The 258429-nt window shown below is 38.9% G+C and overlaps 6 protein-coding genes across 12 annotated transcripts; 2 read left to right on the plus strand and 4 right to left on the minus strand.

The window, feature by feature from the left end:
- The first annotated feature begins 18880 nt into the window (after positions 1-18880).
- LOC131678454 (protein limb expression 1 homolog) lies at positions 18881-186897 on the plus strand. Of its 7 annotated transcripts, none has more exons than XM_058958620.1 (5): positions 18881-19926; positions 78686-79357; positions 184784-184947; positions 185018-185208; positions 185275-186897. In XM_058958620.1, the coding sequence occupies exons 2-5, from the start codon at positions 78970-78972 to the stop codon at positions 185639-185641; spliced, it is 1110 nt and encodes a 369-aa protein (XP_058814603.1). In that variant the 5' UTR covers positions 18881-19926; positions 78686-78969; the 3' UTR covers positions 185642-186897. The 7 variants fall into 7 exon arrangements, with proteins under 7 accessions (XP_058814603.1, XP_058814609.1, XP_058814605.1 ...); XM_058958626.1 differs by lacking the exons at positions 18881-19926; positions 78686-79357 and adding exons at positions 148846-148869; positions 172804-173645; XM_058958622.1 differs by lacking the exons at positions 18881-19926; positions 78686-79357 and adding exons at positions 148848-148869; positions 172766-173645.
- An 8678-nt stretch (positions 186898-195575) lies between these two features.
- On the minus strand, positions 195576-196585 carry LOC131678457 (uncharacterized). The gene is made up of 4 exons (XM_058958632.1): positions 196374-196585; positions 196106-196310; positions 195897-196037; positions 195576-195832 (listed from the first exon to the last, which is right to left on the minus strand). The coding sequence occupies exons 1-4, from the start codon at positions 196554-196556 to the stop codon at positions 195678-195680; spliced, it is 684 nt and encodes a 227-aa protein (XP_058814615.1). The 5' UTR covers positions 196557-196585; the 3' UTR covers positions 195576-195677.
- Positions 196586-205353: 8768 nt separating this feature from the next.
- On the minus strand, positions 205354-206402 carry LOC131678459 (uncharacterized). The gene is made up of 3 exons (XM_058958634.1): positions 206324-206402; positions 206096-206260; positions 205354-205911 (listed from the first exon to the last, which is right to left on the minus strand). The coding sequence occupies exons 1-3, from the start codon at positions 206399-206401 to the stop codon at positions 205579-205581; spliced, it is 576 nt and encodes a 191-aa protein (XP_058814617.1). The 5' UTR covers position 206402; the 3' UTR covers positions 205354-205578.
- Positions 206403-231722: 25320 nt separating this feature from the next.
- LOC131678453 (protein CNPPD1) lies at positions 231723-234405 on the minus strand. Its single transcript, XM_058958619.1, has 4 exons — positions 234159-234405; positions 233756-234046; positions 232965-233087; positions 231723-232904 (listed from the first exon to the last, which is right to left on the minus strand). The coding sequence occupies exons 1-4, from the start codon at positions 234201-234203 to the stop codon at positions 232059-232061; spliced, it is 1305 nt and encodes a 434-aa protein (XP_058814602.1). The 5' UTR covers positions 234204-234405; the 3' UTR covers positions 231723-232058.
- Positions 234406-238580: 4175 nt separating this feature from the next.
- LOC131678458 (ATP-dependent Clp protease proteolytic subunit, mitochondrial) lies at positions 238581-239551 on the plus strand. The gene is made up of 2 exons (XM_058958633.1): positions 238581-238762; positions 238814-239551. Exons 1-2 carry the CDS (start codon positions 238721-238723, stop codon positions 239447-239449), a joined length of 678 nt encoding a protein of 225 aa, XP_058814616.1. The 5' UTR covers positions 238581-238720; the 3' UTR covers positions 239450-239551.
- An 8400-nt stretch (positions 239552-247951) lies between these two features.
- Positions 247952-248805, minus strand: LOC131679527 (uncharacterized). The gene is made up of 3 exons (XM_058960268.1): positions 248767-248805; positions 248541-248705; positions 247952-248481 (listed from the first exon to the last, which is right to left on the minus strand). The coding sequence occupies exons 1-3, from the start codon at positions 248803-248805 to the stop codon at positions 248149-248151; spliced, it is 537 nt and encodes a 178-aa protein (XP_058816251.1). The 3' UTR covers positions 247952-248148.
- Between the last annotated feature and the right edge of the window lie 9624 nt (positions 248806-258429).

Below are 258429 nucleotides of genomic sequence, written 5' to 3' on the forward strand. Positions count from 1 at the left end.
AAAAAGTTTTGAAATATACATCGGTCAGCTCAAATTTTTGTTCTAGGTGTGAATTTAAGAACTTTCGCCAAAAATGGCTTAATTTGGACATGATTTAGAGGTGTCTCCAATCAAAAATCGTGTTTTTGCTATGTTACCATAGGAAGATCACTTAAACTCTGATTCAATAGGCCCTACATGCCCCCATATCGTCAAAGGTTGTTTCTTAGACATATCTTAACATATTGTAACAGGTGAACATAGCTCTAATCGCAATAGAAAATTTGTTAACTGGATTTTCATATAGAAAAATATATCAAAATCAACGAAAATTAGTAGTATTTTTTCTTGGTTTTGGTATTCTTTTCTAAATAAAAATCCAGTTGACAAATTTTCTATTGCGATTAGAGCTATGTTCACCTTAAAACATGTTAAGATATGTCTAAGAAACAACCTTTGACGATATGTGGGCATGTAGGGCCTATTGAATCAGAATGTAAGTGATCTTCCTATGGTAACATAGCAAAAACACGATTTTTGATTGGAGACACATAAATCATGTCCAAATTAAGCCATTTTTGGCTAAAGTTCTTAAATTCGCACCTAGAACAAAAATTTGAGCTGACCGATGTATATTGCAAAACTTTTTCAAAATGTGGAGAGGTCTATTGTCCACTGTCACACCAGGCCCCTTGGGACTTCCTCGAATCTAGGGTATTCGAAGACTACAAGTTCCGGCGTCTCTTGCACGTTTACATACTCCGGGCAAAGGGGTGACGAAGCGTGTCCAAACCGATGCAGGTTCTTCCGGAAGCATTCGTGCCCTGACAAAAACTGCGTCAAATGGAAGTTCACCTCTCCATGTTTTCTATGTACCCAAGCATACACATTTGGGATAAGTCGATGGGTCCACCTTCCTTTCTCCGCGTTGTCCCACTCTTGCTGCCACTTAGCCAACGAGTCCACTAGGACCAGTCTCCTTGCATTACGTTCATTTCTCCGCTGGTAGCATTCCACGTCCTCAGCCAGTGTGATGCAGATGGAAATCATCCCGGCAATTACACATACCGCCTCGGACGATATCGTTCTATACGCACTCGCGACACGAACAGCCATTAGGTGAAAAGTGCTTGTCAACTTCGTCCGGTTCCGCTTTGAGTTCAGCGCAGCAGCCCAGGCCGGTACTCCATACCTCAGTATTGAGGATGAGACAACCGCCAGGAGATGTCTCGTGCTGCCTCTTGCTCCTCCGTGATTCGGCATGATCCTTGCCAATGCGTTAGTTGTCCTCGCAGCCTTCTCACATACATAGTCGACATGGCTGTTGTAATTTAACCGATCGTCGACTATCACACCCAGGTGCTTCAGCGCCCGCATCAATGGGGTGGACTGTCCCCCGACGTTGATCTCTACGCGCTGGATTTTTTTTACAGTTGCTGACCAGCACTACCTCAGTCTTGTGATGACAACTTGACTTCAGCCATCCAAGTTTCCACGATGTCTATTGTCTCTGCCGTCAACATCTCCACCTTCTCAAGGGTCTCTCTGGTTATCGTCAGGACAACATCATCTGCAAAACCGACGATCTCAACTCCTCTGGGCAGTTCCAGTGTTAACAATCCGTTGTACATTATATTCCAAAGCGTTGGGCCGAGTATGGAGCCCTGAGGTACTCCCGCTGTGACCCTAATCGACCTCTTTCCGATGTTTGTTTCGTAGAGCAGTACTCGGTTCTGGAAGTAACTTTCCATAATCTTGCACAGATAGTCCGGAACCCGTATTCTGTGCAGCGCTGCGGCGATGGCCCCCCAGCTAGCTCTGTTGAACGAGTTTTTCACGTCGATCGTGACCACGGCGCAGTAGCGGTTTCCCCTTCTCTTTTGCTTCGACGCTTTCTCCGCGCTCTCGATGACTGTGCGGATAGCGTCCACCGTCGATATCCCTTTCCGGAACCCGAACTGCCTTTGCGATAGTCCGTTCTCACTTTCAGCGTAGGTCGTCAGCCTGTTGAAGATGACCCTTTCCAGAAGTTTACCAAGAGTATCCAGCAGGCATAGAGGCCGATACGATGCTGGATCTCCTGGTGGTTTCCCTGGTTTTGGCAGCAACATCAGCTTCTGGATCTTCCATCTATCCGAGAAGTAGCCTTCGTCCAGGCATTTCTGTAGGACTATCCTGAACATGTCCGGAAAAGCCAGGATCGCAGTCTTCAGTGCCACGTTGGGGATACCATCCGGTCCGGGAGCTTTCTTCGCTTTGAGCCCTTTGCCGCAATAAGGAGCTCGTCGTTGGAAACTTGATTGTCACCAGCATTTCCACCGTATGCATCAACGTACCGTGTAGGCGGCCATACGGTTGGGTCGTGCTTCGGGAAAAGATCCTCCACGATAATTTTTAGTTTGTCAGCGCACATTTCGGCTGGCGTCATTGGACCCTTGATCCTGGCCATAACGACACGATATGCATTGCCCCAGGGGTTAGCTTGCTTAGCGCTATCTCGCGTTTGAAATTAGCCCTGGCCGCCCGGAATGTTACTTTACACTCTTCTCTGACCGCCTCTGATCTTGATCTTTGAACGCGTCTTCTGGTTTTTAGACAGGCAGCCCGGAGGATACTGAGCCTTTCGTTCCACCCGTACGCTGGACGCCGGTAGTTCCTCGGCTCCATCTTCCTCGGCATTGTTACATCGCATGCCCTCGCTACTGTTTCCGACAGCTCATCGGTGTGGCAGGACTACAATATACCAGTCGCGCACGGAGTGTCGTGGGTCTTACCCTTGCTGTGTTAAGCGAATCTCTGACACAGTGGACGTTTGTTTTTTCGCAAATCGTGAGATTCAAATGATGGTCATGTCCCTAATACTCATTTCGGGGTTCGCTATAGGCGATTATAAGCCAACGTGTTTGGTATCTGCTAGTTGCTGTACAACAAATGCTGATGATTAAATGTATAGTGCTGTAATCGAGTATGGTTAGAGTAGCACAAATTAATCTTCAGTTTAAACGTACAGCAACTATGAATCTATCCCAGCTTGTGCAGGAAGGAAATGCTTCCATAGCTTTGGTTCAAGATCCGTATTTCCATAAAGCAAACTTCTATGTTGGAAAGCTACTTAACACCATCTTCGTAGCTTTCAACAAAAATAGTATGACAAATCCACGTGAAATGCTTCGTGCATGTATACTTGCGAATAGTGCTATTACGCACGTCTTATATCCGACCTCGCAACTCGCGATATTTGTGCTGTCACGGTAAATATGACTGTTGACAACATAAAAAAGAAATACGTCTATTGTTCAGCATATTTGCCGCATAATGAACCACCACCTTCTGATGATTTCAAAAGGGTCGTATCATACTGTGGCGGAAATGAGTTTCCCTTATAATCGGCAGTGATACTGGCTCGTACCAAACGAGCTAGAACCGTCGTTATCTGATCATAAATACATCGTATTTGATCATTTAAACGTCTCGCTAGATATCATCACATATCGTAATCCTAAATCTATGAACTGGGACCTCTACGAAGAGGGCTTGGCGATTAGGTTTCATGGGTATCTTCCAACGATTGAATCTCTAAGTGACTTGGATGAGGTCGTGGATAAAACAAGCTCACTCACAGTAGCAACATACCAAGAGGCTTGTCCGCTTCGAGTTATGCGTGCTTCTAGAGGAACACCTTGGTGGAATACCAAACTTGTTCGACTCAAAAAGTTATGCAGAAGAGCGTGGAATCGCAAGTGCAGGGACGGGTCGGAGGCATTTAAGTTAGCTCGTAAAGCATACGGAAATGCCCTTCGATCCTCTGAGCGAAGTGGTTGGAAAAGCCTCTGCAAAAATGTCTCGTCTCAACGAGACCAGTAGATTAAATAAGTTACTTTCGAAATCGAAAGACTTTGATATCGGTTCAATTAGAACTGCTGATGGTGAATACTCGTCTGACGAAGATGTAGTACTCAACTGTCTTTTTGACACACACTTTCCAGGCTATATGCAGCCATCACTGACGTAGTTCTGATTCTTGGACATTTGCTCGCAGAATCATGACAACCTAATCGATCAAATGGGCGATTGAAAGTTTTGCTCCGTATAAGTCAAGGATGGCAAGGATGGAATCATTCCAGTTCTACTACAAAAAGGATATGAACACTTCAAGCATATTTTGAAAAAGGTTTTTTCTTGTAGTCTTGCAACAGGATACATTCCATTAGCGTGGCGGGAAATAACTTCAAATTCATTCTCAAAGGTTGCCGCATCACTTATGAGGAGGCTAAGAGTTTTATACCGATCAGTCTGACCTCGTTCCTTCTCAAATCAGTGGAACGTTTATTCGACCGCTACATTCGGGATGTAAGCTTGGGCGAGCACCCGCTTCATGCAATGCAACATGCATATCAGCGGGGAACTCTACTATAAAGGAAGTGTCACATCCCAAGTCACATATATTTCAAAACAGTTCGAAACATTGGATGTGGCACCACCACAAACTTCAGTAGGCAATGGCTACCAAATCCACAGCAATGCCCTCCAGCGCAAACTGATGTGTCGTAAAGCCTCTTTGTTCCCCTGCGATCTGTGGCTGAGGACAATTACTGTCTACGACAGTTGCTTGTTGAATGATGGACGAATGAATTATGTTCCAGTGGCCTTTGCAGACACAAAGAGGTGTCATTATAGTACCTGTACTTTCAATAAGATAAGACGAAACTGCGATATTGCGGTGAAAAATACGTGATGTTGAAGCACGGGCAAAAAACGATCAAGCAAAACATCGTTTTGAATGTTGGTTATTCAACTAAACAGCTGCATTTATATGTCAACAGGTGAATGTTAATGGGCAATTTTGAGTGAACCACGCGATACGTCAAATTATGAAAGAAAAATAAATCATTTGTCTCAAACAAAGAATATATATATATATATATATATATATATATATATATATATATATATATATATATATATATATATATATATATATATATATATATATATATATATATATATATATATATATATATATATATATATATATATATATATATATATATATATATATATATATATATATATATATATATATATATATGGCATTTCTATCGTCTTCGGTGTAAAGAATATTTTTGATGGTTTGTAAATGTCCTTTCGCATCGTATGGTAGTTTATTAAAATTAAATCCTTATTCAACACTGTATCTATTCCAGCACGCTTTGTTTCGATTTTATACTTTTCAAACACATTGAACACGCTGGCGAACCTCGATAACAGCATTGCAGAAAAATGAACAAAAAAGACAAAAGTGCCACCAAGTCGCTGCAATAAATACCACCGCCTCCACCACCACCATCAAACCCACCAGCCTCGAGTTGCTCAGTTCCGGTGACAGTGAATGAGGGACATCTTTGATAAATTTATACATTGCAATCAATGATCGTTGTCTGTTGGTCTTTTACACGGCTGCACTTGGCCGTTTTGCGAAGGGACCGAAGCGTTTTTCCAGTTCCCGCGGTGAAGATAAGTAAGTACGGCCGAAGCGGCAGCAACAACATTTAACAGTAGCATCGAACCATCAACAGCTGTCTTACCCGTGGTACTGATATCGTCAATTATCTTGAATTTTAATTTATTCAAATATGCTATCATTATGTGCCTCTGATGTAGAGTGATAAACTTTTTCCCTGCTTTACCGCGCGCCCGGCTCTTCGCGAAGCTTTCCTTTCAGCGCGTCATTTCCTTCATTTTTTTTTCTCTCCACGCACAACAACAGCGTACAAGATGAAACCAGGTTGGACCCCAGTTCGGTGAGGTTTCGGGATCAATGGAAGATGATGCAGTCGACCAGGTCGGGTTCAGTGGCCAGTGTTTTGCTTCATTTAAATATAAATTGATATAAATCGTTCAAACGCTACATTTTCTGAGTGATGCACCAAGAGCTGGTTGCCGTGGTTATTGTTGTTGTTGTTGATGTTGTGTGGATGCTATACATGATGGATTGCAGGCTTAGAGGCGGGCAGCGTCACTGTAACGGAATAGGTGAAACGAGATCAAGTTTGGCAACCTGCTGAATTTGCGCGTGCGATATAATTAGCAGTCGCTTTTTTGAGGTAATTTTGTGGCCTCCTCTTTCGGAGTAAAAGCGACGCGGCCGGGACTAGGCATTGGAAACGGCAAAATTGGGTGCAATTCACTGGTTTTCGAGGTTATTAGAGAAACTTATGATCTCAAGATCACATCATGTTAATATTCAATTGAATGATTAAATCAATTGATGTGGAAAATCGCTTATGGCACATTGTCGCTTTTGTGCTATATTATGACATATTTGGCACCTTTTAAGAAATACGGTTAAGATTGAATATCTTAAAATTTATAAACGAGAGAAGCTTTTTGGAAAAAAGCAATCGATGCTTCTATGTTTTTTGTAGTAAACTCTCTATTTATGCGAAGATCGGTTGACTATGGTAAAAGTTTTGGCTTAAAATGTAAACCAAAGTCGCTCGCATACATGTCATAACTGTGTGTTGATGTTAAAATATGTATGCCAAGTCACAAATGTGCACACAAGATTTTATATAGAAAAGTTATAGATCACTACACCTAATGTAATATTTTTCATGTCATAACTGTGTGTTGATGATAAAATATGTATACCAAGTCACAAATGTGCACAGAAGATTTTATATAGAAAAGAATCATAAACGATTTGTAAAAATGTGTGTTATAATCACTACGCCTAATGTAATATTTTTCAATGCGGTAGTAGCAATATCAGGCTACAAAATGATGGTATTGGAACACAAAGTTTTCACAATTTTTCCCCTTTATTCGGGAAATCCAATGGATAATCTATCATTACATTTCTGCATACGTTCCAAAAATAGTGAAAATCTCAACAGGAAATTAGTTCAATAGTCTTGAGAACCAAGGTCAACCAAGCACAGATAAAACAGTGCACAAAGCTGTATTTAGGAAGACAAAACTGTTTGCGCCCAACCCTTTGGTTTTGGATATATATTATCTTCGGAAAATTTTCTTGGACTTTTTTGCCGATTTTTTTAAATTAGCTGAATTAGGGAGGTCCTGTGGTTAAAGTGTTCAAGTATCAACTTTTAAGATATGTAAAATTCAGCTACATAATGTTCTACAACGTTATAAATAAATCAAATTGAAGCAACTTTCGCGAAGAAACTAACTATATGGCTGTCTCCAATGGTTCATGTGTTATAATTTTTGAAATATTAAAGGTAGGGTGGCTCTTGAAAAATTGGTTTTCTATTAATATCCTTTCATGCGTTAATTTCTCGTAAATATTTTGTTCTGGAGGTTTTAAAAACTTTTGTAAATGCACATTTTTACCGAAGCAATAAAGTTTCTATCTCTTTTGTTTGCATAGTTACAGGCGATTCTCAAAACAAAAATAGTTTTTTCAAAGCTATATATTTTCCAAGATTGTAAATGGATTTTTAATCTGTGAATTTCATTTGAAAGATCGAAACATTTCTAGTTGTTAGTAAAAAAACTGCTGGAGCGTTATTTATAAAAAATAAATAATTTTAAAAAATGGCATATTTTCAACAAAAATCATTCATAACTTTTCAAATAGAAGAGATAATAACTTTGTTACTTCAACAAAAATATGCACCATATAAAGTTCTAAAAGTGCTGCAAACAGTTTTTGCGATAAATCAATGTATGAAATGATAAATGAAAAATAGTGATATTAAGAGGTCACGTGTTCATCGGTCAATATTTTACGGTAAAATCAACTGAGAAATAGTCAATGTGTGTGATAATGCCGAAAGTTACGGCAATTCTATTGGATATGTAAACCTTTTTGAAAGAGCATTTAGTAACATATCTAAAAAGTTGATATTTTGTATACCTTAACCACAAAAAACACCCTAATTCAACTAATATAAAAAATCGGCAAGAAAGTTCTAAGAAAATTTACCGAAGATGGTATATATCCAAAACCAACGATTTGGGCGAAAACAGTTTTTTCTTCCTAAATACAGCTTTGGGACCATAACGCAATGGTAGGAAAACTTTTGCTCCCAAGACCTAGCTAATGATTATTGTAGATCTACATAGGAATTCATCAGAGACATCTGTTGGATTTTTGGCTTCAATGTGCACTTGATGCTAGGATTATTGTCTGGATTTTGTTGTCACAAGATAGCATAACTCCTTCAATCGAGAATTGGCGCTTGTCATTATCGTGTTTCAAAAGAGATTGTATTCTACTAGATGGAGCAAAGCGCTACTGTCTCCATGCATAGTGGTCGGAAACACCAAAAACGTGAACTTAATTCACTAGAGGCCAAACCATCGAATTTATTCACAGGGTGTCTTTGTAGGAATTGTTCGTATGAATATTCCCCACAATCTGATAACAATTGAAATTAGGCATGGCTTACTGTGATCAAACTAAAAAAATAACTTTTTATACTGACGAGGTAGAAAGTTGGTGTCTTCGACAAAGTTTTAGAAATGTTCATAGTGAAGAATTTTGTTGAAGAACGTGAGCTTGTAGAATTAAAGGTTATCGATTTATAAGACGTTTTCTATGGCAACACCCTCAAATCTAGTTTTTTTTAATATTACTTTTTTCATTGCGACTTTTCGTGCAAACTATGTTCAAGACAAATGTGTAGATATCAAAACTACATAATTTTGTCGAAGACTGTGTGTGAAAATACTCATTAGTTTCAAAGCTATTGAGGATCTGGCTGCAGCTTCTTCTGTACAGAAATCCACTTTTCTTCATGTCTTCCTCAGATTTGACCTCCTTGGAATGCTTCTTTAGTGCATGCTTCATAATTGCCCAGTATTTTTCGATGAGCCTTAGTTCCGGTGCGGGCGTCATGTCCTTGGGCACGAAAGTGACTCCGTTGGCTTCGTACCACTTCAGGACAACATTTGAATAGTGGCACGAAGCTGGATCCGGCCAGAGGATCGTAGGGCCTTCGTGTTTCGTCAACAAAGGAAGCAAACGTTCCTGTAAACACTCCTTGAGGTAGATCTCCCATTTAACAGTCCCGGTAATCACGAATGGCGTACTTCATTTGCTACATGAGCAGATCGCTTGCCAAATCATGTATTTACCGGAAAACTTTGCAAGTTTCTGCTTCCTTACTTTCCCCGGAACTAACGCTGGGCGGTGAAGAACAGTAGTTCTGGAATCTGCCGGAAGTCCGCCTTGGCGTAAGTGTTATCATCCATGATGAGACAATGAGACTTCGTCAGCATCTGGGTGTATAGTTTTCAGGCCCGTGGGTTTCCCACCATATTTTGCCGTTCGTCACGATTTGGAGCCTTCAGCGCTTTGTGCGTATGCAGTCCCTCCCGGTCCTTGGCTCTCTGAACGAAAGACTTGGACAGATTTAACTTTTTGGCCACATCCCTGACCGAAGCATTGGGATTTTGATCACTAATAGAACATCCATTCTGACCGCATTTCTCCTTTCGTTCGATGCACAGAGTTTAGTAGCAACGTTTAGTCACACGACTCACCGTTTACTGCATGAATCTGAGTTGTTACGAAAGAATACAGTAATTGGAAATCAACAGTAATTTGAATTCATTTGTATTCATTCACCTTATTGAAATAAACAGTAATAGAAAATATCCTGAAAATTTATCTAATGTTGTGAAACATACAAGACTAGATTTTCCCTTGAAATAAGCCATAAAAAAGGGCCAAAACATCGGTCAATCTACAAATAAATCGTTTGTCTATATTATCTAGACTGGAAGCCGTAAAATACCTCTGTTGTGAATACCTTCAAGTTTAAAGTTCATTGATGAAACTTGGTGTCTTCAAAGTATTTTTCCTGAATAATTTTCTGAATGGCATGCATCATTGCATGAACGTTTAGCTCCATTTTTTTAATTTTTGCCTTGCTATAAAGTTATTCGAATAGTTTCTTTTTTCAGTATTTGCCCACAAATTATCAACGGGACGCACCCGGGAAATCACGAACTCGAAGGACGCTTCATATCATTAAAAAATATTTCGAAGAATTCGGCTATGAATGGTCAAGTTACGTCCCTATATCTTCTTCTAAATAGTACTTCCGAATAAACCGAGATACTTTCGGATTGAGTTCTTGCATTTGTATGACAATGACCCCTTTCTGATCGTTGTGCCTTTCACATGTGTCCCAACTGCGATCCATGGCTGTTCAATACAATGATGGTAATGTATATTACATATTCAGTACAATTTGCAGATACATACAATGGATCGAGAGCCAAGATCTTGAGATATTATGTGTCGACACTGAAACATCGCTTGAAACCAGCGGCGGATCAAGGAGGAAGATCCGGGCGGTCCCGACCCTGCCGAAAATTTTCAACTTGTTAAGAAATTTTAAATTATTTCTAATTTTAAAGTAGCAACCCCTCATTGCATTCTCCTACCCAAGCCTATATAGTCAAAAATGTGCCAAAGTTCAAAAAAGTCAATTTTCGTCAAAAAAATTTTTTGTGCTTTCATCAAATCCCCACCTTTCACGCATTTTAAAGTCATTTGCATCAAAAATGCATATTCGATTTTGAAATTTTCCCTTACTCTCCCCTTTGAGAATATTTCATTCCAGTTTATATGGGAATTTACTGTGTGGTCGCACTCTTCCACCCGTAACTCCGGAACCGGAAGTCCAATCAATAAAAAAAATCAATAGCAGCCGACGGGAAGGTACCTTTCATTTGAGACTAAGTTTGTGCAAATTGGTCCAGCCTTCTCTGAGAAACAGAGGTGACATTTTTTTCCCACATACACACATACATACATACACACACATTTTCCGATCTCGACAAACTGAGTCGAATGGCATATGACACTCGACCCTCCGGGCAGGGATTAAGTTGACAGTTTTTAGAGTGATTGCATAACCTTTCTATATGAGAAAGGCAAAACGAGATGATTTTTAGCCAAATTTTTCGTTTTAGCCTTTGTTCGAATTTTTTAGTTCCTAAAATTTGTGCAGGAACCGGAGTAAGACTTTTTAATCGAATTTGCCTGATCCAGCTAATGAATAATATTTAAAAAAAAGTGTAATCATTTGTAACCTATCGAAGCAAAGTTCTGCTACCACCTATAAAGCTGTTAGAATTTGCGAATTGATTGTAAATACATCTCCTCAAAAGGTAACAGTTAGTCCATAAGGCAGTATCATGGTTTACACGAGGTAAATAGTAAAGCGTTCTTATCTGAATTTTGAAATGTGAAAAAGGTCTGCTTTCAAAGGAAAAACTCAAGATTTTATTTACTACAGAAAGCAATAAATTTAAATAGTCTACTTACTTATGAAATGTCTTACCCTTCTGATCCTTAAAAATCAATTCAATAATTCATATACCTTTTCTATGCCATCTACAAAGCAGTGGCGCTCTGCGGGTTCTCAAACCCTATCGCATGCGAGCCAAGCACTCAGTTGGATCTGACCCAATTAATTACCCATCTCTCTGACCCTACCAGTTCCAGTAACGGAAGTATCAGCAGCATTTCAGCGTCGACTGTCAACGAATGAGCAGCAGCAAAGAAGCCTTCCACTGCCCCACCACTCTCTCATTTATAGATATTCTTGCTTTATCTGTTTCTCCTGTGAGACCCCGTGAGAACGATTTCCTTTGATTTTTCCACTACACGGGAGCTATGGATCGGGTTCACATAAACTTTTCATCTTTCCACTCATCATATCAACGCCCGTAGATCGGCATTGTCTCGGGTTCGGCGGAGCGGTATTCATGTGCTTGTGTTTTGAGATCTTTTATGCTGGTATATAGTGTCGATCATTCGCTTCTCTCATCATCTTACTGTCATCGGGTTCGATGGTCATCGTTCGAACCGGATTCTCTCCGCGTTTTTTATGTGCGCTCTGAATTGATCCTCGTTTTTTTATCCGGCGTTCGCTCTCCGTTATGTTTGCCATAAGCATTGCAAATCATCACACCATACACCAGATCTTTGGTATGGTTTGCTGCGCCATGGGACCGAAGTGGGAAAAAAAACCACCGAAAAGAACGAATTTCCGTACTTTTGCGATGCTATGAACTACATGACGACACCGAGCAACGTATAGGCAGCAGGGTGGTATTCATGTGGCAAGTAACATAAAAATAACAATTATTATTTGTTTTTCAATTTGTTTCTTGTAAAATGGATCCAAATTTAATTGAAAGATTTTTTTAAAGTTTAATAGAAAATTTTTGTTTTCGATAATGAATAAAATTTAATTCTTGAAACATGGAAGAAAGAAAATTATCAACTCATGTATTTACGACCATAGATTTGGGTCAATAGTAAAGTTATTGTAATAGTAGATACCAATTACCATTAGCCGCCGAGTATTGAACGCAGAATTCTTCTCTCAAAAACTTCGATCACTCGATAGTCTGTTCCAAGACACTATATGTATTGCGCAAAATATTTTCAACTGTAATCAAACGTCGTTAAAATGCGTCAGTAAGCTGAATCGGAAAGGAGTGATGTTTAGTTAGACCCGCGTGCATGGTATACCCACTCCTCTCACGAGGTTTTGAATTATTTTCAAAAATTTCTTAACTTCTTGATCAAGGTAAAACATATACTGGTATTGACACATAAAATATCATTTGAATTTAATCACTCTGGAAACAGGTCGGCATTTCCGGATCGGTTAACGTCTTGTCAAATTTCGATATTAGCAACAGTTGTGAGTAAACCAATTCCACAGCAAAGCAGCAACTAAGGAGGAAAATACGAGGTTAGAGAAAATCGGGATATCCTTGTCTGAAGAGTAATTTCGCCGCCGATGATCTCTCTGTCGAAAACGGGCATCGTTTTCGAGAGAAATTCTGCAGCGGTGAACTCTCAGCACCAGCTAGCAGATTAATAAAATTGCCAAGAAGGATAAGAAACCCTGCGAAGGTGATAATTTGTTAATTTGTTGGAAAAATGTAAATACACTCAAGTTTTTTTTTGCGCGGTATTTTTTTACGCGGTTTTTTTTACGCGGATTTTGAAATTTACGCGGTTTTCATTTACGCGGATTTTGAAATTTACGCGGTTTTCATTTACGCGGATTTTGAAATTTACGCGGTTTTCATTTACGCGGTTTTTGAAATTTACGCGGTTTTCATTTACGCGGATTTTGAAATTTACGCGGTATCCATCAATGAGGTTCCCTTTATCGCGGATTCTTAAATTTAAGTGGTCTTCATTTACGCGGATTTTGAAATTTACGCGGTTTTCATTTACGCGGATTTTGAAATGTACGCGGTTTTCATTTACGCGGATTTTGAAATTTACGCGGTTTTCATTTACGCGGATTTTGAAATTTACGCGGTTTTCATTTACGCGGATTTTGAAATTTACGCGGTTTTCATTTACGCGGCTCGTATCCCCCGCGTAAAAAAAACCTGAGTGTAAGTGGTATGTCGTCGCTGTTGTGCTATCTTATGACAAACGCCATTTTGGGGTAAACTGAGTTAGATATGCCACGTTACTTGTCTAAAAAATCTCTACAAAGTGGTGTTTTCAGAATTTTGACATTCTGCTTGGTTACTGAGATATAGCGAGAAACGTGCTAAGAAAATTTTAATTTTTTACTTCAAATGACTGTGTCTAGGGATTGGTGTGTAAAACTTTCTGAGAAACACAATTTCGTTATCATTTTCAAAACAAAAATACACAAACTGTGAGAAAATTGCAGTTTAAGTTTTAAAATGGAAATATCGCATATTTGGCAACACTACAACGAAAAATACCTATTTTTTTCTAGATTCGCTGATTCATTTCCTTCAAAATGCATTACACCGATTGCTGATAGACCAAATGAAACCAAAGATTTAAATAAAAGTTAATAAATGATGACTTTTTTCTATAGAAAATTTACCATGCACGATTATGACACGCCATACAAATGTTGTCATCAATACACACCTGTGACACGTGTTTGTTTACATTTTTACTAAAAACTCAAAACATAGTAAACCGATCTTCCTAATATTTGAGAGATTGATACAGAATAGATAGAAGCATCAATTGTCTTCTTTGAATTGTTTATACAATTTATCACTTTCAAGATATTCAACTTCAAAGAATTTTTAATCGTTTTTCTCGAAATGTGCTAAAAGGCGCTTGTCATAAGATAGCACAACAGCGACGTTGTATGTGATTTCTTTTAAGATGTTTTAAGCTCATTCATAAAGAACGGTTTTTGTTTTGTTACAGTAGAGGAATTCCACGAAGATCCGTCCGAAAATCTTTAAAATCGTGACCGACCATCTTCGATTCCGATGAAACTTTACACGTTTCACCGGCATGGAAGACTAAACATTTTCCACAGGTAATAAGATTTTTTTGCCTCAAGAGCAACTTTTCAAGGTAAGGTAACTTTTTTACCGATAAGTTCTCCATCATGCGATTACATTCAAAATGTTTCTTTTCTCTTTAGGTTTTTGTTGACAAAATATAAAAAATTTAAAAAAATGGGTTTTTTCGCAATTTTAAGTTTTAACATAAATTTTTGTTTTTTTGAAAAATGACAACATTTTTTTCAGTGTATATTTTTTCGGGCAGAAGTATTCATTCCCTGTAACTCGTTCTCCGATAGTTTTGCTGTATAAAATACAGTAATCGAACAACAAAATTTTGAACTTCATGCACGTAGAAACGTTTACGCCCTTTTGAAAAATTGCTATTACAGTCAAAAATAAACACCCTTTTGAAAAATTGCTTGTATCAAAATATTCCAATTGCCAGAGAATATCATGGAGATTCATAAACCGAACACACCTGCAAAGTTTCGTTCGAATCGACGATGGTCATATTTTGCGGTCGGCCGGTTTCTCATGGAATCCCTCAGTACTTTTATTAGTACCAATCATTGCACTAGTTTTTCTTAAGATTTGTTTAAATTAAATAAGTTATTTGACACAATTAGATTATAATTATTAGAATACGAAACAATAGAAGCCGAATTTAGAAAGGCGCCAATATTACTGCTTCACACGTTCCTTTCGTAAATGGTTACAAACACAAAAATAGAATTAGTGTAAATGTTCACGACGACTTTTACACACTTCACTTACAAGATGGAATGCTGTAATGAAACTACAAATCAACTATTTGCGCCGCGCTTAAACTTTTAGTTTACCAGGAACAGAAACGACCACACTGGTTATGGGTTACAATCGCCATATTATTTGACGGTAGGATCTCTTTATCTACAGGGTTACCACAACAATAACTTTTTAATGAATCTCGATCTGCAACAAAACTGTCGAAATAATCATATCAAGAATATTAATGCATTTCAGCTAACTTAGAATAGTTTAGAGTGGTATGCCTTTTTCCGACACAGCACTTTTTATATTTCTTTTTGTGGTCCTAAATGATTGAATATTTTGAGGATAGTTGGTTACTCCTCGAATTTGCACATTGAGGTTTTATTGCTTGTATGGAAATTACAGTCCCTGGCCATATGATTTTATTCCAAAAAATATTTTCCGGATTATTTTCCTTTACTATTCGTTTACTTGACATGAGCCATTACTTCAACTTAACGGAGCCGTGAACCTTTTGTATGTTTATTTATTCCATTTTCTTCCCACGGACCTACAGGGTCTTATTGAAATAATTAAACTATTTGACACAATTTTACTAACAACTATCACAGCATAAACATTACTATTTTCTACAAAATAAAATAATCAAATCTTGCACAAGTAAATAAATAAAAGCGAGATAATACGATTGCGAAAAAATATCAGCATGTTTTATTACTTCAAAATTCAGCGAGGCGAGCGAGCTTATACCAAATCCACAACACATTTTCCTTCTCTACTAACAAACTCTAACAATTCATAGGCAGGCTCGTTCGAATACCGACATGTCTTTTTCTCCCGCCTTTTTTCTCTAAGAGTGTTTACATAAACCGGTGTGACACTGATCGTTTTTCGAAATAATTATTACGTAGACCTCCCTTGATTCTGCACAGTGGTCGGAAGCAACAAAAATGTGAACTTAATTTATAAGAGGCCAAACCATCGAATATATTCACAGGATGTCTTTGGAGGAATTGGTCGTATGAATATTGTCCACAATCTGATAACAATTGAAATTAGGCATGGCTTACTATGATGGAACTAAAAAAACTTTTTATGCTGACGAGGTAGAAAGTTGGTGTCTTCGAAAAAGTTTTAAAAATGCTCGCAGTGAACAATTTTGTTGAAGAACTTGAGCTTGTAGGACTCAAGGTTATCGATTTATAAGGCGTTTTCTATGACAACCCCTTAAATCTAGTTTTTGTAATATAACTTTTTTCATTGTGACTTTTCGTTCAAACTAAGTTCAAGACAAATTTGTAGGTATCAAAATACATAATATTGTCGAAGACTGTATGTAAAAATACTCATTCGTCTCAAAGTTACTGAAGATTTTTACATTTTTTTACACCAACTTCAACTGCGTATAAGAAAGAAAGGTGCAAACCAAAATGCACGAACAGGCACATTTTTCACTGTCTAAACTATGCACAATAAAAGCAAGAAGGTTTGATGCGTGGAACTCTAGAACCCTATGAATAGGGTAATCTTACTTTATTTGGTTTTTTTACCTTTTCCATACAAAAATCAGCTCCTGTCATTTTAACGGTAAGAAAAGTTTTGTGTGCATTTTCTTTATCTTTTATAACTTGTTATAAAAGAAAGTTATCTATACAGGTATGAAAACTGTTCTATATTGTTTGTGGATTCTTTTATCAGAGTTACATAACATTTGGCATTTTCAAAAAATAATCGATTTTCTTCAAAACCCCCACCAAACCGAATTTCTGGCTACGTCACTGTTTCCAAACATGCAATTATTCCAGTTTAAAAGTAAAACTGCATTTTGCTCGCAATACATGTATTTTGCTTTTGAAAATGTTTATGCCAGGGTATTTCTCGGGCTTGTTTACACAAAAAATCATCTGAAATTTCAACATAACCTAAGCCAATCTCAAGATACAGTAATTTGAAGCAAAAAACTCACAATTTCTCATAACGTTGCCCGTAATATCTCAGTAACCAAGCAGAATTTTAAAATTCTGAGAACGCAACTTTTTTCAGGCAAGCAATATGACATAGCTAACACAGTTTATCCCTAAAATAACGTTTGTCATAAGATAACACATCAGCGACGATGAGAGATCTGGTGATCATAGTTCAGTTCCTTGCGATTCCTTTGTATCGCACCTTTTAGCGCTATGTTGAACATTAGATTAAAGAGTGCATCGTCCTGCTTCAATTCATCTGCCACAGTTTTTTTTTGTTTCGCTTTGGAATCTGCAAAACAGAAAGTGACTAATCCGTGTATTTCCGGAATCCGAAATTTAACCAGAAATTATCGCAGGGTAAACATTTGGTCCGTCGTTGATTGTTCTTCTCAAAGCCCGCTTTGGTACTCGCCGACAAAGGAAAAAGCAGCCAACGGGTGTAGTCTGCTAAACAGAAAACGGGAGAGGCGGCTTTGAGGTTCGTAATGCTTCGATAGTTATTGCACTCGAGTTTGTGGTCCTTCTGGAAGATGGGGCATAGGAGGCCATATAACTAATCCGTAGACATTTCACCCTTCTACCCAGATCATCCCTATAATGCAGTGGATTACATACAATCGGTCCCTCTCGATCAGGGGCGGATCCAGAAAAAAAATTCGAGAGGGGTCCGAAATTTTAATTTAAAAAATAGTATTGTACAATTCGTAATACGAAATAATCTTATTTAATAAACATCAACTTTGTTGGTTCACTTTGGTTTGGAATGATTTTGAGTTTGAAACTAATATAAAATTAAAACTAATGTAAAATTTATCAATAAGTAAAAAAAAATGGAGGGGGTCTGAACCCCCTGGATCCGCCACTGCTCTCGACTCTTAAGTCTGACCAGGATTCCGTTCTGCTCTACAGTCAATTCTCGAATATGGGACTTCCTCTAGCATGGGTGGATTCACAACTTGTCCATCATCCTCTATCCTCATTCTGTTTGTGTCACATGGTCACGTCTAGAACCGGTTAGCTAGACAGTTTATTCTTACTTAGTTTGTAACGAGTATTAAGATTTCTGCGCCCTCTTCCTAAGGCTAGCGCCCTTGGCGGGGGTCAACCTAGCCAATCGCACGATACGAGCCTGGTTATATACAATATAGTGAAATCAGGGTGTACTTTTTTGAAATTTAACTACGTTAAATTGAATATTAAAATAACACTTTTTAGAATAAATATGTAATTGTAAAACGGTTTATTTTATAAAGTGGATACCGCCCTGCTTGCAAAAGTTTCTTGCATAAACATGCACCAACAGGGCCAGGCAAAATGGTTCACACGGTGTCAGACGACCCAACTGAGCTGTGCAAAATAGGTTTAGGTAAGCACGGTGTAAAACGAGTCTTCAGAGTAAACATTCCCAAGTAAAAACATTTCTTGCTTTTGTTCCATCGTCTAATTTCACAGTAAAAATTTCCTACTGATAATTATATATTAGGTTTCGATTGAAGAAAAATATCGATCGAAGAAAAATATCAATCATGTCTGCAAACCTCACCCGGAAGGAGCGTGGCATACTGCTTCCCTACGCCGCTAACACGTTCGCAATTGCTGAAGCCAGCTGAGTGACCCAATCCTACACGCTCTGATCGAAACAACGGAAGCTCTCACCACCCAACCAACTGTCGGGTCGGCTGACGGCTACCGCTCAATGGTGTTGGTAAACGATCGTCTGTCAGAGCACTCACTCTCCTGGGGCTGTTGTGGCTCTTGCAGAGACCCCAATCCAGTACGCTTCAGCTGCGAGAGGCATAAAGTATAATTCAACTTTTTCCCTTTTCTTCCTCGTTCCTTCGCTTCAAAGATATTTGTATATAAAATTGCTCCGGTAACTTAAGTTTAAATCAACTACTTAAGTCAGTCGTACTTAATATTCGAACAGATACGGTCGGTTTTAATGAAAACAAAATATAAATTAGCATTACGAGACGTTCGGGACCCGATTCCGCAAAACAGAGTTCTTACCTATGCTACCGGCTGATATTGGCATTTTTGTGGCTTTTTAGTGGGATAGAAATTCAAACTGTTTTGTTGGATGCTTCCGTAGTTATTCTGAAGATCGTTTGGAATAGTGCACATCGCTTTGCCGAATCGCTTGATATTGCGCGCGCAGACCAAAGACCCACCGAGAAGGTCCGAGATTGTCTTGGGACAGTTTTGTCGTCTTGCGCCCCGAGCCGCCTGAGCAGCTTGGTGGGAGCGTCTGCTACTTCTGGCGTTGCCTCCTAGCTATCGCTTATTTTCCCACTCGATGAAAATAAAAAGACGCTTCTGGCCTGCCTGCCTGCTCCACTCAGATCCACGCTCCGAACTGTTTGCTCGCGTTTTATTTCGTTTGCGCGAACGTGAGTAATTGATACTGCCGGAAATGTAGATTTATATGAATAGCAGAATAAAGAAGATAGTTTCTTCTCGTTTTCCTTACACGGACCGCTGCTGCGGCCAATGAGATACTGTGCTGTGGTCTTCGCGAGCGTACGATTTGAAGGTGGTGAATGAAAAATTGGTTTCGTTGCGAACAAAAATTTACTTCCAAGATAGCAGGAATGAAGTAAGAATTTGATGTGATTTTTTACCCGGTGAATTTTAGTGGAATTTTAATGTGATACATTTTACCCGCGAAGGTGTGAAAGTGTGATACACGCGGTAGTGGACAAGCAAACAAAGCTCAGAAATTACTGCGAGCGAGAAAAATATAAACGTTGAAAAAATAAAGTGCAAGCGTGCAGCGACAATTTGCATCCAATCAGTGGGGCAACACATTTTTCACCAAATTTCACTCCGGCGCACAAGGATCATAACTCAGTCAGTGCCCACGGAGGGAAGCTACAACAAAGTTGGCCCCCTTTTTTGGAATCCAGCGCACAGCGGAAAGAAAGTAAGCCAAACAGAGCCGACTGGGAGAGTGACAAATGTATATTTTAAATTTACTGTTACAGTTTGCATTATTAAAAATGATTTTGTACACACTGGGAATCTGGGCAGTGGCCTAGGGGCTCTCGGCAAAAGTGCAGTCTTTCTGCCAGTCCGTTTGCAACTGTGTTTACCGTTTACTTCCTTATTGCAAACGTTGGTACTCTAGGAACGAAGGTGCGTGTGTGGGCTGCGATCGCTGGACAGATGTTTCGCCGATTTGTTTTGTGATGTGAATACTGGCCAGTAAGTTAGTCTGTATACCGGTTTTTGGAGCACACGAACGTAGCTTCAGCTGATCGGCAAGCGAACGCCGGGTTGATATGAAAAGTTTTGGGCGCTACAGTGAATTGTTGAATATTTAAAACGAACGAAAATATTTTTTTCTTGCGGTCTATGACCTCTCGAAAGTTAAATAGTTGCACACCATTCCATGCATAGTTACGGAAGAAATCTCAGTGTTCCAGTTCTATGTATTTGAAAAGCTACACTTTCATTCTAATTTCTTATATTTAATATTAAAATATGACGCATTCTTTAGTGTCGTGACATCGATTTGAAGTGTCTTCTTTGTGTAATTCTATTGTAATATTTTATCAAACACTTTCACTAAGTATTGTTACATATACATAATTTTCAACTAGATTCGATCAACAAAACGATAAACTACTTAAATAAACAGTAATGCATAACAAATCTGTAAATTCAACCCTTTTGAAAGGCAATTAAAACATCCGCTGATTTTGTAATGTGAACCTTTAATTAAAATCGTAACCAAACTCTTGCAACTATGAATAAACCACCTCATATGCATAAAACCATTTGTGTCCCCACAAAACTTGTTCACGCCAAAATTATACCTAGCGTTATGCTTTGTTTGGGATCTTGGCCATCGTCTCTGACGTATTTAAAACTTTATCGAGAAGCGAATTCATAACTCATGTAAGGATTCAACTTTCGTTCAGCTCAGTAATACTTTCCTGAACATGTTTTGTTTGCTTAATGAAGGTAGTTGTTATTTTGGAGATTTATAGTAACTATTTCGACTAAACATTATGTTATTTCAATTATGTTATTATTGAGTTAATTATCGGATTTTTTACACCTGGATTAATGTGGCTCATGGAAATGATTTCAGGAGCTCTGAGACGGTTTTCATAATTTTGATTAGTGTTATCGTGACACTGTATACTTTAGTGAATATTGACGTTTCATACTATGGCAAGATTTTCGTTATTTATTTTTGAATTATCCTTATATTTTATTGTTGAGGTTACTGTTAAATTCTATACGTGTAGTAATGTAACTCATGTTCATGATTTCAAGAGCATTTCTATGTGTTAAGTTTTCACTCATGTTTATGATTTGAGAAGGTTAGTAACGATTTTGTACGTTGGTATCGTTACATTGTACCCTATTAGATTTGCTTACAGAATTACGTTATAATATAAACTGAATCATAAAAGTGTAATCGATAGGCGGTATCTTAGGATTTGGTGAACTATTTCACGAACACATATTGTAGATTCACAAACTTTTTGAGCGACATGTTGGAATGCCATAATAATAAATATTATAGTGGAACTAAACAGAAGGCACCTGTCTTAAGAGGGCTAATTTCACAATGTATTTTAGACACCATAAAATGAATAACGATGTTCGAAGTCCTAAAAATGTCTTATGTCTTCCGCTCGAACCTAAAGCCCTGCCAGCTGCGCAAAATGATATTTTATTGAATGGGCTAGTGCCAAATCTATTGACTTGTTGTTGTATGCGTTGTTTAGAGTGTGAAATAAGATATCAGTTATATTGACCCTTCATGGGAGCACGTAATAAATTATGATCAATATACAATAAAGTATGAACTAGTTCCCGAAACAAAATTGAACAGATGGATAATATTATAAATTATGTGAAATAGTTCAACTAATGATTGCCACATCATGAATAAAGTTGCACGATAGTAATAATATTAAGGCTGTCTTCTGAATTTGTAAACGAGATAAATCGTGAATAATATACTACAAAACTAGAATCGGTGCACGATGTAAAATCAACAATATTCTGGGCTCGATCCGTGAACAATGTTTCTCAATCTGAAAAAAACACAATTCAACATTTGGCTTGTGAAAAATGTGCATAAATATAAAAACTAGTTCACGAACAGAAATGTGAAATTTTAATAACATGGCTAAACCATGACAATAATACGAAAAAAAACTTCACTAGTTAAAGCGTTATGCAGGCGTTACAGAAAAAATGGGCACAATTATAATACATATAATTTTTATGCACGATCTTTTTTCGTATCTAAAAAATTTTTCAAATAATTTTCTCATTGTAACGTCATATCACATAGAGGCTGTTCAAAAAAACAACTTGAGTCAGCTGATACCGCACAATGTTTTTCATAATGTGTAAGGTAAATGTTGATACTGGCATTCGTCAGGATCGGTGTTATGAGCATTTGAAAATATTTTGCATTATGTACAGTAATGACCCGTTTTTATCAACCGACCGAAACATTTTGGTTGATAAAACGGGGAAGTTGATAAAATCGGGATTTTTTTAACTTCCTTTTTCCATCCTACATAATTAGAAGCAACTTGAGAATTGTCTCAAGTTGTTAGTTTGCAGAAAAATCAAACCTAATGCCGTATCAGTGCAAATCGTATTCAACCGAACCGCTCGACAGTTGTCTAATCCAACTTCCAAGCAAAGGATTGATCTGAAATTAGACTCGTTATGAATGACAATGCATTCTGTCAACGAAGTTTAACAGATAATCTCCTTAAAAATGAGATGCAGACATTATTCTTTGATTAATTAGACACAGAGCGTTGGTAGTTTACTGTCATTCTACGCCTACGTTCTAAAAATGATAACTAAGAAAAACGCGATGTCCGATGAAAATTAAATTAGTGATCTGGAGAGAAACGGTGGATCAAATGAAGCTTTACAGTCTAAAATTAGGCTCATAATCAACGTTTCTAGTGTAATTAGTCCAGTTTTTCATTAGAAAAGCTTAATTTACAGAAGATTTTACGAAAAGTGCTGACAGAAATCTGAAAAGTGCTGGGAAAATCTGACAGAAATCCGATAATTCTTGAATATTGCATATTGGTCCATCTACCATCCACACAAATTATGTTTTCTATTCATTTTGTTTACGAAAGTTTGCACTGAGAGCTTTCTTGTTAAGCGATTTCAAGTTTTACTAAAATCGGAAATGGATGAGTTCGCCATGTTTTTAAGTTTTTGGAAGCGACGACAGAGATGAATAGTTGTTCAGGATCGATCTCACTATTGCAGTTTTTAATATCGTACCCATCTCTTAGTTGACACACTTAATATTTACTTTTTTGATTATTTTATTTTTTGGGACGGTTATGCGTAGAATTTCAACAGTGGGAAAAACAGGCTTGTTATGTTTTAAGGGTTTTCATCATCAAACAATATTCCGTAACGGATATCAAAGAATTTGGAACCGGCACGCGTATTTATTATGGAGATGGGCGGTTCGAACCTAGGTCAGTGGCTTTCGACTGGCATGACCCATTCTCGTTGGTTCGGACTGGTTGGTTTGTTCCTACTTACAAGTGAATAGATCAATCCGCTTGGATGACATAGGAGATAACAATAGAAAACAGGAACAAGAATCAGCTATTGATTCAATTCGAAGTTCGTTTAGTGATGACTCAAGTGCGCTGGCAGGAGATCGTTTTATAGGAGTAGATAAATTAGAGAACAGACATCACAGTCTCTGAGACAAATATGCGCTAAATTGTACCCTCGGGACGGGTGTTTACAGATAGTTCGCAAAAAATAGTCTTTGGTTTAAATTTTGTTTGCAGTTTGTCATGAACTACGACATATTTAAGATAAAATAGTGCTAGATATACTATTTTTACTACATACGGTGTCTCTTCCACTTGTTATGTTTTCCACGGAGAATATGTGAAAGTGTGTTATTTTATCATGAAAACACACAGCATTGATTTTTTTTAGAATTCAAGCAAAATGTGATTCTAGTTTTCAATTACCTTAAATAGAACCAAAATTGGGTAGGCTATCTTACATTTTGACTGCTACCTAACAATGCAAGACTCATTACCTTAATTGAATATAATTGTAAGATGGCGCATTTTTAAAATCAAGAACACTGAAAAAATGTTCACAAGCAGTTTTTTGGGTCCACATTGCATCATTTTGAAGCTTTTTTGAAGGAGTTTTAGTATTTTCGAAGAAGTTTTACAACATAAAAATACTCGTTTTGGAAAAATATTTGTGGCGATCAATCCCCCTAAAAGTAATTCTGGCGAATTAGCTTAAAATATTATTTAGAGACTTGGTGTCCTTAGTAAAATTATTGGGAATTATATTAGAATCAACTTTGTTGAAGACATGAAAGCTCTATGTACTCAGGAGATCAAGATTTATTGGGTAATTTGCGAACATTGTAAATCTTAATCTTAAAAACAAGTTACTCTTATATCAATGTTTATGATAACTCTTGCATTTGTTTGACCTTCTACAAAATTGACAAGAACAATGCAATACACCATTTTATCCAAGTTATGTTGAATAAAATTAGCTTTAATAAAATTTCGTAAATATTATTCAATGCCTTTCCCTTGCCTTCAACACAGTTGTTTTAAATATTATCTCAACAATTTTACCGAAGTCACCAGGTCTCTAAATATCTTTTTGAACAGTTAGATCTCCATACTAACTTGTAGGGCGATAATCACCAAAATGATAACTGCTGAAAATTTTTTTTGTTAGGGAAAACTTTGCCACTGCGACCACTATCAGGTTACAAAATGGAGTAATAAAATGTCAGAAAAAGTTCCATAAATTTGATGAAAATGTTTGCTAAATATTTTTTCTTGGTTCATAGAAGATGTAAAAATGAACATTAGAAATGATTCAAATATCGAACGTTAAATTATGGCTCATGGATATTTACAAACGTAGCCACATTAGTCAGTGTTCGTGTATAAAGTGTCCGTTTTCGGTTCAGATAGTATTTGCGACTCATGCCAGCCTGTATCAGTGGTCAAATAACTCTCAGCGCTCTAATATCATAAATACCCTGACGTTTAAAGAGTTGCCATAATGATTTCAGGTTAGCTAAGGTCAGTTAGCTGACTAGTGGGATACGGAAGCTGAAGTTTAACTATAATATATGCATTGTTTGTTATAGTTTGGCATTACAACCAAATGTAATAAACTTTATTATTAGTTCGAATAGCAAGAATTTCGCATGAATTCATTAAATTTAATTTTTTCTGGTGCATAAGCACATATTAATGGATCGTTTTACATTTTCTTTTCCTATGGATCGTTTTGTAAATATCCATGAACCATAATTTAACGTTCGATATATGAATCGTTTCTAATGTTCATTTTTACATCTTCTATGGACCAAGAAAAAATATTTAGCAAACATTTTCATCAAATTCATGGAACTTTTTCTGACATTTTATTGCTCCATTTTGTAATACCGTGGAACATTTTTGTCGATATTATGGAACATATCGACGTGTTTTAATGTACATTGTTAATATTCTATGGATCAATGTCAGTTAATTTATGGCGCAAAATGTATCATTTTATGGAACATTTCTAATATTTTTATGGGTCATTGGTTGATTTTAATTGCTCTTTTATTACTATTTTAGTGCTCTTTTGCGACCATTTTATGGTTCAATTTTACATAATCTATGGATCCAATCACCCTTTTTTATGGATCATTCACACTGTTTTATTGATTTTCAGTTTTGTTTTATGGAACATGGACAACTTTTTTATGGATCGTTTTTCAATTTTTTATGGATCATTTTTGTTGTTTTAGCGGCGCAAACTTAGGGCTGCCAAATCTTTTCGTTTTAGATCCATTAGGTTTTTGGCTCTCAGTGCGTTGATGGTCTAGGTAGATATACCTAGAAATGGTACTGGTCCAACGAACATGTTTGATGAACCACGCCTGGCTAATTCGTCGCCCACTTCGTTACCATCGATTCCTTGGTGGCCAGGTACCCAGACTATCATTACTTTATTCCGAGTTGCCAGTTGTTGTGAAGATGTGATGCACTGCCAAACTAGCTTGGACTCACATTCCGATGACCTTAATGTCATCGAAATGTGAGTCCAAGCTAGTTGCAAGTTGGTTTTGCAATGCCAAATACTACCAAAAAATTGGATCTTCCATTGAAATTGCGATACAGTGAAGACCCGTTTTTATCAGCCCCTTGGCGAATTTTAAGCTGATAAAATAGGGACTTTGATAAAATCGGGACATGTATTTTTCTGTCTTCTTAATAAACCGAAGCTCTTAAAATATTCTTCTTTGTTTCTTAGATATATCCTTGAAACCTTTTCTGATTATTTACTTTTAGTTCCCCTTAAGGGGAACAACGCAAAATTTAAAAAAAATTAATATTTTTTTTGCATTTTTCGGATCTCTAATATAAGGAATATATGTCTAAGAAAGGATTTACTCGAATTCAACTTGGATCGTCTGCTAGAGCCCATCAAACCACCAACTATCAATTTTCATATGAAGCTGATGAAATCGGGTCCAAAAGCTGATAAAAACGGGGGTAGATGAAATCGGGCGCTGATAAAATCGGGTGCTGATAAAATCGGGTCTCAACCTAATTTGGGTGGCCCACTTGAGAAATTTATCCTCGAATACCAAAAGACACACATAGTTCTACTCGCGACCGCACGTGCAAGTGTAACTCAGCCAAATAATATAATCGTCAATGTAAAATTTAGACTCATTTTTGTTGTTGAATGTAAAATTCAAGTTAACTTTGTTACCCGGTTACATTGTTTTGGACTGATACCGGCAAACCATACGGGCTAGTTTCATCAGCTGGGGGTCACGAGAAAATCCTCTCCAAGCCGGCATTGAATTAGGTAGATACGAGTCTATCGCTCCTCCGGTTGCACGTTCCGTGCTCTATTCCGAATGAGAAAAAATGAATAGCTGGAAGAAAAAACGCTGTGAGTTTTATAGGTGCGCCATCTTCAGCGTCTGCCTGCCCAAGGCACGGCACAGCATCATTCCCACCGCGCAACGGTGTGAGGAAATGGGAACAAAACCACCGCAATGTATATGATTACGCTTTACAGCCTGTTGGAGTGGATGACTGCCTTCTGGCAGAACTGTCCCGCGATGCTGCTACCGATGCTGCTGAGATGCAGATATATTGTTTCTGTTATTGTTAATGTTTCTCACAGCACACTCTTTAGTTTGATTTGTACGGGTTTGTTGTTAGTTAGTATCGGTTTGTATATGGCCACGCTTACGAAATACTTGAAATTCAGATAAAGAGCTATCCAAACTGTCGTCAAGAGGTGCGATTGCATGTATGAATTAAACGGTGATTTGTTAAACACTAGTCGAGATATTTCACAGAATTGGTTATTTAAAAATCGCAAAAATAGGCGCACATACTAGAGATATCACAAAGAACAATTAGGCATTTCAATATGTTTTGTTATGGTACTTTTGTTCAAGTTGCATACTGGTAGCTGAATCACTAATTCTAACGCAGAGAGAACTAGGGTTTGGATACCGGCAGTATCGGTACCAAAAATTCCGGGTATACCGCATTATTTTTGTTCCGAAATACCGGTACTGAATAAAAAAAGTACCAATATTTTTGGTATAATGCAAAACTATTGATAAAGAATATATCTAATCTAGAGCCAAAACTTGATGAAAACCAAAATGCCATCGTATCCAATGGATCAGCTGGCACAAATAAAAATTGAATGTTCTTTTAAAGTGGCCTGTTAAAGGTTGTAGATCTCGCCAAATACAACACAAAACCACGTTTGATCAGATTAATATACCCCGAAAATCTTGATTTATGGCAAAAAAAACCATTTTTCATGATTTCCAGCACGAACAAATAAATCGGTCGAAAAATGACCGCGTAGAAATTTAGTTAATGCCGGAAGTCCCGAAAAAAGTTTTTTTTTGACATAAATCAAGATTTTGAGAGTATACAACATTTTCTTAACATTGTCTTGTGTTACAATTGGCGGGATCTACAACCTAACCTATTACTAGGACACTTGAAAAGTACAAAATCACTGTAGCATTGTGGTATTAGAGCTTGATGAACGATAACTAATCCATATCTAGGCGAAGCTAAAAGTCCTTCTAAACAAGGTCCTAGCATGGGATTTCACATGGGAAAAATCGACTTTTTCAAAGTAATTCTTCCAAGAGTTGAAATATGCATCCTAAAAACAAATCGATGTATGATTTTTGTAGGAAAATTTTCAAGGAAATAACGTCTCGAAGATCGCAAGTTAGTAAGCAAAAACTAATTGATGCTCTGAAGGTTGATAAAAATTTCAATTTTCGTAGCATCACTGCTGCTGACGGTCGGATTATATACAAATTTTTTAACTTTCTTGTATTATGTACAAAAGAATCCTCAATTTATCCCTCAAAACTCTTATGAAGTGACCAAACAATTCTGATCATTGATTTAGACACAATATGAGAAGGCCAAAACGAAATTGCATTTAATTGGAAAGCCAATAGAACTGCCGTTCTAAGCTTAATTGTCCCATGTTCTATGGGATTCCCTATACACATGGGACAATTATGCGTAGAACGGCAGAGCAGCGGTGCTAGAAAAAAATAATATTTTATCAATCGTAAAAGCACCAATCGGTTTCTACTAAATAACATTTTCGTAGCTTTCGAAACTTTGTTTCTTTGTTAAATTTCCTTTAAAAAACATATAACGACTTATTTTTAGAAGGTAACGAGCGACTTCTGCAGAAATTATTTTGTGAAAGTCAATTTTCCTATACGAAATCAAACAAAACTTTAAACGGTGGGCACAAAAACATAGTTTCAATTATCGAACTAAGAATTCGCACAGTTGTTCTAGGACCCAAATGGTACCCAAAAAGTTGCTTGGAACAAGAATCTAATTTTTGTTCCACCCTAATGGACACAGCAAAGGGATTCTATGAAAAAGTAACCGACTACAAAATATAGCCATCGCCTATTCGAACGAAACTTTTCAGTTGCGTTCGGTTTATTAATCCCCATGATTTCCTCTAACATTTTGATTCAAGAGCATTTTTTGAAAATGGCACAAAAGTTTTTATATGCAGCATTTTCCAAAAAATATTGTACGGTTACCGTATTTTATACAGCAAATCAATCTGAAACTTAGTAACAGAAAATGAAAGCTTCCACACGAATAAATGTACACTGAAAAAAAGTTGTGACAACTTTCACAAAAGCAAAATTTATATTCAAAAAATTATATTACAAAATAAGCTCATCTCTCTAAAATTTGATCTTTTGTCAACAATAATTCAAAAACAAAGGACATTTTTAAATGTAATTGATTTATGTTCTAGCGATAACTTTAAGTATGTTTTTAAATTTCATACAAATTGATGGACAAAGCTATAATTTTGTTAAACAATATGATTCCATAAGTTATTTCAATACTAAATGCATATAACTATGTGATAGTTTCCGAAATATTTTAAATTTGGCTTCAACAAAAAAAAATTAATTCGTGAAATTATACTACTTTCAGAAGTTGTTCGCTAGGGCATTGCAAAAAAACTTTTTTGTTGAATTCTCAAAGACCCCCCTCTCATATTGTGACAAATGTCAAAGTAAGCTCAGATGCCAAATTTCACATCATTTGGACAATTCTAGACCCCTGCCCACTTCGATTGAAATTTTTGAACTTGGTACTATGGGAAAATATGGAGGGAAAATATATTAAATGCTGTAACTTTTGAAGTAGCACTCAAAAAATTACAATTCATACCTCTTTCTAAAGGAAATAACCTTAGTATTTTAATGGAGTTACTTCTGTTTCTCAAAAAATACGGGAAAGTGGGGTACTGGGTCATTTTGGCCCCAAAATCCCCTGTTTTTACAAAATTTTCTGCTCCGTGATGGATATCATACATATTTTGCGGTTTTTCTAATGTGAAAAAATTTCAGAAATCGAACGGAATCTTTTTGACCTTTGTCCGAATACGAGAAGTTGGGGTCATAGAGCATTTTGTCATTCATATTAAAATGCATCATTTTCTCTAGCATATATCTCTATTATTCTTCAATCAATTTTCATAAAAAGTAACTTGTTGAACGTGGAAAATTCTTAAGAATTACCGGTAAAATTCGTAAACATCAATTTTTTTGGTAATTAACTATACAAATCACATTTCATTCATTAAATGTCCTAATAAATCAACTTCCCCTATTTTTTCAGGAATTAACCTTTTCTCATGTGGCCCCTAAAAGTATTTTACACTAAAAGTAGTAAAATAAATAAGAATTTATTGTTAAATGGAGTTATTATGTGCGATTTAATGATAAAAATAAGAAATCGGGACTAAATGTCAGAAAATTTATTTTTATTGTGTTTCTGAGGATTTTCCACGCTCAACAAGGTACAGTTTATTAAAATTGAGTGAAGAATGATAGAGAAACATTCACGAGAAAATGATACAATTTAATATGAATGGCAAAAAGCCCTATAACCCCAACTTATCGTATTCGGACAAAGGTCAAAAAGATTCCGTTCGATTTCTGAGATTTTTTCACATTAAATAAACGTAAAATATGTATGATTTCCATCATGGAGCAGAAATTTTTTTAAAAATAGGGGATTTCGGGGGCAAAATGACCCAGCACCCCACTTTCGATTATTTTTTTAGGAACGGAAATAGCTCCATTAAAATACTAAGGTTATTTCCTTTAAAAAGGGGTATGAATTGTAATTTTCTGAGTGCTACTTCAAAAGTTATAGCATTTAATATATTTTTCCTCAATATTTTCCCTTAACACAAAGTTCAAAAATTTCAATCGAAGTGGGCGGGGGTCTAGAATTGTCCAAATGATGTGAAATTTGGCATCTGAGCTTAGTTTGACATTTGTCACAATATGAGAGGGGGGCCTATGAAAATTCAACAAAAAAGTTTTTTTGCAATGCCCTATTGTTCGCGTTTATGCATCATGAACAATCAACAATCAAATATTTATCGTTTTAAACTTGAAAGGGAACATTTTTCAGTGTATTTGGATCATGGAGCAGCTATCGTTAAAGTTTTTCTGATTGCAACTTTTAAGATTTATTAATTTCGCATAGTATTTGCAGTCAAAAATACTATTTTATTGAATTCTATTCGAAATGCTATTTTAAATGAAAATGGTCTTTACAAAAAAATTCGAAAAATGTAGTAGCTTTAGAGATCTTTTAAATAAAAATGTGGTAGTTTTCGAGATATTTTAAATTTGGTTCCAACAACTACAATTATTTCGGTTAATTACGACTTTTTCATAAGGTATACGCTTTATTCCATCAAGAAAAACAGATTTTCCGAACTGTTCATAAAATTTCCTGTAGCTTTTCGTTTGTTATTAAGGCGATATTGGAAACCATTTGAAAGCTAGATGAAAACAATAATCATATGATTCAACTATATAGCACAGACAAACAGACGCAACAGCTTGAAGAAAATTCTAAAAAAAATCATTGCCCACGGTATATTAGCGACACCTGTGGAACACATTGCACAAAATGTGATTCTGGCAACAATGGCCACTTTTTTTCGACGTCCTGGAAAAAAATGCCCTAAACGCTTGTCAAATTCAAGATGACAAATGAAAGGTAGGAGCATTGTTGCAGTTGTTAAATTTGCAGAACAAAACCCAAAAATCCCCAATGTCACGTACTTTTATTTTGCCTAGGATAATGATTGCATTTGGCAAATTAAAAGAATGCAGAGCATTTTGGAAACCCAACGCAATCATCTACTATTGCGAGAAATTAAGCAACGCCAAAATTTTTTGCTGCTTCTGTAAAAAAATCAATTCTTGTCGCATTGCATTGATTTTTGTCTCTATTTACTCTCCTTTATAATCGCGAAAGCGAATAACTTGCCAAAAGATCGTGATAAAACAGACTTATTGTTTTTGTTGAAACAAAATGTAAAATATCACGAAAACTAACGCATTTTAGTTATGAACATTTTAATTTGAAATGGCATTTAGCATCATATTCTACAATGAACAAAGAATCAAATTCAGCTTTCAAAATTAATATTTCAGAATAGCGGTTCCACGAATATATACGATAGTCAGAAGGTCTTGCTATTTTTTGAGAAATCGAGGGAGCCCGAATCACCCCCACTGTCTTAATAGCCCCGGGACCCCTATAACTTACAAAATATGTCGAAAGTTGTTGCTAAGAAAACTATGTTGTGAATAGTTTCTTCATGATCCAAATTCGCTAAAAATAATATTTTTCGTGTTAAATACGATAAATATTTTATTGTCAATACATCAGGATAAAGATATGCGAACAAATTACAATTTAATTGGTTTTGTTGAAACAAAACGCCAAATATCTCGAAAATTATCGCATTTTGAGAGATGTCAGATAAATGCATAATTTTAAATAACAATTACAATCATATTATAGCCTGAAATTATAGTTTTGTCTGTCAATTTGTATGAAATTTAAAAACATATTTCAAATTTCCGTTAGAAAAGCTTTTTACTGATAGTTCTCCATTATGCAATTGCATTTGAAATGTTTCCGAAGTGAAAAATTGTTTGAGTTTCGGGCGAGGGCGATATTCTGTCTAAGCAAGCAACAGACGCTAGTGGAAACAAGCCTTGTACGAAGGATTACCGCGTCTATATATCCGCTCACCAAGTTGAGATCGACGGTGAGGTCGCCGATTCGAGTTTGTCATCTGTGAATCTACTGAAACACGGGGTTGGCTGTCTCAAGGACATTTTGCTCAATTTAGCCACGATTTGTTTATGGCCATCGTACTGGATAGGACAAATGTCGCTTAAAAATCGTTTCGAGTGGCCTTTGGTGTTTAATTACGTCTTCTTAGACAAGCATCATCTGCCTTTTCGGGTATTTGTACTGCTCGTCAGATATCGCAAGATTGCACAGTAACACAAGCTAATGAACTATTAGGATGACTCAGACCAGTTTTTTCTGACACTAATTTCGATTCTTCAAACGAAATGTCCTTACAATCATTCAATCACCGACATAATGACAGGAAGCGACGAGAATAAATCACTGTTTGTAAGCAAATTTATTATTCAATTTACAAACTCCCGGCGTCACGGAAAATTTGTTTCCCATCAGCTACGGCGCAGTGAGTGAATAAATTATCGTCAATTTCAGTACTCACCACACAGTAGACAAGTCGTTGCCTCGGTCGAACTCAGTCTAGCCCTTCCCTTATCCGTTTCAATCATCGAATTCGAATTCATACGGCGAACTTGTCCTTGCGGGCAATAATCTATCAATCAAATATCAGCCTTTCTTTCCTTCTCTTCGTCCAGCTCCTGCAGTACCTGCGCTTCGTACCGATATCAAAAGCTTCAATCGTTGGATTAAGAAAAGCGCACACTGCCACTACCCAGTGTCTGGTGTGTTGCACTTCATATAGTCCATCGCTCCATGTACGGAGTGCCGGACCGTCGTCCGGCCAGATAAGGGTTTCTGCATTGCATCGTACGTGTAAAGAAAATATTGTCTTAGGCGCACTCTTCGGTACGAAGATACGTTTTACCGGGATCAAAACCGAGACGAAACCAGTTGCTGAGTGTGGTTATGCTTATTGGAAATTCTCATCATAGTGGAGATATCGTGATGGATGCGGTCGAGCGTGTGACACTACTGGCCATTAGAATTGAATCTTCTTACTAGGAATAGGCTCTGGTAAATTTTGCAAAAAGTGTCATTCCTTGTTAGTGAAACAAAACGTGGTTTAAAAGTGTATCTGTGACAATTTCTAATATTCTAATATTCAGGTGCCTTTGTCAAATTTGGAGGAGAAACATGTTTTAAGTTAAATCAAAATTTATAGAGACATCAACCAAGCTCGTCAATTCTCCTTTGTTGAATTGGCATCTGTCACCATGCCAGCAATTAGAGTTGATTAGAGTCGTTTTTATTTTGGAAAGCCTTTCCAAATTTAATTCATTTTTGTGGGTTTGTGCCAATACCTTATTTATTACTTTTTGGCGGTATACACAACGGGGAAACAGATCAAAATGGTGAGTTAAACGAAAGCAATGATGTCACCCCAGAGGCAGGATTCGAACCTGCAACCCTTGGTGCTCCGGCCCAATGCACGAACCCAGCTTCGGTTGTGTGGGATCTCGCTTTAGAGGCTGTGGTATGATCACTGTCGCCAGGGACAGTCCAGCGACAGCATAATTGCTTTCGTTTAACATACCACTTCGTTATGTTATCCTCGTTGGATACCACCGAAAAAGTTCTTAAAAAGCTATTCCAGTTTAGATTGATTTTTTCTAGTTTAGATTGGTTTAATAAAGCTAAACGGTCAACTAACTACTATGTTTTTATAGTGAAGATCCCCGGAAAATAATCATTGTCTTGGGGTAATTGGAATTGTGGTGTTGGTTACTAGAAAAATCTAACTTAAAATTAACACAACATCACATGATCGTGGCATCGCATGTTTTGACATTATCTTCCAATACGGCGTCTAAAATCTCACTCCAATTGATTACTGTGAAAGATAATGTCTGCAGTCAAACAATGGAAATTGAGTAAGGGATGTAGCATAAAACGATCGATCCTTATTGTTGTGGGTGTTCCGAAACATGGCCGAATGTTTAAGATTGCTTGATCTTACCCCGAACTTGCTGAACCTGTTCGAAGTGCTCTGTAGAATGTCCAACAAATTCTGTAAAAAACAAATCCTATAAATTTCCCAAGTTTTTCAATAGAACAAATTTAAATCGTTTTTGATGTTTTGTATATTGATTGAGTTCATCGCTTTTTTTCTGTTAAATCACGACATCGCTTATATGACACGGCTCAACGTGTTAGCCCAACGAATTCGCTGATCTTTTCTATATTTACGAGATGTAAGGAGACGAATGAATGCTCGGTTTTTTGTAAAAAGACTGGAAATCAATGACCACCGGATTTGACCGAAGCACCACTTTTTGTTGCTCCACTCACTCACCTCGATAGATTAGCAGAGCAAAAAATAAATATAACGGTTGCCTTTGTGCATTAGACAACTCACACAACAAGGTAAAATCGGATCGGGTTCTCAGGGTAAAGAGGGACAATCCTACCGTGAGACATGTTGGTAGACTTGAGCGATTCATAATAATGCTGCCTAAGCCCGACGCCTGCCAGCAGAAGACAAAAGATCAGTCCGTAAGATCTCTCACTTGAGTACTATGACGCTTAATTTTTATAACTTTCCCTACTCAGTAATCTCTAGCTGATTGAATGTCGTTAAAAAATAAAAAAAGGTTAAAATTAATATTTTTGCCGTTTGCTTTGCGCTGGACAGAAACACTCAGTATCATGACCGATGTGTTTGGAGGTTAACAATGGACTGTTGACAACATCTTTTCTTGAAAATACCATGTTCTAATATATTCAGTTCCGTTAAGGGGGATAGGAGTTTTTACTCTGTTTTCTAACACACTTACAAAAATTCTCGTGAACGGGATAGAACAATGCATTCCGGTGTTTTGCATATTGCAAAATACACGTCAGTAATGAATAACAATTTTAGTTACACACGAAAACCACCTGGCTCTTTGATGTTGCCAATGCAAAGAAATAGATGATATGCGATACAATTAACTGGTGGTCGTACGATTATCGGAAGTGAAAAATTCGAAATGGGACCTAAATCATATAAAATTATTTAGTATCTGGCCCATTATTATTCAAAAAAATCTAATTATAATCAAAATATTGTGGGCTCTCTTTTTCCGAAAGTTGTCCTACTGAAGCTGTAGAGCGGGGTTCTCGGAAATGCCCCCCCCCCCCCCCCCCCGTCAGAATCATTTGCTACAAGTGCAGACGAGATGGGAAATGTCACCCAATAAAACACTGCTTAAGACCAATTGCAGCGGACCGTGACTCTGATTGTGATATTGAGTGTACGGTTCAGATGGTGTAGGGACTTAACCATCGCGTTGGAATAAGCACTTGAGATTGCGTTCTTCAAATTATAAGCGCTATAGCGCTAATTAACTCATCGGGGCGATTTTGAATTTACGAAATCTTGAGCGTAGTCGTGTATAAATTATCACTATTGCATGCTCGTCTTTTTGTATCATCGCGAATTGCTCGGGCGTTTGTAAGTTAACGTGTGTGTCGCGTTGACGTTTATGATATACAAACGTGTACTAGCGTGTGCTACCGGGCATGTATCTTCGCGTGTATAAATTCGATTTTATAACCGTGTGTCCATTCGGATATTCTCGTGTGTTCTTGGATGTTCGGGCAGACCGTGAATCTGATAGAGTGATGATCCTATTTTCGCCATGTTTCTATTATTACCCTACCCATTTGAAACCGGTATTTCCATTTTTCTTCAACGTATTGAATCAACAATAGGGGCACTCGATTGGAGTTTTTGTTGCGCTTAAACACGAGAATTTCACTGTTTTTAGCGCCTTTGTGCTTACTATATTGGTTCTTAACAACGAAGCAAATCTTTTGATGACAATTTTTAGGCATTTCAGTGATTGTATGCCGAGAAATTAATGAATTAGTGAGGCACCCTGCTCAGTATGGTAAAAATAGGCACTTTTCACTACTTAATTTCTGAAGTGTACAGATGCTAGAAGAGAGTGAGTTCTCCCATATCACTAGAGTTCCCGGTCATGTAGTGATGTAGTGTTGTCTATTAAATATGAGCGTCATTTTTATTGTTCCAACCTCCATATTACAAAAGTTCCCGATCCTATCGCCATGGAACGCGTTTTCTAGTGGAAATGAGCGTCATTTTTATTGGTCCAACCGAAGGTAGAGATTTCCGGACGTGACCGATGCATTATCACTGCGAACGAAACAATAAATTACTCACTATTCTATCATATAAGCTAGTTCTGATTCCATTCCGTGCCCAAGCTATCACAAATAGACAGACATACGACTAATACATAAGAATTATACACTAGTTCTAAAAACTACAATTAATATTAGTCTAACAATAATTGGTTTCTAGTTTTACCTTTCTTTAATCGTTGATCGTTGGTTTGGGCTGGTGCAAAGTATGAAAAAACACATAACATAAAAGGCCCATACGCCGTCTCGGTCTCTCTGATGCACCACTGTCGAGGCATAATGCAATGACCACCTAAAAGCAATTGTTTGTCAGCGGTTCTTTAAAACTGATTCACGAAATCTTGATGATGTTTGCAATACCGTAAAACTAATGAACCTACCGGAGGGATACACAAAAATCGTCTTTAATTGCATCAAAAATACTTACAATTAAAATTTTCCAAAAATTAAGTGTCAAAGACTAGATAAATTAATAAGCTTTTACACGAAAACAAGTAAGGAGGTTGCTTGAACGGGTCTTGACATATCAATGGTAGCGACTTTGAAGACACGGTCTCAAGAAAGAGTAGCACTATTAAAGTTATTACAATAGTATAAGGCGAAATTTATTTATTTTTCTAACTTCTGGTTGGAGCGGCGTTAAAAAACCTTCTAAAATGTTAATATTTCAATATATGCAAAAAGGAAAAACCGTTTTTATGGGAACAGAAAACTTCTATGCCGCCTTAAGTTCTGCCAACTCCCTTAACTGTTTTGCATTTGAAATGTGCAAAATCTGATCATTCGTTTTTAAAGACTAACTAAACCATTAGATATCAGTTGGCTTTCAATGTCGCATTACACGTTTGTGGCTAATCCTGAATTAATTCCTGTTCAATGATCAGTTGTACTTACTTTGAATCCCAAATATCCAAGAACCCTGCTGCCATCTGCTCTCTGTTAGCGTACGCTACTTGAAATCCGATGAAAGCATCGTTCATCCCTTTGTCGAAAGCTAAACTCTGTATATGATAGAAAGCCACTTGTCGGTCGCCTTGTTGCGATGGAACAGGATCATTTTCTCGAACAACTTCCGAATACAAGACAGTATTGCAATCTTCCGATACGAGATGTAATCGGAGCCTTTTTCAGCTTTTGTAATGGCGATCACTTTCACTTTCTTGCGATATTGAGGGACAATGTTATTCGTAAAGAAGTTGTTGATTTAATTCAACAAACGCTTTTCTTAGAATCAGTCTACACGTTGAAAAAATCCAACCCCGAAGTTTCTTGGTGAACACCATGCTTGATTAGGGGAACACAAATAGTGTCTCCGTTTTAGGAGCTACCCTGAATCCGGACTGGCCTAGTCCTAAAAGTTAGTTTGTGTCGGATTGTGAGACCAAGTCGAAACGAAAATTTTATAACTAATTTAGTTATATGTTTTGTGTACTTCACGCGCAAAAATGATTCCTATTTTCTCCTTAGTATAGAAAATTTGATTTTCATATTTTTTTTCTCTACGGAGAAATATAACAAAATTCCCGGAGTGGTAATGCTGCATGGCAAAGGAGCGGTTAAATTCGATTAAATGCTGAAAACTAAACTCACAGCGCGTTGTGTCAATTTCGGACCTATCACTTGACCCAAGGCTCCAACTAGCGGTTACAAATAGTTAGAGTGATTATTGAAATTTGGTTCAACGACCTATCTTTGAATACCTCAAAATTCATATAGGCCTCACTGATCTGTAACTACTGGTTTATACACTGTACATAAAGCTTAGCGCCACTGTTCGAGTGCATTATATCATCCGAACGTCAACAGAAGTCCAACTGAAACAAAGAAATCAATCTTCTCGTCTTACGTAAGTTTATCATCATCCCGTACCACAGGTATCTCTTCCCCATACAAACCACCTTCTCCGCCAGGAAAATATTATGCTGTTTGTTCCCGTAACCATTTCTTATGATAGATGAGTCTTTCATCTTGTGCACAGCATCAATGCATCTTGCATCTTTTTTTTATTTCGTTTCTTATTTTGCCACTTCACTGCACTAATGGTCGATGGACTGATTGCCGTTCTAGCAAATTGTGAAATAATAAATACCGGTATAGAATTGCACCCCGGGAAAGATGAAGTTTTTCAATAAATCGATATTTATTCTGTTGCCGTGCCGTGATGCTCTGAAGTTCAAAGCCACACCGAGGAATGAGCTGGGGAAGAACGTATTCCGATATTTGCGCAATGTCTCGACTTACGTGAGCTGTGTGCGCCACCACGGCGGCGGGGCCAATCGTCTTGATAGGACGATGTTGCATTCCGTCCTTGATGCCAAATCGACGACATCTTACAATTTCCTTCGCTTTTTTTTGCGCTGCTGTGGAATGTAGCGCTACTTTCCCGTCAGCTGAGCGGAGGCTTCCATCAGGAGAAGTTTTGCACTCGAAGCGCATGGATGTACACTCTTTTCGTCTTTTTTTTTTTTTTACAATGGAGAAGACCTTTATGTCCTAGCCCAGTACACGTGCTAACGGTAGGGTCCAATCTACCACACGGGGTGCACTGGGGGCGTGTCGGACTCAAATGGTGACCAGCCATTAATACCGACTAAACTCCATTGGGCTCCGCCATCGTTCCTCCCAGGAACTACCTCTCGGTATTACTTCTGGGGGGATGGCTGTACTGAATGTACTCATTCACTCTCACTCGCGCGATCATACATCCTGTATGAGGCTTACTTGGGTGCTCTCTCAATCACACTTTGATTCACTCTCAAACACTCCCACATGAGGCTGACTTTTGTGCTCACCTTTTACGTTCCATGCGAGGCTGACTTGTGTGCTCACCTTACTCATTCCTTGCTAGGCTTACTTTTGTGCTCGCCCTACCCATCCATGTGAGGCTGACTTGGGTGCTCACCCTATCACCTGATTCACTCTCAATCGTGCCACTCTATTGTACCTTTGTCACTCCCTCTGGCATCCCATGTGGGACATTTTTCTTAGGCCCCACTTCTGACATACCATGCGAGGCTGACTTTTGTGCTCACCTTTTTCATTCCTTGCTAGGCTGACTTTTGTGCTAGCCTCTACCAACCTGTGAGGCTGACTTTTATGCTCACCCTTAACATGCAGTGTGAGACTGACTTGGATGCTCACCCTTTCACTCCTCTGCCACGCCATGAGGCATCGATAGCTTAGTTCCAACATACTACGCTACGACCCTCCCGTCTTGGCATGAGGCAGTCCACTTATACGCCTATACACTCACTCTTCTGTCTTGCTTCGGGGTGGCTGGGTTTACCCCTTACGCGGTTGCCATTCGCTGCGCCAACCTACCTCGGCATGAACAGACCATTCACTCTCTTATTTTGCGCTTGGCCTTTTTCGCTCCAACTAACCAATCACTAGTTAGCCGTGCCCGCCGTCTGTTGCTCGGTTCGCCAGATTACCTGTAGCCTACTGGCAATCTGGATGGTAGCAGCCGAGACTGCGTTCCACTTCTCCACCGTTTGACACATCCGCTGAATAAGGGTATCCGGGGTTGTGTCCCAGCCACAGACGTCAAGCATTGCTCTTCTTTCGACGTCGAACCGATGACATACGAACAGTATGTGCTCGGCAGTTTCATCTACACCTGGGCAGTCCGGGCAGACTGAGACCTCCGCGTGTCCGAACCTGTGGAGGTACTGACGGAAACAGCCATGGCCTGACAGGAATTGTGTCAGGTGGAAGTGAACTTCCCCATGGGGTCTTCCCACCCAGCTCGATATGCTAGGTATCAGCCGGTGGGTCCACCTACCTTTCGAGGAGTTGTCCCACTCACGCTGCCATCTGGCGACCGAGGTCACCCTGGTGCGCTCGCGGGCTCCCCTATTTCCACGTAGCTCAAAGCACTCCTCATCTTCCCGAATGACCAGCCCGACTGGCATCATGCTCGCTATCACGCAGGATGCATCGTGTGATACCGTGCGGTAGGCAGATATCACTCTGAGGCACATCACGCGGTAGGTGCTCTCCAGTTTCTGTAGGTAACTGGTTACCCTCAGTGCTCTTGACCATGACGGGCCGCCGTGCCTGAGGATAGATACGGCAACGCCTGCCAGTAACCTACGTCTACTGGCGCACACCTTTGAGCTGTTGGACATCATTCTCGATAGTGCCGCAACAGCAGTCGACGCTCTCTTGCACGTATAGTCGACATGGCTGCCGAAGGTCAGCTTGTCGTCTATAATGACTCCGAGAGACTTCAGACTTCGCTGTGAAGTGATCGCGACTTCTCCCACATGGATAACTGCATGTTGTGCCGACTTGCGGTTGTTGACGATAACTACCTCCGTCTTATGATGAGCGAGCTTCAGGCCTCTCGCGCTCATCCATTCCTCCACCGTGCTAATCGCGTGTTCTGCGGTTAGTTCTACCTCAGGAATTGACTCCCCGTAGACCTCCAAGGTTACGTCGTCGGCAAAGCCGACGATCTTGACCCCAGGAGGGAACTTCAGTCTCAGAACCCCGTCATACATGAGGTTCCATAGCACCGGGCCTAGGATCGAGCCCTGCGGGACTCCGGCGGTAATCGGAACCCTTTTCTGACCGGCATCGGTCTCGTATAGCAGTACGCGGTTTTGGAAGTAACTTTCCAGGATCCGGTACAGACCCACCGGTAGGCTAAGCCGGTGTAACGAGAGCGCGATGGCATCCCAGCTTGCGCTGTTGAATGCATTCTTCACGTCAAGTGTCACTAACGCACAGTATCGAATACCTCGCCTTTTTCGTTGGATCGCTATCTCGGCAGTATTTATCACTGAGTTGAGAGCGTCCACTGTGGACTTACCCTTCCGAAAGCCAAACTGGTTGCTTGACAGACCGTCCGTACCTTCCGCGTACGGGGTGAGCCTGTTGAGGATGATCCTCTCAAGCAGTTTGCCAGTCGTGTCTATCAGACAGATTGGTCTGTACGCCGATGGGTCGCCTGGCGGCTTCCCGGGCTTCGGCAACAGCACCAGTTTCTGCCTTTTCCATCTATCGGGGAAACGGCACTCGTCAAGGCATCTCTGCATAGCTAGCCTGAACATGTTCGGGTTCGCTATGATCGCTGCCTTGAGAGCGTTGTTCGGGACTCCATCCGGCCCTGGAGCTTTGTTCATTGCTAGGGATTTAGCCACTGCGAGTAGTTCTTCGTTCGTCACTGGAGCCACCATTTCGACCGTGCCCGCACTGTCTCGTAGTGCAGGTGGCCAGGGGCTTGTGGCTCGAGACGGGAAGAGTACTTCGATAATCGTTGCCAACCGATCCGGAGACCGTTCTGGTGGTGAGGAGCCCCCTTTGGTCTTGGCCATCACAATCCGGTAGGCGTCACCCCACGGATTCGCGTTGGCACTCTCACACAGGTTGTCGAAACACGCTCTCTTGCTGCTTTTAATAGCCTTGTTAAGGGCTAATTTCGCAGCTCGAAACACTTCACGGCGGTTCTCTCTTGCATCCTCGGTGCGAGCTCTTTGCATCCTACGTCTAGCTCTGAGACAGGCTGACCGTAGAGCTGCAATCTCGGCACTCCACCAGTATACCGGGCATCTACCGTTTCTTGGCAGTGTTTTTCTCGGCATAGTGGCGTCGCACTCTTTTCGTCTGATCTGAACTATTTAACGTAGTGTGTACATAGACAGAATTTGCCTCTCAGTTACAATACATACTAAATTTCAAAGCAGAATTTATTGAACTCAATTCCAAAGATCTTAAAAACGTACATATATAACGTCCGTTTTCAATAACGTCGTGTATAATTCTCGAATTTGTATTGGACAATTGGAAATGAAAATGAATTGCTTGATGATAGTCAAAAAACGTGGCTATTGGTGTCGGTTCGTCGGCGGTTTAACGAGAGAAACATCGATGAGCACTCTTTGGGACACTGCCCAATGAATGCGCAACTGATACAATCATTGAAGTCTGTTTATACGATTTTTAAACAGTTTGAATGCAATTTTGTATGCAGATTTCGCAGGTTATGCGGTTTATTTTTTTGCAAATTATCCAATCTATGCGGATTTCATCAGTTAATGCAGTTATATTAATTGAGATTTTTAAAGTTACGCAGCTTTTTTCATGCAGATTTTTACATTTCTTATAAAAGAAATGTATAGTGAAATGTATTCACTTTTCACTCAAATTTTGAAAACTATTCCCAAGTCCTGGAGAACCGAGTTTTATATATCAATCGACACAACCCGACAAATTGGGACAATGTGTGTAAGTGTGTGTGTCCGTATGTATGTATGTATGTAGACAAATGCCATGTAATTATCTCAGCAATAGCTGAACCTGTCTAAACGTACCTCGTTTCAAATGAAAGGCCCAACGTGACCATTAGACGCTATTATTTTTGATTTTGGGTATGTTGTTTACTTTCAGAGATATGGGTGATTTTGTCAAAATACGACACGTTTTAAGCATATATCTTTCTAACAAAGAAAGTACAACACGTTATGTACGTATGTTTAGAAACCTTAAAAATACCTTTCAAACAACCTATAGATTGTCGAAAGCCGTTTACGAACGGCTGAGTTATTAAACAATTCATATTTTTATTTCTCAACTACCAATTTTCGATAGCGAAAAATATTGCATAAACAGCATTACTTCATTGGCGTTTTAGGGGAACTAAACCGATTTTGAATATGAAAACACATCTACGTGATTCAAAAAGTTCAATTCTGGAAATATTTTGTGAATTCACTATTACTCAAAAATTAATATGAAAGTTAACTTCAAAATAAAAGTTTCGGCGTGAAAAAACATTTTTTTTGCGAATTTGTTTTGGAAATTTGGGTCAAGCGAATTGATCAAAACTTTTTTACATTATATTGTATCATTTCAGTAACATTCTGTAATTTTTTCATGCAAAAATTTCGACAAACAACTCGGGGACGAAGCTTTTTGTAGAACGTCTCTGGAAAAACACAATTTGCTTGTAATATCCTATATTGATATTTTCAATTTAAATGATAACATTCGAGACTTTTTTGGCAATAATATCAGACAAGTAAGAACAGCTAATTATTTATCTATTTAATTATTCAATTTTTTTCACTGATCCCATTTTTTAGGAAATCGATACGTTTTCTATCATTAGACAGCCTGATTTTTCTAGGCAATACTTCTACTTCTACTTCCTTGAAACTATGGCAAAAAGCAGACCAGTATTTTTTTCTGTGTGCAAAAAATCTACTGATTTCTCTATAAAGCATAAATAAGAACTTTAGCTCTATTGACTCACAATCAGGTCACAGGTTAAACCAGTAATAAAAAATACAGGTATGTTTTTCAAAAATTTGGGAAACAATTTCAATTAAAGTTGTTGCACCCAGGGATGTAATGCACCTCAGAGCAAATAAAGAGAAGAATTAAAAACGCTCTTTCCACTTTTCATGCGAACCACCGCTCTTCTCTTTCACAATAAAGCTCTTCACTCCGATGTGTGTTACTCCCATACGTGCATTCTACTCCATGGTTGCACGCCTCAAAGAGTAGAAATAAAGAGGCATTTTAGTGTGAATCTTGGTCCCACGCGCACAGAAGCAGAGAAGGCAATCAAAAAACATTTTAAAAACGTTCTTCCGATCAAACTTTATCTGAATTGTAGTTTGATTCGTCTGCCTACCTGCTTGCCAGTGAGGGGAGGCACAAAAAAGTGGCTCTTCAAGGTGACTCTTTGAACGAAATTGTGTAGCTCTTGGTGCACAGATCTTTCTCTTTTTCGTTTTCAAGTTTCTCTTTGTGCGGTCGTTCTGCACATCGCAGTGTTTTTGTGCTGCTCTATTTTTCATCGGTAAATTTCGCTCTTTGTGGCACATTGTGTGAGCAAATAACAAGCCTGGTTGCACCTAACGTTGAACGTCATGCGGGTAACGAAGACGTAAGGTTCTTTCGAAAATGCCGTTTTATTCAAACCGAATTGAGATGATCAGAGCGCAATTCCGAAGGTACTCGTTCTGAGTACACAGAAAAGATAGAAGAGATGCTCTTGAGGCGACTTAGATTATCTATTTGCCTTCTCCGTGATTTCTGATCATTTCTCTCATTTTATTCCAAAACGAACAAAAAACAGACCAAGAGAGTGTCATATACTGAAGACGTGAAATCGAACAATATATACGCGAACGGAGGTCTTAGTGGAATGTACGTAATGTTTCAAAGATTTTCTTCCATTTAATTCCACTATGTTTTGATAGTTAAATGCACTTGCACTTCACTATTTAACAGATACCGGTATTTCGATTACTACTTGTAATCTTCTTCAGTGTTTGTATCAGTCTATAGGAAATTACGGGATTGTAAAGTCGTTTTATCTAGGGAAGCGGGTAGGCTGTGGTCGGTGGGTACCTAGGTGCATGAAGCTGACCGTTTTTTGCATGTAGGTAAAATTTCGAAGAGCCATGAATATCCGTTACCTTGGTCTCGATTTAATAAGAAAGGAGACGAATGTTTGAAAATTTCCAGGCTTTCAGCTACGTCTAATTTCCAAGGATTAGAGACTTGACGCTGAATTTTAATATCTTCTATAGTTAAGTTATGTTTTTCTGAAAAAGCGTGTTCCGCTACCTTGGATTTGAAGTGGAATGGTAAATCTTTAGCAGATTCTCTAGAAGCTTTTGCTATTTCCGCAATATGCTCTTTGAATCGAATTTCTAATGTTCTCCTGGTTTGTCCAATATAAACTTTATCACAATGTGAACATGATATTTTGTATATCCCCGATTTGCTCAGTGTTTCTATCGGATCCTTTGTGGATCCAAGTATTGATTTTAGCTGGTAATTTTTACTACTGAAAACTAGATCTACACCAAACTTTTTTAATTTTTTCCTAAGTGGATAAGCTGTATTCTGATTGAAATCTACTGCTATCCTTTTCAAATTTTCAGTTGTTGGAGTTAAGGTTGTGAGGTTTTGCTTATGAAGTATTCTAGATTTTTTATTAATTATTGATTGGATGGTTTGCTCTGGATACCCGTTGAGCTTACCTGTTTTGAAGATGAATTCAGTTTCTTTAGTTTTTGCTTCTTCCCCTAATGGTAGAGTAAGCATTCTATGGACCATGTGGTGAAAAGCGGCCATTTTATGCTGATGTGAATGGTTTGAAGTATTTGGTATAATTCTCTCAGTATTTGTAGGTTTCCTATATATTTCGAAAGTCAAGGACCCCCCCTCTCTTTTTACAAGCACATCCAAGAAGGGCAAATTGTTATCTTTCTCTTCTTCATGTGTAAAATTGATATTTTTATGGATGTTGTTAATGGTGTTCAACATCCGGGATAAATTTTTACGTTTGATAATACAGAAGATATCGTCAACGTACCGCCACCAGCGTTCTGGTAGCTCACCTTTTTCTTTTAAACATTCTTCTAAGTTTGCCATAAAAAGTTCACAAAGAAATGGAGAGAGTGGGTTACCCATCGGAGCACCCGTGGTTTGTTTATAGAAGACACCCCGGAATGTGAAATAATTTTCTTCCATGCAAAGGCGAGTAAGCTGGATATAAGATCTTACTTTGCTTTTCCACAGACTGTTGTTATTTTGTTGTAATAACCAATCCTCTAGTAGGTTAATTGAATCTTTTACAGGGACACTTGGGAATAGTGCGGTTACGTCAAAGGAGACCATAATCCCATCGTCTTTGATTTTACCTGAGTTTTGAAGTTTGAGAGTGAATTCTTGTGTATTGGAGATGGACCGGCTGGAAAACTTTTTTGGCATATTTTGAAATTCTTGTACTAGCCATTTTGCAATTTTTTGGGTTGGGGCACCTATTGATGAAATAATTTCTCTGATTTCATTTCCGGGTTTGTGAATTTTTGGGAGTCCTTTTATTCTGGGTAAGATGGGATTCGAAGTTTTGAAACGAGTGAGATTCTCACCCAAGAGGGGTTTACAGTCTTTAAGAGTTTTTTCAACACGTTTAATCATGCCCGGGAGGGGGTTCGTTCTCTGTGCCCTGTACGGGCCAGATATAATTTTTTGGGTCATGTCAGCGTCATATTGTTCTTTGTCCATTATTACAACTTTATTTCCCTTGTCAGCCTTTAAATAAAAAACTGGCTTTTCCCTCAATTCTTTTATAATTGTTATTTCTTTAGTTTGACATTTTTGTGGAGTATTTTCTTTAATTATTTCCGCTGTCGTGGATCTAGCGTCATTAATTGTTGAAAAATGAAGGTTGCAATTATTGATACCTGTCTCTAGGTCAATGATTACTTGTTCCAAATTTGGTCTGGATGCTATTGCATAGTTAAGTCCCTGATTTAACAAAGTCGATTGTTCTTCGGTAAAGCTCTGAGATGAACGATTTACCACAAAGTCATTTAAAATGTGTACTGTCGGTTTGGGTCGGTCAATGTAGGATTTTAGTCTTAGATTGTCGAACTTCTTGTCCAAAAGTTTTCTCTTTCTTTCGGATTCACACTTTTCTGCATCTTTCACTTTTGTTAGGAACAAACAAAAACTCATTGGGTGTTCTTTAGCCAATTTCAAATGCAAGCTATAGCACTCCAATGTTGTCACATTTAATACACTATATAAACGTTTTATACTATGATTTAAGAAATCGGCTTCCATCTTTTTCACTACACTTAAAGGTACTGCTCTGGATACCCGTTGAGCTTACCTGTTTTGAAGATGAATTCAGTTTCTTTAGTTTTTGCTTCTTCCCCTAATGGTAGAGTAAGCAGTGTGAATCCGAAAGAAAGAGAAAACTTTTGGACAAGAAGTTCGACAATCTAAGACTAAACTGACAAGGGAAATAAAGTTGTAATAATGGACAAAGAACAATATGACGCTGACATGACCCAAAAAATTATATCTGGCCCGTACAGGGCACAGAGAACGAACCCCCTCCCGGACATGATTAAACGTGTTGAAAAAACTCTTAAAGACTGTAAACCCCTCTTGGGTGAGAATCTCACTCGTTTCAAAACTTCGAATCCCATCTTACCCAGAATAAAAGGACTCCCAAAAATTCACAAACCCGGAAATGAAATCAGAGAAATTATTTCATCAATAGGTGCCCCAACCCAAAAAATTGCAAAATGGCTAGTACAAGAATTTCAAAATATGCCAAAAAAGTTTTCCAGCCGGTCCATCTCCAATACACAAGAATTCACTCTCAAACTTCAAAACTCAGGTAAAATCAAAGACGATGAGATTATGGTCTCCTTTGACGTAACCGCACTATTCCCAAGTGTCCCTGTAAAAGATTCAATTAACCTACTAGAGGATTGGTTATTACAACAAAATAACAACAGTCTGTGGAAAAGCAAAGTAAGATCTTATATCCAGCTTACTCGCCTTTGCATGGAAGAAAATTATTTCACATTCCGGGGTGTCTTCTATAAACAAACCACGGGTGCTCCGATGGGTAACCCACTCTCTCCATTTCTTTGTGAACTTTTTATGGCAAACTTAGAAGAATGTTTAAAAGAAAAAGGTGAGCTACCAGAACGCTGGTGGCGGTACGTTGACGATATCTTCTGTATTATCAAACGTAAAAATTTATCCCGGATGTTGAACACCATTAACAACATCCATAAAAATATCAATTTTACACATGAAGAAGAGAAAGATAACAATTTGCCCTTCTTGGATGTGCTTGTAAAAAGAGAGGGGGGGTCCTTGACTTTCGAAATATATAGGAAACCTACAAATACTGAGAGAATTATACCAAATACTTCAAACCATTCACATCAGCATAAAATGGCCGCTTTTCACCACATGGTCCATAGAATGCTTACTCTACCATTAGGGGAAGAAGCAAAAACTAAAGAAACTGAATTCATCTTCGAAACAGGTAAGCTCAACGGGTATCCAGAGCAAACCATCCAATCAATAATTAATAAAAAATCTAGAATACTTCATAAGCAAAACCTCACAACCTTAACTCCAACAACTGAAAATTTGAAAAGGATGGCAGTAGATTTCAATCAGAATACAGCTTATCCACTTAGGAAAAAATTAAAAAAGTTTGGTGTAGATCTAGTTTTCAGTAGTAAAAATTACCAGCTAAAATCAATACTTGGATCCACAAAGGATCCGATAGAAACACTGAGCAAATCGGGGATATACAAAATATCATGTTCACATTGTGATAAAGTTTATATTGGACAAACCAGGAGAACATTAGAAATTCGATTCAAAGAGCATATTGCGGAAATAGCAAAAGCTTCTAGAGAATCTGCTAAAGATTTACCATTCCACTTCAAATCCAAGGTAGCGGAACACGCTTTTTCAGAAAAACATAACTTAACTATAGAAGATATTAAAATTCAGCGTCAAGTCTCTAATCCTTGGAAATTAGACGTAGCTGAAAGCCTGGAAATTTTCAAACATTCGTCTCCTTTCTTATTAAATCGAGACCAAGGTAACGGATATTCATGGCTCTTCGAAATTTTACCTACATGCAAAAAACGGTCAGCTTCATGCACCTAGGTACCCACCGACCACAGCCTACCCGCTTCCCTAGATAAAACGACTTTACAATCCCGTAATTTCCTATAGACTGATACAAACACTGAAGAATGGATTTATGGATGTTGTTAATGGTGTTCAACATCCGATCCCGGATGTTGAACACCATTAACAACATCCATAAAAATATCAATTTTACACATGAAGAAGAGAAAGATAACAATTTGCCCTTCTTGGATGTGCTTGTAAAAAGAGAGGGGGGTCCTTGACTTTCGAAATATATAGGAAACCTACAAATACTGAGAGAATTATACCAAATACTTCAAACCATTCACATCAGCATAAAATGGCCGCTTTTCACCACATGGTCCATAGAATGCTTACTCTACCATTAGGGGAAGAAGCAAAAACTAAAGAAACTGAATTCATCTTCAAAACAGGTAAGCTCAACGGGTATCCAGAGCAAACCATCCAATCAATAATTAATAAAAAATCTAGAATACTTCATAAGCAAAACCTCACAACCTTAACTCCAACAACTGAAAATTTGAAAAGGATAGCAGTAGATTTCAATCAGAATACAGCTTATCCACTTAGGAAAAAATTAAAAAAGTTTGGTGTAGATCTAGTTTTCAGTAGTAAAAATTACCAGCTAAAATCAATACTTGGATCCACAAAGGATCCGATAGAAACACTGAGCAAATCGGGGATATACAAAATATCATGTTCACATTGTGATAAAGTTTATATTGGACAAACCAGGAGAACATTAGAAATTCGATTCAAAGAGCATATTGCGGAAATAGCAAAAGCTTCTAGAGAATCTGCTAAAGATTTACCATTCCACTTCAAATCCAAGGTAGCGGAACACGCTTTTTCAGAAAAACATAACTTAACTATAGAAGATATTAAAATTCAGCGTCAAGTCTCTAATCCTTGGAAATTAGACGTAGCTGAAAGCCTGGAAATTTTCAAACATTCGTCTCCTTTCTTATTAAATCGAGACCAAGGTAACGGATATTCATGGCTCTTCGAAATTTTACCTACATGAAAAAACGGTCAGCTTCATGCACCTAGGTACCCACCGACCACAGCCTACCCGCTTCCCTAGATAAAACGACTTTACAATCCCGTAATTTCCTATAGACTGATACAAACACTGAAGAAGATTACAAGTAGTAATCGAAATACCGGTATCTGTTAAATAGTGAAGTGCAAGTGCATCTAACTATCAAAACATAGTGGAATTAAATGGAAGAAAATCTTTGAAACATTATTGTGAAATCGAAATTATTGAACTTATAAATTCAACCAGTCACAACATTTTAGTCGCAACAATATTTTAATACGGAATAAATTCCTCGCATGAAAATAAATTAAGCGCCAATTAAAATGATATTGCGTTAAAACGATTCGAAAACAAAAACTGTCGTCTCGGCTTTTCGTTCTCAGTAAATTGAAATATTTTTTGCCTAGAATGTGATGCCAAGTATTTATACTAAGAGTACAGAATGCACAGACCTAATACAGAAATTCAAAAACTTGTCATTTAAATTTAAAATAGTGTTGCCAATATTAAGTATTACATCTGAGTTTTGTTAAACGTGACAGTCACTTGCGATGGAGCGTTCACTTTTGGAGAGTTTTAGGTGTCAGTCTCCTTCTAAAACTTCTACTTTCTTAAATAATTCGATTAGTGGATTCGGTTCAATGCTTCAGCCAATCGGGGCAGGGGTCCTTTTAATCTATTTATATCTATTTCCAACAATAAAAATAATACAACGAGTTTTAATGGTTGTCCAGCTGATCTCACGCAAGCTCTTAGGTATTGCACGTTGATACCTGTTTACGAGGCGGGGAAATATTTTTTCCTCGCCAACTGCGTATACTGGCTAGTTCATATTTATCTCGTTATTGAACTTTTCCGTGCCATCATCGTGTTTGCGGCCTTTATGTTAGCGAACATCTGATTTCTTCCTGGCTTGTTACCTTTAGCGAACATCTGATTTCTTCCTTGCTTGAGTGTGAATTTTCTCAATGATTGTGCGGGTTGTAGATTTTAAGATACTTGACGCAGCTTCTACCGCTGTCAATATTACCTGAACAGGTGTCACAAGTTTGGTAAACCGTATTGTGTCGTTTTTTCACAGAACTGGACTGTCTTTTTATGCAATTGTGATGTCAGCGCCAAAAGAAATATTTGTCAGGAAACCAATTTTAGTGTTTCGTTACGTTAAAGCACGATTAATATTTCAACTATATATTCTGTACAATATGTGTACAATCCAGGGTAGATAATAGTCAATTGCTTTAATTTTCACTTTTTTGCGAAAATTTTGTAAAGCGATTTCATTTCACTGTTTTTATACAATTCTGGCGTACGTATACAAACCAATAGTATCAAGTAAAGTGTGTCAGGTATTTTCCTACCGTTTCAACTGAATTACCTGTAAATGATCAGGAATTCATTCAAGTTTCCTGGGCTTTATGTAATGGTCTGGCCAGATTGTCGGTTTTGGATTTTTAAGGATTTTCCTTGGGTTATGTACGAGGGCCATTTAGTGCATTTTCATAATTTGTCAAAGTTTAGCTGAGAGTCTGGCATTATTATAAAATATATTCAATATATTATCGTTCATTTGAACACTATGAATTCATTTTGGTATCATGTAGTCCTTTTCAGGCAACGCGGAAGCGGTCATATGGACACACGGGGCAACTTTACGACCCAATCTGGAGATTCCGGATTCCTTTTCATCGGACGAAATTTTAAGTGAATATTCCCGTCACGCAGCACATCAAAGTACACTAGCTCGATTTTATATAAACAATACTATAACATGTAAAGTCTTCCGGGAACACAGGAACACTTTATAATCGATTCCGGTTATTTCGAAATTTGGTTTTTCGGATGAAACATTTTTGTTAAACATTTCTGTCATGCGACATATAAAATAACATGAACCCTATAAATTATGGACAATGCAAATTCAAAGTCACTTTATTAAATATTCCGGAATACGGAAGTTCGGACCAAACAATTCCAGTAATTATTCCTGTCATGCGGCACACTGAATTCTGTGATCTGTGAAGAATGCAAGTATATTTGAAGGCATTTGGATACAGTGTCCCACTTAACGACCGGTCCCGATAATTTCGAATTCCCCTTTAGTATTTTTTTTTGTTACACGGCACATCAAAATACATCATGTGGGTTGTATATAAACTATTCAAGCACATTTGAAGTTTTCCGAGCATACGGTAATTCTGGAGTTGGTCGTAATATGTGTGCCACCGTGTGATCTGTTGGTAGATCGCGTGTGTCGAGTGTACATCTGTTGATGGTTTCAGATATCGCAGGTATGGGTTACCCATTATGAATCCACTATGTCCCTCAGACGGTTTCAAATTTAATTTAGAGCATCTACACACAATTTATTAATGTCCATGTTATATTAATACCAGTCTTCAAGCTATACTTTGAAAAATCAATGAACCTGGCTTAAATTTGCCTCGGAAAGACCACATGTATTTTCGTATAAATTCGGAGAATTGAATTCCGAATCATTTATAGGTGGTTTGGTTGGAATAGGTTTAGAAATCTGATAAATGGAACCAATTGAGCACCGAATTGATGAGAAATAGAACAACAGCGGTCAAGGTTTTGGACAAGAGTTTCCACCAAGATTCGTTCGTACATTATTGTGGTATTAAAAATCCAAGCTGAAAAAGGGTAAGCTCGCTACTTTACATTCTAACTTGCAAAGAGGACTTCTTTATAAAACAGAAATGGTTGAAAAATAAGTTTCTATCGACAAATTGCTGGAACTTTATCGTACTAAAAAGCTAATTTGAATACCATCCTAGTCTAATTATAATACCACCCTAGTCATTTACATCACAAAATGGTGCATATCCAGCTCGATAACATTGCTTATGATGCAACTGCTTAAAATACACTGTTTTGCTTTGTTAAAAACGCGTTTCGTACTATATTGCGCCGGTACGTCACTTTGCTAAAAAAATGGCGTACTATCGCATTATGTTTTGTACTGCATTTCTCCCAAATGTGACATGTATCTGCAAGTAAGCGGTATCCGATCTTGTAGCCGTACATTGAATTTCTCACCGTCCATATATAAGAAGCTCTTAATTTTAGCATTGTTACACACACAACCATGTGTTTTAAATTATTCAAAATGAATGGTTTCGCCTGGGCCGATTTGTTGAACGCTATGAGCGCTGAATATCTGACACGATCGAACTCGATAAAGGTGAATATCGTTAGACTTTATTTTCACATTCAGAAAATGTTCCTCATCACGAATAATCGGTCTGATGTGAGTCATCAATAATCACTTTGGCCGGAGCACCACTTCTTGCGTCTGCGACTCACTCATTTCGACAGATTACTAGGACAAGAAATATTACAACAGTTTCCTTCAGATAAGGAACACAAAATAACAGTAACTATATTTATCATTCTCTTCGCACTGGCTTGGACAGAATCATAAATCACACTGAATTTCGTTACCATTGTTTTTGGTTGTTGGAAACAGCAATTTTCTTTAACTTTTTCACAATAATTTGTTCACACCAAACGAGCTACAAAATTTTTAAAAGTCACGGATAATCACGTTCTTTGAATTTATTTTTAAATCATTTCGAGGGGCACTAGCCCCCCCCCCCCCCCCCCGCTCCTATAGCTACGTACCTGATGCTGGAATGGCATGAGGTTATTTCGGTACGTTTTGTTTCTAAGGACATGAATCCAGTGAGTTGCCCTGAACTTCGTCGAAATCTATTGAGCCTAGATGAAGCGAGAACTCAGAAAGACCAAGAATTATGTAAAGAATGCAACTAACATGCTTGTGTTGTGGATAAAATTAAGGAAAAGATACCGAATACAATTCTACTTGAGAATTTTATCAGGCAACGTCCAATTATTGATTGAACTTATTTAAACTGAGGTTGTTACATGCACAAAACTTGCCTACAGATGTGATTTTTTCAGTAATAATCAGAGATATGGTATTTTATAAACCGTTGTACAACAATTTCGTATTCGTATTTACAAAATAACCAAACCATATACACAATAGTGTGGAAAAATCGCCACTTATGGCTGGACTCCCAATAAATTGACTGAAAAATGTAATGTAAATTGAAATCAAATTATTAAAATATATGTATATGAATGTTCCTTCGTTTACATATTTAATATGTAAAAGAGAGAACCTTCAACAACATTATTGGATGTCAAACAGCGGCAAGAAGTAACCAAGTTAGTGACTGTACCACATCCAAAAAGTTCTGCGCTGACGAATGGTGAAACATCGTAAAAGGTTACAAAGGACAAGTTTTCAGTATCAAAGGTCGTCCCAAACTACATGTTCTCTATTATGATCATGTACCAGCTGATCGACCGCGAATATTACGATTACAACAAATCGTCAGTCTGACGATGACGATTCTAACCTAATTGCAAAAATACAAAGTTCCATTCTGTTCCCAGCTAATTCCAGCCATAGAAGTTAATAAGACTAATACGGTTATTGCGGAGCTTCTCGAGTAAGCGATCAACCCATGAAGCCAAGGCAAAGATATTTCGATTGCACAACATTGTTGCTCCGTGACGGTGCAAACCTTTGACTGCATCATCTCGGCATAAGCTGTCTGGCTGTATGTTGCGCCTGTGGCGCATGTCTATAAATAAATCAGCGAGCAGTCGGCTAGGTCTAAATGCACCAAGCAGCTACATTTATGCAGCCCAGCGTCTGTAATGAGCAAAGAAAAATAAACCGAGAAAGATGGACCTTTGTTGGTACATTGCAATACAATGATTTGTTACCTAGGCCGCCGTGAGTTACAAGCGCTACGGATATTGGTTATTACATTTCGGCAATTACTCTTACGGTAAATATCGAAGTAAGCAAGCTAGAAAATGGACTCTTTCCGGTTATGGCACGTTACCACTTTCGTCTACGAAAGAGGTTCAAAATTCTGCCAACGGCGAACCCGAATGCAGCAGCGACCAGCAGGGTTTGCATCCAATATTCAACGAACGAAACAGTTGCCAAAAAAACTGACCTATTTAAGCTGATTTCGTTTTCACCCGAAGCATGAGGCAAACTAAAAGACAAAAGCACAGCATCGCGAAACAGAAAAAAAATCTCATCCTATAGACGTGTGGCACAAGCAACGAGCCAGCATCAACCCAGAGCTACAGAATACCGTAAAGCCGCCTGGTGGAATGAAGCCGCACATAAATATTAATTTATGATCTAACAGCAGTTCTTTTTGATTGTATTGGCGCAATGGATGTCTTCGGACGCTGCTGATGGGATGTGTAGGTTTCGGTATCAGCAGCAGCCAAAATAATGGCATCCCATGGCAGTGCTGTTTTTTCTCGGCGGTTGCTTGTGTTAGATGGCAATACAAACGCCCATCGAGTTCAATGAAATGAGTAGAATAGTGAGGTTAGCAGTTCATTGAAAGATTTTTTCATTGGTTTTTTACAGTAGTTAAACAACGCTAATCTTTTTATATTGTTAGATTAGGCGGTAAAGGTGGTGAACAATGCGTGGATAATGGTTTAATACATAAATGGGTTTTTACATAAACAGGTTTAGTGCTAGGGTAATTTACTGAGCCCCTTGTGCCATTTAGCACCACTTCCTTGCTGAGCTCCCGACTTGAACATGAAGTACTTGGTCTAGTCCCCGACGATGAACCTAGCCTACTCCCCGGTAAGAGAAGTTCTCTCGGAAACGAGCCAACCAACCAGGAGACGATATCAGTTTGGCGATTCAGGTTCGCAGGTGCCCTGATGACCCGCGAGTAGGGGTGTCTCGTCGCGGTCTACTCAGTCTAGTCCCCAGCGGTGAATCTAGCTTGCGCTGATGTAGAGTTCCCAAATGAAAGAGGTTTTCCCGATACCGATTCTTCTCTGGTTTTCGCTTTATTTCTATCGGGCCAACCGGTATGGTGCCGTGTTCGGTCCGGCGATTCCGGATGGAGCGTGGCATCCGGTTCGCTGGCATCCCGAGGACCTATACTTGGTGCTCTGTCGCAGTCTGCTCGACTAGTCCTCGCCGGTGGCTCTAGCCTACTCCTGTGGACAGCTTCCTGGCGGTGATTGCTCTCCTGAAACCGTTGCTCGCTGTTTATTACACCATTTTCGCTGTAAGGCAGTCATGACATGACTCACCACTCTGTTGACCGTGTCGCTTGTCATTCTGTAGGCGACATTATCCGGGTGGATTTTCGGTCCTATCGTGTCAAGTCGCTTCGAACCTAGGACATTCGAAAACCACATACTCCGGAGTCTCCTCGACGTTTTCACACTCCGAGCACAATGGTGACGTTGCGTGCCCGAACCGATAAAGATACCCAGAAGCAGCCGTGGCCCGACAGGAGCGGTGTCAGGTGTAAGTTCACCTATACGTGCGTTGCGTTCGTTGCCTTCACCAGCTTTTCTCAAGCGTAGTTAACGTGGTTGTTGAAGCTAAACCGATCGTTGATTATCACTCCCAATTGCTTCAGTGCACGCTTCAATGTAATCACGTGTCCTCCGACGGTGATTTGCATTCGCTGAACCGCTTTGCAGTTGCTGACCAACAGCACCAGAGTCTTGTGGTGAGCTATCTGCAACTTGAACTCGTTCATCCAGTTCTCGATCGCGACTATTGTCTCTGTCACCGGCACCTTTATTTCATCTAGTGTCTCACTCGTCACCGTTGGTAACACATCTTCCGCGAAATTCACGATTTCCTGGGCAGCCGCAGTGTCAAGACCCCATCGTACATCCCTCTCCAAAGAGTTGGACCGAGAATGGACTCTCATTAACTTCGGCTTTGTTTGTTTGTGTCTTACAACAGCACTCTACTCTGGAAATACTCTTCAGGTCATTCGAAGCAGCGCTACGGCAATGGCTTCCCAGCTGGCGTTCTTGAACGGATTCTTCACATCTATCATAACTACAGCGCAGTATCGATCTCCTCTTCGCTTCTGCTTAGATGCCTTCTCAGCACTCCCGAGCATTGTCCAAATTACCTCCAATGTCGATACTCCTTTGCGGAATTTAAACTGCATTTAGGATAGTCCGCTCACCCTTCGTGCATTTTGTCAAGCTGGTAAGAAAAATTCTTTTCAGTAGTTTTCCGAGCAGACATATACGAGGCTGGATCTCCCGGTGTCTTCCCTGGCTTTGCCAGCAACACCAGCTTCGGTACCTTCCACATCTCGGGGAAATTGCCATCATCTAAACACTTCTGCATCACCATCCTGAACATGCCCGGATATGCCAGGATCGCAGTTTTCAGCGCCACGTTTAGCATTCCATCCGGACGGGGGCTTTCTTTCATTTTAGTCGCATCGACGCTTCTTTGAGCTCGTCGTTAGTCACTTACCACTCGTCTATGTTTGCTCCGTCTTCTTCACATACGGTGTCGGTGACCAGGTAGCTGGAACGTTCTTCGGGAAGTGACCCTCAACGATTATCGAGATGGCACATTTCAAATGGCGTCAACGGGCCCTCATCGTCGCCATTACGATTCGCTATGCGTCTACCAAGGATTAGCATCTACTTCTCAGCACAGCTCCTTATGACAAACTGGCTTGCTAAGCTTGACCTCCCGTTCTAATGCAGCACTAGCTTACCGAAACGCCGCCTTGCGTTCCTCTCTCAATCTTCGATTTTGCTTTCTGAACCTTCTGGCTCTGAGACAAGCAGCGTGGAGCGTACTGAGCGACTTATTTAACCAGCAAGCTGGACGCCACCTACTGCGTGGCTCCAGTTTTCGTGGTATTGTAACGTCACAAGCCGTCACAATTCTTGTTAGATGAGCCGCATCAACGTTCTCGGACCCGCTGCCCGGCCGAAGTGTCTCAACAAAGAGATCTTTGTTGAACGCTGTCGTCTTCCTCTTTAGCTTGCCGGTCGTCCTTCTCCGTGCAGTAGCAGGGCTCTGTTGGTCGATGCGGTAGCGAATCGCATGGTGGTCGCTATGGGAATACTTCTCGCACACTCTTCAGTCCATGTTCGTTGTTAGTGAAGGACTACAAATTGTGGCGGAATTTCTCTCGGTTCCGATATCCGTTTCGTCAACCAATTAGCTCACAAGTTTGTCACGATTCCAGGAACCATTTAGGTCCCTGCTTCGCCGCGATATATTCCATGTAGTCCTCGGCGGTAGACCTAGCTTCCACAACGAGCCGACCGGTAGGTCCCGAGGTCTGTCGTCAATCTTTACTACAAGGAAATATTTTCACAAGATACCTAACTTTTGCACATGAAACCTAGAGAATTCCATTTAAAATATTAGGCACATTTTTGTTGAACATGTTCAATGTTTTCAAATTGCATTAAAATATTTCACTACTACGCCACTGTTGGAAACACAAACTTTTTCAAGTTGCAACAAATAAAAATTGCACTGCAATTTTACTGATCTTCTTCCAACTGTAATTCCAAATGTTTTAGAGCCCTACACTTACTGGCTACTGTCTAGGAAGCAACAGAATAAACCAAAAACTGGAGCAGTTCAGAATAATCCGGAAATCGGTTACACCTGCCGACTGGTTTGATCCTACTTCACATTTCCCTATGTATGTAAATTGTTTTATGTTCGCGCGCACAGCGCACATACGCACACTTATCGAAACAACTTTGCTTTCCAATTCATTCATTCTTTCGCTTCCGGCGCATCTTTAACGGCGGCAGCCACGAGTAGCCAAGCAAGCATAGCTCGGAGTGTCTCTAGCTAAAGAAGAGTCGACCTAGTGTGTCTTTCTTTTCCGCGCCCAACTTAGCAGCGCTTTGAACCTTAAGATACCGTCCATCATCTCTTGATCTCGCCTGGTTCATTTCAGAGGCTGAAGTGCTACGACCACGACGTTTTAGCCTGGCCACCGAGTAGAGCAAAGAGGCGCCTTCTCGTGGGCCGTAAACACAATGTGAGGTTGATCACAAATATATGTATATGATACCTATTTTGAACGATAAACTTCGTTATTTTGGTGAACCCTCCCAGTAGCATATGTGTATACGCTATGCTTTAGACCTACGAACAGCGGCGGCTAACGGGCGGCGGCCTGAGCAAACAAGAAACCTGGCACTAATTTCCAGAAGAGTATTACCATAATGAAGCACTTTTCAGTATTTCGATTTTTCCATTCAAATAGCCGTGATTTATGGGCATGTTCGGGGGCGAGTATCGACAATTCGTAGGAGAGAAACGAAATAATTATGCAACATTTGTCTCTCATGACTTTTACGATTAATTAAGATTAAATGAAGAGATAGGATTAAATATATATTTTTTCGCCTCTTCCTCTGGATGATTTAGTTCTTTTTGGTTGCCTACTCCGCTGGGGGCTCGAGTTGTACTTTTTGTGCAGGTTTTTGTGACTAGAAGCTAGTGCTCAGTTAGTTTGAACTTTGGCGAGCACGCTGGGTGCCTTTTTGTACCTCACATCACACATTAGCATCTTAGCATTGGTGGAACCATCCGTGCAAGTGGTGGCAATTGCCTTCTGCCGCGCAGTGGGAAAATCTGTTGTGAATGTAATTGATTGATCGCTGGCTAGAGAGGATTTGGCTAATTTCCAGGCGTGGAGAGTTTCATAACGAAAATCTACGGTTGAAAGTGGTTTTACCGCACTACACGGGATAGATAGCCCAATGCTTTCCGCTCATCGACCGTTGCAGGCTACGGATGCTTGGCAAGTACGATCAAAAGAGAAGGGGAACGTACCGCCGGAACGCTGGACTGGGAACATCATTTTCACACTCCGGACATACATACACACATAGATATGCGCAGCACATCGGAAGGCGAATCTGTTGATGGAGTTAAAGATACTGATACCGAAACAAAGAAACACCACGTGTGGTTGCGGGAGATCGTTAACCCTTAAGGCACGAAGCGATATTCGAACATTGTTTATTTGTGGGTATCAGCTCGCAAATGTTTAAAGTTTCTAATCTCGATTTCGTAAATTTATCAACCTCACGAATGAAACAGTTAAATTATGTATTTTATTTATAGCACTACTAGTTTACACAGGGTGTGTTTTAAGAGCGTCACGTTTTTTCCGTGTAAACAGGTGTGCGGTATTGTTTTAATTTTTCGGTGTTTTATATGTGTGATTAACTCATCAAATTATCGTTGAAGTCGAAAATGTTTGTTCACTGTGCGAATCACCTGCATAGCTTTGTGTTGATTATCTCGTGATATTGTTTATATCACTATGATGTCACCCACAAAATTTTACACGCAACGCACTCAGGTCGTCATCTGCAGGCGAGTAGCGGAAAGTATTTCCCATACGTCAATAAGGCGGATTGAAAGTAGCAAAAAATTCTGCCAGTAAGACATGTGACCATCCTGCGGATGGGATCGAAAAAATTACATGTGGTGGCAATTGTGGACCGGTTTTGCATTGCATTTGTATTCCTGGTACGCAGCGATCCGCTCTGGACTTGTCTGGCTGTGCGACAATTGTGTTTTCAGTTTCAACAAGTGGGTGGAGCAAACCGATTCCACTGCCTCCATTGTGCACATCAAAAAAATATGCGAGGCTGTAGATAATCGGAACACAGTGTCTAATTTCTCAAACCGTATTGACACACATTTTTCGGTTAATTCTGGTCCTGTTGCTCTAAGGGAACTGTCTGTCAAGCGATTCCCGTGGACTACCCCACTTCAAAAAGGAGTTGCGAGAATTACACTAAAATTCGCGCTACTGCAGCCACTGTCTGTGGTACTCGAGCAATTCAGCGGGAAATCGGAAAGTTGCTAATGAGCGGGGACAGCTTTGGGTCTGAGCCGCCTCGATCCATGCCATACAGTGGAAGGAATCGTCGCTATCACCTAAGAATGACACACCCAAACCAATATTGTTAAACAAGAAAGATGCTGATCTCACGAAATTAAATTTTGTTTCCCCCTAAGTCTAGCTTCCGAGTGAACTGAAGGACAGGGCACTCAGAGCGTGTACATGGTCAACTGGAGTGCTGTACATGGCCAACTGGAGTGCTGGTTTCGCGAATTTAATTTCGATCAACAAAGCTATTGATTTCGTGAATAGGTTACGTCGGACACCGGGATTCACCACCGCATGTTCTATGGAAGTACTTGATTTACCCACCACAGTCTAGCTACTGTAGCCAGCTTTAATCTGTCATCCCGGTCCTCTAAGCGTGGGGTCGTCCAAACTTCTTACTCCAGACGCCGCTTTTCATGCTAGCCATCCGCAGAAACTCACGAGAGGTACCCAACTGCATTAAGTACATCCCTCGGTGTCCCGTGTCCCTGGTCATCGGGACGCACACTTGCCACCAAACGTGAGAAATCCCTTGGTCTTCCTATCACAGATCTTCCAGCTAGCCGTCCTGGTTCTGTGATGCAGTTTGGACGAGGGCAGGCAAATATAAGGCGGCTTAAACTAGTTCTTTACCACACTGGATTAGGAACAATAGCATATCCTTGAGTTTCCGCTCTCTGTACACAGGTTCATCTACGTATGGAGAACCAAAAATCTGGATACGCAATTGTATTACTGTAGAGCATATCAAATTATATGAAATTCCGTAATCTGATTCACAAAGGTCCAACCAATAATACTCAGCACACTGAATAGTGGCAATGTGATAATTGATTTTGCCACGTCCAGTCAGTGTTCTGGACCAACGAAGTTAATCGCAGCCTGACTGTCAGAGCAAAAATAGGTTCTTTTACCGCGAATTCTCTGTTGAAATTCCTATTGTACACCAGACAGAATAGCGAAGATTTCTGTTTGGAAGAAGGTACAGTATCTACCAAGCGAATGAGATTTGTTTAATCTCATTTCACGACAATAGACACCAGCGTCGGCTCGGCCCTCCAACAAAGAACCGTCAGTATAACAAACTACGTATTCTTCAAGTTGTCGCTCCATCCAGCCATACAGCCGTTCCTCGCGAGGAGGAATTCTCACATTGAAAGTTTTAAAAGGAAAACTACATGTTAGTGTAAGATCACCAAGTGCAAGTCTATACTCATCCCAAGTGATCATTTGGGGCCACAGTTTTGTGTGACTAGTTGCACAATCTATTGGGTTACTGTTCCAGAGCCCAGTAACCTTAAGCCCAACGCACAAATTCCACAGCAGAAAGAACGAGAGACAGGCAAAAAACTCGTCATCGATCACCAAATAAAGCTCTCCGTGTAGAGTGCATACGCACTTTTCAGTGGGTTTGTCCGTCTCACTTTCGTAATAGCTTGGTTCTTCTCACACTCTCGTTCGCATAAACAGCGTTCGTACAGCAGTGCTAAGCGGCGGGCGTGGAAGTATATTTGTCCGCCCTACTTGTTTTTGCTCCTGTCGATGCTTCTGCGGGGAAGAATAACTTCCGAGAAGCGCTTTTTCGGGTCGTCACACTCCAGGAATCTATTTCCTCCGGCGTATTCCATAATGTCCGACTATTCGACAATCCTTTGGTACATTTTTCCAGCGAATAAACGCCCAAAACACGACCCGAAATGACAGCAATTTACGGAACAGTTTTTCACTTCACACACGATCAACCAATTCATTTGTTCACCCAGCTTCAACTTCATATTTTATGGTCGGCCACTTTCCGCATAAACTTACCTTACCTTACCGTTCAGGCTAGAGCCTTGTTGTCTCTTGCTGTATGGAGAAGCCGTCTCCACTCCACTCGGTCCATTGCTGCTTGTCGCCAGCCTCGCAGTCTTCGAAGGGTTCGCAGGTCGTCCTCTATCTGGTCCACCGTGCCGGCGGTGCGCTCCGTCTTCTTGTTCCTGTAGGGTCGCTCTCAAGAACCATCTTCACCGGGTCGTCGTCCGACATTCTTACGACGAGTCCAGCCCACCGCAAACGTCCTATTTTTGCGGTATGCGCGATGGATGGTTCTTCCAGCAGCTGATGCAACTCATGGTTCATTCGGCTGCGCCACGTTCCGTCTTCCATCTGCACGCCACCATAGATGGTACGCAACACCTTTCGTTCGAAAACTTCAAGGGCGCGTTGGTCCTCCGCGAGCATAGTCCAAGTCTCGTGGCCATAGAGAACCACCGATCTAATCAGCGTCTTGAAGATAATCAACTTCGTGCGGCGACAAATTTTGTTCGACCGGAGCGTCCTCCGGAGTCCAAAGTCCATAAACATTCATCACAAATAATTCTTCCTCACGCTGTTCATTTCTCAGTCGTTTCAACATTTACTACTCAACTCTTTGCATACTATTTTTGTAAAAACTATCGGCTTTCGATATGTACTCTCAATGTTACTTTCGACCTAATTTAAATTTTCTCTATAATGTATCTGAACATTTTATTTTCAATTTCCTCGTGAATGATGCAAAATTCTAAAATAATCCTACGTAACTCAAATATTTGTGCAACGATTTTTTCCAATCCTCCAAAAAATTCAGAATAGTTGGATGAACCAAATGGTAGGTTTAGGTTAACTGGTACATTTTTTGATATTAACTGAAAATGTAACGCTGTGGAAATAAAACATCCCACAGTCATGATTCTGTTACCCAGATGGGATGTGACAATAAATATCTGCACGGGCGGAAACCTTACTACACCACAAGCAACCAAACCTACCATCAGACATTGAGTAATTTCAATTTGTTCTACCCTTCTCTAGTCAGGCTACACCTAGCCTTTGGTATTGGTACCTATATGCCAGCATGCTTATGATATAATTTTCCATTTAAAATATCATCAAGTTTCCGTGCCTGTCTCCTTTCATCAGCACTAGGAATGTTGAATCACTCAGCGCGTATGCTGGTGTTTTGCTGTCAGGACCAGTTTAACAAAACTGGAGTGAGAAGTGCGTATATCATCTGTCACCGACTCTTCAAGTTTTGCTTCAATGAAATCATGGATAGGAACGCCCAACACGGGTAACTGATTGGCACTGCAGTACTGGAAGGAAAACAGAGCTCACTTAAAAGTGATTTATTATAATCCACATTATTGCCTCAGATCAGATTATCTGTTATAACTTACTATGGCTATGTTGACCATATCTCAACGGTCTAAATATTATTGGGTGATTTTCGAAATAAAAATGTTTGTCCAAAATTTTGAATCTTTTGCCCTCCCCTAGGTTGAGGGGTTTGACGTTATTGCAAACATCATCAAGCATATTGCGTGCATCAGTGCTAAAGAACCTCTGACAGACAATTGCTTTAAGATGGTGATAGATACCGAGACGGCTTATGGACCTTTGTTATGTTTTGTGTTTCTTCATACTCTGCACCTGCCGATACTAACGCTCAACTATTAGCCTGCACGCGCTGGTGTGGCCAAGGATGCAAAATGCCTACCTTTTCTGCGTCTGTAATTTTTCTTCTTACATTCTCATTTCTCTTTCGACGCTGCTGTCGTTCACTAGTGCAGGACGCCCAGCGCTGTACGGCAGTCTGTAAGCAAAGCAGTAACATGACAAAAAATACTGCCCCCAGTACAGCCACCGCGAATGGTACAGTTTCTCTTTCCTTATTTTACACTTCTTAATATTTTTAATCTATTCAATATTTTTAATCACAAACGACGACAATGAATGCGGTTCGTTTACGTCACGACCGACATTAACGCTTTCGTGTGCGGGCCTCTCCCTTTGACTATGCAGAGAAAAGTGTCCAAAGCGAAATAACAAACTTTACTACGCCACACTCTCACCGAACAGTCGGAGTACAGCAGCAAAACAAAAATGTATTCTACTGCTATACGGGAAAATGTATTCGGTTTGGCTGCCGTTCTGGCAAGAACTGTAGTGATGCGTCGCTGTAGCGGGCTGTACGGCTTGTGCAAATGGAAATATACCGAAAAAACGTAGTTTACCGGTACCGTTGGCATCCCTGGTCGTGGCCGACGGACGTGTCGACGTGGATTGACTTTTGCTGTAGGCCGTGTTTTCAGAGATTGTTCCACAGTTTAATAGCAGTGTTGGTGGACGGGGCTCACAGTAGGATTGTCTCCATTTATCCGTCTACATCGTCATCGTGCACAAGCTAATAATAAAAAAAGGAAAACCTATCCCTATTAGTGGTCGTTCTATAATAATTGTACTCTTTAGTACTAGTGTACAATTGTTATGTGCTAGTCGTATTTCTATCTGTGTATCTGTTTGCCTGAGTATTTGTGACAGCTGGGTCAGGGAAAGGGTACAGAACTGACGCATATGATGGAATAGTGACTTTTACTTCCGGTGTTCAATTTCTGTATTCGAGTCGATTCATTCGAGAAGGTAGGATTGGATAAATTAAGGTACATTTAATTTATCGACGCATGTGGATCATTCATTCCCTGTCAACATAGCATGATGACATTCTAACAGAATGCACTTGTCGTTAATAGTAAATAAACATCATGTGCTGCATTTTGATGAGTTAAAGTAGTTTTATTGTATGTTACATGTGTTCTTCTCTTCGACTTCTACTTCTACTTCATTAGTCTGTTTTTGTTGTACTTCTATTAGTTTACTTTTCCACTACTCATGTATACCAAAATAGTATCGGTCAATTTATACACTTCTAATCAATCTCTTTGCATCTTTTTTCTTTATTCAGCATGCTATGATTCATTTTATTACTATATCCTAAATAAGATTCATACTAACACTCATCAACACAATTAATTGCAAACGTACAAACGTTCGTGACCTTCGCGATAACAGCTGAGCACGAACGCGAACATGCAATTGCAATCATCTATACATACTTACGCCCGCGATTTCGGCAACAATAAAACTTTCCGTTAATTTAGTGAACGTTGTAGCACCTACATATAAACATACAAATGCGGTCTCAAGCATTAACCTACCACTGGCGCGAACTACTCTTGGTTCTAGCATCCTAGACTCATGTCTTCTGTTGGACCAATTAAAAAAATGACGCTCATATTCACTAGACAACACGCTCCATCGCGACATGACCCGGAATTCTGGTGATATGAGGAAACTGACTCTCTTCTAGTATATGTACCATACACTAAAAATTAATCATCAGATTCACGGTCTGCTCGCGATCGTTCGAGAATAACGCGAATATACGAAAAGCCACATAATTATAAAATCGAATTTATACACGCGAAGTCACATACACGCGACAAACACGTTAACATACAAATGCTTGAGTCCTTCGTGGCATTTGGAGTTGTCAGTTGGAGCAATAAAAAAAAAATAAAAGCTCATATCCCCTAAACAACACCTTTCATTACGACATGACCGGTAACTCTAATGATATGGAAGATCTCACTTCCTTCTAGCATCTGAACCGTACACCCAAATTTAGGTATTAGATTCATGATCCGCGCGCGATCATCCAAGAACACACGCGAATATGCGAAAGGCATACCGCTATAAAATACAATTTATACACGCGAAGTTGCGTACGCATTAGCACACGCGACATATGAATGCACACGCGATCGAACACGTTAACGTACAAACGCTCGAGCCTTCGCGATGATACACGCGGTCGCAAAATGCCTACGCCCACATATATCTGAACCGTACAATGAATGTGACATTCCAAAACACGGCCCGCTGCAACTGGCCTTAAGCAGTGTTTTAGTGGGTGACATTGCCTGTCGCGTTTGCCAGGAGCGGATCCAGAAAAAATTTTCGGAAGGGGTCTGAAATTTTAATTTAGGAATGAACATTGTACATTACATTACACGTCAAACCCTCATTTAATGAAAATCAGTTTTGATGGTCAAATTTGGTTTGCAATGATTTTAAGTTTGAAACTAATATAAAATTGAAACTGATTTAAAATTTCTCAAGAAGCTAAAAAACTTCGGGGGGGCCCGGACCCCCAGGACCCTCTCCCTGGATCCGCCACTGACGTCTGCAATTGTGGTGATTGATTCTGATGGGAACCCCTTCCATGAATCTAGCTCTGCAGCTCCAGTAGGACGACTCGCAAAAAAAATTTAACGAATAAACAGTATCTAATCTTTTGTTTTGAAAAATTTAGCAATGTTTCGCCAATTTAGCGAAATAAACAATAAACTTTTGCAAAATTTCGGAGAAATTTATGAATTTAAACGAAGTTAAATTATGTACCGTTTTATGTTCAGAAAATTGCGAAAAAAAATCGTTTCGTTCCAATAATTTGCGAAAAAATAAGTTTTCGCCCACCCTTAGTGTGCTACATCAAACGCCTCATTCAAACACTAATAATCATGAGCTACATCTAAATCACTCGATCTAAAGTTGGACCCGAGAACCTCTCTGCTACCTGTGTCAAACTAACTTCACTAAAGAGGCTACTGGAACAAACGAATCCCAGGCGCTTTAATTACTGCAAACCTGGGCTCGAAGACGCACTGAACCATAACAGACAGTGCTGGGGCGTCAAGTGGTATTTAGCTCAGAGTCATGAAAATATCCACGGTTCAACGTTCTCGGTGTGAAAATAAGTCGGCAGTGGCCCCTGAGTTTCGTTGTCCGTTTCATTCGCCGCACACAGTGCAGTGGCATAGTCGCGATATCTACACACATACGTACACCTACTAAGCCGATCCCCCCGAGTCCTCTGGTTTGGGATGAACTGATCACTGATCTTCAGGTGCGGTTTCCCAGTCAAGGTCCAGTCAACAACTCATCGCATTTGCCTACACTCTTGCACTCCTTGTTCATTCCGCCTCCTGTCCGGGGCACTGTATGTCGTGTACAGAGGTATGAATGTTACACTCAGGGGCTTCCTCTGTGGTCTTGTTCCGCAGTTGCTTCTCTTTGCTCAGAAATCGACAGCCCATCAAACTAATGAAGTCTTAATGAGTCAATCCCGATCATATTTTTAATGAGCAAAAAAGGCAATGAGTGTTCGCTGTTCTGAGGTATGCTCGAAAAAAGTGTCGTGGCTACAAGCAGGCACACAGCATTCCAACATTATATGTATTATCCACACGCCTATTCGGAACCGGCTTCTTGTTCTTTCTTCAACGAATCGCGAAGGTAAACAAACTAAACAGAAATTATGTTGCTTGAGGAGTGAGGGTGTCAAATCTTTCAAAAAAAAGTGCATGATGCTGTGACACCTCCGCAATGATGACAATTCTCATTATTAATCCTCCGAACACGTTGACGCTGCGATGATGTTGAATACCGTAGGAAACTTTCGCATTCAGCGATAGGTTTCATTTCACGTCTTTAATACCTGCAAAGTGCTGCTGGTAATCAACATAGCCATGGCAGCTGGCGTAGTGGAGACGAACATTTACATGCAGTGTGTGTTTCAAAACATTTACCTTATTCAGCTATCGAGAAGGAATAAATCTAGATTACCGACAGATCATCACCGACGGCTGACGATTTGAGAAGAAAGTCACGATTTTCGACCAGCGGTCATTCAACTTTAGTTGATGTGAACGGCTTCATTCAGGTTTGAGTTCCAAGAGGATCATCTCTGCGAAGAAGCTCCTTATTGACAGAGTGCTTCGTGAAGAGGAATCGATGCAGGAATGCAGGAAGGATTACCATTCATTTAATCTTTGAACGGCAATTTGCATGCTGCCGTTTGACATCTGTACGACCCGAATTAGGTGTTGAAGAATCCTGATGTCATTTAGAATTATACCCAAAGCAGCTTAAGCGAGAAGAAAGTTTTCCACAGCATCTCGGGAGAAATCCATATCAAAGTATTATAAGAAATAAAAACAGGGTGCCTCCATTTCCGTCTTAATAGCACCTACATTAAGCTAATGTGTTTATAATTCAAAAGTGGTTGAATTGATGGCAATTTCCATTACATTTGCACTATCTCAACTCAATCACGGGTAAAACAAACCTGACGGCACGTCTTATTTTCAATCGGCTTCCGCGCAATTGGATCCCGCAGGGGCCAATGAAACATCGCGATGTCTGAATTTGATGCTGCTGCAATTAGAGTGGGGTGCGTGTGCTCCTTAGTGGATCGTGTGTTCGTACCCACAGCTCATAATGAACGATAATGAGCGCCAAATTTATTTTCGACCAATTTGTCCATTTTCAATGAATTTTTCAAAGCAACTTTTCCTCCATATCGGCTCTTTTGAAACGTTCCAGCGAAAATGCTGAAGATGCGCGAAATTTGAGAACAATTGGGAATTTATTTACCGATGGAAATCGTTTAATTTGACATTTTCCCAATCGGATACCAAAGACATTTCTTGGAAATCGAACACATGTTACACGAGAATTTCAAAGCATTGACTTCTGGTTCATACTTGCTTACATTACCTTGAATTGGACGTTGCTTCGAATTTCGTTTCGCATTTTGAGTGTGGACTAGCACTTGAACACAGATGAGAAAAAAAATCGACATGATTGGATCCGTTGTCACAGGCTGATGTCACATCATCGCCGCTGGCCTGGTGAGCACATTGCCAAATTCGGCAGCGAACAAACAACGTTAACCACGTACACGGCCCACGAAAATACTGTATCGCGACGACTTCATCGGAATTCTTACGCGTATTCAGACACTCGCTCGCCGTGCAAAGATCAACATGTGGGACAGTGGTAGTGGCGTAGCCATGAATTTGGTTTGTGGGGAGGTGGAAAAAGCTTTTGTTAAAAAAACAATCCAAAAGTGTTCCTATGCGAATCTAGAACACCGTGTGGTGTCCGGCGGGCTAAAATTATTTTTGCTCTGTTTTAACCAAGAATAGAACCACTGGGAACCTGCTCCCATATCGTAAGAGGCGTCTAACAACATGCTAGGAGTTCCTAGGTTAAGGTATTGATCCGTACCAAAGACTTAACCTGGAAGGACCTTAAGGTTTTGCAGCATAGCCATTATCGATTATATATTGAGTGGATCACTGACATATAGTCACCTTTTCTGATTCGCTATTCACCATTGTGTACCAACGTTCTAGGTTTCTTTTGGCGGTTGTACAATTGCCGTAGAGGATGCTGTCTAATTCTACACTAAGTAACAGCTTATATTCATATACCGGCTCTTCCACGCTAAGGTATAACTTTTAAAGCTTTGGTTTAAAAACCGTACTTTAAAAAAGCAATCTTTAAGGTAGGATTTTTTTTTTGAATTGGCACAGGATGAAACTGTCGAATTACATAAAAAGTTTTTTGTGTAGATGTGTCAAAATAAACCAGTTTTATTACATCTGAATCCGACTACCGACAAATCTACATTTACGAATACCTCCAAAAGTGACTTCTTGAGGTCTCATAACGGTCTGACACTAGCTTTGTACTAGTAAAGTGGTAAATATTTCAATGCTCCAGAACTTCACTGTCAGAAAATGTAAAGAACTTCGTAAAATCGCACTATTGGTCCTTCCTGCAAAATCATCCAGTGCAGTACTCTGCGTCACTCGTTCGGTCCGCTCATATGGTAGTCGGTCTTTGCCAGTGTTGCTCTTCTCCCATGCACGCTTCTTCTGGGCCGCAGATGGGTCAAAAGCCCTTGTCGTTGTGTTTATTATATTTATTGCGCATAATAAGCATGTCGTTTGCAATTTAGCATTTAACCGAATTATTTATACTGGGTCATATCCTACAGAAACGTGTCTGATAGGGAGAGTGGAGATGTCAACAGTGAATTTCTACACATTCAGTTGGGATATCTTTTTTTTACTTTTTGTACGCTTGCTTTGTACTGCAAACTTTGGAAATGATCATTGAAGTGTTAATAAGAAGCAATACTCCCGAGTATTCGTATCAAAAAGCTGGCCAAAAGCATTAATATAATTTGTTCCATCAAAAAGATCCGGTAATGAATGGAAACCAATGTAATAAGATATGCTAATCAATTTTCATATGGATTATATTGTAGTTATGTTTGTATGTATCTTCAAGTGCGGTTCCAAATTTCTGTAACAGTGCCCGAATTATTCGAAAGCATCGTTCCGAGCAAAGGAGACCGTTTTGCTGCGCGTGATTCGTGTTCCATCTATTCCGTTCAAAACGTTGTATCTTTTACAATGTTTGGAATAAACCGCTGAAATTTTGCACAGATGTTCTCTGAAAGTAGACTAATTATTTTAAAGAAATTACAAGGCGGTCAATTTTAAAATCGCGTAAATAAATTGTATGAAACTGAATAATACAATAATACTCAAGTTCGTACCTATCGATTCATTGTATGTATGTGTAAATCACACTGAATATGTAAGAGACATTTTTACCATTACATTAAACATAACCAGCCATGGACTCGTAGTTTGGATAAATAAGAAAGGCACAAAACGGTGGATTAAAACGGGTTTTTTAATAAGTGTTAATATCAAAACGATTTAGCGCACGAAAATTAATAGGGGAATCAGGGGCTATTCGGACCTACCTAAGCAAATCGGCCTTTTATGTGGATAGATGTATATGAATTTATCGGTCAAAGATCCTAATTGGTAGTTTGAAATCGCAGCTATATTTTGGTGCCATAAAAATTCATTTGCACCACTCCATGGCAGCACTAGGCGACGATTTGCAAAACTACGTTTTCCATCCTTCTACAATGTAGGGGTAATTCGAACCTGTTTACCAATGAAATATTTATTGGAGAAACTCCTTAAGAAGCAATAAAAAAATTGCGTCGCAAAATCTGGTGAGGTCGATTAGCGCATCATATATTTTCTTTGCTGTGGCGTGTGCAATGGTGTGCGCAGTCGCAAGCCGCTGAACGGTGGTTGATGGAATAGGGAGTCCGAATAGCCCCGTATGCTCATTTCGCACAATCGTCTTTTCGTTCAGACAAAAATTATTCCATAAAATAGGAGCCTCAAGCTTTCCAAAACACTTACCTGTTATTTTTTTCACTTTTGTTTGTCTCTTTAATCACGGTTTTACCATTATAATGATTTTGAAGATGACAAAAAAATTAAACACGTTGTATCTCCTTTCTAAAAAAAACGAAAGAATTAGATTCATCTGTCAAAATTAATGTTTTAAAATAGCGGTTCCACGAATATGACACGACATTAAGAAAGTCTTACGATTTTCTGAGAAATCGAGGGGATCCCCTACGGCCTTAATAGTCTTTCTGGCATTGGAAGGCTGATAAAATACGGCATACTATACAGTGGGCTGGACTTGTAGTGTGAATAATGGAAGAGAAACCAGCTAACGTTATGATCATCAGAGAACTTGGAACAGGTCGTCGACTTCGGGGCAAGTCCCGCACTCTCTGGCTGTACACAATTGAGGAAGATGAGCGTGCGATGGGCATTAGGATGGGACAAAAATTAGATTCCAGCTCCGAGCAACTTTTTAGGTACCATTTGGGTCCTAGAACAGCTGTGCAAATTCTTAGCTCGATCGGTGAAACTATATTTTTGCGCCCACTGTTTAAAGTTTACATGGGATTTTGTATGGGAAAATTAACTTTTACAAATTAATTCCTCCAGGAGTCGCCCATTACTTCCTAAAAACAAATCGTTACGTGGCTTTTAAAGGAAATTTAACAAAGAAACAAAGTCTCGAAAACCACGAAACGATCTGACGTTTGAGAAAAAAGTTATTAAGCAGAAACCGAGAGTGCTCTGACGATTGATAAAATATTCGTTTTTTCTAGCACTGCTGTTGGTTGTCCAATTATACGCAATTTTGTTTTAATCCTCTCTTAATGTGTCTAAATCGTTTATCTATACTATTTGGCCACTTCGCAAGTTTTTGAGGGATAAATTGAGGCTTCTTTTGTACATAATAAGAGCACGTGAAAATTTTTGTATATAATTAGACCGTTAAAAGCAGTGATGGTATGAAAAGTTAAATTTTCATCTATCTTGAGGGAACCCATCAGTTTATGCTTAATAACTTTTTCCACAAGTATCATCGTTTTGCAGTCTTCTAGACTTTGTTTCCTTGACAAATTTCCTATAAAAATCAGACATCTATTTATTTTTAGGAGGTAACGGGCGACTCTTGGAAGAATTAATTTGCAAAAGACAATTTCCCCATGCGAAATCCCATGTAAACTTTAAACAGTGGGCGCAACAATATAATTTCGCCGATCGAGCATAATTTGCAGAGTTGTTCTGGGAGCTAAATGGGACCCAAAGGAGCTAAATTTTAGTTTTTTCATATAACCATGTCCCACTCTAATGGGCATCCGTGGGGGTTGGTGACTGGCGGTCCAAAATCGAGTAACCTGGAAATCTAAAACACATTCAATTATGGTTCGGAGTATAAGGATTGCTCGGCCACTAAAATAATGATGACGATTATTAGTTTGTTTACGAAAATCTGAAATTATGTCAGTTACATCTTAGCCATCCTTCCACTTGAAGTCTTTTAGGCGCATATTGAGGACGCAATTTATGGCAAACAACTACTTACAAAGATGAGGCACGAGATAGAAATTGGCGAATACTGGGAAGTACTCACCATTCGACGATCTTGTTATTAGTAAACAACTACTATAAATGCCATATAAAATTATTGACTATTGTACTATAATGAATATTTTTTGTAATACGCCAAAAACATGAAAGAAATGAACGTTGTGATACTTTAGTATGAAAAGTTCATATTTATATAATATACATTAACCTATTCATTCCCGACTTTTTCTCTAGCGCATATAGAGTTCCAAAACTATTTTTTATTAAAACTGTAGGGATCAAGGAGAATGAAAAACGTGTTTTGATTAAGATGGGTTCTTTCTTTGCAGTGCTACAAGTTGCTTAATATTTACCTTCCGATCATCAACACAATTTTCCTAGAATGTTTACAATAGATAAATTGTATAGAAAAGGTAGTCGAAGACAGTCTAAATTGATAGGGTTTATCAGTTTTCAGTAATAGTTCGAGTCATCATAGATATATCAAAAATTTATGTTTTACTCTTAACAGAAACTATCCCTAGCTGCCTTGCTCCAGCAAGATCTAACCAAATTGCAATTACTTCAATTCTCCGAATAATACTTATAAATCCTAGCGCTAAACTGAAATATAATAGTCTTAATATTTAGTTTTATAAGTAAATCATGTCTAAGTCAAAACTTATAGTTGTTGATAAACTTTTTTGTTTATAAACAAAATGGGCATAAAAGGGTTGGTAAATTATGCTTCTCAGAGCTAAAGAATAAAAAAATGGTTGACCGCCACTAATGCACAAGAATCATATTTAAAATTGATTTGTTCAATTATTTGATTAGTTTTTAAAAAATGTAATTTTTGAAAACAAGCTTCATTTTTTTTAATAATCGTGATGTAATTAATTTACATTTTTTTTAGTAATTTTGCTTTACAATTTTAATTTAAATTAATCTTTTATTCATATTTCATAGTTTTATTTTATATTTAGAGTAATTGTAACTAATATATTATATTTTATGGATGGTGCACCAATAGTTGAAAAAAAAAATGAAAAAGAGCCTTTCCTTGTTCGAATAAGAATTTTTTTAGGCAGTAATCATTACCATAGTTAAAGGCCGTAAGGGCTGAGTTGTCAATTTGAAATGCGTTTTACTGGGTTAATTTCAAATTGATAGAAAAGACAAAGAAAATGCAGCCCCTTTAATTTGGTTCGGTTGGTTAATTTTTCCTATATTTTGTTTTCTTCATTCAAATATTCGAACTCAAAACAAATTTTAAGAAATAAATTTTAGACAAGTTTAACAGATTTTCACCATAATTCGTTTGTGAGATAGACTAATTAGTCGAAAATATGTAAACAATTCAAATTCAGTTTTTCAATAATCATGCAGACAAAACGGTAATGCTTTTGCACAAAAGGAAAGCAAGAAAGATGCAATTTTAAAATTTAATGGTATAATAAAGCGTAGGCTCTTTAATGAATAGTAACTTCAAAATAACTTGATAATAATACGTGAAAAAATTAATTCTTATGCAGACATTTTCTAATACTAATATCATATTTCTTTCATATGAGTGGTTGGGAAATAATCGAACTCTTTTAAAAATTCATTGTAAACGGGGCGTTAATTTAAATTTCTGGCCCGAGCGGCAAACTCGCGTCGCCACTGGTGAGCGAATAATACGGTTTTATCGAATGAGCTAAGATTTTATATTGTTCCAAGACCCAAATCATATCCCAAAAGTTTCTTGAAGCTAGTTTAATTTTTTTCAGATAACCGCAGATGGCAGATATTTAGGCTCACATTGCGAAGGTTTGTAGGCAACGACAACCGCCATTTCGATCGATCGATGCTACACACCAAAAATAATCTGATTTCAAAAGCATGTAAATCAATACGAATGTAAACATATAAAGTTTAAATAAAAAATTTGATTAACCCTTGTGAAGGCAAGCTAAAATCCTAACATTAAAGGGCAAGCCGGGCCTCTCAGGCCCGTTAAAATTCAAGCTCCTTTTTGCCGTTCTCATATAGAAAGGTTATGCAATCGGTCGAAATTTCGACTTTTTAACCGAGACCCGCAGGGCCAAATCTCTTATACCATTCGACTCAGTTCGTCGAGATCGTAAAATGTCTGTATGTGTGTGTGTGTGTATGTATGTATATATGGATGTATGTATGTGGCAAACAATCTCACTGATTTTTCTCTGAGGTGGCTGGACCGATTTGTACAAATTTAGTCTCAAATGAAAGGTGCAGCCTTCCCATCGGTCGCTATTGATTTTTTTTTATTGATCCGATTTTCGGTTCTGGAGTTACGTGTTGAAGAGTACAATCACACAGCAAATTTCCATAGAAACTGATACCACCATGATGTCCAAATGATGCAATATATATTAAAATATGTGCAACATTACTTGGCTTTGCATGTCTAGATCATTAATGACCCACCGAAGGCACTTCAACCACATTGGCCAGCTATGGCGGTTCTTGATGCCCCGGGGGAACTTACCAAGTTCCTAAGATAATGTCATACCTATTTCTCAGCGAATTCTTTACCGATTTTTACAAACTTGGTTGCAAATGAAACGTACAGCATTCCCATTGGTTGCTGTTGAATTTCTAATTGATCCGACTTCCGGTTCCGGAATTACAGGATGATGAGTACGAACACGCAGCAAATCCCGATTTCAGCGTATAAGGCGATGGATGTAAAAAGGTCAAATTTTTATCCAAAGGTGAGTACTCGGAAGATCACGTTGACAGTCGATTGGTTCTGAGCTCCATTTCGTTTGAACACGACCAATAAATGTTTCTGGGTTGCTATTAATTTCTTCTGATGCATAACCGGAGTACATATTTAGATTCTTCTTCCCAGTCTGCATCAGATTCATTGTCGGAAGCAATATCATTCGCATCTTCTTACTCGCTTAGCATATCAGCTTCGGCATCGTCTGCTGTTGAATTTGCTCGAATTTCTTCCATTATTAAAGATTCTTTGAGACGATTGAAAACATGGGCATATCGTCTTATAGCCATTTCAATTTTTTGTTGCTTTTAGATCCTACAATTTGAATAATTACGACAAATATAACACAAAGAATAGACAACAAAAATAAACAATAACGACAGAGTTAGGTTATGTTGTATCCAAATAATTGTCAAGTAGACCACAGTGACATAAAAGTATTTACCCAAAAAATATGACACACGTCATTATCGTATGCTATTTTTACATTTCTTATAAAAGAAATGTATAGAATTCGCTCAAACTTTCAAGATTTTTTTCTTATAAGAAAAGGTAAAAAGATAAAATCAATCAAAACGTGAAAAAAAAATCCTGCTAATATAAAGATGAACTCATCAAAATGTTTTTTTCAGATAAATATTAATGTATAAAACCGGTGGTATTCCTAGTAAATGTTGCATGCACACCGGGCCTGCCAGGCCCGGCTTGCCTTTTTGTGCATGTAAAAAATTCAAACATAGCTGCGCATCACTCCATCGATGAAAATTTCACAATTCTTTATTTTTGTTATAGATTTCCAAGCTACTTATCAAAATTTCCATGCCCAAGCTTATACTGTATACACATTTTTTTGTAACGAAAAAATTGTAACGTGCCGGGCCTCTGGGACCCGGTTGCCTTTTTGAGGGTTAAAAATTAAGTTAAAATTAATTCACCCGATTGGAGTATAAAATATCATATGATTTTACACCTTCATTCGAGTGAGTAGCGTAGCAAGCATCTGAGTAGATGGAGTAGTGAGTCACTGATTTCCGACATATATCGGATTGAATGTTATTCCAGGTATTTAAATAAATTTTGTTTCAGCCTCAATGTCTTTAATCTGTAATATAACTGTGTTTCAAGCATATTATAATATCCACATTATCGAAAAAACATGCGTGGCAAATCAAATAAGATTACCAAAAAATCTTCCTGAATCGTCTCTTTTCCTCTATGCATCCTATGCTCAAAATTGGATTTCCCCGTGTTTCACCAGCCCAAAACTTCCAGTCTCCGAAAACCAGTCAAGACATTACATACATCAGGTTCAAGAACCTCCAAAAAGGAAATTTTTGATTTGCGACAAAGTACGTTGTTAAGAAGTGCACATTTTTTGTCATTCCGTTTTTTGTTGCCATACTCACGGTGAGATTGTTTATTCTGCGCTGCACCGTTTCTTCGTATCCGAGTCAGAGGGTACAGAGATGATGTCGCGCAGCGAAGTGATGCGCGAAAGATGATGACCGCGCTAACAATAGGGTAGCTCTACATTCTTTGGTTAGAAAATTTCCAAACGGTTTTTTGTGTGCCGCACAATTCTGTTTCCGTTTTCATATACAACAGTATCAAATGGAGAACCAATTTTTGTAACTTTACACTGAATAGTCTCCGTCGACCCTATTCAGCTGCAGGAATTCGTTACCGAGAAACAATATGCCTGAGTAGAGGCTTTGTTTTGGTCCCCGTTCCGGCCAAAAGAGATTTCCACGTGCCCCTTTTTGAAAGCCGCTACCCCCTGATGGTTCCTTTACCCCTTCCGGTCGTCCGCGCAGTTGGCGTGTGTGCCGAGGGCCGTCACCACATCGTCCCATGCTCCGTTGCTTTATAGCGTGCTGTTGATGTTAAATCAAACTTTTGGCGACACTCTAATCGTTGCATGAAAAATGTGACAAGGGGTAACAGAAAAGCAATCAAATAAATTCTCTCATCCGGCACGTTCGATCCATTTTGCTCCTGCGATGGGCCATTTATATAAATTTGAGGGCTTTTTTTCTTCGACCGGCCGGCAATCCCGGCTTACCTTTGTTGTTGGTTCGCAGCTTCATTCTTCGGAAGCCACCGGTGGATGTGGAGAGCATACCTATGGGAGCTCTGTTTTTTTTATCTTTTATTTTATGCTACAGCAGAAATAGGCTGCCTTAAAGTCGATTTTAAAATTTACGTTTATTTAGATAATTCAATTTTTGTTTACTTTGGCCTCAATATATTGGGGCTGCTGTTGCAATTTTGTCTTGTTGTAGTTAATTTGAGCAGGAGAAACCACTTACATATACTCTAACTCCCAAACTTTCGATTTTTTTTCAGAATGGCTGAACGGAAAAGGCATCGATGAAGCAATAAACCTGTGATAATGTCGCACTTATTACCATATATATTAGAGTTTAGGTGTACCTGAGAAGTGAGTGATACCAGTATGGATAGTTAGTATTCTAGCATAGATTAATATCTAACATGGACATACCGAACAACGAATGGTGGACAGCGACGGATCTCATGCATAATAAAACGCACCAGTTGGTCTCCTCGCCAAACGCAGTGCACCGTGTTATGCAAAAAACGAGCCACCTCGACAGGCCACCGCAACAAGAATGAACCAGGTTCAAAGTGATTTAGTAACATCAGCAGTAACCGCAAAAGCAACACCAGCCATCAAACAGTCGAGTATTCTCAACGGCATCAACGGCAAAACCGCAGCTGTCAACCCCAACAGCACTAGTACATCCGCAGCAACCACGATCAACAACAACTTCAGCAACAAGAACAAGAACCAAAACAATTTGAGTCAGGTGAACAGTGGGAACAGTGTTATTCATATGACAAACGTCAGTGTGCCACAGAAACTTCTGGTCCCAAATGGGAAGTCGCAGGCACCGGCAGTGCCCTCTGCACCGGATGCACGGGCAAAACAGGTTCTAAAGGAGGCAGTGGATGCTGTTGTAAATAGTTTTGCCAAACACACCCAAGGATACGGTAGAGGTAAGTGGCTTACATTGCTGTTGACTTCTGCAAAAAGGACAGGGACCTTTAAGAAATTCATTTTCGCCACTGCGCTTACGATTCGCACAATGATCTTGATTTTTAGGTTAATTACGGTCATCGACCGAAACGAACCCTTTCAAAGCATGAAAAGGATAAAAAAGACCTTCCCATCACTCGTCCCTTTTAAAGGGCCCAGCCCTCCTCTCAAAAGACGAATCATTTCTGTCGATCATCACTCATTTTGACATGGAAATTTGGGGCAGTGCATTTCGGGATTCAATTCCATTTAATTTTCCCCGAAATCCATTATCTTTCAACAAATGTACTGCTCACCTGCTTTCATTCCGTGTGCTGCAGTTTCGGAGAGAAATATGAGCGGTTTTCTGCGACCACTCGTGTACAAGCTCATTTTCGGTAAACCCTACGCGGCTTCCCCATCTCATCAACCGGTTGAAGAAAAAGAAATTACATTGAAAATAAATCTTTTCAAATCACACAATACATCATTTTCAGGCTAAAACCCCTAAAAAATGATTGTAGCTGAATCATCTTACATGACTGCGCCGCCGTTCATTAAGCGCAAAAAAAACAGAAAGCGACTCGTGCAAAGTGCAACAGCATCCTCGAAACTTCGTTGCCAATGTGGGCATTCAGGATTGATGAAATGAAAAAGATGCATTGTAGGTACATGGACAGTTAGCAACTGAAAATAGTTTCTATGCACAAATTACGTAACGCAAAAATTGTCCAACATTGACTCCCCCATGTAACAAATTATCACAAATTGTTCTATCCCCCTCCCCTATACCGTTCTAGCTTACTTCTCCTTCCCCGTATGTCACAATTTGTCGTCAAGCTCTTTAAGGGGGTAAAGGTTTCAGCTAGACTTGCATCTTTTTTTAAAACTTCGGGTTAAGCGAATTGACCAAAAGTTTTGTGTGTTATCATGTATCATTTCAATAACATTCTGTAACTTTTTCATGCAAAAATATCCACAAGTGACTCGGTGATTAAGCTTTTTATAGAACACCTCTGGAAAAAATACGATTCGCGATGTTACCTGCCATTCAAAAACTACTTAACCAATTTATTAGAAATTTTGCATACACATTCTGTGTGAAAAATACCCCTACGTTGAGTTTTTGAGACAATTGTTCAATTAAGGATGCTTTTTACTCATTTGAAAATAAAAATGGCTATCTTTCACGAAAAATTCCGCCATTTTATGAGTAAAAACGTTTTTAATCCACCTAACAGTGTGATGAGACATTTCTTATAACTCTTATCACTCTTTTCAGATATTATATCGATTGAGAATATTTAGAACTTTATGTTTCGCGATGTTTTTGATAACACATGCAGAGAACTAAGAACTGAAATTGCAGCACTTGATATCACACTACCTCTGAAGTGCATGCGTGCGTAGATCAAACTTTACTTCGATATCGACTTTTTCTAAAAGTGACTTCCCAGTAGTATGTTTGATTTGAAGCCCATCAATTAGGATAAAATGCCAAAGAACAAATAAAAAATCTCTCGAAACCCGTTAAAGAAAATCATCATCACTGGAATTTTCGTTTCTACGAAACTTTTCGATAACCTTCCATCCCTTGTGTTAGTGCACTGGGTGCACGCTGCTCTGAAAATCTATCGAAATCGACTTTGGGCACTAGCGGGTCTCATTCCGAGCCATTTGCGCGATTTTCAGTGGTTTAAATCTGTAAAGAATTCTAAAAACTAACTTCTATTCCATAATTTTCAGTTCAGCAATTCGGTAAATCGTGCTCACCGCTAGCCATAAAAAATAAACTGCGTTGTGGGGCGACGGTCACTACTCCGTGTACTAAAGCTGTTAATAATTCTCAAATACTTTTTCACTTTTAAAACCTTATTAGGGAAAGTTTATGCCTTTGTAATGTTGTGTAGGAAATAGGTTGAAAATTTCTGTATTTTCGCAATCCGCAACATATAAGCTTTTAAGTATACCAATTATTTTAGGAAGCCCTTATAACATAAACTATCGTACGAATGAGGTTCACCAAAATTTTGGAAGAAGTCGATAAAATAACCCCTTGAAAACTACCAAAAAACTGGTGTAGTTCGATGTAATTGAAAAAATATCCTCAAAAATGGGATGTACCTATTAATGTGGGACACAGTGAATAATAAATACAGTAAAGCCCCGTTTTTATCAGCCTCATTGTGTTTCAAGCTGACATTGACTAAATCGGGACATATTTATTTCCTGCTTTATAATAAACTGAAGCTGTTAAAATATTTTTCCCTTCCCTTGATCTAGTCTGATAGCTATTTCTGATTATATAATATAAATTTCTTTTAAAGGGGCCTTCAAGCGCAAATTTTTAAAAAAATGAATTTTTTATTTTTGCATATTTGCATCTTTAAAGTAAGAAAAATATGCTCAAGAAAGGATTTACTCTAATTCAGCCTAGTTCGTCTGATAGAGCCCATCAAGCATATTTTCATATGAGACTGACAAAATCGGGAGTAGACTAAATCGGGTGCTAATCAAATGGGGTCTTCACTGTATTATAATAGATAGGTAGTATTAGAAGAAGTTTCTTTTGGACCAGTGTAGAACAACTCTGTTTCTACTTACTTAGGGTCAGCGGTGTAACTATAAATTCGTTTGGTGGGGGTTTGGTGATAATCGAACGTCATATTTGAAGTTTTAAAATTATGGAGAATCATTTTTTCAAAAAATAGTAACAGAGTTCGTTTCTTTAGCGAATTTGTTGAGACTATCAGTTAAAACAACTTTATTGCAGGAATGAATACTACGCGTAGGGAGTATATCGAGTTTCAAAATAATATTTACGAAATGTTCCTTAATCAATTTTACTATCTTTTTGCATGCAAATCATTCAAACGTGTCGTATTTCGGGTGGACAAATCGTTTTGTTAGCACGTTTGTGATACTCATATTTCGATGCTACCTGAGATACTAAAAAAAATATATACGTCTTTTTAGCAACAAATCTCATATGGGACTTACGCGGCAAATTATTTTATCGACATTATTATTTGTCTGTATCATGAATCAAGCTGGGTTGTTAATTGTTATGGGGAAGTCAATTAATTTGATTCATCTTGTACCGATGTTTAGTATGCAATGTTATGAATCACTTTAATACGACTTGTAAGTAGCATGTAAAAAACTGCTTTCGATTAACAATCTAAAGTGTATTATACTTTAATCTAATTGTGTATCTCACATTACCTACAGGGACCATCCATAAATGACGTAACATTTTTGAATGATTTTTAACACGCCCCTCTCGATCATAGTATTTCGTCACAAACCTATAAATACCCCCCCTCCCCCTGGTAATTACGTAGCTTGACGGTAACCCTCCCTACCCTTGTCCCTTGTTAGATGAAACTGGTAAGATTATCGTAACATCATGTCAATCCCTATTCCCCTTTAAAAAGCTACGTAGCATGACATGACCCCCTACCCCCTGTCGTCACACATCATCACAAAAAACAAAACTCCCCCCTCCCCCATATAATGCTACGTCATTTATGGATGGTCCCACATTGCTTTTTCTCGAGATAAAAAGAATAAGAAGGCACCTTTTTTGTAATTTTCTTAGCGCCTTAGTGATGTATACTTCAACATGGAAGATGTTAAACATACATTGATACCTATTTAACCAGTGCGGTGTTCATGCAACTATGTGAACAATGCAAGCAAATACAAAACCTGTAACAGTTTCGATCTGTCCTTCTAATCGGGAAGAGAAGGTATTATCATGTAGCAACTGTTAACATTCGGCAGTTCGTACGTTGCTGCCGATAATCACATCACTATTGTGTGAAAGTGCAAAGATTCGTCAAGTCATTATTTTCAAAAGCTTAGTAATCAATCACTTTTTTTGCCTCTCCAAACTGAATTGACTCGCGCACGTTGTCCTACTCCTTTCGGTGAATTTTTGGCCTTTCGGTTCGGTAGACACAGTGGTAATGACCGGCCCACAAGCAAGCAACGGGAAGCCCAGCACACACAAAAAACATCCCTACCCCCTCTATTTTTGTTCTGTTCCGTGTTGCAGACAGCGCACGCAGGCAGGCACACACGAGTGACAACTCAAGGTGCACTGACACATTTTTGCGGTCCTCATCATCGCTGCGAGTCATCGCGCATTCTGCTGCTGCGTCAGTTTGTCCCACTCGCTTGTTCAATTTTTCTTTCTATGTTTGGCGTACAAAAAATGTACTTAAGGAATGACGAAATACTTTAGGGAGTGGTTACATGTTTGCACAAGCGACTTTTCTTAATTAATTTAGATTGGTTTCTGAGCAGAACTTTTTTACACATTGCATCGTGTCAATGCATCGTCAAATCATTAACATGTATGTCGAGGAAGCGAATAGTCGTATTAATGCACATTCTATACAAGTATTGGAGGTACCGTAAACCGGGGTGACATTGATCATTTTTCGAAGTAATCATTACATATTTTTAGACACAACACATGTTTTTCAAGTTTAATATTTTTAAACCATGTACTGATGTATGGAGAACAAGATTGGATGGTTTTACCTAAAATTGTCCGCTTACAGCTATTTTTCCAATAATTATTTCAAGTTGAAGTCCGTTTTCGTGTTCCGGGGTGTCTTTGATAACCTGCATGTTCACCCACATTAAGTTATTGATGTCAATGTTTTTCATTCAAATGTTTGCTTAAACTAATTCTGGAAAGATACTCATTGTTAAATAGTTGTTAATTGGTATTATACAAAGTATTTCAATGTACTTAAAATTCGACTAACCAAAATTCGTATAATTTGTGTCCAACTAGAATAAAAGATTCTGAAAACCTTTAAAGCTGCTAAAATTATTTTATTTCAGTGCTTTATCAATGTAAAAAAAGTTTCATCCATTTTAACACGTTGGAATATTGAACAATAAAAAAAATGTTGCAAATTTTAGATTAAAATAATTTAAAATAATTACCAACTAGTTTTACAAAAAATGTATTTAAAATAAACAATCTCTTAAAACTAAATTTGGCATATCCCAATCTAAAGGAAAATAAAAACTCGCTTGTAATTTATTACTTTTGCTCAAATCTGAGATTTATTTGTTTTATAAAAAAAATAGACACTTTACGAAGCTTCGTAAAAAAGGTAAGGTCAAATTTCGGTTTTTTGTAGTTTTTGTACCCCAAAACCGAACAATGTACTCAAAAAGTATAACAAATCAGTATTTTATATGTTTAGAGTAAAAATCATTCTTAATTAAAATGATTCGGTCGACTATTCTGGTTTAATAAGCGATCAACGAAAAAAGTTTCGAGTGATTAAACTCACCCCGATGATCAAAGTCACCCCGGTTTACGGTACAACCTTAAATTTATTGGAGGTAACCCATTTTACGAATGGACCTGGCCAGTGCTTGGCGTGTGGTAACATTTGCGCCACTAATTATGAATCGTTAAATCTACCTATCATTGTTGTACAATAATTCATCAATTTGGCTCAAGTTGGATATACTGCCTATAATCGCAAGTCAGTCCCATAGAACATGGGACTGATTTGCGATTATGGGCAGTATAGCAGGGAACTTCATTGACGACAAAAGGAGAACTGTGCGCGCCTTTCTTTGTTTTCTTCCAATTTCAAATACACCTTGCTGCATTTCAGCCGTTTGAAGTCGAGGCCGCCGGATCGCGTGTTCCAGGGTAATTTTCGCAAAAGTGCAAGGGCAGGCTGCAGATTTAATTATTATTGATGCTATATGACTACAACTTGCTCCGATAATGGGTCTTTCTGCACCCGGGAAAAAAGTGCCTGTCCTTCCGATGCATAACCATCCGCTAAGAGCGCTCGCTGACAGACATGTGCAATCAGGTAACGTTGATTCCTATCGGTATGTCATTTTGACATGCGAATCGCAACGGTGGCTGCTCGGGTATGATCCCACGACGCTACGCGCTGATTATCGGTGGGAACTGAAGGGCAGGCTCGCGTTTTATGGGCCCTCTATACCCTACAGGGATGAAACAATCATACTGACTGGCTGATTCATGATATCAAAATATTTAAACTTTGTTTGGTTGATCTTTTTTAACACAAAGTGCTACAAAAGCCTTGGAACTCGTATAGGACAGTTCCTTCGGTTCCACGACCGTACCGGTAAGGTAAAAACTACTGCGCCAGATAAATTATCAGTTTCCTACCTTTGATCATCTTTTATGTCACTACAAATTTTTATTACATCTCTGCATCGTGAAAGCATAGTACCACGTCCAGGAAGGCTTCCCAAGCTCGAGACAAGCCAAAAGGCAGGCGGCAGGTTCTTCGTGCGGTTGGCCCAGTGCCCGCCGCCACCAGCCAGTGGGAGAAGAAGCGGACGATAAAAGTCCATAAATATACATGTGAAGCGTTCTTATGTTACATATAGTAATTGAAAATGTATACATATGTCTCGGTAGTGTATATAAATTGCGATGAAATCGAAACATACAATGTAGGTAAATGTTCCAATAGCATGCATGATGGCCATATATGCTGCGAAAAGGGGTTCAATCATGAAGTGATTCAGTTTATACTTTTCTCTGGTCCAGGAATAGGTTTGAAATTGATTAAACAAATTTCATAAGCTGCTACTCAGGCATGAATTGTTGATAACATCTATGATATTAATAAACAACTCAATGCTGAAAAGTCTATACAGGCCGTCCTATGACCAGACAGGTCTAAAAATTAATGAAAGTACTTGAATTCTCAGTGTAGATTGACAGCTTTCTAATTAAATTACAAATGTACTATATTGAGTCTTAGATAAAAGAATTCCAATGATATTTTTTTGGTATACTAAACGCAATTACGAAATTAACAGCATCACCAGACGACCTACAAGCTAAAATGTTCATAGCAAATTCGAAATCAGACGTTTTGAGTCCAATCGTCAAATAAAATATCTCAAGCTGTTCAGATTCTCTAAATTCTATTAGCATTAGTATTTTAATTTCATAGTCATTTGGTATTATATTTTTTTTTTGCTTTACATGTATACTACACCTCTGGTGTCTAATAACATTCCTTCCATTCCCTATACTTAGATCATAGTATAGACGCGTTGCATTGATCAATCAATCATGACTTCATTCAGTCTTCGAAAATTGTGCTAAACAGATACGATGCATGTGTAGTACATTATGTACTGCTAGGTGAATGAGGTCGATTATATCACCTCAATTACATTCACTATATTTATGTGCGAAAACTTGTTAAGAGACAACTACCGGATGAAGTTCACCTTCCAGCGAAACCCGAAGAATGATCGTTGTAAACTATAGTTAAAATCGAAATACTGTAATTTAGAAATAATATTTTCAGGTTAAATATACTACTAATAGCTAGAGTTGCAGTATCGGTAATACCCAGGAGGCTGGCAAGGATATGGCGATGTACAGGTTTTGACAGTACACAGTCATATGTGGTAGGCTCAGCCAGAGCCGTAGCGGCCAAGGGCGACAGTCTCAGGGGGGCGCTGAAATCATGTACTGCACTAAGTAAGCAAAAATCGTACAATAAGAGTAGATAATGTGCCATTTCTAGGTACAAACTAAATTATTGTTCAAAGGTGTTTTAAAAACGGAAGCCTTTGTAAACACATCAGGGGCGCAAAACCAATTCTGTTTTAGCTAGAGACGAATCTGAGTAGAGTTCTGACCCCAACTGCTGTCAATGTGTATGAACTGACAGCTGTTGGGGTTAGAACCTGGCTTCAAGGTCAAAGAAGATAACGCTACGGGCCTGTCCGTCCCGTTCAGATTTATTCACATTAAATGGTGTTGTTCACAAATGTAAAATAGATAAAAGAATTAATGACAAACATGGTTGAATTGCATGAAACGAAAATTTCAACTGCAGTGACTTCATATTAAAAAATAACAAAAAATATTACAAACTTTATCGCTCGTTTTCTTAGTTTCATAGAAACACAAGTGAGACAGATACGTGGTCATGAGAAGTTAAGCCGTCCATCTTTTCAAAGCTGTAGAAATAATTGTGCAGTAAATTAGATCAATTATCATCGAGAAGATCACCTCATGCCGTACTGTGAGAATTGAAGTTTCTTCGATGACGGGAGCTGTTCCGCAATATCACAAAGTTGCCGGAGCCCAGCTGAAGCCCAACCAGTACTGCAGTAAGTTTAATCTCTGGTTGAAATATCACATGAGTTTTCTTTGTGTTCCTGGATGTGCTGAAAACTCCTTGTTTGATCTCAAGTTTCCAAGGCCAGTAGCAGCTTGCTTTAGTTTTGAGTCAGAGCCTACATGAGCTTGGCAGCCTTTAAGAGAAATTTTTTATCTCATTTACCCATTGTTTTAGGAGCAGTAAAATATGTTCTTTCTGGAAAGGCATAACCGGAGGGTGTACTCTTCCAAAGAAGTCCTGGCTGATTATAGTCACCAAACAGTAGATGAGCCATGTTGGGTTGAATGGAAGTTGCGATGTCAAGTGCTGAGTCTATGTGCTTCTGAATAATATCTATATCACTTACGGAATCAGGGGGAATGTATACTACGCCTACACAAATATTAGTATCGCGCCCGCGAATATCTACCCATAGTTGTTCGAGATCGTTACTATCCGTTTTATGTTTGGACGAGAGCCGGTTGGACACTGCAATAAGCACACGTTTTTTCCCTGTACTGTATGGATCGCGATCTTTACGGTAAACCGTGTACCTTGGGCCGAATAACTGGATCGAATGGATTTGATCATTCAGCCACGTTTCGGTTAGAACAATGACATCATATTCGGCATCTGAAACAGCGACGAACAACTCGTCAATTTTTGTGCGTAGTCCTCTCACGTTCTGGTAGTAGATACTAAGTTGTTCCTCCAGATAGTGTACAGATGGTTGAGCGGTAGAAAGACGAGAGGCGATGGTGGTGGCGTCTGGCTGTAATAGGGGTGGATTTTCAGCGGGAGCAGCATCTGTATGTCCTTCTTTGGAAGAACATATACATTCATTGCATTTACCTGTGTAAACAAAAGGAGGAACTTCAAATTGCTCTAATTGTTTTAGACTGCTGTTATCTAACCGGAGCATATCGTAGTCTCTGCTTTCAGATTTCGTTGTCAACATACAGGCGTTGGTGATAGAATCAAACTGATTGTAAACGGTGGTAAACTGCAATTGTGGATCGGATTTAGGGTGCGCAGAATCTATAGTAGCTTCGGGAGGACATATACCCTCCTTATTTTTACCTGACCGGAGAAGGTCACTACCATCGCATTCATGTTCCGTGGCAAGCAGATGGTCATCGGTGACGGAGTTAAGCTGATCACGTCCGTTGGTAAGCTGCAATTGTAGATCTGACCGGGAAGAATCGCTGCCAAGTTCCGTGGCAAGCAGATGGCCGTCGGTGATGAGTTCTAGCTGATTGTGCCCATCGGCAAGCAGCAATTGTGGGTCTGGCCGGGAAAGGTCGCTGCCATAGCATACAAGTTCCTTAGAAAACAGATGAACGTCGTTGATGGAATCAGGCTGATTGCATCCGTCGACAAGCTGCAATTGTGGATCTAATTTAAGGTGCGCAGTACCGTGAGTAACTTCGGGAGGACATATACCCTCCTTAGCTTTACCTGACCGGGAAAGGTCGCTACCATAGCATACAAGTTCCTTAGAAAACAGATGAACGTCGTTGATGGAATCGGTCTGATTGCATCCGTCGACAAGCTGCAATTGTGAATCTAATTTAAGATGCGCAGTATCTTGAGTAGCTTCGGGAGGACATATACCCTCCTTAGCTTTACCTGACCGGGAAATGTCGCTGCCATAACACACAAGTCCCGTGGAGAGCAGGTGAACGTAGTTGGAGGAATCGGGCTGATTGCACCCGTCGGAAAGATGCAATTGTGGATCTGGCCAGATGAGGTCGCCATCGTTGCTGCTTCGTTGTTCTAACCAAGATTCATTCTCCGATGGCGTCGCTGCCACAGAAGAAACTGATAGACATACACCGGATCCGTTGTCAGGAAGGAATGTCAGGGATATAAAATCATGGTTGCTGTGGTTGATTTGTCGTTTGACCGGAGGGATTATTTTACGAACAGCGAAACCGGTTTCACGGTGTTGTGTTAGTTGCTAGGTATTGTAGTCAATGATTCGACGTGACTGCCGAAGACGAGTTTGGTACAGTGGACACTCAGAGCTCCAGGAGGCATGATCTACTTGTATTTGGTCAGCATCAGTTCTCGCAGTATTGGCATTGTGGCAGTTTATGCACTTTCGGAAGGTTGAAGCACATTCTTCAGACTTGTGTCCTTCGGCATAAATTGGACAGCATGGGGGCTTCGTGCATGCTTCAGCTTTATGGCCGTACTCAGAACACCGAAAGCAGCGAAACACGTTGACACATTCAGTAATTTTGCAGCGCATCCAACCTAAGTTGACACGTTGCAGCTTTATCAGTTCTTCGAAGGTTTTGGCATCGGTTTCAAGAACAGCAGACATAGGATTGTCTATGTGTTTTTCGTTTCGCACAACTCGTATCACCGTTAGGTTAGCAGACTCCGAAAGATTTTTGCTTTACCAATTTTTCCACGAAATTCTCCGCAGTGATATCGTCAATGAAACCAGCAATTTTTACTCTGGGTTTCAGAGCTTTTTGAACGTCAGCATCGTACTTTCCAGACAGATTTGCTTTTACTGAACTAAACAGTCTAAGCGCTGATTCTTGGGAATCGCATCTAACCGTTGCTTCACCGTTGGATCGGAAAAAGGTTTCTTTAACACCCAACATAACAGGGTCGAGCTTGCTTTGGATGTCTTTCTTTGTTACAGTCGCGTCTTGGTGCTCAGTAGGTCTAATGACTACTGTTCGCTCTCGCTTTACTATTGCATTAGACTTCACTGAGAGTGTTTCTGCAATGTTCTGGACGGGTACACTCTTGGGGGTGTTCTCGTTGGAAACTTTATCACTTCTAGGGGGAACAGTTCGACATCGACGTTTACCCGACCGCAGTTGGCCTATTTCCAAAATATCGCTGCCATTAGGTTTAGACTGTTTATGCACCGGACAATCGCCAGTAGATATCATGGGACTTTTCCTTTTTCTGTTTGATGCTGGGTCGCTCACACAAGCTTGAACGACACTTGCGTATGACAGGGTATTTGTATTTTCACTGGTATTCAAATTCACGAGCGATTGCTTCATAAGCTGGAGAAAGTCCGAAAGTTGTTGCTTGATGTTGTTCTCGATTTTACCCACACACTCATTCATTAACTTGTGTGTCAGCTCATGTTGTGCCTTCTGCAATTCAGAAACCGCGTTCTGTAGTTCCTCACACTTTTTCAGCACATCATTCAAGCAAGACTGTTTTTTACGACAGTCAAAGCAAACATATCGTAACGCATTATTGCTTTTCAGGGCACTTGCACTGGCGGTATTCGGATCGGCACATTTTTCATGCAGGATATGATCGCAGCCGCCGAAACAGTAAACACGATCATTCGCTGATGAAATTTTATTCGCACACGCACTGCTTAGAACAGTGGTCATGATATCGCTATCGGTGCTTCACACTCTTCTCTGCTCCGCCCCGAGACGGGCTGACGAAGTAAACCAAACGCTGTTTGCGCATTAGTAATGGAAATAGATCATATGTACTCCCGCCATAATATGCACATTTTTCAGCATTCCCAATGCACGAGTCATCATCACGGTCCTCTGCGCAATTCTCACTCCGAACATAATTACTACAATGGCCTATTTGCCTATGTTTAGTGCAATGCTGTAATGCATGACGAGCGGTACAAACAGCCGAACAAACTAATTAAACACCAAAGGTCACCCATTAGGAGTTTGAAGGTATATTTGTACCACCCAGTGCAATTCCCTTTCACAAATCTTCACTCAATGTAGCAAAAAAAAAACTTGTAGCAACCAACTCCGTGCTTCGGTAGATTCACGCATGACAAACACGAATCGGCGATCCCGCCGTCGATCTCGATTTTGTGAGCGGTCATGTATACGCGGCAGTCCTTCATACAAACCTTGTCACCACAAACCATTTACTTGCTTTAGATAGGATATCACAATTCTGAGTTTATCTGGGCGAGCTTTCGTGATATCTGTCACTGATATTTAATATACATGTCCGCGTTAGTTCTTACTACATCTTTAGAATACGTAGCGGATTATGTTTGATCCGGAAGAATTTCACATGTGTTTCAATGTTTATATTTTTAAATGAAAGTCGAAGTCATTAGGTACTTGTTCGATATCCATTTTAGCAGTTAGTCTTTTCAGGAAAGCCAAGGTATGCATAGGCTTAGAGTCCTGCACAAATTAAAAACTTAAAAAATACGAAGGTAAAGGCGGCGTGTATGCCTGGGTGATATCGACTCTTTGGTAACTGTCACGATGAATATGCGAAAGCCTTCATCAGCATTAGTATCTTAAAAGTGTCTTTGTTTCACTCGCAAGCGCCAAAAGATGAGTGGGTAATGTTTGGGACAAACCGATCTGCGCGTACAGTCTCCCGGAGTAACCTTCTGTTCGTCGCATTCAAATTTCCAGCGTCAACTTATTTCAAAAACTTTTCGATAAATGCTCCGTTCGCCAGCTTCAAACACCTGACTTATAACGAGATTACAAACAAATCCACAGAGAATTAATATTTGAAATTTCACACAATTGTAGTGTTCTGTTGGTGGTCCATATTGTTGGTTTTGTCCGAAATAGGCTGGGAAATTTTCGTTTTCGAAAGATTTTCTGATAATGAGTTTCCGTATTTTTTTATAAAAGTTATATGAAAATGAATAAAACTTGGTTTTTCTGCTTTGATTCTGTGAATTTCGCCCTCTGGTCAAGTCAGCAGAATGTGCCCCCCCCCCCCTGAAATATTTTATTGATATTTGAAAAATTGTATATGATCGACAAAAATGTGCCTAATATTTTAAATGGAATTCTCTAATTTTCGTTTGCAATAGTTTTCTTCTGAAAATATTTTCTTGTAGTGAAAATTGGCATCTACCGGTTGGCTCGTTGTGTAGGCTTGGTCTAGCGCCGAGGACTACATCGGGTAGATCACTACGAAAGGGAGTACTAAATGGCTCACTTGTATTGTGATCAAACTGAGAGCTGATTGGTTTAAGAAAAGGACATCGGTATCGAGAGAAATTCCACCACTGGGGAACTCTCAGTCGGATTAAGGTGAGTTTACCGCCGGTGACTATCCGAGTAGGTCGCGACAAAGCTGAGAAATAAGTGGCTCACAGAAACCGACGCCAAATGACTCATGGCGAAATGGATCACTGAAACGAAAGCTAAATAGCTAATGAAAACAGAAGCCAAACTGCTAACAGAAATGCCTTGCGGTAACTTACCGCTGGGTAATATCCGAGCGGAGTTCGTAGCTAAATGGCTCAAGTACGCAGAGGATCTATATAGCGTAATAGATGGAGAGACTGGCGGAAAGCAAGAGGAATGTCGGGAATTAAATGGATGAAAGGTCGAGCCATTTCATAGATCTAGCGAGCGTCCGAGTTAACTTCAGAAAAATCGTGAACAAAAGACTTCGTGATCGCCAAAATCAACAGGGTCTTCATGTGCAGCTGTTACGCACCTACAAGGTGGATAGTGGTACAGTTCAGTCTAATGTTGGAACAGTTAACCGAGCAGTTGATCGTGATTGGTGGTGACTTCAATGCCCGGGTTGTGAAGTGGGCAGTAGAGTAACGAACATAAGAGGGTATATCCTGCAGGACGCTATGGTCAAGTTGGAACTACGATTGTGCACTGAAGGTTCCGTTAGCACATTTCGAAAAGACGGGAGGGAGTCTATCATCGATGTCACATTCTGTAGTGCTTCACTGACGGTGAACATGGACTGGAGAGTGTGAGAGAAGTATACCCAAAGCAAGCACCAGGCGATTCGCTACTACGTCGGCCAAGGAACCCTGCTGTAGCGCGGAGAAGAACGACCGGCGAGCGAAAGTGGAGATTTCTTCGTTGAAGCGCTTCAGCCGGACAGCGCGACCGAGAACGCAGCTGATCTAACAAGAATGATTGTGACAGCTTATGACGCTACGATACCGCGAAAACTGGTGCCAAGCAGTAGACGGCATCCAGCCCCCGGTCCGGATGGAATACGAAACGTGGCGCTGAAAGCTATGATCCTGGTATGTTCGAACATGTTGAGGATGGTGCTGAAGAAGTGTTAGATGATGGTCACTTCTCCGAAATGTAAAGGGTACATAAACTGGTAATGCTGCGATCCCGCCTTATACAAGCCTATATGTCTGCCGGATACACTCAGAAAACTCTGAAAACTAATTGACGATGGATTCAGCTTCAATAACCACGTCGACTAGCCTGCGGAAAGTCGGCGAAGGCAACAAACGCAATAGCGAGGATCATGCCAAACGTCGACGGTACCAGAACATCAAGGAGACCCGGAGCACGTGGTCTTCGAATGTCCGAAGTTCGACGCGATACGCAGGAAGATGCTTGAAACGGGAGGGTCAACCCGATGAATGTTGTCAACAAAATAATAAGTGACGAAATCACGTGGAACGCTGTCAACAAAATGGAGACGCAGATCATGACAGCGGAAATGGCGTGATGAAGGCCGAGCAATGGTTTCGAAAGAGCAAACACCGCCGGGGAACTCTCTTCCGGGGTAGACTAGATATACCGCTGAGGATTAGTCGAGTAGACCGCAACACAGCACCGAATATGGGGCGCAGGGCGCCAGCAAACCGGACGCCACGCTCCACCCATAATCGCCTGACTGACTACGGCGCCCAGAGACTAGACTGTGTAGATCGCGACAAGCCACCACCAGTTACGGGTCGTCGGGGCACCAGCGAACCGAACGCATTGCTCCACCGGAATCACCGGATCTACCTCGGAACCTGGCCAGTTGGATCGATTTCGGGAGAACTTCTCTCGCCGGGGAATTCTCCGTCGGACTAGGATTGGTCCATCGTCAGGGACTAGACCGAGTAGTGATCGCGAAGTCGAGAGCTCAACGAAGACGTGGTATTAAATGGCACAAGAAGGACGCAAAATAGCATAAACGAAATGCGGTGCTCGTGTGAATGGTCGAAAACTGGTAGTGTGTCAAGGAGGGGTGCTGTAACCCTATTGAAGAAACAAACTACTAAGTAGTTTGGTAGGAGTGTGCTATGCACATAGAAGATAAACCCGTCCCCAGAGCAATGCCGTAAGGTAGTAGCTTTCATTTGAGACTAAATTTGCATCGAATCAGACATTTTTGAGAAGCAGATGTTAATTCAATTCAGAAACTCAACTTCTTTACCGATGCTTCCGCCAAAGATGTCCAAGGTGGTCAATGTGGATTGCATTGGGCGTCATCGCTGAACTCAAATCGGAACCGGACGATGCTGACGAAAACTTTTCGCCTTATGGCCGTTCGTGTCGCGAGCGCTAAACGAGCTATACCGTCGGAGGTGGTATGCGTCATTGCCGGGATGATTCCTATCTGCATCACTCTAGTTAAGGATGTGGAATGCTACCAGCGCAGTAATACACAAAATGCTGGCCGTAGACTAAGGGGCAGCAAGAGCAGGACTACGCGGAGAAAGGAAGGTGGTACGACTGATTCATCCCAAATGTAGCGGCGTGTACGCATAGGATCGGAGAGTTGACCTTCCATCTGGCGTATTTTTTGTCTGGGCATAGCTATTTCCGCAAGTAACTGCAAAGGTTTGAACACACTTCATCACCTTCTTTTCCCAGAATGCGATATGACCGTATGAATGTACTATGAAGTAAGATGAACATGTTAAAACGGTTTCTAAATATTATTTCATTTAATTGCTAAGTTGAAACAATTCAACATCATAAATAACCATTTTATTGATTCGGGCATGCATGCGTAATAAATTCGTAAAATAATTTTAGGCATGGATTTAGTCTAGTTACGCCTCCGTGTTTTGCCTGCCTCCTGCATATGCGTCACCTAACGGTAGTGGTAAGTCTCATCGAACGAAGAAAATTTAATAAAAACTTTGCTTATGTGTACTACAAATTTGTCCGCCGCATAATTTCAATAGGGTCAAGCTAATCATTGTCGGTGATCTTCCGATACCAGTCCTCATGGCTTCACGTTGCCACTTTGCAGCATGACTGAAGTGAATGAAAAATGCTGCAAGGTCAAACCCATTTTCGCGTTATTATCTCGTTTCCGAAACCGATCCGGGTCCGCGGTGCACTGGTGGCGGCGTCTAAATTGACTGTAAATTGCCTAATTTGACCACCTAAACGGCCAATAAACGCAAACATCTCCCGCGCTTCGTGACCATCAACCAAAGTACATGCAGACCAAGTTCACACGGAAAAAGAAGGAAACAACCGAGGAAATTGAAGTCAGCCCGCCAGCGTGGTTCCTGCGCGTATATGCTCGCGTTCGTGCAGTCCAATTATGCCGCCTTTGGTCGTCGACTGGTTAGGCCGAATGATTCCCGGTGCAGGTTCATTTAGTCCGCCTCCCTCGCTGTCCAATTCCCATAAGTTCGTCAGTATGCAACTGAAATCACGTTTGCCTTGCAGTTACAGTTCCAATGCAACATATTGAGCGGAGGAGTTTTTTGTACCCATCCAAGAATCTACCACACAGTAAAGTGAAGGTTGACTACAGAAGAAACTGGACGGTTGGACCATGAAAACAGTTGGACAGAACGCTGCCACCGCATCGGTTCGTACCACAGCACGTGCGCGGGAGTTAATGGCAGACGCCTCCCAGCAATGAGCAGGAAAAAGAGTAAACCACCTCTACCTTCGCGAACGATGGTGCCATAAAAAAACACGATGAAATGTGCAGTTTGTTGTTGTTGTTGTTACTGCTCGAAGGCATCCTCTTCTGGTTGCGCAGTTCGTGTTCTGTACAAATAGTCCGCGGACGTGAAACTGTTCCTGCGAGGTGCCGTTTGTTTGTTCTCCCTTTGGCCCCAGCTGGGGTGAGATAAATGTTTTAATATCTGGCTGATTGGAAGATGAAGATGTAATTAAGGGGCATTCTCCTGTCATTAGGAGGTGGACGTCGGAAATGTATTATTCAATTAAAACTTTTTACTGGGTATTTATTGTCGGTACAATATGATGTTTTGCCGGTCATGATTTACCTGCTGTGATAAGTTGCTAGTGGGCTGGTAGGAAGCTGAAATGGAACGCCATTTGCTAGGATATTCCCATGAAGAGCAACATTTATGTCCATGTGAATAAAATAGTGTAGGTTTTCGTAGATTTTATCGGATTATAATCCAATTACACCAAATTTATCCATTCAACTATGAATCAAAACAACATTTCAAATCAAGTAAATTGATGACAGTTTTGAAACATTGTACTTTAATCAATTTGGAACAGGATTACCAGGTGTATAAGCTTAAATTCGCTATTTGCTCATAGATGGCGTTACTGAGCATATTCAACTACCATAGAAACGTCATACTTTTTTGTGTGAGCTCGACACCTATTTACATCAATCATTGCACATCATTAGTGATTCCATATAACAACTTACATTTTCCCTTGCGTAATCGAAGAAATCGTCTGCCTAATCGCATCGAATGCTTGTGGAGGCCTATAGCGACAGTGCGCCATCGGTAAATAAGAAAAAATAAAAAAATCAAAAAATACATAAAAAATTAAACGAAAGCAGCGTCTAGCACCTCAAAATCAACAGGCAGCATTCATTAAGGATGCTCAATTCAAATTCTTAACGCGTAAGGGCAGGAAATAAGAAAAAATCGCGAACATGAAGGTAGCAACTACGGCGAAGTCACGGAAAAGTACGAGATAGGAATGAACGTCCCTCAAGATGCAGCTACTGAGGGAAAAATATGTCTCCTCCTAAACAGGTCACAGTCCGCAATGGCTAGTCGCTCGCACGAGAGCTGCAGGATAACCATTTAAACTTGTTTTATTATTTTTATTGTTTACATCACTTTGTTACTGTATAGTATTTGTAACTCTCTTGGTAACAACTATGTTATGGAAAAAGCGCACTTTGTTTGTATGTTGTGCAACATGTTCCTAATTGCAGCAAAATAATGAACTCAATAGCTGTGCCATTTGTCGCGCACTGGGTAGTTGGACAGTTCTGTTTTAGGATGAAATGGCAAACAAAGAGGCATTTGCAACTTGTTAGACTGTTTGTGCAAGTTAGCAAAGTTTCTGATTAGTTTCACAACTGTTATTGATGTTTGCATACTTAACACTATTGGCCAGCTCTATAGTAACATAGTGGCACAATCAGTTTAAAAACCCGTGGAAATTCTTTTCAAATATATCCAACAATAAAAAATATTGTGTAGCAGTTGTTCAACATTTAAAACTTTCAACAAGTTGCAATTGCTACTTGGGCATGGAAATACATAAAAGAATAAAGGCCCCATTTATCTAAAGCATTGAATTGATTTTTTTAGAAGGCTGAACACTAAAACTGTTCAAAAATGAGCACTTTATCGCAAGTGATTGAAGACATTTGTTGCTGTCGTGACATTTAAAACAATAGTATTTTTATACGAGGCATGTGTGCGCATTAAAACACTGTTAATTCGAAAAACCTTAACGTGATATTTTTAACAATCGTACAATAAACAACAAACACATCATACGTCTCCCAACCTTTGAACGGAACGGATCGTTATATTTTACAGTGGTGTTCGGTGTTTAAATTTCAGTGATTGAAGGTCATCCTTTGTTCATTCGTTAGCTGCCATTCTGCTGGTGCCGGCAGTAAATCCAGTACATTGTTTTCGCTGGTGCGGAACAATCGACGGTGTTTGCAGATAAGTTTTGTTTTATTTTTTTTCCTCGTTTGCTTTCTTTCCTTTTCCCTACTTTTACTCTACCTTGTAATCAAATAATAAGACACATTCCCGTTTATATAACGCTCTGCCCTCGTGCTTAAATGGCCGAGGGCGAAATACCATCTGATGTAATCATGGAAGTCCCTGATCCCCCTAATACTCGCATTGCTCCCCGTATAAAGCAGTACCCAGAAGGTTCCTCTGGGCCATGGGTGGTATATTTTCGGACCGGAGAGAAACCGGTTAATATGTTAAAACTTTCTCGAGATCTGACTGCTAACTACCCGGCCGTAACTCAGATAACACGTGTTCGGGCAAACAAGATACGTGTTCTAGTGAATGATCTCGGCCAGGCAAACGCGATTGCTTGCTGTGAGCGCTTTACGCGGGAATTTAAAGCGTACGTGCCTTGTGTGGCCTGTGAAATCGATGGGGTAGTGTCCGAACCGGGCCTGAAATGCGAAGAACTGTTGGAGCACGGGGTTGGCTGCTTTAAGGACCCCTCTCTTGAACAGATTAAGATCTTAGAATGCAAACAATTGTATACCGCAAACACCGAGGGAGGTAAGACTACCTACTCTCTATCAGGCTCGCTTCGGGTGACATTCGCCGGGTCCTCTCTTCCCAACTACATCCTCCTTGACAAGGTTCGCCTACCAGTTCGCCTGTTTGTACCGCGGGTCATGAGCTGCAGCAATTGCAAGCAGTTGGGCCACACAGCCACATATTGTGGAAATAAGAAACGATGCGGCAAATGCGAAGGAGAGCATGAGGATGACTCTTGCGACAAAGAAACTGAAAAGTGTATTTGCTGCGGGGGCCCTTCACATGCTCTTAAATCATGTCCTGCGTACAAGCAGCGCGGGGATAAAATTAAGCGCTCCCTTAAGGAACGCTCAAGGCGTTCTTATGCAGAAATGCTAAAGAATGCTTCGCCATCTGTCCTGTCCGAAAATCCCTATGCTGGTTTGGCTAACGTTGAGCAAGAATCTGACGACCCACGAGAGGGAACATCTTTGGTTAACCCAGGGGAATCCAGGAAGAAGAGAAATCCAGCCTCCCCTACATTGCCTCGTAAGGGTGCCAAGGTGTCGTCCACTCAGAGTGCGCCAACTACAATCAATAAATCCAACGGAAGTGATGCACAAAAGCCGAAGCAATTTGCTCCAGGACTTGGAAATATTAATTCTAACAAGGAGTACCCACCACTTCCAGGGACATCAAAAACCCCAAGTGTCCCCTTTTTTCAAACAGATACTCAGTCCAGTAGCGGACTAATGAAATTTTCTGACATAGTGGACTTAATTTTCACAGCTTTCAATGTTACTGCAAACATTTTTGAAGCAGTTGACTACTAAATGGCCCCTCCTTGCAGCGATCGTATCCTTCGATGGCTAAGTCATCGAACGAGGTCACCGATTCGATCACTGTTCTACAGTGGAACAGCAGAAGTATCCTCCCGAAAATCGATTCCTTTAAATTTTTACTAAATAGTTTAAAATGTGATGCTTTCGCATTATGTGAAACTTGGTAAACTTCCGATATAAATCTCAACTTCCACGACTTTAATATAATTCGTCTGGATCGAGAAAACCCCTATGGAGGAGTACTTTTGGGGATCAAAAAGTGCTATTCTTTTAACCGAATTAACCTCCCTTCGACACCAGGCATTGAAATTGTCGCTTGTCAAGTTTTAATCAAAGGTAAAGACCTTTGCATTGCTTCCATCTACATTCCTCCTAGAGCCTCGGTAGGGCACCGAACGCTTTGTAATATCACGGAATCCTTACCGGCACCGCGGCTAGTTCTGGGAGACTTTAACTCGCACGGTACGGTATGGGGCTGTCTTCATGATGATAATAGATCAACATTAATCCAAGATCTTTGCGATAATTTCAACATGACCATCTTAAACACGGGAGAAATGACGCGGATTCCTACACCACCAGCACGCGCAAGCGCGTTGGATTTGTCGCTTTGCTCGACATCGCTACAGTTAGATTGCATGTGGAAGGTGATCCCTGATCCCCACGGTAGCGATCATTTGCCTATCGTGATTTCAATTGCTAACGGTTCAAGACCATCGGAAACAATCAATGTCTCATATGACCTCACACGGAACATTGATTGGAAGAGTTACGCGACCGCGATATCCGTTAAAATCGAATCCACTCAAGAACTTCCTCCGGAGGAAGAGTACAGGTTTTTGGCTGGCTTGATTCTCGACAGTGCGAATCAAGCTCAGACTAAACCAGTACCCAGCGCGAATACCCATGGACGGTCTCCCACCCTGTGGTGGGATAAAGAGTGCTCAGAGCTGTACGCGGAAAAGTCCACTGCATATAAGGCCTTCCGGGAAGACGGGTTACCCGCTAGCTATCAACAGTACGCGTCGTTAGAAAGGCGAATGAAGAGTCTAATGAAAGCCAAAAAACGCAGTTATTGGTGCCGGTTCGTCGACGGGTTAACGAGAGAAACAGCGATGAGCACTCTTTGGGGTACGGCTCGACGTATGCGTAACCGTAATAGTACCAACGAGAACGTGGAATATTCAAACCGTTGGATATTCGCTTTCGCCAAGAAGATCTGTCCGGACTCTGTCCCGGTACAGAAAACGTGCCGCGCCGCGTCTCCTCACGATACCGCGAACGAAACACCGTTTTCGATGGTGGAGTTCTCACTTGCTCTCTTATCGTGCAACAATAACGCCCCAGAGTTAGACAGAATCAAATTCAACTTGCTGAAGAATCTGCCTGACACTGTAAAAAGGCGCTTGTTGAATTTATTTAACAAGTTTCTTGAGGGTAACATTGTCCCTTATGAATGGAGGCAAGTGAAGGTCATCGCCATCCAAAAACCAGGAAAACCAGCCTCCGACCACAACTCGTATCGGCCGATTGCAATGCTGTCCTGTATTCGGAAGTTGTTTGAGAAAATGATCTTGTTTCGACAATTGGGTTGAAGCAAATGGCTTACTGTCAGATACACAATTTGGCTTCCGCAAAGGCAAAGGGACGAACGATTGCCTTTCGTTGCTTTCTACAGAAATCCAAATGGCCTATGCTAACAAAGAGCAGATGGCATCAGTCTTCTTGGATATTAAGGGGGCTTTTGACTCAGTTTCTATCAACATTCTGTCAGAGAAGCTGCACCAGCATGGTCTTTCACCAATTTTAAATAACTTTTTGCTAAACCTGTTGTCTGAAAAGCACATGCACTTTTCGCATGGCGATTTAACAACATCGCGATTTAGCTACATGGGTCTTCCCCAGGGCTCATGTCTAAGTCCCCTGCTCTACAATTTTTACGTGAATGACATTGACGATTGTCTTGCCAATTCATGCACGCTAAGGCAACTTGCAGACGACGGGGTGGTCTCTGTTACAGGGCCCAAAGCTGCCGACTTGCAAGGACCATTACAAAATACCTTGGACAATTTGTTTGCTTGAGCTCTTCAGCTGGGTATTGAGTTCTCCACGGAGAAAACTGAGTTGGTTGTTTTTTCTAGGAAGCGAGAGCCGGCGCAACTCCAGCTTTTATTAATGGGTGCAACGATCAACCAGGTTTTCACATTTAAATATCTCGGAGTCTGGTTCGACTCTAAAGGTACCTGGGCATGTCACATTAGGTATCTGAAACAGAAATGCCAACAAAGGATCAATTTTCTCCGAAGAATAACTGGAACATGGTGGGGTGCTCACCCAGCAGACCTGATCAGGTTGTACCAAACAACGATATTGTCGGTGATGGAGTACGGGTGTTTCTGTTTCCGCTCCGCTGCGAACATACACTTCATCAAACTGGAGAGAATCCATTATCGTTGCTTGCGCATTGCCTTGGGTTGCATGCACTCGACCCATACGATGAGTCTCGAAGTTCTGGCGGGCGTTCTTCCGCTAAAAAATCGATTTTGGGAACTCTCATATCGATTGCTCATCCGATGCGACATTCTGAACCCGTTGGTGATTCAAAATTTCGAGAGGCTCGTCGAGCTTAATTCTCAAACCCGTTTTATGTCCTTGTACTTCGACTACATGGCACAGAGCATCAATCCTTCTTCGTACAATCCCAACCGTGTCCGTTTCCTAGATACTTCTGATTCTACTGTATTCTTCGACACATCCATGAAGGAAGAGATTCGTGGAATCCCGGACCATATACGCCCGCAGGTGATCCCCAATATATTTTATAATAAATTCCGAGAAGTCGACTGCGACAAAATGTTTTACACTGACGGATCAAATCTCGATGGGTCCACTGGCTTCGGTATCTTGAACAATACTATCACTGCTTCATTCAAGCTCAATGATCCCGCTTCAGTTTACGTCGCAGAGTTAGCTGCAATTCAGTACACCCTTGGGATCATCGACACTCTGCCCACAGATCACTACTTCATCGTTTCGGACAGCCTCAGCTCTATCGAGGCTCTTCGTGCGGTGAAGCCAAAAAAGCAACTCCCGTATTTTCTGGGGATGATACCGGAGTCCTTGTGTACGTTATCTGAAAAATCTTACCAGATTACCTTTGTTTGGGTCCCCTCTCATTGCTCTATCCCGGGCAATGAAAAGGCCGACTCATTAGCAAAGGTGGGCGCATTAAATGGTGACATATACGAAAGACCAATCTGCTTCAACGAATTTTTTAGTATTTGTCGTCAGAGGACGCTCAACAGTTGGCAAACCTCGTGGAGCAATGGGGAACTTGGACGATGGCTACATTCGATTATCCCAAAGGTATCAACGAAGCCTTGATTCGGGGGGATGGATGTGGGTCGGGATTTTATTCGCGTAATGTCCCGACTTATGTCCAATCACTACACCATGGATGCGCATTTGCGGCGTATTGGGCTTGCGGAGAGTAGTCTGTGCGCTTGTGACGAGGGCTATCACGACATCGAACACGTTGTCTGGGTATGCGCCGGGTATTGTGACGCCAGGTCTCAGTTAAAGGAATCCCTTCGGGCCCGAGGTAGACCACCCAATGTACCAGTCCGAGATATGCTGGCAACTCGTGATTTCCCCTATATGTCCCTTATTTATACCTTCATAAAAACGATAAATATCCCAATTTAGCCCCTCTCTTTTATTTCTCGTTTTTAGAGTTTCCTCCTGCCTTGTGGAACCGATCAGCTCCAGAGTGCCACTATGTAACCGCCGTCGCCCTTACCACTACGCCTGCATAGAAGGAAACTGAAGCGAGAGCGACTCGAGGTCCGATGACTTTTGAAGGATTCCCCGCGGGTCCGAAGAATACCATCCGCCAATCCGGTACTCGACGACTTACTAGACTGAGGCGCAAATTTGTTTCGCTGGCCAAATAGTCTTTGAATGGATGTTAGTGACCTAATACTACAAATCGAAGCAGTTGTGGTCATATTTTGGAAAAAAATTCACCTTTATACATTCATTACAGAAGTTATTAAAATCGACATTTTCTGCGTGTTCGTACTCATCACCCTGTAATTCCGGAACCGGAAGTCGGATCCATTAGAAATTCAATAGCAGCCTATGGGAACGTTGCACCTTTCATTTGAGACTAAGTTTGTCAAAATCGGTTCAGCCATCTCTGAGAAAAATGAGTGACATTTTTGGTCACATACACACACACATACGCACATACACACACATACATACATACACACATACATACATACACACATACATACACACACACAGACATTTGCCGAACTCGACGAACTGAATCGAATAGTATATGTCACTCGGCCCTCCGGGCCTCCGTTAAAAAGTCGGTCTCCAGAGCAATTGCAATACCTTTCTATTGAGAAAGGCAAAAAATATTTCAACATTATAACCTCCTAGTTTTAAGATATCCAAAATGTAAAAACAAAAGCATTTGGCACCGCCAAGCTAACGCAGTTGTGCCTATCAAATAAACGAAATGAATAAAAAAAAACAACAACAAACACATGAAAAGGGTTTACAGTAAGGGGTGGTACAACAGCGGTGCTACCTACGAACTAAATTCATTCTTATATTACTAACTTTACTGATATGAAGAGACGTACACAGTAGCAATAGGACTAACAGTCGTGATTTTGTCCTTTTTTTCAATCGGATGTCATTGCTACTAAATCACATATTAGTCAATCAATCATAATTTACTTAATGTTGCAACCAGCTGCAGCATTTTAGTCGCCTTCTATGGTTTCCAATTAAAGTTCATTTAAGGAGGCGTCTGGTGTAAAGTGCTTAAACCGAAAGTTATTTTGTTTTACGATTTCGAAGGTAAGGCAACAATGTGTAATGTTAAGATCTGAAGAATATTCATCGCACATGAAAAAAAGAATTTCTGTCACGCAGAGCCACACATACGAGCGTTCCATGAGTAAACGTCCAACCATTTCCACGTCGAGGAGTGCCGCGGCGAAAACTTAGCAGAAGGCAAAGAATTCTTCACATTTCCTTTCGATGTCCATATGAGCCAGCCTAGTCCTAGTTTTCCGTTCTAAGTTTATAACTGATTCGCTCTAGAATACCTATCAGTCTTTCAATTTCATTGCTTTCGTTTCTCCTAATCTCAAATTTGCTGAAAATAACCAGCAAAATCGATACAGTAGAACCTTGCGGCAATTAAAACGTAGTAACAAAGCTTAGACTTGTAGTTACTTGATGAACCAAACAAAAATAGAAGAAAGTTTGAGTTTCGGAAAATGGCTTCATGAAATCCAAAAAATAAATTTCGCTCATTTTTCTTCAAAATAACAGGTAGAAAATTTTTTGTATTCATATTGTGCATTCTCAAAAAAATCAAGTCGATTAGTTAATTAGTTTTTGAGTTACCATGTCCGCCAATTTGAAAAACGCGGCGGCAGCGAACTGTAAATTTTTGTCTCGAGGATAGACATTTTCTGGTACACCCCCGGAACGTCTTCTGCCATTTATGAACGTCCAGAATGTCGAAGGATTATTTCGAAGGCTGCGTTGAACTTGATTCAGATATTTACCGAATGCTCTGTTCTGGGCAGCCCAATTCAATCTCGAGTATAAACGTACAGCAACTATGACTCTATCTCGAGTTATGCAGGAAGGTTCAAATTCCATAGCTTTGGTTCAAGAATCGTGCTTCCGTAAAGGAAACTTCTATATTGAAAAGTTACTTAACACTGTCTTCATTGCTTTCAACAAGACAGGCATGACTAACCCACGTGAAATGCCTCGTGCTTGCATTCTTGTACATAAGGCTATTGACGAGCATCTTATACCGGAGTTTACAACACGCGATACTTTGACTGTCGGTAACATAGACAAAAAGCATATATATTGTTCAGTATACCTACCGCATAACGTGTCATTTCCTTCTGATCATTTCAAAAGTGTTGTATTGTAGCAGAAATGGGTTTCCGCTCATTATCGTCAGTAATGCAAATGCTCATCACATCATTTGAGGCAGTTCAGACATTAATCCTAGAGGCTCTGAACTGATGAAGTACATAAGTAATATAAATTTACATATTCCGAATGTAGGAAACCGACCAACTTTTGCGAGGTTCGGGGATAGTGTAGGTGTTGGACATAACGCTTAGCTCTGAAAGAGTTTCGCGTGAGGTGAGAAGTTGGCAGGTTACAAATGAAACCGTCTTTACCCGATCATAAATATATATTTTTCGATCATTTTGATGTCACCTTCAATGTGGTAACATATCTTAATCCTAAATCTACAAACTTTTTTGGAAAACTTGGTGACTAAATTTCATTGATATTTTCCAACAATTAGTCAACTAGACGACTTAGATGAGGTTGTGAATACGACAAACTCATTCATAGTAGCATCCTACGAAGAAGCTTGTCCACTTCGTACTGTTAACACGATTAGAGGAACCCCGTGGTGGCGGGCTGAGCTTGAAAAAATGAAGAAGGATATGAGAAGAGCTTGCAACCGGCGTCAGCGTGATTATTCCATGGTTTTCATGTCAGCTCGTAGTGCACATAAGAAATATCTTAGATCTGCAAATCGAGCTGGCTGGCAAAACCTATGCACTAATGACTCTAGTCTGAACGAGGCTGGCAGGTTAAATAAAATTCTCTCGAAATCGAAAGATTTTCAGATGAACTCCTTAAAAACCAGAGATGGTGTTTATGTAACGGACGAGAAAGATGTTCTTAATTGTCTCTTCGACACACACACTTTCGAGGTGGTATCGATCCGGAGCTGAACAATGTTCATAGATCGCATTCTGGTGATTTGGACTCGTGGGCGTTAGCACGTACATTGGTTACCACTGAATCGGTCACGTAGGCAGTTGACAGATTTGCTCCATACAAATCACCCGGAAAAGATCGAATACTTCCCGTGCTACTGCAAAAGGGATTTGATATTCTCAAACATGTCTTGAAAAAAATTATGCTTTCCAGTTTTGCTACCAGGTATATCCCAAAAGCATGGCGAGAAATAACTGTTAGATTTATTCCCAAAGGGGGACGCTCAAGCTCTGAAGAAGCCAAGAGTTTTAGCCCTATCAGCTTAAGTTCTTTTCTTCTGAAAACTTTGGAGAGGATAATCGATCATCACATCAGGAATGATAGTTTAGTTGAATATCCACTGCACAAAATGCAACATGCATGTCAGTGTGGGAAATCCCTGGTTTAAATTCGTGAAGGTCGATTCCAAGTTTTGGTTTTTTGACCACTTTGCGCGGAATAACCCATATATAAGCTATTTTTAGAATAGGCCAAAATTTGAGAGGAGGTTAGCCCTAGACTCTCTGGTTTTGTTGACTGAAATGATCGAATTAGCATTTTTTTCGAAGCACCCGGATAATAGAATCATTTTTTCCGGATAATCGAATCACAGATAATCGAATCGCCGGATAATCGACTCCCCGTATAATCGAATCCGACCTGTAGGGTAAAGTGCCTATTTTCACCATACTAAGCAAGGTGCCTCACTAATTCGCTAATTTCTCGCCCTACAATCAACGGAATGCATAAAAATTGACATCAACAGCTTTGCTTTGTTGATAAGAATCAATATAATAACACAAATGCGCTGAAAGCAGTACAATTCTCGTGTTTGAGCGCAACGAAAACTCGAATCGAGTGCCCCTATTGTTGCGCTACCATTTGACTCAATGCGTTGAACAAAGATGGCAGACACTGCTCTAACCAACGGCTTCAAATGGATAGGGCGATAATAGAAACATGGTGCAAATGAGCTCATCACCTTACGTGTAAACAATTTTTACCCAAACTTATAGACGAAAAATGCTCATCCCAAGTGTACGTGCAATGTTGGAACTGACTGTACCTCCGGTTCTTTCTGTCCGCATTCACGATCTGTAGCGATTTATGTCCTCAAATTTCGGTCACATCAGTGCATCACAGTACATCCAGAGTTCCTCATGGTCGTCCATGGCAGGGTTTCCAAATCTTGATTGGAATGAATAACGGTACCCCTGAAGATAACTCACTATTTTCTCCTCTCCACTCGTGAACCGACCACCGTTGAGTTGAAAAGAGTCAAAAGCTTATCAAGACGGCCTGAAAGAATATGTTTTATTTTTCATTCCCGCACTCGAGCAGTATGGTTTCAACCGTCCAGCCTGGCCTGGCCCAGGACGGCCAGCAAGGCAAGCGAACATTTTGGCAGACCACTGCTCTTACTCTATGTATGATTGGGTCAACCGTGTCCGAACTGAAGAGGACAACCGACAAGAAAAGTGTAATAATTTCGACGGACATTATACGAACATACGTAGAGATATTATTTATTACAAGCTCGTACGATCTTATGAATATGCGAAAGTCAATTCCTTATCGGAGTCTTTACGCACTGTACCTACCAAATATCGCTGCGACGGAGACGAATGTAATTGGGCAAAAGAGAAGATGAGCGCTGAAGTGAACAACGATAAAAGACAACTACGAGGAAAGAATTAATAATACGAGGCCGATTGAACAAGAAAGTAACGCATCTGCATAATAAGAATAAATGAATATGATTACGTAAAATATTTCGTTGTTCGGTAGGAATAAAATCACTTCTGTCCACATGTCGCTACATGCTCGAGGCCGGCAGGAAAGTTGGAAAGAAGTTTCGAAACGAGAAAAAAAGCAATAACCGATGCAAGAAAGTGAAAATTGTTTATGATGCAGTAAGTTGGAGAAATTATCGAATTGACAATCATCTTGGCACACTACAGGAGATGAACTTTCAATACTGAACTAATTCGGAAAACGATTATCATGAATACCTTATATTATTGTGTTACCCACTTTCACCAATTTCGATTTTTCCTACAAATATGTCATTTATTGATCCATGCTTAGCAGTCGTACCCCAAACCCCATCCTCCCGATTGCTCTCCTATTGAAAATAATGTTTCGCTCCGGTACAAACAACCTACAGTGATCGGTTTGCCTGCGGCTAGCGATTGAACTGATAACCTAACGAGTTCCTATTTATGTCATCCGCTGGAAATAGTAACCGATCGTTGAAACTGAGGAATTTTGCACTACCCAAAAAGACATTAAAATACGCATAAATTAACAGCCGCTTGTTCGTGCACACTTCGCTTTGCGTAATCATTGCATGACTTGTCAAACCCCCGTCAAGTCGCACCCGAATGGGTCAGTGGCAATTATAAGCAATTATCGAGTAACCAACTTAAATAACTTCGACAGTTTAGAAAAAAAGAAACATGCATTTACTTGGCACCAGATCATTGCTGCCGTCAGGCTACGTCGCTACGAAGCCCAGTTTGCAGGATTGAATTTTTATTACGAGCTTCCCGCACTCGTTATTTCTCCTTTTTATCACAGCTATGCCAAATTAAATAGATATTTATAGCTTGTCTTGGAAGTTGATATCTAAATGTGAGACAGAAACTAGACCGTAACCTAGCCAAGGAATGCACCGATGATTTTTCGTATGTTGGAAATAATGGATGTGGTACTTACTTAAATTGAAAACTTCTAGTTTTGACACTGAATTTAACACACTACTGGAAAATATCTTACAAGCTTGTATATATGTCAAATATTTACTATTGTCATATCAGTATCCGTTGAACCAATTTTAATCCAATTACCCGAATACAGTATATAGTATAAAAACCATAAATTTCACTGTGACAGTACAGAATTTTACAGTAAAGTTTTATGTTCTACTACATTTCAAAAATAACCAACTTTAGCGTTTCTACAGTAAATTTTAATGTAAAATAGACTTTTACAGTGAAACAGAGGGGGGGGGGGGAACATTAACATTAGAAAAAAATATCTTTTTCCATGCATGTTTTTCTTGGAAACAGTAAAATTGAATGGCAATTTTCTGTATCATTATTATTTTCGCTGTACAGTACAATTAATTGTTATATTAACATAATATCTATTGTTTTTTTTTGGTTTGTAAGGTAAATACTATTGTTAACTTCTATCCGGGTATGCCCAATATATAATGTAACAAACTGACAAAATACCAACATGAGTGTGTTCATTCCGAAATGAAAATTTTCATTTTGTTTGTCTATAGCAATTCATTGAACGATAATGCCTGAATGTTTATGATAAAACTGGATGAAGGCGACTTTTGTAAGCCTGACCTCTCTTTTAACCTAGGGTAAAGGTTACTTTTCCTTATTTACCATTCAGTCTAACGCTACGATGCCCTCTAGTGCTTCAAGAAGTCTTCTCCATGGACTAGACTCAGAGGCCCTAAGTTTTTGTTATACATATTAAAATTTTTGATCCCGCACTTAGGAAAATTATAAAATCATAGTAGCACTGCCGACGTTAAGAAAATTACGAAAAAGAAGTGTACTTTTTGTTGTGAAAAATGTATTGGTGGGTAATGGCAGATACACATAAGACTGAAGTAGAATATATTTAGGCTGCTATCTTGAATGCATTATTTTACGTACTTCTGGTAGCTGGTAATCAAGTTATTTTTTGGAATTTATGCACGTCAATAATCGTCGAATTTTAATATAGGTTTCGGAAATGAAAAATGGTCAAAACTTATTTCTAGATTCTCGTTTGTTTTTCATGTGATGGGAAGAATTTTTCTCTCCATGTACTATCAGCACGGAATGAAACAAATTAATTGTATTTTGTGTAACAAATCGTACAATCAAAGCCTAAATCAAGCACTAATTGCCGTAAGCTCCATGGCGTACGAGCTCGTGTTAAACCAGCTTAACTTTCAAACCGGTCTAATATATTTGGTAAGCTCCGACATGGTTTAAGGTTCAACTGAAAAAGCATGAAAAGCATCATAAAATGTTCAAAAAATTATGGGCTCTTTATAATACCTAAAACTTTGCAGCGAACATTGTTGTAGAGAAATGAGTACGACAAAAGTTATTTTAATAAAACTGATTTTTAATGGGTGCTAACGAAAACATCTCATAACAACGAATCAGTTGCAGTCAGAGAGTTAGCTCAGTTAAGATACTTTAAATGACATTCTCTATATCTTTGGTGAAGACTTAAACTATCTATTTCCTTCCAGTAAAAAGTTGTATTTCAGAAATGCCTTTACACCTCATTTTGGAACATGAACTCGACTTTTGAAAACCTGTCCTATTAACTTGAAATTTGGCTGCAGGCATCAAAACTCAAAACCTTATGGTTTAGCCGCAAAATAATTAAAGGCATGAATTTACACATTTTGATCACTGTGCTGTGTGAGAAAATAATGCCTTTTTAGTATTCCAAGATGTCCGCTTATTGAGGGATTCTCAGTTGAGCCATAAACCAGATGATACTGTCATTAGTGGTGGAAAATATAATAGGTGTGAATGAATTATTTCGGAAAAAAACAATATTTTTATAAGAATGAGTGATATTTTTTTGGTTCAATGTAACTCAGATTTATTAGCAATACATGTCTTAATATTTAGTGGGGAACTGAAATATTTTTAAAAGTAATGCATGGACATAAATGTAAATTTAAATTTCGCAGGTGGAAAAAATAATAGGTGCAAATAAAAAATTCACTGGAAAAGATGATTAAATTGTATCAAATGGGGGAATTAATACCTAATCAAGTATCGTAGCTCAGTATTTAGTCGGAAATCCATTACTTTTCAGCACAGCTTCGCAGCGCCTTTCCATAGAATCGACAAGCTTCCGACAAGTTTCTACCGGAATTGCATACCAAGCTTCTTGAATCGCTCTCCACAATTCATCTTTGTTTTTATGTTTTTTATTCGCTATCTTGTTCTTGACCTCGTGCCAAAGGTTTTCAATTGGGTTGAGGTCTGGCGATTGTGCTGGCCAATCCAAAACATAATTTTTTTTGTCTATGAACCACTGCTTCACCTTTTTTGATGTGTGTTTTGGATCGTTATCTTGTTGAAATGTCCACTTCAATGGCATATCTTCCTCTGCATAGGGTAACATTACTTCCTCCAAGATATCAATATACTCTATTTGGGTCATTATTGACTTTATCCAGAAATGTGGTCCAACGCCATACCACGAAAAACATCCCCATACCATAATGCACCCTCCCCCGTGCTTGACAGTTTTAACTGTGTATTGTGGAGAGAATTCGCAGTTTCTGGGACGCCTAACGTAATGTTTGCTATCTGCTCCGAACAAATTTACCTTGGATTCATCACTCCACAAAACGTTTTTAAAAAACCGGCCCCCAGCTGTTTAAGATTCTCCAGATGTTTTTTAGCAAAAAGGAGTCTTTTCTTGCGATTCTTCTCCGACACAAATGGAGTTTTTCTGACAGCACGAGCACGGAGTTTAGAATCAATTAAACGATTTCGGATTGTTCTAGTTGTCACATTCAGTTGCAGTTCTTTTTTAATTGCTGTAGACGTCACAAAAGGATCCTTTTTCACTATTTTCAAAATTTGACGGTCATCCCTAGCGTTAGTTTTCCGTTTTCTTCCTCGAGATTCAAGAGCTTTCCGGTATTTTAAAGCATTTGTAACCATATTCTGTGAGCATCCGATAGTTTCTGAGATTTCTTTAGAAGTTTTACCTTCATTACGAAATTTTTTTATCAGTCGTCGCTCAACGGAGGTGCAATGCTTACCTCGGCCCATAGTCTGTATTAAAACAGAACAGAAACATGAAATAGCAAACAATCACGAATAAAAATAACAACTTACAACTTTCGCGGATAAAACTCTATAAATCAAAGAATAAACTAGACAAGAAATGGTCTGAAACTGCGATATTGACTTTACACCTATTATTATTTCCGCTTAAATATTCAACAGCGAACGTTTATTTTCACTCTGAGCTAAACTATTCACGATTTTGACAGCCAGCTATATTTAATCCATTGACTATTACGCGTGTAATCTCAAACCTAGATGGCGCTCGGATATATTCATTGTCAAGTAAAATAAAATACATATACCACACTATGGTATGGTCACACCTATTATATTTTCCACCACTGTATATGGCTGCATTCTGGTCTGCTATACACAAAAATGTTAAAAAACAACAAATTCATGTTAATAGAAATGAGTAAATTTTACAAGGCCGTGAATTATTTTTCAATCTGACATTTTCTTGAATTGAAATAGCATTTCTTCATCATCTTTATTTTCGATATGGGGATGAACTTTACAAATTCAACAAAAATGCTATGTAACGAAAAGTGAAGTTTTAAACACTTATAATTCAGCCAGCTCACGAAAAAATTAAAATTTTTGAAAATGTATAGGGGGACTCGGGGTTATTGAGACAATGAGGGTAATTGGGACCCCGTACATACTCGTGGAACCGCTATTCTAGAACATTAATTTTGACAGCTGAATCTAATTCTTTGGTTTTTTAGAAAGGAGATACAAAGTGTTTCATTTATTTGCCATCCTAAAACAAAAATCATTACATTGGTAAAACCATGATTAAAGCGACAAATATATGTGAAAAATAACAGTTAAGTGTTTTGGAAAGATTGAGGCTCCAGTTTTATGGAATGATTTTTTTTTGGGTAAAAACACAGATATTTTCAAGACGACTCACCACTTTTGTGCGAAATGAGCGTACGGGGCTATTCGGACCGCCAATTCCATCAAACACCGTTCAGCGGCTCGCGGCTACGCACACGATTACAAACGTCACAGCAAAGTAAATATATGATGTGCCAATCGACAGCGGTGACTAACCAGATTAAGTTTTTGTAACGCAATTTCCTTTTTTACTACTTAAAGAGTTTCTCTAATAAATATTTCATAAGTAAACATAATTCCATTGTAAAAAAACAAATTGACGGTCTAAATTACCCCGCAGGAAGGTCCGAATTATCCTTTCATTGTAAAAGGATGGAAAAACGTAGAGTTTTGCAAATCGTCGCCTGCCGCGGCCATGAAGTGGCGCAATTGAAATTTTATGGCTAACAATTAGCACATTTGACCGGTAAATTTTTAACATCTATCCACCGAACGGGTGGATTTGCTTAAATAGGTCCGAATAGCCCCAGGTTCCCCTAATATAGTCAAAATACCACGCATTTGCACACAGAAGGTAGCGCTTCCCAAGTTTGACACGGCGGATTTATATATCTAGCGCGCTACGCTTCTATGAATGACGTCGTCATTGGCTATTTAAGGAACAGCATTGATCGGACAAGCTCAGTTGCCTGTTGAATGGCAGGCAGAGCAGAGCACTGCGTTGTTCTGCGCGCTTCCCCAGCCAGTTCAGCAAACTGATAAGTCCGCTTCAACTGTTTGCGTAATAAGCTAGTAAAAACCTTAGTTTTTCGAAACATACTGATAATTTTTTATTTTGACTATGTTAGTCACATTTTCATTTTTACATTTTAACGACATTCAATTAGCTAGAGATTACTGGGTAGGGAAAGTTATGAAAATTAGAGCCATAGTACTCAAGTGAGAGCAAGGATGTGAAGTAAACAGATCGGTTGTCACGGTAAAGATCGACATGTTAGTGAACTCGGGTGATTCGTAGTTATACTGCCTAAGCTCGACCCTCATTAACAGAAGACAAAGATTAAGCCCGGTCGATATTAAGCCTGTTCTAATGGCCCTGCCACTTCTAGTTTTCTGATCTGTTTACTTCACATCATTGCTCTCACTTGAGTACTATGGCTTGAATGTCATACTGATAAATGTTTGAAAAGTTTTTTGGTTTTGCAGCAATAATCGAAAGAGAAAGCGAAAAAAGAGGGCTCTCATTTGCAGATTGGACCTAATGAAAAAAAGTCTTCAATTCACCTTCCACAATATTCTAATTTATCGCTGGGGTTGAATACCACTGCTCTAAATTAACTTTTATACAAGGCCAGTGGCGTAGTAGCGGGGGGGGTTTTGGGGACGAAACCCCCCCCGAAATATTTTGGAGAGATTTGAAAAAATTGAATATGTTAAACAAAAATATGCCTAATATTTTAAATGAAATTCTCAAAGTTTCATTTGCAAAAGTTATCTTGTAAAAAAATTCCCTTGTAGTGAAAATTAGCTGCAGACTCGACACCTACCTGTCGGCACGTTGTGGAGGCTAGCTCAACCGCCGAGGACTATAACGAGTAGATCGCGGCGAAGCGAGGAGCTAGGAGCTTAATGGTTCACGAAACGGATATCGGTACCGAAAGAAATTTCGCCACATTCTGTAGTCCTTGACTGACGGCGAACGTGGACTGGAGAGTGTGAGAGAAGTATCCACATAGAGGCCACCAGGCGATTCGCTACCGCATCGGCCAATGGAACTAGAGCTTCCATTTCCCGACGGTTTTCAGCTTCCCGGGATTCGGGAAATAAATAATAAATTTCCCGGGAAATCCCGGGAATACAGAAGAAAAATAAAAAGGTGAATGATTTTCTTGAAAACAAAAGAACAAATCGAAAAGTTTTGAAACCCGTTTGATTTCAAGTATATTTGTCCTAAAGGCAGTTGTCAGAAAATGGCGATTTGGTGGCCTATACATCATTCAATCATTCGATAACTCGTCAATAAGTTTACGCAACATCAACTCCTTTGATGATTTTTCTTGGCTATATGTATAACCTAAATTTTGGTAAATACGATTACAATTGGGACTAAACACAGCTGCTGGAGTTACTGTCCAAAATTCGAATTCGATGTTCTGATACGATGGAATGTAATTAATTTAATGCAAAGCACCTTCTTTAGTAATCTTGAATGAAAAGATCGAGCTGCTTCAGGGTAGTGTGCAGTTATTTCCGATCAAATGAGAAAACGTGATATATGGAATCCATTTCCGTCACAGTAAGATCAGCATCATTTCGAATTAAGTGTGAATCAAAATCAAGCAGATAATGGACGAACTGTGCAGCGATGGATGGAGCCTATTATCGATTTCCTGTTACGAGCAAGTATATGGATTGCTTGATCGTATCCCTTTAAAAATCCTGCCTGCATCCTTGAAAGCATTCAAAGAGTTTGGATGCGCATAATATTGGACAGATACAACGTTATGTATTTCTTTTCATACATCCAAAAATTTACAGATATTATAGTTACAGTATAACAAATAAGACGAAATATGCATTCGATGAACCGACCAAATATTTCTGCAGATGTTCTAGAAACATTCCTTGTTCTAATAGCGTTTGCGTTAAGAATGATATCACTAAAAACCATCCCAAGTTTTGTAACATACACTCACCGATTTTTTAAGAAAGTACCGCGCGTCACTAACGCTACAATCTGCATTCACTACTCACTCCAAATGCTTGCCGGTAAAAATATTTCCTACAGAATTTCTTTCGCAGAACCTAAGCTTTTTGGAATAAATTAAAAATCTTTTTCCCGGGATTCCCGAATCTCGGGAATGGGAAAACACAATTTCCCGGGAAATCCAAAAATCCCGGGATTCCCGGGAAATAATTTCCCGGGATGGAAGCTCTAAATGGAACCCTGCTGCAGCACGAAGAAGGACGGGCGGCAAGCTAAAGTGGAAGACGAAAGCCTTTAACGAAAACCTCTTTGTTGAGTTACTTCGGCGAACAACGGAATCAAGTACATTGATACGGCTGACGGCTTACAAGAAGGATTGTGATGGCTTGTGACGTTACAATATCACGAAAACTAGGGCCATGTAGTAGACGGCGTGCAGCTTACTGGTTAAATGAGTAACTCAGTATGCTATACGCTGCTTGTCTTAAATCCAGAAGGCGGGCTCAGAGCGCAAGATCGGAGAGTGAGAGAGGAGCGCAAGCGACGTATCTAGAAGGTAGGGACTCTTTAAAACAGGAGATCAAGCTTAGCAAGCCAATTGCCATAAGTAGCTGTGCTGAGAAATAAACGCCAGTCCCTGGGGGACGCGTACTGAGTCGTCATGACGAAGACGAGGGTCCGTCGACACCAGCTGAAATATGCCCGGGTAAGCTAAAGATAATCGTTGAGGGTCTCTTCCCGAATCACGATTCAACTACCTGGTCACTGACACCGTACGGCGAAGAAGAAGGAGGTAACACAGTCGAGTGGCAAGTGACCAACGACGAGCTCAAAGACGCGTCGATGTGACTAAAATCAAAGAAAACCCAAAGAAGGCAATGCGAGTCGCAGCGGGCGTTACTCAGAGCTCCATTCTCTGTCAAACACTTTGGAATGGGATGTAAGATGCACTGATAACATAAATTCGTGAATATAATAAATCATGCAATGCACGAATTCATTCGTCGTTTTCTGCAACTAAGTATTTTCGTGCATTGTAAATAGTAAGTTTCGTTCATTTCATGAACAAGAATGGCCGTATGGTGAACGAAAGCTTTCGTAAATTTTACACATTTAATGTACACTTCACGAATGATATCGTTGATAACGACATTATTTTTCGTGAATGAAATGAAATGTTTTGTTTATTTTAATAAACGTTTGTGTATATTTCGAACGACTTCGTTGGTCGCACGAAATCTTTTCGTTCATCTTAGAAAAGTTTTTGTATTTATTGGCCTCTTATTGTTTTCAGTCGATCTTTTAAGATCGATGTTTTTTTTAATTTAAAAAAATCGATCTGGCCAAATCGATTTTATTGTGATTCGAAGAAATGGCCGCTTGATGAACGAAAGTTTCGTTTATTTTGATAAACGTTTATGTATATTACAAACGAATTCGTTGGTCGCATTCGATCTTTTAGGATCGATGTTTGACAACACCGATATCGCTCAGGCAGAGAAAAACTCAAAATTATTCATACAAAATCAACGAGCAGTTCGCGACGGCTCAACTGATTCTGTACTGCTCCAGATTCTGAATCAAAAGGAAAGCGAAAGAGGTCCAGGAAATCTTCCTGCAACCGGCGGACACGGATACGACTACTAAATAGTCAGACAACAACAATTATCTGACGAATAGCAACAATTGCTCCATATTGCTCCTTTGACGTGGACGGTTTGACGAATGGTGCTCGTAAATATTATAAAGATATTCGTATATAACAGCGAACGACTCGTTTGCTGAATGAAGCTGTTTCGTAATAAGCTAGCGAAAGTCATTTCGTGGTTTTCACGAAAAACTCGTAATAATAAACAAAAGTGTTTCGATAGAACTACGAACGATTCATCATATGTACGAAAAATTCGTATATTTTATGAAAGTTGTTTGTACGAAATTAATTCCTAGAGATTTACGGATATATTCTATCAGTGTGGGGTCTTAACACTGCGGCTGCCCAGGAAAGTGAAAATCGTTGGTTTCGTGGACGAGGTGTCAATAACGGTGAGACACTTGAAGAAATGGAGGTGTCGGTGACGGAGACAATAGATGCGATCGAGAGCTGGATAAACGGGTCAAGCTGCAAATAGCTCACCACAAGACGTTGCTGTTGGACAGCAACTGCAAAGGGGTTCAGCGGATACAGATCACCATCGAAGGGCATGTGATTGCATCGAAGCGTGCACTGAAGCAATTGGGAGTGATAATCGACGACTGATTGAGCTTAAACAACCACGTTGATTAAGCATTGCTCTATCCCGGGCAATGAAAAGGCCGACTCATTAGCAAAGGTGGGCGCATTAAATAGTGACATATACGAAAGACCAATCTGCTTCAACGATTTTTTTAGTATTTGTCGTCAGAGGACACTCAACAGTTGGCAAACCTCGTGGAGCAATGGTGAACTTGAACGATGGCTACATTCGATTTTCCCAAAGGTATCAACGAAGCCTTGGTTCAGGGGGATGGATGTGGGTCGGGATTTTATTCGTGTAATGTCCCGACTTATGTCCAACCACTACACCTTAGATGCACATTTGCGGCGTATTGGGCTTGCGGAGAGTAGTCTGTGCGCTTGTGACGAGGGCTATCACGACATCGAGCTCGTTGTCTGGGTATGCGCCGGGCATTTGGACGCCAGGTCTCAGTTAAAGGATTCCCTTCGGGCCCGAGGTAGACCACCCAATGTCCCAGTCCGAGATATGCTGGCAAATCGTGATTTCCCCTATATGTCCTTTATTTATACTTTCATAAAACTCTCTTTTTATTTCTCGTTTTTAGAAGTTTCCTCTTGCCGTGTGGAACCGATAAGCTCCAGACTGCCACTATGTAACCGCCGTCGCCCTTATCACTACGGAATCTAAAGCGAGAGCGACTCGAGGTCCGAAGGATTCCCTTTGAAGTATTCCCCGCGGGTCCGAAGAATACCATCCGCCAATCCGACCTACTAGACTGAGGCGCAAATTTGTTTCGCTGATCTCCCGTTTGCCCGAAAGTTGCAAGTTTTGCTCTTCTCTACCGGTCACCATCTACGCCTTCTCTCCCCTGTCCCTGATACAACTACTTCTACACCGATTTTGGAAATGACCAAGCATAAGTGTCCGATAAAAAATCTAATTTGTATTCCGTATTCCTAGTTTTAAGATAGTCGTAATTTCTACTCTTTGTTAAAACTATTGTCCCCCATCTTGTAAATAGAATTGTATCCCTAGTTTTAAAACATCTGTGAAATTTTTCATAAATATTTGTTCCCCCTTTTGTGTACCAAACTATATTGTTAGTTTTAAGATAACTGTAAATATTTCCTAAAAAACTATTACTACTGAATTCCTTGTTTTACAATTTTTCATAAAAAAGAAATCTTTTGCCCCCTCTCTTATATATAGATTTTTTTTTCTAGTTTTAAGATAGCTATAAATTTTTTCTTTTTTATAAAAAAAATATTTCAACATTGTAACCTCCTAGTTTTAAGATATTCAAAATGTAAAAGCAAAAGAATTCGGCACCGCCAAGCTAACGCATTTGTGCCTATCAAATAAACGAAATGAATAAAAAAAACCACGTTGATTACACATGCGAAATGTCGGGTCTTTATCTAGTGTTTAGTCATCGATTACCCTGACGGAGGATATCAAGTGCTACAATCAATGAAATGTTAGAAACGTGAGGAAGATGATGAGAATCGATTCGATGATAACGTAGCAGCAGGAATGGGATAATTCGGAGAAAGGAAAGTGGACCTACTGGCTCATCCAAACCTGTCGACGTGGATCAATAGAATGCACGGAGAGATGACCTTCAACCTGAAACAGCTTCTACCGAGCCACGGCTGCTTAAGGAGTATCTTCATCGGTGTGGGTACGCAACGTCAACACTGTGTCTGGAGCGTCTTTGAATGTCCGGGGTTTCAATTATTTGAATGTCCGAGGAGAGTCTTTGAATGTCCGAGGTTTGAAGTGACGTGCAGGGAGCTACTTAAAATGGGAGAACCGGACATCAACCCGGATAATGTATCCTACAGAATGACAAGCGACGTAGAGACGTGGAACACAGTAAACAGAGATATGATGTAGATCAGTGATTCTCAACCTGGGGTCCGCGGGCCCCAGGGGGCCGCGAAGTCATAGCTGAGAGTCCGCAAAGAAAAATATATTTTCCGAGTGCATATTGAAATTTCAAATCTTGTTTCCTAACAAATTGAAAATAACATATTGATAGCATACAAAATTGATGTTTATCTGTGGGGGTCCGCAGCAACCCAGTGTGATATCTAAGGGGTCCATGGTACGAAAAAGGTTGAGAACCGCTGATGGCATGACCGTCTTACAACGCAATAGACATCGAACAACGATTTCGGGAGAGCAATCACCGCCAGGGAACTCTCCGCAGGTATAAGCTAAATCCACCGCCGAGGACTAGTCGAGAAGACCGCAACAGAGCAGCGAGTATGTGTCGTCGAAACGCCAGCGAACCGGACGTCACGCTCCATGCGAATTCGTCGGACCGACCATGGCTCCCCAGAATCGATATTGGGAAAACTTTTTTCGCCAGAGAACTTTCCGTTAGCGTAAGCTAGATTCACCGCTGGGGACTAGACGGATTAGACATCAATGAGACACCACTAGTCGCGGGTCATCGGCGCACCAGTGCACCGGATACCCAGCTTCACCAGAATCGCCGAACTGACCTCGGCACCTAGCTGATTGGCTCGATCTCGGGAGAACTTCTCTCGCCGGGGAATTCTCTGTCGGAGTAGGCCAGGTCCATCGTCGGGGACTAGACCGAGTTGTTCGCGAACAAGTTGAGGACTGAATGGACCATCGAGGAAGTAGTGCTAAATGGCCCAAGAAGAGAACTAAATGGCTTAAGGTGAAGATATGTGGAAGCCACGTTGCTAGGCACCGACTCGCTTGTTTACATTAGGAAAAACTGAAATCTGAAGTGAAAATTCAAACGCACAAATGAGAGTTTCCGAACATTTTCCTTTGGTCATCTGCACATTGGCAGAAAATTTGAAGTTTTGTTAGTAAACGATTAAAGTTTCGCGAGTGTTTTTGCAGTGATTTGTGAAAAAAGTGCATTTGAAAAAGTGCAATGAAAACGATAAGAAGAGTTTTTTCGAAAAGAAACCCCAAGTGAAGAGGGGTGATATTTTCGCACAAAATAGGAGCTACAGATGGCATTCCGTCAAAAACTCGGATTGATTGTATAGGAAAATATTTTAGCTTCCTTAAGTAGCAGTTTCGTGGCACACCAGCAAGGTTAGTGTGTTGAAAAACGTGTTTTTATATTTGCTCATGTCAGATACATGGTTAGGCAGGGGAGAGGGGTGTGGGTGGCGTAGGAGTTATGTTGTGGCTCGCATGTATAATGTCCTTAAAGGAGTTGCGGTGCTAAATAGCACCGGTTACGGAGCCAAAGGGCTCAAGAAGTTGTAGTATTGAAACCAAATAAGAATCGGTATCGGGAGAACTTCTTTCGTCTGGGACCTCTCCTTTAGCTTACAGTCAGATTCACCGCCGGGAACGAGACCGCGTAGACCGCAACGATACACCACCAGCAAACCGGAATCGCCGAACTGACCGTAGCACCTGGCTGGTTGGCTCTAATTTCTCTCGCCGGGGAACTTTTCGTCGGAGTAGGCTAGATCTATCGTCGGGGACTAGACCGAGTAGTTCGCGAACCAGTCGGAAGCTCAACGAGGAAGTGGTACTGAATGGCACAAGGGAACTGAAGGGCTCAGTAAATTAGACAGTCTGAAGTTTGCCGCCCAGATTGTCCTCGTAGGGGAAGAGCATTTATTCTGTACCAACAGCTAGCTTTCCTACCTTGACTACCCAAACCTGTTCCCTGAGTTGTTGGTTTTTGAACATTTTTTCCTGCTCAGAATGTTTTTGAACATTTTTTCATATATACACGAAAAAAATTTCATATCCCCCCCCCGAAAAATTTTCTTACTACGCCACTGTACAAGGCGCTGCAACATGTTCAAAGTTCAATAAAAATAGATTTCTGAAAACTTGAACGCTCCTCAGAAAAGTTATGGTGTAATCAAGTAATATGAATCATTGCTGAAACACGGAAACGTCATTGAAAAAGATGAAATGCTTTAATAAACAATAAAAACAGTTCGAGTTCAACTAATTTTCACACAATATGGCTGCAATTAGCAGCTGCTTCATTCTTGCAAGTTCGATGAAATATTAATAGCTATTAAAAAATAAATTGTAGCTGTTTTATTACCACTAGATCCATTATGTAACATAGAATACTATCAACTAGCTGTCTAATGGCGCAAATTCAACCTCATCAATCATTATGCAAAACAATAAGACAACGTTGACATTTCTTTTTGCACCACTAACCACGTCACGATTAAGATGATGTCATGTAGCGGCGGACACTAGTAATGATGTCAATGAGCGTTGCCAACTTTGTAGCATGAACAGTAGTACGATGCAAACAGATTTTACATTTTAATGGGGATGCGAAAAAACCACCCTTTGTCTAATCAGAATTAATTTATTTCCTAAATTATCGTAGTTCCAATAATATTGTAAGTATTTTCAACGTAGGAGTAACATCGAAAATTACAGTTTTAGCGAATTTTTTGCAACCTAAGGAGAAAAAGGAGTCGAAGATATCATTTTCAAAAAAGGGACAGATTATGATAAAAGCGCTAGTATCACTTACGTGTGGGAGCTACACTGAAAGCCATTCGATGAAAAAAATAGCAAATCAAATTTTTATTTTCCTATTTAGTTGATTTGAACACAATAATGAAAAACGTAACTAAATTTTCCTTTAATTTTGCGAGATTCTCAAATAGTAGTTATTGAAAATGATTATTGATTTTAAGTCAAGACGCACATCATTCAAAATGACAGCAAACTTGCCAAGATGCACACCTTACTGAAATACATCAAGATAGCGACAGCAACTAGGTTCATACACGCTGGTCATAACGGTTACGCTGGTAGGTTTCTGTATCAGCTTGGAAAGCTTGTTTTAGCCTGGACTCAACTACCTGTACCAATATACAAATAACAGAAATTCAACTGACTTCATTGCCGATTTTAACTAGTTTATCTTTTGAAACATTTAAATAAAGGGATGAATTTGATTGATATTTTTGTTACATGTGTGCTACTGAAGCTTGAAAGTATTGCGAAAATTGTCAAAATCTTTATATTTCGGATTTTGTTGATTATATCGTAAAATGTCAATCATAAACGAATTTCGAAATATGCAATATAATTGTTTTGCATCTTTTGAGATGCCAAACTAGATGTGGAAAAAGAATGATTTTTTTTTGTGTAGGGGTGACTAACTAAAAAAAAAAAGAAATAAAAATTGTGCCTTTCACCCGAAATTGAAATCATCAATCAATTACCAACAATCCTTAAATACCTTTGGCCGTTTCGTCTCTTTTAAGAGTGCAGTTCATAAAAAGATAATATTATGAGAAACATAGTACGCGAGAAACAATATTTTACATTTTTGTGTTGAAATCAACTAAATAGAAAAATAAAAATTTGTTTTGCTATTTTTTTCATCGAATGGCTTTCGGTGTACATATCACACTGTGGCTCAGTCAATGTCGCGCAGAATCCGATATTAATAAGAATGGCCATACTACCAAATACTAATAATAGCAGCTTCAGGCTGGATCACTAACTCATTTAATTCATTTTTTTTGCAGTAGTAGTACTATAAATTGATCTTATTTTTCGTAGCTGATTTTTAAGCTCAGTTCTATTAATTGTATTGTTAAGGAGGTGGGTATGTTTTATTCTCATGTTATTCATAAAAAGCAAAAATAAATTGATTGTTTTGCGTAAAAATATGACGTTCAATGAAAGAAAAAATAGAACACGGTATGCGAAACATCGCAATAATTTTTACCGCAAAGGATTTAGAGAGTTAGATGCATCCATCCTATTTGATGTTTCCTATCCAGTCGATGGTCGACTAAATTTTGACTTGATAATGGAACAAGCACCGACGACTTACCTCGGTACGACCACTGCCCTGAACATGTAGAATCATACATTGCCGTATGCAGATTAAGACATTATTGTTAATATCAAACATTCTACGAATATTCACGCGGTTCAGGTTGGGCACGTACACAATAAATTCCATCATAACTTCACTAAAAATTGCCATTGTCAACTTTTATGAATGAATTGTTCGACTCAATAACACTTCTCAAACAGAATATATGCTAATAATATAAAATAATGTTCCACGATGGATTGCATCATTTCTGGCCGTAAACCGGCAATGAAGATATTATTTGTTCTCTGTTTCCACTGTGTCCTCGGATCGGATCATACCAAAATTCTTCATTCAGACTTCGTGGCACAGTCAACCGTGTACAACACAGGATGACGCGGTGACAGTGATTCTGATTGGAACGGGTTGCTTGCGCGGCTGCCGATACAGCCCCGCTATTCTAGCCCCAACACGCCACACGTCCATCTGATCAAGCGACCGTTCTATTGGATTGCCCGTTTCCTTTCCGAGCGAGTTCTCTTTCTTCTGCAATTCAGCTTGTCCTCCCCCAACCCAACGGTCTGCATCAACGGCACATCCAAAATTCACATCAAAATGCAAATCGCATTCGGGTTGATGATTCAGAACTTAGCGCGAAAGGAATTTCTTTTATTAGCAAACGCACGTTACCAAGTGGAATTCTGGCAGCTGCGATCGTTGCTGGCTGGTGAGTAGCATTTAGGCCATGCATGTATTAGGTCTCTTGGCATTTATTTTAATTTTCGTTTTTGACACTGCGCTTCCGTCGGTGTAGTCGGTACTGCACTCCTTCAAACTTGGGTGTAATGAGTTTATCTTCAATTCACTATATCGCACACTGTTTTAAACGACGTTTTTGTGCTCAAAATTAAACCGTTAACTTTTAGGAGTATAGTTTGTTCGAAGAAGTTCTTGCCTTTATGATTGCGTATCAATCAGAATATATTGTTCAGTGATTAATTCACCTATAAGCAGTGGCGGATCCAGGGGGAGGGTCTTGAGGGTCCGAACCCCCTCCGAAATGTTTTAACTTGGTGAGAAATTTCAAATTAGTTTCAATTTTATATTAGTTTCAAACTCAAAATCACTCCAAACCAAATTTGGGCACCAAAACTGATATTCATTATATAGGGTATCTTTTTAATACAACACATAGGAAGTTACTTTGTTCCGCAAAAATATGTGATTCGATGCCGGAAATCACTTTGTGGAATATTCCAAGAATGAAAACCCAATTATAAGGGGTATTCCATATAATATGTTCCATAACTCGAAAAGGGATTCGAGTGTGTATCTTCGTCGCGAGCGGTTGACTCCCGTAGAGCTCCCTTCGAGTCGGTTAATTTTCAACATTTTCGGCCCAGTTTACTGCCTCCCGGTTATCGAAAGTGTAAATAACGGTTCAAATTAACGATTATACAAAGTGAAGTGGCTTATAAAAGCATTTTTCAGCATATTTTCGACTGTCGCAAGTGGTGACAGTTTGTGAAAATCGAATTCCGGCAAATGAAAAAAAAATCCTCGCATTACGGGCCGTCGATTCCCGATGCAAGGACAATAAAAGTGCACAGAAAACATCTAGAAACAGTGTACATTCTAAAAATAGTGAAAAATGGTTTTTCAGAAATAAATCGATCCGAAAAAGGAAAAAATACGGCGATAAGAAAAATTGGCATATTTAAATAATTGACGTTTCACCAGCGACTAGCGACTACCAGGTGCCGCCCCAAAAATCTTCGCCCGAAAATAGGTGGCAAACCAGCCGCTCGGTGCTCAGCTATTTTTGTCCGCGTTCCTTGTCACCTCTTTTTATTGGGTGTTTCATCGGCGGTGCTATCTTTAAAAATGAGCCGCCTTGGATATTCAACTGTTTTTAAGCTTTCTTATTTTATTGCAAATGAGTAGAGGTTTTGTTTCTTTTATATTCGGGATTGCAGATATTTTGCCGCATGTAAATTTTGGGTGTTCGTTGATGTGATGGCACAGTGAGGGGGAACACGTATCCGCCGGACGGCCAACTTTTCTTTGGACTGAGCAAGCTAATTTCTGTTTTGGTTTAGGGTTTGTTTTACCAACGGGGGAACCGATCCATAGAACATTGTTTTCCCTATGCTCTGGCCTTATTTGAGTGGAATGATGTCTTCAATCATGTATAAGGTTTAAGAATTGGCAATTCGCGAGAGGAATCGGGGACCGATTGGCAATTACCTTCAGTTATGTCAGCACGAAGAATCAGTGTTTTGCTGTCATGTTCATTGGTTAGCTTTCAATTCTATCTCATGCCTCCACGCTAGTCTAGGTCTATTGATGACATTTGGTCCTTAGACCTACGACGGCTGGGTGCTGTCGGCCTTCTGCCGATAGTGGCAGAATGGGAGGGTGCGAACGGATCTAGCCGAGAAGACAATATCGTAAAAATGAATAGTTGTGCGGAGGTCGGGTTCAATGGGATTTAGATTTGACTGGTATCGATGATCGCGAGTCAATACGAACTGAAAATTCGCCGCTTATGTTTTAATGAATCTAATTTCAAGTTCCGTTACTGGTAACAAACCCGTGCATCAGGATAACGATCCTCTGTATTTCCCTTCAATGTTCGATATAATCGTTCGTATACGTGTATTTTACAAATAATCCGATATGGAAAATAGGAAATACTTTCGTTGATTTATAACATCTCGAGCTATCATAACTCTTTGTCGGTATAACGTGTTATCACTCGGTAGAATGCAAAATATATCGTAGAGAAGGAATAGCGAAATTAGTCTAAATAATGTCGCAATAAATAATGATCCGGTCCATTAGGCAGATAAGATTAGCTTTTCTAGGCAATACTCCCACGGTCGGCTGTGTGGAGTTGAAATTGCTTTTGTTTAGAAAACATAGGATACTCTCGGTAGCTGGCTACTCAGAGTTTAAAAAGAACCAAAAACTAAACAAGATCTTCTTTTTCGAGCGATAAAAATAAAATAAAAAAATAAAGACGCAGGCAAATACTTTCTGTATAAGATTCCGCATTTTATTCAAACGATCGCCGGGTAAAATCAGCACCGACACGATGGACACGAAAAAATCCGTCGCGTGATTGAATATTATTAAAAAATATAAGCAATGCTTCTTATAGCCGGCTATCCGGAGTTCAAGTTGCTTATTTTGCTAATCGTATTAATACAAAAAATGATAAATTTCCCAAATTCTCGGCAGCCGGCTGCCAAGAGCAATTATTACATGATAACGCTATTGGCACACTTACTAACAACTCTCCCCTTCCCGTAATACATGTGGAGATGCAGAGGATTCCTCGGTCTCTAGTAGCAACATGTATCGGACTAACATTCCTTCCTCTCCCAGAAGATCTGCATTCGGACGTGGCCGACGTCGGTATTGATCAGCATGCAGGGATCAATATAGATTATACAATGTGGCTCATCATGCTATTCCCAAGCATGTTGTTCCAATGAACAACATCGTTCTATTGTATCGATTTTGTTGGCTATTTTCGGCAAATTTGAGACTAAGAGAAGCGAAAGCAATGAAATTGAAAGACGGGTAGGTATTCTAGAGTGAATCAGTTATAAACTTAGAACGGAAAACTAGAACTAGGCAGGCTCATATGGGCATGATCGAAAGGAAATGTGAAGAATTCCTTTCCTTCTGCTTAGTAGGAGTTGGGCGTTGCACCCAAGTCTATCGCATGGTCTATGGTAGAACATAACTCATCATCATGTTTTACCTACTAAGCAGAAGTAAAGGAATTCTTCACATTTCCTTTCGATCATGCCCATATGAGCCTGCCTAGTTCTAGTTTTCCGTTCTAAGTTTATAACTGATTCACTCTAGAATACCTATCCGTCTTTCAATTTCATTGCTTTCGTTTCTCTTAGTCTCAAATTTGCCGAAAATAGCCAACAAAATCGATACAGAGTTTTGTAATTATTTTAATTATCAAGTCTCAAAATGTATCGTAGCGATTCTTCATTTGATACCTCCTAATATTCTCTATAACTTATTATTTGACACTTTATCCATATCTTTTTTTCATTTCGCTGCAATTTATTAGAGAACACAGCATAACGTCACCACATGTTCAGTTGGTTCGAACTCGTCGTTTTTACATATGGAATGATGTGATAAAAATAATTTCGTGTAGAAAGAAAAAGATGATAATTGTATGCAGTTGAAGCATTGTTTCGATAATAATAATGGGGACGTTTATTATTGATTTTTTTAGAAAATCAACGAAAATGCAAATAATAACACTTTAACTTTAAACTAATTTACTTCTAAAAAAATCTTAAATCTACTCAACTGAAAAGTATTATTGCATTTTTCTCTGTAAAATTTTCTTGGCTTTCCAATTCAATTAGAGCTAGTATTAGAGAAAATAAGTATTCAAGTTCAATAACCCAAACACACGGAAACAAGAAAAGATAAGTGTATCATAATTTTTTACAAAATTTTGAGCGACTTAGTGGAATGTCATAACTAATCTTGTTAAGACAGATATCTTCCGTTTAATTCCACTATTGATCTATAGTGGAATTAAACGGAAGACATCTGTCTTAACAGGATTAGTAAGTGTATCACGTCAAAGAACAAATTATTAAGCTCTTCCAAACAAACAATCTGAATCATTAAAATGGTGAGGTTAACTATAGAGATTTTCGAGAAATGAACGAAAAATCGTACAAAAATATTAACTTTTAAATAAATTAGTTCTCAAAGATTACTTATCTTCATGGAATGAAACCAGTGAGGACACCATTGAATAGAATTTTTTTCGCCTTTCTAATGGAACTAAAGGATATAGAATACAAAGTACAATAGACTAGAAGTATTTAAAAATTAACTAGTTATTTACAGAAAAAGTTCAATAACTATGTAACAGTTGAGATTTGATAGTACGTGTAGGACGAATTTTTTTAAATTTCAAATACGATCCTATATCACTGCTCGAGAGATTCATAATCATAAACCAAACACCCTGTATGGTAGCAGTGTCTTTTGTAGTAATATTTTCTACAACTTAGTCGAAGACACACCGTTCCTATCTTAATTAGTTCAGGAAATAAATATCACTTATAGGTGAATTAATCACGCTGGGGCACGTTTACCAGGAAAGATGTTTTTATGTCAAAAGATCTGAAAACTGTTAGTTTTTAGAACGACCGCAGTGTACACTATCATGCCCGTTTTCCCCAAATCCCCTATTCGTTTGAGTTTATATTCATGTTTATGACTAAGTTCACAACTCGGAAGAAAGTTGAACACGGCTGACCAAAATTGGTATTCCTTATGTAAAAAATCTCAGATAATCGATTGAAGATAATTAGATTAATCTCTCGAAATGTATACTCCAATTCTTCTCGTAATTAAAGTTTGAAGTACATCCTGGATTTATATTTCGGTAAAAGGCCATATGCGGGCAATCAAAATGGTTATTCTTATGTTTAAAAGTCCAGGTTATTGTTTGAACATAATTAGAGTGACCACCCGAAACGTATGTACCCGTTTTACTCCAATTTCTCCCATATCGCCAGTATAAAGTTAGACCCGGCTCTACATTTCAGAAAGAGGATGTATGCGGCTGATCAAAAGTAGTATTTTTATGCAAACATTTCTGAGGAATCGATTAAAGATAGTCAGAATGACCGCACGTGTATACCCGTTTTACCTTAATTCTTCACATTTCTTAGGTGTAAAGTTAATCCTTTTCGAAAAAAGGCTGAATGGGGCTGATGAATATGGCAAAATATCGAGAAATCGATTAAAGACAGTTAGAATAACTGCAAGAACCGTTTGTATTCGTTTGACCTCAATTCTGCACATACTACAAGTGTGGAGATATTCCTTACCCCACATATTAGAAAGAGGCTCAAAATAGCTAATGAAAAGTAATTTTTTATGCTATGCGATTGAAGATAGTTAGAATGACCGGACAAAACATATGTACCCGTTTTACCCCAAACACATCCCATAACTGAAGTGTGATGTTAAACCTGGCTATACTTCTTGCAACGAGGCTGAAAGCGGCTTATGAAACGTAGTAATTTGCATGTACACAATTCCGAGGATAGCGCAGACAGTTCAAATGAGCGTACAAAACGTGTATATACAGTTTTACCCCAATTCTTCTAATTAACGAAGCGTGAAATCAAACCTGGGCTGTACTCCTCGCAAAGAGGCTGAATGTGTCTGAAGAAAAGTAACAATTCTTATGTAGAATAGTCCGGGAATTCTATAAAAGATAGTAAGAATGACAGTACGAAACGTTTGTATCCATTTTTCTCCAATTCTATTAATAATGCAAGTGTGGAGTTATACCTTACTCAACATTTCAGAAAAAGGCTGAAAGCGGCTGATAAAAAGTATGTAAAAAATCAAGGGAATCTATTGAATGTATTTCGAATAACTGCACGAAACGTGTGTACCCCAATTTTTACCATAGTTAGGATTGCCACCCCTCCGGGTTTGACCCGGAGACTCCGGTTTTTTAGGGCGATCTCCGGACCTCCGTGTTTTACATCAATTTCTCCGGGCCCGGTTAATCAACAGATAATATAAACCATTTAAGTACTATTTTTTTCAAAATGTTTGAAAAGTGTAAGTAGGGCTATTATCACCTCTAGACTTAAGAGTTATTTGCTCGACTAACCCTTTGTTTCCAAGTGCCAACAATATTTCGGAATTCGTATAAAAACAAATCATTTTGTCCATCATTTTAGAACAAAATATCATGCCGTTTGCTAAAATTTATTATCTTACATCCCACAAAGCCTCTCAAAATGGTTTAAAAAGTTAAATTCCTTCAATTTCATCAAATCACGTAACACTTGCCGATGTTTATATGCAACTGCTGCTTGATAGGATGGCGGTTGGTCTAATTCAACCGGCCGGTTCAGCACTTAACGATTTCTTCTCGTGTTAATGTTTGCTGCTCCTTTTGCGGTCCTTAAATATTGGCTACGGAGGTTAGCTTTACTCCTTTGCTAAGATCTCCCTAGCGACTGTGGCGAAAACTGGATACTTCGCTCCCTACAAAAAATCTTGGAAGACACCGCAGTGTGATTTCTAGGTAATGCTATCCTGCTTCTCCCCTCTCCCTGTACTCTGTTTTGGAGGGCAATCGTTTGGCCTATCCTCCACAGCGAGAGTTACTGGTGCTTTTGCATTCTTTACGATTGGCTGGGGAAGTGAAATTCTATACCCAACTAAACCTACAAAACCTTTAAAAATGTGAAATTTTTACAGCGTAATGTGAACGGTTCTGAATAGCGGTGTGCATTATACTTTGCAAATGTGAGTTTATTTTGGTAATATTCCGATCAAACAGCGCTGAATTGATACCATTGCTAGTTTCAGAAGGAATGAATGAGGGCATGCTTACCACTTTTAACTCATTGGGTATTGAAATCACTTTGATTCATATTTCTGTTTGATTCCAGTGAATGCTCATATGTTCCATGAAGTCTACTACCAGGTCATTAAAAATCTCCGGGTCAAAACCTTGCCAGAGTTGGTAACCCTAACCATAGTTCAAGTGGGAAGTAAAACCTGGCTGTGCTTTTCGGAACGGAGCTGAATGTGGCTTTTGAAAAGTAGCAATTCTTATGTAAAAAATACGGGGAATCGATTAAAGAAAGTTCGAATGACCACGCGAAACATGTGTACCCGTTTTGCTCTAATTCTCCACATAATATATATGTGAAGTTATACCTTACCTTACATATACCTATACTTACTCCACATTTCAGAAAGAGGGTGATAAAAAGTCCATGGCATCAATTGAAGGTAACTAGAGGGTCCACACGAAACATGTGTACTCGTTTTACCCTAAGTTACTCTCATAGCTCAAGTGTGAAGTTAAATCTGACTGTATGTCTCGGAAAGAGGCTGAATGCAGCTGATGAAAAATAGTAATTCTCATGTTCCAAAAATTCGCGTTCAGCCTGTTTCCGACGTGTAGTCAGGTTTAACTAAAAACACAAGATATGAGAAGAAGCAGGATAAAACACGTTTCGTTTTTTCCTAAGTGATTAACTTAAAACTTCAGTTCTGGGAACTGTGGTAAAACGGGTGCACATGTTTCGAGGAGCACATGATTTATCTTTGACTGATTTACGGTCTATTTTAAATGAGAATTAATACATTTGATCAACCACTTTATGAAATGAAGGGCCAGATTTCACTTCACACTTGAGTTATGAGAAGAGTTGGGGTAAAACGGATACACAAGCTTCGTGCGGTCCTTCTAACTATCTTTAATTGATTCCCTGGACTTTTTTTTTAAATAATAATAACTACTTTGGATGAGTCGTATTCGACTTCTTCCCTAAATGTAAAACCGGATTTAAATTTAATCTTGAATTATAGGAAGAATTAGGGGTAAAATGGATTCAAACATTTCATGCGTCCATTATGACTATCTGAAATCGATTTCTAGAACTTTTTACATAAGCAATACAACTATTGATTAACTGCATGTAAACTCTTCCGAAATATATTACCACAATTGTTCTTAATTTTCTTAATTTTCCTATTGAGTTTGGTTGAAAAATGGGGTAAAACGGGTTCACACGTTCTGTGCAGTTATTCTATCTTCTCTCGTTTCCTTGGGCTTTTTTGCATACAAAACACTACTTCTGAACACCTGCACTAGGTCTGCTTCCGATATGTTGAGTAAAGTTAAACTAAAAACCCAACATTTTGGGAAGAATTGGAGTAAAACGTATTAAAACGTTTTATGCAGACAACTCCATTATCTTCTATAGAATCTTTGGATTTGTTGCAAAAGAAATACTAACTACGGTAGCCCGTATTTAGTTTTCTTCCAGATTATATAGTCAGTAACAAAAATAAACACAAACAAAAAGGAATTGGGGTAAAACAAGTATGATAGTATACTTTGCGATCATTTTAAATACAGTGCATATTTTCGATAATCGCACTTAGCGTTCTATTGCGCCATTGATTAAAGTCACGTTTTTTGAAACTTCTTCCCACTGTGCGATATAGCATCATGTGGAAACCAAAGCGATACAGGTTATACGAAATAGGACTCGCTAAGGGGGTCATCTGAGGCAATGTGCACACATATCGAGAAAGATTTTACTGCAGTCGTTCAATTTTTCCAACGTAGTTTGTACAATATTACCAACTAAACTAAGCTAAACTCCATGTCTTAATTTTAGCACGTTGTCGTAAATTTCTTTTCATCGATGCCGCTGCTTGATTCTTTGGAGGTGGCCTTCAACAAAAAAAACCTACGCATTTTTTCCGCCTTTTACACATAGATCTGTTTACATTCATCTTGTAGGGTCTCACTGGGTTGTCGCCAGTAGAGCTATTCGACTTCTAACATCAATGCTGCAGTGGACAAACAAAAAAACCTTCGTGCAGGTATGCGAAGATTTCAACCGGAGCCACCCTGTGCCTAATTTACATGCTATACATAATTAAGGAACAAATTTGAGTCGTTTTTATGCTTTCTTACATCTTTCGTAGAAATTGTTCCAACCATTCGTAAAGCTTTTAAGGCACTTCTATTGCGGTTAGCATAATAGAGTCAAACAGAATCAAGATGGGAATAATATACGCAAACAAAGGGTCAAACCAAATAGAAATAAAATCTAGTTAAGATTCATCGTGAAAAGATATATGGAAAGTCTGTCTTCAGCTGGATTCCAGGAAGTTACAATTGGTTCCCAGATCTGACGGGGTCATTACCTACCGACGCACGATTGACAACGGATCCCGGTATGCTTCAATCATAATCGCAGTAGCAATATTGCTAGTTTTACGACCTCCAAACAAGCCCTAAACCAGCTACAAGGTACCGGAAGGGTAATGGGTAATGACACAACCTGTGCAATCGTAATAAGGCAATCACAAAACACTGTGTGTTTCACATTTATTAAACTTAAGTAGCATATCATCAGTCTGCTATATAATGACTGTTCCCTCGGGGTCATGTCTGATTCTTGGCGGTTTCGTTGCGTTGTTTATTTCTCGAGTTTTATTTTTTGTTTTGGTTAAGCTTTTTGCCACAGTTGCAGTCGTAAAAAATCCGCGATTGTAATATACATTCGTAAAAAGGAGTGTCCTTGTGACGTAATACAAACCGAACACGTACCGGAACCATTGACCTACAGAAGGGGTATATTCTTATTTTCATTCTCCGATCGGTGGAATGAACATTGTCAGCAATTTACTCAATTAAAAAATAGTAAGGAAACATGCACACAAACACATTTGCCAGGAACACATAAAAAGACAACCATTGAGATATTGCTAATTTTACGAGCCTCTCCCCCATCGCCTTCTAATGTGAAGAAATGCCTTCCACTCCGTGAATTAGTTGTGGTAAAAATTGTACAATTGGCGAACACCAAAGCCTGCACAATGCACATGGTCGTCTCTTACGACGACGTGCTACCACCTCTCGCGCATCGGCTGCCGTACGGTCGGTCTACTCGCTCGTCGCTGAAACCTATTTCAAGTCGGTGACTGCCTCACAGACGGCGGCGATATGGAACGGAAGATCTGCGGCCCAGATTGAGTGAGGCTCACCATGGCTGGCGCTCGTGGTTTGCTGTACATCGACGGATGGAGCCTGCAATACGCCGGTTATCGTCGTGCACCGCGACGAGAGCCACATTCAGCTTCAGAATCCATTTTAAGTCGCAACGACTGCCGCAACTGGAGGGAAGTGCACTTAATTTCAGGTCTGCTGCACTTGCTGACACTGTGCGTCAGTTTATTATCTCCCGTATAAGTATACATGTTATCATTATTATATATGAGTATCGGTATCAAGCGATTTTCATACATTTCCCCGCCGTCTTCATTCTCGTAATAATTTTATAAAATAATATTCTTGTTATTTTTTTTTTGCTCTTCAACCGTTGATACGGTCGCGACGATTTGCCGGGAAAAGTAATATCCAAAGAGGGTGGGACGATGGGTGACGGCATGGCGATTGGGGACGAAAAAATATAACCTGAAATGATCATAATAATTGCGCTGTCTCCTTTTCATTTTGGGCAATTTTCAGGAAGATCGTCAATGGATCGCAGTGTATGGTTGGTTCGTTGGTTGGTTACATGAGTCGATGGATGGACTGATTGGCGATCGAAGGCGTTGAGCGATTGTAACATTGGATCGGTGTACTGCCAACAGGATGAACCCCCGGGGGCATTTCGGAAAGTAAGGTTAGGTGTACTGTAAAATTACGTCGCATACAGGGGTACCTCTTTTACACCTTCACCTCTTACCTAAGTGGTGCACATGTGTAGGAAAGTTGACGATCTGGTGCGCACTTAGTTACACGACAGCCAATAACTGGAACGTTTTGATAAAACCTTTTCGAGAACTATTCTAGTCGCACGCGAATTGATAGCTGCATTGCCAACAAAAATGGTTACTTTTATTTGTCCGAAAATTTATAACTAGATGAACAAATAAATAAATAAATAAATGAAATAATGAATAAATAAATACATACATAAATAAATAAATACATGAAATAAATAGAAAACAAATGCAAATACAAAAATAAATAAATAAAAAAGCAAATTTAAAAAATGCCAATATAAATGAACTAATAAATATTAAAACAAAAATGGTTTATTTTATTTGTCCATAAATTTACTAGATGAACTAAAAAAATGAATAAATAAATAAATAACCTAATAAATAAATAAATAAATAAATAAATAAACCAATAAATAAATAGTCAAATAAATAAATAAATAAACCAATAAATAAATAGTCAAATAAATAAAAAAGTAAATAAATGGAATAACTACAAAATAAATGTAAATAAGAAAATAACTAAATGAATAAGTAAATTTAAAAATAAATACCAATATACATGAACGAATAAATAGTTGAAAAATCAAGCAATTTGTCCTACATAAAGGAGCCTTAAAATAAATGTAAATAGTGGTCAACGTGACATGTACTTTTTATAATCAGTAGGTCGACTTAAATTTCTTGAAACTAGGGATTACAGGGATTTTTAAAACTACACTTAAAAACTCAGGAGTAATTGAAAATTTGACAATTTTAGACTACCTAAAACTAGGAATACAGTTCAAAGTACATGAGGGATCAATTATTTAGACTAGGGGGTCGGCAATTGAATATAAATTCTATATATGATCAAGGCTTTTGTCTGTCACGTTATAAGTTTAAGCATATGTCATAAGATAAGTCTGCAAAAATCAGATTCCTGTACCCTACATTTTTTCTACGGAGAGCTTTTTCTATCATAGGTTTTCGCTTTATTGACGTTTTAATTCGTCCGTCACGTTACGAAATTTTCGGCGTGAGTTTTGAGGGTTCTCGACAAAATTGAAAAGTCTGTTTCGTTGGGCCCCAAATTTGCATGAATACAGATCTAGGTCAAAGCTTGGAAAACTAAGAAGGGTTTGAAATATCGTTTTCCTTAAACAAAATGTTGTTTTCGATTTTATGGAGTATTCTCAATGATCTGTCAGGTTACAACCAAAATCTGTCACGTTACAGTTGTATTTCTATTGAAGCAATGTGGCTCCAAGCTCTAGCATTATCAGCTAGGGGAGCGCAGACAATTCGTGTACGCATATATGTAGTAAGCCACACGGTCATTCATATCAAAACAAATTTACGCTATCCACACAGACGATGGTGACTAAATGCATAGCAGGATTCGGGTTCGATAATAACCCATTTAGACCACAAGTTATATTCCATTCAAATAGTCAGTGAAACATGTAAATTTCCGACCTTGAAAGGGATAATGTAGCAGTGCACCCTCTAGCCTCCTTTGTATAAGGAAACTGGATAAGAATTAAAATCACATTTAGCACTAGAAGATATAGGGTGTACTAAAAGATGAATTGTCATTTTTTGACTATTGAAGCCAATCAATTTGTAAAATATAGTTAGTATTTGTTTTTCACCGTTCATGACCTCGCTAATCCGAAAAAGTTTCCCTCCGGCGTGAGGAAGCTCTATCGTCTCAAATCCACTTTGTGTCTTCCAAAAGGATTTCTCTATACTACTTGTACTGCAGGTGGTTCGTAGTAATCTTATCTTTGGACTTAGATCTGTAGAAGTTGACGAAATTGAAGTCCTCGTCACGCGGGAGTTTCGTAGCCTAACCATCGGCGAAATCTTTAGTGATCCGTAATGCTGCATATTAAAGAAAAATCTGCAAATCCTCCCGATCATCATCTGTTCTCAGACGGTGACAGTGGGTATGGCTCCTGAGAAACTCAATCAAATTCGTGAAGTAATAAAATGAAGTACCGCTTGTCTATTTGTAACATTCATCGCTCGCCTACCAAACGAGCAACATCATGGCTATAACGTCCGGACGGTACAATAAGTAGTTAAAGACTGTTAATCATGTTCATATTTGCGCTCGTTTCTTTGCTATGTGTAAAGCTTATCATGTGCGCAATTCGAAACGAGTATAGTAATACTATGGTATAGTTCAAGTTGTGTACACTCGATGATGTGCAATGTCTTGTGAATTGTTCGCGAATCACTTTGCTTCCGTTTTTTTCGCTTGATGTCGGCCTCTATGCAGGAAACCGCGCCGGCCGCTTTGGACGTCCCAGCTGATGTGGTTGACCTAAGAACGTCTACAATAACGCCAGAAATGATCAGATCGGCTGCATTAAATTGAAAAATTCGTACTCTTCTGGACCTAATGGTATTTCTGCAGTAATGTTTCGTCACCGTACTGCAGATTTAACAGAACCTCTGTGCTGTATTTTCAATCGTTCATTTTCCGAGGCGAAATTTCCCGGAATTTGGAGACAATCCATAATGTTACCTGTCTTCAAAAACGGAGATCATCGAAAAGTGAGGAATTATGGTGGTATAACTAGCCTGTCTGCTGCTGCAAAGTTATTTGAAATCATAGAAAGCGCCATGATTCAGGAATGCACTTGTAACTACATTTCATTCGATCAACACGGTTTCATTCCTTTTCATTCATTGGTAGATTTGTCTCGACAAATTTATTAGAGTTCACCTCGACATGCATCACGCAGATTGAAAACAAATCTCAGATTGACGCAATTTTCACTGACTTGACAGCTGCTTTTGACAAAATCGACTTCTTTGCAAACTGTCGCATACCAGTGCTTCGGAACAATTTGTGGCTTGGCTGAACTCGTATCTAACTGCCAGAGTATTACGTGTAAAGGTCGGCTCCTATTTTTTGACTGCATTTTTCAACGCGTCTGGAGTTCCTCAAGGTAGCAACCTCGGTCCCATGTTGTTTGTTTTCAACGATGTAACACTGTTTCTGCGGGGCAACTGTAAGCCAGCTTATGCTGATGATCTTAAAGTATATTTTGTTGTATATTCGATCGGAGACTGCGAACGTCTTCAAGCACTACTGGATTTGTTCGTTTTATGGTGTCAAAAAAACAAATTAGTTGTAAGTATCCGCAAATGTGTGTTGATTGCATTCCATCGTATTGCAACACCAATTGTATATTGACGGTGTTTCACTGACCAATGACTCAGGATCGTTCTGTTGGATTCTAAGTCATCATTCGAGGCACATCGCTCAGCCCTTATTTCAAAAGCTACTCGTCAGTTGGGATTCATCGCGAAGGATTTCACCGCTCCGTATTGGCTGAAAGCACTTTGCTGCTCTTTAGTCCATCCAATATTGGAAACTGCCTCTGTTGTTTGGTGTCCACATTAGACGCTTACAGAAACGATTCATTCGTTTAGCGTTGAAAAACTTGCCATAGCGTGATCCTTTCAATTTGCCTCCGTATCCTGATCGATGTGGATTATTAGGATTAGACACGCTGTAGCGACGTAGGAAGACCCAACAAGCATGGAGAAATTGACGCACCGCGTCTATTGTCATTAATGGACTTTCGAACACCATCCACATCGACTTGTAGTACAACGCTATTGTATCCTAGATTCCACAGAACATAAATCGGATACAATGAACCGCTCATATCGTGTATCCGCATATTCGCTATAGATTTGTTCGATTTTGGAGAAGATTCTAGTCGGTTTACTAATCAAATTCGGGGCTCTAGGTTATTCTAAAATTAAGTTTTGATATTATAACACATTCATTAAGACCAAGTGTGAGATGATAAATTGAAATACAAATACAAAATGAAGTTCAGCACACTGCAGGCTGCCAAGTGTGTGCTCCTTGTTAGTTAGCATTGGGATTTTTTTAAGCTTGTGTGTGCGTTGAGCTGGTAATTCTCATGTCAAAATGCATTTGGTGGTTTGTAGGTACCTAGAGTAATGAACCTATTGGCATACACGTTTCATATTTCGGATATACGTTAGACGATGTATCTGGGTGTCTAGTTAGACGATGATCATCGGGAATTTATTGCATCAACAATTTATTTATAACATGCTTCTGTAGGTATTACCAAAGCACGGGCGGACTCAACTGGGTTTGTGCTTACTTAAAGGCAGGGGTTAGTTGGAGATTTTGGTGGGTGAGGAGATTGAGTTATGTTAGAGCAGTGACCAAGAATAGTTTTTATTTTTATCACAGGTTTGCAAGCATTCGCTTTTATACCAATCAAATTCCATGAGACACATTCAGCTGCGTATGTTTTTATATAGGAGATTCAAAGTGGAGCAGAGCGCTTGATTTATTATTTCAAACAGCTTTTTTCGAACTTTGAAGCTGATATATGCTGCCGTTGTACATGTTGCTTCATTTGAAACACATTTATATCTATGTTTTGAAAAAAGAGTATTACTTACTACACTAAAATTCGGTCGACCGTGGAATTTTTTTTTTTTGAGTCAAGTAATGACCAAAGGACACGTTCATGAATGGTTTAGTTTTAAATATTTTGTAGTAAATAATATTACCATTAAAATAATAACGGTCCCCTCAACTATGTCCTGGAGAAAATGTTTATTGTTTTAAAGTGCTTGTACATTCCAGCACACTGTATGTGATGGTATTTTTTCGAATTTGATAAAGAACGATTAAGATTTTTGTTCACCAAATTTGAAAAAAAGCATCCCAAACGACTTACTTAGAGTTCCCGATAATAATTTACGGCTCAATTTAAAAGGGAAATCTTCAGTGTATTTTACTTACTTGCGGTTATGTCTCCGATATTATCCACCCATCTTTTTGTTCTCGTCCTTCATCTAGCGCAACTTTTCACTGATCATATCAAGACTCTTTTCAAGACAAGCTTTTCCCACTGAAACACGTGTATTTTCCAACAAAATCGCTATTAGAACTTTCCAAGTCTGACCAATAGTATAGAACATTGCTACATAATTAATAAAGTGTCCGAATACTAAGTGATACATGCTTTAACATTTGATTTAATGTGTCCTTAATTTGCTCTAAGCCAATTCGGTAACCATAATAAAGCAGGCCCGTGTTCAAAAAAATGGGGGGGTGAGGTGATTTCAAACATGTCCCATAAGGCGTTTGATTTTTTTTTTAGAATTTGTTACACAAAATATCGTTTGAGCTCTGTCACGCCAGGAACTAGTCGTTGAAGAAACCCTGCGAGCGTGACAGTCAAGGCATGTAAACCAACCTGGCGACATCTATGGATCGGTTCTCGTCGTTTCGATATTAGCGACAGTTGTGAGTAGACCAATTTAACAGCAAAGAACCGTCGATCAGAAGGTACTAAGAGCCAAAAGTGAATCTCCGTATAGTGCCAGCCATACCGTCGACGCTTTCAAGAGGGAACCCAATAATTCAGTGAGAAACGCATCGAAAGTGTTGAATCGCGATGAACGACGCAATACAATGGGAAAATCACGTGCGCGGAAGCTCTACTCCCAGCTGTTAACGAAATCGTTTTATCTCGTCATGGAGAGTGTCAGCTATTATAACATCCGGAGAATCCGTGCATAAAAAGGTTGTTGTTCTTTTCGTGCAAGCCAGCAACCGAACGATGATCTGATAGTGAAAAGATGTGCTCGAAGAAGGTATCGCGAGGCACCACCGAAGTTCCGATGATATTTACTTATGGTCGAAGATGCGTGAAAAATTTGTTATAGTTCAACCTCAAGGGCACTTATTTTATCCGGCTATTTTTAAAAGTAGGTTCCAGTTCGTTTTTGCTCACGAATGACTTGGAAAACTCCTGATCTAGCAAGGCATTTGCTACGTACAAAAAACCTATTTTCGTTACAAACAAGACTCTGTGTATTAAAATATTCAAGAGAGTGTGACTGAAAAAACGTAGCTTCCTTTTATTAGGTCCCATAAAGGATATGTGAAATTTTTGGCCATATAAGGACAGCTGGAACTATAACTTGGAAGCGCTTTGATACTTCGCCGATGAGTTGGATTTCGCAGAAAAAAACGCTAATCCCACTTGAAAAATATTGAACAATTCTCAAAATGAAACTTCAAACAATGATAGGGTGATACTGAATACAAACTTATCTGGAGATAGAGCTAATTTCTATCGTTCAAAGCAAACTACCATTTTAAATAAAAAAAGTAGACGGTACTCTAGGCAGGACTTGCCACCAACATTTTTTTCCAAGTTATTTGTGTTGGCTGGGTAGCCAAAAATATTCGATTGCATAATTTTTTTACTCATTTTACTGCCCATAAATGCATAAGAGTCCCATATTGAAAAACAGCAAGCCGAGAAAAACGCGGTTCAAGATTTACATTTTCAGTGAGCCTTATGGGTGGGACACCATGCTTTGGTATTTTTTTCGATATTTTCTGAACAAACCTGGTAATCTTATTTGTATATTGTGATTCAGCGGGGATACCGCACACAATCCAACAGATAACTCATTTTCGACAAAAATCCATATGGGACTCTTATGCTTTTATGGGCAGAGTAGAAGGAATTATCGAATTATTTTGTCTTGAATTGCCACTTTAGAAAAAAGTAATTCTTTTCAATCTTTCGTACTGTAATCGCTAAAGAAGATACAAAAAATTTTCCAAGAGCTGGAATTTGGTCCTTCTAACTTTGAGGTGCAGTATAATTTATGAGTACTTATACAAATTATTCATTTCATAAAATTGTTGCGAAAAATGTAAAATTGCGATTGTTTATTTGCAATTTTCGCTGTCAAACTTATTTTGATTTTAAACACAACAAAAATTTCATAATTAATATGAATGCATAAACACGCCCCACAGTTAGTTTATGTCGACTAGTGTGCTCAAGCTATTTAAAGTAAACTCATCGTCGATATCTCAACATTCGTTGTTGCCGCAAATATCCATCTAGAAGTACACCGATAATTCAAAGTTAATAAATCGGGTAGCGCCACATTAGCAGAAATCGTGTGCGCATAGTTAGGCTTAAATACGTTGGGCATAAGTACGTTAGGCATACATACGTTAGGCATAAGTAGGTTAGGCATAATGGACGTTGGGCATAACGGACAATTGGCATAATATACGTTAGGAATAATAGACGATTGGTATAATGTACTTTAGGCATAATGTACGATAGGCAATTGCATCCAAATATTGAAAAATAAATCAGAATAATCAACAAACATTAAGTTTTTGAACCTATGGAAACCTGTAGTGTTGTGGACAGCATCAGCATTAGGGTACGGATGTAACTTTTGTGACGATACCTTACTGGTAACTCGTCGCAGTACACGAAAAAACTATTACTCTTACCAGACAATTAGAATAATATGGGAGATAATCAATATAGAAGCATCAAATGCATCATTCTTTCTTTCGTGAGCTGTTCTTCAAGGCATATATTTTCTTGTTGGATAACTGCACCATGCATGTACGTAAAAACTAATCTAAGTTATTTACGTTATTCATACCTTAATACAAATGAAATTGATTATAGACAAGAGTGTTGAGCCTATTCTAGTATTGTGCAATTTATCGGTCGTAATAAAATAACGGCAAGCTGAGTTTCCGCATATTTAAGCAAGGATTTCTTCAAGTATATACAACAGAATAAAATGTTGATCGAGTTTGATCAGCTTCCAAAGTAATTCCACAACTTAAAAAAAAGTTTCAACATTCACGCTCTCACCACGCAAACTCATCACCGCCTAAATTCCGTTAAGTGATACTTCATTATGCCAATCGTCCCTTATTCGTAACGTTTATTATGCCTAACGTACGTATGCAAATGTCATATGCCCATCGTTGTTATGCTTAATGGGGTACACCCACAGAAAACCATGTCCCTTATTATTTGTCCATAAATTGTAAATTGTTTCTATTGTATCATCTTTGCCAAGAGGCAATTCCATATGCAAGAAAAAAATCTCAGTAATTATCCACTAATAACTGTTGAGGTTAGGTAACATCATTTTTAAATTAAAAAATCAATTGCAAAAAACGAATAAAATTGCGATCCCATCAAATTGATGATGTGATAAGATCACCAAAGCGGTTATGAATTTATGCAGGATCACTTCGACAGTGAGGCACCGTCAGCTTCGCCATTGCAATTTATGCATATACCGCCAGCATTATCAGGTGGAAAAACATAACCGGTACTACTAGTGTTGGAATACGTTGACCGGTGTACCCTTGCCTTACCCCCCGGGGTAAAGGCGGCTATCGTGCTGCACTGTCGTCTTGTTGTAGCAAATTGTTCCACGGTTGTTACCCAGCCAAGAGTATAAGTATGAGACACGACGACGTATCGCGGCACCGCCAAAGGAGAACGTTGACCTGTGCGAAAATTGAACATATTCGCGAGTAGTGTGAAGCTGGTGAATTTTCATTTACCAATAAGAGCAGGCGCCAACCCCGTCCGCCACTCCGCTGTAACTCAACTAGAAAACACTTTAAAGCACTTGACTTTATCAACGGTGACTAAATTAGTACAGCATAATGTTGCAATATGCGGAATAATTTGAATAGGAAACATGCAGACCTGGACAAGCAAAAAAGCTACCAATAAAAGGCAAATTTTGCGATCGCATGTGCCCGAGAGGTGCAGAAAAGCAGGTAAAAACGATCACGACTGAAACTTGGAGAGAGGGAGATCCCTTCAAATCATCACTGCGCGGATCAGCGATTGACGGTGTTTTACGAAGTTGAGTTCTTCCCTCATCACAACAGCAAGCAGGAACAAGAGCCACTAATACAGCGATGGCTGCAAAAGACGTTCGATATTTTCGCTGTAGCTCCTCTTTGAACGAATGTGTGGAAATCGGATGGCACGGTAAGCGCATGACTTTCTCAGTTTGTTGCAGTACTATAAATATATTCGAACAGTCAACCGTACCGACCAGTTCAATCAGTAGAAACTATTACAGAGCCGCTTAACAGTACACACGCAGAAACTATTTTTTACGATGAAACGCATCTTTAACCATGCCGGTAACGTGCTAGTTGTCTGAAGCAAAGAATAACCAGGAATAAAGAATTAGCATAAATTGACTCATGTTATTCGGAGGTTTGTGCTCGCCAAAACGGAAAGTTAAGTGCTTTGATGGAATATGCCTTTTTCGAAACGCTTGTTTATTTGTTTTTTTTTTTCTTTTTTCTATAGAAAGGCTATGCAATCACTCTGAAAATCGACTAGCTAACCGAGGCCCGGAGAGCTGAGTCTTTTATACCATTCGATTCAGTTCGTCGAGTTCGGCAAATATCTATGTGTGTGTTTTTTTATAGCAAGGTTTAAACGCTTCAAAAGCCTGGCCTCTAGTATATTGGCACTGTATGGGACTCACGACTCACGTTCGTGCCTAACCACTGAAAATACTCCTTACTCTTTTTTCGCCATGCTTCCCCACGGAGCTACATCAAGGTATTACTTCATGGCGGAGAGCTCGTTGTCCTTTCGTCGCACCTCTTTCTTCTACTCTATCTCGGAACCTCACTTCGTTCAAGCAATGACTCGACCTTTGAGCTTTGATTTAACTATCGACTCTTCTCTTGCTTCTTGTCTCCATCTATTACGTCGCCTCGACCCCGTAAACCGATTCAGCTCCCGGCTTTATCACGATCTACTCAGATAGTCCCCGATGGTGTACTCACCCTACTCCGACCGATAATTTCCCGACGGAGGAATTTCTTCCGGCACCGATACCCGCTTCCTTGACCCATTTAGTTCCCAGCTTTATCGAGATCAACTCGGATATTATCCTACTCCTACTGAGAATTTCCTGGCAACGGAATTTCTCTCGGTACCGATATTTGTTTCGTGAGCCAATTAGCTTACATTTCCGCACACCTCTTGGACAGGGAAGCCGCCCATTACTTGCATTGCCGCCATCCCTGTACTATCCACCAATTCAGTTTCCGTTATCGGGAGGAACACGATACGGCTCTGCTATAATTGCACTTCGTTTCTTTTGTGGATTGCCACAATAGATGCTATGCAATGTCACAATTATTGCGTTTAAGCTGGATTATCTCCATCATTGCTGATCTGTGTTCGCCTTTTTATACGCAAGGCATTTGAAGCCGCCCGTTGTGTGGTCGTTTCTGTCATCCGGTTTGTTATGTAGCTTGATTATTTGTACAGTCTCTAGCAACGTGCCCCCTTCCTCCGCATTTTCTGCACAGTCCAGACCTGTCCGGGCCCTTGCGGTTCCTCGCCTGATATCCGAGGCCCAAGCACTTGAAGCATCGCTTCATCTGCTTGGTAACTCACCGAGCGACTCTTAGCGAGCACATCGACCATCCAACTTTTATCTCGCCGGTCTCCGCCAGCTTGTTGGCAGCGACCACCGATAGTCGAATCTCTGCCGTTTGAGTGCCGCCATACGATTTCCTAATCCGGATAGTCGCCGGTACATCTAGTTTGCACTGCTCGATCAGTGCACCCCTCAGTTCTTTTATGTTCGTTATCTCGTCTAGACCCTTGCACGCGACTACGGCTTCCTGCGACAGGGCTCTCACGTTCGCTTCGCTCCCCAAGGATTTATCAACGAGCTCGCGGTAGGTCAAGATTGACGGAAAGATTCTTCTTCAGCTCGAAGAACATCTCGCCTTTCTGAGTACGCCTCGTTTTAACAACATTCTGTTTCTCACTTTTTTGAAAAGAGTGGGGTAGGATGCATTATGTTCCTCTCCCGAGAAGGCTTGCGTTTCTTTTTCTTCTCTTGTCCTTTCTTCTTTTGTTCCTTGTGTTTGTGTTCCTACGATTCACCAGACACGGTCTTTCTCAAGGTTCCTCTCGTCGATAGTGCCCTCCAGCTCGCTCGTCGATCTTTTTCCTCGTCATGTGCGACTTCCTAAGAAGTGAGTCATTCTGGGTGGTGTCGCACCTGATCTCGGGGTGAACACTCGATTGAGTAACCCCATCTCCCGTTGGCTTCCTCGTGGCTTACTCTATACCGAGCCGCTGCTGGTGCTTGCTGTGGCTACCAGTGGCGTAACCGGTGGTCTGTGCAGTTTACGACTCCTTGCAAACGCAATCGCGTCCTGCTTTGCACCGCGTGCCTCTCCAATCATATTTCTTGTTTGAATGCCTTCATGCGGATGGGTCTCAACTCCATGCCGCTATATCAACTCGTTGTATGTAGTTGCCTATTGTGAACCATTGGTTATCTATACAAGCAGTGAGGCTTGAACACGATCCTTCATGGGGATCGAGTCCAGAGCCGGATCTGAGTTAATCAGGAATGTTACCACCGAGTCTGGTGACGAGCTTCGAACGTTCATGAAGGCCAAGGTTTTACCTGGACGGAGGTAGTCGCACCGTTCGCCCACTCGCCGTTTTAAGACTTTATCAACCTTTCTTGCTCAAGGAGCAGAACAGTACAACTATCAGCCCAAAGTCGCCGTCCAATTCATGGTTCGTGTCCTGTCTGCTGACGTTCGCCATGGCCAGTATGCTATAATCACAGCTAAGATCTTTGATTTCTAAAATATAAGGATCTTAGCAGAAGCGGCACAGACTCACCTTCGTCGGAGCTGCGGTCGGAATTATGGTATTTTTTAGAGGTTTAGCAGAGCCCAGTGCTGCCCCAACCATACCACAACCCAGCAAGACTGCCCAACTCGCAGTAGATTCAGGGAGAGGAGGTCGTTAAGCCCTGTGTGTATATATTTGACCAATAATTGCAATTCGGTTACTCGGAGATGGTCGAGCCTACTTTATCAAACTTAATCTTAAATGAAAGGTACAACATTCCCACGCATCCTGTTAGTGATTTAATTCCGAATTCCGGTAACGGAGTTACGGTCTGCAGAGTGTGGTCACGCATGAAATTCCCATATAAATCCGAATCAGCATGTTATCTAAAAGATGTAAAACTTCATAAAATGTGTTCTAAATTGATTTATAGTATCAGCTCACCGGAAGCTTCGGGAAAGTGCCTAAGTCCCTGAATTGAATTCACATCTGCTTCTGTCGATTTTCTGTCTGACTCGATTTTCTCAAATAAAAGCTACAGCATCCCTATTATCTACTATTAATTTTCATTGGAATCGGAGTTCTGGTTCCTGTGTTACAGGATAAAGTATGCGATAGATGGTCTAGACAATCACTAATTGCAAATAAAAATGTCTCTTTGACCACATTGAAAACCGTTGAGGATTCTAGAAAATCCGAGAAAAGGGCCATACCCCGAAATTAGATCCACACACCTGTTTCATATTTATTGGTGACTCGTTTCTCCCAACCTTAGTCTTAAATGAAGGGTATAGTATTTACCTCGATTGCTGCCGTATTTCATTTTAACGAAGTATTTGGTTCCGGAGTTATAAGTAAAAGAATCCTATCACACGTGAGCTTCCCATATACAATTTTTATGCCTTTCTTCTATAGAAAGGTTATGCAATCACCCTGAAAATTGATTTTTAGCGGAGGCCTGGCGAACCGAAACTTTTATACCATTCGACTCATTTTATCGAGTTCGGCAAATGTGTGTATGTGTGTTTATATGTGACCAGCAGTCGCATATCTGTTACTTGTAGCTGACCGTAACGACTTTCTCAAACTTAGTCTCAAATCAATTGCATAGATTTCCATTAAATTTAATTCTGATCCGACCTCCGGTTCCTGGTTGAAAAGTGCGGTCATACAGTAAATCCACATATAAACTGGTACCACCATGATATCTAGATAATGCAAAACTTATTAAAATGGGTGTTAAACAGAGTTACTACGAATCGCTAAAGTCTATCAACATGTATCACGGCAAAGACAGCCTTGTCCTTTATCGAGAGAACCGACAAAAGAGAAGTCACGTAAGATCACCACTAGAAACCTGTCGACTATTCATCATCTCTATTTGCCTTTCAAATGCCGGAGTAGATTTTTATTAGGCTAGCGGTTTTGCTACTATGTGTAAGTTAGTGGCGTACCTACAGAGACTACCTTCAGCTGCTGTTGGATTCCCATCAATTCCTTTTTTCATTTTTTATTTCGACTAATATGTAGTCACACACCTATATATCTTCAATAATATTTTGAATTGGCCTCTGAATTATTTGTGGTGTACAGATAGTTCCATTAGAACAATAAAACGATTTTATGATTTTGTAATTGTCAATCGATTTTTTTGACCTTGTAGAATAGGCCAATAACTTACAAACCTTACCTAACAAAAAATATTCAAATAAATTGTACTCAATTTCAGTTAAAATTTTCATTTTAGTAAATTGAAATGTTTTGGAAGGTTTGCTTTAATTGCAGATTTTTAACACACAATACTTTTCATCGGTAGACCTAGCAACATTCCTGGAAGAATAAAACATCGAAAACTTTTATGCAAGCTGACCCCTTGTTCGAGCACGACCACCACCAACACCCAGCATGTACAATCTTGTGGGGCCACCTACGTTTGTGAGGCTTCGGTGAGTGCCCGGTTAGTTATGCGGCTCCGCAAGAGAGCGATCTCTTCCATTGGGTCTCTAAAACAACACCACCACTGAACTGGTCGCAGCAGCGCAGCCACAGCAGAACCCACCGCCGCCGCCGCCATCCACACACTGTCCATACCGTATCCGATCCGTCTGCTCTCTGGGCTCCGAGGGTTCCTTCGGAAGGGAACATGTTGTTTTAGACTCTCCCGTTGGGTTCTTTAGTCGTTTAAATGTATCGCTGGGGTATTGACGTGTAAGGTCATTTCGTGTTTTTTTTTCTGTGGCGTTTTTGTCTTTCGGTGACTCGATCTGCAGCTCTCAAAATTAGTGAATCAATAATGAGAAAAAGTGTTTTATTGATCACGGGTTTTAGCTGATCAGCTTAGCGACGTTTGATTTATGTGCAAATTAACATCAACTGATACCGCCTGTGTCTAGTAGGTGTATGTGTGTGCGCGTTTAGCTAGTGTTGCCGAAGAAAAAGCGAGCAGTTCGATAGACTTTCTTTTCACCCGTGCCAGAACAAGTTCTTTTTGCATCTCTTATTTCTCGTTTTTCCGTTCGTTGTATGTGTTGTTTTTGCCAACTTAGAAAGTAAAATAATTGGTTGCATCGTTTTCGATTTCGGTTTGGAGGACCCGAATGATCCGGGGAATCGAAAGTAGTTCATCTGATGAACACAGGAAACAAAGAAATCAACAATACACACAAAGGCAAAACCATTTCGCGAAGAGTGGCGAAGATCGTCCCATTAACTTTAAAACGAATTTGCTCTTTGTACATCCTGTGCATTGCATTCCTTGAGATATATCTCATGGACTTAATTTTGTAATAAACAGTGCATCCACTCACACTTCTATAAGATCCATGAAAATCTACAAAACTAACACTGCAATCACTTCCCTCGAAATAACCCATTATGGCATATTGTTTTTCCCTGGTCGGAACCCGACTACAAAAGGGCCTTCAACTCTTTCTCGTAAGTCGTCTTGTGTAAGTCCTCTCCCAGCTGTACATGTGCAGTGCATACAATCATAAGCGACGAGCCCGCAGCCGACCACCGCCGTGCCGTGCGGATTCGAAACCAGGCACAACACGACGATATGATGCAGAGTGAAAAGCACATAACTTATACCGTAAATGCTGTAAATCTCGCTCGGTCAGTTGATGCTGCCGCAGTTCGCTGCTGCGGATGCTGCTAGGTCTCCCCGAGGAACCCGCGAGCGCCTGAAAACAGACGGCGGATAAAAAGAGACATGGTGGAAACTTTCTTGATGTGCACACTTATGCAAAAAATTTAATACTTGCAAATGAATAAAAAAATAACGAAAACACAGCAACAGGAGAGTAGGAGAAGCAGAGCAACAAAAAGGCAAGCAGGGAAAAAACTGCTCAACAAAAATGAAGCGACCATCTGCATGAGGGAATAAAATTATACTCACACACTCCCGCCATCAGCAAACGAAGACGACAATGACGACAACAAAGACATGGAGAGCGCAGCAGCGAAGAACAGCCTGGACCTTGCAAATGTCTTTTTTCGCGTTTCGCGTTGCTTACATTTTGCACATCTGAGATCGTTCCATTTTTACGGCCTCGAGAACGAGGCGGTACCATGACCGCTAGGCACAGGGCTTCTGGCCAAGCAGTTTTAGTTTCTGCAAATTTGCAGGTTATAGCTGATATTTTTTTATACGTATGTTGCATATCCGTAGTACTTGAACTTCAATTTATGATCATGGGTTGGCAAACGCATATCTGACACCCACGAACATAGCCAACCGTATGACGTCTTGAAATGAGATCAATGGGGTTTAAACTCTATCCTCAGGTCATCGTGTCTGAGACTGCTAGAGGCAGTCGTACCTCAGGTAGTTACTGTAAGAATAACACGTTGGGATGTGACGTCTAAAAGAAGAAGCAGAAAAGTAGGTGGTAAAACACTAGTTTTCGTGAACTAAAAGTAATTGTTTATAAATGTATTTGTTTTTAAACAACATGGTCATGAAGGGGTATTGTATAGTTTAGTTCAGATTTGCCTTAAGCTACCTGTGACCATGATGTCCATACCCTGAAGCAAATTTATAACATGCTCCAATAAATATCTAATCAGACTCGTTTTTATCAGCTCCTTGGTGTATTTTAGATCAACTATATAAGGAAAATGACGAAACATATTTGTTTAGAGAATTTGGATATGAATGTTTTGTGTTCCACTCGTCAGTAACTGACACCAACTTGCCACCTGTTAGACGATATATCCAAACTAACTGAATTTGAATGTTTCGTATGGAACACTCAACATTCAAATCCAACTTTCCTATGTTAGGTTTTGTGCTTTTAAGCGCAAATCAGTACATCCATTTTTTACTTTAGAAAAAAAAGGTTGCACTCACAGGCGTTTGGTTCTAATACCAAAAGACAGGCCGAACTTCTGTCGCTATACTTGTCAGAGCTTCTGTGTTTGGGTAACCAAGACATCACTCGATACTACCACAATGCTATATTTCTACTATGCCTGCATGCATTTATAATGCTTATATAGAGCTTGACTGCATTGTAAATACATTATTAGAGTTTCAATGCAACATTAGTGCTAATGTATTGCCCATTTTGTGCGATGGCCTAATGCTTATGGTTACTTGGGCAATTGAGAATTGTTTTGGCGTAATTCACTGATCCAAACTCACATAAAACCAGCAACGAGATACTCAGATCGCCAGATTTACGCATTTATAGTGAAAACAGTTACAAACTGCATGAACATATTGCTTGCTAACATATCCTTCCTTAAGGCGGCCGTATAACATTGTGTACCTGCAAGGGTTTTTGAGGGTTTTTCGTATAGATCTCTCCATCCATCGAAATGCAATGTTAAGACCCTCTCGAGAGGTGATAAAGGATCATATTTGGGCAAAAATCGTTCTACACATACCCTCATATCTCAACCGTTACAGAGTTATTGAACTTTTCCTGCAAATTTTTTGTTTGTTTTTAAATACCTCTAACTTAAAAAGTATACTTTGTATTTAAATTCATTCAGTTCCATTGGAAAGGTGAGAAAATTTCCTATTGAAAGTTGTTCTCGCATGTTTGATTTCATAAGTTTAAGAAACCTTTTAGAAGTAATTTATTCAAAAGTAGGCTTTTTAGCCATTTTCCGTCAATTTACTCAAAGTTTAAGTAGTTGACATCATAATTTTAATAATTTGTATTGTTTATCGAGGAAAGATATATAATTTGTTCTTCGACATGATTCGCTAATCACTTTTTGTTGTCATATGTTTGAGTTATTGAAAAACAATATGTTCACTTTATTTTCTCATATTCTACCTCTATTAGAAAAAGTATGCCACTTATCTTATTTTTTTGTTTTCATTGGAAAACAAAGGAAATTTTACACAGAAAAATTTACTAACACTTTTCAGTTAAGTGGTTTTAGTATTCTTGTGGAAGAAATTATTATAGAAGTAAATAAATATGATGAAATATGGACTTTTCATGTTTTTAGATTATTACCAGATCATTACTTTATAATCATTACAGCTTGAGCTTGTGCGAATACCCCTGGCTGCTACTCCGTTATCGATCTGGACTAGCTAATATTGCACAGGGAATCAGTAGATAATTATCCTTGGGAGTAGCGAAACATCTGCAACTCCTGGTAATCCTAAAGTGTTTTTATTGATCAATACCGGCGCCGACCAGGCTCAGACGTAGATCACGGAAGAAAAGGGAAGGAATGTTAGTCCGATACTTGCTTTTGCTAGAGACCGTATATACTACTGCGCACTCCACAACTATCACGGGAGGAGGATATTTGTTAGTATGTATAGAAGTTGGATTCTACTTCTTCGTTACCGACGCCAGAGATGTGACTCCACTATCTGGACTAGATATCGATCCATCAACTCTTGGACCGGGGATCAATGGTGTTACTTCCCTTCCGAAGAAAGACGTGACAACAGATTTTTTCTTAACGACCTCGGCTGGGATTGAACCCAGACCAACTGGAATGTGTGGCGTCACGCTTACCACTCAACCCCCGGCGCCGTCAATGCCACCCTAATATTCGAAAACAAAATTGATTTTTTTATATTAGCAAGAATTCAATTAACCTAATATTGTATATCATAAGCCAGTATATGACTTAGAAATACTAAAATTGGAATAACTGTTTTCTATTAAAAATATACAATGATTACTTTGAAATATGATTAAAGTCACCCCAGTTTACAGTAGATTTAATTTTTAATTGAAAATCAACAGACCACACCACGTTCTTAATTACAACTTAATCAGTTCAATTGCTACTATTCGTTTTGTAATTACTGCTCACAGTGTTATAAAAAGAGGAATGTGTGTAATGGATATAACTGCAAAGAAGATTGCCATAATCTGATGGCACACAAAGATTTATTACTATTTTACTGCGTTAAACAGAGAAAAGACTTTCAAATAGATTGTGCCTATATAAATAGACGTAATGGCATATTTAATATATCGATATTTGCCGAGAGATTGTTGTAAACCAGCACATGCTCGTGTCAAGAATTTATCCTAGGTTAAAGTAACCAGAACTGTCCTTGGATAAGTTACAAAACTAGCCTATTATTGTGAATAATCGATAATTGTTCGGAATTGATCGATTACTATTATCAACGAAGATAAAAATAATCAATGAACTGTCAATCGTTATATTGAAAAACGACCAGGGGTTGCACAAACTGTTGACGTAAAACTACTTTACTAAGTGTAAGAAAAAAATTAATATACTTCATTTGTTAGTATACGTGAATGTATAATAATAAACGAAATATATTTCTTTCGTATAGTTTAAGACGATGCATAGGTTAATCAGGATCCCAATTAAAGTAAAGACAACATCCCGCCTGAAAGACAGTTATCAACACAATCTGGTGAACATGAAGTCGAGATTTATGTAGCTTTCAAATGATTTTTAACCAAAATCGCTTTTCTCGGATAACATTTTTGACAAGTCTGCATTCCAAAGAAATGTCGTAGAACTTATCGACGTGATTTGTATACCATTTTAGGAAAAAAATAATTAAAATAACTGAATAAAACATAAATTTTCATGCATACTTCACAATACAATACACAATACATTCGCAATAGAATAGATCATAATTTATTTATTAAGATGAAAATAATAATGCTTTAGAATTATCCCTCTGCCACTTATTAAATGCAGTTTTCCTCCAGTTTCTTGGTCTGTGTATTCGCCAAACTGCAAGTTTGATCCTAAGCTGTGAAATATAAAAAAGCTCACTATTTTGCTCTCTGGAAACGGTACGTGGTTAAGGAGAGATTATCATATAAACGGCAAAAATCATTTGCGCATGATAAAAAAAAAACTGCCATGTCAAACGCTCTAACTTTTTTTTAGTTTGTATACTTCTAAAAAATCTGCAAATATTTTTTTCATTGAATTATATTCGTTCATTTGGGACATCTTAACGCGTAATGATATTGATATCAAATTAAGTCATTTCATGTACTTGACTGTGAACTTAAAAAAATGTATCATTTTTTGCAATAAAAATAAATTTAGCGAAAAATAGTTTTAGAATAATTTAAATTTTTTTCCAAATCAGAAAACTAGAAGTGGCAGGTTCATTAGAAACAGGCTTGAACGGACTAATCTTTTGCCTTCTGCTGCTAGGAGTTGAGTTAAAGCAAATTCGAAAGTACATCAGTTTGGTTGAACCCATCAATCGTCACAAGTGATTCAGATATGTGTCCGGTTACTTTGACACTTGATTTTGACCGAATCAGTTTATTCAGATTTATCGAAAAGCCATGCATAAATATTAGCTGGTTCAGTTTACTTCGACCCACTGAATCATATGCTGCCTTGAAATAAAAACATAAGATTCTAGTTGCAATTCTGGGTAAACATGTAATCCATTGCTGATCGTCCTTTTCGAATCTTACTTGTGTATTCACCAAAGGGTAAAGTTTGCTAAACAGAAATGCACTTTGATCCTCTGAGCGAAGTGGTTGGAAAAGCCTCAGCACAGATGTATCAAGTCTCAACGAGACTAGTAGATTAAATAAGTTACTTTCGAAATACTTTCATGTTAGTTCGATTAGAACTGCTAATGGTGAATACTCATCTGATGAAGATGTAGTGCTCTACTGTTTTTTTCAGGTAGCTCTGATTCTTGGGCATTTGCTCGTAGAATTGTTACAACCGATTCAATCAAAAGGCCGAAAAGATAAAATCATTCCAGTTCTACTTCAAGCACATTTTGAAAAAATACAACAAGATATATTTCATTAGCGTGGTGAGAAATAATTGTAAAAATCGTTCCCAAAGTTGGCTGCGTTACTTATGGGGAAGCAAGGAGCTTTAGACCTATCAGTCTAACCTCCTTCCTTCTTAAAACAGTGGAACGTTTAATCGACCACTGCATTCGGGATTTTAGCTTGGGCGATGCATTATGCAATGCAACATACATATCAGTGTATACAGTGTTACACAATGCTGCATACAACATTGAAAAATGTTTTTCAGCAAAGCGATCAAGCTTAAGAGTTTTTTCTTGATATTAAATATGCTTTTGACAACGTGTCTTCCGAATCCATCTTGGAAGCAGCACGAGGTCATGGAGTACTTTCAAATATTACGAACGTATTGCTTAGTAACCGACATCTGAGCTCATCGTCAGAACAAGTAGAGATAAGGAAACTGAGTGTTTGCGGATGTCCTCAAGGTGGTGTGCTGTCATAACTTCTATGGAACCTTGTCGCCGATGGCTTGTTGAGTAAACTCAATGAGTTTGGGTTTCCGACATATGGTTTCGCCGATGCTTATGATATAATGATCACCAGTATTTGCATCAACACACTTTTTGATTTGCTGCAACAAGCCTTATGTGATGTTGAGCAATGGTTTCTTCATGTTGGACTATCAGTTAATCCAAATAAAACACCAATGTTGTTTTTACGCAGCGAATCCATTGCAGTTCTTCGACTCGAAAATCCTTGTTGCAGATCAAGTTGTAACGTTGCGGTAATTCTTGGCTCAAAACTTAATTGGACAACTCACATCGATTTCAGAATCAAGAAAGCTTGCATCTCCTTCGACCAATATAGACGGGTTTTCGGCAAACCTTGGGGACTTAAACCCAAGTACATTCAAAGAATCTACACAACAATTGTTAGACCAATACTAGCTTACGGGCGCCTTGTTTGGTGGCAGAAGGGATAAGTTATGACAATCCAATCAAAGTTAAACCATCTTCAGAGGATGGTCTTGATGGCAGTGAATGGTGCGTTTTTGACAACACTTACAGCTACTCTAGAGGCACTCTTGAACATAAAACCACTATATGTGTTTCTGAAACAAGAAGCGCTTTCTTGTGCATGCCGTTTTAAGGTTAGTGGGCTCTGGAATAGTAACACAATACATCGTGCAACTAACCACACAAGACTGTGGCCCCAAATACTACTTGGGATGACTATACACTTGCTCCCAGTGACCTTACACTCACATGTAGTTTTCCTTTTAGAACTTTCAATGTGAGAGTTTTTCTTCGCGAGAAATGGCTGACTGGCTGGATAGAGCGACAACTTGAAGAGTACGTAGTTTGTTATACTGACGGTTCTTTGTTGGAGGGCCGAGCCGGTGCTGGTGTCTATTGTGAAATGAGATTAATCCAAATCCATTCGCTTGGTAGATACTGTACCCTATTCCAAGCAGAAATCTTCGCAATTCTGTATGGCGTACAATCGGCACGTCGACAGAGAATTTGCGGTAAAATAACCTTTTTTCTTTGCTCTGACAGTCAGACTGCTCTAAAAGCGCTTAGTTCGGGAGATTCGAGATCGAAATTAGTAATCGCATGGCTCTCCGGTCATTCCTGTATTACTGGAAATGAATTGGCGGACAAATTGGCTAGAGCTGGCTGTGCGTTTTACTTTGTTGGTCCAGAACCAGTTCCACCACTGTCGATAAGTTGGATAAAGTACAAGATTCGCTCTTGGGCTGCACCCGAACATGCCAACCATTGGCGTAGCTTGCAAACTTGCTTTCAAACAAAAACTGTGAGTCCGAAAATGACAAAGAATTTGTTGCATTTTTCCTAGTGCAATCGCAGTATTCTAGTCAGTGTACTGACTGGACATCGCCAACGCAATTATTACGTGGCTACTATTCAGCGTGCTGAGTATTATTCTGCGATATTTGTAAATCCGATCACGGAACTTCATTTCATTTGATATGTAACTATTATTCCGAACTCAGTGTGGTAAAGAGCTATAGTCTAAGCCAAATTTGAATGACAATATCTCTTCGGGGGTGTAGCCGTTCTGTTATCTCAATCTCCCCTCGGGGATGTTCTTCTTCTCGCTCATCGAGAAGTGTCTTTTATTTGCTTTGGAGTGAAGACTTCCGAATTGTCTATGTTTACTGTGTCGTTATTTTCCTTATCCCTAACCTTACCACTTCCTCAATTCTCTCCATCTGGGTATGATGAAAAGACATATCACGGTAACGCACAAATCTCTGATCAATATGGGGAACGTGCCATTTGAGCTAATCACTTCTGATTCACTATTTGGAAATACTCATCCGACAAACACAAACTAAAACAAAACTTGTTGAAAGTATAAAGCACATTGCTGTAAAGACCGAAACATTATTGAAACCCCGTAATGATTTAGAAGTAATCAATATTTGCCTTACTCAATTAAATACAAATAAGGAAAAAGGTGCTTCGTGTCTTAATACTTTGAAGTCTTTTTGAAAATACTAAATCTAATAATTTTCGTTGAGATGCTGATATTGTGCACTGAATGCATTTGTATCAGATTCTTCCCACGATCAGCCGAATAGTTCTTCTAAAAACTCTGTAACAGGAGGCCATTGCTAATGAACTGTAATACAAATATCTCAAATGACAAATAATCACATCATAGCGGCATAGTAGAAAGATGCATAATAAACTGAGACCCTATACTGCTATTTCTGGGCACAGTGGCAAGCTGAACTGACGTTTCAATCACCCGTCTATAAATAGGTTTTCTGCTGTAGGGGAAACCCGCAATAAAAAATCGAATATTGCAAAACTCAGATTGTGCAAAACTAAACGTCCAATTCAAATCAATTTCCAAAGCAGAAAGGCTCGTAAATCCAGGTTCCTCACCACCGACTAGTGCGGCGCGTTGAAGTCGCCAGCATGTTTGCTCACTAGAAGAGTTGTTCGCATGGACAACATAGCTCGCAAAAGAGTCGTCAACTTTTTTTACCGCGCTTTATGACGAATCACCATTGTCATGGATTGAAGACTGCCAATTTGTTAGATTCGATTTTAAACGCTATTCTGGTGCCGTACGGCACAAAACTTACCGTGTCATCTCGGTACATGGCTGGCGCATTGCAACACTGAAATATCTCATCACTATTAACCTCTTGAAATTTAGACGTTTCGAAACTGATCGAAGTCAAGCAACCAGTGTGCGGTAAGCAAAAGTTATTTTAAAATAGTTTCATTTTTATAACCGCCTGTGCTTTGGAACACTCACCCCATCAACTAATACCGCTACACCATAAAAATGCACTAAACTGTTTCCGATGCCCCACTCAACGTTTTGTTTTTCGTTTCGTATCGGCATTCGTGCGGAAAAATCTTTATGCTTTTTTGGAGTATTTCGCAAAAAGTTGTCCCAGGACCGTGCGACGCTCCCGATCGAACCGGACTTTTGCTTCGGGCCACCACGGTCCGAGGGCTCGAAATTTGTCAAACCGGCAAAATTAGAAACGCACCTAGCGATGCGATAAAAATCGTGCTATTTTAGTACTTTGCTTTAAACGGTTTCAGGTTTAGTTTCGAGGGGCTGGTCCGGATCGCGTATTGAAACATACGGCGAAAGAGCACGCATCGGGAGGCCGAAAACAGTCACATTTTAGATCCCCGAAAATTACTGTGAAACAGAACACAACCCAACAGTTAAGAGACACGAAGAAGCGAAGAGCATGATAATAAATACTTTCGTTATACTGGCTAAATTTTCATCAGTTAATCGTCGTCGATGTCGCGTTTTTCTGCTCTCAATCGCGTCGTGTGATTATGAGCACGACAAGAGCAACCTGTTTCCGATCAATCGCGGTTGCCACCGACTGCACGAAAGGTTCCTTCTTGCTTTTCCTCTGTGCACCATCATGTTCCGTCAGAATACTTTGCGACAATCTACTCTGTCATATACCTATACACACACGGTATGCACTTCTAAGGTTGCCTTTTGAAAGTCCAAGATGTTCCTCACATTCTGCTTTGACTTGTGCGTCGACTGTTTAAGAGATCTTTGATGTATACCTGCGCCATACTCAACGCATTCCAAACACAGGGCGATGTTTTGCGATTTTTTTCGCACTAAATCAAATTTCTATTTGTCTGATTTGCATTCGATGTACATACATAGCATATTCGAATACGTATATATAACAAAGGCAAGAAAAAATTAAACCAAATTCGCACATTCAAATCACAACAGAAAACGTTTTGATTGAATTATACTAATTTCTTTTAATGTTTTCATTTTATTTTCCTCTGTTTTCAATGTTTCGTGGCCAGTCGGGTTCCTTCCATGTTTTCGTCAGTTACTGTGGCGCGCAGTGGAGAACAAGGGCAGTACGTTTGATTCGATATGCGGTCAGCTTTATTCTCGATCTATGTCCATTTTTCGTCATTCTCACCCGTAATTGATTGATTCCGAATACGATGTTGTTGAGATTCCACATTTTGGGACAATTTAGTAACAAACTATCACTTGCCAGTCTCTCACTGTCTCGCGGAGAATTGTGGGAATAATTACCACTGTTATGCACTCACCGGGTTGTTAGAAATGAGAATCTGGATTTTAAGAAATTGGCTGGTTTTACTGAATTATTCTTGGTATATTTAGAAAACTTAATCTAAGGCTGTGAACCATTTTACGATTTTTTCAACCTTTAGTTAAAATTTGACAGTTCGAAAGTTATTTTCTCTTGAATGGAAAAATTTAACCGAGAGAGCAAGCCATTTCAAAAGTTGACATATGGATAGTTATTTAGAGTTGACAGCTACGATGACCACAAGTTGGTAGAGGTTTGAACATTTGTCGATATGTTAAAATTAGTTTTTTTTCTTATTACATTAAGTATGACAGTTATGGCTAAAAATTCTCTTAAAAGCCTCGAAAAGTAAACATCCACATCATGAAATAATCCAAACATATCATAACACAACATGTTATCGTTTCCATCTTTATCCCTTAATTTTGTATTGAACAATATTGACAACCTCAATTAGGTACAGAAAATGTTTCCACCTTTTTATTCTGCATCATGGGCAAAATTTTAACCATCGAGCTGTCAAATTTAACTATCACTCTGTCAATTTTAACCATGCTCCCGAGTAGGATTATTTTGCAAATAACTTTCGAAGTGTCAGATTTCAACTAATAGTTAAAAATTTCACCAAATGGTTCACAGCCTAAGAATCTTGGAACTAAAAAACGAATCATCGTACTTCGAGGCAAAAATAAAGCTAAAATAACCGCTAGGGGTACATAGCACTATAAACATATAGGATTGTTAGTATTGAACCTCTAGAATAGTCTCGCACAATTTCGATAGCCAAGCTAACCTTCATTTGTTTTAAACAGCCAAAAACGTTCCTCGCGCGTATTTACACTATTCAACGGATTAATTTGATTTTTTTATGAGAAGCATAATATGTGTAATCAGTAGATGAACCACGGAAAACTGAATATAAATTTTTTTCTTTACATTATTTTGAATAAGAGTGAACAATTTTTACTTCAAAATATGAGATTTTTCGCTTTTTATGGTGCTGTTTTCCGAAATTCAAACTTTTTTGTATTATTTTTGGTTCATCGTGGAACTACTAGCCAAAGTTTTACGAATCTTGGATTTCCTGTTTCGTACAATTTTATCAAGTCCGCCGTGGAGCTCCTCGACGTGGAAATGGTTGGACGTCTACTCTTGGCACACTCGTCTGTGTTGCTCTGCGTAATTGATTTTTTTCATGCCTAAAGAATGCACAAATAAATATTAACATTACACATTAGGTCCATTGTTGCGTACCCAAAACAAAATTGCTTTCGGTTTGACCACTTTACCCCCCGCCAAGCGCCCCTCCCCCTCACTAACACATAATAAAAAGATTTGAAAACTATATCTCGCTTTGTAATTTGTTATAATTTTGTTATTTTAACTACATACGAGCTCAAATTTATAACACAGTATGTTACGACAGTTGTATTCTGTTATAATCTTGTTATTTCATTCTTAATGCGCCCCAGGGCTTAAGCTAACGATCGTATGGTCACTAACAACTCCTCTTTACTTACTGAGACAGGCATTGCAAAATATTTTGTTCGAGTAATGACATTAATAAACTTCATATAAGGGGAAAGGGATTTTTTTGTGAAAAAGAAGAAAATTTGGCATTCTTCTTAGATAGTTCCCCAGGTAACTACGAAACTGTTTAATTACTTTTACAATACAAATAAGCCGATTCACAGGGGCTCAAAACAGCGTTTTGAAGCACTTAATTCATTGGAGTCAATACTACCCATATTACGAATTCATATATTATACGATATTTGTATGTGTAAAAAGCGCCTTGTTTTGGCAACATGTATTTTTTTTTAAATTGAGCGTAGTAGGCTACAGAAAATTTAACTTTTGTACCGAAAGAGATAGTGCTTGGCCGTCTTCGACAAAGTTATAGAGGAGAGTATTTTTAGAAATTTTACAGAAGACTTACTGTCTCTTTCACTCACAGTAGTCGAGTTATGATATGTTTTCTAGGACGAGCTCCTTAAATTCTTATTTTTACTTATAACTCAAAATCATTCAATATCGCTGTTAACCTTCAGCAGACACGCTAGTACACAGAGTGCGCACCACTCAGGAAATCAAGCGAAAGCGCCTTTGAACACCAGCGCCTACTCGTTCAGTGAGACATTCACGCGACTTCAGGAAGGCCAGACATAAAGTTTTCAACAGTGTATAACTTCTGAACGGGTGTTTATGGACAAACAATTTTACCTTCGTTTGGGGGTGAAACCCAGTCCTATCAGAATAATTGATAGAATAATTACAATTTTTGCCGATAGTGTAGTTACACTGATTCGAAAACAGGTCAAAATAAAATCAAAATTAGCTATAAGTCTTTACGCGGCGATTATAGCTATTTGGTCTCTTCGAAAAAGTTGTGTGTTTTATAATGATAAAAAATAACCTCAAACATTATTAATACGAAAAATCAGAAACAAAAAAGTTTTGAGTAAAAATAAGAATTGAAAGAGTTCATCATAGAAAACATGTCATAACTCGATTACTGTGAGTGACAAAGACAACGTGTCTTCAGCAAAATTTATAAAAATATTATCCTCTATAATTTTGTCGAAGACGGCCTAGCGCTATCTCTTTCGGTTTAAAAGTTAAATTTTCTGTAGCCTACTACGATCAATTATTTTAATAATTTTAATAATTTAATTTTAATAATATTTTAGTAATATTGACAAAAGATGGCACTTCTTACACATACAAACCTTCGACACCCTATCGGGTAGCTCGTGAGTAGGCTAGATCCACCGCCAGGGATTATAACGAATAGATCGCGTCAGATAGTGGATGGTTGGGAAACCAGTAAACCGGACGCTACGCTCCACCCGGAATCGCTGGACAAATATCAACACCTCATAACAGTTTTTGCAACCGACCGAGACGGTTGTGCCTCCAGGTGGAAGGATTTGTTCTCGAGAGAGTGACGGAGTGCGAGACGCTGTATGCGTTATTGTGGGAGAGAGAGAGAGACCAGTTTGTTAAGTGTGAGTCGACAGTTGATACGTCGGAGGCGTGGTCAACGGCATCCTCGACAAGTGGTGTTTTGACAGCAAACCGCGGGTAGACGAATTTGCCTACCGCGGTGGCAGAGATCGACAGTGATCGTGCCTGTACACACAGAAAAAAATATAGTGTATTGGTGTCGTCGGGCAATTCTAATCGACGAGAGGGAAGCGTCACAGGTAGACCCATTTGCTCTATTTGTCTACCGCAGAAGTGGTACGACGAATAAGGAAAACAAGTGGCACTGAAAAGTGCCGCATCGACAGTGGGATTTTCGCAGCAAGCCACAGGTAGCCACATTTGTCTACCGAGGTGGTGGAAACGGAGAGAGCGCGCTTGTGGTGGTGATACCGACGAGCAGCTTAATCGGAGAGAGTTTTGAAGTGTTGCAGGTAGGACTATTTCTCTACTGAAGAAGCAACGCGACGAAGAAGAACAGCAGGTGTCACATTGTCAAACAACGGGCACCGAGTTTACAACGTAACACATGAGGTGTGTTCTACAGGTATAACAGGTATATTTTTCATTCCTTTTTGTGATAGTTTTTCTTGCTAGGTAAAATGGATGAAGAGATGGGAGAACGAGTAACAGACCCTCCCCCTAAGCCTTATGCTGAAAATGTAAATCCGACTAGAATTAAAATTTACCCAGAGTCGTCAACGGGACCATGGATTGTATTTATTAGGCGTAAAGTAAAGGCGCTAAATATTATTCAAATTTCTAAAGATTTGACTTCGCGATTCTCGGATGTAAAAGAGATCGTCAAAGTCAATAAAGATAAAATACGCATTGTCGTTGGTAGTTTCAAACAAGCCAATGCAATTGCTTCTTGCGAGCTTTTTACGCGTGAGTATAGAGCGTATATTCCTTCAAAGGAAATTGAAATTGATGGGGTCATCACAGAATCGAGTTTGACTGTTGATGACTTAGTTAAGCATGGGGTTGGTCGTTTCAAAGACACCATACTTAAAGACGTAAAAATACTTGAATGCAAGCAATTGCATTCAGTATCACACGAAGGAGATAAAAAAGTTTATCGACTGTCTGACTCATTTCGAGTGACTTTCGCTGGGTCTGCGCTGCCCAACTATGTCATTATCGATAAGATTCGTCTCCCTGTTCGCCTTTTTATCCCTCGTGTAATGAATTGCCTTAATTGCAAACAGCTTGGCCACACAGCCACTTACTGTTCCAATAAGGCACGGTGTGGCAAATGTGGGGGTTCTCATCAAGAGGATACATGTAATGAAAATTCAGAAAAATGTTTAATGTGCGGAGAAAACTCACATGAGGTCCCTGCATGCCCCATTTATAAATTGCGTGAGGATAAAATTAAACGATCCTTGAAGGAGAGGTCTAAGCGCTCCTATGCAGAAATGTTGAAAAATGCTACCCCTAAACCCATCTTCTTAGAAAACACTTACACATCTCTATTTTCGGAACAGTCTGACTCTGACGGAGCGTGCGAAGGTACATCATTTGTTTTACCCGGAAATTCCAGAAAAAGAAAACAGTCTTCTTTTCCCAAGCTGCCAAGCAAGGGCCTTAAAATTTCTCCACCAATAGATAAACTGCGCCCAAAACCGAAAAATTCCGATTCAAAACCGAAATCAATTCCGCCCGGTTTTGGGAACGTACAATCCAAACAGAACACCATTACTGGAAATAATAAAATTTCGACTTCCTCTGAGCCTCAGCCGGGGGTAGGATTATTGAAATTTTCTGAAATTGTTGATTGGATTTTTAAAGCATTCAATATTTCTGAACCACTAAAGAGTATACTTTCAGCTTTCCTCCCAACAATTAGAACATTTTTAGAGCAGCTGATTGCTCAATGGCCCATCCTTGCAGCGATTGTATCTTTCAATGGGTAATTCACCTCCTCCAATGAAAGATTCCATCACTGTTTTACAGTGGAATTGCAGAAGTATCATACCTAAAATTGATTCCTTAAAAATTTTACTGCATAATTTAAAATGCGATGCTTTTGCTCTATGTGAAACATGGCTTACCTCAAACATTAATTTCAACTTAAATGATTTCAACATTATTCGCCTAGACCGAGACACCCCGTATGGAGGAGTGCTTCTAGGAATTAAAAAGTGCTATTCTTTCTATAGAATTAACATCCCCTTGTTTGCGGGCATTGAGGCTGTAGCTGTCCAAACGAACATTAAAGGCAAAGACATGTCTATCGCTTCTATATATATACCTCCCAAAGTTCAAATTGGACAACGTCAAATTTTTGAGGTAGTGGAATCCATGGCTGCTCCGCGTCTGATACTGGGAGACTTCAACTCGCACGGAGTATTGTGGGGTTCCCTCTACAATGATAATCGATCCTCTTTGATTTACAATGTTTGTGACGAATTTAATATGACAGTTTTAAATACTGGCGAAACAACACGCATCCCCAGACCTCCTGCACGTCCAAGTGCATTAGATCTATCTCTGTGCTCGACATCACTTCGGTTAGACTGCACGTGGAAGGTTGTACCTGATCCTCACGGTAGCGATCATTTGCCAATCGTTGTTTCAATTAACAGTGAATTAGGCCTTACGAATTCAATCAATGTTCCTTATGACTTAACACGAAATATTGATTGGAAAACATACGAAACATTAATTTCCACTTCTCTTGCTTCGACAGAAGAGCTACCCCCTACCGAAGAATATGAATTCCTAGCGGGTTTAATTATTGAAGCAGCAGAACAAGCCCAAACGAAATGCAATCCTGGAATGACAATAAATAGACGGCCCCCTAATCCTTGGGGGGACAAAGAGTGCTCTGATGCATATGAAGCTAAACAAGTTGCCTACAAAGAAATTATGAAACAGAAAGGGGGTATACGTGAGAACTTTGAAAATTATTTCATTTTGCAAAACAAATTTGACAGTATACGTCGTGCCAAAAAATCTAGTTATTGGAGACACTTCGTTATTGGCTTGTCAAGAGAAACATCAATGAGTACTCTTTGGAACACAGCCAGAAGAATGAGGAATCGAAACGTGACTAATGAAAGCGAAGATTTTTCGAATCGTTGGATATTTAATTTTGCCAAGAAAATTTGTCCCGATTCTGCTCCTGCGCAGAAAATCACTCGCGATGCTCCCACAAGTAACGATTTCATAGATTCGCCTTTGACAATGATGGAATTCTCAATTGCACTCCTCTCATGCAACAATAATGCTCCGGGACTAGACAGAATTAAATTCAACTTGGTGAAGAATCTGCCTGACCTAGCAAAAAGACGCTTGTTGAATTTATTCAATAAGCTTCTTGAGCAGAACATTGTCCCGCACGACTGGAGACAAGTGAGAGTTATCGCTATTCCAAAACCGGGAAAACCAGCCTCCGATCATAACTCGTATCGACCGATTGCAATGTTATCCTGCATCAGGAAATTGTTGGAAAAAATTATCCTACGACGTCTCGACAATTGGGTTGAGGCGAACGGCTTGCTATCAGATACCCAGTTTGGTTTTCGGAGGGGAAAGGGAACGAATGATTGTCTGGCGCTACTTTCGTCAGAAATCCAACTAGCTTATGCAAAAAAAGAACAAATGGCGTCTGTGTTCTTAGACATAAAAGGAGCATTCGACTCTGTTTCCATTGATGTTCTCTCAGAGAAACTACATCAATGTGGTCTTTCACCAATATTAAATAATTATTTATACAACTTATTGTCAGAAAAGCACATGCATTTTTCATATGGCGATTTGGCAACATTCAGAATAAGTTACATGGGCCTCCCACAAGGTTCTTGTTTAAGCCCCCTTCTCTACAATGTTTACGTGAATGATATTGATAATTGTATTGTCAGCCCATGCACTCTAAGACAACTTGCAGATGATGGCGTGGTTTCTGTTACAGGACCAAAAGCCTTAAATTTACAACAACCACTGCAAGATAGTTTGGATAATTTATCAAGTTGGGCTTTGAATTTAGGCATCGATTTCTCTACGGAGAAAACAGAGTTGGTTGTTTTTTCAAGGAAGCGTGATCCAGCTCAGCTTCAGCTTCAGTTGGTTGGTAGAACGATAGCCCAAGTCCTGACTTTTAAATACCTTGGAATTTGGTTCGATTCTAAAGGCACATGGGGAGGCCACATTAGGTATCTAATAACGAAATGCCAACAAAGGATAAATTTTCTGCGAACAATAACTGGATCATGGTGGGGTTCTCATCCAAGTGACATGATAAGATTGTATCAAACAACAATACTTTCAGTAATGGAATATGGGGGCATCTGTTTCCGTTCAGCTGCGAACACTAACATTATTAAACTGGAACGGATACAGTATCGCTGTTTACGAATTGCCTTAGGTTGCATGCAGTCGACCCATACGATGAGTCTTGAAGTACTAGCGGGAGTTCTTCCTTTAAAAGACCGATTCTGGGATCTTTCTTCTCGTTTACTTATTCGATGTGAGGTTATGAACCCACTGGTAATTGAAAATTTTGAAAGACTTGTCGAGCTTCAACCCCAAACCAGATTCATGACAGTGTATTTCAATCACATGTCACAAGAAATAACGCCTGCTAGGTATGTTCCCACATACGTCAATATACTAGATATTCCTGAATCCACTTTATTCTTCGACACGTCCATGCAAGCAGAGATTCGTGGAATTCCGGATCATCTACGCTCGCGGGAGATCCCTAAAATATTCACAAGTAAATATCAACACATAGACTGCCTTAAAATGTTTTACACTGATGGGTCACGAATCAGTGAGGCCACTGGTTTCGGTATTTTCAACAATAATTTTTCAATTTCTCTCAAACTTGCAGAACCCGCCTCTGTTTATATAGCGGAACTAGCAGCAGTTCACTATAGTTTGCAAATAATTAATACTTTACCCCCGAACCATTACTTTATCCTCACTGATAGTCTCAGCACAATTGCAGCTCTACGCTCAAAGAGGATTGATAATCACGATCCATTCTTTTTGGGGAAGATACGAGAATCTCTGAGTAACCTGACAAGAAAATGTTATAAATTTACCCTAGTGTGGCTCCCCGCCCATTGCTCTATTGCGGGCAATGAGAAAGCTGATAATTTAGCCAAGATTGGTGCACTAGATGGTGAAATATATGAAAGACCCATCGCTTACAATGAATTTTATAGCGCTTCTCGACAGAGGACACTTGCTAGTTGGCAAACATCTTGGGACAATGGAGATATGGGACGATGGCTACACTCAATTACCCCTAAAGTATCAACGAAGGCATGGTTCAAAGGATTGGATGTAAGTCGGGACTTCATCCGTGTGATGTCTAGGCTCATGTCCAATCATTATACTTTAGATGCGCATCTCCGTCGTATTGGGCTCGCTGAGGGTAATCATTGTGCTTGTGGAGAAGGTTACCATGACATTGAGCATGTTGTTTGGTCCTGCACTGAATATCGTGAAGCCAGATCACAATTAGTAGATTCTTTACAAGTCCGAGGAAGACCAATCCATGTTCCTGTTAGAGACATCCTGGCGTATCGCGATCCTCTATACATGGAACTTATCTATCATTTTCTAAAAACAGCGTCTGTCAAAATTTAATTAAATTCATCTCCTCATACTCTCATCCAAGGCTAATCATTCACCAATTAAAGGAACCTAGAATATTTAGTTTTTAAATTTAGACAATAACAGAAAAAAAAGTAAATAAATACACCCGAAAATACTAGATCAGTATGAAATACAACAATGTAAGGAAAAAAGCAAACAATAAAGTGATTTCAGTGTTAGTTTTAGACAAAGTACTAGTATAGTTAAAATTAGTCTTAAGGATTTTTGTAACGTGCTATGTAAAAAAAGAAACTGGCGTAAAAAGCTATTGCAAATGCCGTGTCAAATAAACGTATGAAAAAAAAAAAAATATCAACACCTACTGGTTGACTAGTTGAGTAGGCTAGGTCCACCGCCGGGGCCTATATCGAGTAGATCAGGACGAAGCGGGGAGCTAAATGGCTCACGGAAACTAACATCGGTTACGGGAGAAATCTAGCGCCGGAAAATTCACAGTAGGATAGATTCCCCGCCGTGGACTATCCGACTATACCGTGATGAGAATGGGAGCTAATTGGCTCGCGAAACAGGCATAAGTACCGAGAGAAATTCCGCTGCCGGGGAAATCTAAGTTGGAGTAGGGTAGTTCACCGCCGAATGATATCCGAGTAAATCTCGATGAAGCTTTGAGCTAAATGGCGCAAGGAAGCGGATATCTGTGTCGGTAGAAAGTCTTCTGTTTGGGAACTCTCAGTCGAAGTAGGGTGAGTTCACCGTCGGAGACTATCCGAGTAGATCGTGATAAGGCTTGGAACTGAATGACTCACGGTAACAGAATCTAAATGGCTCATGGAATCAGCATCTAAACGGCTCATTGAGACGAGAGCAAAAATGGTGACGTAAAAGAGGCAAAAGTAAGAGAAGACTCGAGAGTTTAATCAAAGCTCAAAGATCGAACCATTTCATAGACCAAGCGAGGCTCCGATATAGAGCAGAAGAAACAGGTGCGTCGAAAGCACAACGGAGAAGTTCGTTGTAATACCTTGATGTAGTTCCATAAGGAGGAAAGGCGAAAAAAGAGTTAGGAGTGTCTTTAGTGGTTAGACACGAAAGTGAGTCGTGAGTCCCACACGGCGCCAATACACTGCAGGGCAGGCTTATGAAGCTTTTTAAATCTAACTATAAAAAATATGTGCTAGATACAATCAGAAAACTCCTGGAAAGAATTATCCTTAACAAGTTGACGAAAGGCACGGAGGGTGAGCGCAGTCTGTCCAAGATGCAGTTCGGATTCCGAAAAGGAGTATGGATAGTAAAGGCAATTCGGACAGTGCTCGAGGGTGCGAAGAAGGCACCTAAACAGAAGCGAAGAGGAAATCAATTCTGCGCTGTGATCGCAATAGATGCGAAGAATTCGTTTAATAGCGCCGTCTGGGAAGCCGCATCGCCGCAGCACTGCACATAATTAGGGCTCCCGACTATCCATACCAGATACTGAAACGATACTTCCAGAGAAGAGTGCAAGTCTATGCGAGTCAGAACGAACGTTCTTCAGAGTTCCATTCTCAATCCAACTTTCATGAACGGGATATACGATGGGATCTTGACACTACGGCTGCCCAGGAAAGTGAAAATTGTGGGTTTCGCAGACGACGTGTCACTAACAGTGATGGATGAGACACTTGAGTAAGTGGAGGCGTCGGTGACGGAGACAATAGACGCGATCGAGAGCTGGCTGAACGGGGTCAAGCTGCAGATAGCTCACCACAAGACGAAGGGGATGTTGAGTAGCAACTGCAAAGCGGATGCAGATCGACGTCGGACGACACGTGATTGCATCGAAGCGTGCATCGACGACTGGTTGAGCTTCAAAAAACCACGTCGACTACGCCTGCAAAAAGTTGGCGAAAGCAATGAGAACAATAACGAGAATCGTGTCAACTATCGACAGTCCGAAAAGCAGCACGAGACGTCTGCTAGATAGTCTTTCGTCGTCGATAGAGCTTTGCGGGGCTAATGCCTGAGGTGCGACGCTGAAGACTAAGCGGAACCGCGAAAAGCTCAAGAGGAAGTTCCAGCTGATGGCCGTACAAGTCACGAGTGCGTGCAGAACAATACCGTCGGGAGCAGTATGCGTTATCGCCGGGATAATCCCCATCTGTATCACCCTGACGGAGGATATCGAATGCTACAATAAGAGAAACACCAGAAAAGTGAGGAAGATTGTGAGAATTGATTTGATGGTGAGGTGACAGCAGCAATGGGATAATACGGAGAAAGGAAGGTGAACTTACTGGCTCGTCCCAAACCTGTCGACGTCAGTCAATAGAAAGCGCGGAGAGGTGAGCTTCCACCTGACCCAGCTCCTGTCGGGCCACGGCTGCTTCATCGGTTTAGACACGCAACGACACCGCTGTGGTGGGAGTGTGAGAACGTCGGGGAGGCACCAGAGCACGTGATTTTAGAATGTCTGAGGTTTAACCGACGCGCAGAGTGAGGCTTGAAACGGGATTGTCGGACATCAACCCGGCTAATGCAGTCTACAGAATGACAAGTGATTAAAACACGTGGAATGTGGTCAACAGAGTGGAGACGCAGATTATGACCGCCAGACAGCGAAAATGGCATGATGAACAGCGAGCAACGGTTTCGGGCCGGAACACTCTCCACCGAAGTAGGCTAGATCAACCGCCGGGGACTTACCGAGTAGACCGCGAATAAACACCGGGTATGGGTCGTCTGGACACCAGCGAATCAGGAGCTACTTTACATTCGGAATCGCCGGACCGACCGCGGTACTCTACCGATTTGTCCGATAGCGAAAATAAAAGAAGAATCGGTATCGGAGGAACTTCATTCACCGGGGAACTCTCCGTCGAGGTAAACTAGATTCACCACCGGGACTAGACTGAGTAAATCACGACGAGACACCACCAGTCGCGAGTCGTCGAGACACCAGGCAACCAGACGATTTACTCCAACGAAATTGCCGGACCGACTTCGGTACCTGGCTGGTTGACTCCGTTTGGAAAATCACTCTCGCCGGAGAATTCTCCGTCGGAGTAGGCTAGGTGCATCATCGAGCACTAGACCGTGAATAATTTGGGAACTGAATGGTTCAATAATGAAGTGGGCCTGGAAAGCTTGAAAAGGAGAAAGGATGAGAAATAACTGTAAAATTCATTCCCAAATGGTGCCACGTCACTAATGAGGAGGTGAAGAGCCATAGACCAATCAGTCTGACCTCCTTCCTTCTCAAATCAGTAGACCACTAAAGTCGGAATGGTAACTTGGGCGAGCATCCGCTGCATGCAATGCAACATGCATATCAGCGGGGGAAGTCCACTACCACCCTGTTACACAACACTGTCTACAACATTGTAAAAGGTTTTTCGCAAAAGCAATGATGTTTAGGAGTTTTTCTTAATATTAACGTGTCTTTCGAATTCATTTTGGTAGCAGTACGAAGTCAAGGATTAATTTCATAGATCACGAAATGGATACACGCAATGCTTAGCAACCGACATCGATAAGACAAGTAAAGATAAGGAAACTGGGTGTCTGCGGATGTCCTCCAGGTGGCATGCTGTCACCACTTCTATGAAACCTCGTCGCCGATGGCTCGTTAAGGAAACTTATTGAGCTTGGGTTTCCGACATATTGTTTCACCGATGATTATCATATAATGATCACCGGTATTTACATTAACACACTTTTTGATTTGATGCAGCAAGCCTTATGTGTTGTTGAGCGATGGTGTCTTTATGTTAAACTATCAGTTGAACCACACGAAAAACCGATTCATTGCAATTTTAACCAAAAAAATTGTTGATTTTTTTATTTCGTATAGTTGATATTCGGGCGAACTAAATTTTTGGTTTGTAAAATTCTGAAGTTCTACATCTTCCTTTACACTTTAATATAAGGTTGAATTTCCAGTTGTTGATAATAAATATTCTACGAACAGTACCTTTCTAAATTAAATCAAGGTTGTTAAAACTTGTGCATTGTGTAATAAACTACTTAAAATAAAATCGCTTGAAGCGGGGTTCTGATGCCTTTGTTCTTTTTGCGGGACGACGATAAGCAGTTGACAATATTCTAAGTGCAATGACTCTCAGGAAATTTTATACATGTCAAGTAAATTGTAATCTAACTATTCATAGAAAATACGTAAGTAAACACTACAGATGTTCTATAACAAATTCCAATAGTAAGGAATAATATGTTCTAGATTTCTCAACATCATGACAATGCAGAAAAAGTTTCCGAAAACACCGAAAAACTTCCTATAGCCCGGAACTCGTCCATTTTCCATAGAGTATAAGTTCCACGAAATCAAATAATTGCCTACCCTCGAAGGGATAAAGATATAAAATCATCATCACTCGCAAACCCATCTAACCCCAGCACTAATCGACACTGGGGATATACTCACAAACCAAAGTGAAAAGAAAACTCCCACACGAAACCAACCTCAACTAGTTGCCATAGTTCGACCAATCCCCCCGCTCCCTTCGCCCAACTCCTATACCCTACCTTTTCGGCCTAGAAAAGTTAACATACAACTTCTTCGCCCCTTCGCAACCAGCAAGACGAGTAAAGAGATCAATTAAACCGTCAAAGCGCCAGAATCCATACACATAAGCCGAACCGAAACGGTGTTTGCTCTCTAACGCGCCAGAGGGAGACGGCTCGGCAAAGGCTAAAATACACTTCTCATGCAACCAATTATTTTATTCTTTCAATTTAGTCTTCCCCCTTGTCTCGTTGTACACCGCGCGAAGGCAGAAGAACATCCATAAAATTCGAAGAACCGTAAAAGAAGAAAAATTAGCATAAAGGAAGCCCCGAGGAATCAGCTTCCAGTAGTGTTCGGAGCGGGTTAGGTTAGGGATCATCGATTGGCAGTGAGCGAATTGCTGGGCAAAGAAACGAACCTCACACCCGAGACCGCTCGCCACCCGCACGTACCAGTCGCACGGTTCTGGTTTGCGCAAGTGTGTGAAAGCGGTGGATTGCGGATGAGAGGAAAGGTGGTTTTGCATCCCGTGTGATGATTTATCCGGAAAGCGTTAATCTTCTGAATGAACCATTGAAAGAAACACAGAAGAAAAGAAGGCGGAAAAGGGGCCAGAGGGCTGCCCACATTACTTACACTGCCACAACAACTACTGTTCCTATTAACGAAACACATCAGTGAAGATAGCACACGAAAAAAAACAACTTTTGGTGAAACTTGAGAACGGTTGGCCCTCTCTGTGGTCTCTTGGTCAGGGTCGAGCTCTCTTCCATGTGATAGAGAGGTAGCATTATCAAAACAAAAAATAAAACAGAGTGAAAAAAGTGAGAGCAATCGAAGAGAAACGATCAGAAATTGGAGAAGAAACAAAGAAACATAAAACATAGCAACAACATAGTTTCGTATTAGTGATCCGTGCCTATGCGCGTTTGATGCACGGACCTCTGAAAGTGGTGCTCAGTAGCGCAGTTGAACTGATATCGAAAGTGCTAATTGTGTGTTGTGCTATTCCGGATCTCCAAAACCAGTGCCAAAATGATGGTCTACTCGGAAGAGCCAATTTGGTCTATACCTCACATTCCGGCCCTCTACGATGATGGAGACTATGGTGGTAAGATATTTAAGAAGATCGCGTGGGATGATTAAATAATGAGTTATCTTTAAAGTTGAGTGCAACACATACGAGTACAATGACTGCAACAGGCGTGGGACGAAATAAAAAAAATGAATATTAGATACTCGATAAGTTCTCGAACAGTTGTGAAAACTCCTGTGGGTGATTCGACCCCTATTAATACAACGATTAGATGAAAATTATCAGTTTACTGACTCTATAATTTAGAATGGTTACTAATGGTTACTATAGTGATAACTAAACCCGGAAAGTGTTCCCAATTGCGAGAAGAAAAATGCTTTTATTTACGAGTTTATTCGCTTCATTGTAACTATCAGTCATGGTTCTGACTGTTGTTTTTGAACATTAATTAATCATAAACCATATATTGATCCGTGATTTTATTTATAAATTTAAGAGAGAAATAAGGGTTTCAGCGCTTTTTGGTGATTTTTCAGAAATTTGGGTGAAGCGAATTGATCAAAACTTCTGTACATTATAATGTTTTCATAACGTTCTGTAGTTTTTCGATGAAAAAATATCGACAAGCGACTCGGTGACGGAACTTTTTGTAGAACGTCACTGGACAAAAACACGATTTGCGGTGTTAGCTACCATTCAAAAACTACTTAACCGATTTAGTGCGTACACATAAAGTATAAAATACCTAATCCCTAAGTTGAATATTCGAGATAAATTTTCCATAAGGGGATTTTTTACTCGCAAAATGGCGGAGTTTTCCGCGAAAAAGTAACACAAAAAAATCGAATTTATCGATCCACTCAAGTAGATCTATCCCTTTAAGAAGGTATCCCTAATCATCTCCACTTAGATGGCCTAGTTTATAGTTGAAACAATCTGCCTATGGTTTTGATGTTTCGGAGTAAATGATATCACAATATTCAAAATAATGTCTATGGATTAAATTTTGCTCGTTCGAGATTCATAATATATAATAATATATTACGAATCTCGAACGATACACACCCATAATATATAGTTGATCAATTCCACTTCCAGTTATCCCATACACTAGTTGATATATTGTGCAACTCTGTGTACGAGCTTAATATTTGCACGTGCGCTATTCCACAAAATGCAGAGTTTTACTGACGTAACTTTATTCAAGAGCTTGATATTATTACGCGAACAACTACACAAAATTTGACTTACTGCTCATGGGTTCAGTTTTTCCCCATGCATGATTTTTAGTGTAGTTCACAAAAGATTCCACCGACTTATTATACTTTCGTGATCCAGTTTACATTGTCGTTATTCCATGGAAAAATAAGACATTGTACTCAAGAGCACAATATAACGACCACTTAAAAAAAATACGATAATCTTTTCTAAGCTTCTGAAATCATGAGCATGACAGTAACATTACTCCGTGTGCAAAATCCGATAGACAATATTCATGAAAATTACATCACATAACATGAAGAAAAATTAAAAACATCAAAGCAAATCTATTGATATCATGAGCATGAAAGTGGCTTAATTTCGGGTTCTCCTAGCCGTTTTAGTAAATCGTCGCTGTTGTGCTATCTTATGACAAACGCCATTTTGGGGTAAACTGAGATAAATATGCCATATTGTTTGTCTAAAAAATCTCTACAAAATGGCGTTTTCGGAATTTTTACATACTGCTTGGTTACTGAGATATAGCGAGAAACGTGCTGAGAAATTCTGTGATATTTGCTTAAAATGACTGTGTCTGGGCATTGGCACAAGTTATCTTGATGTATAAGATGTTTTTATATGTAAAACTATCTGAGAAACACAATGGCATAATCATTTTCAAAACAAAATAGGACGAATTTTTAGAAAAATGCAACTTCAATTTTAAACTGAAAATATAGCATATTTGGCAGCACTGTACCCAAAAATTATTATTTTTTTATAGTTTCCCTGACTCATTTCCTTTAAAATGCATCTCACCGATTGTTTATAGACCAAATAAAGCCAAAGATATAAATAATAATAAGTTAATAATTGATGATTTTTTTCTATGGAAAATTTTCCATGCACGATTATGACACGCCATACAAATTTTGTCAACAATACACACCTATGACACGTATGAGTGTGACTTTTGTTTACATGTTTAGCAAAAACTCGTAATATAGTCAACCGATCTTCATAATATTTGAGAGATTAATACAAAATAGACAGAAGCATCAATTGTATTCTCTGAATTGTTTCTACTATTTACCAATTGCAAGATATTCCATCTCAAACTTTAAAAATCGTTTTTCTCGAAATGTGCAAAATGGTCATAAGATAGCACAACAGCGACGAAATACAAATTAATGTAACCTTAAATTATACACTGTTATATTTACAAAATTCACGTAATTTGTTGTTGGCATAAATTTTAAACCATTTGTTATGAAGTAATCGTCTAAATTTTGCACATGCTGACAGGGAAGAGGTTTTAGGTGTAACTCTCTGCTCGGACAGTAATATGCATGAGTTGGTAAACTGGCTCGTACCGAACGAGTCGAGCCGTCGTTGCTTGATCATAAAAACATCATATTTCCAAACGATTGGTTATCCAGGTGACATGGATGAGTTCGTGAATGAAACTGACCTATAGTAGCAGCATACCAATAGGCTTGTCCGCTTTAAGTTATGCGTGCTTCTAAAGGAACCCCTAGGTGAAATGCCGAACTTGCTAAACTCAAAAAGTTATGTAGCAGAGTTTGGAATCGCAGACGCTGGGATGGATTAATGGCATTTATGTCAGCTCGCAAAGCTTACATAAATGTTCTTTGATTCTCTGAATGAAGATGTTGGAAAAGCCTTTGCAAAAGTGTCTCAACGAGGTTAGTACATTAATTAAGCTACTTTCGAAATCGAAAATTATAAAGAGGGCTTGAAAGTATTGCTCCCTATAAGTCAGGAAAATATGGAATCATTCCAGTGGTACTTCAAACAGAATATGATCACTTCAAACATAAAGTGTCATGGGTTCTGTAACAAATACGTATAATCGTTACGAAAACAGGAACGTGAACAAAATTATGTGTTCTATAATTGTGTTAAATTTTCTTTCCGTAACGCCTGTATATCGCTTTAATTTGTTGATGTAGTATGGGTGCGATTGTGGCTTAATCCATTTTAAGTTTTTTAGAGCGTAGATTACGATTTTGATATCAGATTTTCAAAATACATGCAAAATGGCCGACCTTTTGATCTAAATATGGGTGAATTTATACGAATTAATGGTTCCAGTGGATGTCAATAACGTTTATAATGTATCAAATTTTAAGATTTGTTGGTTTGCACGCTTAGAGATGTTTGTGCGTCTCGATGATGTAGCTTTTATGAGAATAGATGTTATCAGTTATTTTAATTTATGAAATATTATATAACACTATTGCAAAACTTTTATTACAACTCAAATTATTGGACCGAAGAGTTGTCCAAAGTCTATTATTACGATGAAACGTCCATTAAAATACATGCGTTATGCTTGGTTAGAACATGCTCGTCCAGTGCTTCCTGGCAGCGGCGGATCCAGGGGGAGGGTCCTAGGGGTCCGGACCCCCTCGGAATTTTTTTACTTGTTTACAAGTTTATATTAGTTTCAAACTCAAAATCACCTCAAACCAAATTTGACTAACTAAAGTTTTATTAAATAATTAAGGGCAATTATCTATTACGAATTGTACAATGTTCATTTTAAAATAAAAATTTCAGACCCCTCCCGAAATTTTTTTCTGGATCCGCCCCTGCTTCCTGGTATAGCTTTGGGCATCCAAGGTGTGTAGTCATGCTTGCTGACATATTACGACTGACAACCTTCTCAAATACAAATTCGACAAGCTGGAGTGTACGTCCTACGTCATATGACATCAATACATATAAAAAAAATACATACCGTCAGCATAACTTTCCATTATTCTAGATTCGAAGACACTGTTATCAAAGTCCAGCTACACCTTAATAATATTGATATTTCGTGAGCTCGATAAAAAAATTTGAGCAAAACATGGAGGTGTGAACTGTTTGTGTGTGTGTCAATATCTCAAATACGGGAATTTTTGAAAGTTTCACCCAAAAAAGCATGCGGCAGCACCATCTGAAAGACAATATATGTACTAGAGCGCAAAGGACTACCATGCAAATTTTGGCCAGGTTTTTAGGGAAACCCGCCACTGTGTGGTCCTGTTTTGTCACATTCCTGTTCTGGCAACATCTTTTTTTATCACTAATTTTTGGGAAAATTTAAAGACAAATTTTCTATTCAAGGCAGACTGGCCTTTTCTTCTTAAAATCGCTCAATTAAATGATAATGAGTCAAGCGTCCGTCTGGAAATTAAAAATGACGCCAGTAAAAGATATCTTGTAGTTTTTTTTTACTTGTTATTCAGGTGGGAATTGCGAAAATTCTTAGGGGCAGTGCAAATTGGATTCGAAACTTCAAAGAAAGTGACGACATTAGACAATTGCATATTTCAAAGGAAAAACTGTCAGTCGATAGGGGTTATGATACATTTAATAATTGTTCGAGTACATCAAGAAGAAAAATCTTTCTGCAGACCAACAACGCAGAAGACTCAGGGTTCTCACAAAATGCAGCATAATAGGAACACTCTGGCTGCTCTCGGGTATAATGTTTTCATTAAACGAATATCGCTTGTTTCTTGTTTGAACGCAACCAGAACCTACAAAAATCTCAAGCTAATTTGAGCTTACGCCTCTAGCATCAATCAAACGAATTATGAAAAAACCTGGTTTAATACACCTAGCGGTGCAATTGTGCCTTTCTCGACAATGAACACTAGAATATCATTGTTGTTTATATTCGTTGTATACTTTCAAATGCATATAGGGTGAAGTGCCTATTTTCACCATACTAAGAAGGGCGCCGCACTGATTCATTAATTACTCGGCCTACAAACAATGGAATGCGTACAAATTGGCATCAATAGCTTTGCTTCGTTGTTAAGTACCAAGATAATAACATACATGCGCTGAAAACAGTGAAATTCTCGTGTTTGAGCGCAACGAAAACACGAATCGAGTGCTCCTATTGTTGCGCTACCATTTTACTCAATGCGTTAAACAAAGATGGCAGACACTGCTCTAACCAACGGCTTCAAATGGGTAGCGTGATAATAGAAACATAGCGATAATGGGCTCATCACCCTATTACATTTTCATTATACATGACATAATAACAATATACAAGAAAAGAAATCAATACTCGAGTTCAAAAATCTTGTTAGGGAAAAAAGCCAAATCGAAAACTTGATCCAATCGGTGGTTTGAGACTTAGTTTGGGCGTCTTGATCAACTAGTGGAAGAAAAGTAATGTTCCGATCATGTGTAGGAAGGATAGGGGAACGTGGGAAGAGTTGACCAAGAGCGAGATACTACAATTGGAAATAACGTGATCTTAAAATTTTCTAAAAAAGATGTTTGTACTTGTTTCGATCCCTACAAGTAATTTAAATGTTTGGAATGAAAAATCCTTTTCTCATATAAAATATACCATTATTAATAATTTGGCCTTCAATGATGTCTTTTTTATCAATCTTTGTATGCACATATCTGCTTGAGTAATTGATTTTTTCGAAGTAGTCATAGATCATATTATTCCCTACGACGCACAGTGGCTGGAGGCTGACCAAAACCTCAAAAAATTATTTTTGAAATATTGATATTTTATATTTTTCCTAAATTTCTCAAGTATTGAATGATGTATATTCAAAATTTTATGATCATTGGATAAGAATACGATTTTTCACATCAGTTTAAACGTAGCAAAGTCCGGACTTTTTAATGATTTTCATTTCCGAAACCACAATTCCTCTGTTCACTTCAAATGCATGTTGCTCTTTTGATTTTGGTCCGATTTTAGCACAACTAGTTTCATTGTATAGAGGAATAAAAGAATTTGGCTAGCAATAAAAATACATTCGGTAAATTTGCTTGAAACTATGACTTGTTCGGTTAAATATGTTTGAGGTGGAAAGATCAAAAATACTTTCTTCACTTATGTATTCTGTGCAAATTTCGGAATCATTTCGAAACGCTCACATAGTATACATTCTATGGGAAATAACCTCTACTTTTCGAATATCACGGTCTCGTTCTGCACCTAGATGCGCAAAACAGTTTAAGGAGATTTTGAAACTTTATCGTTGATATGGAGGCGCATGGTGTTTTGTGTAAAACAGACAATCTACAGTAAACCAACACGTACTACAATTTAAAGTAGTGTTCGTCATATTTTATGATATTGCTGACATTGGTGAACAGTAACGGAAAATCTATCATGAAAACAGGTTCATAGTTATAAGAAAGGTTCAATGACACTGTAACATGCATTTAATATTTTACGACTATTGACATCAAAAATGAGCTCAGTACCTCAAAATTAGCTTAAATTGTGATTTTCAGCCAAATTAGGTAACATTTGAGGTTTTGTCCGACTTTTGTTTGAAGATCCGCCACTGTGCGACGTTGCGAAACTATTTTACTTAAATCGGAATATTGGAATAGTTTTTACTAAAATTTGCACGACCATGAATACCAGAACTAATGTTGGGGAGACTTGACCAAGTGGCAAGCATCTGAAGAAAGGTACGAAATTTCTAATATTTACTATTTTGTGGTACCTTCTGTTAATGTTAATCCCATCAGTCTGACGGCTGATGCTAAGTCCAAAATTGGAAACACTACTTGTGAGCACACTAAACAACTTCTAACTTACGATGTCCCGTAAGTGAAGAGGTTCTGTTTGCTGATGAGACATACTCAAATCAAACCTTGTTTCCAGCTAAGCAGGAGAATGCAAGCAAAATTCCTAGTGCATTGGTCAAGTGCCGTGATTCTGAAGAGACGAAGTCGAAACGCAAACACCTGCACCAATTATAGTTTGGTTTTGTGCCCTTTATGCATAAAGACGGTTTTAAACCAATTTTCTCCTTAAGAAGTAATATAGCATTTTGATTCTTGCTCATATAATACCATTATTTTTCCCCAATTTCTAAATTCTTTTAGTCAAGTCTTCCCACAGTGGAAAGACTTGATCAAAAAAAACAATTACAGAAATTTTTTCATGAATTATAAAAATAAAAAATTTAGCAAAAAATCATTAATATGCTATACTACCATGCTCACGAAATTTTTTCAAAGCATTTTTTTTCGAGATAACATAAAATCTCGACGATTCATGCATTTTAAAGATATTTGGCATCAAAAACACCTTTAAAATTTCCTTTGAAAAAATATAGTTTCACCTTATATGGCTTATATTTAATATGTAAACGGACGGTTCAGTCTATATTCCAGACCCATATAAGCGATCCGTACGAAATTTTATAGACTTCTGTTTGGATACTATATTTTTTATTTGGGACTAAGTTTATGAAAATCGGCCCATCCATCCCCGATAAACTGATGTGAGTTTTTTTTTTAATTTTGTTAAGTGGCCACTCTTCCGGGTAGCTTCCAGAGGAACCGTCTACAGTGATGAATGTGATCAACGAGACTTCGGTTGGCCGTCAGTGATCTATAGCTTTTTGCATTTATTGCGGTATCGGTTCGCATCGAAATTCTCTATGTGACTGCACGCCACAACCCGTAGCTCTGAAACCGGAAGTCGGAAATAGCCATTTACGGGATGAAACACCTTTCATTTGAGACTAAGTTTGGCCAAATCGGTCAAGCCATCTCCGAGAAACCGATGTGACTGTTATTCTGAATTTGGATACCTCCGCCGGGGCTTCCGGAACCAAAGTCTCTTAGGCCAATGTGGCCAAAGAGACTTTGAATGTCTGTTGGTGAGCAGTACTACAAATTCAAGCAGTTGTGGTCACATTTTGGAAAAAAAAATTCACCTTTTTACATTGGTCATAGAATTCGTTAAAATAAGGAAGTCGGATCCATTAGAAATTCAATAGCAGCTGATGGGGGCGTTGAACCTCTCATTTGAGGCTAACTTTGTACAAATCTATTTTTCTGAAGCATACTTTTGAGTTGTAAAATATTTTAAACTATTCAGGAAAACATGAATTTGCCAATTTCATTGGCTCACACCTTTGTCGATTCCTAGTCCGGAGAAGTCTAGCTACCTCGCCAACTTTTCACCATTTTAAAGAGTGAAAACGTACTAGTTTGTAGCCCTAACTCTAATTATCACGGTAAGTTAATAAAAAAAAAATTATTACCCAAAACTTTGGCGACGACCACAAATAAAAATCTGCATTGTTAGGAAAACTAAATTAACCTTTTAACGCAAGGCAGTCGGTAGTTACTTCCCATTAACTTTATTTTTCTAGGATAAACAATTGGCATAGCTGAATATTTACTACGTTGGGAAAAGTCCTAGCACATTATTTGAGCCATTTAGCTGAGAGAAAGCACAGTTCGGTAGAATTACTAAAAATGTCTGTTCCACAACTTTGTGAAAGACACCTATCTATCTCTCACCGTTGAATGTGAAAAGAGAATTTTATAACCGTAGTATGACTCATATTATGTACCGCAAAACGGGATGACTGATCACGTGATCATCTTTCGTGAAATTTTGTCTACTTTCCGAATCTGTAATAAATTTTGATGCAGGCATTCATTTGATAAAGTTATAACATATTTGTCGAATGAAGATTCATCAAATAGTTGTAAACGTCACGAAAGAATGTGTCCCTTTTTCATGATGCAATTCATGCAATTTCACTGGACTCCAAATATTTTCATTTTCATGCAACTCTATACATGGTCTTAAAATTTTCATTAGAATAGTTCAAGAAAGAAACTTATTTTTGAACCAGGAACTGTTTCATAAATCGTAACATAGTTGTTCCTATCAGTCTATTTTCAACCATCAAAGACAGCGGTCACGATACTCAGTGTGCTCCTGCTTCTGTCCGAGCCAGTGCGAAGCGACCGAAAAAAAACAGTTATTTGTGTGCATTGTTTGAAGAACAAAGGATACCGTTATTTGTATTCTTGGGTGATTTTTCAAGATGACTGAATCTCATCAACAAAACGTGATTAGTGATGTGGAACATCTGCTGAAGGTGAAAATGCAGCTTCGGTTTTCGGAAGTCACCTCCATACAGCTTGAACACGTCAGGCATGCGGTGCTGATAACCTTCAACAAATTCGCCCAGGCGAAAAGATTTATTTCACAGAAGAACACGTGCTTGTTTGTGACAACTTTGAAATCAATATCCCTATATACATGGATAATGGAAATATTGAAGTTAAATTATATGATTTACTTGCGAAGTGGCAATTAAAAAATTCATGTCGAATTTCGGAGCAGTGGAGAAACTACTTCCCAGGTATTTCAAATGGTGTCTTTGTGGTGAGAATGCGGGTAGACCAACCGATTCCCTCCTACCTTACCATGCAGTACAAAACAGAAGGGGGTGATACCATTACACAGCGAACTCTTTGTACATATCAAGGACAAACGAATACGTGCCAGTTCTGTGAACAAACGGCACACTACGGACAACCCTGCCCAGAAGCCGCTGCGGAAAGCTCGCTTGCAGAAAGAAATGCCAACACCCAAGCTCCAATATCTTCACCTGAACCGCAAACGGTTGTCAAATTTGTGGCTGCTGTTCAGGCAATAATGACAACTGTAAAAGCTGCGTCAAGTACCCGTGACCCGCACGAATGTAAACACTTCATCACTTCAAACACTGAATTTGAGTCTAGCTACACCAAATTTTTTTTCTGGCGGAGCACACGCGTCCAAAAAAAATAAATTCCTACTTCTTTGTTGCTTACCCACTGCACAAATAGTACAGTAGAAGTGAAACATGTCTCTACTGCGAGAATTACCATTTCGATTGATTTAAAACAAACTCGAATTAGACCAAATGTGTAGTTGGTGGAACAGTTCCAAACGGTGATAAGGGCGTTAGAAGTTAAGCCGAGGCTGGAAGCATCATTGTGAAGATGATTCCCGTGTATATGGATGATGAGGAAGTCGAGGTACATCGATTTGCATCCCACACTAATTTGAAGGGTCTCATTAAATTTTTTTAAGAATTTGATTTTTTTCTTTGCATTTTTTGTAAGATATAAGTGTCTACTATATTGTATTAAAGGGGTTTTTCGATCAGCGCATCAAACAGCTTCTAAATGCCGTTGTTCAAAGCGGCGTCCTTTTCGCCATGGGATGCTCTCGACTAGTGCCAATTCTCTTCAGCAGCAATTCGAGAACTGTTATAACGGTTCAATTTAAATCTTTTAACCTCTCGAAAGAAAACCTTCTGTTTCTTTCTATGTTTTTTCATTGGCCCACAAAAAATTTTACTTGCTTTTTGGTCATTTGAATGAGAACCTCCTCTTAAAGGAAGTGAAATTCATTATTTGAAGAAAATTTTTCCCATATATTTCCAATAGTTCATATTGTGAGAATCCAGATGATGAAACATAATCCTTCTTACTTAAATTTGGATGCAAATCACATTTATTCAAACAACGCTGAGCACAAACTCAGGTCAGATGTCGATGTGTCGTATTTGGATGGAAGTTAGGTATTAAGTCGGCGTTCGTTCTATTATAAATTAATATTTAAAAGCAAAATGAGTACAGGCGTGACATAGGCCACAAACATATGATGTCTCTGATTGAAAAATTCTTTTAAGCAACAGCATAGGTGCAGTAGTATAGCAAAGAATAAAGTGATTTTATCTAACTGCAAATCAGTCATTAGCCTGTCGAAGTAAACCCCTGTCAGATTTTACCATTGTTGAGCGATTATCTGCATTTAGTAAAGCCACTTAAAAAAATCTTTGAATGCATTGTTACAGATAAAACGACACAAGTATTTTGGCTTTTAGATACCCTGATGTCAAATTCTCTGTACCCAAATATCTGTTTATTTCGTTTCATATCTCATTTTTTATGGACTAACAACGATTTTCTTAACGTAATTTGTAATCAAAGAAATTTGTCTAAAGTTGGATATTCCAAATCTTCCTCTACTTTATCTCAGTTTAATTTCATATTATGCAATTAATTGCATTTATTCTTTTCCGATTCATAGAAAAATACCTTAAATTATTATGTTTATTCGTCTGTCGACAGTGAACTATCATACCTCTAATGTTGTAATTATCATACTCACCTTTCCATTCATCTTATTTATATTCCAGTCAATGTCGTCGAGGCGCTGCAGGAATTCTGGCAAATGAAGGCAGCACGAGGAGCCGAACTGAAGAATGGCGCACTAGTGATATACGAATCAATCCCATCAACCAGTCAACCCTACGTCTGCTACGTGACCCTCCCCGGCGGAAGCTGTTTCGGAAGTTTTCAGGTTTGTTTCAGTGTACAATGCCAATTCAGTATCCTCCCAACGTTTTTTTTCTATCTATTTCAATTTCCAGAACTGCCCCACGAAAGCAGAAGCTCGGCGTAGCTCCGCCAAGATAGCTTTAATGAATTCAGTTTTCAACGAGCACCCATCCCGACGAATCAGTGATGATTTCATCGAGAAGGCTGTTCAGGAAGCCCGGGCATCCTTCAAGGGAGAGAATCCTGAAGACGATGGACCAGATACGGGGATCGGAGCATTCAGGTATTACACACAAATCGTCATACGATGTGTTCCGGTTAAATAACAGTAATTCTCTTCCACGCGCAGATTTATGCTGGAAACCAACAAAGGTCGAACGATGCTCGAGTTCCAAGAGTTGATGACCGTCTTTCAGCTGCTTCACTGGAACGGTTCCCTGAAGGCGATGCGCGAGAGGCAATGCTCCCGGCAAGAAGTTGTCGCTCATTACTCCAACCGTTCGCTAGACGACGAAATGCGTCAACAGATGGCCTTGGATTGGATCGAGCGGGAGCACGAGAATCCCGGATTGCTGAGTAGGGAATTGGCGATTGCCGAAAGAGAACTAGAGACTGCTCGATTGGCTGGAAGAGAGCTACGGTTCCCCAAGGAGAAAAAAGACATCCTCCAAATGGCACACAACCAACTGAACGGTGGCAGCAACATCAATAGTTGAACGCTAGTTGCGAAAGTTGCTTAACATAAGATGGTAGAATTCTCGATTGATGACCAATTCGAATTCTGGAAGTGCATCTCCTGTTATCATTGTATATGATTGATATTGGTCTCGTACTTACTTTTTGGAACCATAGCGTATGAAAATTCCTTATTAATTTAATGGATTTGTTTTTATGCATTAATGATTACGTTTTTTGTTTGATATATAGTTTTATGATAGAAACAAACAAATCAAGCAGGAAGATTTTATTTGCAAGTAGCTTCTAATCCATAGCAAACAACCAGAACATAAGCTCAAGTAAATGTGATTTTATTTGCATACTCTCCATACATTTTAACAGTAGCATTCAATAGCCGGTATCTGTGAACAATGTTTTTTAATTGGTGGTGGTGTTTATTTGTTTACAAGTTGACTGTTTCTCTCATACGTTCAGCCCTCGATCTGTCCCTATTACTATTAGTTTCACTATTCAATTATGATAGAAGACACAATCTACTTAATATTCTCAACTAAATGATATAAACAAGCGATAGCATAGTTTAGCTAGTAAAGCAGCGTTTAAGCACAATAGAACCAACACAGACAAATGTACATACACTAACACCAGGTGGACGGTGTTGATCATAATTGTCCAACTATTACTCAAACTATCAACGCATCGAAACTGTATCTTTCAAACATGGTTAAAGCGAACCTTGCAGCCAAGCTGACTAGAAAACATAAAAAAAGAAACAAACATACCTGCTGGAGGCAAACGATTTTTTGATGTTCGAAAAATCTATTTATTCAAACAAAAATTGTGATTTTAATGAGTTGAAAAAATTAGTTAGAAAAATTAGTGATTTTGAGAAATCGAAAATTTTAACTTATATTTACAAAACAAAATGCAGCAGTATATTTACACCTAAAAATTATTTTTTTAGAAAATGTTTTTATTTGTAATTACAAAATATCGTTTCGGCCAAATTTATTCCTAAAATTTAGACGAAAATTGTGATTTATGCGTAAACTAAATTTTAACATATTTTAAATGTATTGGATAACCAACCAACAGTGTTACAGTGGTGTTTTACTGATTATTAGGGAAAGTGAATACTAAGTTGGCACGAAAAACATTCGCCGTGAGTTCCAATGGAATCGCCGACTGTTTACCAGTTATTATGATCTTCGACTCTGAGTGTTTTTTATGATAACAGCATGGTTCTGCCGACTATTTTCAACCGAACATGTAAAATACAGTTTTAGCACATAAAGCGCGAATAAATAGTTTCATTTTGAATACAACTAACATAGCTCAACTAATTATTTAGAATAGAGAAACCTGTCGGAAGAATCTACGACTACATATCAATCCCATTTGCGTTCCAATGAAACTAAGAATACGAGCAATGCAGTTTAGTATAGCATTTTCGCTATTTTATAAATATGAAGTTAATGCAGTAAACATATTCGTGTAGTGAACCTCAAACACATTGATCTTTCATTCTCTTTTCATTTAAAAAAACGTCATTTTATTGCATATATTAAGTCCTTTCTTCTTCTGATTGAGTTTGCTAAAACGCTCCCTACTGGTGGCGACCTTTGATTTTTTGAAAAATGGGCCGATTTTAAGTAAAATTGTCCTGAAATGTCTTATCAAAAATCATACTGTTCTACAAAATAAAATAATTTAAGTTTTCTTAGTCCGCATTTTGTTATTCATTAAATAGAAGGAAATGATGAACAATGGTGTCCGTTTACATCTAGTACATCAGTATCAGTTTCTATGACCATTTGACTATATTTTTTAATTATTTAGTATTTTAATAACCGCCTAGCGGTGTTAAAAATAATGAAAATTTAAAAAAAAAATATGTCGAGATAATGGCAAGTTGCGGCGTATATTTAAATGCTGTATCGAATGGCGTATTCAGACTTTGTTTATAAGGTCGCATGTCCATGTTAGGTACCTTAAAGTGAAATAAAATGCAAAAGAGTGATGGGAATGTTGAAAAACTGTTCCTTGCTGTTTCGAATAGTCAATTTTGGATGCAACGCATCTTCGCAAACAATCATTTCGATGAATATGCTTCCTAGAAGTAATTATACAGAATTAATTCTTCAAAAAATAGAGACTTTAGGTGTCATTAGCAAAGCTTTCGTTATTTTTAGAATTAATGGTGCAGGAAAAAATCATCAAATGCTCATTTAACCCTATCCTGACGTACTAAAGACAAGCGGAAAACGCCATTTTTCTTCCTCTTCCTTCTATTATCCGAAAAAACACTATGCGGTCTATGCAAACGTCGTTATATGACAAAAACTTACATAACTCCCATTAGTGTATAGCTACAACACTTTCTTCAATAATCTTACACCCCTATTTACATTTATTTGAAGTATTCAACCTAGAGCCAAAGCTTAACGAAAATCAAAGAAATCTATCCGGTAATACCGGGAGTCAAATGACACACTCAAAGGTAGAATTACGCAGTCTAAGTAAAAACAAATAGCGATAGTGAAGTTGTTGTTAGTTTGTCTCAAATCTTCAATCCACACTGGATGCAGAAATATTTGTAGACTGGGCTCGAAGATGTATGGGAAAACTTTAAAATGATTTAAATTAGCGAGCACAGAACTCTTTGAGTTCCTTGGTGTCCCAAATGCCCTGGCTATGCGCATTGCGTTCAAAGTTTGTGTGCGTTTTAATACGGGGAAATCAATCATTGTGCATTATTTTGTGTAAATAAATATCGCTATTTTACTCAATGTGAAAAACCAGCTTTATAAAACTAATAAACAACTTTGTCGAACACGGTAAGTAGCTGCGAGTCTTCAAAAAATAGTATATAAAGATTTTAAAACTTTTGGTTCAAACCAATTACAAAAATTCATTGCTTCTTCCAACACTGCCAGTGTATCACTGACATCGACATTTTCAACCTAAATAATTGAGAATTTATTCATCACAGAGATTTGGTACCTTTGAATGAAATATTCAGAACGGCTTGCTGAACTACATACACGTAGACAGAAGAGGAAAAAAAAAGGGGGGGGGGGGGTGGCGTGTACTCCCCAGCCCATTTTAGACTATGATTAGGGTTGCCACCTCTGGAGAGGCTTTGACCCGGAAATTTTCACTGATCTGGGGGGGGTGTATTTTGAGTGGAACGAGACAGAAATGGGAATCAAAGCGATTGCTAGGCATCTTAGACACTTTAATCGCTTTTTATTACTACGTTAAAGTAAAGCTATAAATTGTTGACGTTTGAGAACGATTTTATCGGTTTAATGTGGTGTAGTATTTCACTTCCCCGACTAAGTGCCAAGAATCCAAAAGCACCAGCTACTCTCACTGTGGAGGTCGAACGAGCATTGCTCTCCTCCACAACTAACAGGAGAAGGAGAGTAAAGGAGGCAGAGCTGCGACATCACACTATGTGGTGTCGGTTATTCGTCACCAACAAACTTTAATTTCGCAACAAAGGGGCAAAACCCACCTCCTTAGCCCAGTTAAGGATCGCTGCTGGAGTAGCAACAACACCACAAGAACTCGTTTGATGTTGACCTAGTCAGTTGGATTAGAACAAATCTGCCAGACCTTAGTGCAGCTGGTGATAAGCACCACTAAAAGTAAAATGATTTGGTAAAATTGCAGTAAAATAACTTTTTTACGCCATTTTGAGCGACTTAGTGGAATGCAACATTTCAATTGTAGCACATAGTGAAATATTACTTTCCTTAACCCTCCGGAAGTCGCGCATATGGCTTACCGAAGGAGCAGCCGCTGGTCCCCTAAGACGATTGCGCTAAATTTTCAGAGCAGCGTGCACTCAGTGCACTAGCGCGACTTCCAGAAGGTTAATTTGTAGTAAATTTTATTTGTTTTTCATTTTCATTGCTTTGTGAAAGAAATTAGCAATATTTGGTAAACTCTTCGCCACCTTGAAACGAAGGGTTAGTCGGGAAAATAAATCTAAACCAGAGTAATAGTTAATTTAGACTTTTTGAATATTTTGTAAAGAATCAATTAATTCCAAAAAAATTGAACCAATGCTTCTTCCCACCAAACCCGGAGAAATTGATGTAAAACCCGGAGATCGCTCCCGAAAACCGGAGTCTCCGGGTCAAACCCGAAGGGGTGGCAACCCTAATCTTAACCCCCTATAAACTGAAACGGTCGGTACGGTTGTCTTCGTTTCTTCCGGATTCAAGTTTCAAAACGATTCGTTGGTTAAATTATTCATTAAATGAATAATTCAATCGCCGTATAATATTGAAACATCTTCAAACCCAACTTTGCACAGTAGGCCTGGTAAAACGGCAACACATTATAATATGATTCAAATAATAATGTTGACAAAAAACACTAAAGGCTAACTGCAGTGTTTTTCAGGATGCTTTGCAATACTGGCTGTGTAAAGGCACAGAGAACAGACGTCCAACTTCAGCATTCAACTTGTGTAAAATCTCTACCGGTTTCGAAGGTAGTTCGGATATGTAAACCAGGTGTGCTATGTCGTCATGTTTTTTTGTGGCTGAGTGCTACAGAATTGACAGCGGTTATTTCTCTACCCAGTCAAACTAGTCCGGAACCGATTCGGACTTCCAGCATGAATTCCAGCTCAAATGCGTCAACCAATAGAGTCGGTATCGGTTGTTTTCTTTGAGCTAGATTCCATGCTGAATCCATCCAGAATTTCGAACCGGTTTCGGAATCGATTTGACGGATAGTTGGGATAGGTTGGTGTGGCGGCGCTAGTGTTTTTCGTATATTAATTCAAATGTTTACACACGTTTTTTAAATATTTTTGTTCGATCATGGATGTCTGTTCTCTGTGGTAAAGGTTAGAATAGAATAGAATAGAAATTTTTTGTGAAACCCTTAGAAGAAATTTAAATAAAATAATGGTGGATAATAATGGAGTCTTGAACCCAAAGCCTTAATAGCCTTGGTTTTTATTTTTAACCCTAGAACGTTGCACTTTCGTTTTCCACCCTAGAACGTTGCACTGGGGTACAAATTAACCCCACGCGTTTGATCGCAATTTTCGCAGGTAAAAAAGCAAACAAAACAAATGTATAATACATCATTGTCTTCGTTCTTTAATTGCGAAAACAGCTGTGTAAGTTAATTTACGGAATTTATTGAATCAATGATACATAAATTGGTTTGAACAAAATAAAAGTGAAAAAATCGCGATTTTGACTTTTTTCACAAAAATTACTATAACTTTGCGAATTTTGAACCGAATTCAAAAAAATCAAATGATTCTAAAAGTTGAAAGAATGGTCTCGAAAAAATATAAAATGGAATTTCGATATTTTTGAAAAAATGTAATTATTTTGAAGAGTTAAAGTTTAAAAATCGGGTTTTGGAAAACACCACGAAATGGAGTGGAAATTGAGATGAAAAAATAGTTCTGACCAGTAATACATTGGTAACACGCAACGTTACTGTTACAGCAGTTATTGTGCGCAAATCATACTACCCCACGCAAACTTTGGCACCTGCTTCCACGAAGGCTATAAGCAAACTGGCTATACCACCTTTTCCTACTCTTACTAGGAACTCTAAATTGAATTATGGTTAGGTCGGTAAATACCGAATTCTCGTCGTCACACGGCTCCAAAGAAGGCGTGGGGTACATTTGCACCCCAGTGCAACGTTCTAGAATTAAAGGGAACGGATTTGTCCTTGAGAATCGTCTGGTTAGAGTAAGGTCTATCATCTTTGTTAACATTACCTCAAGTGGTATGGTATAAATTAGGGTTTGTTTGCGTTTCACTCAACCATCAACATTTAAAAATTATAAGGCCACTTTTATAATTATATTATTCAATTGAATTGGTACAAAGATATAGATTCCAATTCATATTCGTTCCATCGAATGCTGATTAGAAACTGAATTAATTAGTGGGGTACCAAGCTTAATACTTTTTAAACAGATTTCAATAAGGCTTAAATCAGTATAATAAGCTCTTCTCCGAGAAAATAATGTGATCGATGTGACCCCTACATATTAATATTTCCTTCTTTCGTTGCGTTTACATCACTTCAGCCACACCGCTGAATCATTTTGGCATTCATTTTACAATTTTATTGGCCCTGGGATACTGACTACGTTTTTCAAACAAAACCACACTGAACATACAGTAAGATTCCGTTTTTGGCACGTTCCATTTTTGGCATGCTCCCATTTGAGCATACTCCGATTTTGGCAACAGATGGGTTCCGTTTTTGGCAACATTTATGTACAACAAATAAGTTTGACTTTATTTCCAAACATGGGAGTCATATTAACCCTCAAAGGCGCAAATCATTTTTTTTTTTCAAATTTTGTTAAAATTATCTCATAGTTTCAATACGTTACTGTCATAATTTTGAGATGTTTTCGCAATGTTTTTTTTAAAACAGCGTTAAGCATTTAAGGGTTAACTATATTTTACACTATACGTGTCGTATTTAATGATTACAATAAGTATAGAAATGTATTATTTATGTACAATATAACTGGTAACAATGTAACTAGTATCTGACGGAATCAATTTTTACAGTAGGGTAATTTGGGGAGAGATGCCGCACATTTCTAAAAATCGATCCTGCATCAAAGTAAACCATTCAATATATGATGAAATCATTTTTATCAATTGCTACAAGTCTTTAAAATACTATGAAATGGTTTTTGGTATGAAAAAAATTCTTATCAATTTTCCATGAATATTCTTAAAAAAAGGACATCGCGGGAGAAAAGCCGCATGTGCGGATGGGACGCCGCACCGTGGTCACAAACTGAAAAATTGGTGAAAAAATATTCTTTTAGCTCTCGTTGATGTTTTTGTGATTAGTTGTCTTCAGCTGAGTTTCATGAAGTTTGATTACACCTATAAATCGGCTAACAACTTCACTTTTCTTAAGGGGGCATTACCATTTCTAGAAACATTTTTTATTCAACATTTTTAAAATATTTTTGTTTCGCAACCTTGCGAATCGGTCAAGTTGGAGTAACTTAAATAAGGGTACTATTTATTTATATGTTTGTACGAGCAATAATATCTATGTGTTGGTAGGGGTTCTTTAATAGCAGTTTTGGGTTGTTTCTCCCAACAAAGAATTTATATAACTTAGCTTTGTTCTTGAAAGATTCATTTTGAAAAAGCATCAATTCGTTAAAATTTTCGTTTTTATCTCAGTATTGACATCACTACAAATCACGTTCACGAAAATGAGTGTCTGAAGCTTTAAAGAATTACCCGGGGCAACTAATACTTTGATACATATCGCCCGTTTAAATATATAAATAAATAGGCTCATAATCTTATATGTCACTGTGTTAGGTCCGCTAGTCTGTGGATATACCTTATTAAGAACCTATACCTGACGTAAATGATCGTTTAATGACATTCCGAGGTGAAAAAAATATATTTTAGCTACGTATCTTCCGCCATCGAGTGCGGCATCTCACCCGCATGATGCGGCATCTATCCCAATTGTAGGGGAGGGATGCCGCACGACGACGTTTTCCTCTGAAATTATGGATGACCGTGCTCATGATCAGAATGCATTCTAAAAGGTCCCAGCAATTCAACTGATACACGTTTCTCCAAAAAAAATCGAATAATTTAAAAAAAACGAAATTTTAATGCGGCGCTGAAAAATTTTCGGCGCTCCGTGATGCAACTGGACGCACATAATCATTAATAAAATTTTCGTGAGTTAATAATAAGGATTATTTTACATCTCCAGTATTGTAGTTCTTCGAAAAATATCATATTACAGTATAAAAGTGACCCTATATACGAGATATAGAAAGTGCGGCATCTCACCCGACGCAGCATCTCTCCCGAAATTACCCTAAGGCCCAGAGTCTGTGCCCTTTACGAGTCAAGTACAGAGGAATGCGCTACACTGCATAATAATACTAGTTCTGGAAAAAAATGAACAGAATCTTAATAACATTGCGAGCCTCTTTCTCTTTCGATTTTTACGACGTCACTACAAAACTTGGCCCTAAATTTTCAGTACATATCGAAAGCCCGTATTTAGGAATACAAAATTGATAGCTCCCAAATAGTTTGTTTTAGCTTTATGATGCCTTTGGCAAATTTGTTAGTTTTTTGGAATTTTTTTCAAATGAATGGAATTAGAATGGTCCTTGTGGTTAGGGTGTTCAAAGTATCGACTGTTTAGATGTGTGAAGTTTACCAGCGCAATTCCCTACAATATAATAACACAAATAAATTGAAGCAAGTTTGTTGAATGAACAAGGCTATCTATAATGGTTATTTTGTTATGATTTTTTTAAGATTTGGGGTGCGGTGGCTTTTGTTCATTAATTTTCAGAAAGAGAGAAAACAGCCCCAGTAGCGAAATCAACACTACCATGCCGTGAATTGTTTGAGTTTTGACGTCTAGTGGACCGAAGAAAAACGATTCGAATTAAATGATATGTTACAGCGCCGTAATGTGGGACATTGTACTCGAGAAATGTGCGAAGATTGTGAGAATTCTACTGGACAGTGTCGCCTAGCCGTACAAAACTTCAAAATTTTATTTTGGATTTTTCATGATTTAACATTTTTCTCTGTTTGTAAACAGGTTGAATAGCGTCTCATCAAAATATTTAGTCTTGATTAATAGATTTATTTTACAGACCTTCAAAGGTGAAATAGATGATCAATTCTGGAAAAAACTGTATTCATTTTTGTTAAGATTCCGATTAGGGTCGAACTGATTTCATTGGTTATTCGGTGGACTTATATTTGCCATTCAATTTAGTCGATAAAAGGCTTTCTTCTCAGTCACTCTTTCTGAAGAACAAATCATAAATCGTGCATCAAATTAAAATTAATTATTCAAAGTGGCTGTATTTTTTCGAAATAGTTCGAAAAGATCGCTTGTAGTTCATGACTCTTGCAAATTAGTGTCCTTTTCGAAAATAAATGTCTTGTTCTGCCTCTTTCTGCTCCGAGGTATGAAAAAGGTGAGTTTTCGTTATATGTCTGAATGAGACGCATGGTAATGTTTGATTACCCAGGGCTCGTAGTATAATTTATAAATGTCTCCCAGCATTATCAACAATTGAAAAAATGTGTATTCTGCTAAAAATTCACTACATCAAATGTTTTGAAAATGAATTTTCAGATAAAGTGCACCTTATATTCGTAAATGTTGAACTTTCAAACCACCCTTTGACCCCTTTTGAGGTTGTGTCCGACTTTTGTATTTAAAGTGATCACTGTGCGACAACTGAATTTGATAAAAACATGAATAAAATCGAATTTTCTTATTTTTTTCTTTCATCTTATTACATTTTACGCATGATTAAAAATCCTTGAAACATTTTTGAAGTCTTACGACTTGAAAATCCAAACTTCAAAAATAAGGTTCCATTTTTGGCACTGCTCCGGTTTTGGCAACTGAAAAAAATAAATTTCTAACCAAAAACGGAATCCTACTGAACTGCCCATTAAAGCATAAGAGTCCCATATTGAAAAATAGCAAGCCGAGAAAAACGCTGCTCAAGATTTACATTTTCATTGAGCCTTATGGATGGGACAACCATGTTTTGGTATTTTTTTCGATATTTTCTAAACAAATCTGGTAATCTTATTTGAGTATTGTGATTCAGTGGTCATACAGAATATAATCCAACAGATAACTCATTTTCGACAAAAATCCATATGGGACTGTTTTGCTTTTATGGACAGTGAACTACACTGTTCATATTTGCATGAAAATGCATAACATAAACAGATGACGGCTATGGCTGGCGAATGAAAACGCATTAATTTGAAATGGAAGCGTTCGGTTTTGTCATGAAAATCCCGGCAACTTGATGGTTAATGATTGAGGGAGATTTTGAATGTGAATCTTGGTTATGGTAGATTCAACTGAAAATTGTCATTTGAAAATGAAAATTTGCATTACTGGTTTACATTACCTTACATTTATGAAACAGGAAAAAATGTCGCATTGTTTGTTTTTCACAATAAATTGTATACAAAGTAGAATAATTCACAAATTTATTACCTAATGAGTAATAGTTCCGGCTCATCGACAGAGCCCCTTGAACTGGCCGTACATTGTCCTCACGGCTCCAATCAAAGTAAGAGCAATGACGATTGTTGTGAAGGAAATCAGCATATTTTTATTTTCGACCGATTGCATTCTTCTCGGTGAATATTCTAACGCTAATGAAACCATTCCTGAGAGAAAATATGTAGTCAGTTGGAGTACAATATATGCAAAACGATATCAACTGTTACTTACCAATGACAAACGCCACTATGCCGGTTAAATAGTGGCAAAGTTTAACATAGATGGGCCTGATAATGTGCTTGATCTTCACCGCAAAATATGACGCTATTCCGTTCAACAATGATAATACAATAAATACCATTGAAACCAGACCTACAATTAGAGTGAACGAAATTTAGCATAATCGTTGTTAGACTAGCATTGCACGAATAGTGACACACCTGTTATTGCATGGTCCGATTTGAAATGAGCGCGTTTGTTCTGCTCTTTAACGTAAATCTCGATTCCAGTGCCAACAAATATCGCTACAAATCCGATGGCCTGCAGAATCCAATGCAGGTGTCGTTTCGTCCCAGCCGTATTTAATGACGTCCATGAATTTGAGGAGTACAGTGTCAGGAAAGACTCAGCCATGAAGAAATGGTACTGAAAGTTTAAAACCTTCTAAGTTATCATCACCGCACAACAATAACACCCAGGCTAGCTTACACCGATTGTACAAAGAAACAGGTGCCACGTAAATAAATGCTCGAATCCATTCATGTACGACACGTAGGATAGATATATGGTGACATAACCGATCAAAACATGATTAATCGTATTAAATAACACTTCCAGATATTTGACCGTTGATTCAGTAGAACTTGCTTTCGGTTGCTCATTTGGCGCCATTTCGTGCGCAATAGAATATCTCAGCTGACTGGTCGCCAGCCGACTGCATGATGCTTTTTATAAAATTTACACTTTAATCGATTTGAATCTACTGATAGTAGGTATAGCTATCGCACACTGCTGGGTACGTGCTGCAGATCTAATGCATGCTTATCATGTCAACTACCTGCAATAAAATAACTGGTCGTAGGCAGACTGTCTGCAACTGACCATTCTCAATACTGAGAGATAGATAAGTAAACACAGGTGAATTACGAACCCGTGGATTTTTATAACGCTGTATGAGATGTGTAAAGTGTTGAAGAACTCGGTTTAGTTCATGTGGTAAACGTTACAAAGCTAAATTATGAAAAAAATATCTTACAATGCTAAGTTATGCGCATTCTTTTATCGTTGTTTTATTTGACAATGCTTAAAACATTTGCGTATTTGATACATTAAAAAAGGCGTGGGTAAAAGAACAGTTTTGTACCCTACGTATTTTAGAATTTATGATGATTAGCGCCAAACCGCCTGCTGATTTTTAAGAAATCCCTGAAGAGCCGCCATTTTAGATTTTTACTTGCGCATTAAACTACATTAATAACCTTGCCACAATTTCTCTGTTATCTCTTCGAAACGAAAAGTCTTTGTAAAAGGTTAACATACGTTGGATTGACATTGCAAAATGATAATTGGAAACAAGGATAAAATGCTTACGCTGTACGCACACGAGACGACAGGACACACGCCACTATGGATTTTGTTCTAACTATTCCAACGCGGCAACAGCAACAGCGTTGGAATAGGTAGAACAAAATCCATGCTAAATATTTTTGTGGCGTGTGTCCTGTTGCTTCGTGTGCGAACCGCTTTATCAATAGTGACGCGGACACATCCGAACATCCAAACCACTGGCGGCTCGATGTAGGGGCAGGGCGGGCACGTTTCCCTAATATGGTACCGTCTTTACGCATTCCGCCGAAATTTTAGGGATTCCGCGATGGGGTTACGTGCGATTCTACGAGCCTATTAGTTGTCTGCAGTGCTGGCTCCATAACAACTTCAAAAGAAAAGAGCGGCACAATCTTTATTTTCTTCGAAAAATATTTTATTGAGTATAGATGGATTAGTATATCGATCACAATTAGAAGATTCCTGAGCTACTGAGTCCAGCTTTCGTTAAACGGGCCTAATGTTAAACGCAAAAATAAATTATGAGTCACAGCGACAGACACACCTACTGTCATTACATTTTCTTTTCATTTTTAGCAGCAATTTTTAGCTGCTGCTTCGAAATTGCTCAGTATCTTTCGATTTACTTAAGATCCGGGCAGATTGATATATTGCAGTCTTTGGGCACAAAATTTATATTGAGGACTCCATAGAATTCTCAAATTGATTTTGCATAAGGGTACGATATCAAATCAGTTCAAATGCCGAAAAACCATAGCATTGTCTAAAAGAGGTAGTCGACGTTTTTAAAGGCACTCTTTGTGATAATTATCCTGCCCTTGCTCATAATCCCGGTTGGGACATAAATCTGACAACTGCATATTGCTTGCCAGACCAAAAAATTGTGGCCAATGTCCAATGAATTATTGTTTGTATAATATGTAGCGACATTAAATTTATGTCTGGCGGTAAATATCAGACACTCTCGAAACCGTGGTGTTCGCTGTCCCGTACCCGAAAAATCTGATGATAATTTGATCAAAGAAAAAAAATGGACAATAATGAATTGTTCCTGTATTTTGTCCCCATTTAATGTATCATACTACGATATTATACTTCAGTGATAGACTTCTAAACTAGTAATGTTCGCCCAACTATCAATTAAGATTTGCATCTATTGAGTTTATATATGATTTTAATAGTTACGCAATTGTAAATAGTCCAGCACAATGCTTACGAAAATGGCCTGAAACACACCATGAAGCACGAAGATTTTTTTCTGGTCTGGACAAAGGAGTTCGTATGATGATGTTGTGGAAAACCTGACCTACTCCATTTTCCTACTTGGTCAAGAAATTCTTCATCCTCAAACAACGCAATGTACCTAAAGAGGTCAAATAACTACTGTTAATTCCGTCAATTTGCTACTAACTGCGCATTCAACTATACGGATGCTACTAAAATAAATGTAACGCATATTTCCTGCCTCTAATTATTTTCTTATTTCTTGTCATTACACAATGTTCATTTTGGAAATACGATATGCTGATTTCATCTCAGTGATGTAGACACGAATAGAATAATATCATGCAATAACCATACTAGAAATCATTTTTGTTATTATTAAGAACTTTTAATTGAATATTACAGCTATCATAGAAAACTATCATAAACCGGTATCATTGGATCATATTGATGGTAGTATTTGACATATACGGAGCTCTGACGATTCACTGAATATGTCATTAATTATCATTACCATCTAAAAATGTATTTTTTCTCGAACATATTTTTCGAGCAATGATCCAAGGGATCGTTTATCGTCTTATATTTTTGCGCAACGATTGAGTCTATAATCAAATGCAAGTCAATCTGATGGAGAAGGCAGTTTACTGATCGATTTGACTGATTTAAATCATTCAGTGGCCTTACCACAAACGGAATCATCTCATTTTCAGGAATTTATTGTAAAAATTCGGTTATGCAACAGTCATTTCTGAATCGGTCTAATCGACATAGGCGAATCCTCAGTGTCGATAAAGCAGGTTTTTATGCACACTCAAATTGTATTGATTAAGCTTCATATTTATCCTAAAACCATAGCTGAACCATACCAGATATGATTATTGGTTAATCAATGTTTTACAATGTATGTATCCTTCAAAGGGAGAATATGAAGATCTTTGTAAATGTCATCCACATTTGTAGAATACCAACTCAAAGAAGAATGTTTCCAATTTATCGATGTACAGAATCCGTTAATTTGATTGCACGTCGTCTGCTGGAGAAAAAAGTGCGGTGCTGCCTCGACTACATACGGGGAACGTGCCAATATATTCTGATTCCTGACGGTGCTACCGCTTTATCCAATTGAGCTTTTGCCGTAATCTGGGCAAGCGCATTCTTTTTCTACATATTGATCTACGATCATGCAGATTCTCGAAAAAGACTAAACCGATATGATGTGTGCGAATTAGCTATTATACAGATTGGTTCGTACTGGCATGGTAATTTATATGACTACCCAATCAGAATACCAGCAGACCTTACCGTAAACATTTAAAATACTGCCAACCTGCATTAGATAGAACACCGAGAATTTCAACCAAAATATCGGAATAAATTATCATTTCTGTTCCGTCCATTTTCAATTTGCATGAAATTATGGGAATATGTTGCTTGCTATCTTAAGATGCTTTTTTCATTACAATAACCATCTTGCATTTCATTCTATGATTGAAGTGTGAAGGAATAAATCCATGCTAAAATTTAATTGTATATAACCAATCAATGGAGATAATCCAAGCTAGAATTGAAATCTGTAACATGGAAAGCAGAAGAGGCTTTAAAGATTTGTAATAAAACAATTACTCCTATGGTGGTTTGCATATCGAGTTATACTGGTAGCATTACAACTGGACCAACTTGTCATAACACGGGTTTATAGCAGCATGTAGAAAGGCGTCAGAACCATGAAGTATGCATGGAAGGTTTTAAACATTAGTAGTAATGAGTGCTATAAAACTTCAATATAACCAAAATTGTTACTTGGGATGTTCACTTTTTTAAACAACCCAACGCAGTCTTTTTGGCGGTTTCTCCTGTTGATGCCGATTTTGGGATAAAAACGAAAATTTCAAAGAATTAATGCTTTTTTCAAAACGAAGCTTTTATCAATAAACCTAAATGATATACATTCGTTGTATGTATATCATTTAGGTTTATTGATAAAAGCTTCGTTTTGAAAAAAGCATTAATTCTTTGAAATTTTCGTTTTTATCCCAAAATCGGCATCAATACAAATTAATGCGTTCACAAGAGTTTATATCTGATACTTTAAAGAATAAACCGAAAAGACCAATACTTAGATATACCGTTTCAGTATATAGATCAATATACTCATAATCTTATATGTCACAGTGTTAAGTCCGTTAGTCTGTGAATATATTATTAAAAACCTAAACATGACGCAAATGTTCATTTAATGACAATCCGATGTGAAAAAAATACATTTTAGCTACACATCCTCCGCCATCGAGTGCGACATCTCACCCGCAATTTTGATGCGGCATCTATCCTAATTGTAGGGGAGAGATGCCACACAACGACATTTTCCTCTGAAATTATGGATGACCGTGATTATGATCAGAATGCTTTCTGAAAGGTCCCAGCTATCCAACTGATAGATGATTTACCAAAAAAATAGCGCAATTTTTAAAGATATGTAAAGTGGGGAGTTGTGAACCGCCATTAGCGGGGAGTAATGAACCATACATTTCAGTCGCTTCTAGTATTAGTTTTAAAGTACAGTATCATAATTTGAAAATCTGGGATGACTCATAAATATTATGATATAAAAATGCTCAATTTTATGCCAAGAACAGGATTCTATCACAATTTCAATCACCCCGTGCCGCAGCCGCGAATTCAGTTGCCTTGGTGCGAATCATTGCGAATTAGATGACTAATCTATCCCATCTTTAGTTTAGAAATACCTCAAAATTTATCTTCTCTAGCCTGTAATTCTCCTACTGTTTGTCAATGTCCACAACTCCCACCCCAACAAAAAAATTCCGATACCACCCGATGACGGGGATTTCATGCAATCTTTCATATCTCAAACAAGATAATGATTTCTTTAGGCTGTGGATGTATTAATGTGTCCTTTACAAATACCAGTTCAAATATCGAAAATCGACCAATGTTTATGGTAGTTATACCCCGAAAACAAAACTATGTTCACAACTCCCCACCGTACCCTACTTCCCAGCATATAGCATACCTTTATCGGCAATTGTGAATTGCCTATCGGAACTAGAGCTCTCTAGGTACATGGATACGAAAAACTACCCAAAGTTGAGCTCATTTGACTCAATCTCGGGGTATCATGGAATAAGGTAAAATTAAGTAAATCGTGTTGAATGTAGTTTCCCTTTGACGCTTGGATACGTCAAATTCGTCTTGCCAACATTCTACCTAAAGTGCTCTAATCTGAAAAGCCTAAGACCGCTAAAAGTGTGGCGGCGAGAATCTGAACTGACACAAGGATGCGAGATGCGAAAAACTCGCTTGCAGCAAATCAAAGGGAGTCTGTCAGACTAGAAAACAAGCGGATTGCCTGCTTCACGGCAAAAATCACAACTCATTGATAGGTTTTTTAGACTCAAGCTTGAGTTAAATATATTTAAATTTAAGTTGAATTTACCTAATTTTGAGTATTTGAGTAGTATTGTATCTCTTCTCAGTTTACGAACTTATCTGGGGTCCCACAGGGCAGCAACATGGGGCCACTACTGTTTGTAACATTCTTCAACGACGCAATTTTGCTTCTTGGTTTTGGATGCAAACTGGTTTACGCTGATGACCTGAAGTTGTACCTCGTAGTCCGCAATATCGACGACTGCGTTCCGCTTCAAAAGCTTCTGGATACATCCATCGGCTGGTGTCGTAGAAATTGGCTCATTGTCATCATCGCTAAATGTCAGATAATAACTTTCCACCGCATAGTCAATCCTATACTTTACAACTATCAGATCGAGGAGCAAAGGCTCAATAGAGTATGATCACGTCAGCGACCTTGGCGTCTTATAGGATGCTAAGCTAACCTTCAATCTGCACCGCTCAGCTTTAATCTCGAAAGCTACTCGATAACTCGGGTTGCTTGAAGGCCTTATACTGTTCGTTGGTTCGCCCACTACTCGAAAATGCCAGTCTGATTTGGAGTCCTCATCAGCTTGTTTGGAATCTACGAAATGAACGAGAGCAGAAAAGATTTGTTCGGTTTGCGAGACCTTCCCTGGCGGAGTCCTTTGGATCTACCACCGTACCCAGATCGATGCCGCTTGATCGGACTCGACCCATTAGAGCGACGTAGGAAAATTCAACAAGTAGTGTTTGTGGCGAAGGTGATCAACGCCGAAATCGACTCTCCAAAGATTCTAGCCCTCATTAACTTCCGCGCTTCACAACGACCTCTACGCTCCACTGGCTTGCTTCAACCAAGGTTTCATCGCACGGTGATTGGATTCAACGAACCGATATCAGCGTGTATGCTAAATTTCGCCACAGTTGAGGATCTGTTCGCCTTTGGAGAACCGTCGCACAAATTCGCGCAGAAAATATCGCGATCTTCGTTATTATAATTAGATTTTCGTTTATTCATTAAGACTGTGTTGTCAGATGAATCAATTAATTAATTAAATAAATAAATAAATACCTCAAACAACTCAAAAGTACCTTGTTCCACGGAAGACCTCGATTGAGTCGAATCTCTCGCTTTGTTTTTGACAACACTAATAAGTGCGAAGCGATGAAAAACTCGTACCTACCTAAGTACCTAAATTTAAGTTAAAAGAACTTATTCTCTTTCCGTGTAGGGTCTGGACAAGAAAATATTAGATAAAGTGACAACCATTGCCCGCAAAGACGAAAGTTTGGCATCACTTGAAAATGTTCAAGCTTTCAAGTGTATTCTTTAACATTCATATTGACCGCGATTTCGAACTCAGTTTTAAGACACATTTTCAACCAAATCTATATGAGCTGGTACTTAAATTGTTTGTTAGAGTTTAAATTTTTAGTTTCAGTAAATATTACCGATTTTGGCCTGGTTGTGTAATCGGTGCCAAATGAGGTTATGTTTGTCATCCATAGATGTATGACCAGTTATAGTTCAAGTTGTTTTCGATGAAAAAATTTCGATAGCCGATTACCCAGAGTTTAAACGCCTAGAACATTTACGTATCCTTCAGTCAATAAACTATTCAAACATCTTATGCACGAAAGTATATTCTCAGTCGCATCGCTTGCTTGAAGCGAATCCTGACTAACAACCCACCCACTACCCAATCCGTGGTACTTATGGGAGTGTCACTGAGTCGGGGCCTTCCGTTAAGTAAGTACCACATCAATACTTCCTTTCTCATCCCAAGTTACGGTAAAGATGGTCGTGGCCCGCAATGGTGGCTCTCAGGCGAAATTCTCGCTTGGACTGGATCAATTGTTATTCCCAAACAATGCTCCTCAAGTAGTCTGGCTGGAAATGAGAGTCATCAGTCTGCAATCTACGAAGTATACCGTGCTTACGCATAGATGTATGACCAGTTATACGGATGTTCCAGATCTTCCGGAATCGTAATCCGGGACATCCAAGATCGATCGTATCATGTCCAAATTAAATATAATAGTTCTCATTTTATTTTTGTTTGTATTTATAATTAGTATTCTGTCAATAAACTTGCGATTTATGATGAAGGTTCTGCATACATCTATGGACGCCAAACAAGGCCTCATTCGGCACCGATTCCCACAGACCAACCCGGTCAAAAACGGTAATATTTACAAATACTGAAAATTTAAACTCTAACAAACAATTTAAGTACCAGTTCATTTAGATTTGGTGGAAAATGTGTCTTGAAACTGAGTTCGAAATCGAAAAGTCAAGAAATTCTACACTTCTAGGTGCAAAACTTAAAAAGTTATCGCATTTTGAAAGTTCATTTGGGGTCATATTAACCCCAACACCTAAAGAAGGTTAAAATGAAAAACAAATCGTCTTGTAATGTTTTCGACCTTTTATTGGAGCTGGTGAAAACAGAAGTGTTTTTAGCCAGCTATGTGCTAATGCGTGGGATTTTTCTAATTCATCAGTATTAAAGCTGACCATGTTAGCCCTGTTTGATTAAATGTTCCAACACTTTCAATAGGAACAACAAATTTGTACTATCTTGTCGCTGAACTGATTTTATCAGTGAACAATAAATTAAATACGAAATTTGTTTGAAGCGCTACTGAGTCAGTCTTCAGAACTAGTAGTATTTCCACTGTGAAAATCCAGCAGTGGATTGGTTATGAACATACTTTTGATTTTAATTAATGAACACCACAGTTTATTTTGACTCAGAATATTATTCAGTCTAGTGATCATAATTACTCGCAAAAATTTCAAAAGTAATTTACTAAGATCCCAATACTTCGTTCCTGTAGTTCCAAAACAAGAAACTGTTCGTTTAGATCCATCAAATTTTCGCTCGCTTGGATAGGTCAAATTCGTCTTGCCCACACTCTACCTAAAGTGCTCTAATCTGAACAGTCTAAGGCCGCTAAAAGTGTGGCGGCGAGAATCTGAATTGACACAAGGATGCGAGATGCGAAAAAGCTGCTTGTAGCAAATCAAAGGGAGTCTGTCAGAGTAGAAACAAGCGGATTGCCTGCTTCTAATCCGATAGGTTCCATTTAATTTGCTGATAGCTAGTTTCTCGAGGGAAACGACATTCCTTAATTTCTTGAGAAAATGAACTAGTAATTTATAATGAAAAGATTGATAAAGATTGGCATTGGTTTGATTTGGAATGGCCGAGGATGGTTTGAAGTGTGTCATGAAAAAAAATGAATTGCTCAAAATTCAAGTTTTGATAGTTTCAGTGCTCTACGACATCAAAACACAAAATTCCCAACAGCATAACTGCAGGAAAAAATCAAAATAAAAGCAAATATTTATGGTAGATTTGTTTGTAATTTCTTATCAATTTTTTTTTGGCAATATCCTATTTGTTATAAAATTATTAAAATTTTAGAGAATTATCAGAAAAAGTACAAATTCAAGCAAAACTAAAAAGTTATTTGGATTGTCGTTCCCCTCGTAGTTTCTGGCATCTCGCAGCCTAATGTTAATTCCAGCTCAAGCGCAGCTTTTTGCTGTCACTCTTAAAGAATTTTCTTGCGAAAGGGTTGTAAGACACTGGGCTTTTTACAAGAAAGGTCTACTATAGGATCTGAGCTCACTCATTGTGTGTCTGATATCTTACCAAAGATGTTGGACCAATATATTTCATACATTTTACAACCTTCTATTTCACATTGCCTCCACCTACGCTCGTTTAACCCATTTCATCCAAAATTGGACCGAAACACATAATAACTCTCGTTTCTGTTTTCCACTCGAAAACAGTTTCAAATAAGCCTGCCAGCGGTACCCATCAAGGGCGAAAATCGTAGCAAACGTCAAATCGACGGATATGTTCCCAAATGTATACACATTCGGTTTAATCGGACATCGCACATCCGGCTCGAAGCTTCGGAAAAATGTGGCCCAACTTCCTTTCTCCTCATTGATGTAGGAACAAATGCGCGGCAGTGTTCTCTTGTTGAAAGGTTCGCACGTTTTCATATCCAGAGAGCATCGGTTGGTGACGAAAACGACCTGAAACAACGAGATGCCATGAACAATCAATTAGCATAAAACGCAGCGTGCGTTCAATGTTTCGACCAATATCAGTGTTAGTGAAACAAAACTTTTATTGTTTGTTTCTACCACTCAATTTGATGATTCGAATAAGACAGTAACTCAATTGTATATAGATTGTATTTACTCATAAATACATCACCTCAAGTGGTTCTTGGATAACTTCCATGACGGTTAGGTTTCCATAAATTTGAAGTTTGTTGTTCACGGATGTAAAGTTGAGAGGATTTGGAAGCCTGATAACATATTTATCGGAGTTGGGAGCACTGCAAGTGGCCAGTTTTTCAACTACTAAAACTTTAGTTCGCTAGAAAAAAATACGCAATAATAAAATTGATTCTACGCAATTTTCCTATTTTCAATGTGATACCGCACTGTTACCGCTTGCAATAAGTACAGCGAAAATTGTTGCTACAAAACAGGTGAATCTCCGGAATGCTGAGTGCATTTTGAATGGAACAGAGGAACAGTTTAACAAATTTTACTATAAATTTACTACTGTTTTCCAGCGGTTTTATTGAATGTCGAGATTCGTCAAAGCGTGAAGCTAATGACCCTTTTAATTTATAAACCATATGCGCGATAAAGATGGTCACAGCGTAAGCACCAAAAATACCAAAACATGGAACATGAAAACTGAATAGTAGTCAGTAGCTTATTTACAACAACACTGAAAGCCATTTGAGCATGATGATCGTACAATTCGTGGTTGCTACTCCGTAATTAACCAGAACAAGCTAAATTTCATAGTGGATCAACAAATGGGACCTGGAATAGCTATTCATTCTCAATATGCATGTTTCGAGAATTTTGTAGTGTGAAATGACAATAACGGCCACGTCCTTGCAGTCAACGGAGAAGGAAAAGAATGTTAGTGTAGCAAATGTTGTTATGGAGACCGTGTAAACCTCTGCATCTTCAAGTTCGCCCTGGGATGGAGTTTTTATTAATAAGATGAAGTAAAGAGTTACAAACATCATCGATAAGTGATACGATCCATGCAACTCTCAGAGCAATACCGCGCATACGGTAAACTAAATTAGCAATTAGTCTAATGTTGCGCATTTGTTCGGGTTGCTGTGTACCTAAAGTTAAGCCACATATTTGCCTCCCACCGAGCCTCCCATTTTAATTTTACTCGATCAAATTAATCGTTGTCAATCCCCAAAATACCGACAAGGTTTAATTTGAAACGTTTCGTCTCACTTGAAGTAGCTAATAGACTGTTTGTATATCAAAAGAATTATATTTTGCTACACCGTTTGGGGCCAATGTTGTCAATTGAATTGCCAATTCAGACCGCTCCCATTTTGAAGATGTGAGATCAGGAAATTTGCCAAAACATTTGAAGACACAGTATTTATTGTAAATGTTTGAAAAATAGGATAAACACAGATTATCTATTTCCTGTAAAAAATTAGGGTAATGAGCCCATTTTCACCTTGTTTCTTTTATGACCCCACGAATTTGAAGCCGTTGGTTAGATCGGTGTCTGTCATCCTTGACAAGGGCGGATCCAGAGGAGGGGTCCTGGAGGCCAAAACCTCTTCCGAAATACCTCACGCGTTAAGATATTTTTTATTAGTTTCAATTTTAAACAATTTTAAAATTTATGGTTTTTGCGGAGTTTGGCCGAACACGTGTTTGGGAAATCGCTCCGCACATCAGCTACGGGGGAACACGTCTTTCCTATCTGGTGGTCTGCGATCGAAAGAGGCCGATGGCTGCTGCTGCATGGTGTCGTTCGTGACCGAGCCGAACGTCAGTGGATGCTAGTTTGTGTATCAATATATTATCAATATTCCAAGTGTTACGCCCTTCAGTAATATTACCTCTAGTCAACGCTCGTTTCGAATTCTTGCGGGAACGATTAAGTATAAACGAGACTCCCTGGGCGTCTGTGCGTAGCAGGAAGTGACGACCGATTCAGAAGTACGAGAAATGATCGAGTCCCCACACGGCACCTAGCGCTTCCCGCTGATTTTGGGTGCATCGTTTTTCCGTCGAAGTCAAGGTTTTTGATGCGAAACTAATGATTCGAGAATTCCCGTCACCGTCCTCCTGAACCAGTACAACCCCCAACGCATTTGGCAAAGCGTTGGTATACAGAATCGTCTTGTCTTTTTTTCTGTGAAGTAACCCAAGCTAGTTACGCAATGCGTGATTTTGTTCTTCACAGCTTCAAAATTTCTTTGCTGTTCTTGACCCCATTTCCAGGTCTTCGTCGTTGCCGCTGTCCAAAGGGAGGCCGTGATGTTCGCAAAATTCTGTATATAGGGGCTGATGAACGACGCTAGCCCCAAGAAACTACGCAACTTTGATGCAGTATTTGGACTTCTGAACCTCTCAATGCTCTTGTACTTTGTCGACGTGGAGCCCATATTCGTCAAGCTCGTGCCCAATGAACCTAATGTGGGTCTTGTCGAACTCGCATTTACTGGGGTTCAATGTCAGGTTGTGCTTCCTCAGGATTTGCAATACTGTGGCTACCGTTTTTCTCAGTTCTTCTAAGGTGCGTATAAATATGAGGATGTCACAATAAAATTTTCCACATTTTTTCAAGATTTGCGTCATATCCTGCTGGAACACTTCGGGCGTACAGTTGACGCCGAACATGAGGCGCTTAAACCGGAACATGCCGCACTTGGAAAGAAACGTGATCACGGGCCCTATTCTCACAGTCACGTCACTTGGTGACTAGAAGGAAATTTTCTTCTAGTCACTAGGTGACGTGACTGTGAGAATAGGGCCCCACGTCTCGTGACTCCGGACTGAGTTCAAGGTGGTAGAATGCGTTACTCAAATCTAGCTTTGAGAAATATTTTGCCCCATGAAGTTTCATTTTAATGTCATCAATGAGTGGCATGCGGAAGTATTCACGGGCAATTGCCTTGTGGGCTGCGCGCATGTTTACCACCAAGCGAAAGTCATTTTTCCCTTTAGGAACAGCTGGCATGCCACTAATCCAATTCGGTTCGGTGGTTACTTTTTCTGTAACGATATTAATTAGCCCACTGTGCATACGACTGACAGCATTACTTTCAGTGCCATCTATCCGTCAACGGGAGACTGTCTTGCTGATGGAAATTTAAATCACCGAGATCTGCTCCACGCACTCCCCTTCGTTTTTCCCACCCGTAGAAGGATCAGTTACAAATGCCGATGGGACTGAGCGAGAAGGAAAATGCTTTTGTTTTCCCAAGATCACGCCACTAATTGTCTCAAAAAAGACTGATCAGATCACTTAAGTGGAGACTGTCGATCCCTTTACACGGCGGTCAGATAGAGTGAAACCATTAGCCATAGAATTAATTAAATTAATTTCGATGTGATATTTTCTTACGGTACGGCTAAACTTGACAATATTTGTGTAGAACACGGTTACGGTGCAAAAGATTACTGTTTCTGTAAGGTGAGCTAAATTCCGACCGATGTCATTAAACACGTGCTAGGCACATAGGGCTAAAACCTATTTTATTGCAGCCGTTCTCATAAGAAAGCTTAAACCAGTGAAATAGGCAAGCAAAGTAGCCAATCAGTCCGAATTGTGCGGTCTGTACCAGTATAGTCAGGTAAGACATAAGCAGAAACTGAGGTTATCTCATCTAATCGATCACGTTGATCAGGTTGAAAACCCGCGCCAACGTGGGCTTTTTTTGGGGCTCGTAGAACCGACAACTCGGCGCGTACGCTTCAGAGCGCCCCTCGTCGGAAAATTCCATTGGCTACATAACAGATCGTCGCATAGAAGGTCGGCAACATAACCCACCCGCCGAGCATTACGTGCAACGTCAGAACTATACTCTCCACGTGCCACCTGGCGGCTCATAGCAAACCCGTCACGAAGCTATCGGAGACACCATCACCCACTCGAGCTATGTTTTATGGTACAAATTCGGGGATGATTGCTACGAATCGAGCAGCCTACTGAAACATTCTGCGTAAGTAAGTTCATCGAAAATCGACGCACGCGGTCGCTCACGCCTGCCGCCCGTCAACGTCACCAACCAGTTCCAATTACCGCCGTCACCGTCACCAACCAGTTCCTGTTACCGCCGTCAACGTCACCAATCAGTTCCAGATACCACCGCCAACGTCACCAACCAGTTCCCGTTACCGCCGTTCACCAACTGCAGGTCAGATCGATGCTAGGCTAATGAGTTAGCATAAGTGTAGGAGTAAAGCTTGTCCCGGGACCTAGAACAAATGTAAACCAACTGAAAATACACAATGTGATCATGAAGTGAAACGCTACTCCTCTCAAGCTTAAAGGTCACCGGCAATCTCTCCCTAAGGCGAACGCGTAGATTTTAATTTAGTTTACCCGTGTTTATTTGAACCCGCGATTAGCTTACCTTTTCGATCTCTTACTCGGATTTAGTCTTCTGCTCTTTTTTGCGTTCGGGAAAGTCGAATGAGACATTGTGTTTGAGCCACTTTCATTTACCCGCCCGTGGTTAGAGTCTCTGGCCGGACTACCGTCTTGCGTCGGCAGCCTTCCTTACGGAAGTGGCGCTGAAGTTGCCGACGTTGTGTGCACGAACGAACCGTTACATTTCAATTATATCTCGCTCCTCCATTTCTAAAAGCCTTTGTCTAGCTGCTTCCCGGTATGCTGCCGGAACGTTGAAGTAAGCATTTCTAAATAGTTTCGTTGAAGTTAAATTTAACAACGACGCCCGGCATCTTCAGGAAAGTTTTGCTCTCAATTGCTTACAATTGCTGACGGAAAGTCCTACTGCTAACAGCCCTAGGTTGCTGGCGGTGGATCGACCTAGTATGGTTCGACGCCCATCCCTAACAATGATAAAATCTGCGTGTATAGGTGAAGTTTGACTCTCTAAGATGTTCACGAGAGCCCTTATCGTTCGTTCTACAGCCATTGGCTTGCTTGCTGCGTACGAGCAGAAGCTTGGCATGCTCAAACATTCCATTGTTTCGAATGTTGCGATGCCTAACTCTGCTTTCTGCATCAGCGTCTCCCAATCCTTACCACACAGTACGTTTACGTCGACTCCTGAATCTATCAAGAGCTCGATAGGTTTTTGGGTGACCAACACTACACGTAATCAAAACATCCTGGAGTAAGAGGGCATTGACTTGCTGAAAAATAGATGAATAGTCCAAAGAGAGAAGAAAACAGCTTTATTCTCCAAACATTTGTTTTTACATTTTGCAATCGTATTTTACCTGGTCATTGTGGTCATATTCACCATGATTTTCGTTGGACTTGTCCCGGCGAATGTTGCTTACGTGTCTCGAGCAACACGCCGTGGCGAAATGACCAATCAATCCACACCTATTGCAATTTCAAGAGAGTGTTGGGCATGTTTCGTTACAATGAGAAATATAACGACATCTAGAACACCGCGCTCGACGTCCAGGTAGACGTGTTAAACTGTTACGGAAAAATCCAGGTCGTGGTATATCGCATGCAATCGAGCTTGTTCGTCTAAGCTTTGTTTTCGGTTCCCAAGGTGTATCGGATCGTGAGCGGCGTCCCTCCAATGCAAATACGTCGGCATGATGCGTAGGACCTTTCTCTCTGGTAAAAGCCTCTTTACGAGTCGCGGACTGCACAATAAAATTTGTCTCATGTCCGTTGGTTCTAGCGGATTTAGTTAGGATTTGATTCGACATCCCCTTTATGAGTTGTGCTCTGACAAACCGCTCTTGGTCCAAAAACCCATATCCGCAAAGTCTCACTTTCTCGATCAGTCTGGCATGAAAACTCATGACCGACTCATCCTTACCTCGGCGCATATTAGAAAATGCCTCGTGTTCTGCGTTCGTGTCCGTCATAGACTTCAGATGTGAATCGATGTTACTGACAAATTTAGTGTAGCAATCGGCCTCCATCAGGTTCGGTCGTAGCTTTGCTGTCCTAATTATGGCTTGCATCTCTTCTCCAAGGCTAAGAATAACAGTTGTGCTCTTCGTGGTTGGTCGAACGCGTTTCCCAGCGATGCAGCGATTTCAAAGGTCTCAATGTACTTGTGCCAAGCTTCCCACAACTTATTCGCCGGGATGCCCTTAGGAAAGGCGTTGATATGGTCCCATCGAATCATCTGCGATGGGCCACTGCGACTCGTGCTGTGACCTAGCTGCTTTCAATTTCGTCATCACCGGGGACGTGATAGCTCCGCTTGCTAGTGGTGAGCGTAGAGGTCAAGTTCCTCAACATCTGCTCAAACTGATCCATTCGTTCGAACATTCCAGCATTTTCATGACCTGTCCGGCGAACGGTTGCCTCTTCAGTGGCACTTGCCAGAAACACACTTTTCGGAACCTTGAATCTGGTTACATCCTCGTTCTACCATGCTCGTATCATCGTCATCACTGTCAACAGTCGCATTCGGATCACTCGACGAGTGTTCAGGCTTGCTAACCGCAGGTTCCTCGTGTTCGGTTACCCTAGAGTCTTCCGACGCAGGAGACAGTGCGATTGGTTCATCGAAATCATCTTCTTCCGAGTCTGTAGAGTACACGGGTGCTAGGACGTATTTTCCTCCACTGCTCATTTTGATTTCGTTTAGTTTTGTCTGAAATTTAAAAAAAAAACAGATGGTATCAGATGCAGGATTTATGTCAAACCAATCATTTTTTGTTCTTGTTTCAATTATCCTAATTCATACGAAACAAAAGCCGCCTATAATCACTCATGATCGTTGCATAATTGGCCTTATCAATGTATCTATATCCAGGACAATTTTATCATCCAAATGCGTTACGGAATTCATTTTCAGTCTTTGCTTTTATCAAACTACTTTCCCAATAGGGGATCGTCCATAAATGACGTAGCATTATATGGAGGAGGGTGAGTGTTGTATTTTGTGATGATGTGTGACGACAGGGGGGGTAGGGGGTCATGTCATGCTTCGTAGCTTTTTTAAAGGGGAATAGAATAGAATTTTTAAAAATTTTTGCTGTGACAAGGGGGGGCAGGGTCAAGCTACGTAATTACCAGGGGGGTATTTAAAGGTTTGTGACGAAATGCTACGATGGGGGAGGGGGTGTTAAAAATCACTCAAAAAATGCTACGTCATTTATGGATGGTCCCTAGGTATATAATATCACAAACTAAGCATATGGAACTAGAAAGAAAAATTCAACTTTCGACATATAGCAATAAATAATTGAAATAACTAAGTTGTACTTGCCAGATCGTAATAGCACACATGTATCATGGAAAATGTACTCTAAACAAAAACTACAAAGCATTCTCAGAAGCGACAGAACGCTTTTGAATGATATAGCATCAGTAACGAAGTTACGGCAGAAACACTTAATAAGTTTTTTATCAAAAGCGTTGAAGAGATTCACGAAGCCATTCCACCACCTACAGGGCGACTAGTGGAGGAAAGCGAGGAAAGCAAAAATCAGTTTTATGTTTTCAAGCCTATCAATATGCTCAAACTTAAAGAAATTGTCTCGGACCTTAAAAATTGTTCGGGAACGGAGTGTGTTACTAAACGGGTGCTGGTGGATGCGTTTGACATAATTGCTGATAAACTGTTAACAGTTGTTAATGAATCGCTCCGGCAAGGTGTTTTTCCGGAAGCGTGGAAGAAGACGGTCGTAATTCCAGTTCCAAAAGTGCCAAATGCATCACGAGCAGAGGATCACAGGCCGATAAATATGCTACCGATCTACGAGTAGGGGAACTGGGGGTAAGCCCGACACCCTGGGTAAGCCCAACACCCCACGACTTTTCCCAGATATCAAATTTTAAATCATACAATAATGACAGGATATTATTAGTACGATTATTTTAGGCATTTCGATACACATCGATGCCATATGTAGGGTTCGTCGCGGTGCGGATGTGGGCGGTAAATGGATAGTCCGCACCGCAACCGCAACAAAATAATAAAACCGCACCGCTTACCGCAACCGCACTGCATTTACCGCACCGCACCGCGCGGTAATGCGGTAAATGCGGGAAAAATCATGAATTTTTAAAAATTAGTCATATATGTTATATAGCCATATATAATAAAATGTTATTCTTATTTACACGAGAAGTAACTTTGACGGACTCCTCAGAATGCATCATTTATGAAAAAATGAACTTTGCAAGTTTTATTAAGGGGGGTAAGGCTTTGGCGCAAACAAAAACGTTTTTTTGCGATTTTTTTTAACTTTGCGTGAAGCGAATTGATAAAAACTTTTGTACATTATAGTGAATCATTTCAATAACATCCTGTATTTCTTTCATGCAAAAATATCGACAAACGACTCGGTGACGAAGCTTTCTGTAGAACTTCTCTGGAAAAACATGATTTGCAATGGTACCTGCCATTCAAAAACTACTTAACCGATTTCTTTCAAACTTTGCATACACATTCCATATAAAAAATACCTACCTCTACGCTGAGTTTTCGAGATAAATTTTCAATAAAGGCAAAAACTGTCCAAACTATGCAAAATTTGGCATCTGGGTTAACTTTGACACTTGCCACAATATGAAGGGAGGCTTTGAGAAACACAAAAAAATCGCAATGCCCTACACTAACTTCAAAAGCTTTACTTTCAAAAAGTTACAAAATACTCCAAACTGAAAAATATTGTTTATTAATTTGGTAGAAAATATTCCCAGTTGAACGAACAATGGACGCTCTCGAAAAAAATCCTCCAAATTCGTTTGGTTTGATGATGATAATTACATTCTGTGAGTTGTTTTTAAATCAAAGTATTATTAGTTCATCTTTAAGTTCTCCAAATTAATCAAAATTCGCAGTTGAGAAAATGTCATCGAAAACTATTCATAATTCCACGATTGCTAAGAGGAATCGGGAGAAGTGATGCATTTTTTAATTGGATTTGACTGTACAAATCAATTGTTTTTCAATGATTGGATTTGATAAACTGTAAATTTTTAGTTTGAAGTATAAAATAAATAGTTTTCAAAATATGTCCTGAAAATAATGGTGCCAAATTATTTTGGACACAGCTTATAGATTTTATTTCTTAGTAACAGTATGTTTTTATCATATTAGAATAACCAAAATGTAAAAAATCAAGTAGCGATAGGTCGAATACAGATTATATTCGGATTTCTTTTCAAATCATTGTGAAGTCTATGGAAATTAGAGCAATTGAATGTTTATTATATTTCTCTATTGTAGGGTAATAACTAAAACTCGAACGTTCTGACAGAGAGATTTTCCTAATAATGGCATTACTTAGCATTCGTTTAGAAAATAAATCTAGTTGCGTCCTTCTCAAATACTAAAATTAGTTTTAATTCACTTTTTAATGCAGACTTTATCAATTATTTTTTGAAGTGCGGTTGCGGTAATACCGCGCGGTAAAAGCTCATTTCCCGCACCGCATCCGCGGGAAAAAGTATCTCACCGCACCGCAGTTTTTGCGGTGCGGGAGCGGTAAATACCGCGCGGTTGCGGTAATTACCGCAACCGCGACGAACCCTAGCCATATGGATTCATTAAACGTCAACGAAATAAACAAAACAAGCGAAAGCAAAGTTGATGCGCTTTTGGATGTTATTTTAGTTGATACATTTTAAGGTTTTAATAACACAAAAGCTTTGAAAATAACCAGTTTTTGTGTCACACATTCTATTCTACTCTCCATATCGTTATTTGTGTGTATTGAAGATAAGTTTGAGTATTTCAATACTGTTTATTGAGCATTTAACAAAAATGGGCGCTGTTGGGGTAAGACCGACAGGTTTTGGGTGGGGTAAGACCGACACGGTGTTCAGATGATTACATCATGTTAATAATTGAAATACACGGAAACTATTTTTTTTACATTTATTTATCAGTATTATCTCAAGCCGACCAAAAAAAATTAAGAATTAAATTGAACGTGATTCATAGTTATATTACAAAAAGAAATGAAAAGTATAATCTAATATGAGATTTTGAAATGATATTGATGAAAAATTTTCATTGACCGTCGGATTATTGATTAACGGTATTCCGAAAAATCCCAACACGGACCGGATAGCTTATTACGAAGCGTGCGTCACTTTTAAGTGAATAAATCCTAGTAATAGCGTATATAATCTGCTTGCAGAACAGCTCTTCTTCGTTATAATGGCTATACAAGCTCGAAAGAATTACTTGAGAAAACCCGTACCATAATATACACCATACGTTAAACATGATTTATTCATAACACCACGCATTCGAATGTTCTTCCTCTTGCTACGCGATGAAACTACAGAAAGCATGCGTTTGCATCACACATACTCATATGCACATGATTGCACTTTATCACACATACACAATACATTTTTAATGGAAAAAATTGGACAAAAAGAAAGTTCAAAAGGGGGTCGCTCTTGCCCCTTTGGGGTGTCGGTCTTACCCGCAGCGTTTTTAAAATGTCATTTTCCTCCGTTTTTTGGCAACAAATAATTTTTAATGAATTCAATTTTTTGAAACGCTAAAAAAATTATATTTTATTAAGAACCACCCAAACAAGGATTATGCACAGAATATACAATTTTAGGAGCTTTGTGGAATTCTAGAAAAATTATTGCGCTTAAGGTATCGGACTTGCCCCGCGGTCCCCTAAGTTTTAGAGACGGTCGTTAAAGAGCAATTGAAGGGTTATGTAGATGGTGCTGGTATACTGTTGTGTGAACAATCAGGATTCCGGAAAAATCATTCGTGTGAAACAGCGCTTAATCTATTATTGTTGAAGTGGAAGCAGGCCATTGAGAATGAAAAAGTTGTCTTGGCAGTTTTTGTTGACTTGAAACGAGCATTTGAAACAATTGATCGCCGTAAACTGATTTGCGTTTTGGAGTAACATGGTGTAAAAGGAAATGCTCTTGAGTGGTTTCGCAGTTACTTAGAAAGACCTACGTAAGTTACAAGGTAGAACCGCGCTACATCATCGGAAGCCGAAGTTAACCTTGGTGTTCCACAGCGTAGTGTACTAGGACCACTTTTGTTTATCCCATACATTAACGACATGAGAAACATTTTGGAAAATGCAGAAATAAACCTGTTTGCCGATGATACAGTTTTGTTTATCATCGGTAATAGTTTCGATGAGTGCATCAGGCTAATGAACATTGAGCTGACGAAGTTTAGTGATTGGTTGAAGTGGAAAAAACTCAAACTGTACATTTCCAAGACCAAATATATGATTGTAACTACGCGGCAGATAAATGAAAGTACTACAACAGTTGAAATAGATGGAAAGATAGTTGTACGAGTTGCAACTATCAAATATCTTGGGGTCACATTGGACGAAAAACTAAGTTTTAATGAGCACGTGAACTATACAATCCGGAAAACTGCCAGGAAGTTTGGCATTCTTTGTACGATTAATAGGTTTCTCACAATCAAAAATAACTGTTTACAAGACCATAATAGCTCCCCATTTTGATTACTGTGCTTCTATTCTGTTCTTAGCATCCAAGAAAGAGTGTAAGCGATTGCAGATCTTACAAAACAAAGTAATGCTACTGTTACTACGATGTGACAGACTAACTCCACGACATTTGATGCTCAATCGTTTACAATGGATGTCAGTTCAGCAACGTATTGAATATAACATACTTGTTTTCATCTTAAGAGTAATAAATGGAATAATGCCGCAATACTTGTGTAGCATTGTTGTGTACGGAAGAGATGTGCACCGGTATGAAACCAGACAAGCCGGCAATCTGAGATTGTTGAACGCTAAGAAATCTTGTACGCAGAACTCTTTGTTTTATAAAGGCTAGAATTTATTCAACGCATTACCAGAATACGCCAAGCGGACTAGTAACCTAAGAGAATTTAAGCAGGCCTGCAAGATATTTGTGAAGCAGAGGCCATTGGATTTATAAGAGAGAAGGATTGGTATACACGAAAGTGAAGTAAGATTGAAGGAATCTCTCATGAGTGAAAACTATTATCGAAAGATATCTGCTCGTAAACCTTCCACACTACAAAAGATGTATATGGGTGTGAGGTGGGCCATCCCAGAATATAAAAAAAACTAAATTGTGGTGACACATTCATCTTTGTTAAAAAATGAAATATAGAAACATTTCGCTCAATCACAAAAAATATTATTGACGATAAATTTAGTGTAACGTACACTAAAGATGTAAAACTACGACAATTTTCGTTCTTCAAGTCACCATTTTTTCAGAACATGAAATGAACGAAACCAACTATTTACAACACACGAAACTGCTTCGTTTCAGAAAACTACGAATGAATTCGTGCACTACATAATCATTTTCGTTCTCTTTACGAATTTATTTCATCAGTGTAGCATGCTCAAAGCATGTTTTCGAAGAGTTTTACGTGAAATATAATCCAAAATTTTACGTTTTCTTAGCAAGTCTAGACTTGAATAATTCCCAAACATTTTCAGTAGAATTGGTAGGTACATATCTGCTGACTACTCTAAACTCACGACGTCATTCTGATCCTTCCGTTTTTTCTTCATTTTTCGTCTTTTTCGTACAACGAAAGTTAGGATGTTTAGAAAATAGAGCGTTTATAATTTTTTAAACCCTTTTCGACACATGCAAATGCCTTCGCATTTCTGATATAGATATGTGGCGTCCGAGATATTGTGTTTACTCTAGGATGTCTTATACCGAGACACGAAAATTACACCTATAACGCTAGTTCGACTAAAGTTTGGTAAAAAGTTTATTATGTATTAGATCGTATCTAGAACGATAACCTTTTGCCTTTTTGATCGTTTCGACCCAAAAACTGGTACCGCTCAGATGGTGATGCGTTAAATTTTAGTGGGTTAACTCGACAAGGAATTGATTGAAATTACGATGAAGCGATAAATTAAACGTGTGCCTTCTCGAAAACTATACATGTGAATCAAAAAAGTCAATAACCTCACAACACATGTGCGATGAGGTTGAATAAAAAAAGTGGATCCAACCAAAAACTGCCATCGGACCAACATCTAAGTTAACATACTTTTCCTTAATTTTTCATGCGTTGAACTCTATTTAATTTAACGAAAACCGTAGTTTTTTTGTTTCTTTTCTGCAACATGCTGTGAGTGCATTTCGGCAAACACACATGGAATGCTTGTCATCTTCCTAAAACAAAACGTACAACCGCGAGCAGAAGAAGAGCCACCAGAAAGGCGAACGGAAAATGGTGATTCGGAAGAAAAACATTTTCTCGCAATTTAAAATTTTAATTTTTATTTTGTATGTTTTAGAGTTGCTGTTCGGTGGTACGTACAGCAATGTGACCACACAAAAAATCGCAATAATTGAGAAAAGAGGCCAAATTACGTTGCAATGCACGGCACCACATCCCCATCTGCCAGGGCCCGGTTTTAGCCAAATAAATTAATGCTTTTAATTATGATGACTGTGGGGTCGCAAAGGGGTGGAGGATTTTTCCTCCATTCCCGGGTCATCGTTGTCCCACACAAACCACTCGGAATGGTATGAAACCTGTTGGAGCCAATTTCAGAGTCCTTTTATTTCCGAGAGCAATACATCAAATGGTTGACGTGCTGATGAAATAAAAGGCAAAGAGGTTTCGCTCGCACCCGAAAAAAAGGAAGGACAAAACGGGAGCAATTGTCCAATTGTGTGTGGTGTTCCCCAGTGTTGAGGAACGTATTTTAGTGCTTTTTTAGGAAAATTAAGTAGAAGACATTTGCGAACTCAGCAAAGATCAGCATCGAAAACGCAACATGGAATGGTCAGGATTCCTTTTTAAATTGCGAGAAATGGAGTGCAATGGACGAGCGGTGAATGATCTGTGGGAAAAACAATCATTAATATTTCAGGTAGCAAAACCCGATTGCTCATTACAAACGTTTTGATGTTGCTGGGGTATGGCAAGAGGTGTACATTTGTATAGCTCCTCCAGTTTTAATTGTTTTTCGATAACAGGATCTATTCATATTCATATTTATATTTACAGAGCAGTTTAACCGAAATTATTTGATGAATTGACACTAAATAACACCAAAATGATAATATATTTCGATGTGTTATCGCGTTGTAATTATAGCATGATCTTCCCATAGAATCACAAGAGTTCCATATTAGTTCCATCCATCCACAATTAAAACTACCAGCTTTGATTGGAAAAGTTAAAAAAATACTTAAACATGGTTGCCCCATCCATAACGTATACTTCAAAATCGCATTTTCTGCATTCTGGTTGAAAATCAATTAAACGCGGATATGGTCAAGGCTTCTGTCTGTCACGTTACAACTTTATGCATATTTCATAAGATAAGTCTGCAAAAACGATCAAATCAGATTCTATCACAATTGCACATTATTAAAGTCACTAAACCGCACATTTTTTCGACAGAAAGTTATTTTCTATCATGAACCGTTTTCGCTTTATTGTCATTTTGATACGTCTGTCACGTTACATAATTTTTGCTGTGATTTTGGAGGTTGCCCGACAAAGTTGAAAAGTCTGTTCCGTTGGTCCCCAAATTTTCGCACACACAGTTTTGAGTTGAAGCTTGGGAAACAAAGAAGAGTTTGAAATATAGTTTTCCGGAAGAAAAAACTTTTTTTTCGATTTTATGGAGTATTCTCAATGATCTGTCACGTTACAACCAGAATTTGTCACGTTACAGTTCTGTATTTTTATTGAAGCAAGGATATCGAGACAGTTGTACACAAATGATCTTTATTCTTGGAACCCAGTAATAACGGGACATTTCATGTTTAGGGTTACCAGCCGTCCTTATTTTAAAGGACATGTCTATAATTTCGATGATTTTGGAAAGCGTCCTTAATTTTACCTCAAATGTCCTTAGTTTTAGGTAGTGATATAATTGAAATCAATCAGATTAAGTTCGTTCAATTAAACAAAACAAAATCGCATTTTAGTTGGCCACTTTCCTACAGTACATTTGATTTATTATGGTCAGCTCAATGACTCAATAGCATTGATTCAGTATATTGGTTAAAGTAATGTTTCAAACTAAAACATGTTTGTTATCTTATTGAGTGTTAGCAGAAAAAACGATTTTGTCCTCTAATTCGAATTTTGACCAACTATCTTTTGCTGGTAAAGAGTTCTATTTCTCAGGGTAGTCATCTCGGACTATTCATGTATTTGCTCAATTTAAATGACTTAAAACATTTGCTGAAGTACATGAAACTTTCGTTTTCTGATGACCTCAAACTACTTCATCCTATCAGGAATGCGAAAGACGCAGAATTCTTGCAGTCCCAGTTGGATGTATTCACCAATTGGTGCTACGCCAATAAGACGATGTTAAATGCTTCCAAGTGTTCGGTTATATCTTTTACTCGCAAACGCTCGAAAGTTAATTTCGACTACAATATTTTACAAATCTTTCTCAAACGTCTGTTAAAGTTTTGGGAGTCTACTTAGATCCCGAGTAAACTTCAAGCACCACATTGAGCACACTATTTCTAAGGCCTTTTAGCTTCTAAAATTCGTTTTAGAGTCATTAAAAACTTTACCAATATACATTGTTTAAAAGCACTCTATTATGTTTTGTTCCGTTCTACACTCGAATACGGCAAGTCTGGGTACCTTATAACCAAAATGATATTCAACGCATTGAAGCTATTCAGCACAATTTTTTTCCATTTCATGCTTCGTCAACTTCCATGGAGAGATCCACGGAACCTACCTTTGTCCCGTAATGCTGTCAAGAAATCGTTTCTGGGCTCATTATCTTGTTAGCTATAGTCTAGTACTAGTTCCTAGTTATTAGGATTATGCTGTTAGTTTTAATTGTAGCTAAAAGTGACGAAGTGTATCATTTGGATATTTGGATCTGTTGTTATAAAAGATGAGGAAATTTTATACCTGCTGGAGAGAGAGTTAAAGCAAAATTCAGCTCCAGCGGATTTTTCCCTATCTTCGGTAAATTGCTTACTCACTTCATAGACTATAAGCAATAAGTTGTATATTCTAGGAAAAACTTTGGTTTTTGATAATGGAAAAGTAAGTCGTAGGTTTCCTCGTACTAATATCCATTAAAATTTCAAATGTAATGCGGGATGCCACGCGTTTGGCCGGAATTTTCATTCAAAATTAATTTTGGCCTTTGGCTTTTACGCCGTAATCAGTTCGAGGGCATTAATTCTCGACAAACATAGTCGAGAATTAATGCCCTAGTGCTCGCTATCATATAGTTTTGCCGTACAAATGACGATTTTCGAACAATATATTTAGAAAGTAGTGCACTCAAGATCTCATACGACCTTATTAAATATTACACTTAAATAAAAATTGTGCGTTTAAGAATGCAAAATGCCTAGTCTCTTATATATAGATGATAGGTAAAAAGTTTCATCAGAATCGAAGATGGTCACCATATGACGTAATTGAATCAAATTGAATGGAATTGCTTCACAGCAGAAAACATCTGTCCCGTTACATAAGATCAACTGTGTTTTCACAAAAATAAATAAAACTATAAGGTTTTCACAATATAATTTCAAAAAGTAGACTCAAAATAGTAAGAAAAAATGTTGGTTAGACATTGTATGCAAACAGTTGGTGTGGTCCACAAAAACCTTTTTCGAATTTTTGATCTGTCACGTTACAAGTTGTTTGTTTTTCATTACTTCACAATTTAAAAAAAAAACATTAATCCATACTGCCCATAAAAGCATGAGACCCATATCGAAACACAGCAAGCCGAGAAAACCGCCGTTGAAGATTTACATTCTCATTGAGCCTTATGGATGGGACAAACATGTTTTGATATTTTTTGGATATTTTCTAAACAAACCTGGTAATCTTATTTGTGCATTGTGATTCAGTGGTGATACAGAATACAATCCAACAGATAACTCATTTTCGACAAAAATCCATATGGGACTCTTATGCTTTTATGGGCAGCATATTGATCTTAAATTTTTTAAGCAATATATCAAATTTAAATTAGACTACAATGGAAAAATATGGTTTCAGGTAAAAAGATGAAAATATGGATTTTGTTTACCTTTTCATTTCCTTACAGTCTTTTAGTCATTTTCAGGTCATGCAAAAAGGACCAACAAACTTTTATAAATGACAGACATGGAAATTTTTTCTGGGCTCACCATTCATATTGTTTAATATTAGAGGTTTAACACATACGGAAAACAAACAGTTTGACGCAAAATATGATAAAAAAAATTTGATTTGTGGTTGCCATTTTCGGAGCTGTGACCATATATATTTCGTTGAGTTGGTTTTGAAGTTTAAATGAATTCATAAATTAATGCATTAGAACTTACAAGTGTAAAGGTTGGTTATTTGCAGAATAAAACTGAGAGAACCCTGGTTTCATAATTTTAATCAAATTTGCCTGTATTGCTCAGGGATGTACAAAAGTATAAAAATACCTCATCATGTAAAGATTTCGTTATACTTTTGCAAGATTGATATATCATATTGTTTGTCAGATCGTCGCCAGTTGGGTGCCTTTTCCGCTTGCGCTAAGTCTATTGGTTTTAGTCATGGAAAATTCTTGGATTTTGATCTTCATTCTTTTCATTTAATCAGATCGCTAATACTGAGTTATAAAATTTATTTTCCTAAAAATTCTGATCGAAAAATAGTTTCTTCGGTAAATTTCTAGAGGAACTTATTCTAGCTGAAAACGCACAGGGAATCAATTGATAGTAATACCTGGTAGTAACATATCATCATTCAATGTACAACTCCCAGTAATCCCAAGTATTGATCAATACTGGTGCCAGCCAGACCTGAACGTAGATCACATTTGGAAAGGAAAGGAATGTTAGTCCGACACTTGCTTTTACCAGAGGCCGTATATACTACTACGCACTCCACATGTGTCACAGGAGGAGGGATATAGTTATATCAATTATTTGCGCAACAGGGATAGGTAAAAGTTTTGACCGGTACAAAATTAACTGAACTGAAAAGTGAAAACCTTACTTTATTACTATCCCAACTACTATAAAGAGAAGCAAGTGGGTTTATCTCGAACAAATAAAAAGAATGAATCTACTAATTTAGGACACAAAACAAAAGCCTAAAAGTACACTCTTAGATAAAATGAAAATTACATTTGACGTAAACAACGTAACGACGTATTTTTCCATCCGATAACTTTACATGCTATGTAAAATTGAATATTGTGACTCTTTTGATGTAAAACATAGGCTGAATGACCTAGGAAAAGCCGAACAACTCACATTTTTACAAGTAATTACATGTAAATTTATGTGAATTGGGACGCTCCTTTTATGTTCATCTGGCAAGACGTAAAGTTGCACTACTTTTTTTGCTGTGTATATAGAGTCCTGTTTCTTGTCTTTTCCCTAATAGCAATTCAAATGTTATGGTATTTTTATGTATATAGAGTCCTGTTTCTTGTCTTTTCCCTAATAGCAATTCAAATGTTATGGTATTTTTATAGCTATAACTTATTAAATAAATTCAACAAACGTCTCTAGGCAGAGTCTGGTAGATTCTCCAACAAGTTGAATTTAATTCTGTCTGGCCCTGGGACTTTATTGTTACATGATAAGAGAGCAAGTGAGAACTCCAGGAGGGTGTCACTCCTGTCATCCGGTATGGAGATTTACGGACTTTGACAGTAGTCAACATATGATGGGCCTAGCTGCATCTAGGCCCACGTCGCCCGTGCAATAGCATTGGGTTGTTTTGATTTTAACAAAGGCAGATGTTGGCTAGGACAAAATGGCTGCCTAGCAGAGGGCTGGAGAACTCCATCATCGAAAACGGTGTTTCGTTCGCGCCGTTGCGAGCATACATTTCATCCAACTAGAGATAATCCAGTATCGCTGTTTGCGTATTACCATGGGCTGTATACACTCAGCCCGGGGACAACTTGACAGCTCCCATATATTGAGCTCCTAAGCGAATTTTGTGGTGATTTGGTGATGTCATGGCGGCTCGAATGGAACAAAATTTAAAAAAGGCGCATCCCATCTATTATTTTCTATATCTGTAAAAAATGAACAATTTAAGCATTTCTATCACCAAATTTATTTCGCTCTTCAAATTAGAAACTGTCCATACCTTAACAGAAACATAGATTCCATTTTGGATCTACAAAATCCAAAAAAAATAAATCGATTTTCAGAAATACAAGAAAATGGCTTTCAAAATCGAGCCACTTCCACTTATATTGAAATTTCCGAAAATCTTCGGGATCGAACCAACATGAAATCCTCCGGTAGACGCCGTTCAATTAGTTTTCTGTCGGGCTGGAACTGAGTAATATGCGAAATGAATTCTGAAGGGATCAGTACCAAAACCATCGCAAAATCTTTTGGAAAGAATTATTGCAAAAGTCGAACAAAACTCTGGCAAGAGTCGAACATAATTGTATATTCCTGGCAGTATTCTTCCTAAAACCGGTCACTACCGGTTTGCTGCCAGAATTCTGGTAAAAGCGCACAAATTCTATCCAAAACCAATTTTGCTAACTGTGTAGAAAATCCTGCATATTTCGTTTATATTCCCAAACGAAATTCTAGAATTCTTGACGTTCTTAATTAATTTGAAATAAGATGTCATATGTTCACGAATTGTTAGGCTTGGTGATTTACTTTCATTGGCCAAAATGATTTTCATTCATATTTCTTGGGCAAAAAGCACAAATGATTTACCGATTACACACATCACACAACAATAAAACAAAAAAAACAACGACTTCCCGTTAAATTTATAATAAGGTTTATGTACCTTGCTGACAGTTTCCAGTACAGACACTTTATATAACAGACTAGCGGAGAGAAAAACAGAAAAACTAGCAACCATGGATGTAAACTGGCATCACGGAAGCTCCCATAAGCTTTGCATGGGCTTCCTCTTGCACTCCCCCTACAAAAACCCTCATGCTCGTTTGGCTGCACTTTTTGACAGTCCGTTTGGCTGCAATTTTTGACACTTCGCTAGTCTGTTTATAAAGTGTCTGTAGTTTCCAGTTAGGGATAAATTTATTCTCAAATAATTTAAAATTGTTTTCTTTATCCACATTTTGGAATACGCTTTTTCTAAATGTTGTTCTTGCTGCATTGACGGCGTTCATAACACACGTAACGAAACACGCTTTTCTCTTGAAACAATTTCGTTTCGTTGTTCGTGGTACTCGTACGGAGAAGGCATACTAGCGCCACCATCAAATTAGTGGTACCTATATGAAACAAGCACTATCTGTCAAGTTGTCCCCGGGCTGTATACACTCGACCCATATGATGAGTTTAGAAGTGCTGGCGGGCGTCCTCCCACTAAAAAATCGATTTTGGGACCTCTCTTATCGATTGCTCATTCGATGCGATATTTTGAACCCATTGGTGGTTGTAATTTGCGAAAGGCTCGTCGAGCTTAATGTCCTTGTACTTCGATTACATGACACAGAACATCAATTCAACTTCGTATATCGTTAACCGTGCTCATCTCTTAGATATTTCTGATCCAACTGTATTTTTCGACACATCCATGAAGGAAGAGATTTGTGGAATCCCGGATCACATTCGCGCACAAGTGGTCCCAAATATTTTCTATAATAAATACCATCAAGTCGACTGCGCCAAAATGTTCTACACTGACGGATCAATTCTGGACGGGTCCACAGGCTTCGGTATTTTCAGCGAAAATCTTGCTTCCTCATTCAAACTCAACGAGCCTGCTTCAATTTACGTCGCAGAATTAGCTACCATTCAGTATACTCTCAGGATCATTGACACCCTGCCCTCAGACCATTACTTCATCGTTTCGGACAGTCTCAGCTCAATTGAGGCCATCCGAGCGGCGAAGCCTGGAAAGCACTCACCGTATTTCCTGGGGAAAATACGGGAATATCTGAGCGCTTTATCTGAAAAATCTTACCTTGGTTTGGGTCCCGTCACATTGTTTTATTGCGGGCAATGAGAAGGCGACACTTACGAAAGACAAATTTGCTTCAATGAATTTTTCAGTATCTCTCATCAGAGGACGCTCGCTAGTTGGCAAACTTCATGGAGCAATGGGCATCTGGGACAGTGGTATCAACGAATGCTTGGTTTAAGGGCTTGGATGTAAACCGGGACTTTATTCGTACGATGTCAAGACTAATGTCCAACCCAGAATTAAAAAATATTTAAATTCATTGAATGAAAATTGACCATATTCAACCGGATTCATTCTCAATATTCAGTGACGCAGCTGAAAACGTCAAACGAATAAACCGTCCATTCATCCTTGCAGATTTTTATTCGTCTCCGATTATTACACGAAGCGACCGTGCAGCAACGAATCAAACGCATCAAATTAAGCCCTTGCACAATGTAAGCGATGATGATTGTTGTTTCGTATGCTTTACCGGCATTTGCAAACATTTTCCTAGATAATTAGTGAATATATTGTACGATATTCAACTGAATGGATAACATGGATATTTTAATGAATATTTTATCTATTCACCGCGAGTCGCATCAGGTTCATTTTCAGTCGTCAAAAGAGAGCTTCGATTATTTTTAACTCTGGTTCAACCATTACACATTTGATGCGCATCTCCGTCGTATAGGGCTTGCTGAAAGTAATCATTATGTGAGAACGGCTATCATGACATCGAGCATGTTGTTTGGCTGTGCGCAGAGTACTGTGTTGCCAGGTCCCAACTAATAGATTCCCTTCGGGCCCGCGGTAGATCACCCTATGTGCCAGTTCGTAACGTCCTGGCAAGCCGCACAGTGGCGGGTCTTCAAACAAAAGTCGGACAAAACCTCAAATGTTACCTAATTTGGCTGAAAATCACAATTTAAGCTAATTTTGAGGTGCTGAGCTCATTTTTGATGTCAAAAGTCGTAAGATATTAAATGAATTTTTCCATACAGTGTCATTGAACCTTTCTTATAACTATGATCCCATTTTTATGATAGATTTTCAGTTACTGTTCACCAATGTCAGCAATATCATAAAAATGAAGAACAAACTTTAAATCTATTGTATAACGTGTTGGCTTACTGTAGATTGTCTAACTATTTTACACAAAACACCCTGCGCATCCATATCAGCAACAAAGCTTCAAAATCTCCTTAAACCTTTTTGCGCACCTAGGCGCAGAACGAGACCATGATATTCGAAAAGTAGAGGTTATTTACTATAGAATGTATACTATGTGACCGTTCCGAAATGATTACGAAATTTGTTCAGAATACATTAGTGAAAAAAGTATTTTTGATCTGACCACCTCAAACATATTTGAAATAAAAAGTCATAGTTCCAAGCAAATTTACTTAATTTATTTTATTCACTAACCAAGTTCTTTCGTTCCTCTACACAATGAAACTAGTTGTGCTAAAATCGGACCAAAATCAAAAGAGCAACATGCATTTGAAGTGAACAGAGCAATGGTGGTTTCGGAAATGAAAATCGTTAAAAAGTCCGGACTTTGATACGTTTAAACTCATGTTAAAAATCGTGTTCTTATCCGATGATCATAATATTTTGAATATACATCATTCAATACATGATAAATTTAGGAAAAAAAGAAAATATCAATATTTCAAAAATAAAGTTTTGAGGTTTTGGCCAGCCTCCAGCCACTGTGAGCCGTGACCACCCCTATATTTTTCTTATCTATATCTTTTTGAAAACTATTGATTTCCAAGTTTAATACATTTTCCCCTCTCTCATTCACAGTAGAACCTCACCAATCTTTCCCTATTTCTACAATATGGCATTGCTTCATGAGTTTTTGATGCATAGCCTTCTTGATAACCGTCCATCCAGAACATCATGACATACCTCACATTGTTTGAAGAGTAAATTCCTCATAAATACTGCTTGGAGGATATAACGCCAAAATTATTTTATCAGATGATGTGTTGTTCAACGTTTGTATAATTCATCACAGATACTAAACTCCGAAAATGGCGGGTTCAAAAAGATGTGATCTTGACCTTAAATTACTGTTTTCAAACATTTATTATACCTATTCATATAATTGGTAATAGAACAAAAATCAAAGCCTAACAAAAATCGATCGCCATTTTTCATAAATTCCCCTACTTTCAGAAAGTGTTATTCTCGTTATTAATCACATTACATTTTCGTCTCAACTCGACGTACTCCCAAAATAAAAGCATTTTCAACAAATGTTGAAAGTTATACAATTTTTCGGTGAGCAGTTTTATGTTTCATAGACAATTCCAATTTCGATTCCTATTAAAAAAAACGCTAATCCATATTGCAGTATATCCCTTCAAAAGTGAACTCAATATGATAGGAAATCTGAGGGTTATGATTGATTTCAGAACTCTGGAATGGACCAATAGATCAGATACAGATCAGGATCCCATTCCCACAATTTTTTGAAGGTTCTCATGGTGTTAAAAACAACAGGTTATCAGTGTACTGATCAGATAATTATTATTGTAATATTGAATTAAATCAGTCAGCATCAATAAATGGTCTACTTCAATCCATTTTTTTTTGTTGGAAGGGGGAGGGGGGTTAAGCACTCCCCCCTCCTCTCGGCTACACCGCTGCTTGGAAATATTTATTTCATACTTAGTTGCGTTTCGATTTCGCCTCATCAGAAACCGACACTAACTTATTGTCGGAATAGATTAGCGTCGGCTTGACGCAAATCCCTTAAAACTAAAACACACTTTGTGTTTTAATCGAACGATCGATCAAACGTGATGTCCCGTTCGAGCAGAAGTTCTGTTTATGCCGATGAGACACAGTGAAGCCGAAACTTGTCTTGGCTTAGCAGGCTTATGCGAAAGCACTATGCTATATTTCACCCTAAGGGGGAAAATTTGGTAAAAACCAAAATTTCTCACTAGGGTGAAAATTTGTTGGTAAAAACCAGTCTTTGTACAGGAGGGCACAAATCCTTATTTCATACTTAGTTGCGTTTCGACTTCGCCTCATCAGAAACCGACACTAACTTATTGTCGGAATAGATTAGCGTCGGCATGACGCAAATCCCTTAAAACTAAAACACACTTTGTGTTTTAAACGAACGACTGATCAAACGTGATGTCCCGTCCGAGCAGAAGTTCTGTTTATGCCGATGAGACACAGTGAAGACGAAACTTGTCTTGGCTTAGCAGGCCTATGCGAAAGCACTATGCTATATTTCCTATATAGGCCTGCTAAGCCAAGACAAGTTTCGTCTTCACTGTGTCTTATCGGCATAAACAGAACTTCTGCTCGGAAGGGACATCACGTTTGATCAGTCGTTCGATTGAAACACAAAGTGTGTTTTAGTTTTCAGGGATTTGCGAGTTCCCGCATATTCCACGCTTTTCTGCTCTGCCTTGAGTACTATTTAAGTACATTGGCTCTTAATATTGAAAAACATTTCACACCTTCCAGTCCCTTGCTAATTATTACTTTACATTGTACTTATTCAAACATTTATCTACTTTGCACATGCAACACATTTCATTATTCAAAAATTAAAACACAAATTTAATTCAAACCTAATTTTCGCCATAGAGTCAAGCGGGCCTCAAAATTTCCACAAAATCACATCGATGAATTCATGAAAAATATTTTTTTGTGTAGTTGAGTTGAGTTAAAAATGCCTTTTTTGTTTAAACTATGGGCTTTTAAACTTCTGAAAACAATAAAATGTATTTTTTTCAATTTCTTTTTTCTCAAAAACTACTCCATATAATTGAATAAAATTTCGCACATTTATAGAGTGATACTTGCACTGTCATATAAATACAGAATTACGGACTATTTGTCTTAATAGCAGTATTTTACTTACATTTTTAATAAGCAAAATAAAATATTTTCGTGTTTTCGGCACTATAAAAAATAAGATCTCGACGAACTAAGGCGAATGGTATATGGCACTTCGGGCCTCGGTTGAAAAGTTTTTACAGTGCGGCCCTTTTCGATTATGCCCACGATAACGCACTAGCCAAAAAACCACGCGAACCCGACCAACAGGCATGTTCAAACTTGCAATCAACACCTTGCGGTATCTATATTGTATAGCAAATCGCAACTTCTATTGTTTAGAATGTTGCCAGTTCTATTATTAAAATTTAATTTAATACGTGTTTATTAAAATTATTATGATAAATGAGGTTTTATAGTTGTAAAGAGTACGATACATATACAACATATACGGTTCTGCATACATCTATGTTTGGCAAACATGACCCCATTCGGCACCGATTCCCACTGGCCAACCAAGTCAAAAACGGAAAATGAAAATTGAAACTCTAACAAAAAATTTGGATACAAGTTCATATAGACTTGGCTGAAAATGTGTTTTAAACTGAGTTCAAAAGCGGAGTCAATATGACCCGTTAACACCTTATTCGTAACTTTTTTTGTACAGCCCTTCAGGAATGTCCGAAAATTCTGAACTCTATTGAAAATCGTTAATCTCTATGAAAGAGGAAAAGTCAAGAAAATCAAAACTTTTAGGTGCAAAATTTAAAAAGTTATCGCTGTTTAAAAGGTAATTTTGGGTCCTAAAGAAGGTTAATGTGTTTTACGTTAAATTTCAGAGAATTTTTGTTATGTGCCTTGTATTTAAGATGCGTTGCCCAAAAAATGTGTGTGAGTACCGTTAAAAACCTTAGTTAATTTGCGATGAAAATAGGTTTGTTCCAGTACACGGAAGTTACTCCGGAGCAAACAGGAGCAAAAAAAAATTTGCTCCTTTTTACTCCAGTTAGCTACCAGAAGAAGAAAAAAGAGAAGAGAGTACAGGAACGATATTCTCCGGAGTACTTCCGGTTTCTCCTGGTACTAGAACAATCCTGATGATTGCATTTAAACTAGAGCAGACCAAGCAAAAAAGACCGGTTCATATAAATATTTGTATTAATATGTAATTCAAACAAGATGTGAGTTACAATGGATATATTTAAAAAAAAATTAAACGGGGACAGTTCAGTTACAATAGATATAAAACAGGTATGCTATACTTTAATTGGAATTTTAAGCAATTTAATTGTATATCAGACCAAATTGCACGCACGCACAGTCATAGATTGATATGAACGTATAACATTAGTAACTGAGAATGGACTACAAGAAATTTACATTTTACAACGCTATCCAAAACCAATCAATCCATTGTGAGACTGCGGTAAAGCATACAGAAAATTTAAATTGCTTGTAGCCCAGACATAGTAAAAATAAGTGTAAGTTGTTTCATGATCAACAGAAAGTTCGCGCAGTTCACAAAAACTTCAAAAAAGAACTGAACATTTCAAAAGTTCGCTTGTAACTGGTGTAAACCCGATTCTCCTGTTGCTGATCGATTTCTGCGGTGGCACATTGCGATATTGCCCCAAGGATTAGCGGAGATTGGAGTTCATTATAAGTGCAATTGCGGTTCTGTGGTTTCCGTTGGATCGAGTTATTTTTGTTAAAATAAAAAGCAGCTTCGCTGTTATCATCGTCGTCGTCGTCAGTACCGGCTGTTGCCGGATACATGAATCTGTAATGCTTCCAATTGACGGCAACTCCATACTTAGTAGTCTGTGGAGCGAACCAAAGTATCGGTAGTGGAGAAAAATCAGCCTTGTGGTGGTGAGGTTCAAATTTTGCATTATTATTAGCATTAACACGACCTAGCAATTGGGCACTTTCGATTGCCATCTGCAGGGAGCATTCGCAATCTTCCAGAGAAAGAGTCAAGCCAAATGCTTGACTTGGTGACTGCTGCAAAGTGCAGTTCTGTCCCAGCGTGGACGGCTCAGATACAACTCCAGTCGCAGCCATACTCTCCGTGGTTACCGCACTCTGCGTGGAATCGGCTCGGAAAAGAAGATTTCCAGGTACGTTAATATTACTAGCTAAGAAAAAGGCCCCGGCAATGGTCATAACACTGGCGGTGTAACTCAACGCAATCACGGTGCTATAATTAAGAATCTGCTTAGCCAACGTCATCGTTGGTAAAAAGTTGATAAGTTCGGTGTAAGTCAGCCAACCTCGAGCTAATCCCTGCCGTTTTGCAAGAACTTTCTCTACCGATTTGAGCTTCTCGAAGAAATCGTGATTTGATACGTAAACTTCCCAACCCTGAAAAAAGTATTAAATGTTGATTAGAAAGATTCTAGGTGAATTAGTTTTAACATTTACTATAGCATCGAGGAATTCTAGTTCCAATGCCTTCATGTGATCGATCGACATGCTTCCGGAATCAGCCCAGGCGCTCAGGTAAATATCTTCATCGTATCCACAGTAGAACTTGGTTGAAACCATCTAGAAATAAATAAGTCAGTTATCATTTAACTTTGTCGTTTAGCCTAATTCGGTCATGACAGAAGCTGCATCACTATTATCAAAGTACAAAGATTTAATGATATTTCAACCTTCAAATATGCATTCATGGTTCGTGTAGTAATTATATTATTAAATCCTGCTGGACCCTTTATGGGCAGTCAAGGGTTTAAAAAAGACAAAGAAAAATATCGTGCTATCAACATTGGAAAGTGAATTGAGCCTCGGCTAGCAAGTTCGACTGATATTGCCATATACGCACAAAATAAGTTTCTTATTTGCCCAGCGAAAGTCACTGAAACGTGAAAACAAACAGCGCACGAAATTATTACTGTAGATTGAATGCACACCACTGGAGATGTCTACAAATTAATACAATCTATGCTTATCAGCCTAGCGTAATGTCAACATCGTTTGACATTGATCAAAGATCATTTAGCCGAAAGCCATTTCTTCAGTCGTCAGCATCGATTTGCTCCATGCATCAAATATTAAATTAAATTAATTTTTTCAAATCGGCGAAAAATGTGCAAACGACTCAATGTATAGCCATAGTTGATAGGTGAACCATGTCACAAATAAATTGCAATTACAATTACAATGATGTACTTTGGATACGTGCTGCAACTTTGGATATGATTACCACTTACCATTGACACTATAAATAGTTCCGATGGCGTAATACGTCTTGCATACGCCGGGTCAATAGTATTCAAACGATCCAGATAGATCATCGCCAAAATGAGGGAGCATGGCGTTACGGTCATATTTCCGACGGTGACGAAATTGAGCCGACTCAGCGAATGACCGCGGTGCGATTCGGAGAAAATGTCCGCCGCATAATCGGCTAGCGGGCGGCTGATTTTCGTACATTTTATAGTTGACGTACCGTAGTACAATGTTTTCTTGATGCGGTTGAGAAATTCCTCGTGATCTTTCGCCTGTTATGGTAAAATTGGAAACGATAGGTTAAAATCGATTTCGAACGATAACAGATGTTGATTTGCTACGTAAGTACGTGATTTCCTTTTACGGAAGCACATTCACACTGACCTTATTATCGGTGATATTTATAGTGGATTGTTCGTGTTCGATCATCTTATTCGATTAGATTCACTAAAATTTCATCACTGGTTAGTTGCTAGAAGCAGTAATTATCTGTTAGATAAGCTGAAATCCGGATTATTTCGCAAAATAAAAGGATTATTTCGAAATAAAATACAAAAACACGCCACACCACTGATCGTGTTTTCGGTTTTTGCGATGCGATGCGAATGCTTTCTTTGCATTTGCATCTGTCATGACAAAAATATTTCACTTGTGGTGAATATACTGGAATCAGGGTGGCCAGATTGAATTTCTGAATATCGGTTTAAGCGCTCAAAACCAGGAGGGTGTCACTCCTGTCATCCTCAATGGAGATATACAGACTTTGACAGTAGTCAACATATGTGGGCCTAGCCGCATCTAGGCCCGTGTCGCCTGTGCAATAGCATTTGATTTTAACAAAGGCAGATGTTGGCTAGGACAAAATGGCTGCCTAGCAGGAGGCTGCTCAAAACTTATTGGTCGGTTCAATAAATGTAATGTCGACAAAACGTTGCGACGGCGCCGGGGGTTAAGTGGTAAGCGTGACCGCCACTCACCCCAGGTTTGTCTGCGTTGAATCCCAGCCGAGGTCGCTGAGATTTTTCTGAAGTGAACAAAATTGAGGTCACGCCTTCCTTCGGAACGGAAGTAAAGCCGTTGGTCCCCGGTCCATGAGTTGATGGGTCGACATCTAGTCCAGATAGTGGAAGTTCGCCTCTATGGCGTCGGTGTTTGGTCTCGTAGCGGAAGCATGCCGACGGAAAATAATTAGAACTAGAAGACAAAACGTTGCGAATTCCGGAACACCACAAACGATAAATGATTGTAGAAATCAGATCTAAATATTAGACCACACCCTTACCATCACTGAACTATTAGGCCAAAGCCAATGATGTAGGTAGCGCTCAAAATCAATTAAAAATAACTAAAACAAGAAAGTATCGGTAGCTTTATCCCGGTCGTGTGTAAATCGGAAGATAAACCCAAAATTCGTAGAACTACAGATAAGTCAGTTTGCCTGGCCACCCTGATTGGTATAAAAAGGTGAAAATTATTTTTTCACAGTTGATTTTCTTGTTACAGGGATGCTTTAAAAAAGTGTACACGGATGAAGCGAACCAAAGAGAATAGGGAAAGAGACGAATAGTGTGAAGCCAAAAATACCTTATTGAGCAGACCAATCGTGCAATGTAAATAAACATTACTCATGCCTGAGTTGGAGGAGAAAAGTATTGTACTTCTATCAAAAAAGAAATTTGAATTTTCGTCAGAATTTAGTTCAATCGTGATTGTAAGGTGCATTCTAGAGTATATGTATGAGTAAAAATATGCTTTAGAATTATTTCATCTCTTTGTTTCGAAATGCACATCGTTTGATAAACAAATCCATCGATCGACATACGGTTTGTTTTCAAAATATAATAGGAGTCATTTAAAGTGCTGCCTGTAGAAGCGGTTGCCAAAATTCTAGTATTGAAATCATCATAAAGGGAGTGTTGCCGTTTTGACTGATTTTCACTCTTCGTCTCTTTCACTATTCTCTTTGAAGCGAACCCTCTAAAGCACTATTTAGACTCTCCGTGAAAATGAACGTGAACATGTGTTTGTCAAAATGCAATCTGCTATTCAAAGGCGAACGTTCACCGTGAACAGCGATGACATTTATATTTACCACTCCGCATCAATTTCGCCAATCGTCGCGTTTACACTCCCGGTGAACGAGGGAATTATTCACTGCGAACATAGTTCACCGTGGAATGTTTAAAATGATCGGGGAATATGAATATTATTGCATTGATTCAATTATATCTAATAATTGTGCATGGATTCGTTTAGTATATTCACTGAGAACTGACATACAAGTAAACTTTTTAACTTGTGTAAGAAAAATAACTGTCGCTTTGAAATGACAACAGCAAGTAGACACTTGCCACTGGTTGGCGCTTCGATCGGCCAGCAATCACTATACGGGACTTGTAAGCAAACTTGGATACAATGGTGACTCACGCATGCAAATCTGTATGCGATGGTGATATTCAACGTGTTTTCATTTAAATGTTTACACAGGTTTTTCGGGAAAGTTTGTTCTAGCTTATATGTCTGTTCTCTGTGGTATATTAATATACTATCGTTTACTTCTATTTTCATCAATTTCTATGCACTAATAAGTGAGATATTGAAAAAAAAAAAGGTTTGGTGCGCACGTGTTCACGTTCATTTTCACCGAGGGTGTAAATAGGCCTTAAGAACGGAACGGTTGGTTTCAAAATCGTCCAATGAAGGACGTTCGTTGGACCAATTTGAACAACGTCCAAATAACCGTTCAACAAACGTCCATCGTTGGACCCGTGTTGAACGATTTTGAAACAATTTTTTGGATGTCTCAGTGCGCCAGAGGGATCCACAAAAGCCTACACGCTCATTCAAAACTACTCAAAATTTGAGTTCAGAGCACTCAATTTCAAAAATCTTCTATTTTTCTATTCAATATGTCAAAAATGAGTTTTAATTTGAGTAGAATTAATTCATCTAGTGAACCACTAAAATTTTTAAGCTTCGAGTGAAAAAAAGTTATCCTCAAGAAAAAGTGTGTGAAGTTTGAAGTCGAATAAAATTATTATAAAACATCAGACCTCTTTCCTAGTAGTTATACAATCAATGCGGAACATTCAGAAAATTAAAAGGTAGGTTTCTCTAAGTTTTGTTTCTATTGAAATCTAACTTGCTTTCGTGTTTTTATAGTTTCTGCCAATACTACGAAGTACCGATTGGCATGAAAGAAAGGTCCAGAAACGTCATGGGTCATCCCTACACACAAACGAAAAACTACCTAAAATTGAGTACTTTTGACTCAATCTCGGGGTATCGTGCAGGAAGGTTAGGTAAACCGTGTTGAAGTTTCCATTTAACTACGGCAAAAATCACAGTTCTTGAGTTCAATTTACTTAAATTTAAGTTGAATTTACCTAATTTTGAGAATATACCCCAAAAAACTCAAAAGTACCTCAACTGAGTCGAATCTCCCGTTTTGTTTTTGACAACACTAAGAAATGCGAAAGCGACCTGTAACTCAAAAGTAAGTTAAAAGAACTTATTCTTTGGGTTGTTTTATTTGTGCGTGTAGCGTCTGGAGGTACAGGTAAATGATCATGATTTAAGTTCCGATGACATCTTCTATCTTCTTCTTCTATACATATAAAAGTCAGTGTTTGTATGTATTTGTTTTATAGACTCCCAAACGGCTTAACCGATTTCCGTAAAATTTGTACATAGTAGGTATTTGTTATGAAGCGTGTTTGTGTGCTATTGGTTGAGGATTACCTGCCCGCCAGACGGCGCTTCGGAACAAATTGTGTTTTTCTTCTATTTCGTTAACAATCGCAGGAACGCACGATCGGTATTGGCTAGTTCTTCATAAAAATATTGAAAATACTGAATGATTTTTTTTTTCGCATTTGCTTTTTGAGTAAAATGCACTCAAATTTGGCGTTTGCGTCCGAAACTCAAAACTGTGAGAACGAGACAAACTCATGTTTTGACTACGTATACTTTTTTTACAACAGAATGGCCAGCCACTCAAATTTAAGTTGCTATGAATGAGCGTGATAGTAAACCAGTAGGAAAATGAGATAATTTCCTAGGGGCAGATCACTTGCGATGCATTTCTAAAAATCGACAAAATTTTCTTGGCATCGTAATAGAAATCCATATCAACTTTCCAAAAAGGCTAATAAAATTTGTATGCTTGCTGATTTCTATAGATTGGCTATAATGTCAACGCAGAAAACATGTGGAATTGTCTCTACAAAGGGTGAAGATGTTAATTTACTCGCCGTCTCCACAACTAGCTTGAGAATAATTTTCCCGATAAAAAATATCTAATGTTGTACTTCTCACCGGAGAAGATGATTATCCGGAGAAGTTATGTTAGTGCCAATAACTTTTCGTGTAAAAATGTGAATTTTTATTGTCGCAGTGGCAAATTATCCGGACTTATTTACTCATATGAGTCTGAGACGGGACATGCGGATAGCAAAAAAACAAATGAAACGGCACTTTGAATCAGTGTGAGCCAGAATGAGAAAGCATGTGAGCAATATGTGAACCAGAATGAGAAAGTATGTGAATAGAATGAGAAACGAAAAATAAAAAATGAAAAAGAATATATTTATCCGCATGTCCCGTCCCAGATATGAGTGATAAATGCAATGCCTGCATCACAGTGATCTGGTCCTAGAGCCGGAAGTCTGGCTGAAGTCTGCCAGAATTTCGACCCATTTTACTGGACCAATTTAAAAATATTTTATAGTCCACATCTCGCATTTGAGCCACCCTATCATGATCAACTGTGATTTAAATAGAACTGTCACTCGCTCAAAAGTTCTGAAACGTCATAAGTCATTTTGATTGCAAAATATTCGTTTACACGAGATTACAAAATATTCGTTTACAATTTCGACGATTTTTCGAATTCTATCCCGGGGATTTTGCAGTAGTAACCTTTAAGCATAAATAAAGTTTAAACAATGATGCGAATAAAGACATTGTTCAGCAGTACTCTCCGAGTGGTAAACGATAGAATTTGAAATTGTTCAATTGATTACGGCGATTTATTTCAGCATCGAGCTCTGCACACCACTACCGAGAGGTTAATTAATCTTGTCCCTATTGTAGTGGAACAAACAGGCCGCGGTGAGCGATCGTACGACATATTTTCCCGTTTACTCAAGGAACGCATCATTTGCTTGATGGGTCCCGTTAACGATGACCTTACCTCGCTGATAGTAGCCCAATTACTTTTCCTACAGTCGGAAAATGGCACGAAACCAATTCATATGTATATCAATTCACCGGGTGGAAGTGTAACTGCCGGATTGGCTATTTATGATACTATGCAGTACGTAAAGCCTCCAGTTGCCACATGGTGTGTCGGTCAAGCTTGTTCTATGGGATCCTTGCTGCTAGCAGCTGGTGCTCCTGGTATGCGCCACTCATTGCCGAATTCGCGAATCATGATCCACCAAGTTTCCGGACAAACTCATGGACAGGCAACTGACATTCAGATTCAAGCCGAAGAAATGCTTAGACTCAAAGCGAAGATAACTGAAATATATGCTAAGCACTCGAAAACAGCAGTGGAGGTCCTGTATGCTAAGATGGAACGAGACACCTTCCTTAGTCCTGAGGAAGCACTAGCCCTAGGAATCATAGACGCCGTACTGGAGCATCCTCCTTCGACGGAGGAATCCTCGTGATTTATCGTTTGAAAAAATCGTATATGTAATATAAGATTTTTTAATATGCATATTCTATTCCAACTTAAATCGTAGTAAAAAGTCCACTGGCTTGGTACTAAATCCTTCTTTTTCGTCTCATAGTTACTCGCGTAGACACGCAATATATTTCCTTCTTGATTCTACCTTGATACAACTTGATAGTTACTTGCCAACGATATCCATACAGCGGAAAATTCGTAAAAAATGTTAAGTCAATAGTTGAATTAACAAATTTGTATAACCCTGGATTAATTGGGCAATGAAAATCTGGTTCTATGCTCCTGAAAAATGGTACCAATATTCCCTTCTGATCATTAAGGTAGGAACAGATGCGCGGAACCACTAATTTGTTGAACGTTTCACAAGTTTTCATATCCATAGTGCATCGATTAGTTTGGATGACAATCTGCATAGTAAAGTAGTATCGATTATGTCATTTCGGTAATTTCTCATTCAATACCTCAAATGGTTCCTGAATAGTTTCATTTATGCTGAAATTTCCATAGAAATAGGCCTTGCTGCTGTCAAATGTGTAATTTAATCCACCCGGAAAGTGTACTATATAATTATCGGAATTTGGTGCGACACAGGTGGCCACATATTCAGCACTAAATTCTTTGACAGTCTGCAATGAGATTAAAACAATTAAATGCATAATATAATCTTTCTTCTAGTATACCACACAGAGCCCAGTTTGAGGGTTTAGAAAAGTTAAAATCATAAAAAAGTCGAAATATTTTGGACACATTTGTTAGCAGAGGAACTATACAGTCATTCTGGATTATGAATGACCATGCATTTTATATAGCGATCTATGGATTGGAAGGTACGGATACGATCACGATAATGAAGCTTCGAATAATGTACCATGTCCACAACTAATTAATGATCCCATCGTATCATGGACCGTTGGGTATTAGACATGCTTCGTATTAGTCCAGCTACGTTTGTCTTTATGGGTGGACGTTCGGTATGCTTGTGCAGTTCCAAATTTAAACATAGTTGGGTATGTCGATTGAATATGAACATGTAGTAAAATAGTGCGATGTCTTCTACACTTTCTTGTAGATTTTCTTATTCGATGAGTTTATTTCTATAGCCATAACTTAGCTAATGCAACGCTAGTCTGAGCTGAAGATAAAATTTTTACAAAAGGATTGTAGTACCAAGGTTTTGCTGTAAGATCTTTGACGCGTCGGTTTGTAATAGATTATATTCGCTGAAGTGTCTGTCTTACGCTTAATATGTTAACCCCTAAATGCGCAACGTGGTTTTAAAAATAACTGCGAAAATGATATTGAAATCATAGTAACGTATAAAACCTGTAAGTAAAGTTTTGAAAAAATTATGCTTTCAATCGTTTATATTTTAAATCTAGCACCAATAATACATGATAATGTTCTTCTAAATCTCACGAGCTCAGTTTGAATATTAAATTTCCTCATGCTTAGAGCCTGCAGCCCCCGTTTCGAACTTAATCATTTATTTTATTTTCTTTACTTGTGTATAAACGTATAAACTAATCTAACATACATCCTTATTCTTGTTTACGACGAATGCTGTATTCGTTCCTTAATGATTAAAAACTTAAAGCTCACGAACAACACCAATGAATCTACAAATTCATTGAACTGCGATCAAATGAATCGTATCCGTATCCCGATGATATCGCGCCTATATGAACCTGTACCAAAGTGACCAGATGTTTTCAGAACAAAAGCGGGACGTGCTCAGGAAACCTATTAAAGATTTACGTTTCAAGACTAGTTGCTTAGCTTGTGTAAGACTGGGAAACTTTTCTTGGGGATTTATAACCTGGTTCATATTGGAAGTCGAAAATAGCACCGTGACAATCAGAATAGATTGGCTCAGTTTGCACATTCCCCCACTTATATGAATGTTTTTCACAATCTGCCATATGGTTATTTTGGAATAAAAATAGGCATTTGAGTGAGACATTTATTACACATGTCATTGTTGGATCATTCATTAGTTTGCAGAACTCACGGGAAGCACCCAATTAGAGATAATTATAGATAATCAACAAAACAAATAAAATTAAAAAAAATTAAAGTTATCAAATTCATTAAATGGGTAATATGAATCAAATCAATAACATAAATAAATTAATTAGTTCAGTTCAAATGAAAACTGAACAATATTAAAAAATTACAAAACTATTAGAATAAATTAAATTATTTCAAACTAACAAATTGGATGGAATCAATAAAAAGAATGATTGAAGAAAATTTATAAAATGAAGAGTGCATTAATTATATATGAACTGGAAAAAATAGGAAAATAAAATGGATGAAATAAATGAAAATTAATAAAACAACCAAATGAATAATATGAATGAAACTATCTCCACAGACTAACAGACATAACACTATGAGGAAATTCCCTCAAAAAACATCGATCCGACAATTTTCCCAGAACACTAGCTCCAGCTTTAATTCACGGTCACAAACACTCACTTGCTGGTGGGTTACCCCTCAGATTTCTTGAGCGTTTTTTCAAAACGTCATATCTGCAATGAGTTACTCTCTTTGTTTACTTTCTCTTCTGTTAATAATTCGGTCATTTTAACATTTAACACCGTCTTTCGATCTGTACTGTAAAATAAGTGAAAAGTGCTATAGTAGAGCCGTAAAAATCGAAAGAGAAAGTAAACAAAGAGAGTAACTCATTGCAGATATGATGTTTTGAAAAAACGCTCAAGATTTGTTCTTATATCAGTGGTGCCATAATTGCAAATGTGGCCACAGTCCCAACTACAACTATATTTGAAATGTCCGTTAACTCGGGCGAAGCATTGTTTTCGAGTGTTATGTCAGTTAGTCTGTGCTATCTCTTTCATGCCCAACTTTTTTTCCAGTGCATATTTCCAATAACGTTATCCCTTAAAAGTGTGGGAGTAAAGAAACACGAAAAATCTGTTTTGATTAAGATAGGTGCTTCTCTAGCAGTGCTAGAATCTGCTCAATTTTTACCTTTCAATGTTCAGTACCTACACATCTCCTATAAAATTTTTAATAGCTCAATTGGGCAAAAAAGGTAGTCGAAGACAGTTAAAATTGATAAGATTCATCAGTTTTAAAAGATATTTTAAGACTAGGAAGGTATATCAAAATACAGTAAAGACCCGTTTTTATCAGCTCCTTGCTGAATTTTAGGCTGATAAGACGGGGCCCTTCACAAATTCGGAACAAATATGTTTCTTTCTTTTTAATAAACCGAGGCTCTTAACATATTGTTTGGGTCCTAGATATAGCCTCATAACCCTTTCTGATTATTTAGTTTAAATTTTCCTTAAGGGGATCTGACAGTGCAAAATTCAGAATTAAATTAAAAATTTTAATTTTTGCATATTTCGGATCTCTAAGATAAGAAAAATATGCTCAAGAAAGGATTTACTCGAATTCAACTTGGTTCGTCTGCTAGAGCTCATTTAACTACTAACAATCAATCATCAATAAGGCTCACAAAATAGGGTCAAAAAGCTAACGAAAACCGGGATAGACAAAATCGGGGGCTGATAAAATCGAAGGCTGATAAAATCGGGTCTTCACTGTATAATTTTTCACCGATATCTGAAAATTTTTCTGGCAGCACTGCTCTAGTGGAATTCAATCGGAACAATTTCAATAACTTCAGTTCAAGGGATAATTCTTGTAGTTGTTGCCGCCCTCTAAGAACGGTTGGTTTCAAAATCGTCCAATGACGGACGTTCGTTGGACCAATTTGGACAACGTCCAAATAACCGTTCAACGAACGTCCATCATTGGACCCGTGTTGAACGATTTTGAAACAAATTTTTGGACGTCTCAGTGGGCGCTCTAATAATAGTAGCTACAGGAAATGAGGAAATCTTATTGACTAATCTATGTGGAGTGGTGTTAGTGCGAGATTGAGGTTAAATCGGGTAGTTTTTTTGCCAAATGAGGTTAAATCAGATGGCGAATTGAAAACATAGCGTTATATGTATGTTGTCTATACACATTGCAACTGTGTTGGTGTCCTAGACGTCAAATAAGTCAATGCTAACCCCAAAGTTATAGAAAACGTTGATGTGTATAAACAACATGGGCATGTAGAGGTTGATAAAATCTATGAAATAAATAGAAGAAATAATATAAGCAAAATTAAAAAATGATCAAATGAACAAAAAGAAAAAAAAACAAAAGGTTTAAAATGAAAAAAAATAAACGATATTAATAAGGTTATAAAATAAAAAGATTAAAATAAAAAATAAAATAAAAAGATTAAATTGTGTTCAATTAATAATCTGGATGAAATGAATGAAATGAATCGCTGGAAAAATTGATCAGATTATTAAAATGAAAGTGAATAAAATGCACCAACAGGAAAAAATGAATAAAATGCATAAGATGAAAACGGCATATAAAACAATTCAAATGAATGATACGAATGAAACGCATGAAATGAATAGACTGATCAGAATTAATCCAAAGAGTAAAACGAATTAACAAAATGAAAAAAAATAATGCTGAATGAAAAAATGATTAAAATGGAATAATCATATATTTCAAATGAGTCAAATATTTAAAATGAATAAAATAAACAAAACAAAATAAAATCCATGAAATGAATAAACTGAGAAAAAACTACCTGGAATGAAACTTGGAAAAAAATAAATAAAACGAATTGTACGTATTTGAGAACCATTGTTTCAGAAAGTTGTAAACTGTTTGTGAAAATCCTTTCATTTGGAAAATAGCTAATTAATACACAATGCACTTTCCATTCTTTTATGTTTTCACCTTTTCTTTTTCGTTCTGCTTTTCTTGATGGTGTAGTTACAGAGTATTTGGTGTTTCTACTTTACTGATTGGCCTTAATTAGACATCAGGAAACTTGAATTTTCAATTTGTTTTGAAATGTAACCAAAACGACATCCATGTGTCTTTTTGGTCAAATTTGTGGAAAAAAAGATTTTTATTCAGAATAGAATTTTCAGGTCTAGTATTTAAACGCGTACTTGGGAATAGTAAACTGAGATAAGGTCACATGTGCTTTCAAACCTCTCAAACAAAGAGCTACATAGAGAATACGATTCATGTATAGTACTACTTCAAGCAGCCAAAATCTCGGATGTTATTAGTGAACTTTCAAGCTGCTTAAGCTTTAATGTAACTTGAAAACTGCTGAAGCCGCTTTTAGAACACGAAACGTATCTTAAAATTACTTAAAAAGAGAAGCTTATGCATCTCCCTTATACGAACTACTGGTTGCTTGGGACCTGTATATCGTATTCATTTGCATCGAAGTAAATAGAAGAGAGCGTGAAGTATTTAGGCATTGTTTGCGATTATATTATTGTTGATAGTATAAAAACCTGTTTTAATCCACCTAGAGGTGCAATTGTGCCTTTCTCATTTCTCCAAACTATGATTTAATAGCTGGTTCGTACAATATAACATTATGGAAATGTCTTTCATTCTTATTGCACTTGGTAAGTATATATAAGAGCACTTTTTTGCATTCATCGCGGTATCGGTTTAAATCAGAGTTTTCTATGTGATCGCACTCCCTAACCCGTAACTCCGGAGCTGGAAGTCAGATGGAGATGGAATTTAATATCAATTTCCGGGGACGCAACACCTTTCATTTGAGACTAAGTTGATCAAATCGGTCTAGCCATTTTCGAGAAACCAATATAACCGTTATTCTGAATTTGGATACTTCAGGATCCGTCGATGGTGGCCAGTATGGCCAAAGAGACTTTGAATGACTGTTGGGGACCTAGATCAACAAATTCAACAGTTGTGTTTATATTTTGGAAAAAAATCACCTCGCCAATTCATCGCAGAATTCGTTAGAATCGGGATTTGCTGCGTGATCGTACGTATCACCCTGTAATTCAGGAACCAGAACTCGGATCCACACAAAATTCAACAGCAGCTGATGGACCTTTCACTTAAATTAAGTTTGTCAAAATCGGTTCAGAAAATTCCGAGAGACCGATGTGGACAAATCAACAAATTTTGTTTTGTAACCATACTCTTCAACTCGTAATCCGGAACAAGATGTCGGTTGAAAATGAAATTCAATAGCAACCTATGGGAATATTATACCTTTCATTTGAATCTTAGTTTGTAAAAATCGGTTCAGCCATCTCCGAGAAACCGATGTGTACATTTTGTTAACAAATCCGCACATACACACACATACATACATACATACATACATACATACATACATACATACATACATACATACATACATACATACATACATACATACATACACACATACATACACACATATATTTTGCGATCTCGGCGAACTGAGTCGAATGTTATATGGCCTCGGTTAAAAAGTCGGTTTTTGGAGCAATTGCATAACCTTTCTATATAAGAAAGGCAAAAGAATAATATTTAATTAGCTTAATAAGCATGAGTTCAATGTTATCTTCATGTGATTATAATTTGGAAAGGTTGGTGGAATGGGTTTGAACGTGTAGGGAATGGGGGGTTAGTTGAGTGGGAGTGAAGGATGCGTCAGAAATTCTTCATCTTATTTCGGTATACGGGGTGGATGAAGGAAATGCGGGCGTGAGGGTGGTCCAAGAGGAGAGGAGTGATGAAGGAGGGAGGTGTAAGGGCAAGGCGGGGGGCGGGGTTGGGGCGGCGACGCAATACTCAACTGCATACTTTGCCTTCCATTTGAGACTTGGTTTGAGAAAATCGGTTCAGTCATCACCGATGAACCGATGTGACTTTAATTTTGGAATATGCCCGGAATTCCAGACTTCCGGAATCGTCGATAGTGGACAATATATTCAAAGAATGTTTGACTGGCAATCAGTGATCTAGATCTGCGATTAGAAGTAATTTGGTGACCATTTCAATAGTTTTTACCCTCTGAGGTATTACGATTGTACCGATTTATATGGGAAATTTCAGTGTATCCTTACTAACACCCCTGTAACTCCGGAAGCAAGAGTCAGAACCGAATGAAATTCAGCAGCAGTCAATGGCATTACTGTATCTTTCATTTGAAATCAAGTTTGTAAAAATCGGTAGAAAATTCGTTGTGGAATGGGTGTGACATTAGCTTAGGAACTTGGCGGGTTCCCCGGGGGCGTCATGAACCGTCATAGGTGGCCAATGTTCAAAGCTGCTTTGATTGATCATTAGTGCTCCAGACCCGCAAACTAGAGTAATGTTACATCAATTTTAATATGTTTTACACCATTTGAACATCATGGTGGTACCAGTTTATATGGGAATTTGCTGTGTGACCGCACTCTTCAACCCGTAACTCCGGAAGTCGGATCAACTAAAAATTCAATAGCAGCTTATGGGAGCGTTATACCTTTCAGATGAAACTAAGTTTGCGAAAATCGGTTCAGCCATCTCTGAGAAAATTGTGTGAGTTTAAATGACACACACACATACACACACAGACATTTTCCGATCTCGACGAACTGATCCGAAGGGTGTATGACACTCGGCCCTCGGTTAAAAAGCCGATTTTTACAGTGATTGCATCTAGCCTTTCTTTATATGAGAAAGGCAAAACTGTGCATTCAGACGATTACAATGTAGTTTCTTTTCAATCATCCTTATAGCTTACGAATCGGAATTCTCGTTCCGGAGATGTGGGTTTATGTGCCCATACAAACCAATACAATGACAAACGCATGATTCAAACTATCAGTAAAAGTATTTAAATGCTTCGAAAAGCAAATGGCCATTGAAAGTGTTCCTGGGCATATAAACTGCTTTTGAGACATGAACGTTCTTGAAATTACAAGTCTTATTTTTTGCAAATTAATCACATTGATTATGAAAAAGTATTGTATTGTATATTTATTGGTACTTCAACCTGGTTGGTCATTCGCCCTGATCACGAAAAAGGTACCTTGGGGAATTCAGTACAAATCAGTGTCATTTGTTGCTACACAATAATGTGTATGGCAAAAATGTAGTCAGATCAACTATCTTTCCAATGCAAAAACTCTGATTGTAATCTTCACTAATTTAATGTAGAATACGGAGTTGTCGTGGACTATCCGACTATATCACGACAAAAATGGGAGTTAATTAGCTCACGAAACAAATATTGGTACCGAGAGAAATTCCAATACCAGGGAACTCTCAGTCGGAGTAGAGTTGTTCACCGCCAGATAATATCTGAGTAGATCTCGATAATGCTGGGACCTAAATTCCTCAAGGAAGTGGGTATCGGTGTCAGGAGAAATTCATAATAAGGCTGGGAGCTGAATGGCTCGTGGAATCAGTAAGCTGAGTAGATCAGTATAAGAGACACGGCCCTCCGGGTCTCGGAAAGTTTCCAAAATTTGAGCGAATCCTATACGTGTCTTTTGTAGGAAATGTAAAACCAAAAAAGACTAGCCTGAATTGTTCTTGCAATAGGTAAAGGCTGGGACGGTACTCGCGGATACGAACTGACAGCGGTTTTGGTAGCAATTTGGCTCTGTTTCGGGGTCACGCAAAAATGACATTAAAGGTTTTTGTTTCTAGCCGGTTTTCCTATTTGAGTAAATGGTAATGCTAGATTTTGGCAGCAGTTTTTATTTGCTATTTTGTGTCATTCTTTACATAAATATATAAGCCTAGTACATATTGCCTAATGCTGAATGCAAAGTGTTTATGGTATTTCATTTTCAACACTCGGTCCTGTAATATCTAGTTCTTTTTTACCCATATCATAGAAGCTTGCGCATTCATGCAGTATACTTCCTTATTGATTTTACCTTTTAAAAAGAGCTTGATATTAGCTTGCCAACGATATCCTTCCAGTGGGAAATTTGTAAAAAACGTCAAGTCTATAATGGAATTTTTGAAGAAGTACACTCCTGGCTGGATTGGACAGTGAAATTTCGGCTCAAAACTCTTGAAAAAAGATGCAAAAATCCCCTTATCGTCATTGATGTAGGAACAGATGCGAGTAAGTGTTAATTTATTGAACGTTTCACAGGTTTTCATATCCAAAGTGCACCGATTTGTAGTGAGCACTAGCTGGAAAATGTAACAACTGAATTTATTTTATATTAATTTGATCTTTTGTGATTCCATACCTCAAGTGGTTCCTGAATTGTCTCTTTGACAGTGAAATTGCCATAGAAGTAAGCCTTACTTCTGCCGAATGTGTAATTCAATCCACCGGGAAAGTGTATGAGATAAGCATCGGAATTCGGTGCGATGCACGTAGCAGCCTTTTCAGCATTTAATTGTTTGACGCGCTGGAAATTATATAAACCATCAAGATATTGGTCATGATGCACTATCCCCATAATAGCTTACCGCACATTGTCCGATATTTCTGTATAACATAATTAGCATTATGGTGAAGCAAATGGCTTTCCCGGACATATTCAATACAAAGTCGCGAGCCCATGAGCTATACGACTAGCCCACATTTTGTGTACGCGCTACCTTTTTTTATATGGATTGAAAGTTGGTGAAGCGATGATGATAATGAAACATTTAAATTAATGCTAGCAGCTTGAACCAGTTATCAATTGTATAAAGTCATGGGTTATTAGCTAACATCAAATGGTTGGTGGTGTAATTTCCACAAAACACGCTCGTGGAGATTCCAGGTTTCTTTATAATTGTTGCGAGCATACTCTTAGTTTCAGGCAATGAATTCTCATTGTCATTCATTGTTTAGTAACGTACTAAAACATTTAGCACTAGTTAAATTTCGATTCAACTGCGCAAATGACGAAATAGTTATAACTACCACAGATAACAGCCATACATGTTTGAAACAAATAAATATTATATATTTGTAAACATTTGAACTAATACTCGTTTAAACATTAGTGTCGACATACCATTACATCCCAAACGATGTAGACCAATTTAAAATATCTGTACACATATTTTTTGAAGAACGTGATACTAATAAACTAGTATTAAAACCTCTGTTTCATTTTGAAGTAGAATAATTCTAACGTTTCAATACAGGGGCCCGTTTCTAAATTATCAGCCGAAATTTTACCCGATTTTTTGAACGTGAATATCTGTCGTTGTACTGAATGTAAAATTAGTACAACCATTCGTCGTCAAATGAATTGCGACACGGATAAGGCATGGTCCAGAAGAAAAATTCAACAGCTTGCGTTTTGACACCGTAGCAGCTGAAGCATGACTGTAGTTGTTCGTCAAACGTGGATCGCTCGTTGGTCAGCCAGAGCCGTAAAACAACCTAAGAAAGTCAATCAAGTATGTGAAGCTACAAATGAATGCCCGGTGTATCCGTTTGAATCATTCGTCGCTGCATGCCAAACCAGCAACATCATGACTATAACGTTCGAACAGTACAATAAGCGGTTAAACAGTATTAATCGTCTACGAATTTGCAACCGTTTCTTTGTTGTGTGCAAAGTTCGGTTCGTATGATGAAGGCGGGTAGGGTGGCTTTTGGATTGAGTTTAATACACTGTAGGGTGCGACGTGTGTGCTACTTGTGAGTTTGCCCTGGGAAAATTAATGTATTTTTGTGTTGATGTGTGCGTGTGGATGGTAATTCTCATATCAAAATGTTTTTGAAAGTGTGTTGGTACCGGAAGTGAAAGGCACACACATTTCATATTTCGGATATGCGTGATACGTTCTTATCACTAAGGCATATGACAACATGCTTCTATAGGTATTTCTAAAGCTCGGGCGGATTCAAATGGGTTTGTGCTTACGGGAGGTTGACTTTAGTTGGAGATTTTGATGGGCTAGAAGATTGAGTTGTGTTAGAGCAGTGACCAAGAGAACGCCCTGAACGGTTTTTTTTATCACAGATTTGCAGGCATTAATACTCACTTACCGTTCAGGCTAAAGCCTTGTTGTCTCTTGCTGTATACAGAAGCCGTCTCCACTCCACCTGGTCCATTGCTGCTTGTTGCCAGCCTCGTAGTCTTCGAAGGGTCCGCAGGTTGTCCTCTATCTGGTCGATCCACCGTGTTCGCTGTGCGCCCCGTCTTCTTGTTCCTGTAGGGTCGCCCTCAAGAACCATCTTCACCGGGTCGTCGTTCGAAATTTTTACGACGTGTCCAGCCCACCGCAAACGTCCTATTTTTGCGGTATGCGCGATGGATGGTTCTTCCAGCATCTGATGGAACTCATGGTTCATTCGCCTGCGCCACGTTCCGTCTTCCATCTGCACGCCACCATAGATGGTACGCATCACCTTTCGTTCGAAAACTCCAAGGACGCGTTGGTCCTAAACGAGCATAGTCCAGGTCTCGTGGCCGTAGAGGACCACCGGTCTAATCAGCGTTTTGTAGATAATCAAGGATAATCTAGGCGGCGAACTTTGTTCGACCGGAGCGTCGTCCGGAGTCCAAAATAGGCACGGTTTCCCACCAAGTCTCTGAATTTCTCTGCTGGTATCATTGTCGGGGGTTACCAGTGAGCTCAAAGACACGAATTCGTCGACCATCTTGATTTCGTCTCCGTCAGTCCGAACTCGGGATGGGAGGTTCATATTATCGTCTCTAGAACCTCTTCCTCTCATGTATTTTGTCTTCGAAATGTTGATGCCAAGTCCAATCCTGCTGACTTCAGCTTTCAGTCTGTTGTACGTTTCCGACATCGCCTCAAAGTTCCATGCCATTATGTCAATGTCGTTGGCAAAGCCAAGAAGCTGGACGGACTTCCTGAAGATCGTGCCACTTTCCGTTCTCCTTATTTCACTTTCTAACGCAACGTTGAACAGCAGGCACGATAGAACATCACCTTGCGTAACCCTCTTCGAGATTCAAAGGGACTCGAGAGTGTCCCTGATACTCAAACAACGCACATCACCCGATCCATCGTCGCTTTGACCAATCGTGTTAGCTTATCTGGAAAACCGTACTCGTGCATTATCTGCCATAGCTGATCTCGATCGATTATGTCATACGCCGATTTGAAATCGATGAACAAATGATGTGTGGGCACGTTGTATTTGCGGCACTTCTGCAGAACCTGTCGAATCGCGAATATTTGGTCCGTGGTGGCGCGGGAACCCATGAATCCCGCTTGGTAGTGCCCCACGAAACTCCCTTGCAAATGGTGACAATCGGCGGCAAAGAATTTGGGTAGAGGACCTTGTAGGCGGCGCTAAGTAGTGTGATCGAGCCGAGCGGTAGTTGCAGCAATCCAACTTGTCACCCTTTTTGTAGTTTGGGTCAAAGAATCTCCTCCTCCCAAATATTGGCGTTTACCCAGTGCAGCGCTCTGGCCTGTGTTTCACCGCCGCATATTAATAGCTCGCTGGGTAGTTGATCTACACCGGCAGTTTGTTGTTTTTCAGATGATCGATCTCCTCCTTGACTTCTTGGAGAACAGGGGCCGGCAGCCTATCGTCTTCTGCGCGTGCTCCAAGATCCAAGAAGATGCACCTATCGGCTTGCGGAACGTAGCCTTTGCACGAACTGTTCAGCTTCTATTATATTATCACTGGGTACTCTCGACGAGGCTGTGGACAGGTTTTATCGCGAATTGGACTTAATTTTTCAACAACACGTGCCTCTGAGAAGACGAAAGCGCCGTTGCACAAATAAACGCCCCTGGTGGAACGATGAGCTGCGCAATCTGCGAAATCGGTTAAGGAAGGCTCGTAAACGATTTTTCCGGAAAAGAGGTGAAGATGATAAATCGTTTGTGCGAGATTTAGAGCGACAATTTCAATCATTGAATGCATCTTGCTTTCGATCATACATTTCACGCCTTGAGAGTAACATGAAGGACAAGCCGAAGCAATTTTGGGCTTATTTGCGGAACAAAACATCCACCCGTGGTTTTCCTGAAAACGTGAACTACCGTGACAGGACCTCAACGACACCTGCAGAGTCAGCAAATCTATTCTCGTCTTTCTTTCAAAGTGTGCTAAGTAATAACCCACCACCTTTGTCTGAATCGTACCTGAGTAGTCTGCCGACGTTCTCCTTGAATTAGCCTGTAACATCTTTCACCGAACGCGAAGTGTACACCAATCTACGTGGTGTTGACGGTTCAAAGGGACCAGGATCGGACGGAATACAACCATGTTTCGTCAAGGAATGCTCTTCATCGTTAGCTGTACCGATATCCATGCTTTTCAATCGCTCTCTCAGTGAAAGTATTTTTCCCGCCAAGTGGAAGGAGGCTTTAATAACACCAATTCATAAAGCCGGTAATGTCCATGACGTCATAAATTACAGAGGAATTTCAATCCTGAGCTGCCTCCCAAAAGTTTTTGGAAGTATGCTGTTAGATATTCTCTACCCTGCAGTAAAACACATCATCACTACAGATCAGCATGGGTTTGTTAGAAAGCGCTCAACAACGACGAACTTAATGAGCTATGTGTCAACGCTGATTGATAAATTAGAGAAACGACAACAAATTGATGCAGTGTATGTAGATTTCTCCAAAGCCTTCGATCGCCTTCCTCATCAGCTAGCTGTTGAAAAGTTGAGGCGAATCGGATTTCCGGACTGGCTGACCAATTGGATCTTCTCGTACCTTACAAACCGCAGTGCATCTGTGCGACTTGGAACTGTACTTTCAGACCCATTCGACATCACATCGGGTGTACCTCAAGGGAGTCACCTTGGACCTCTTCTCTTCGTGCTCTTTGTGAATGACATTTGCAGCGAATTGATATCGTGTAAGGTGATGTACGCAGATGATCTGAAAATTTATCGCATCATAACAACTCTGGTAGATTGTTGTGCACTTCAGATGGACATAGATAGGATCATGAGTTGGTGTGATAGAAACGGAATGACTATAAACATTCAGAAATGCAACATAATCACATTCACACAAATACTCTCGCCAATTACGTTTGAGTATGCAGTGAGCGCTGCCCCAGTAAATCGAGTTTCATCAATCAAGGACCGTGGTGTTATACTTGACCGTAAGCTACGTTTCATCGAACACTTCAATGCAGTTACTGCTAAAGCCTTTGCAGTACTAGGACTCATCAAACGAAACACCCAAGATTTCAACGACGTCTACTGCCTGAAGGCACTGTACATCAGTCTGGTACGCAGCATTCTAGAGTATGGAGTTATCGTTTGGGCCCCGTATCACACCGTACACATTAATAGCATAGAACGGGTGCAAAAGAGCTTCGTCCGGTATGCCCTTCGACGGCTTCCCTGGCGAAATCGATTTGAACTACCACCGTATGAGCATCGTTGTGCTCTTATCAACCTGCCTACGCTACGAAACAGGAGAGTTTTTCTGCAGCGACTTTTTGTGTTCGATCTTCTCGCTGACAACATTGACTGCCCTCTGCTTCTCACTAAGCTGGACTTCAACGTTCCTGGTAGGTCTCTGCGGAGAATGGACTTCTTTCGGCGCTCTACTCATCGCACGCAGTATGGCCAGAATAACCCGGTGGATGTTTGCTGTCAGCTCTTCAATAGCGTTTTTTATCATTTCGACTTTAACTTAAGTAGAGAAATGTTCAAAGTGAAAATAGGTTTAAGTTAGTATAGTATTTCAGTCTGTACGAAAATTTGTTTGTCTGTTCCGTGCTTGTTTGTATCGCTCCACATTTTGTCTCGTTCCGTGCCGCAGCATCCTCGCCCGTGCTGCATTCTTCTCCTCTATTAACTGCTTACATTTGTCATCGAACCAGTCGTTACCTCGATTCAGAATCGCTGTACCTAGTGCCGCTATAGCAGTACTTCCTATGGCGGAATGGATCTCCCTCCAGCCATCTTCAAGAGTAGCTGCGCCCAGCTGTTCTTCCGTGGGTAGAGCTGCTTCCAGCCGTTGTGCGTAGTCTTGGGCAACCCCGGCACAGTGGTTCCATTCCCAACTTATTTTTATTGCCCAACTTATTTTTCACGCGCAACACAAATTGTGTTTTCCGATCGAAGAAAAATTATGTGGTCAATCCAGTAAAAATATTTTTGTACTCAAAGTAGCTGATATAATAAGGAACAACCAGTGAAAATTTAAGATTGATCGGTTGATCGGTTCCTGAGATATCGTGATCGCCGCGGATGAACTTTTCAACAAAATACAACTCCGAGATAATCGAGTTTTACTGTCGGTGCAGCGAGTCGGTCTAGCGTATAAGCCGTGTGGTGTCCGGCGGGCTGAAATCTTTTTGCACTATTTCAACCAAGAATAGAACCTCTGGGAACTGCTCCCATGTCGTAAGAGGCGACTAACAACATGCTAGGAGTTCCTAGGCCGACGTTTTGCTCCGTACCGAAGACTTAATCTGGACGGACCTTAAGGTTTTCCATATTACCCTCTTTCCAGTCTGTATTTAGTGAATCACTGACATATACTCACCTTTTCTGATTCGCCTTTCTTGATTGTGTACCAACGTTTTAAGTTTCTTCTGGCGGTTGTATATTAGCCGTAAATGACGAAATCTAATTCTACACTAAGTAACAGAATATATTAATATACCGGCACTTCCACGCCAAGGTTTAACTTCCAAAGCTTTGGTTTAAAAACCGTTTTTAAAAAATGGAAACTTTCATGTAGGAAATTTATTGAATTGGCCTAAGATGGAGCTGTCGAATTTCACAAAAAGCTTTTTATGTTGCAAGTGATCTGTAGTTGTGTTAAATTAGGTATTTTTCTATTATATTTGGAACCGTCTACTGACAAATCTACATTTACGAATACCTCCAAAAGTGACTCCTTGAGGTCTCATGAAGGCCTGACACTAGCTTTATGATACTTTTGCTTTTCTAAACAGTAATAAAAATCTCAACATTCAAGAACTTCACTTTGTCAGAAAATGTAGGGCCATCGGAAGCTAAAACTTCGTAAAATCGCACTCCTGGTCCTTTTTTCAGTGCAGTACTCTACGTCACTCGTTCAAATTTGCACCGCTCTTATGGTAGTCGGTATTTGCTAGTATTACTGTTCTCCCATCCATTCTGGTAGTCAAACGGTGGGATAGCAAAATTCTTACAAGTTTCCTATCTCATGCCTCCACGCGAGTCTAAGTCTATTGATGATATTTGGTCCTTAGACCGCAGAATGAGAGGGTGCGAACAGAATGAGAGGGTGCGAACAGATCTAGTCGAGAAAACATTGCCGTAAAAATGAATAGTTGATCGGAAATTAGCCCCAATACGACTAATCTGACTAGTATCTATGAACACGGGTCAATACGTATTGAAAATTCGCCGCGTCTGTTTTTATGAACCTAATTTAAAGCTCCGTTATTGCTAACAAGCCCGTGCATCAGGTTAACAATCCTTTATATTTCCCTTCAGTGTTCGGTATTATCGCTCGTATACTTGTATTCCACAAACAATCCGATATGGAAAATAAGAAATACTTTCCTTGATTTATAACATCTCTCGCTATTTTTGCCTGTATAATGTGTTATCACTCGGTAGTTTTCAAGCCAATAAATATATCGTAGAGAAGAAGTAGCGAATTCTGTCCAAATACTGTTGCAATAAATAGTGATCCGGCCCATTACGCGGATAAGATTAGCTTTTCTAGGCAATACTCCCACGGTCGGCCGTGTGGAGTTCAAATTGCTTTTGTTTAGGGAACATAGTATACTCTCGGTAGCCGGCTGCCCAGAGTTTAAAAATAACCAAAAACTAAACAAGATCATCTCTTTTTCGAGTGATCGTGCACTCGAAGACTAACTAAACAACTACCTAATAAAACATGCTTTACAGGTCGCATCGTTTGCTTGGAGCGAATCCTAGACCTGATACCCTTCCAAACCACCAACTCCGCGACACCTATGGAAGAGTCTGATGAATCGTCGTCCTTCCGTTAAGTAGGTGGAGCATCAACACTTCCCGTCTACCTTATCCTTTATCCTTCCCCGTGAACGATGGAGATGGGGGCGGCCGGCAATGATGGCTATCATGCTGTTGAGATTTTAATATGGGTCGGATTGGTATGAATTCCTACTTACCACTTCCTAAGCAACTCTTATTAGATAATCAGCAGTCAAACATGATGAAGTCAGTGTGCAATCCGCCAAAATCATCGTCACAACGCAACGGTGCAGCGAGTCGGTCTAGCGTATCAAACACTACGCACCGCCTACGAGTGGTCAATGGGTAGCGGTCTATGAATAGCTGTAACTCAAGTTGTAGTATTCCGATGTTAATGAAACTTTGAGAAAATTTTCCTCAGCGTATGTAGTTTCAGAATATCTAATTTACAAAAATTCGATTTTTTTCATCCTAACAAAAATGTGTAACCCCTTAAGGGAAAATTGATTAAAAACAAAACATAACCACCGGTTTAACCACCCTAACTTTTCTAAACATATTCTGCAAGAGTATATGAACAATATTAACTCGTTGATAATGTCTGTTCTGCGTTACTAATTGAGTAATAGGAGTTATTCTTAGCACCTACTATATATAGTAGGTTGGGCAATAATGGGTTAAGAGAGGCGTTCATAAATATATGCAATGCAAATATCAACAAAACTACATTACTTTAATGAATTTTGAGTCGCTGAATCCGATATTCACATTATAAAATTGATTATATCCACCTAACAGTGTGATATAGCCTTTCTTATTACTCTAATCATTCACATCTAATTATTATCATTATTTGCCCCAAATTTTTTTAGAAAATCAAACTGTACATGTTTTGATGTGTTTGTAACAAAAATTCATGATTTTTTATTGAAAGTTCTCGAAACTGCAGCTTTTGTGCTCGAACACCAATATTTTGATATCGTTAGCAGTGAGCATATCTCATGAACCAACCCACAGACAGAACTTTAATTTTGGAATGATGTTCATGATTAAAATAGCAAGTTCACGACAAAATTTGAAATTAATTGTAAATTTTCCCTAAAGTTCATGAGTATAAAGTGTTTACCCAACAAACAAATAACAATTTTCTCGTAAATAAAAATACCCTCGTTAGGGTACCAATTATTTTAAAAAGAAGCAACAGTTCATGATTTCAAATTTATTTGTAAATTGGAACTACGGATGTCGTATGAATTGCAACGGGCTTTTAAAAAAATCCATACTCGATAACACCGTTGTTGTACGAAGTGTAGTGAGCCGTTTGCCTCGTACCTCGAATATTCCCTACCGACATGTGTTTCAAAATGTAGCGTCCAATAAATTAATATAACTTAAGGGGAATTTTTTTATTGAATATTCTAAAACTACATATTTTGGAAAATATCTGTGCAAACTTTCATCCGGATCGGAGCACTAGATTTTAAATTACAGTCGTTTGCAGGTTCTTCCACGAATGAAGTTAACACAAAACTTTAAACGCAATTATCTAGGGATGAAGTATTTTGAAAAGTACCGTTGCGGTGAACGTTATATCTCAAGAACTATTCATCCGATTTGCCTAAACTTTGTTTTAAATTGTTTGTATTTACATTCTTGTGTACTTTAACGGTTTCTTTTTTATCAAAAAATTTCGATACTTTGCAATGAATTTTTGTTTAAAATTTTGAACACTACGAAACTCAATTTTTTGGTCAACATGTTTTATTGGGAAATCGATCCGTTCAAGTACACCACAATACATTTTCCTTCAATAATCTTTTTAGTTTTTGGATTTCAGTTGAGTGGTTCGGCTTAGAGAGCGTTCACTGTAACACTCTGCCAAAAAAACACTTTTCGGGGGATCGACCATAACTCCGCCAACCTTGAATTTTTTTTATTCAACTTGATTTTTTTTCTATCTTCGATAGTGCTACCAACGATCTGTCTTTCGCTTTTTCAAATAAAATTTGCGCAAAACGCTTTAAGAAATGACGAACTCATTTATATTTTTCGCCACAACTTTGTATATAACCCCTTAAGTTGTAATGATCCAATCGAAAAGAAATTTTGGGAAAATAATAACTAAGCTATATAATTTCATGATCTGAAGTAATAATAAAATAATATAACTTCAAAATGGGAAATACATTTTTTCGCCTTGTAGTATCTTGTCAAACATGTACAACATCTTAGATTCTCTGGGCTATCTGGGCGCAGCTGAAGCCTGGTTTAAGTG

The sequence above is a fragment of the Topomyia yanbarensis genome, chromosome 2 (assembly GCF_030247195.1).
Source record: "Topomyia yanbarensis strain Yona2022 chromosome 2, ASM3024719v1, whole genome shotgun sequence".
Taxonomy (NCBI): Eukaryota; Metazoa; Arthropoda; class Insecta; order Diptera; family Culicidae; genus Topomyia; species Topomyia yanbarensis.

Bases quoted from the DNA above. Each gene is read 5' to 3' on its own strand.
- LOC131678453 (XM_058958619.1), bottom strand. From the start codon at position 234,203: ATGATCGAACACGAACAATCCACTATAAATATCACCGATAATAAG. The intron at 234,047-234,158 runs GTCAGTGTGAAT...TTACCATAACAG, and splicing joins TAAATATCACCGATAATAAG to GCGAAAGATCACGAGGAATT. The intron at 232,905-232,964 runs GTAAATGTTAAA...TACTTTTTTCAG, and splicing joins TAGAATTCCTCGATGCTATA to GGTTGGGAAGTTTACGTATC.
- LOC131678457 (XM_058958632.1), bottom strand. From the start codon at position 196,556: ATGGCGCCAAATGAGCAACCGAAAGCAAGTTCTACTGAATCAACGGTC. The intron at 196,311-196,373 runs GTAAGCTAGCCT...TTAAACTTTCAG, and splicing joins TGTTTCTTTGTACAATCGGT to TACCATTTCTTCATGGCTGA. The intron at 196,038-196,105 runs GTGTGTCACTAT...CTCTAATTGTAG, and splicing joins ATCGGACCATGCAATAACAG to GTCTGGTTTCAATGGTATTT.
- LOC131678454 (XM_058958620.1), top strand. From the start codon at position 78,970: ATGAACCAGGTTCAAAGTGATTTAGTAACATCAGCAGTAACCGCAAAA. The intron at 184,948-185,017 runs GTTTGTTTCAGT...TTCAATTTCCAG, and splicing joins GCTGTTTCGGAAGTTTTCAG to AACTGCCCCACGAAAGCAGA. The intron at 185,209-185,274 runs GTATTACACACA...TTCCACGCGCAG, and splicing joins ACGGGGATCGGAGCATTCAG to ATTTATGCTGGAAACCAACA.
- LOC131678458 (XM_058958633.1), top strand. From the start codon at position 238,721: ATGATGCGAATAAAGACATTGTTCAGCAGTACTCTCCGAGTG. The intron at 238,763-238,813 runs GTAAACGATAGA...GATTTATTTCAG, and splicing joins TCAGCAGTACTCTCCGAGTG to CATCGAGCTCTGCACACCAC.
- LOC131679527 (XM_058960268.1), bottom strand. From the start codon at position 248,805: ATGCTAATTATGTTATACAGAAATATCGGACAATGTGCG. The intron at 248,706-248,766 runs GTAAGCTATTAT...TATAATTTCCAG, and splicing joins GAAATATCGGACAATGTGCG to CGCGTCAAACAATTAAATGC. The intron at 248,482-248,540 runs GTATGGAATCAC...TACATTTTCCAG, and splicing joins CAATTCAGGAACCACTTGAG to CTAGTGCTCACTACAAATCG.
- LOC131678459 (XM_058958634.1), bottom strand. From the start codon at position 206,401: ATGCACTCAGCATTCCGGAGATTCACCTGTTTTGTAGCAACAATTTTC. The intron at 206,261-206,323 runs GTATCACATTGA...ATTTTTTTCTAG, and splicing joins TTGCAAGCGGTAACAGTGCG to CGAACTAAAGTTTTAGTAGT. The intron at 205,912-206,095 runs GTGATGTATTTA...TCGTTGTTTCAG, and splicing joins TTATCCAAGAACCACTTGAG to GTCGTTTTCGTCACCAACCG.